The sequence below is a fragment of the Lithobates pipiens genome, unplaced genomic scaffold (assembly GCF_037356315.1).
Source record: "Lithobates pipiens isolate NorthernLeopardFrog02 unplaced genomic scaffold, aLitPip1_a1.2 Scaffold_56, whole genome shotgun sequence".
In the NCBI taxonomy this organism is placed as follows: Eukaryota; Metazoa; Chordata; class Amphibia; order Anura; family Ranidae; genus Lithobates; species Lithobates pipiens.
This window is the reverse complement of record NW_027507878.1, coordinates 1478321-1701754: the sequence shown is the minus strand read 5'-3', so window position 1 is coordinate 1701754 and position 223434 is coordinate 1478321. Positions and strand designations below refer to the sequence as shown.

General features: G+C 46.2%; 6 protein-coding genes across 8 annotated transcripts in view; 4 read left to right on the top strand and 2 right to left on the bottom strand.

Moving 5' to 3' along the window:
• Window positions 1-7762: 7762 nt before the first annotated feature.
• LOC143958020 (inter-alpha-trypsin inhibitor heavy chain H3-like) lies at window positions 7763-55016 on the top strand. 2 transcript variants are annotated; one of them, XM_077467463.1, is made up of 24 exons: window positions 7763-7917; window positions 11097-11263; window positions 11557-11661; window positions 13080-13242; window positions 13719-13829; window positions 15410-15538; window positions 18416-18532; window positions 19591-19759; window positions 23290-23415; window positions 24567-24748; window positions 27063-27248; window positions 30064-30203; window positions 30283-30443; window positions 35278-35310; window positions 35699-35713; window positions 35923-35940; window positions 37331-37366; window positions 37484-37555; window positions 40643-40735; window positions 46082-46195; window positions 48093-48261; window positions 51095-51240; window positions 51317-51395; window positions 54743-55016. In XM_077467463.1, exons 1-24 carry the CDS (start codon window positions 7840-7842, stop codon window positions 54879-54881), a joined length of 2748 nt encoding a protein of 915 aa, XP_077323589.1. In that variant the 5' UTR covers window positions 7763-7839; the 3' UTR covers window positions 54882-55016. The 2 variants fall into 2 exon arrangements, with proteins under 2 accessions (XP_077323589.1, XP_077323591.1); XM_077467465.1 differs by lacking the exon at window positions 37331-37366.
• Window positions 55017-69927: 14911 nt separating this feature from the next.
• On the top strand, window positions 69928-156968 carry LOC143958058 (inter-alpha-trypsin inhibitor heavy chain H3-like). The gene is made up of 28 exons (XM_077467513.1): window positions 69928-70082; window positions 71572-71729; window positions 74817-74921; window positions 75265-75427; window positions 76728-76838; window positions 79336-79464; window positions 85077-85193; window positions 86772-86940; window positions 91558-91683; window positions 93184-93365; window positions 94498-94683; window positions 96134-96273; window positions 98608-98768; window positions 98915-98935; window positions 99225-99245; window positions 100173-100196; window positions 106649-106669; window positions 111449-111469; window positions 112784-112804; window positions 115690-115758; window positions 119083-119100; window positions 119673-119888; window positions 124610-124657; window positions 135851-135967; window positions 147516-147681; window positions 148177-148322; window positions 150446-150521; window positions 154564-156968. Exons 1-28 carry the CDS (start codon window positions 69999-70001, stop codon window positions 154691-154693), a joined length of 2946 nt encoding a protein of 981 aa, XP_077323639.1. The 5' UTR covers window positions 69928-69998; the 3' UTR covers window positions 154694-156968.
• LOC143958019 (olfactory receptor 4E2-like) lies at window positions 156956-183685 on the bottom strand. 2 transcript variants are annotated; one of them, XM_077467462.1, is made up of 2 exons: window positions 183573-183685; window positions 156956-158015 (listed from the first exon to the last, which is right to left on the bottom strand). In XM_077467462.1, exon 2 carries the CDS (start codon window positions 158013-158015, stop codon window positions 157062-157064), a length of 954 nt encoding a protein of 317 aa, XP_077323588.1. In that variant the 5' UTR covers window positions 183573-183685; the 3' UTR covers window positions 156956-157061. The 2 variants fall into 2 exon arrangements, with proteins under 2 accessions (XP_077323588.1, XP_077323587.1); XM_077467461.1 differs by having other exon boundaries at window positions 183584-183675.
• LOC143958018 (acyl-coenzyme A thioesterase THEM4-like) lies at window positions 171928-175755 on the bottom strand. Its single transcript, XM_077467460.1, has 6 exons — window positions 175584-175755; window positions 174605-174711; window positions 172802-172940; window positions 172559-172712; window positions 172312-172422; window positions 171928-172102 (listed from the first exon to the last, which is right to left on the bottom strand). Exons 2-6 carry the CDS (start codon window positions 174704-174706, stop codon window positions 171943-171945), a joined length of 666 nt encoding a protein of 221 aa, XP_077323586.1. The 5' UTR covers window positions 174707-174711; window positions 175584-175755; the 3' UTR covers window positions 171928-171942.
• A 12190-nt stretch (window positions 183686-195875) lies between the features above and the next one.
• Window positions 195876-217014, top strand: LOC143958057 (extracellular calcium-sensing receptor-like). Its single transcript, XM_077467512.1, has 6 exons — window positions 195876-196082; window positions 202067-202361; window positions 204209-205030; window positions 208374-208601; window positions 211649-211772; window positions 215993-217014. Exons 1-6 carry the CDS (start codon window positions 195880-195882, stop codon window positions 216907-216909), a joined length of 2589 nt encoding a protein of 862 aa, XP_077323638.1. The 5' UTR covers window positions 195876-195879; the 3' UTR covers window positions 216910-217014.
• A 6118-nt stretch (window positions 217015-223132) lies between these two features.
• The window catches only part of LOC143958017 (extracellular calcium-sensing receptor-like), a 28255-nt gene continuing 27953 nt past the window's right edge, over window positions 223133-223434 (top strand). The window contains exon 1 of the mRNA XM_077467459.1: window positions 223133-223434. This exon is cut by the window's right edge and continues 150 nt beyond it. Within this exon, the coding sequence (XP_077323585.1) occupies window positions 223376-223434 (59 nt within the window). The 5' untranslated portion in view covers window positions 223133-223375.

The window sequence follows — 223434 nt, the reverse complement described above, 5'->3', positions numbered from 1 at the left end:
TAATCTTCCTCTTCCTCCTCCGCGGAGATCTTCTGTCTTCTGTCTTCGTCGCGGCGTCTTCTGGGTAATGGGTCGCGCTGTGTTCTGGGAACTGTGTGTTCCAGAACACAGAGCGTCCCATTCAGAAAGCGCTGCGGGACTCGCGCATGCGCAGTAGCTGCGGGACTCGCGCATGCGCAGTAGGAAACGGGCAGTGAAGCCGTAAGGCTCCGCTGCCTGTTTCCCTTACAGGGAATGGCGGCGCCGGGACCCGAGAGCCGAGGGACGGCTCGGCCTCGGGCGACCGACATCGCGGGCGCCCTGGACAGGTGAGTGATTTTATTAAGTCAGCAGCTGCAGTGTTTGCAGCTGCTGACTTTTTTTTTTTTTTTTTTTTATAACTGGCCCTCCTCTTTAAGGCAGGGCAAAAGGGGCAGCTGCCCTGGGCCCTGACATTGTTGTGGGGACCCAAAGCAGCTGCCTCATACTTGCCAACTATCCCAGTTTAACCACTTCAATACCGGGGGGCACTTAAACACCTTCCTGCCCAGACCAATTTTGAGCTTTCAGCGCTGTCGCACTTTGAATGACAATTGCGCGGTCATGCTACACTGTACCCAAATGAAATTTTTATCATTTTTTCCCCACAAATAGAGCTTTCTTTTGTTGGTATTTGATCACCTCTGCGGTTTTTATTTTTTGCTAAACAAATAAAAAAATACCGAAAATTTTGAAAAAAAAAATGTTTTTTTTTGTTTCAGTTTCAAAACTTTGCAAATAAGTACGTTTTCTCCTTCACTGATGGGCACTGATGGGGATACACTGAGGTGCAATGATAAGGCGGCACTGATGGGCACCGATGAGGTGGCACCAATGAAGTGGCACTGATGAGGTGGCATTGATGGGTGGCACTGATGGGCACTGATAGGTGGCACAAATTGGCATGGATGGGCATGGATAGGTGGCACAGGTGGGCATGGGTAGGCGGCACAGGTGGGCATGGGTAGGCACTGATAGGCGGCACAGATGGGAACTGATAGGCGGCATTGTATTATAATATATTGTACTAATGGGTGCCAATCAATAATGCATGCCAATCAGTGATGCCCATTGTGGGCACTGATTGGCATCCATTATGCGCACTGATTGGCATCCATTGTGGCACTGATTGAAATCCCTGGTGGTCTAGGGTGGCATACCTTGTCCTTGGCATCCCTGGTGGTCTGGTGGCATCCCTGGTGCTCCAGTGTGGGCATCCTCGAGGGGGCTGTGCTGATAATCGATAAGCACAGACCCCCCCCCGTCAGAGGAGCAGCCGATCGGCTCTCCTCTACTCGCGTCTGACAGACATGAGTGAGGAAAAGCCGATCACCGGCTTTTCCTATTTACACTGTGATCAGCCGTGATTGGACACGGCTGATCACGTGGTAAAGAGTCTCCGTCGGAGACTCTTTACCGAGATCGTAGTTGCCGGGTGTCAGACTGACACCCGCAACAACGATCGCCGCGATGCGCGCCCCCGGGAGTGCGCAGCGGCTCATAATCCTGATCACGTCATATGACGTCCGGTCAGGATTATGGAACCACTTTGCCGCCGTCTATTTGTTATAGGGCGGGCGGCAAGTGGTTAAATTCCCTCGCCCCTTGAAGTTTTAGTCCTGTGCTGTGTCCCGATATCTCAGTGTGAAGTGCTGCTAGTAATTCTGCCCGGCTCTGCCCTATTGTTGTGTACAGGTGACTCACCTGCAGACCCTGTGTTTACATGTAAATAACCGGCATTCGTATGTAAATAGCTACAGCATTACTAAGTAAATAGCTGCGGCCGGCAGCATTGATATGTAAATAAAGGCGTCATTCATATGTGTATCATGCTCCCCTGCAGTGAGGAGATGATGTGCTGTAACCTCTAGCAACCAATCAGTGAGCAGTATTACTGTACAGTAATCTCTAGCAACCAATTAACAAGCAGAAATCATTTGCTGTAACCTCTAGCAACTAATCAGTGAGGCATAATGTGTGCTGTAACCTCTAGCAACCAGTCATTAAGCAGTAATGATATGCTGTAACCTCTGGCAACCAATCACAATCGCTGCCTGATCTGATACAGTAAACAGATTTTAAGTCTAGCTGCTATTTATTGTATGTCTCAGAGCAGGTAGAAATTGGATGGGGGGCCCCAAGAAAAATTTTGCCTAGGGTCCAATCAATGTTAAAGATGGCCCTGAGTCCATGTGTTACTTACTGAGTGTAATCCGGGGTTTGGCCTCCTTCGCTCTTCTTCAGCACCTTTGGTTGTATTTCTACCTTTATTGGGGCTTTTGTACAAATGTTTTTTTCACGCATTTTGAACCACTTCCATGCCGCGCAGCACTCCTCTCCTACATGTAAAAATCAGAATGTTTTTTGCTAGAAAATTACTCAGAACCCTCAAACATATATATATATATATATATATATATATTATTTTTAGCAGAGACCCTAGGGAAAAACATGGCGGTCGTTGCAACTTTTTATGTCACACGGTATTTGCGCAGTAATTTTTCAAACGTGATTTTTTGCGGCCAAAAACACATGAATAATAATAAAAAAAAAACAAAACAAAAAAAAAATTAGTAAAGTTAGCCCTAAATTTTTGTATAATGTGAAAGATGATGTTACGCCGATTAACTAGATACCTCACATGTCACGCTTTAAAATTGCGCGCACTCGTGGAATGGCACCAAACTACGGTACTTAACCTCCTCCCGCCCGCTCTATAGCCGAATGACGGCCGTAGAGCAGGCGGGTTCCTTCGCCTGCCCGTCCCTGGACAGCCTTGTGTTTACTTCCGCAATGTGCGCCGCCGGGGGCGCGCATCGCGGAAGTATTGTATCCGCCATGTCTCCCGGAGACAGGCAAACACAGATCGCCGTGAACGGCCAATCAAAGCGGCTGTTCACAGCGCGATCGCAGCTGCCAATGGGAGATGATCTCAAATGTAAACATATGAGATCATCTCCCATTGCCGTGTCTCTCCCTCCTCACACAGAGACAGTTTGTGAGGAGGGAGAGCGATCTATGTGTCAGCCCCAGTGCCAGTGCCATCTGTCAGCCCCAGTGCCAGTGCCATCTGCCAGTAGTGCCAGTGCCACCTGCCAGCGCCAGTGCCTGCCGTCAGCCCCAGTGCCGTCAGCCCCAGTGCCACCTGCCAGCCCCAGTGCCATCCGTCAGCCCCAGTGCCATCAGTGCCGTCAGCCCCAGTGCCACCTGCCAGCACCAGTGCCACCTGCCAGTGCCATCCGTCAGCCCCAGTGCCATCAGTGCCACCTGCCAGCGCCAGTGCCATCCATCAGCCCCAGTGCCACCTGCTAGTGCCACCTGCCACCACCAGTGCCACCAGTGCCACCTGCCAGTGCCACCTGCCAGTGCCACCTGCCAGCGCCAGTGCCATCTGTCAGCCCCAGTGCCGCCAGCCCCAGTGCCGCCAGTGCCACCTGCCAGTGCCACCTGCCAGTGCCATCCGTCAGCTCCAGTGCCGTCAGCCCCAGTGCCGCCAGTGCCACCTGCAAGTGCCACCTGCCAGCGCCACCTGCCAGCGCCAGTGCCATCTGCCAGCCGCAGTGCCATCTGCCAGCCCCATTTGCCAGAGCAATTAGCCAGAGCAAATAGCCAGCACCATCTGCCACTGCCATCTGCCATCTGCCAGCCGCAGTGCCATCTGCCAGCCCCATTTGCCAGAGCAATTAGCCAGAGCAAATAGCCAGCACCATCTGCCACTGCCATCTGCCAGTGCCAGCCCCAGTGCCATCTGTCAGCGACATCTGTCAGCCCCATCTGTCAGCCCCATCTGCCTCCAGTGCCATCTGTCAGTGCCACGTGTCGTCAGTGCCACGTGAGGTCACTTTGTGGGCATTTCCATTGTCCTGGTGCTCCAGGGCCTTCAAAACTGTAATAGGTGGTTGAGAAATGAAATGTGTAATTTATGCTCCTAGAACGCCTGATGGAACTATTTCAATATTGGGCCTCTGTATGTGGCCAGGCTGTGTAAAAGTCTCACACATTTGGTATCGTAATACTCAGAAGGAGTAGCAGAACATATTTTGGGGTGTCATTTGTGGTATACACATGCCATGTGAGAGAAATAACCTATTACATTGAAAATTTTGTGAGAAAAAAAAAAAATCTTCATTTTGCAAAGAATTGTGGGAAAAAGATGACATCAAAAAGCTCACCATGCATCTTAGTAAATACCTTGGAATGTCTACTTTCCAAAAAGGGGTCATTTGGGGGGTATTTGTACTTTCCTGACTTGTTCGGGTCACAAGAAATGAGATCGGCCACCAGTACATCAGGTGTGATCAATTTTGTGCGACCAAATAATATCCACTAATTTGGGTTATTTTTACCAAAGATATGTAACAGTATAAATTGTGGCCAAAATTTATGGAAAAAAAATTATAATTTGCAAAATGTTATCACAGAAACAAAGAAATATGCGTTTTTTTTTCAAAATTTTCGGTCTTTTTTCATTTATAGCGCAAAAAATAAAAACCCCAGAGGTGATCAAATACCACCAAAAGAAAGCTCTATTTGTGGGAAAAAAAGGACACAAAATTCATTTGGGTACAGTGTTGCATGACTGAGTAATTGTCATTCAAAGTGTGAGAGCACCAAAAGCTGAAAATTGGTCTGTTCAGGAAGGGGGTTTAAGTGCCCAGTAAGCAAGTGGTTAAAAATCTCCATAGGTGACACTTTAAATTTTTTTTACAGGTTACATGTTTAGAGTTACGGAGGAGCTCTTGGGCTGGAATATTTGCTCTCGCTCTAACGATCGTGGTGATACCTCACACGTGTGGTTTGAATGTTGTTCGCGTATTGCGGGCGTGACGCACACCTGCGTTCACTTCTGCGTGCGAGCTCGCGGGGACGGGGGGGGGGGGGGCGCATTAATTTGTTAATTTTTTGTTTATTTTATTTACATTTTTTGAACACGTAAAGGTATATGTTTAAAGTACAGTAGCGCCTTGGATTGCGATCATAATTCGTTCCGCAAACATGCTTGCAATCCAAAACACTTGTATATCAAAGCGAATTCCCCCATAAGAGATAATGGAAACTCCGATGATTCGTTTCCACAACCATTTATTTATAAATCCTTCCGTTTATAGTCCATATAAAGAGATTATAGCGATGTGATTGGTTGGAAGCCTCCACAAGGGGATTAGAAGCAAAATTCAGCAGCTCCAGAGTGTAAAAGAGAAGAGAGGGCGCCTCTAAGTGTAGCAATGTGGTTACACTTATTGAAGGTCCAACATTTAGGAACTCACATGGCTGATGATTAACCCCTTCAATACCAGGGGGCACTTATACACCTTCCTGCCCAGGCCAATTTTCAGCTTTCAGCGCTGTCACACTTCGAATGACAATTGCGCAGTCATGCTACACTGTACCCAAACTACATTTTTATCATTTTATTCCCACAAATAGAGATTTCTTTTGGTGGTATTTCGTCACCTCTGGGGGGGGGGGGGGGGTTTATTTTCTGCTAAACAAATAGAAAAAAAGACCGGAATTTTTGGGAAAAAAAATGTTTTTTTTTTGTTTCTGTTGCAAAACTTTGTAAATAAGTAAGTTTTCTTCTTCACTGATGGGGCTGAACTGATGGGCACCAATTAGGTGGTACCGATGAGGTGACACTGATGTGTTCTGATGATGGGCACTGATGGGTACACATAGGTGGCAGTGGGCACTGATATGCAGCACTGATGGGTACACATAGGTGGCAGTGGGCACTGAAAGGCAGCACAGATGGGCAATGATATGCAGCACTGATGGGTACACATAGGTGGCACTGGGCACTGAAAGGCAGCATGGAGGGGCACTGATAGGTGGCACTGATATACACTAATGGATGGTACTGATGGATGCCAATTATTGCCAAATGATAATGCCTTCCAATCAGTGATGCCAATTGTGGGTACTTATTGGGCCCCCATGAGGTGTCACTGATGGGCCCCAATGAGGTGGCACCAATGAGGTGGCACTGATGGACACCTATGAGGTGGCACCAATGAGGTGGCACTGATGGGTATTGATGAGGTGACACTGATGTGTTCTGATGATGGGCACTAATATGCGGCACTGATTGGGCACTGATATGCAGCACTGATGGGTACACATAGGTGGCACTGGGCACTGAAAGGCAGCATGGAGGGGCACTGATAGGTGGCACTGATATACACTAATGGATGGTACTGATGGATGCCAATTATTGCCAAATGATAATGCCTTCCAATCAGTGATGCCAATTGTGGGTACTTATTGGGCCCCCATGAGGTGTCACTGATGGGCCCCAATGAGGTGGCACCAATGAGGTGGCACTGATGGACACCTATGAGGTGGCACCAATGAGGTGGCAGTAGGCACTGAAAGGCAGCACGGATGGGCACTGATATGCAGCACTGATGGGTACACATAGGTGGCAGTGGGCACTGAAAGGCAGCACGGATGGGCACTGATATGCAGCACTGATGGGTACACATAGGTGGCAGTAGGCACTGAAAGGCAGCACGGATGGGCACTGATATGCAGCACTGATGGGTACACATAGGTGGCAGTGGGCACTGAAAGGCAGCACGGATGGGCACTGATAGGTGGCACAGATATACACTAATGGATGGTACTGATGGATGCCAATCATTGCCAAACGATAATGCCTTCCAATTAGTGATGCCCATTGTGGGTACTTATTGGCATCCTTTGTGGGCACTGAGGGTGGCATACCTGGTGGTCCAGTGTGGGCATCCGGGGGGGGGGGGCTGCGTTGATAATCAGCACAGACCCCCCCAGTCAGAGGAGCAGCCGATTGGACACGGCTGATCACGTGATAAAGAGCCTCCGTCAGAGACTCACTACCTAGATGGGAGTTGCGGTGGGTCAGACTGACTCGCCACCGATCGGCGGGAGCGCGCAGCGGCTTGATATCCTGGCGACGTGATAGGACGCCCGGTCCGGATATCACAACCACTTTGCCGGCCTCGTATTGCTGTATGGTGGGCGGCAAGTGGTTACAAGGGGCTCATCTCAGTATGGAGGCATCGGGGTAAAGCTGTCCACATAGACCATCCCCCGCGCCGCCGCCTCTCACCGCTGTCAGTCTCCAATCGTGACCAGGAAGACTCCCCTGCAGAAGAGCGATCTGAAAGAGAGGTTTGAATCGCTGGTGGAAGGGATGACGTCGATGGCGGTGCGGGGGATGGTCAGTGTGGACAGCTTTACCCCGGATGCCTCCATACTTAGCTGTGTCTGTTTTATTTATCAACCATGTGAGTCGCTAAATGTTGGACCTTCATATAATATAACCACATGGCTACACTTCGAGGCGCCCTCTCTTCTCTTTTATACTCAGTCGTGACGTGACGTGACGCCACTCGTATATCAAGACATCGATTGCAGATCAAGTCCAATTTTTTTTAAAAACATTTTGCTTGTCTTACAATCCGAGTCACGCCGACATTTTACTGTATTTTACGAGAGTTTTTATGCGGGGGAGGGGAGACAATCTTCAAGCACGCGTGTGTCACGTGTTTACAGGCGCCCCCCCATCATCAAAGAGGAGCCAACCGCCCGGAGAGCGCCCACCAATGTATTCAGTCTACAGAACAATGTACAATATTGATCCGTTTTCCTCGCAACTCTTTCCAATATTGGAAGCGAAGCTCATCGCCGCCCCCCCCTCCCCCTCCCACGGGAACCGCTTGTGAAATTCTGATTGCGTAAAACAATTTTGGGGGTTTTTGTTTCCTTACAAAGTTATCCATTAATGTGAACGCCTCCCGTCCGATAATCTTCTCAGGAATGACGTTTTATTTTACATTTTAAATGGCTCCTATCAAGTGGATGAGCATAGCGATCGTTCTCCTCGCTGTGCGTGGACTGCGACCGAACCATGGCGCTCCGGTGAGTGTAAGCTCCTCTGTACAGAGACCGTGGGGGAGGGGACATTAGAGTGTAAGCTCCTCTGTACAGAGACCGTGGGGGAGGGGACATTAGAGTGTAAGCTCCTCTGTACAGAGACTGATGTGACTGTGGGGGGGGGGGGACATTAGAGTGTAAGCTCCTCTGTACAGAGACTGATGTGACTGTGGGGGGGAGGGGACATTAGAGTGTAAGCTCCTCTGTACAGAGACTGATGTGACTGTGGGGGGAGGGGACATTAGAGTGTAAGCTCCTCTGTACAGAGACTGATGTGACTGTGGGGGGAGGGGACATTAGAGTGTAAGCTCCTCTGTACAGAGACTGATGTGACTGTGGGGGGGGGGGGGGACATTAGAGTGTAAGCTCCTCTGTACAGAGACTGATGTGACTGTGGGGGGAGGGGACATTAGAGTGTAAGCTCCTCTGTACAGAGACTGATGTGACTGTGGGGGAGGGGACATTAGAGTGTAAGCTCCTCTGTACAGAGACTGATGTGACTGTGGGGGGGGGGGGACATTAGAGTGTAAGCTCCTCTGTACAGAGACTGATGTGACTGTGGGGGGAGGGGACATTAGAGTGTAAGCTCCTCTGTACAGAGACTGATGTGACTGTGGGGGAGGGGACATTAGAGTGTAAGCTCCTCTGTACAGAGACTGATGTGACTGTGGGGGAGGGGACATTAGAGTGTAAGCTCCTCTGTACAGAGACTGATGTGACTGTGGGGGGGGTGGGGACATTAGAGTGTAAGCTCCTCTGTACAGAGACTGATGTGACTGTGGGGGAGGGGACATTAGAGTGTAAGTTCCTCTGTACAGAGACTGATGTGACTGTGGGGGGGAGGGGACATTAGAGTGTAAGCTCCTCTGTACAGAGACTGATGTGACTGTGGGGGGAGGGAACATTAGAGTGTAAGCTCCTCTGTACAGAGACTGATGTGACTGTGGGGGGAGGGAACATTAGAGTGTAAGCTCCTCTGTACAGAGACTGATGTGACTGTGGGGGGGAGGGGACATTAGAGTGTAAGCTCCTCTGTACATAGACTGATGTGACTGTGGGGGAGGGGACATTAGAGTGTAAGCTCCTCTGTACAGAGACTGATGTGACTGTGGGGGGAGGGGACATTAGAGTGTAAGCTCCTCTGTACAGAGACTGATGTGAATGTGGGGGAGGGGACATTAGAGTGTAAGCTCCTCTGTACAAAGACTGATGTGACTGTGGGGGAGGGGACATTAGAGTGTAAGCTCCTCTGTACAGAGACTGATGTGACTGTGGGGAGGGGACATTAGAGTGTAAGCTCCTCTGGTATAGAGACTGATGTGACTGTGGGGGGAGGGGACATTAGAGTGTAAGCTCCTCTGTACAGAGACTGATGTGACTGTGGGGGGAGGGGACATTAGAGTGTAAGCTCCTCTGGTACAGAGAAGGATGTGACTGTTGGGGGAGGGGACATTAGAGTGTAAGCTCCTCTGTACAGAGACTGATGTGAATGTGGGGGAGGGGACATTAGAGTGTAAGCTCCTCTGTACAAAGACTGATGTGACTGTGGGGGAGGGGACATTAGAGTGTAAGCTCCTCTGTACAGAGAAAGATGTGACTGTGGGGGTAGGGGACATTAGAGTGTAAGCTCCTCTGTACAGAGACTGATGTGACTGTGGGGGGAGGGGACATTAGAGTGTAAGCTCCTCTGTACAGAGAAAGATGTGACTGTGGGGACATTAGAGTGTAAGCTCCTCTGTACAGAGACTGATGTGACTGTGGGGGGGGGGGGGGGGGGCATTAGCGTGTAAGCTCCTCTGTACAGAGACTGATGTGACTGTGGGGGGAGGGGTCATTAGAGTGTAAGCTCCTCTGTACAGAGACTGATGTGACTGTGGGGGGAGGGAACATTAGAGTGTAAGCTCCTCTGTACAGAGACTGATGTGACTGTGGGGGGGGGGGGCATTAGAGTGTAAGCTCCTCTGTACAGAGACTGATGTGACTGTGGGGGGAGGGAACATTAGAGTGTAAGCTCCTCTGTATAGAGATGGATGTGACTGTGGGGGGAGGGGATATTAGAGTGTAAGCTCCTCTGTACAGAGAAAGATGTGACTGTGGGGGAGGGGACATTAGAGTGTAAGCTCCTCTGGTACAGAGACTGATGTGACTGTGGGGGGGAGGGGACATTAGAGTGTAAGCTCCTCTGTACAGAGACTGATGTGACTGTGGGGGGAGGGGACATTAGAGTGTAAGCTCCTCTGTATAGAGATGGATGTGACTGTGGGGAGGGGATATTAGAGTGTAAGCTCCTCTGTACAGAGAAAGATGTGACTGTGGGGGAGGGGACATTAGAGTGTAAGCTCCTCTGTACAGAGACTGATGTGACTGTGGGGGAGGGGACATTAGAGTGTAAGCTCCTCTGTACAGAGACTGATGTGACTGTGTGGGGGAGGGGACATTAGAGTGTAAGCTCCTCTGTACAGAGACTGATGTGACTGTGGGGGAGGGGACATTAGAGTGTAAGCTCCTCTGTACAGAGACTGATGTGACTGTGGGGGGAGGGGACATTAGAGTGTAAGCTCCTCTGTACAGAGACTGATGTGACTGTGGGGGGGGGGGGGGGGACATTAGAGTGTAAGCTCCTCTGTATAGAGATGGATGTGACTGTGGGGAGGGGATATTAGAGTGTAAGCTCCTCTGTACAGAGAAAGATGTGACTGTGGGGGAGGGGACATTAGAGTGTAAGCTCCTCTGTACAGAGACTGATGTGACTGTGGGGGAGGGGACATTAGAGTGTAAGCTCCTCTGTACAGAGACTGATGTGACTGTGGGGGGAGGGGACATTAGAGTGTAAGCTCCTCTGTACAGAGACTGATGTGACTGTGGGGGGGGGGGGACATTAGAGTGTAAGCTCCTCTTGTGCAGAGACTGATGTGATGTGGGGGGAGGGGACATTAGAGTGTAAGCTCCTCTGTACAGAGACTGATGTGACTGTGGGGGAGGGGACATTAGAGTGTAAGCTCCTCTTGTGCAGAGACTGATGTGACTGTGGGGGAGGGGACATTAGAGTGTAAGCTCCTCTGTACAGGGACTGATGTGACTGTGGGGGAGGGGACATTAGAGTGTAAGCTCCTCTGGTGCAGAGCCTTGAGGTCTCCATTTTCAGATGTGTGATCTCTCTGTAGGTGGAATCCTCGATGGACATCTACAGAATGGACATCGATTGTAAGGTGACATCCCGATTTGCCCGGACTCTGATCACCACGGAGATCCGGAACGCGGGGAACTCTTCTCAGGAAGCGATCTTCGATGTGGAACTTCCCAAAACCGCGTTCATCACCAACTTCAGCATGTGAGCGTGACCCCGCCCCCCGAGCGGAGGGAATCGATCCTCATTGATATGTTGGGGTGTCTCGCTGTGCGTTATCGCAATGCATGATCCTTCGATGGCGCAATGCGGTGACATTCCTATTTATTACACCCGACGCGCCTTGCAAGGGGGGAGGGGAAATGGAGAGGAAAAAGAATAAAATATAATAAAATAAAAACTAAAACTGGATTTGTCTTCATCGTGTATAGAGAATAATACAAAGTGTCTTCTAGTGATCCCCAGAATATCATTGTAAAGCCTCTTTTATGTTGAAGGACGGTGGGCGGAGTGACAACTGTCGGCGTGGTGAAGAAGAAGGAGGACGCAGAGCAGCAGTACGATCGAGCCGTGTCCCGGGGGGAAAGTGCCGGGCTTGTCCAGTAGGTGTCACCATTGTATCCCTTCCCCCACCTTATATAGGACATGCCCTGGGTATTCTTTTTTAGTTTTGTATAAAGTCAGGAAGGATTATAATCAGATTTTTATTGCTGTTCAGACAGGAGATAGAGAGATACAAAGTAACATTGTTTATAAACATTGATCAGACGGGAGATAGAGAGATACAAAGTAACATTGTTTATAAACATTGATCAGACGGGAGATAGAGAGATACAAAGTAACATTGTTTATAAACATTGATCAGACGGGAGATAGAGAGATACAAAGTAACATTGTTTATAAACTTGGAGATATAGAGATACAAAGTGACATTGTTTATAAACATTGATCAGATGGGAGATGGAGAGATACAAAGTAACATTGTTTATAAACATTGATCAGATGGGAGATAGAGAGATACAAAGTAACATTGTTTATAAACTTGGAGATATAGAGATACAAAGTATCATTGTTTATAAACATTGATCAGACGGGAGATAGAAAGATACAAATTAACATTGTTTATAAACATTGATCAGACAGGAGATAGAGAGATACAAAATAACATTGTTTATAAACTTTGATCAGACGGGAGATAGAGAGATACAAAGTAACATTGTTTATAAACATTGACAGACGGGAGATAGAGATACAAAGTAACATTGTTTATAAACTTGGAGATATAGAGATACAAAGTATCATTGTTTATAAACATTGATCAGACGGGAGATAGAGAGATACAAAGTAACATTATTTATAAACTTGGAGATATAGAGATACAAAGTATCATTGTTTATAAACATTGATCAGACGGGAGATAGAGAGATACAAAGTAACATTGTTTATAAACTCTGATAAGACGGGAGATAGAAAGATACAAATTAACATTGTTTATAAACTTGGAGATATAGAGATACAAAGTAACATTGTTTATAAACTTGGAGATATAGAGATACAAAATAACATTGTTTATAAACATTGATCAGGTAAGAGATAGAGACATTGTTACTTTTCTATCACTAACATTTCTTTCACAGGAACCCTTTATTATCTCTAGTTTACTCTAATTAGCCCTAATTAACTCCTCCTCCCCCTTCTCTCTTTAAAACTGACCCTCACCTATTAATATGACTCTCTCTCCCCTTTGACTCCTCCCCCTCCATCTTACACAATTGGGAAAAGCATTTTTTACATACCTGGTGGCAATAATGTCACCTCCAGCTGTCTGCCACACAGAGGATACAAAAACGACAAACTTTGGGAGTTTCCATGCGGAGTTGTGTATATGGGGGTTGGGTGAGGCATTGATTGCAGATTTATCATTTGATAATTATCTCTTCCGCGGTCCCAGGATACAAAGAACTGACACAATGTGACGAGCGTCACTCTCACTTTATAATGTAACATTTGGAAAATTTAGATCAACGGGAAGGAAAATGGAAAACTTCAGGATCAGTGTGAATGTCGGGGCGCGGGCCTCCGCCATCTTCAGACTCACCTACGAGGAGCTACTGAAGCGCCATCATGGGAGTTATGAGCTGCAGATCAAAGTGCAACCAAAGCAGCTGGTGGAAACCTTTCAGGTAAGATGATCGTCTGTCCGGATCCCTCATCCTGTATAAGACGTCTATATCTAGTGGTGGAGAGGAGTCACCTCTCATCTCCAGCCTTCCCTTCACTCACCAGGTTCTGCACGCTCCTCTCCGGTACTGAAATTGCTCACTCTGTTTTCATTGCATACTGTGAGCTTCTCACAATGTGCTTTAGAAGCTGTAACAGGTCAGATTGAGCCCATATTATTCCCTGTCTGGAGGACATCCAGCATTATCTAGTCCTTTCCTCCCCAGCGGGACTTTCCCTGGCCTACCCTGTCCCTTTTATTTATTGGATTTCAGTTATTTCAATCATGGACGCCAAGCATCGCGTGTGGGCAACAAAGGGGTCTGCATGCAAAAGAAGCCCGCGTAGAAATGCCCACTCCAACAGACTGGCACCCCTTAATGTCTGGCACAACATACAATGAGACCTGAACATTAATTGTATATGAATTGTTTGACAGATAAATGTGGATATCACTGAGCCCCAGGAAATCAGCTTTGTGGAGGCTCATGGAACCTTCATCACAAATGAACTCATTGATGTCGTTACAAAAAGTCACACAGGAAACAAGGCCAGTCTACATTTATCTTGTCTCTTCATCCTTTGCCTGACCTTGTCCACCAATCATTGCTTTGTCTTCCTTGCTCTTTCTTGGTCCTCCTTTGTGTTTCTTAGTCCTCCTTGGTCTTTATTTACCTTCCTTGGATCCTTTGCCCTTCTTTTGTCTTTCTTGATCTTCCTTTGTCTTCCCTCGTCCACCTTGTTCCTCCTTGATCTTTCTTTGTCTTCCTTGGTCTTTGTGGTTCTTTCTTGGTCTTCCTTTTTGTCCTCCTTAGTCTTTCTTTGTCTTCCTTGGTCTTCCCTAATACTCTTTAGCCCTCCTTAGAGCTCCTTTGTCTTCCTTAGTCTTCCTTGATTTTCCTTTGCCTTCCTTGGCCCTCCCTTGTCTCCATTTGTCTTCTTTGGTCATCCTTTGCTTTTCCTTGGCCCTGCTTAGCCTTCATTTGCCTTACTTGAACTCCCTTTGCTTTGCCTGGCCCCCCTTGGTCTTCCTTTGCTTTTCTTAACCCTCCGTAGTCTTCATTTGTCTTCTTTTGCTTTCCTTTGCCTTTCTTGGTCCTCCTTTTTCTTCCTTGGTCTTCCTTTGCTTTCCCTGTTCGGCCATAGTCTTTTTCTTCCTTTTCTCTATTTGGCCTTCATTTGTCTTCTGTGTTCTTCTTTTGCTCTGCTTGGCCCTCCTTAGCCTTCATTTGTCTTACTTGGTCTTTCTTTGCCTTTCTTGGTCTTCTTTTGTCTTCCCTAGTCCACCTTGTTCCTCCTTGATCTTTCTTGGTCTTCCTTTTTGTCCTCCTTAGGCCACGTACACACGGGCGGACTGTCTGACGGACTCAGCGGACAATCCGCTCGTGTGTGGGCTTCAGCGGACTTTTTCAGCGGACAGTCTGGCGGACTTAGTCTTTCGGAATTTCCGTAATATTGTCCGTCCAAACTTGGTTTCAGCGGACAGTCCGCTCGTGAGTAGGCAAGTTGGACGGACTAAGTATGGCGCATGCTCAGAAAGGATTTACACGGCGGAAGGTTGCATTGCAGTGTATAGGACGTCGTATTTCTAGTCCCGTCGTACGTGCCGTTCACGTCATCGCGCAAGCTTTCGGCGGACTGTCTGTTCATCGTGTGTGGTCAAGTCCGTTCATTCGAAAGTAGGACGGACTGTCTGTCGGATTGTCTGACGGACTTAGTTGGGCAGACAGTCCGCCCGTGTGTACGCGGCCTTAGTCTTTCTTTGTCTTCCTTGGTCTTCCCTAATACTCTTTAGCCCTCCTTAGAGCTCCTTTGTCTTCCTTAGTCTTCCTTGATTTTCCTTTGCCTTCCTTGGCCCTTCCTTGTCTTCATTTGTCTTACTTGGTCTTTCTTTGCCTTTCTTGGTCTTCTTTTGTCTTCCTTGGTCATGCTTTGCTTTCCTTGGCCCTCCTTAGTTTTCCTTTGTCTTCCTTGGTCTTCCTATACCTTTCTTGGTCCCTCCTTAGTCTTCATTGGTCTTCCTTGGTCTTCCTATACCTTTCTTGGCCCCCCTTTGTCTGCATTTGTCTTCCTTTGCTTTTGGGTTTCGCACTGAAGTCATCCTGGCTGACACAATGTATACTTTTTCAGGCACATATCACTTTTAAGCCCACCATGCACCAGCAGCGTAAATGTACCATTTGCTCAGAAACCCTTCTGGATGGCGACTTCACAATAAAATACGACGTGAAGAGAGAAACAACTGCTGGGAACATCCAGGTTAGTTTTCAGGAACCTAAAATAAACCTTTCCTTTATTCTAATAGGGATCTTCAAGGCTGCTGATTTGGTTGGGAAAATATAATTTAATATGAGTAGTCAGAGTCAGTCATGTGATTCCTTAGTATAAATAAAGAATAAAATCAGCGCAGTACAACCCCTTAGCAAAAAGCTGCTGAACACCAAGGATCAATTACCAAATCCCAAAATAAAATATATCAAACAGATGGTACAGCGCTCTAACTAAAATAAAATGATTACTAACATATTCAAATTAATTAAAAGTCCAAAATAGCTTTTGTGTCAAAAAATCCACGTGAGGAATCTTCAGTGGTATACAGTCAGTTCATGCATAAAGTGACTTAGTGCCAAGGGGGGGACCACCACCAATGGTAAAATTGGCTGCTCACCTCATCGTATGGACCCTTTAAATTACAGAGGGTTGTATGCGCTTAACCACTTCCAGACCAGCGCACGACGATGTACGTCGACAGAATGGCACGGGCAGGCATATTGGCGTACAGGTACGTCCAATATTCGATGCCGCCCTGCCATCGGGAGCGCGCCGCCGGCGGCGTACTCCCGCGCTGGTCGGGACCCCCGTGAGTCCGGTCGCGGGACCCGCGGACTCGATCGCCGCGGGCATCCCCGCGATCGTCTCACGGAGCAGCCGAATGGAGGAAATGCTGTATAAACAACATTTCTCCATTCTGCCTAGCAACTAGTGACGCTGATCTCTGCTCCATGTGATTGGAGCAGAGATCAGTGTACACTAAATGAAAGCCCAACCCCCCCACAGTTAGTAACACACCCCTAGGAACACTTAACCCCTACACTGCCACCCACTGGTTAACCCTTTCACTGCCAGTGTCATTTACACAGGAATCACTGCATTTATATAGCACTGATTGCTGTATAAATGACAATGGTCCCAAAAATGTGTCAAAAATGTCCGATGGGTCCCCCACAATGTCGCAGTCACAATAAAAATCGCTGATCACCGCCATTACTAGTAAAAAAAAAAAATTATTAATAAAAATGCTATAAAACTATCCCTATTTTGTAAACGCTATAACTTTTGCGCAAACCAATCAATAATCGCTTATTGCGATTTTTTTTACCAAAAATATGTAGAAGAATACGTATCGGCCTAAACTGAGGGAAAAAAATGTTTTTTTATATATTTTTGGGGGATATTTATTATAACAAAAAGTAAAAAATAATGCGTTTTTTTCAAAATTGTCGCTCTATTTTTGTTTATAGCGCAAAAAATAAAAACCGCAGAGGTGATCAAATACCACCAAAAGAAAGCTCTATTTGTGGGAAAAAAAAGGACGTCAATTTTGTTTGGGAGCCACGTTGCACGACCGCGCAATTGTCAGTTAAAGCGACGCAGTGCCGAATCGCAAAAAGTGGTCTGGTCTTTGACCAGCAAAATGGTCCGGTCTGCAAGTGGTTAATATCAATGAATGCTTATCAACTCATCCAATCGCTGTACTCTTCTCAGACAATATCCGACCGGTTCACAATCGAAAACACAGCTTTCTCCCATTCAGAGTCAAATCAACTGACGCGTTCGTGGAGTACCCACACTGGATCGGTATATGGCAGTATTCACATTTCCATGCTACTTACTTAATACCTTGGAATGTAGACAGTAAGTAAGTATTAAGTAAGTAGCATGGAAATGTGAATACTGCCATATACCGATCCAGTGTGGGTACTCCACGAACGCGTCAGTTGATTTGACTCTGAATGGGAGAAAGCTGTGTTTTCGATTGTGAACCGGTCGGATATTGTCTGAGAGGAGTACAGCGATTGGACGAGTTGATAAGCATTCGTTGATATTAAGCGCATACGACCCTCTGTAATGTAAAGGGTCCATACGATGAGGTGAGCAGCCAATTCTACCATTGGTGGTGGCCCCCCCCTTGGCACTAAGTCACTTTATGAATGAACTGACTGTATACCACTGAAGATTCCTCACGTGGATCTTTTGACACAAAAGCTATTTTGGACTTTTAATTAATTTGAATATGTTAGTAATCATTTTATTTTAGTTAGAGCGCTGTACCATATGTTTGATATAATGTGATTCCTTAGAGCCAATGTAATAAAAGCTGGGAGTATGGTGATGTCATATGACTCCTCAGGGGCAATGTAGATAAAGCTGGGAGTTTGATGATGTCATTTGACTACTCGGGGGCAATGTAGATAAAGCTGGGAGTTTGATGATGTCATTTGACTCCTCAGGGGCAATGTAGTGGAAGCTGGGAGTTTGATGATGTAATTTGACTACTCAGGGGCAATGTAGATAAAGCTGGGAGTTTGATGATGTCATGTGATCATTTAGAACCAATCTAGTGAACGTTGGGAGTGTGCTGATAGCATGGGACCAATCAGAGACAGTTTAGTGAATGCTGGGGGGTGTGCTTGGGTCATATGATCATCCAGAGCCAATGAGGAGACAGTAGGCATTGTGAAATCATATGGTTATCTATCAAAGTCAATGGAGAAAGCTGATAATGTGGTCACGTGTTCTAATATAAAGCTAACACTGGCAGTCTGATGGTGTCATGTGATTAGCAAGAGCCAATGTTGTGGAAGATGGCAGCGTGGAGATGCCATGTGATCACTCAGAACCAATGCCATGAAAGCTGGTTTTGTGACAATGTCAGGTAAGCCAGTATAGTGAATGCTGGTCGTGGGATGTTATGTGATTATTCAGAGCAAATGCAGTGAGAGTTTATAGTGTAGTGATGTCATGTGATCAATCAGAGCCAATACAGTGAAAGTGAACACTAGCGAGCATGCTCCTGCCAGTACGTTGACTTTCCATTAATATCATTATCATTCCATATTTGTATCTCACTCACAGATCGTCAATGGATACTTTGTACATTACTTCGCTCCCAGCAGTCTCGCCAGGCTGCCTAAAAACGTGGTGTTTGTCATCGACTGCAGCGGATCGATGAGAGGACGCAAGATACAGCAGGTGACACCAATCATTGATTGTGAGAGGATAATTGTCAGCTCTAAAATCCATCCTAGAGATGAAAGGAGGAAATCGATCGATAACAATTACAATAAAACAATCTCCAGTGGTCACCTGAAAAATAAATCTGACGCCCATGCTCATCTCTATTATTGTTTCATTATGAGAAGCCAACATATACCATAGTGGTGTAAAAATGTACATTATTGCAGCGGAGCTCACAGTCCATCCAAGTTGTCTCTGGCGATGTGTAAGCTGCCTATAGTTCTGTTGCAAGCCTCTTATTGGCTGCCTGTAGCAAAGAGAGGGGGGGGGGGGGGATTTCTCACAGCAAAACAAATTTAAAGCACTTAACCCCCCCCCCCCCCCCCCAGTCTTGCACAGATCTACCGACTCCTCTCCTGGACTGAAACAGCTTCCTCTGATTTCACTGCACACTGTGAGCTTCTCACCATGTGCATTAGAAGCTGCAGCAAGTCAGATGGAGCCCCGCCCCATTTCCTGGCTGGAGGACGCCCCGCCATAGGCTCTCCAGCTTTTGCAGAACTACAAGTCCCATAATGCCTCTGATTGTGAGAATCATGCTTGCAACTGTCAGCCTTGCAAAGCCTCATGGGACTTGTAGTACTGCAACAGCTGGAGGGTCACAGGTTGAGCCTCCCGACTGTCCCCGCCCCTTTCATTCATTGGATTTCAGTTCAGTTGCGGCTCAGCGTCACATGTGGGCATTACCTATGCAAATACAGCCTGCCTAGGAACGCCCCCTCCTCCAGACTGACACCCATTCCTCCAAGGTATTTTGCTATTTGCATAACTCCTCCCAAAAGCCCGCCCACATCAGAGTTGAGGAGTACTGAGGCAGGCCGTGATTGGCCACCATTGCACAGAACAGAGACCCAGTGATGACATCACAGCAACTAAAATAAATATGTAATGAAAATGGAAAGATTTTGTTTAAAAAATAAAATGATTGTGTTGATGGGGGGAGGAGGGGAGGCAGGGAAGGTGAAATATAAGCAGATCAAACTGCAGCTTTAAACTCTTTTTTTTTTTTGTAGACATTTGAAGCCTTCACAAAAATCTTGGAAGACCTCCCGGAGGAAGACCACGTCGGCATCTTAAAATTCAACGAAGACATTTCAAAATGGAAGAAGAATCTGGTGAAAGCCGCGCCGGATAATATCAAAAGCGCCAAAGAATTTGTTGCAGAGATCACAGCGCAAGGGGGTACGATATAGAGGGGGGGGGGGGTCTGACACCTCGGGGGAGGATACATTGTAATCATATATTAGTCTGATAATATTATACAGTATATCCGGGGGCGGGGCTGGTGAGGGCGACACCTCAGGGGAGGATACATTGTAACACTCTCTATAGGCAGATATTAGTATATGGTATATACAGGGTGAGGGCAGGGATGTGCAACACCCCAGAGGAGGATACGTTATAACATTCGCTATAGTCGGATATTATAATATATCGTATGGGGGGGGGGGGGGGGCTGGAATGTGTGACACCTCGGGGAGGATATATTGTAACACTCTCTATAGTAGAATATTATTAGTCGGTGTATGCAGGATGGGGAATGTGCGACACCTCGGGGGAGGGTACATTGTAACACTCTCTATAGTCGGATATTATTATATGGTGTATACAGGGGGAGGGGCAGGGATGTGTAACCTCTCGGGGGAGGGTACATTGTAACACTCTCTATAGTCAGATATTATTACAGTGGTGTGAAAAAGTGTTTGCCCCCTTCCTCATTTCCTGTTCCTTTGCATGTTTGTCACACTTAAGTGTTTCGGAACATCAAACCAATTTAAACAATAGTCAAGGACAACACAAGTAAACACAAAATGCAATTTGTAAATGAAGGTGTTTATTATTAAAGGTGAAAAAAAATCCAAACCATCATGGCCCTGTGTGAAAAAGTAATTGCCCCCCTTGTTAAAACATACTATAACTGTGGTTGTCCACACCTAAGTTCAATTTCTCTAGCCACACCCAGGCCTGATTATTGCCACACCTGTTCACAATCAAGGCATCACTTAAATAGGAGCTGCTTGACACAGTAAGGTCCACCAGAAGATCCTTAAAAGCTACACATCATGCCGAGACCCAAAGAAATTCAGGAACAATTGAGAAAGAAAGTAATTGAGATCTATCAGTCTGGAAAGGGTTATAAAGCCATTTCCAAAGCTTTGGGAATCCAGCGAACCACAGTGAGAGCCATTATCCACAAATGGCGAAGACATGGAACAGTGGTGAACCTTCCCAGGAGTGGCCGGCCGCCCAAAATTACCCCAAGAGCGCAGCGACGACTCATCCAAGAGGTCACAAAAGACCCCAAAACAACGTCCAAGGAACTGCAGGCCTCACTTGCCTCAGTTAAGGTCAGCGTTCATGCCTCCACCATCAGGAAAAGACTGGGCAAAAATGGCCTGCATGGCAGAGTTCCAAGGAGAAAACCACTGCTGAGCAAAAAGAACATCAAAGCTCGTCTCAATTTCTCCACAACACATCTTGATGATCCCCAAGACTTTTGGGACAACATTCTGTGGACCGATGAGACAAAAGTGGAACTCTTTGGAAGGTGTGTGTCCAAGTATATCTGGCGTAGAAGGAACACTGCATTTCATAAAAAGAACATTATACCAACAGTAAAATATGGTGGTGGTAGTGTGATGGTCTGGGGCTGTTTTGCTGCTTCAGGACCTGGAAGACTTGCTGTGATATAAGGAACTATGAATTCTGCTGTCTACCAAGAGATCCTGAAGGAGAATGTCCGACCATCTGTTCGTGTACTCAAGCTGAAACGAACTTGGGTTCTGCAGCAGGACAATGATCCTAAACACACCAGCAAGTCCACCACCGAATGGCTGAAGAAAAACAAAATGAAGACTTTGGAGTGGCCTAGCCAAAGTCCTGACCTGAATCCTATTGAGATGTTGTGGTATGACCTTAAAAAGGCCGTTCATGCTCGAAAACCCTCTAATGTAACTGAATTAGGACAATTCTGCAAAGATGAGTGGGCCAAAATTCCTCCAGGACGCTGTAAAAGCCTCATTGCACGTTATCGCAAACGCTTGGTTGCAGTTGTTGCTGCTAAGGGTGGCCCAACCAGTTATTAGGTTTAGGGGGCAATCACTTTTTCACACAGGGCCATGATAGTTTGGATTTTTTTTCACCTTTAATAATAAACACCTTCATTTACAAATTGCATTTTGTGTTTACTTGTGTTGTCCTTGACTATTGTTTAAATTGGTTTGATGTTCCGAAACACTTAAGTGTGACAAACATGCAAAGGAACAGGAAATGAGGAAGGGGGCAAACACTTTTTCACACCACTGTATATAGTGCATACAGGGGGTAGGGGCAGGGATGTGTGACTCCTCGGGGGAGGGTACATTGTAACACTCTCTATAGTAGGATATTGTTATATGGTGTATACAGGGGGAGGGGCAGGGATGTGTGACTCCTCGGGGGAGGGTACATTGTAACACTTTCTATAGTCAGATATTATTATATAGTGTATACAGGGGGGAGGGGCAGGGATGTGTGACTCCTCGGGGGAGGGTACATTGTAACACTCTCTATAGTCGGATATTAGTATATGGTATATACAGGGTGAGGGCAGGGATGTGCAACACCCCAGAGGAGGATACGTTATAACATTCGCTATAGTCGGATATTATAATATATCGTATGGGGGGGGGGGGGCTGGAATGTGTGACACCTCGGGGAGGATATATTGTAACACTCTCTATAGTAGAATATTATTAGTCGGTGTATGCAGGATGGGGAATGTGCGACACCTCGGGGGAGGGTACATTGTAACACTCTCTATAGTCGGATATTATTATATGGTGTATACAGGGGGAGGGGCAGGGATGTGTAACCTCTCGGGGGAGGGTACATTGTAACACTCTCTATAGTCAGATATTATTATATAGTGCATACAGGGGGTAGGGGCAGGGATGTGTGACTCCTCGGGGGAGGGTACATTGTAACACTCTCTATAGTAGGATATTGTTATATGGTGTATACAGGGGGAGGGGCAGGGATGTGTGACTCCTCGGGGGAGGGTACATTGTAACACTTTCTATAGTCAGATATTATTATATAGTGTATACAGGGGGGAGGGGCAGGGATGTGTGACGCCTCGGGGGAGGGTACATTGTAACACTCTCTATAGTCGGATATTATTATATAGTGTATACAGGGGGAGGGGCAGGGATGTGTGACTCCTCGGGGGAGGATACATTGTAGCACTCTCTATAGTCGGATATTGTTATATAGTGTATACAGGGGGGAGGGGCAGGGATGTGTGACTCCTCGGGGGAGGGTACATTGTAACACTCTCTATAGTCGGATATTATTATATGGTGTATACAGGGGGGAGGGGCAGGGATGTGTGACTCCTCGGGGGAGGGTACATTGTAGCACTCTCTATAGTCGGATATTGTTATATAGTGTATACAGGGGGGAGGGGCAGGGATGTGTAACTCCTCGGGGGAGGGTACATTGTAACACTCTCTATAGTCGGATATTATTATATGGTGTATACAGGGGGAGGGGCAGGGATGTGTGACCCCCTCGGGGGAGGGTACATTATAAAACTCTCTATATAGTCGGATATTATTATATGGTGTATACAGGGGGGAGGGGCAGGGATGTGTGACTCCTCGGGGGAGGGCACATTATAACACTCTCTATAGTCGGATATCATTATTCGGTGTATCTCGGTTCTCTTTCAGGCACGAATATCAACGCGGCTTTAGTAGCTGCTGCTGAAATGCTGAGAAATGAGCGAGCGAGCAAATCGCTCCCTGAGATCAGCGCCTCCATCATCATCTTCCTGTCTGACGGGGACCCCACCTCTGGTAAGAAGCCCTGAATTATGGCACCCACCCCCCCCCCTCCCGTGACCTGACATGTAAAGTGTATCTAAACCTAAAGGACAGAAATGTCACATTATGCAGCTTATCAGTCCTTCGACGTGGCGGCTGCATTCGTTTTCTTTCTTTATTATCACCTGGTGATCCTGCCAGTAACACACTTCCTGTCCTAGGGTGACAACACTCACTCTCTGTGCTGTATCTATGGAGGAGCAACCTTGTCACCCTAAAGCAAGGACTACAGTCCACCTCCCTCTCCTATCTCCATAAAATGGGGGGGGGGGGGGGTGTTCCGTAGTTCAGAGAGGTAAGCTGGGCAGGACTGATGTCACTGCAGTGTACACAGGCGGTTAGCTTGCGCTGGATTTCAGGCAGGATCTGGTGGTAGTTATATCTCAATTTAGTCTCCACCCCTTTTTGCATGCAAATTCCACCCCTTATTATTAATATTATTATTATTATGCACGATTTATGTAGCGCCAACAGTTTACGCAGCACTTTACAATGTATGGGGGGGGGGGGACAACACAATTACAGTACAGTTCAATACAAAAGGTACAGGAGGGCCCGGCTCGTAGAAGGGAGGGGGTGGTGGTACAAAATGTAATAGCTGGAGGCATGGCCTGGTCCTTGATCTTTGCAGGGAAGTGTGGCTTGAGTGACCTCTCCTTCACTCCATTCCCATTCCTAGAATCATTAGCTCCATCTAGTGGCCATAATGCAGTACCTTTCTGAAATACCTTAATCAGGAAAAATACCACATTCCGACCACTAGATGGAGCTGAAAAAAATAATACACAATATGGGGGTTACTTGTGAATGTTTGAGACATTCCAACAGCAATTTTTTAATAAAAAGACGGCTGAGGGACCAGGGGGATGACCAATGGCACTGGAGCAGCAGGAAATGAAAGCTCCTTCCTCGAGTTTTGTGCCAAACATGATACAATGTAATAGAAGCAAAGGGGGGAAAAGTGGGAGGTTCAAGATTCTACCAATGACAGTGGCCAGCCAATCCCGTGCTAGGAGGAGGGCGGAGCTTTTTTCGCAGGTTACATGCCAGCAGAAATGTAGCTCATTATACAGGAAAATGAAACATTTCGTAACTTTGTAACATTGAATTATATTTTCTCCCAGGAGTCACAGATCTGGACACGATAATGAGGAACGTGAAGGGCGCCACGGAAGGCGTGGCCACGCTGTACAGTCTGGGGTTCGGTTGGGATGTGGATTACAGCTTTTTGGAGAAGATGTCATTGGAGAATGGAGGTCTAGCAAGGCGGATCTATGAGGACTCTGACTCCGCCCTACAGCTGCAGGTAAAGCCGCGTGAAACGAATATATACAAATGTGGCCGACGAAGAGGCGGGCCTCCGTACTCGCTGACCGGCTACAAGCGAATGTCACAACCTGCTTTCTCCATGGAAGTAAATGGATGTATTCCTGAACGCCGGTTTTTATGTAGACGCCATCTTTGGGGTGACTGACGTGTGTGCATGTACCTGCTGTCCATAGGTGTGCAGACAACGGCATTAGAGTGAGCGCCGCAGACATGTCAACAAACATTTAAAAGAAATGTATTATAATATGGATGGTGTCAGTAGAGCTAAGGAAGTGTCAGTAGAGCAGAGGATGGTTTCGGTAGAGCAGTGGAATGTGCCAGTAGGGCAGTGGACGGTGTCAGTAAACCTGAGGACGGTGTCAGTACAGCAGTGGATGGTGTCTGTAGGGCAGTGGACGGTGTCAGTAGACCTGAGGACGGTGTCAGTACAGCAGAGGACGGTGTCAGTACAGCAGTGGATGGTGTCAGTAGGGCAGTGGACGGTGTCAGTAGACCTGAGGACGGTGTCAGTACAGCAGAGGACGGTGTCAGTACAGCAGTGGAGGGTGTCAGTAGGGCAGTGGACGGTGTCAGTACAGCAGTGGAGGGTGTCAGTAGGGCAGTGGACGGTGTCAGTAGACCTGAGGACAGTGTCAGTACAGCAGATGACGGTGTCAGTAGAGCAGTGGACGGTGTCAGTACAGCAGTGGAGGGTGTCAGTAGGGCAGTGGACGGTGTCAGTACAGCAGTGGACGGTGTCAGTAGGGCAGTGGACAGTGTCAGTAGACCTGAGGACGGTGTCAGTACAGCAGAGGACGGTGTCAGTAGAGCAGAGGACGGTGTCAGTAGACCTGAGGACAGTGTCAGTACAGCAGTGGAGGGTGTCAGTAGGGCAGTGGACGGTGTCAGTAGACCTGAGGACGGTGTCAGTACAGCAGTGGATGGTGTCAGTAGAGCAGAGGACGGTGTCAGTACAGCAGTGGACGGTGTCAGTAGGGCAGTGGATGGTGCCAATAGGGCAGTGGACAGTGTCAGTAAAGCAGTGGACGGCGTCAGTAGGGCAGAGGACGGCGTCAGTAGGGCAGTGGACGGTGTCAGTAGAGCAGTGGACGGTGTCAGTAGGGCAGTGGATGGTGTCAGTAGAGCAGTGGATGGTGTCAGTAGGGCAGTGGACGGTGTAAGTAGAGCAGTGGACGGTGTCAGTACAGCAGAGGACGGTGTAAGTAGAGCAGTGGACGGTGTCAGTAGAGCAGTGGACGATGTCAGTAGGGCATTGGACGGTGTCAGTAGAGCAGTGGACGGTGTCAGTAGAGCAGTGGATGGTGTCAGTAGAGCAGTGGACGGTGTCAGTATAGCAGTGGATGGTGTCAGTAGAGCAGTGGACGGTGTCAGTAGAGCAGAGGACAGTGTCAGTAGAGCAGTGGACGGTGTCAGTAGGGCAGTGGACGGTGTAAGTAGAGCAGTGGACGGTGTCAGTAGGGCAGTGGACGGTGTAAGTAGAGCAGTGGACGGTGTCAGTAGGGCAGTGGATGGTGTCAGTAGAGCAGTGGACGGTGTCAGTAGGGCAGTGGATGGTGTCAGTAAAAGCAGTGGACGGTGTCAGTAGGGCAGTGGATGGTGTCAGTAAAGCAGTGGACGGTGTCAGTAGGGCAGTGGATGGTGTCAGTAGAGCAGTGGACGGTGTCAGTAGGGCAGTGGACGGTGTCAGTAGGGTAGAGGACGGTGTCAGTAGAGCAGTGGACGGTGTCAGTAGAGCAGTGGACGGCGTCAGTAGGGCAGAGGACGGTGTCAGTAGAGCAGTGGACGGTGTCAGTAGAGCAGAGGATGGTGTCAGTAGAGCAGTGGACGGTGTCAGTAGAGCAGTGGACGGTGTCAGTAGAGCAGTGGACGGTGTCAGTAGAGCAGAGGACGGTGTCAGTAGAGCAGTGGACGGTGTCAGTAGAGCAGAGGACGGTGTCAGTAGAGCAGAGGACGGTGTCAGTAGGGCAGTGGACGGTGTCAGTAGAGCAGTGGACGGTGTCAGTAGGGCAGATGACGGTGTCAGTAGGGCAGTGGACGATGTCAGTAGGGCATTGGACGGTGTCAGTAGGGCATTGGACGGTGTCAGTAGGGCAGTGGACAGTGTCAGTAAAGCAGTGGACGGTGTGACTGTCACAAAATAAGGATGTTTGCCTGGCCCATGCGTTTGGACTGAGTTGACTAATGCAGCCCGAAGCACGTGGTGTGATCGAGCCTTAAATCTTCCCTGCTCCATCCAGAACAAAATACAAAGATCACAGATTGATTTTCGAATGGTTTTCATCTTGTTGCAGAATTTCTACAAAGAAGTGGCGTTTCCGGTCCTCCTGGATGTCTCCGTACAATATCCCGACCTCCAAGTGAATGATTTAACCCAGAACAGCTTCAATCATTACTACCAGGGCTCTGAGCTGATTGTGGCCGGACACATCGATAATAACGACATCGACGTCCTGACGGCGCAAGTGACGGCTCAAGGCGTGAGTAGGGCGGATGGTCAGAGGGGTCTCCTTCGTTCACCTTCTCTTACAGTGATGTATAACATTTTGGGGTCTGTTCATTAAAGGGGTTTGGTCTTCTCCAGGAAACAACAGATGACAATTTTGTATGAACTCCTAAGCAATCTCGTGGAATCGAATTGGTTGTAGAGAATATCTGAGAAGGTCATACATGACTATTGTCTCGAATTTGCCGCCACAGTCTGACGCCTTGGCCTTCTGTCCTACTGATGCTGTGTCCAGGGCTATGTCCCAGGATCACAGCATCAACATATTTAAAATTACTGCACATGCCCAGAAACCTCAAAAAGGCATTCATTGCAGGTGATCCACTCAGGTCACAAGTGGGCGGTCCCTGAATATTGGATGGCAGGTCTGGGTGAGACCATCTGTCATGGTCAGGGGTCAGGATTGGAGACTAGGAGCTATAGCAATAGATTCCCCCGACCAGCTGGATAAGTATATAAGTAGGTCACCCTGGAGGATGACGCGGGCTCACCCGAAGTGCGGAGTCTAAGCACTACTAACTGGTATTCACCAGAACTCCTGATGGTGGGGATTGGCTTTGCTGCGTGTTAGTATAAGGTCGTGGTCCTCAGGATCGCCTCACCAGGAGGTGAGCAAGCCGTGGTCCAGCAGCAGGTACAGCAGGTAGGGGTCAAGCAGCACCAGGGGCGGACTGACAACTCATGGGGCCCCCGGGCAATAGGAGATTATGGGGCCCCTGGGCAATATAGAAGATTATGGGCCCCTCAGGCAATAGGAGATTATGTGGCCCCCAGGCAGTAGATTATGGGGCCACACAGTATACACACACACATATACAGTATACACACACACAGACACATAATATACACATGCAGTATACACACACAGAATACAGACACACACACTAAAAAGGTACTGGAGAGGCGGGGCAGCTATAATCTTGGGATTTTTTTTAAAAACATAGATTTTGGCATACTGTCCCTGGTTTTATTGAGGCTTGCAACCCAGATGGGGCCCCTTGGTGGCATGGGGGCCTCGGGCATTGACCGAGTGTGCGAATGGTCAGTCCGCCTCTGAGCAGAACTGTAGTCAGTAAATAAGCCAAAGGTCAGTAACAAGGTGAATGCAGGTTGGGATCAATTGGAAGCATAGTCGAGGAACAAGCCAAGCATCGGTATTGAGTGCCAGTGAAGATACAGGTGGCAGCAAGAGCGACATATTGGCTGGAGAGAGTAAAATAATCTGCCACACAGGAAGTGCACTGGCATGGCTTAAATAAGACGTTTACGGGAGGGACAAAGAGTTCAAGGTTCACCAGAAGCAAGGTTCAAGGAAAGATTGTCCAAGGTACCGTCCAGGGAGTTTTCCAGCATCTCAGGTGGCTCATCGAGACAAAATACTGCCAGACACAGCAGAGGCTGCAGGTTCAGATCCAGGTTCTGACACCATCCTGTAGCATGGGTGTAATGGGTGGTCCCCACACATTTAGAGGTTGGGGTCTGGACGGAACAACCTGTAAAGTTGGTGTGACTTGGGAGCATCCACCTGACAAGTGGATGGACAAAATGATGACCATGGCCGGAGTTAACAATGGAATCTGGGACCATAATATTGGTTGGTATAGAAGCTCGATCAGTTGTGGTTTGAACGTTATAATTAAAACTCTGAAATATGAATCAGGCTTCAAAAAAATAGTGTATTTCAGGGCAGAAAATTATACAAAGTTGTGCAGAATGGATTGGGAAGTTCTCTCTGAAGAAATGACGGGGCCAAGAAACCTCCAGAGACACTTCCTTTAACAATTCTACCATGGATACCAGGGGCGGACTGACAACTCATGGGGCCCCCGGGCAATCAGAGATTATGGGGCCCCCGGGCAATCAGAGATTATGGGGCCACACAGTATACACAAACACAGTATACAATCACACAGTATACACAGACATGTTTCTATTGGCTGAGAAGGTACTGGAGAGGCGGGGCAGCTATAATCTCTGGATTTTTAGACCAAAAGGATGTCGGTAAGGGTCATTTCAGAGATGGATGTAAAAAAAAACACAAATTTTTACATACTGTCCCTGGTTTTACTGAGGCTGGCAACCCCCTAGTGGCATGGGGCCCTCGGGCAGTGCCCGAGTGGCCCAATGGTCAGTCCGCCCCTGATGGATACTTACTAAGGTGGATGAAGGTGGGGGATGGGGCGGGCGTGTGGCGGTGGCAATCAAGCTAAAGATTCTCAGCTGATGACAGAAAACCCAACAGAAATTTTTGAAAAAATCGGTTGAATATTATCCTGTGGATTAAAATAGTTCAAATTACAGTTCCTTCTCTGTAGAAAGCAGCCAAAGCCTTTCCCCTGCCAGCAGAAAATGATCCTGGATCTCTGTGTGGAAGCAGCGATCTCTGGGCAGAAGTCTGACACGCCCCCTGCTGATTTCTCCAATCAGCAGGAAGCATGAGCTTGCAAAGCTCCAGGTCTATCTCAGTAGGGGGCATCACATATCTGCATAGAGACCACTGCTTCCACACGGGGGGGGGGCAAGGGTTCCTTTCTGCAGTATGCTGGCAGCTGTCAGAAAATGCAGCTCCTCATGGGCGGGAACACCTAAAACTCCATGGTGGGCAGGAAGAGAGGCAGGAATTATGGCGGCGATGATTTCTCCTCTGAAATCACCAGTAGATATGGGAAGCTTGGGAGACAGCCAGAGGCCACAGGCTTCACCTGTAAAATATTAGTTTAGGGTGGAGTGATCCTTTAAGTCCGTCTGTGGGGTTGTGAATGGCTTTGATGTGGACTCTTTTTGCGCAGGCCTCCGAGCAGTTCAATATGAAAGTAGAAACCAATATAAAGGAGGACGATGTGATTGCCGCAGAACAGCGCTATGCTTTTGGGGATTTCACCGAGAGACTGTGGGCCTACCTGACCATCGAGCAGCTGCTGACCAAACAGTAAGTTATCTCACCGCAACAGGAGAACCGGCACCTCATGTCCTTCCCGAATAAAAGATAATTTTATATTTCTCTTCAGAATATCGTCAGAGGGAGCAGAGAAGAGGAACATAACAGAGGAAGCTCTGAGGCTGTGTCTGAAATATGGCTTTGTGACTCCACTCACCTCCATGGTTATCACCACCCCAGAGGATGACAATGACAGGAGGGAAGTTGTGGCCAATAAACCAAAAGAGAATGGTGAGAGATTAATACGTGTCCGGCAATGATTCATATGGGCTGTTGAGGAAGGCTGTGCATGGTCTGAGCCTCACCCGGGTATTGTAAGCGATCCGGGAATTAGGTTGTCTACGTTGGACACCCTTCATTTTTTTTTCATGGCCATTAATATGGAGTAGCTCCCCTCCTCTCATGGCCATTAATATGGAGTAGCTCCCCTCCCCTCATGGCCATTAATATGGAGTAGTTCCCCTCCCCTCATGGCCATTAATATGGAGTAGCTCCCCTCCTCTCATGGCCATTAATATGGAGTAGCTCCCATGCCCTCATGACCATTAATATGGAGTAGCTCCCCTCCCCTCATGGCCATTAATATGGAGTAGCTCCCCTCCCCTCATGGCCATTAATATGGAGTAGCTCCCCTCCCCTCATGACCATTAATATGGAGTAGCTCCCCTCCCTTCGTGGCCATTAATATGGAGTAGCTCCCCTCCTCTCATGGCCATTAATATGGAGTAGCTCCCCTCCCCTCATGACCATTAATATGGAAAAACTCTCCTCCCCTTATGGCCATTAATATGGAGTAGCTCCCCTCCCCTTATGGCCATTAATATGGAGTAGCTCCCCTCCCCTCATGGCCATTAATATGGAGTAGCTCCCCTTCCCTCTTGGCCATTAATATGGAGTAGCTCCCCTTCCCTCTTGGCCATTAATATGGAGTAGCTCCCCTCCCCTTATGGCCATTAATATGGAGTAGCTCCCCTCTCCTCATGGCCATTAATATGGAATAACTCCCCTCCCCTCATGGCCATTAATATGGAAAAACTCTCCTCCCCTCATGGCTATTAATATGGAGTAGCTCCCCTCCCCTCATGGCCATTAATATGGAGTAGCTCCCCTTCCATCGTGGCCATTAATATGGAAAAACTCTCCTCCCCTCATGGCTATTAATATGGAGTAGCTCCCCTCCCCTCATGGCCATTAATATGGAGTAGCTCCCCTCCCCTCATGGCCATTAATATGGAGTAGCTCCCCTTCCCTCATGGCCATTAATATTGAGTAGCTCCCCTCCCGTTGTGGCCATTAATATGGAGTAGCTCCCCTCCCCTCAAGACCATTAATATGGAGTCGCTCCCCTCCCGTTGTGGTCATTAATATGGAGTAGCTCCCCTCCCCTCATGACCATTAGTATGGAGTAACTCTCTTCCCCTCATGGCCATTAGTATGGAGTAACTCCCCTCCCCTCACAGCCATTAATATGGAGTAGCTCCCCTCATGGCCATTAGTAAGGAGTAGCTCCCCTCCCCTCATGGCCATTAGTATGGAGTAGCTCCCCTCCCCTCATGGCCATTAGTATGGAGTAACTCTCCTCCCCTCATGGCCATTAGTATGGAGTAGCTCCCCTCCCCTCATGGCCATTAGTATGGAGTAGCTCCCCTCCCCTCACGGCCATTAATATGGAGTAGCTCCCCTCCCCTCATGGCCATTAATATGGAGTAGCTCCCCTTCCCTCATGGCCATTAGTATGGAGTAGCTCCCCTCCCCTCACGGCCATTAATATGGAGTAGCTCCCCTCCCCTCACGGCCATTAGTATGGAGTAGCTCCCCTCCCCTCACGGCCATTAGTATGGAGTAGCTCCCCTCCTCTCATGGCCATTAATATGGAGTAGCTCCCCTCCCCTCATGACCATTAATATGGAAAAACTCTCCTCCCCTTATGGCCATTAATATGGAGTAGCTCCCCTCCCCTTATGGCCATTAATATGGAGTAGCTCCCCTCCCCTCATGGCCATTAATATGGAGTAGCTCCCCTTCCCTCTTGGCCATTAATATGGAGTAGCTCCCCTTCCCTCTTGGCCATTAATATGGAGTAGCTCCCCTCCCCTTATGGCCATTAATATGGAGTAGCTCCCCTCTCCTCATGGCCATTAATATGGAATAACTCCCCTCCCCTCATGGCCATTAATATGGAGTAGCTCCCCTCCCCTCATGGCCATTAGTATGGAGTAGCTCCCCTCCCCTCATGGCCATTAATATGGAGTAGCTCCCCTCCCCTCATGGCCATTAATATGGAAAAACTCTCCTCCCCTCATGGCTATTAATATGGAGTAGCTCCCCTCCCCTCATGGCCATTAATATGGAGTAGCTCCCCTTCCATCGTGGCCATTAATATGGAAAAACTCTCCTCCCCTCATGGCTATTAATATGGAGTAGCTCCCCTCCCCTCATGGCCATTAATATGGAGTAGCTCCCCTTCCCTCATGGCCATTAATATTGAGTAGCTCCCCTCCCGTTGTGGCCATTAATATGGAGTAGCTCCCCTCCCCTCAAGACCATTAATATGGAGTCGCTCCCCTCCCGTTGTGGTCATTAATATGGAGTAGCTCCCCTCCCCTCATGACCATTAGTATGGAGTAACTCTCTTCCCCTCATGGCCATTAGTATGGAGTAACTCCCCTCCCCTCACAGCCATTAATATGGAGTAGCTCCCCTCATGGCCATTAGTAAGGAGTAGCTCCCCTCCCCTCAAGACCATTAATATGGAGTAGCTCCCCTCCCCTCATGGCCATTAGTATGGAGTAACTCTCCTCCCCTCATGGCCATTAGTATGGAGTAACTCCTCTCCCCTCATGGCCATTAATATGGAGGAGCTCCCCTCCCCTCATAGCCATTAATATGGAGTAGCTCCCCTCCCCTCAAGACCATTAATATGGAGTAGCTCCCCTCCCCTCAAAACCATTAATATGGAGTAGCTCTCCTCCCCTCATGGCCATTAGTATGGAGTAACTCCTCTCCCCTCATGGCCATTAATATGGAGTAGCTCCCCTCCCCTCATGGCCATTAATATGGAGTAGCTCCCCTCATGGCCATTAATATTGAGTAGCTCCCCTCCCCTCACGGCCATTAATATGGAGTAGCTCCCCTTCCCTCATGGCCATTAGTATGGAGTAGCTCCCCTCCCCTCATGGCCATTAGTATGGAGTAGCTCCCCTCCCCTCATGGACATTGTGTATGAAAAAAAGCACTTGTTTTTCGAGAGTAAGGGTTCCCTTTCTTCAGGACTTTGGCTACAATGTCTTTGTATGATGGGGTATTATCAGGACCCCTGAACTCCATTAGAGGGGGTAGTTCACATATATTTGGCCATATTGTAGATAGATAGATTTACGTAGGAATAACCTATGGCACTGTTGTAGCCAGACCAGTAATGCAGCAGGGTGGATGTGAGGGATAAAAAGGGAAGTAAACAGTTAAAAAGATCAACATTTGGAGAGAAGAGGCAGCTCCTCTACATAGGTCCTGAGTAAACCTAGCGTGTGAAAACAGAAAAAAGCAGAGGGCGCCTCTATCTAAGTGTAGAGTATTGGAAACAGCTATTTGGTAGTGATGAATAAATATAGCACTCACATTTGATGGAGGAAATAATGGCTTGTGATCTATGGAAGTCTTAATATCTCTAGCAGAGACCAGCAGGCAACCGGCTGTTGTTGTGCAGAGATCAGCCGGGAAGCTGCTGGGTGGTGAGAAGGAAGTGCCGGTAAATGGAGAGGCCAGTGGCGTGGTGTGCATTGGCATCTGGGTGTCCTTGGCTTGCTTGACACTATTCTGAAATGCAGAGTCCGGCCAGGAAGCGGCTGAGCAGAAACAGACAGGAGCGCTGTGGCTGGGGAAGCTCGGTGTCCGCAGCTTTCCATATGGTTTGACAAAGGGGTAGAGCCCCCCCAAAACACGTAACCATGCCCCCTTACGGAGAGACGTCATCACCTCATCCTAGAGGAGTTTTTCAAGCCAGCTGAGGACAAAGAGAAGCCACTGCTTGGTTACGCGTTTTGGGGCTCCACCCCTTTGTTAAAACACCGCAGCAAAGGGTAATAGTAGAGGAGGGGCTAAATACCTTCCCAGCAGCCAGCATCAGGTAAAGACTGATTGTTAGGATCTGCTGGCTGCTGGGAGACACCCGATGGTGGACACCAGAACTACAACCTTCTGCTCTGGGAGCCACAGTTGCCTCCAGCAGGCGATCCTTCCTGACACCCAGTAATAGACGAATCCTGTGAACATTTTCCGTGTCAGAATTTTTTGTTTTTTAAATGACCGATTACATTATTTTTCAGATGACGCTCTTTCTTGGACTCATATAGCACTCACATTTGATGGAGGAAATAATGGCTTGTTATCTATGGAAGTCTTAATATCTCTAGCAGAGACCAGCAGGCAACCGGCTGTTGTTGTGCAGAGATCAGCCGGGAAGCTGCTGGGTGGTGAGAAGGAAGTGCCGGTAAATGGAGAGGCCAGTGGCGTGGTGTGCATTGGCATCTGGGTGTCCTTGGCTTGCTTGACACTATTCTGAAATGCAGAGTCCGGCCAGGAAGCGGCTGGGCAGAAACAGACAGGAGCGCTGTGGCTGGGGAAGCTTGGTGTCCTCAGCTTTCCCTATGGTTTGACAAAGGGGTAGAGCCCCGAAACACGTAACCATGCCCCCTTACGGAGAGACATCATCACCTCATCCTAGAGGAGTTTTTCAAGCCAGCTGAGGACAAAGAGAAGCCACTGCTTGGTTACGCGTTTTGGGGCTCCACCCCTTTGTCAAAACACCGCAGCAAAGGGTAATAGTAGAGGAGGGGCTAAATACCTTCCCAGCAGCCAGCATCAGGTAAAGACTGATTGTTAGGATCTGCTGGCTGCTGGGAGACACCCGATGGTGGACACCAGAACTACAACCTTCTGCTCTGGGAGCCACAGTTGCCTCCAGCAGGCGATCCTTCCTGACACCCAGTAATAGACGAATCCTGTGAACATTTTCCGTGTCAGAATTTTTTGTTTTTTTTAAATGACCGATTACATTATTTTTCAGATGACGCTCTTTCTTGGACTCAGCAAGTTAAAAGTAAGTTCATCGACTTTCGCAGCTCAGTAATAAGGACACGCCTCCACTGTATCAAATAAAAAGCTATGTAGATTATTATTTTTTATATATATATTTTCTTGCAAATATTTGTGCTGATTTTGTGGAAAATAATTTATTTCAAAGTGAAAAAAATATATATAAGTAGTCCACAAACCTGTCTGAGGTTTATTCTGAAAATTAACCCCAAATCCCTGCTTTTTTATCTCATAAAAAAAAAAAAACACAAAAGATGAAAACTCTACAGAAGATAAAAACAAAAATTAAAATAAAAATGGTTTCTTAGATAAAAAAAAAAATTGATATTTTTATAACATTAAATGTATTCACCAAAACGTTGTGATCTGATCGTCTCTTTCTCTATACGCAGCATCAAGAAAAGCAGGTATGTCATAATGATGTCATAGTGGTGGAGGATTGCTTCATCAAATTAATACAAAAATAATTTAAAAAAAATAATAAATTAATAATAAATTATAATTTATTATATTTGTCCTTATATTATTGTCCGCCTAATACTAATCATATATATATAGAGAGAGCTAAGACAGGCGGATACAATGTAACCAATCTCTCTCTCTTGTTTATTTGCAGCTCCCCGATCAAGAGCATGTAAGTTTTACTAATGCAGAAAGTTTTTCACAGTCTCTGTACAGAGGAGCTTACACTCTAATGTCCCCTCCCCCCCCACAGTCACATCAGTCTCTGTACCAGAGGAGCTTACACTCTAATGTCCCCTCCCCCACAGTCACATCAGTCTCTGTACAGAGGAGCTTACACTCTAATGTCCCCTCCCCCCACAGTCACATCAGTCTCTGTACAGAGGAGCTTACACTCTAATGTCCCCTCCCCCCACAGTCACATCAGTCTCTGTACCAGAGGAGCTTACACTCTAATGTCCCCTCCCCCCCCACAGTCACATCAGTCTCTGTACCAGAGGAGCTTACACTCTAATGTCCCCTCCCCCACAGTCACATCAGTCTCTGTACAGAGGAGCTTACACTCTAATGTCCCCTCCCCCCCATAGTCACATCAGTCTCTGTACAGAGGAGCTTACACTCTAATGTCCCCTCCCCCCACAGTCACATCAGTCTCTGTACAGAGGAGCTTACACTCTAATGTCCCCTCCCCCACAGTCACATCAGTCTCTGTACAGAGGAGCTTACACTCCAATGTCCCCTCCCCCCACAGTCACATCAGTCTCTATACAGAGGAGCTTACACTCTAATGTCCCCTCCCCTCACAGTCACATCAGTCTCTGTACAGAGGAGCTTACACTCTAATGTCCCCTCCCCCCCACAGACACATCAGTCTCTGTACAGAGGAGCTTACACTCTAATGTCCCCTCCCCCACAGTCACATCAGTCTCTGTACAGAGGAGCTTACACTCTAATGTCCCCTCCCCCCCACAGACACATAAGTCTCTGTACAGAGGAGCTTACACTCTAATGTCCCCTCCCCCCCACAGTCACATCAGTCTCTATACAGAGGAGCTTACACTCTAATGTCCCCTCCCCCCACAGTCACATCAGTCTCTGTACTGAGGAGCTTACACTCTAATGTCCCCTCCCCCCACAGACACATAAGTCTCTGTACAGAGGAGCTTACACTCTAATGTCCCCCCCCACAGTCACATCAGTCTCTGTACAGAGGAGCTTACACTCTAATGTCCCCTCCCCCCACAGTCACATCAGTCTCTGTACAGAGGAGCTTACACTCTAATGTCCCCTCCCCCCCACAGACACATAAGTCTCTGTACAGAGGAGCTTACACTCTAATGTCCCTTCCCCCCCACAGTCACATCAGTCTCTGTACAGAGGAGCTTACACTCTAATGTCCCCTCCCCCCACAGTCACATCAGTCTCTGTACAGAGGAGCTTACACTCTAATGTCCCCTCCCCCCCCACAGTCACACACTATTATTATTATACATGTATATAGCTCTGACATATACCGCAGCGCTGTACAGATGGGGGTAAGGAGCCTTTTCTCTCTCTTGCAGTTCTCCCGAGAGGAAGAAGTACATCTCACACTCGGGGTGATGTATATTTTATTGGATACATTATATGTCTGGAGATCCGTGTGTCATACATGTGACTCTGTGTGGTATTATTAATCATGTGATGTCATATGTGTCTCTATGATGTCATTGCAGTGTCACAGTACGCCCGCATATCGAATGTCAGGAACACCCCCATAAGATTTTCAGACTCCTCAACCAAACAGCGTAAGTCTCTCCTCGGCTGCACACCTGCCGATCGTTAGCGGAGTCCTGACGATGGACGTCATATAAAAGGCGCAAATATCGCGGCTCGGATATCAATAATTCAACATGACGTTTATTTTTAGTGCAATCCATAGAAGTACCTGCGTGTGATTTTGTATCAGAGTCTCTTCCAATCCCCTGTGCAGCAGAGCTCAGAGAAGCAGCACAAGGAGCCAATCGGCTGTTCTGTGTTGCTGGGAGCAGAGCGACCCGGTGGTGAGATCTCATTGGTCCGCTGCTTCTTCCTTCCCTGTGCAGTCCCAGGCTGGAAGCGGGGATGGGACCCGCAACAAACAAACAAACAAAAAAGAAACAGACACAAGATACCGACATGTTTAAAACAATCGATGTAAGAAAAAAATATATATAATAAATAGAAACAAATAAATAGATGGAAATAAATATATAAGGAATAGAAATAAATCAATACATATAAATATATAATAAATAGAAATAAATAAATAGATGGAAATATGTAATGAATAGATATAAATCAATACATATAAATCAATATATAATAAATAGAAATAAATAAATAGATGGAAATAAATATATGATAAATAGAAATAAATCAATACATGGAAATAAATATATAATAAATAGAAATAAATCAATACATATAACTCGATATATAATAACTATAAATAAATATATAATAATTAGAAATAAATAAATACATGGAAATAAATACATGATAAATATAAATATATATATATAAATATATATATATATATATATATATATATATATATATATATATATATTTGTTTAATGCATATAATTATTATGATTTTTTTATGTGTCAAAAGTTTTTTAGATATTTTTTTAAACTGTTTTTATATTTTGTTGTATATATGTAATAAATATAATTTTTATATTGTTTATATATAATAAATACATAATAAATAGAAGTAAATTAATTAATGGAAATACATATATAATAAATAGAAATAAATCAATACATAAAAATAAATATATAATACATAGAAATAAATCAATACATAGAAATCAATATATAATAGATAGAAATAAATAAATACATGATACATAGAAATAAATACATGGAAGTAAATATAGAATGAATATAAATAAATCAATACATATAAATAAATATATAATAAAAAGAAATAAATAAATACATGGAAATAAATACATGATAAATATAAATAAATCAATACATGGAAATAAATATATAATAAATATAAATAAATCAATACATATAAATCAATATATAATAAATAGAAATAAATAAATAGATGGAAATAAATATATGATAAATAGAAATAAATCAATACATGGAAATAAATATATAATAAATAGAAATAAATCAATACATATAACTCGATATATAATAACTATAAATAAATACACAATAAATAGAAATAAATAAATAGATGGAAATAAATATAGAATGAATACAAATAAAATAATATATATAAATAAATATATAATAATTAGAAATAAATACATAATAAATAGAAATAAATAAATAGATGGAAATACATTTATAATGAATAGAAATAAATCAATACATATAATAAATAGAAATAAATAAATAGATGGAAATAAATATATGATAAATAGAAATAAATCAATACATGGAAATAAATATATAATAAATAGAAACAAATCAATACATATAACTAAATATATAATAACTATAAATTAATACATAATAAATAGAAATAAATAAATAGATGGAAATAAATATAGAATGAATACAAATAAATAAACAGATATAAATAAATATATAATAATTAGAAATAAATAAATACATGGAAATAAATACATGATAAATATAAATCTAAATATATATACATACATATATATGTATATATATATATATATATATATATATATATATATATATATATATATATATATATTTGTTTAATGCATATAATTATTATGATTTTTTTATGTGTCAAAAGTTTTTTATATATTTTTTTAAACTGTTTTTATATTTTGTTGTATATATGTAATAAATATAATTTTTATATTGTTTATATATAATAAATACATAATAAATAGAAGTAAATTAATTAAAGGAAATAAATATATAATAAATAGAAATAAATCAATACATAGAAATAAATATATAATACATAGAAATAAATCAATACATAGAAATAAATATATAATACGTAGAAATAAATCAATACATATAAATCAATATATAATAAATAGAAATAAATAAATACAGAATACATAGAAATAAATACATGGAAGTAAATATAGAATGAATATAAATAAATCAATACATATAAATAAATATATAATAAAAAGAAATAAATAAATACATGGAAATAAATACATGATAAATATAAATAAATCAATACATGGAAATAAATATATAATAAATATAAATAAATCAATACATATAAATCAATATATAATAAATATAAATAAATGCATAATACATAGAAATAAATCAATACATATAAACAAATATATAATAAATAGAAATAAATAAATACATGGAAATAAATATATGATAGAAATAAATCAATAAATAGAAATAAATATATAGTGAAATAAAAAGCTTTTTGGAGCACAAATGTAGAAATATGCTCAAAAAATGAAACTTGGAACAAGAACCGTTTTCAGCATATATATATATATATATATATATATATATATACATCCTTCATGTGTGTTATCAGTTTTGTATGTAAAAAACAATTCTGAACAAAAAGATCTCATGGGGGTTTTTTTGCTCCTGTAAATAAATTTCCTGTCTGTCTGGAATGAAGAATGAGGCTTGTATAGAGGAGAGAAGGGAGAGGACCTGCTGTGATTACATGACGACATTAGAAAGAATAAATAAAAATAACCAGTTGGGCTGAAAAAAAACACAAGTCCATCTGGTTCAACCAATTGAAAAAAGAAATAGAATATTTTAAAACATATTTCTTTTTGTGATTTGAACATTTTGTCTTTGTCTTCTGAACCCTTTTATGTGAAAACCGTCCTGACCTGATATAAGGAAGTCGATTGACTAATAATTCTTTATTCTTTGAAAACGTAGATTTGTTTTCCCCCCCTTAGACATTCCTTCAGTCAGACTGATGACTATCTACCAAGAACCGGAAGTGGCGGATGAAGTAGAAATAATTAAGACGACTATAAGCCCGGGACCAGGTAACTAAAAACCAGGAAGCCCTCCATGTGTTGTGGCCTCACTGAGGGCCCATTCGTACCTGTCGTGGTGCGTTAATGCGCAGTATGACGTTTTTTAAGCGTTTGCCCGCTGAAGAATTAATTTTCTTTTTTTTTCAAAGATTTGTTAAAATTTGCATTGCTAGCTAAAACTTACTGCAAACTCCCCCCTCAACTTTACATATATTCTTAAAAGCAGAGACCCTGGAGAATAAAATGGAGGTAGTTGCACTGTGCCAACATTTATTTTAAGAATTGTGGCTGCCCCCTTTTTTTTATTTTTATTTTTTTTCATCGAGACACGAGGAAGTGGCGGCAGATAAAAGACTCAGTAAACCATCGAGTCTGCCCATTTTTATTTTATTTTTTGTAATTTATTAATTTTTTTTAGATTTTTTTTGGAAGTGGCGGCAGAAAAAAGACCATGTAAACCATCGAGTCTGCCCATTTTTTTTTTTTTATTCATTTTTATTAATTATTTATTATTTTTTTTTGTTTGTTTTTTTCTGTTTTATTTTATTTGTTTATTTTTTTATTTATTTATTTATTCATTTTTATTAATTATTTATTAATTTTTTTGTTTGTTTTTTTCTGTTTTATTTTATACGTTTATTTTTTTTTATTTTTTTTTTATTCATTTTTATTAATTATTTATTAATTTTTTTTGATTTTTTTTTTGTTTGTTTTTTTCTGTTTTATTTTATTTGTATATATTTGCTTTTTGTTAAAAGATGCCCACCTGCTGGTGTGAATAAGCTTCTAAATAAAGGTTCATATTTCCTGTGTGATGTCATCGTCATCCCGGAGACTCTACTTCCAAGGCGCCATTCAAACCTCAGCGTTTTGTAGCTTGAACCTCCAAAACGCAGTAGGAGGAAAAAAATAAATAAAAATGATTCCCTATGGAGTTGGGTCACATCCCGCCTTGTGTTGTGGCCTCACTGAGGGCCCATTCGTACCTGTTGTGGTGCATTAATGCGCAGTATGACGCATTTTAAGCGTTTGCCCGCTGAAGAATTAATTATTATTATTTATTTTTTTTAAAGATTTGTTAAAATTTGCATTTTTGCTTGCTAAAACTTACTGCAAACTCCCCCCTCAACTTTACATATATTCTTAAAACCAGAGACCCTGGAGAATAAAATGGAGGTAGTTACACTGTGCCAAAATTTATTTTAAGAATTGTGGCTGCCCCCTTTTTTTGATTTTTTTTTTCATCGAAACACGAGGAAGTCACAGCAGAAAAAAGACAGCGTGAACCATCGAGTCTGCCCTTTTTTTTTTTGTGATTTATTTATTTATTTTTAGATTTTTTTTTGTTTTGTTTTTTTCTGTTTTATTTTATTCGTTTATTTTTGCTTTTGTTAAAAAAATGCCCACCTGCTTTTACATATATTCTTAAAACCAGAGACCCTGAAGAATAAAATGGAGGTAGTTGCACTGTGCCAAAATTTATTTTAAGAATTGTGGCTGCCCCTTTTTTTGATTTTTTTTTTTTCATCGAAACACGAGGAAGTGACGGCAGAAAAAAGACCGAGTGAACCATCAAGTCTGCCCATTTTTATTTAATTTTTTGTAATTTATTAATTTTTTTTTAGATTTTTTTTGGAAGTGGCGGCAGAAAAAAGACCATGTAAACCATCGAGTCTGCCCATTTTTTTTTAATTTTTATTAATTATTTATTAATTTTTTTTTTGATTTTTTTTTTTGTTTTTGTTTTTTCTGTTTTATTTTATTTGTTTATTTTTGCTTTTGTTAAAAAATGCCCACCTGCTGGTGTGAATGAGCTTCTAAATAAAGGTTCATATTTCCAGTGTGATGTCATCTTCATCCCGGAGACTCTACTTCCAAGGCGCCATTCAAACCTCAGCGTTTTGTAGCTTGAACCTCCAAAACGTAGTAGGAGGATTTGTTTTTTCATCGAAACACGAGGAAGTGACGGCAGAAAAACGACAGAGTAAACCATCGAGTCTGCCCATTTTTTTTATTATTATATTTGTGATAATTTTTTCTTTTTTCTTTTTTTTCTGTTTTATTTTATTTGTTTATTTTTTGCTTTCGTTTTTTTTTTTTCCTACGCTGTAGGAGAAAATAAAAAACAATTATTCCCTATGGAGTCAGGTCACATCTCCACTACAAGTCGCCCGAAACCAAATGCCCGATGCTCAAAAAAGTTCGGGAGCTTTTTTTTTTTTTCGTAGTGCGAGTCGGGCATTTTGGTTGCGTTTTTAAATAGTTTTTTTTGTTCCATAGAAATGCATGGAAGCGCTTGATTCGAGCGTTTGAGCGTTTTTAGTGCGTTTCTGAATGTTTTTCTGCTCAAATGCAACATTTTTATGAAAATAAATATTAATTGTATCATTCATTAAATAGTAAAATAAATAAATAAAATCAATAATAAAATTAAATAAAATAGATTAAAAAAAAAACCCTAACCCCAGACTCTTAACCCTAATCTCAACCCTAATGTTAACCCCTAATCCTAATATTAACACCTAACCCTAATATTAAACCCTAACTCTAATATTCACCCCTAACCCCAATATTAACCCCTAACCCTAATCTTAACCCCTAGCCTAACAAAATAAATAAATAATACACAAATAAATAGTAATAAATAAATAAATAATACATAAATAAATATTAAATAAATAAATGAGCCCCAACCCTTAATCCTTATATTACCCTTAATTTTAACCCCTAACCCTAAGATTAACACCTAACCCTAACCAAATAAATAAATAAATAAATAATATGTTAACAAATAATAATACATAAATAAATGAATCCCAACCCTAATATTAAACCCTACCTCTAAATTTAACCCTTAACCCCAATATTAACCCCTAACCCTAACCTTAACCCCTAACCCAACAAAATAAATAAATAATACATGAATAAATAATAAAAAACAAATTTGAAGTTTGAAATCGGGAAATAATATACTGTACATTTTGTTTATATTGATTGTAATGGAAAAAGTAATTTAAATAAAGATTAAAAAAAAAAAAAAACCCTTATATTACCCCTAACAAAAGAAATAAATAATATGTAAATTAACCCTAACCCTAATGTTAAATCTTAACTCTAAATTTAACCCTTAACCCCAATATTAACTCCTAACCCTAACCTTAACCTCTAACCTAACAAAATAAATAATGAATACATAAATAAATAATAATAAATAAATTAGCCCCTAACCCCAACTCTTAACCCTTATATTACCCCTAATTTTAACCCCTGATCCTAACCCCTAACCCTAATATTAACAACTAGCCTTAATATTGAACCATAACCCTAACAAAATAAATAAATAATACGTAAACAAATAATAAAAAATAAATAAATTGACCTCTAAACCTAACCCCAACCCTAATATTACCCCTAATCCCAACACCTAACCCTAATATTAAACCCTAACTCTAAATTTAACCCTTCACCCCAATATTAAATCCTAACCCTAACCTTAACCCCTAACCTAACAAAATAAATAAATAATACATAAATAAATAGTAATACACAAATAAATTAACCCCTAGCCCCAGCTCTTAAACCTTATATTACCCCTAATTTTAACCCCTAATCCTAACACCTAACGTAACTCTAAATGTAACCCTTAACCCCTAACCCTAACCTTAACCTCTAACCTAACAAAATAAATAAATAATACATAAATAAATAATAATAAATATATTAACCCCAAATCTTAACCCTTACATTACCCCTAATTTTAACCCCTAATCCTAACCCCAATATTAACACCTAACCCTAATATTAAACCCTAACACTAAGTTTAACCCTTAACCCCAATATTAACCCCTAATCCTAGCCTCAACCCATAACCTAACAAAATAAATAAATAATACATAAATAAATAAATAGTAATAAACAAATAAATTAACCCCTAGCCCCAGCTCTTAAACCTTATATTACCCCTAATTTTAACCCCTAATCCTAACACCTAACTTAACTCTAAATTTAACCCTTAACCCCTAACCTTAACCTCTAACCTAACAAAATAAATAAATAATACATAAATAAATAGTAATAAACAAATAAATTAACCCCTAGCCCCAGCACTTAACCCTTATATTACCCCTAATCCTAACCCCAAACCCTAATATTAACACCTAGCCCTAATATTAAACCTAACAAAATAAATAAATAAATAATATGTAAACAAATAATAATAAATAAATAAATTGACCTCTAATCCTAACCCCAACACGACTATTACCCCTAATATTAACACCTTACCCTAATATTAAAACCCTAACTTTAAATGTAACCCTTAAACCCAATATTAACCCCTAACCCTAACCTTGACCCCTAACCTAACAAAATAAATAAATAAATAATAGGTAAATAAATAATAATAAATTGATGAACCCCTAGTATTAACCCTTGACCCCAATATGAACCTTAACCCCTAACCTAACAAAACAAGTAAATCCATAAATAGTAATAAATAAATAGATTGAGCCCTAACCTTGAAACCCAAATCCTTAACCCTTTTGTAAAAAAAAAAAAAAAGAGAATAAATAAATACATAATAAATAAAAACAGATGAAAAGGGTGAAAAACATAGTAACACCTGATGAAACAGACGATTAGTTCCCTCTATTGGCTAATTAAAAAAACAACAAAGCTCAAAAATGCTTTAAAAAGCACTCAAAAACATACATAGAAATGCTCAACAAAACGCTCAAAATGCGTCGCTCGGTGTAAATGCTGAGGAAGTAGGCGAAGTGTTATTTTGTCTCGTCTTTCTTTGTTTCTTCTGTGAGAAAAGATGAATTTGTTACATAGTAAGTGTAACATTTCACAGGGCGAAAAAAAAAAACTGCAACATTTTCACACCGGCCAGTTTTGGTTTGGTGGAGATCCAATTTTTCTTACACGGTATGTTAAATATACAATATACCTAAACTGCAATACATGAGAGGTCCAATCATAGAAAATGTCGCAGCCGTCACAAATTATTCCCCGAAAATGTGTCCGAGATATTTATTTCCAATGACAATAAGCTCCATCTAGTGGCCAAAATGCATAATTTTCCTGTTTGTGGTATTTCATGTAAAAAAATACCAGGTTAGGGCCACTAGATGGAGCTGATGGTCAGAGGGAATAAGCATATTAGACATATTATGGGGATCGTTGAGGACTGCTATGTAAATGCTGAAGCATTTGCAGGGTGGACTTTTAATAAATAGACCCCCATAGTGAACCGGCACCATTTACACATGTGAGAGTATACGGGGTGTACAGGAGACGGCAAGCAAGGACATCACTTTCAATGTATTATTATTTAATTATATCTCTTTATAGCGGATGTTGCGGCTGTCGCATTAATAACTCTACCGTTTGCGTCTGACAAAATTTTCCTTGAAATTGATGAAACACCGGATACCTGGATCAATCTGTTACACAGTCCGGACCTGGGTAGGAGAGAAATCTCTATTGTTTTATTCCTAATTTATGCCATTCACATTATTCTCTGCTCCAGAGGAGCTTACACTCTAATTTCCCCTCCCCCACAGTCACATCAGTCTCTGTACCAGAGGAGCTTACACTCTAATGTCCCCTCCCCCCACAGTCACATCAGTCTCTGTACAGAGGAGCTTACACTCTAATGTCCCCTCCCCCCACAGTCACATCAGTCTCTGTACAGAGGAGCTTACACTCTAATGTCCCCTCCCCCACAGTCACATCAGTCTCTGTACAGAGGAGCTTACACTCTAATGTCCCCTCCCCCACAGTCACATCATTCTCTGTACAGAGGAGCTTACACTCTAATGTCCCCTCCCCCCACAGTCACATCAGTCTCTGTACAGAGGAGCTTACATTCTAATGTCCCCTCCCCCACAGTCACATCAGTCTCTGTACAGAGGAGCTTACACTCTAATGTCCCCTCCCCCCACAGTCACATCAGCCTCTGTACAGAGGAGCTTACACTCTAATGTCCCCTCCCCCACAGTCACATCAGTATCTGTACAGAGGAGCTTACACTCTAATGTCCCCTCCCCCCACAGTCACATCAGCCTCTGTACAGAGGAGCTTACACTCTAATGTCCCCTCCCCCACAATCACATCAGTATCTGTACAGAGGAGCTTACACTCTAATGTCTCCTCCCCCACAGTCACATCAGCCTCTGTACAGAGGAGCTTACACTCTAATGTCCCCTCCCCCACAGTCACATCAGTATCTGTACAGAGGAGCTTACACTCTAATGTCCCCTCCCCCCACAGTCACATCAGTCTCTGTACAGAGGAGCTTACACTCTAATGTCCCCTCCCCCCCACAGTCACATCAGTCTCTGTACAGAGGAGCTTACACTCTAATGTCCCCTCCCCCCACAGTCACATCAGTCTCTGTACAGAGGAGCTTACACTCTAATGTCCCCTCCCCCCACAGTCACATCAGTCTCTGTACAGAGGAGCTTACACTCTAATGTCCCCTCCCCCCACAGTCACATCAGTCTCTGTACAGAGGAGCTTACATTCTAATGTCCCCTCCCCCACAGTCACATCAGTCTCTGTACAGAGGAGCTTACACTCTAATGTCCCCTCCCCCCACAGTCACATCAGTCTCTGTACAGAAGAGCTTACACTCTAATGCCCCCCCCCCACAGTCACATCAGTCTCTGTACAGAGGAGCTTACACTCTAATGTCCCCTCCCCCCCCACAGTCACATCAGTCTCTGTACAGAGCAGCTTACACTCTAATGTCCCCTCCCCCACAGTCACATCAGTCTCTGTACAGAGGAGCTTACACTCTAATGTCCCCTCCCCCCCACAGTCACATCAGTCTCTGTACAGAGGAGCTTACACTCTAATGTCCCCTCCCCCCACAGTCACATCAGTCTCTCTACAGAAGAGCTTACACTCTAATGCCCCCCCCACAGTCACATCAGTCTCTGTACAGAGGAGCTTACACTCTAATGTCCCCTCCCCCACAGTCACATCAGTCCCTGTACAGAGGAGCTTACACTCTAATGTCCCCTCCCCCCCACAGTCACATCAGTCTCTGTACAGAGGAGCTTACACTCTAATGTCCCCTCCCCCACAGTCACATCAGTCCCTGTACAGAGGAGCTTACACTCTAATGCCCCCCCCCCCCCCCCACAGTCACATCAGTCTCTGTACAGAGGAGCTTACACTCTAATGTCCCCTCCCCCCCACAGTCACATCAGTCTCTGTACAGAGGAGCTTACACTCTAATGTCCCCTCCCCCACAGTCACATCAGTCTCTGTACAGAGGAGCTTACACTCACTGCACACTGTATGGAATAATAAGGTGATATAAATGAATATAATGATTTTTCCCATCCCCCCTCAGAGATAACACTGAACGGGAAGCTCTCCCCCGATAGGCGCGTTTTCGCTCGGCTGGGATTGGTGAACAGGAAGAAGTCGCTGTCGATGGATATTTCAGCGCACAATATTACGGTGATCAGTGGACAGGACACTCAGACCGTCACCTGGACCTCGGCGCTGCAAGGAGTGCGGTGAGTGTCCGATGGATGTTCATTGGTCGAGCAGCACTCCGCCCCCCTGCGTCCAGCACTAGAGGATTATGGGACTGAAGGGCCATTATGATCAGCGGCTTTTAGTAGACACGCCCAATTCGCTTCGGTCCGAATACAAACTTGGATGAATTTCTGGTTATTTGGAGAATTGGATGTATCCGAATCTTCGAATTAAATAGTAACGAATTTTGTTGAAATTCCTTAAAATTCGTTTAGTTTATTCATTTTCTAATGACTTCCAATTTTTCAGAAAGATTACAAACCGGATCAGTCGAAAAATGGCGGGTCGGGAAGCCGGCCGCCCGCGGCCTTAGCAACTGACGAGTCATCATCTGTCAGCGGGCTTCCCCCTCTGACAGATAAACGTAAAGAAGAGAATGCCGGGAAATTGCCCGACAATAGAAAAATGTTAAAAGAAAAACAGCGTAGGATCCCCCCTCCCCCAGTCCATACCAGGTTCTTCGGGTCACGTGACATCAGAAGGTGGGCGGTGCCACCGGGTGACGAAGCCTGGTGGCCCCGCCCCTTTCCTATATAAGAACTGTCAAAGTGCAGAGCGGGCAGATGGTAGGAGGCCTCCCAGGAGGCAGAGCGTTTTTTTTTTTTTCCCCATACACATGGGGGGGGGGGGAGGGGGCCAGGATCTGGGGGCCCCCTTGTTAAAGCCACCCTCAGACCCCGACCACCACAGCCCAGGGTTGTCAGGAAGAGGCCCTTGTCCCCATCAACATGGGAACATGGTGCTTTGGGGTGGGGCGGGGCGGGGGCGCAGAGCCAATGTTGAGGGCATGTGGCCTGGTATGGTTCAGGAGGGGGGGGCCACTCGCTCGCCACCCCCTTTTCCTGACCTGCCAGGCTGAATGCTCGGATAAGAGTCTGGTATGGATTTGGGGGGGGGCCCACTTTTTTTTTTTTAAATGTTGGTGTGTTAAAAATCCATAAAAAAAATCCCCGAAGGGCCTGGTATGAACTGGGGGGAGGACCCTATGCCAAAATCGAATCTTTCTGAAAAGTTTGAATTAGACATGTGCAATTTGTTTAGTTCCAAATTATTTTTTTAACGGATTTTGACAAATTCGTTGATTCCGAATTTCCAAATTTTTCAATTTCCGAATTTCGAGTTTTTGGATTTCCGAATTTCCAATTTTTGGATTTCCAAATGTACGAATTTTTCAATTTCCGAATTTCGGATTTTCGAATTTTGGATTTCCAAATTTCGGATTTTTGGAATTCCGAATTTTCGGAAATTCGAAAATCAGAAAAAAAGAAAGAAAATTTGTTTAATTCTAAATAATAACTAACTATTAAATTATAGGTATTGAAATTCCCTTTCAAATTTGTCTGTTAGTGAATGTAACGAGTATGAATTTATCCGAAGTTACGAATTATCTGAAATAACACATGCCACATCTAACCAAATGGAATGTAACGATCTAATAATCATAATAATAAAACCTTTTTATTATTATTAATTATTTATCATTAATTATTTATTATTAATTTGTTCCGTTCCATTTGGTTAGATGCGGCATTTGTTATTTCAGATCATTTGTAACTTCGGATAAATTACCACTCGTTAATTTAATAGTTAGTTATTAATTAAACTGTTTTTCTTTCTTTTTTTCAGATTTTCTAATTTTTTAGACTTTCAAATCTTTGAATTCCCGAATTCTGAAAATCCGAAAATTCTGAGATTCAGAAATTTGGAAATCCGAGATTCGGAAAAACGAAAATTTGGAAATTCTGATATCCGAAAATCGAAAATTCGGAAAATCGAAAATTCGGAAATTAGAAATACGATAATTCGAAATTCGGAAATCTGGAAAATCGAAGATTCGTAAATCCGAAAAATCGAAATGTGAAAATTCCCCAAATTTCCGAAAAAATCAAACAAACGAATGAAACGAAAATGAACAAATTTTTTGGTAAGTGCACATGTCTAGTTTGAATTCATTAGAAAATTAATAAATTAAACAAAATTTAAGGAACACTAAACAAAACTAAATGAATTTCCGAACCCAAACTAAACGAATTCCATAACGAAATGAAATTAGTAGCAAACTATTCTCCGTTCTGCACATGTCTAGCTTTTAGGATGGTGGACTGGTAATGCATATTGTGTGCCGCTCGGGCTACAAGGGAACACAATTCGTTCAGTTTCCGAATTTGTTTTTATACGAAATTTGACAAATTAGTTAAGTCAGAAATAATCAAATTAACGGAAACCCGTTTAACAAATTTTTTCGAAAATCAGAACATCGAAAATTTGGAAATTCGAAGGTTCGGGAATTCGAAAAATCCGAAAATAAGAACGAAAATCTGAAAATTCTAAATAACGGAAATAAGCACAAAAATTCGAAAACTTGAAAATCTGAAAAATAACTAATAATAACTAGTACGAACTATTAAATTATAGGTATTGGAATTTAGTTTCAAATTTGGCTGTTAGTGAACGTCACGAGTCTAAACAAATTGAAGGTAACAAATTAATAAATGATAATAATAAAAAAAATTTTATTATTATTTATTATTATTAATTTCTTATGTTCCATTCGTTTAGATGCGGCATTCCTTGTTTCGGATAATTCATAACTTCGGATAAATTCGTATTCATTACATTCACTAACAGCCAAATTTGAAAAGAAATTCCAATAGCTATAATCTAATAGTTAGTAATAGTTATTTTTAGTTATTATTTCGGATTTTCGTTCTTTTTCGAATTTTCGGATTTTTATTAATGACCCCGGGGGGGGGGGGGGGGCACAGTCTATTGATCTGGAGTAAATTCCTGTCAATCTTTCCGCCTGTTCAGGTCTGTCAATAAAGAAGGGCGAAAATTAATTCTGACCCTGGAAGGCAGATTCCGCGCCATCGTTTTATTGAAGAAGAACCCCGACCGTTTGATGCTTCACATAGAGAATAAGAAGGCGGACTCAGAACTCCACTTGGGATTGGTCGGTACGGACTGAACCTTCCACAGCACCTAAATCTGAACCAGATCAGAGATCTTATTTTTATTTTTTCTCTTTTCCAGGTCAGATGATGGTAAAAGATAACATCCTGGTGGAAAGCGACGAGGTCACCATCCTCGGGGAAACCTATCCCGCCGAAAAGTAAGGACCAGAAATGTTTGGATGAAAGGACCACTGAACCCCAAAACAGCCCAACGGCACCCAACACTTTGTAGAAAAGGAAGAGATAGTCCGGGCCGCCTCACACCTCACCGGGGCACGACTGGTTAGCAGGTAAAAGCAGCCTCAGCTTGATTCATCCAAGCCGTGGCCCCAACATGTTTCGTCCTGCATGGAGGACCTCCATGATTAAGCCCGGGGCGAAACATGTTGGGGGAATGGCTTGGATGAATCAAGCCGAGGTTGCTTTTACCTGCTAACCACTCTGGCTTGGCAAGCTGTGCAGCAGCCGGACTATCGCTTCCTTTTTCTACAGCGTGCTTTGGGTCCTCCGCTCCAACCTGCACCCTCTCTAGTCATCAGGATCCAATTCATCAGACCTTGCTGGTCTAAACGGAGACCACTAACACTAACCATTTATACATTTATATCCACAACCAAAGCACACTGTAGAAAAGGAAGAGGTAGTCCGGGCCGCCGCACACCTCACCGGGGCACGATTGGTCAGCAGGTAAAAGCAGCCTCAGCTCGATTGTTCTAAGCCATGCCCCCAACGTGTTTCGTCCCACATAGAGGACCTCCCTATTTAAGCCTAGGGGGCACGGCTTGGGTGAATAGAGCTGAGGTTGCTTTTACCTGCTAACCAATCCGGCAGGGTGAGGTGTGCGGCGGCCGGACTATCGCTTTGTTTTTTTGAAAGCATGCTTTGGGTCTGGATGGACCTTTCTCCAGCTTGCACCTTCACTGATCAGTGGCATCCGATTCATCAGACCTTGTTAGCCTGAGTGGGGGCCACTAAGCATTTATCATGGACCATCCAACACTTTGTTTTATTCAAACAAGAGGTAAAGGTGCTGCTACCCCAAAATCCCATATGAATAGGAGAAGATCCAGGGACCGATTCCCGGACTCACCCGGTAGTTGCCGTTTGCTAGTTCAGTGAATAAGTGAGGGTCCGGCACCAAAGCATATTGAGTTTTTAAGGAATCATTTTATTTCTCCAACAAGACATAAAAAAAAAAGACTCAATTCCTTGTAGAGATTGATGCATTTCAGCCTCTGTTGGAGGCCTTAGTCATAAATTGATTTATGACTAAGGCTTCCAGTAGAAGCTGAAAAGCATCAATCTCTACAAGGAAGTGATTCCTTTTTATGTCTTGTTGGAGAAATAAAATTATTCCTTTTAAACTCAAGATGTTTTGGTGCCGGACTCTCACTTCTTCACTTGGTGTTATTACCTGGTGATCTTGCCAGTAGATCCTCTGCTTTTCTACTTCCTGAAACAAGGTGACAACGCTGTTCCTTCTGCAGTGGAATCGCACAGCGGCGTTGTCACCCTGTGGACCAGGTATGTAATTTTGGCCCTCATTCACACCTGAGCGTTTTTTGGTCCAAAGCTCAAAGCTCCAAAATGCTCTTCGACCAAATCCTGTGTACATTAGTTATTTTTGAAGCAGAATGAAAAATTCTGGGGGGGTGTGTTGAGGAGCTTCTACAAAAGTTCACATCACTCAGAGGTCTGTTTTAAAATGTTTATTGGTCAAGACCAGTGGTCTCCAAACCGGGGCCAGTGGGGGGGGGGGGGGGGGGGCTGGATGGTGACCCTTTGCTTGCCTTTATCCTCCCACTGACAGTGGCAATGGGGCACCGTTTCTCCCATTGACACCATATTCCCAACTTATTCCCAATGATATTCCCAACTTATTCCCAATGATATTCCCAATTTACTCCCAATGATAGTCCCAACTTATTCCCAATGATATTCCCAATTTATTCCCAATGATATTCCAACTTATTCCCAATGATAGTCCCAATTTATTCCCAATGATATTCCCAATTTATTCCCAATGATATTCCAACTTATTCCCAATGATAGTCCCAATTTATTCCCAATGATATTTCCAATTTATTCCCAATGATATTCCCAACTTATTCCCAATGATAGTCCCAATTTATTCCCAATGATATTCCCAACTTATTCCCAATGATAGTCCCAACTTATTCCCAATGATATTTCCAACTTATTCCCAATGATAGTCCCAACTTATTCCCAATGATAGTCCCAACTTATTCCCAATGATATTTCCAACTTATTCCCAATGACAGTCCCAATTTATTCCCAATGATATTCACAACTTATTCCCAATGATAGTCCCAATTTATTCCCAATGATATTCCCAATTTATTCCCAATGATAGTCCCAACTTATTCCCAATGATAGTCCCAACTTATTCCCAATGATATTTCCAACTTATTCCCAATGACAGTCCCAACTTATTCCCAATGATATTCACAACTTATTCCCAATGACAGTCCCAACTTATTCCCAATGACATTCCCAACTTATTCCCAATGACAGTCCCAACTTATTCCCAATGATAGTCCCAACTTATTCCCAATGATATTCCCAATTTATTCCCAATGACAGTCCCAACTTATTCCCAATGATATTCCCAACTTATTCCCAATGACAGTCCCAACTTATTCCCAATGATATTCCCAACTTATTCCCAATGACAGTCCCAACTTATTCCCAATGATAGTCCCAACTTATTCCCAATGATATTCCCAACTTATTCCCAATGATATTCCCAACTTATTCCCAATGATAGTCCCAACTTATTCCCAATGATATTCACAACTTATTCCCAATGATAGTCCCAACTTATTCCCAATGATATTCACAACTTATTCCCAATGATAGTCCCAACTTATTCCCAATGATATTCCCAACTTATTCCCAATGATAGTCCCAACTTATTCCCAACGATAGTCCCAACTTATTCCCAATGATATTCCCAACTTATTCCCAATGATAGTTCCAACTTATTCCCAACGATAGTCCCAACTTATTCCCAATGATACAAACAATAGGGGCACTGTTCCTCCACCTTATACCAAATGTGATTCCAGGAAAATTTCCACTCTTGCCAGCCACAGTCAGCCCCCCCCCCCCCCAAAGTCTGAAGGACAAAAACTGGCCCTTTGTTTAGAAAGGTTGGAGACCCCCGGTGAAGACCAGCCAATGCATTTCGGAAGGATAGCCCCCCCCTTCCTCAGGGTCAGGGCTGCAGCAGTAGATGTAGATATGTGAGCCCCCTCCCCCCAACGCCCCCGTGACCTCACAGGCAAAGCGAATACATTGGAGAATTTTTCACGAGCCTCATTTTAGGTCTCCTCATGATTCTAATCATATCTACTGCTCCGAAGGCCAGGTGTGCCAGCAGGGGACCCCCAGAAGAGGGCGCACCAGACTTCTGAAGACTATCACCTTAAAGAAATTGGTTGATTTCAGTTTTTAAGTCTAATTTAAAATCCTCCTCTTCTAGATTTCCAACTTGCAACTTCTCTTCCTACGGCGTGAAGCAACCAGGATCGTGCACAAAGGTGTCCCTGAAATCCTTCAACGCATTCGCAGGGATCAGCCACGTGGTCCCGGGGATCTTCGATTTTCCACCTGACTCCTAAAATGTAAAAAAAAAAAAAATATATATATTTCTGGACCATTTTCTGCATTAAGAATTTATCTTATTGGCTGTCTTCTGTGTTTATCTCCAATTAATAAGACTTTTAACGCAATAAATACCTGAAATTTACACTAAATGATGTTAGAAATTAACTTTGTTATTGGATTTCTATAGACATAAGATAATTATTTCTCGCTGATTTTATAACTGTAGGTTAAGCCCAGTGCTGGGACAAGGCCCAGAGCGAACACCCCTCCCCCCCCCCCAAGATGTATGAGCATTATGTGTTAGCAAACCCCCCCCCCTCCAAAAACAAAATGGGCACTAATCTGTATGCTTACCCTATAATCAGAAATTCCCCCTCCTTCCAGGACAAATCCTCCTCCCACCCCCCTCCCAGCTCAAATCCTCTCTTTCCCCAAATCATTGAAGCACACAACCCCCCCCCCCCAAAAAAAAAAATGCTCCTCCTAGCCCAAACCCTCTACTCCTCAAATCCCCCCCCCCCCCGGGTACACATTCTCCCCCACTCCAAATCCCCCTCCAGCACAAACCCCCCACCCACTAACATTTTCTTTCCCCTCCCAACACAAACCCCCCCCATCCACCAAATCACCTCTTCCAGCACAAAAACCCCAAATCTCAACTTCTAGCACAAATCCTCTTCCCCTATCACCCCTTCAAACACAAATCCCCCCAAATTACCTTTAATTACCTTTCCTAGCTCCTAGCACCACCCCCCCCCCCCCGATTTTTCCTACTAGAACAATTTTAACCTCCTACTGCTCCCCCAGATTCCCGCACCCAACACAAATCCCCTCCTACCCCAATGTCCTTGTGGCAGCCCCTCCCCATTTCACATAGTGCCTGGGGCATATATCCCTCCTGCCCACCCCTTGTCCCAGCCCTAGGTATGCCTGACCCTTCCATACACCTCAGTTTCCACCAATTTCAGGCATGAAGGTTCCCGACACACTGCTGGTGTTTCCCAAAGATAAGTCTGAGCCAGGGGCGGACTGACCATTCGGGCTCTCGGGCACTGCCCGAGGGACCCATGCCACTAAGGTTGCCAGCCTCAATAAAACCAGGGACAGCATGTAAAAATTGGTGTTATTTATTTTTAAATCCCAAGATTATAGTTGCCCCGCCTCTCCAGTACCTTTTCAGTGTGTGTATGTGTATTCTGTGTGTGTATATTGTGTGTGTGTGTATACTGTGTGACTGTGTGTGTATACTGTGTGTGTGTGTGTGTGTGTGTATTGTGTGTGTATACTGTGTGTGTGTGTGTGTGTGTATACTGTGTGTGTATACTGTGTGTGTGTGTGTGTGTGTGTATACTGTGTGTGTATACTGTGTGTGTGTGTGTGTGTGTGTATATTGTGTGTCTGTGTGTGTATACTGTGTGTGTGTATACTGTGCGTGTATACTGTGTGTGTGTGTGTGTGTATTGTGTGTGTATACTGTGTGTGTGTGTGTGTGTGTATACTGTGTGTGTGTGTGTGTGTGTGTGTGTGTATACTGTGTGTGTGTGTGTATACTGTGTGTGTATACTGTGTGTGTGTGTGTGTGTGTGTATATTGTGTGTCTGTGTGTGTATACTGTGTGGCCCCATAATCTATTGCCTGGGGGCCCCATAATCTCCTATTGCCCGGGGGCCCCATGACTTGTCAGTCCGCCCCTGGTCTGAGCGGTTCTATCTGAAGGATAAACATGAATGTCAGGCTGACACAGTTTTCTTTGGTGGTGATTGTATACACAAAAGGTTTGGAGGTAAGGGACTTCTACGGTACCAAGAGATCAAAAACAAAAAACAATATAATAAAAAATATAAATTTATTGAACAATTACCAAACTTTCACAAACATGTAAAACCTGACACTTATTACAATTCCTTATGGTCTATAACAGAAACCTAATATAAAGGAACAGGTGACATTCTATTAGGAACCAACATAATCTCCATCCCAATATGTTCAACATGTTTCGCCTTAATCGGCTTCCTCAGGAACAAGGGACTAGGAGTATCCAATCCACAGGGAAACAATGTGTTACTCTCTAAATATACATAAAAAAAAGAAACAAAGTGAAAAAATAAATAACAATATCATACATATGTCATTGTAATTCAGTAACATAAAAATAGACACATAAAATATAAACATAGTATTCCAGATCAAAGATTGCAAATGTGTGGGAAAAACAAAACAAAAAAAAAACTGGCAGATCTCCCAACCACTGTCTAAAGGTAGGCCAACTTTAGACTTGACCACGAGGTAAAACCACGTCTCCAAATGCTCTCATATATACATTTGAACTTTCCTTGTTGTACTTTCCTGCTGGGGTGTCACTATTCGTGGGCCCTCTTTGTCACCTACGGGTGCAAATTCTTTCGAAGTGCCACCCAGATTCAGTAGCTCTTCAGCAGACTGTAGCTGCCAGTGGTGGAGATAATTACACCGCTAACATGGAAGGTTCTGTGGTGACACCCAACAAGTGGGCAGGCAGACGGTGGGGTGACACGGGGGGTTCCAGGTGGGTGGTTGGAGGATCACAGGCAGCAGGGAGAAAACCAAAACTGAGGCAGGCTAAGTTTGGGGTTTTCAGGCAGGTGTGAGTGCAGCGTACAAAACACACGTTCTACAGATTGGAGGAAACAGACCAGAGTCATGGCACGGGGATTGACTTGAAAACTGCCTCAAATCAATAGAGGACTGGATGACCACCAACTCCCTCCAGCTGAACCAATCAAAGACAGAGCTTCTTATCTTACACCCAAATCATAAGCCCGCAACCAAAACCTCCTGGTCTCCACCAACCGTCTTTGGGCAGACTATCTCCCCAAAGACCAAAGCCAAGAGTCTCGGGGTTATTTTAGACGCACAAATGTCAATGGATGCGCAAATAGGATCTGTAGTCAGTGGATCTCACCATCTTCTGCGCATGCTTCGCAGACTCATCCCTTTTATCCCAAAGAATGACAAAGCAGTGGTAGTTGGAACAATCATTAATTCACGACTGGACTACGCAAACTCGCTTTACATAGGATTACCACAATATCAACTTGTGTGATTACAACTAATCCAAAACACGGCGGCAAGGCTGATAACAGGAAAAAAACCCTGGGAATCCATCTCTCCTTCACTGAGGAGCTTACATTGGCTAACCGTAAAAAATCGGATCACGTTCAAGACCCTTTGCCTCACCCACAAATGCGTGCATAGAGAAGCTCCGCAATACCTAATGGAGAAAATAAATCATTACACACCAAACCGCAGTCTTCCATCAGCCAACAAAAACCTCCTCCTCGTGCCCAAAGCCCGGTATAAATCCAAGGGGGATCGGAGATTCGCTGTCCAAGGGCCTCGGCTATGGAATGCTCTACCAATCAACATCCGCCTGGAAGAAAATCACCTGGCTTTTAGGAAAAAACTCAAGACCTTCCTCTTTTAGCAGATGATCAAAGCTCGCCACAGCGCCTAGAGGCGATTCAGTTCGCATTGTGCGCTATATAAGTATTTCATTCATCCATTCATTCATTGAAGTTCTGACCACACTTTAAAGAATGCTAATGAGCGCAGGTGGAGAACTGACAGCGTGGCTCTGCTGCAGTGCAGAAGAAGTCCAGTAGATGGCGGTGAAGGTTCTCTGCAATCTCTAAAATGTGAACGACTTCTTTACAAACATATTTATGAATGTTTGATCTGATATGGGTGGACTTTATCTCGTGCTCTCTTCTTTACACACATTATATTCCCCAAAGAGGCAAATAGTCCACCAAGTCCAATTTCCACGCCCTGAGCCCACCCTTTTGTGACCTGTGTTGGTTTTTCCCTTGTTTTGGCCACTTCTGACTCTAATCACGTGCTTTTAAAAAACAAAACAAAAAAACAATTGGAATCTATGCGTACAGTGCCCTGCATGTAGATTATGGGGCCGGACGCATGGATTGGGGGGGGGGCGCCCGTGCGCCCTGTATGGACGGGCCGCCACTGATGGCATTCCAGTCTTCAATATGGAGTTGGCCCACCCTTTGCAGCTCTTCTGGGAAGGCCGTCCACAAGGTTTAGGAGGGTGTCTATGGGAATGTCTGACCATTCTTCCAGAAGCGCATTTGTGAGGTCAGGCACTGATGTTGGATGAGAAGGCCTGGCTCACAGTCCCCACTCTAATTTATCCCAAAGGTGTTCTATCGGGTTGAAGTCAGGACTCTATGCAGGCCAGTCAAGTTCCTCCACCCCAAACTTGCTCATCCATGACTGTATGGACCTTGCTTTGTGCATTTGGTTGAGGGGGGCTTATGGTGTGGGGGGAGGGGGGATTATGGTGGGGGGGTTGTTTTTCAGGGGTTAGACTTGGCCCCTTAGTTCCAGTGAAAGGAACTTTTAAGGCGTCAGCATACCAAGACATTTTGGACAATTTCATGTTCCCAACTTTTATGGGAACAGTTTGGGGGACGGCCCCTTCCTGTTCCAACATGACTGCCCACCAGTGCACAAAGCAAGGTCCATAAAGACACGGAGGAGCGAGTTTGGGGTGGAGGAACTTGACTTTACTGTCCGAAAAATTGAAGCTGTTATAGCTGCAAAAGGCGGAGCCAACTCAATATTGAACCCTACGGACTAAGACTGGGATGCCATTAACGTTCATGTGCGTGTAAAGGCGTCCCAATACTTTTGGTAACATTAGCCACTTTTTGTTTCTCTTGTGATACGCCACCTTGCAGCTTATTGGTTTGGGAGCAGCCTCACTAAAGTCATTGCACTTTTGAAATGCTAAATCTGCAGTCTATACGCCAGGAGAATTAGAGGGATCCTCAAACTTAAAATACAGAACTGCCCCTCCTCCCTACAATGACTTTCTTGTATTCAGCCTAAGTTCAGATAGTAGCAGGGCCGTTTTTAAGGCAGGGCAAAAGGGGCAGCTGCCCTGGGCCCTGTCAATGTTGTGGGGCCCAAAGCAGCTGCCTCATACTTGCCAACTATCCCGGTTTAAATTTCCTTGTCTCTTGCTGTGTCCCGATATCTCAGTGTGAAGTGTTGCTACTGATGCTGCCCAGCTCTGCCCTATTGTTGTGTACAGATGACTCACCTGCAGACCCTGTGTTTACATGTAAATAACCAGCATTCATATGTAAATAGCTGCATAGATATGTAAATAAAGGCGGCATCCATATGTATAGCATGACCCCTGGAGTGAGGAGATGATGTGCTGTAACCTGATGTAAGCAATGAATCAGTGAGCAGTATTACTGTACTGTAATCTCAACAAGCAGAAATCATGTGCTGTAACCTGTAGCAACTAATCAGTGAGCTGTAATGTGTGCTGTAACCTCTAGCAACCAGTCAGTGAGCGGTAATGATACACTGTAACCTCTGGCAACCAATCGCAATAGCAGCCTGATCTGATTCAGTAAACTGATTTTGGGTCTAGCTGCTATTTATTGTATGTCTCAGAGAAGGTGGAGAGTAAAACTGCATGGGGGGGGGCCCAAGAAAAGTTTTGCCCAGGGTCCAATCAATATTAAAGACGGCCCTGGATAGTAGACTGACGGGGAGGTTGGGGGGGTTCTATCCAGAGGAGCAGTGGATGAAGCCCATTGGCAGATCGTAGATGGAAGTTTGTTGATCTTCAGCCAGTTGGAATGAAGGGCTCCGAGTGAAGATTATTTATTCTGTGTTGTTACATTGTGTTTATTTTCACCACCAGTGACCATGACCCTACCGGAGCATTGCACAATTGAGAAAACAATGGAGAAAAACAACATTCAATTCGCAAAAGGGAGCCAATCGGATGAAGATCTGCCCAGTACATGATTTCAGGTCCCTCCATATCGCTTCCCTCCAGCACATATATTATCAGAGGTGATGATTGATCAGCGAGTTAAAGCTGCATTCACATCAAGGCATATTGAGAATCGGTGATGGCTGGTGTCTTTTTTTTTTTTTTTTTGGGGGGGGGAGGGGGCGGCATCAACCCGATCCCTCCCCCCCAGGCCATCAGTGGAACTTACCCCATCACCGGCAGCTTCCCCTGCTCGGCGGCCTCCCGCTCTTCTGCTCTCCTGCGGCCTCTCGTTCTCCAGGTCATCATGGCGGCTTCCGTTTACTCCCTCCTCCTTGGCGGCCATCTGGGAGTCTTCTCTTTTCGGCCAATCAGGAAACGGGTCTCACACCCGCTTCTGATTGGCTGGATTGAGGATCAGTGTTTAAACAGCGAATGTTCATTTGCTGTTGTAGCACACCTGGGTGGGTTTGGAGTGCATCCTCTGCGTCCCGAGCCCACCCGATTTTGAAGCCTTTTAGAGCCTTTGGCTCTAATCAGGTGCTTAAAAAAAAAAAAAACTCTGCCGCTGTAATTCATGCACCCGGGGCCGAACGCATGAGTAGGGGGTGGCCACAGCTGCCGTGGATCGATCCATGCTATGCATGAGTCTATCCATTACCATATAGGGGGGTGGAGTGGAGAGAGGGGGCGGCGCCCGGGCGCCCCTAATGGATGGGCCGCCGCTCTTGAGAATGCACGCGAAATCACGCCACATTTGTGCAGTTTCTTGTGCTATGCGCATAGGGCCGCCCATTCATTTTAACGAGCTGTTCTATGCACAGCAAACACTCCAAAGTAGCCTTATGTAGCTTTTTGCATGTAGAGATGGGTACCGAACGATCCCTTGTTCAGTTCGGGGCAGAACTTTCGATCATCACGACAGTTCGGAACCAAGTAACAAACCTGGACCCGAACTGGAAAAATCAAAAGTGACTATTTTGAAGGCTTATATGCAAGTAATTGAGCATACAATGGTTATGGGGGTCCAGGTACTACCCTGGGGGGGGGGGGGGGGGGACATGTATCAATGAAAAAAAAGTTTGTAACAAACATCATTTTTTAAATGAGCAGTGATTCAAAATATAGTGCCTGGGGGGTCCCCTTAGTCTGCCTGTGAAGTGGTACATCTGTACCCTGTATAGAACCTGCTGCAGCAATAATGACATTTATAAAGCTAAACAAGATTTTATTTTCCCTGCAAGCTTTCTTTATTGTATAATCAGGGGCTTGGGGAGCCAGTCTGTATGATGGGGCCACAATGTAGTGCACTGGGGACAAGATTGGCAGCTCAATTGCATACTGGGCAAGTTCTGGCCAGTGGTCTATTCTGACCCAGTAACCCAGTGGATCGTCAACTGGAAAGCTCTCTATATCTGTTTTTGCCCCTAGATAATCTCCTGCCATATGATGAAGACCCTGCCTATGAGGACTAAAAATTTTGAAAGGCATCACTGAGGCGGCCCCCTTCTCCACCGCTACTCCCTTGACCAACAGAAGCCTCAGAATTACGTTTTCCACCAGACTGTAACCTACCAGAGTCAGGAAAGGCATTACATAAACTCCTCTTTAAGGTGTCCTCAAGGGATTTCATCTTCTGCTCTCTCGGTGGGGAGGAGATGAGTTCCGAGACTTTCCCCTTGTAACAGTGGTCAAGGAGGGTTGCCAACCAATAGTGATCCTTCTTAATGCCATGTTTTCTCAGGTCCTTTGGCAGGCTTTGTAGAATGAGGGAGCCCATGCATCGCAAGTTTGTGGAGGCATGAGAAGCAAACTCCCCGGGGGTCACTGAGGATTACAGTATCTGGAACTGCCTCCTCCCAGCCAAGGGTTCCAGGGATGGAAAACCCTCTGTTAAGGGTTGAAGTATGTCTTGCTCTGCTTCAGTGCCTCCAAAGCAGCCAAGATCCTCCTCCTCCTCCTCCTCTCACTCCTCTTGTGTGTTCTGTGGTGTAGGAAGAATGGTGTCTGCATAAAGTGGGCCTTGAGAGGAAAGGAAGTCCTCCTGTTCCTCCCGCCGCTCTGCCTCAAGTGCCCTGTCCATAATGCCATGTAAAGTCTGCACCAGTAGGAACACAACAGGGATTGGGTCACTGATGCATGCATTGTCACGGCTCACCATCCTTGTGGCCTCCTCATATGGTGACAGTACAGTGCATGCATCCTTTATCAGCAGCCATTGCAGTGGGGAAAAAAGTAAAGTTCCACCTGGTGGGCATGTCACAAATCAGGCGGTTTACAGGCAGGTGGATTCCCGCTGACTTTTAGCCAACCGAGCACTGGCTGTGTATGACCACTTGAAATGGCTACTGACTCTTCTGGTCTACATCAGCAGATCTTCCATCCCTGGGTACCTATTTAAAAAATGCTGCACCACCAAATTGAGGACAACTGTGTTAACTTTCCCTGTCTCAGGGCAGACAAGAGGTTTGTGCCATTATCACACACCAACATTCCTGTCTCCAGCTGGCATGACGTGAACTACCTCTGGGCCTGCCCCTATACAGATGCCAGAATCTCTGCTTCGTTGTGGCTCCTGTTCCCTAGACAGACCAGCTGAAGCACTGCATGGCACCTTTCAGACTGACTCATTGAAAAGCCCATTGAAGGCTTAGGGGGTACTTGTAGTTCATGGGACAATTCAGCAGAGGAGGGCATGGAGGGGGAGGAGGAGGAGTGGATGGAGTTGGCAAATCCCGCATCATCACCACTAGCTGTATGGAGACGTGGCGGCACAACAAGCTGCTGCACTAAGCCCTGTCGTGTATCCTTCCGAGTTGCAAGCAGAGTTACCCAGTGTGCTCTGAACGTAATATATCATCCCTGACCATGCTTGTTGGACTACGTGCCAGCAGTAATATGGACCTGATAGCTGACTGCCTTGCCCAACGATGCCACAACATTGCCTTCCACCTGATGGTACAGAGCTGGAATGCCCTTACGTGAAAAGAAATAGCGACTGGGAACCTGCCATTGTGGTACAGCACATTCTGCAAATTCACGGAAAGGGCAGAATCCACCCGACAGAAAGGCAGGAGTTTTAAAACCAGCACTTTCACAAGCTTGAATTTAGATGCTGGGCATGTGGGTGGTAGTGACTGTATTTTTTTTTTTTGCTGCAGCAGATGGGGCAGAGACATTTGCCGGCTATAGTCTGCAGCTGGTGGTGTGCTACTGGCAGATGTGCTGCAAGGATCTGGGACACCCTGCGCTATACTATCATCCCTGTGAGCGGAGGCTGCTGAGAGGTCATAACGGCATAACGTGGTTAAACCGGGAAGGGGAGGAGTGAGGAGGAGCAGAATTCCATCCGTTTTGTGTGGCTTTTCGGTGCTCTTGCCAACGGGCTGATTGGTGGGAGGTTAAATGACTTGTCAAGCATGTGGTACCCAAATGGCTGGTATTTTTGCCATGCTTGAAAGTTTGCAAATTGCGATTTGGCTGCATATGTGTTAAAAAAAAGGCCCAGACAGCTGAGCTGTGGGAAGTGGGCCGGGAGATGACAGCTCCACAATGTGATGGAATAGGGTGGCTGCTCTCTACTCTTCCATGATGGCTGCCTCGTTGGGGTTGTGCCTCACCCTCACTTTCCTCCTCTGCTTTATCTGGCACCCAAGTCACGTCAGTGACCTCATCATCATCATCTCCTCCATCCTCGTTACCACCGGAGACAACTTGGCAATACACTACAGCTGGGGGAACATGAATTCCAATTTATTTTCTAGTGTTCTCCCCTCTCTCTAGGCTCACGTTCCTGCCTTCCTCAACCACAGAACCAACATCTGAATTGAGTAATGGCTGTGCACCCTCAAGGGGCAAATGGGTGACTCTTTGTTCAAACAACTCCTCTGACTCCTCCATGCCGGATGCTGGGGTAATGGCAGGGGTAGCTGTGGACAAGGAGGCAGGTTTTGCCACTCTGGTAGCTGCAGTGGACTGCACACTAGTCTCTGCTTGGGTGACGGGGGATGAGGAGGATGAGGAGGATGAGGAAGGTTTGGTAAGCCAGTCCACCACTTCCTCTGCATGCAGTGGCTGGATAGTATGGGCAAAATCACTAAACAGAGGAAATTATACCCTGCCTGAGGACTGACCACGTCCAACTTTGCCTGTGGATACAAACGCTACTGGCCCCTTCATAGTGGCATGGGAATGCCTGCCTCTCCTTACTGTCATCCCAGACATGATTGGGGGGGGGGGGGAGGATGGGGGGGTAGGGTGCTTATTAACAATATGTAATATAGATGTGGAAATGTGGATGTGGATGACCTTTAATCAATGGAAAGTGGTGTTTGGTGCACTTTAACCTGAGTACTCACTACACAGACACACTCCACTGATACACTATGATATACTGCAGTAAAACTGGACTGACGCACTGCAATATACTGTGTTAAATGTACAGTAATGCACTGATTTATATTGCATTAAAGAGGAAGTAAAGGCAGTTTAAAAAAAAAAATGCAACCTGCAAGGCAAAGGCATAATGAGCTAGTATGCATAGCATACTAGCTCATTATGAATAACTTACCTGAGAACGAAGCCCCCCAAAGCGGTCCTCTGTGTTCATGTTCGCCGCTGCCATGTATCCCGGTGTGACTTCCGGGTCTCGCTGCTCCGGCGCTGTGATTCGCCGGAGCCGCAATGACGTCACTCCCGCGCATGGGAGCCGAGACGAGCAGCATACCGCCGCGATTTGCGGCCTGCCCAGTGCGCCTGCGGGCTGCTGTCTATGGCGCATGTGCCGTAGACAGCGGTGCCTGTCTTTTTGTAAATATCTCCTAAACCGTATAGGTTTAGGAGATATTTCTTGAACCTACAGGTAAGCCTTAATCTAGGCTTACCTGTAGGTCAAAGTGGTTTGTAAGGGTTTACATGTACAGTAACGCACTGATTTATACTGCATTAAATGCACGGTAACACACTGATTTATATTGCATTAAAAGTGCAGTAACGCACTGCACTGCGGTAAACATACAGTAGCACACTTTTTACAATTTACATTAAACGTACAGTAATGCACTGATATATACTGCCCTAAATGAGCAGTAACGCTCTCAAATATACTGCAGTAAATCTGCCCTAACAAATTAAACTGACACTTATGTAAAGATGAATAGTTGCACTACACTCACACTGAACTGTCACTACATTCACATTAAACTGATGTTCTACACCAACAATAGAATCAGTATAGCACACTAACTGTCTAGTAGCACTGAACAGAGCCCTGTTCTATCTCTCTCCATGGCGCTCTCACACTACAAATTGCCGCTATGCGGAGAATACTATTATAGTGGGGTCGGGACTAAGAGCAATCGTGATTGGATACAGTCACCATTACTTCCTCTAGTCATGTCTCTGACAGTGCTCTATGCCCTGATTGGGCAAAGCTTTAATTGCTTCAGCCAATCAGGGCTAGAGTGCCTGATCATGTGCCCACAGTGGTCATGTGATTGAGAGCCCCGCCCACCAGCTCCTGTTTGCTATTGTTCTTGGCAGCTGTCAGTGGCTGAAAGCTGTACACTCCCAGGACGCTGACACCTCTCTCTTCCTATCAGCATGTCTCTTGTTAGCACATGGGCACTGCATCAAACTGATTGGCTCCTTGTGCTGTTTTCCCTTCCCTATTCTGAGCTCTGCTGTACAGGGACAGTAAGAGGCTGAAACCAGTTCAGATTGAACTGCTTACACTATTTAAAAATAGATTTTTTTTTTTTTTAATGAACACATAGAGTATCTGTGATTTTTTTTTTCCTTAATCTACCCAGGTTTCAACTTTACGATTCTACATTTTACAATGATGTCATCTCCCCCAACATATAGATTGCCTCCTGAAACCTTCATTTATTTGTACATTTGTTTTATTCAGAATCCATTCCTTCATTTATTTATTTATTATTCCTTTACTTATTTAATTAATAATATTAATAAATTTTTTATTTATTAATTTTTTATGATTTATTTATTCATTTAACATGTATTATTCATTCCTTCTTTCTTTCTTTCTCTCTTTCTTTCTTTCTTTCTTTCTTTCTTTCTTTCTTTCTTTCTTTCTTTCTTTCTCTCATTCATTAATTTATTTCATTATTATGATTTATTTATTTATTTTATGTATTATTCATTCTTTCTTTCTCATTCATCTATTTATTTCATTATTATGATTTATTTATTCATTCATTTATTTATTTAATTAATAATATTAATTCATTTTTTATTTATTAATTTATTATGATTTATTTATTTATTTAACATGTATTATTTATTCCTTCTTTTTTTCTTTCTTTTTTTCTTTCTTTCTTTCTTTCTTTCTTTCTTTCTCATTCATTCACTTATTTAATTATTATGATTGATTTATTTATTTTATTTATTATTCATTCTTTCTCATTTATTTATTTATTTAATTATTATGAATTTTTTTTTAATTCAATAATTTATTATCTATTCCTTTATGTATTACTAATATTTATAATTTATTTATTATTATTATTATTATTGCTTATTCCTTTATTTATTTTTCTTTTCTTTTTTATTATTTCATTTGTTTAATATTTATTGCTTTATTTATACTTAATATTTATTTATTTGTTCATTCTTTTCTTTTCTGTCTTTCTTTTTTTCATTTTTTTTTTTTTTCATCTGACTTCTGTTCTCCGTTTACAAAAAATGATCTTATTCTAGTGTGTTGACATTTCTGCTACATTGTAGCAAGGGCAAAATGAGGAGTGAGACTGCAGATGGGGGGGGGGGGGGGGCAGGAATTATTATTATGATTATTGCTTATTCCTTATTTATTTTTCTTTTCTTTCTTTTTTTATTATTTCATTTGTTTATTATTTATTGCTTTATTTATAATTAATATTTATTTATTTGTTCATTCTTTTGTTTTCTATCTTTCTTTTTTTCATTTTTTATTTTCTTTTCATCTGTCTTCTGTTCTCTGGTCCTTTTACAAAAAAGGATCTTATTCTAGTGTATTGACATTTCTGCTACATTGTAGCAAGCGCAACATGAGGAGTGAGACTGCAGATGGGGGGGGGGGGGGTCAGGAATTATTATTATTTTTATTATTATTATTATTATTGCTTATTCCTTTATTTATTTTTCTTTTCTTTTCTTTCTTTTTTTATTATTTCATTTGTTTATTATTTATTGCTTTATTTATAATTACTATTTATTTATTTGTTCATTCTTTTCTATCTTTCTTTTTTTCATTATTTTTTTTTTTCCATCTGTCTTCTGTTCTCTGGTCCTTTTATAAAAAAGGATCTTATTCTAGTGTGTTGACATTTCTGCTACATTGTAGCAAGGGCAAAATGAGGAGTGAGACTGCAGATGGGGGGGGGGGGGGGGGCAGGAATTATTATTATTATTATTATTGCTTATTCCTTTATTTATTTTTCTTTTCTTTTTTTTCTTTTTTATTATTTCATTTGTTTATTATTGATTGCTTTATTTATAATTAATATTTATTTATTTGTTCATTCTTTTCTATCTTTCTTTTTTTCATTATTTTTTTTTTTTTCCATCTGTCTTCAGTTCTCTGGTCCTTTTACAAAAAAGGATCTTATTCTAGTGTGTTGACTTTACATTTCTGCTACATTGTAGCAAGCGCAACATGAGGAGTGAGACTGCAGATGGGGGGGGGGGTCAGGAATTATTATTATTTTTATTATTATTATTATTATTATTGCTTATTCCTTTATTTATTTTTCTTTTCTTTTCTTTCTTTTTTATTATTTCATTTGTTTATTATTTATTGCTTTATTTATAATTACTATTTATTTATTTGTTCATTCTTTTCTATCTTTCTTTTTTTCATTTTTTATTTTCTTTCCATCTGTCTTCTGTTCTCTGGTCCTTTTATAAAAAAGGATCTTATTCTAGTGTGTTTACATTTCTGCTACATTGTAGCAAGCGCAACATGAGGAGTGAGACTGCAGATGGGGGGGGGGGGGGTCAGGAATTATTATTATTTTTATTATTATTATTATTATTGCTTATTCCTTTATTTATTTTTCTTTTCTTTTCTTTCTTTTTTTATTATTTCATTTGTTTATTATTTATTGCTTTATTTATAATTACTATTTATTTATTTGTTCATTCTTTTCTATCTTTCTTTTTTTCATTATTTTTTTTTTTCCATCTGTCTTCTGTTCTCTGGTCCTTTTATAAAAAAGGATCTTATTCTAGTGTGTTGACATTTCTGCTACATTGTAGCAAGGGCAAAATGAGGAGTGAGACTGCAGATGGGGGGGGGGGGGGGCAGGAATTATTATTATTATTATTATTGCTTATTCCTTTATTTATTTTTCTTTTCTTTTTTTTCTTTTTTATTATTTCATTTGTTTATTATTGATTGCTTTATTTATAATTAATATTTATTTATTTGTTCATTCTTTTCTATCTTTCTTTTTTTCATTATTTTTTTTTTTTTCCATCTGTCTTCAGTTCTCTGGTCCTTTTACAAAAAAGGATCTTATTCTAGTGTGTTGACTTTACATTTCTGCTACATTGTAGCAAGCGCAACATGAGGAGTGAGACTGCAGATGGGGGGGGGGTCAGGAATTATTATTATTTTTATTATTATTATTATTATTATTGCTTATTCCTTTATTTATTTTTCTTTTCTTTTCTTTCTTTTTTATTATTTCATTTGTTTATTATTTATTGCTTTATTTATAATTACTATTTATTTATTTGTTCATTCTTTTCTATCTTTCTTTTTTTCATTTTTTATTTTCTTTCCATCTGTCTTCTGTTCTCTGGTCCTTTTATAAAAAAGGATCTTATTCTAGTGTGTTTACATTTCTGCTACATTGTAGCAAGCGCAACATGAGGAGTGAGACTGCAGATGGGGGGGGGGGGGGTTTCAGGAATTTCAGTGAGTTTATAAAAGATAAAGGAACAAACACTTTGGCATTCCACTTATAAGTGAGATCTCTCAGTGGCTTTGATGGAAGCAGCAATTCACGCCCCCACCACCCACCCCCATACCAGGACCAGCATGAGCCGGTTCCCAGCCCCAGAACTGGTAGGTGGGTAATGTCGGCTTCCATCGCTGCCTAATCACACATAAGGGGTTTAGAGTCCTGTTTACCGGAATCGATCGGCGTCTCTGGGAAAGCAGATTTGGTTCCACGTGACTCCATAATCCTTTTTTTTTCAAAAACAAATGTTTGACATTCCTGTTTGTTCCCCCCCCCCCACCGCCCCCGGGCGTGGGGGGGGGGGGGGGGTTACTTATTAATCGGAGAGACTCTTCTGCGGATCAGATTCCCCCGATCGCAGCCGGACGATGGGCAGCTCTGGGCGCAGGCCATGGATTCTGGCGCTGGCGATCTGCGCCATTCTTGGAGCGCGTCCCGGTGATGGGACTACGGTGAGTGACTTCCTATACAACCTGGGGATCGATCGATTCTGTCCGACGGCGGGGCAGCGCTGATCGAGGATCGAGAAGATGGGCCGTGGGACCTTTATGATAACACTGGGAGCATGCTGGCGGTTTTGGGAAGTGCCCGCGGTTAATTGCTAGCGATCACCTATGCGCGCCGGTGCTTATAGGAGCGAACGATCGCGGAAATATGGTGCGCGGTGCGATCACAAGCAATTCATCGCTTTTATTGTTCCCATTGGGGAAGAATCAGGAGATTTGAAAGACATTTTTTTTTTCAAGCAAATGTATCGATTTCACCATTACATCCCCTCCCCCCCACCGCAGCCCCCTTAAGACTTAAACCGCACCCCTCCCCCTTCCTCCGGTCCCCTCTTCAGTCTTGGACAGGTGTACCGGCGCCTCTCCTGGACTGAAACGACTTTCTCTGATTTCCCCGCACACTGTGAGCTTCTCGCCATGTGCATTAGAAGCTGCAGCAAGTCAGATAGAGCCCCGCCCCATTTCCTGGCTGGAGCTCCTCCTCCCCGCCTGACTGCCCCTGGCCTCGCCCATTCCATTCACTGGATTCCAGTTCTTCCAATCATGGTGGCTCAGCATCACATGTGGGCGTTGCCTATGCAGATACAGCCTGCCTGGGAACGCCCACTCCTCCAGACTGACCCCCGCCCATCGAGGCATTTTGGTATTTGCATAACTCCTCCCACTGCTTGTATCAGGACTGAGAGCTCCTGAGAGGAGTACTGAGGCGGGGGCTGGGATGTTTTTAGGAAGGAGTTTACCGCCCCCTGTTGGCTCCTCCCACCAGCCATGATCTGCCTGCATTGCATAGAGAAGCACAGAGACCCGGTGATGACATCATTGGGTCAACATAAGGGAAAATGGAAAGTTTTTATTTAAACATTTCCTTATCAATCATCTTTTTGTGAATTTTTTTTCCTAATTTTGACATGAAATTTCGATTTAGTTTTAGTAATTTTTTAGTCATCTGAATTGTTTTCATCGTATTTTAGTCATCTGAATTATTTTAGTTTTATTTGTATTTTATTCATCTGAATTGTTTTAGTCATATTTTAGTCATCTGATAGGCGACACCGTTGGGCACTGAAATCAGCACTGACTGGCATTTCTGAAGGGCACGGAGTGACATCACCACTGACAGTAATACAGTGATCAGTGATATTACTATATACTGTCACTGTACTAATGACACTGGCTGGGAGGGGTTAACATCTCGGGGTCATCACTAGCTATGAGTAAAATGTGCTGCTTTTTTAATAAAAAAATCTCTTGGTTCCTTCTCCCTGCACCGGGAAGAGACCAGCGACGTGCAGGTACGGGGCTGTGCCCGTAGGAGGTGGCGTCCGCGGGATACAATGCGGGTGGGCGGGCCTAAGGAGGTCAATAAAAAGGATTTGTTTTATGTAACGGCACCAAAGTCTTCCAACGTATCCAATCAGCATTGTGTGTTCCCCAGAACATGGACATCCACAGCATGCGCATGGAGACCCGGGTGACGTCGCGTTTTGCCAGGACTCTTATAACTACGGAGGTCCGAAACCCGTCCAACTCCTCCCAGGAGGCAATCTTCGACATCGAGCTCCCGAAGACCGCCTTCATCACCAACTTCATCATGTGAGTTGCCAAAACAACGTTCAGTAAAATACAAAGGGTGCAAATCTCCGGAAAACACTTTATAATGATGATCATCGTCACCCGAAACTGGAGAGCCAAATCCGGAGAATAAAAAGCTCCATCAATATTCATCCATCCAACATTCCCGAGACCTTCCTTTCCTGGTACAGCCGATGAACAATGTATCTTTATTTCTCTGCATTGTCCAATAGGCACCAGAGTCTGTCCGCCGTACCCCTAATCATAGCCCTACCCCTAATTATAGCCCTACCCCTAATCATAGCCCTACCCCTAACCATAGTCCTACCCCTAACCATAGTCCTACCCCTAATCATAGTCCTACCCCTAACCATAGCCCTACCCCTAACCATAGCCCTACCCCTAACCATAGTCCTATCCCAAACCATAGCCCTACCCCTAATCATAGCCCTACCCCTAATTATAGCCCTACCCCTAATCATAGCCCTATCCCTAATCATAGTCCTACCCCTAACCATAGCCCTACCCCTAACCATAGTCCTATCCCAAACCATAGCCCTACCCCTAATCATAGCCCTACCCCTAATTATAGCCCTACCCCTAATCATATCCCTACCCCTAATCATAGCCCTACCCCTAACCATAGTCCTACCCCTAACCATAGTCCTACCCCTAACCATAGCCCTACCCCTAACCATAGCCCTAACCCTAACCATAGCCCTAACCCTAACCATAGTCCTATCCCTAACCATAGTCCTACCCCGCCCTAACCATAGTCCTATCCCTAACCATAGTCCTACCCCTAACCATAGTCCTACCCCGCCCTAACCATAGCCCTTCCCCTAACCATAGTCCTACCTCTAACCATAGTCCTATACCTAACCATAGCCCTACCCCTAACCATAGTCCTACCCCTAACCATAGTCCTACCCCTAACCATAGTCCTATCCTTAATTCAAGCTCTATCCATAATCATAACCCTATCCCTAATCATAGCCAGGCATGTACTGGCCATTGGGACTACAGGGAGTTTCCCGGTGGGCCGATGGCTCGGTGGGCCGGTTTCAATGACAGTAATTAAAAGTAATGGCTGCTCGGCTTGCCTTCAACTTCACGCAGTGATGTGAGAAAGATGAGAAAAATACAGAGGAGAATAAGTGAAAAAGAGGTTAGTGAGGACCTACTTATGTTTTTTTTGCACAATTACGTATAGTTTTATATACTGTTTTTGTGCTTGTTTGCAAAATTAAAGTGGGCCGGTCTAACCATAGTCCTATCCTTAATTCAAGCTCTATCCATAATCATAACCATACCCCTAATCATAGCCCGATCCCTAACCATAACCCCAACCCTAACCAAAACCCTATCCCTAACCATAGCCCTATCCCTAATCATAGTAATATCCCTAACCATAGCCCTATCCCTAACCATAGTAATATCCCTAACCATAGCCCTAACCCTAACCAAAGCCCTATCCCTAATCATAGCCCTATCCCTAACTCTATCACTAACCCCACCCTTATTTCTAACCCTATCCTAACCCCACCTCTCTCTCTAACCCTACCTCTACCCCTATCCCTAACTTTACCCCTATTCCCAAGCCTATCCCTAATTCTACCTCTATCCCTAACACTATCCTGAACCCTACCCTTATCTCAAACCTTACCCTTAGCCCGACCCCTATCCCTAACACTATCCTGAACCCTACTCATATCTCTAACCTTGTTCCCAACTCTACCCCTATCCATAACCCTACCCCTATTCTCCCCCCTAACCCTACCTTGAACCCTATTACTAACCCTACCCCTATCCTTACCCCTAACTTTACCCTTTCCTTACCCCCACCCTAACCCTACCCCTAACTCTACCCCTTTTTCCTACCCCTACCCCTTTCCCTACCCCAGGCCCTATCCCTACCCCACCCTGACCCTACTACCCCTTTCCCTACTCCTATCCTTACCCCTTATCCCCAACTCCACCCCTATCCATAACCCTACCCCTATTCTTCCCCCTAACCCTACTCTGAACCCTATTACTAATCCTATCCCTACCCCTAACCCTAACCCTATGGCCCCTTTCACACATACAGACTGTTCAGGTCCACCTGTCAGTTTTTCCTGAATGGACGCTCCATGCAGAACCCTATTTTCGGATCGGATAGGATGAAAATGGACAGGCGGTGTCTGTCAAAACTGACATATATGTGTGAAAGAGCCCTTTCCCTACCCCTTTGCCTACCCCAACCCTATCTCTACCCCTTTGCCTACCCTTAACCCTATCCCTACCCCTTTGCCTACCCCTACCCCTTTGCCTACCCCTAACCCTATCCCTACCCCTTTCCTTATCCCTTTGCCTACCCCTTTCCATACCTCTATCCCTAACTATATCCTTACCCCTAACTTTACCCTTTCCTTACCCCCACCCTAACCCTACCCCTTTCCATAACCCTACCCCTACCCTTACCCTTAACTCTACCCTAACCCACTTCCACCCTGACCCTACCCCTTTCCCTACCCCTACACTTACCCCTAACCCTACCATATCCTTACCCCTAACCCTACCCTATCCTTACCCCTAACCCTACCCTATCCTCACCTCTAACCCTTCCCTATTCTTACCCCTAACCCTACCCTATTCTTACCCCTAACCCTACACCTTGCCCTATCCCTAACCCTATCTTTACCCCTATCCTTTCCCCTATCCCTACCCCTATTCTTACCCCTATCCCTACCCCCATCCCAATCTTTACCCCTACCCTACCTCTATCTTTAACCCTATCCCTACCCCTATCCTTACCCCCATCCCTACCCCTATCCTTACCCCTATCCCTACCCTCATCCCAATCTTTACCCCTACCCTACCTCTATCCTTAACCCTTAACAAATCCCCCTGACCCCCTTGTCAGTGGTGACCATATCGCCCTCAGTAAACAAAGCCATGTGGTTTTTCTTTTAAAAAAAACACATTTCATTCCGGCCGCCCTGATGGAGGAATCGGAGGCTGTGATATTTTGGCAAATGCAAAAATCTGTAATTTTCATATGAAATTAATCTGAATGTGAATCCTTCGGCTCCTCATTACAATGATAACAATTACATCTTCTTATAGGACCGTTGACAACGTCACCACTGTGGGAACAGTTAAAGAAAAGGCGGAAGCCAAGAAGACGTATCAGAAGGCCGTGTCCAGGGGGCAGAGCGCCGGTTTGGTCCAGTAGGTATCAATAGCTTTATATTTGCATAACTCCTCCCACTGCTGTGGGGAGGAGCTCTGAGGCCGGGTGCTGCGATGGTCTCAGAAAGCAATGTACAGCCTCCTGCTGGCCCCTCCCACCAGCCATGATCCGCCTGCATTGCATAGAGAAGCACAGAGACCCGGTGATGACATCACCAGGGACTAAACTAAAATTTGCAATGATAATGGGAAGGTTTGATTTAAAATGTAATTTTCACGTTAATGGGGGGGGGAGGGGATGGAAAATATAAGCAGATTAAACTTCATCTTCAAACTTTTTCCATCAACAAGTGATACTTTGTATTTTAAACCCCGCCCACAGATCTACAGGAAGGAAAATGGAACATTTCAAAATCTCGGTGAATGTCGGCGCTCTGGCGAAGGCGACATTTAGACTGACTTACGAAGAATTATTAAAACGCCAACTTGGGAATTATGAGCTGTACCTGAGAGTAAAGCCGCGAGGATTGGTGGAGAACTTCCAGGTGAGCAGAAGAAACGTTCCACAACATCCGTCATCTCTCCATTATATTTGTATCCCCTTCCAGTATCTTCTTACCATCCCGCACTGCGGATTGGGGGGGTGGAAGGACTCCAGATCAGGGGGATGGAGGGACTCAGGATGGGGGGATGGAAGGACTCTGGATGGGGGATGGAGGGACTCTGGATGGGGGATGGAAGGACTCTGGATGGGGGGATGGAAGGAGTCTGGATGGGTGGATTGAGGGATTCTGGATGGGGATGGAGGGACTCTGGATGGGGGATGGAAGGACTCTGGATGGGGGGATGGAGGGACTCTGGATGGATGGATGGAGGGATTCTGGATGGGGGGATGGAGGGACTCTGGATGGGGGATGGAAAGACTCTGGATGGGGGGATGGAAGGACTCTAGATGGGTGGATTGAGGAATTCTGGATGGGGGGATGGAACAACTCTGGATGGGTGGATGGAGGGATTCTGGATGGGGGATGGAGGGACTCTGGATGGGGGAATGGAAGGACTCTGGATGGGGGGATGGAGGGACTCTGGGTGGGGGATGGAGGGACTCTGGATGGGGGAATGGAAGGACTCTGGATGGGGGGATGGAGGGACTCTGGGTGGGGGATGGAGGGACCCTGGATGGGGGGATGGAAGAACTCTGGATGGGGGGATGGAAGGACTCTGGATGGGGGGGATGGAGGGATTCTGGATGGGGGGATGGAAGGACTCTGGATGGGGGGATGGAGGGACTCTGGGTGGGGGATGGAGGGACCCTGGATGGGGGGATGGAAGAACTCTGGATGGGGGGATGATTCTGGATGGGGGATGGAGGGACTCTGGATGGGGGGATGGAAGGACTCTGGATGGGGGGATGGAAGGACTCTGGATGGGGGGATGGAAGGACTCTGGATGGGGGGATGGAGGGACTCTGGGTGGGGGATGGAGGGACCCTGGATGGGGGGATGGAAGAACTCTGGATGGGGGGATGATTCTGGATGGGGGATGGAGGGACTCTGGATGGGGGGATGGAAGGACTCTGGATGGGGGATGAAAGGACTCTGGATGGGGGGATGGAAGGACTCTGGATGGGGGGATGGAAGGACTCTGGATGGGGGGGGGATGGAAGAACTCTGGATGGGGGGATGATTCTGGATGGGGGATGGAGGGACTCTGGATGGGGGGATGGAAGGACTCTGGATGGGGGATGAAAGGACTCTGGATGGGGGGATGGAAGGGCTCTGGATAGGGGGTGGGGGGGGGGGGGTGGAAGGATTTGGGGTTATAACCTTCTGTGATGACTTTCAGATCGATGTGGAGATTGTGGAGCCGCAGGGGATCAGCTTCCTGAACGCTGTCGGGACTTTTATCTCCAATGAACTGACAGATATTGTTCAGATAAATCGCACAGAGACCCAGGTAATGCGTTCTCCTTCCTCCTGATCAGAACTTCCCTAGAAGGTAAAGCGGAACTCCGCTCTCCACCAACATTGATTGTTATGGATCCTCCATCCTTACTAGAGATACTCTCCAATACCGGGCACTCCCCTCCCCCTTCCTGCCCAGGCCAATCCTCAGCTTTCAGCGCTCTCACACTTTGAATGACAATCACGCGGTCATGTAACACTGTACACGTGTGGAACTTTTAGCCTTTCTTTCCCACAAATAGAGCTTTCTTGTGGTGCTGTGTAATCAGGGCTGGGTTTTACATTTTTTGCTAAACAAAAAATAAACTAACATTAAAAAAACAAAACAATTTTCTTAGTTTGTGTTTTAAAATTTAGCAAATAAGTAATTTTTCTCCTTCAGTGATGGGCACTGATAAGGCTGCACTGGTATGCAGCACTAATGGCCACTTATAGGTGGCACTGGTATGCAGCACTGATGGGCACTAATGGGCACTGATAGGCGACACTGTTGGGGCAGCACTGATGGGCACTGATGTGCAGTCACTAATAGGCGGCACTGATGAGGCGGCACTAACGATCAATGCCCTCATTATCAGTGTACATGTCCCCGGTCTCACTTGCCGGTCGCCGGCTCTCCTCTCCTCACACAGTGACAGCGTATGAGGAAAGGAGTGCCGATAACCGGCTAGTCAGTTTACATGTGATCAGCTGTGATTGGCCCGTCACCGCGATCCGTGATCAGTTGTGTTCGAAGGACCCTGCGATCGCAGTGCGCGCCGGATGCGCACTCCAGGGGGTGTGTCTCTGGGAGGACCTTCATGGGCGCCCTCCCAGAACTAGAGAGCCTCGCCGTAGCCGTCTCTTGGCTCTAGCGTGGGTTTGAGGAGGTCAAACTTATTTTTACATTTCTTCCATTACTTCCTGGTTTCTAGCCTAGGCCGATGATGTCATACATCCCAGGAGTCTTCAGGAGGGTAGGAGGCGTTTTCTCAGTGAAGCCACGTCCTCCTGCCTCCATAGAAGTCTATGACAATGGTCACTTACAGCACCTGCAGCTTTTAGGAGGCTTTTATTCAGCGTTAGCTTTGCTTTGTTTTGGAGGTATTACACACATGAGATATCCCAGGATGCACTGGGAAACCAACAAGCGGACCAGAAAGACGTCATCATCAGTCACTTCCGGATCATGTGTATGTATTCTGGGAGCGTCTGGTGCAGACGGCACATCTGGGGTGCAGAGAGGAGCAGCAGGAAGGTGAGCGAGGTCAGGATTGGAGAGGAGCAACTAGCAGACGACACACGTGCTGCGCAACATGGGAGCACTATAGCAGAAGGTGAGCGGGGACCGGAGAGAAAGGACTGAGCTGCAATGGATCAGCAGAGCTGGGGGAAGCAGGAGAAACTTAGAATGTCACACGTAGTGCGCAGCGCGGGATCAATATAGCAGGAGGTAAGCAGGGACCAGGGAAAGGGTAGGAGCAACAAACCAGAGGATCAGCAGAGCTGGGGGTTACTAAAGAGAGGGGGATATGCAGAGTTAGGGGTTCCTACTGAATGGGGGATAAGCAGAACAGGGGGGTACTACTGAGTGAGCAGAGTCGGGGGTTACTTCTGAGTGATGGATCAGCAGAGCTGGGGTTACAACTGAGCAGGGGATCTGCTGAGTTTGGGGTACTATTGAACAGGGGATCTGCTGAGTTTGGGGTACTACTGAGCAGGGGATCTGCTGAGTTTGGGGTACTACTGAGCAGGGTATTTGCTGAGTTTGGGGTACTACTGAGCAGGGGGTTTGCTGAGTTGGGGGTACTACTGAGCAGGGGATCTGCTGAGTTTGGGGTACTACTGAGCAGGGGGTTTGCTGAGTTTGGGGTACTACTGAGCAGGGGGTTTGCTGAGTTGGGGGTACTACTGAGCAGGAGATCTACTGAGTGGGGGGTACTACTGAGCAGGAGATCTACTGAGTGGGGGGTACTACTGAGCAGGGGATCTGCTGAGTGAGGTACTACTGACCTAAGGTTCTACCAGGCACCTTTAAAACAAATCAAAAATCAACACACACACACAGGGCATTTGCGAAGCTTCATTAAAGCTTTAAGAAAGCATCACTGAAGCATTAAAAACACATCAGAAAAGCACGTTGAAGTGGTAGGCGCTTTAATGTGTGTTAAAGTTGAAGCAAAGTGTAAATGAGCCCCTGTGTCTCCAATCGTCTCCGAGGGGTCTCTGAGCATCTCTGAATGTCTCAGAGCGTTTCCAGGCATCTCCGAGCGGCACTGAGTGTATCCGAGCGTCACCGGCTCCCCCAGCTCCTCTGGCCAAATGCGGTATTGCAAACCCCCCAGCGGCTTGAATCCTTCTCGTTTTGCGAGACAACAGAGTCAGGATTTAAAAAAATAAATAAAAACATCTCGTATTGCGAAACGCTCGTAAACTGCGTTACTCGCAACCCGAGGCTCCACTGTAATTATATTGTATTTATGACGCACAATCTCATATTCCATTCTCAGGCTCACATAGGATTCAAGCCAACAATCAGTCAGCAGAGAACTTGTCCAAACTGCGTGGAAACTCTTCTGGACGGAGATCTGATGATCAAATACGATGTGAAGCGGGAAAATTCCGCAGGGAAGTTGCAGGTAAGTGTCCGTGACTTCATTGGTTCGTACTCTCAGCTCTGCATTGATGTGACGGTGGGCAGCTATCATTGTGGGCGGGGCCTTCCAAGGAAGTATTTGGAGGAATGGAGTGCGTTGCATCGTTAATTCAAAAATTAGTAAATTTGTAAATTGGAAAATTGGAAAATGAGAAATTCGTATATTCAGAAATTTGTAAATTAGAAAATTCATAAATTTCGAAAAATTTGAAATGAGAAAATCCGAAAAAAAACAGATAAAATCGAAAATCTGAAATAATAACTAACTAATAATAACTTAACTATTACTAACTATTAAATTATAGACCAAGAAAAGTTTTAAGTCCGACTACTGGTGGAAGACCCATAAAGTTGGCGCCTCATCCCAAATAATAAGATAAATGGAGTAGAGGGAAAGGCGATTTTTTTGCGGTGTTTATAGATAAGAAAGAAGTTCATATAAGAAAAAATATAACAAATTTTAATAGAGTTCGCAATTAAAAAGCTCACAAATTCAATTGCAACATAGAAAATCATAGGCTAGATGGTCATAGATGAACATAGATCTGGCTGTCGATTTAGTTGAAGATTACCTGACATGTTTCGCGTATTTGCTTCATCAGGGGATATATACGAATAGGATAAAGACTTCACGATATTATACAGAACGTAAAGAAACACACATTAACCACTTTCAGTCCCCGGACCATTTTGCTGGCTTAAGACCAGACCACTTTTTGCGATTCGGCGCTGCGTCGCTTTAACTGACAATTGCGCGGTCGTGCGAGGTGGCTCCCAAACAAAATTGGCGTCCTTTTTTCCCCACAAATAGAGCTTTCTTTTGGTGGTATTTGATCACCTCTGCGGTTTTTATTTTTTGCGCTATAAACAAAAATAGAGCGACAATTTTGAAAAAAACGCATTATTTTTTTACTTTTTGTTATAATAAATATCCCCCAAAAATATATAAAAAACATTTTTTTCCCTCAGTTTAGTCCGATACGTATTCTTCTACATATTTTTGGTAAAAAAAAATCGCAATAAGCGATTATTGATTGGATTGCACAAAAGTTATAGCGTTTACAAAATAGGGGATAGTTTTATGGCATTTTTATTAACAATTTATTTTTTTACTAGTAATGGCGGCGATCAGCGATTTTTATTGTGACTGCGACATTACGGCGGACACATCGGACATTTTTGACACATTTTTGGGACCATTGTCATTTATACAGCAATCAGTGCTATACAAATGCAGTGATTCCTGTGTAAATGACACTGGCAGTGAAGGGGTTAACCAGTGGGTTGCAGTGTAGGGGTTAAGTGTTCCTAGGGGTGTGTTACTAACTGTGGGGGGGGCTGGGCTTTGTGTTAGTGAACACTGATCTCTGCTCCAATCACACGGAGCAGAGATCAGTGTCACTTGTTGCTAGGCAGAACGGGGAGATGCTGTTTACAACGGCATCTCCCCGTTCAGCCGCCCCGTGAGACGATCGCGGGTATCCCAGCGGCGCTCGAGTCCACGGGACCCGCGACCGGACTCACGGGGGTCCCAACCGGCACGCGATGGCAGGGCGGCATATAGAAATGGGCGTACCTGTACGCCAATATGCCTGCCCGTGCCATTCTGCCGACGTACATCGGTGTGCGCCAGTCGGGAAGTGGTTAAGCAACAAGTAAGGAACAAAAGCAAAAAATTACACATATAAAGCAACATTATTAAAATATCGAGGAGCAAAGTGTCGCTGTCGCCACGTTTGTCCCTAACAGAGGAGGTGAAACTTACCAAACCAGAGAAGCTCCAATGAACAAACCACTGCCTAAAAGATGGGGTGAGCACTGAACCAACCAAAAGAGGGGGTTTAGCGTGGCCACAGAGGACACACAGTGACCTGACCGAAAAATAACCAAAAAGAATAGAAAAAAATGATATTAAATTATAGGTATTGGAATTTCCTATGAAATTTGGCTATTAGTGAATGTAACGAATACGAATTTATCCGAAGTTTTGAATTATCCAAAATAATGAATGCCGTATATAAACAAATGGAACGTAACTAATTAATAATAATAAATATAAATAATAATAAATAATAAATAACAATAATAATAATAAATAACTTTTTATTATTATTTATTATTAATTTGTTACGTTTCATTTGTTTATATATACATTCATTATTTTGGATAATTCAAAACTTCGGATAAATTCGTATTCGTTACGTTCACTAACAGCCAAATTTGAAAGGAAATTCCAATACCTGTCATTTAATAGTTTGTTATTATTAGTTCCTTCGGTTAGGTACTCTTTTGAATTTTCGGATTTTCTTTCTTATCTTAGTTTTTTCGAAATTTACGAATTTATGAATTTTCGAAATTTACAAATTGCGATCATAACGAATGACTCAAAAAACGAAAAAAAAAAAAAAAACAAATGAAACCAAAACACAAATTTTTCATCAGTGCACATGTCTAATCGTGATGCTGTTTGTTTGATTGACATGTAGGCAGGTGCAGTCTGCTGTCTCCGCTGCAGGTGGCGCACAACCGCAGCGGGAGAGGAAGTCATTGGGAACATGGTTCCTCGATGGTTTCCTGAGTCACTGGGGCAGAGATCCAATTGGATGCTGGCCACCCATGTGACTCTGGTGGCCATCTTAGGTGTGGTAGAGTCTATTTAGGACCCTGGCCCCTGGGTTTGGCGCACTTTATGCGAGTGGGTAAAGTAGGGACAGGTATCCTGTCTGGTAGGGAAAGCGTAGGGTGGCATCTCTCTGGATACCTTCCTGATTTGGGCATGAGATGGGCGGGCCGCATTCTCTCCCGTCTCAGCAGACACTGACGGGTTCGGCTGGAACCTTCTTCTTCGTGTCATTGGACGCTGTGAGTGTCCCGGAAACGGGTGGCCCTCCCACCAGGTCTATTATGAACTATCGCTGCATTACCTCAATACATGTTTTCCATTGCACCCGACCGTGTGAGTTCTTGCCTCCACACCACGTTGCACCCCACCTACAGGCAGCCCAACACACCTCACCGCCTCTCCCCAGCCAACCATCTGTGCGTTGTAGAGCAGTGAGCTGACATGAGAAAGGGTTTTGTTCAAGTCATGGTTGTCATGGACCGGGGGGCCCTTATCCATCGTGAGAAGGGCAGTGCAGATGCAGGAGTGTACCTGAGGGGAGGAGGGGCAGCTGAGGTACTGAGGGGTACAAGGGCAGAGTGTGCCAGAGACTGCATGAAGATACCAATGTCCCGTTCCTGGAGGGCACAGGATGTTTTGGGGGGGTCACTGAATGACTCAGGATACTCAGGGGGTCACAAGAGACACAATGCACAGACGTCAAGGGAATAAGAGGCACCCAATGGGGGGTCACCAGGTAACAATGAATGCTTGGAGGTCCCTGGAGGATGCGGAATGCTCAGAGGTCACTGGAGTGACAAGGGCACACTGGGGTCACTGGGGCAAATGAATAACACAGAATGCTCAGAGTCGCTGGGGTCACAAGGGCACACTGGGGTCACTGGGGCAAATGAATAACACAGAATGCTCAGAGTCGCTGGGGTCACAAGGGCACACTGGGGTCACTGGGGCAAATGAATAACACAGAATGCTCAGAGTTACTGGGGTCACAAGGCCACACTGGGGTCACTGGGTCGACTGAATAACACAGAATCCTCATAGACACTGGGGTCACAAGGGCACACTGGGGTCACAAGGGAAAATGAATAACACAGAATGCTGGGAGTCACTGGGGTCACAAGGGCACACTGGGGTCACAAGGGAAAATGAATAACACAGAATGCTGGGAGTCACTGGGGTCACAAGGGCACACGGGGGTCACTGGGGCAAATGAATAACACAGAATGCTGGGAGTCACTGGGGTCACAAGGGCACACTGGGGTCACTGGGGCAAATGAATAACACAGAATGCTGGGAGTCACTGGAGTCACAAGGGCACACTGGGGTCACTGGGGCAAATTAATAACACAGAATGCTGGGAGTCACTGGGGTCACAAGGGCACACGGGGGTCACTGGGGCAAATGAATAACACAGAATGCTGGGAGTCACTGGGGTCACAAGGGCACACTGGGGTCACTGGGGCAAATGAATAACACAGAATGCTGGGAGTCACTGGAGTCACAAGGGCACACTGGGGTCACTGGGGCAAATGAATAACACAGAATGCTGGGAGTCACTGGGGTCACAAGGGCACACTGGGGTCACTAGGGCAAATTAATAATACAGAATGCTCGGAGTCACAAGGGCACACTGGGGTCACTGGGGCAAATGAATAACACAGAATGCTGGGAGTCACTTGGGTCACAAGGGCACACTGGGGTCACTGGGGCAAATGAATAACACAAAATGCTCAGAGATCAATGGGACCAGAGGGGCACACTGGGGGTCACCAGATGACAAGGTATGTTCATGGTTCAATGGAATCACAAGGCCAAACTGGGGGTCACCAGATGGCCCAGGATTTTCAGAGGTCAATAGGATTAGAGGGGCACATTGACATAAGATGCTCAGAGGTCACTGGTGGTCACCAGATGACACAGAATGCTCAGAGGTCAATGGAATTAGAGGGGCCCACTGGGGGTCACCAGATGGCATAGCTCAGAGGTCACTGAAGTCACAGCAGGGCACTGGGGGCCACACAATAGCACAGAATGCTCAGAGGTCAATGATATCAGAGCACACTGGGGGTGACCGGGTGACACAGGATGCACAGGGGTCAGTGGGGTTTCCAAATTGCACAGAATGCTAAAAGGCCAATGGAATCAGAGAAGCCCCTTGAAAATATTCTTTCAAATTGGTAATTCCACAGCAATAATTGACATCCTCATGCAGATGGTCTCTTCACACTGCAGGCAAACCCCTTGACCCAGGTCAACATTGGAACCACAGCCTGCCCCTTGATCCCTCGTTGATGGACAGCTCAGCCAGGTGTTCTCATCTTTACAGTCACAAGAGGTCCGGGGGGGGGGGGGGTGTTTTACTGCAAATATACCCCCATAAACCAAAGGCAAAGTTGGAACACGTCTTGACCTCCTGCTGTAAACACACTGCTGTGTAATCCCGTATTCAGTTGCATCAATGTCTTTTTGATCGCAAAATAGTTGAAAAATGCTGAAAAGTCCAACACTATTGTAGACTTCAGCCTTCACCATGAGCTGGTCATTACTCAGAACTGCAGGTAAGCGCTCAGCGGTGCACACCTGCCATAATCAGGAGTGCTTAAGTAGACTGCTAGACATCCAGCTTGTATCTTATCATAGTCTATATTTGATAGAAGCAGGTCTGACATTTGGCTGCTTATGTCCGGGATTATTTTTGCACATTATTTGGACATTTTGTGTTAGTCCTGATCACGGGGTGTCTACCATTATCAGTCGTTACTCTGTGTAACAGTCTGGAATACAGACCCTGTTTAGTTATATTGTTGTGCCTATATCTGATATTACCATTAGTCTGTGGACTTGGCCAGTAAGTGCTCTAACATTTGTCCTGTCAGTTAGTGGGGCCCTTACTGACACAGGGGCCTCGCCGAAGTCTGTGATCGGTATGTTTTTATTCTTCAACAATTCTCCTCCTGTTATGTAATCCGCAGGTCATCAATGGGTATTTCGTACATTACTTCGCTCCTCCCAGCCTCCAGCGGATCCCCAAGAACGTTGTGTTTGTAATTGACCGCAGCGGATCCATGCACGGAAATAAGATTAAACAGGTAAACCTACAATTCCCCGAGGAGAATTAGAATTAGTATATTTTCATATTGAGTCTTTACGTCTGGTATGGATTTTAAGGGAGGGGCGTGAGGTCCCACTAAAAGTCTATAACAGACCCTTATTCTGGGCATGCAGCCAGGAAAAGGGGGGAACCATACCAGGCCACATGCCCTCAACAAGGGGGGGATGTCCCCTGGCAAAGGACCTTTGTCACCATGTTGATGAAGACAAGGGCCTCTTCATCACAACCCTTGCCTGGTGGTTGTTGGGGTCTGTGGGCGGGGGGGGGGGGGGGTTGCTGGAATTTCTATGCCCCCTTTAATAAAAAGGTTGCTCCCAGATACTGCCCCTCCATACCAGGCCACCTGCCCTCAACATGGGGGTGAATGGCGCCTGGTAAAGCACCTTGTCCCCATGTTAATGAGGAGAAGGGCCTCTTCACCACAACTGTTGCCCGGTGGTTGTGGGGGTCTGGCTGCTGGAATCTCTAAGCCCCCTTTAATAACAAGGTGACTCCAAAATAATGCCCCCCCCATATCAGGCCACATGCCTTCAATATGGGGGGAATTCCCCCTGGCAAAGCACTTTGTCCTCATGTTGATGAGGACAAGGGCCTCTTCACCACAACCCTTGTCTGGTGGTTGTGGGGGTCTGTGGGCTTGGGGAGGGTTATTGGAATCTGGAACCCCCTTTAATAATAAGGTGGCACTCAGATACTTGCTTCTCCCCATACCAGGCCACATGCCCTCAATATGGGGGGGGGGAATGCCCCCTGGCAAAGCCCCTTGTCCCCATGTTGATGAGAACAAGGGCCTCTTCACCACAACCCTTGCAGGGGGTTGTGGGGGGCTGCGGGTGGGGTGTTATTGGAATTTTGGAAGCCTCCTTTAAGGTGGCTCTCAGATACTGGCCTCTCTCCCTTACCAGGCCAGATGCCCTCAGCATGGGGAGGGGTACCCCCTGGCAAAGAACCTTGTCCCCATGTTGATGAGGACAAGGGCCTCTTCAACATGGGGACAAGGCGTCCAGCAGCAGACATAGCAGGTAGGGATCAAGCAGAAGCGTAGTCAGTAGCAAGCCAACAGTCAGTAACAAGCGCTTGTGAGTTGGGATCAAGTGAAAGCGTATTTGAGGAACATACCAAGGTAGTGAAGATTCAGATGGCAGCAGGAATGACAAGACCAGGATATTGGATGGAGAAGAGCACAATAACCCGGCAAACAGGAAGACAAAGGCATGGCTTAAATATTAAGTTCATGGGAGGAGAAAAGAGTTCAAGATCCACCAGAGACAAGACACAAGGCAAGATTGTCCAAAGGATCAGACAGGGAGCTGTCCATCATCCCAGGCGGCTCAACAAAAACAGCTACTGCCGGACGTAGCGAAGGTTATGGGTTCATATCCTGGTCCTGAATGTGTATTTACTATCATCTTTACAAGGAAATCTTTTTGTAACATTTTTATTTTATCATCAGAGTGGATTCAACAATATATTTCCTGAAGCATTAAATAGTTACATGTGAATGTCTGTCGGTGACTTTCCTTATATCTAATGCTGCACTTTCATTGTCACGCAGACATACGAAGCCTTCCTCAAGATCCTGGAGGACGTACCCAATGAAGATTACTTTGCTATTTTAAAATTTGATGATAAGGTGGAGAAGTGGAAGAAGCAGCTGGTTCCGGCCGTACCGGGGAATATTAGAAAGGCCAAGGAGTTTGTATCACAAATCAGCGCAAGAGGAGGTAACACGCCATCACCGGGTGCAACCTATACCTGAGCTGAGACTTCCAAGAGCTCTACCTGACCTACCTGACCTACCTGACCCACACTGACCTACACTGACCCACACTGACCCACCTGTCCCACACTGACCTACACTGACCCACCTGACCCACACTGACCCACCTGTCCCACACTGACCTACCTGACCCACACTGACCTACACTGACCCACCTGACCCACCTGACCCACACTGACCCACCTGACCCACACTGACCTACCTGACCCACACTGACCTACCTGTCCCACACTGACCTACCTGACCCACACTGATCCACCTGACACACACTGACCCACCTGACACACACTGACCCACCTGACCCACACTGATCCACCTGACACACACTGATCCACCTGACACACACTGACCCACCTGACCCACACTGACCCACCTGACCCACACTGACCTACCTGACCTACACTGATCCACCTGACCCACACTGACCCACCTGACACACACTGACCTACCTGACCCACACTGATCCACCTGACCCACACTGATCCACCTGACCCACCTGACCCACACTGACCTACACTGACCCACACTGACCTACACTGACCTACACTGACCTACCTGACCTACACTGATCCACCTGACCCACACTGACCCACACTGATCCACCTGACACACACTGACCCACACTGACCTACACTGACCCACACTGACCCACCTGACCCACACTGACCTACACTGACCTACCTGACCTACACTGATCCACCTGACCCACACTGACCCACCTGACCCACACTGATCCACCTGACCCACACTGATCCACCTGACCCACACTGATCCACCTGACCCACACTGACCTACACTGACCCACCTGACCCACACTGACCCACCTGACCCACACTGACCTACCTGACCCACACTGATCCACCTGACCCACACTGATCCACCTGACCCACACTGACCCACCTGACCCACACTGACCTACACTGACCTACCTGACCCACACTGATCCACCTGACCCACACTGACCCACCTGACCCACACTGACCCAACTGACCCACACTGACCTACACTGACCCACCTGACCCACACTGATCCACCTGACCCACACTGACCCACTTGACCCACACTAACCTACACTGACCCACACTGACCTACACTGACCCACCTGACCCACACTGACCCACCTGACACACACTGATCTACCGGACACACAATGACCTACCTAATACAAAGACCTAACTGACACACACTGGCCATTACACTGACCTACCTGACCCACACTGACCTACACTGACCCACCTGACCCACACTGACCTACACTGACCCACACTGACCCACACTGACCCACCTGACACACACTGACCTACCTGACCCACACTGATCCACCTGACCCACACTGATCCACCTGACCCACACTGATCCACCTGACCCACACTGACCTACACTGACCCACCTGACCCACACTGACCTACCTGACCCACACTGATCCACCTGACCCACACTGATCCACCTGACCCACACTGACCCACCTGACCCACACTGACCCACCTGACCCACACTGACCTACACTGACCTACCTGACCCACACTGATCCACCTGACCCACACTGACCCACCTGACCCACACTGACCCAACTGACCCACACTGACCTACACTGACCCACCTGACCCACACTGACCCACCTGTCCCACACTGACCTACCTGACCCACACTGACCTACACTGACCCACCTGACCCACCTGACCCACACTGACCCACCTGACCCACACTGACCTACCTGACCCACACTGACCCACCTGACACCCACTGACCTACCTGTCCCACACTGACCTACCTGACCCACACTGATCCACCTGACACACACTGACCCACCTGACACACACTGACCCACCTGACCCACACTGATCCACCTGACACACACTGATCCACCTGACACACACTGACCCACCTGACCCACACTGACCCACCTGACCCACACTGACCTACCTGACCTACACTGATCCACCTGACCCACACTGACCCACCTGACACACACTGACCTACCTGACCCACACTGATCCACCTGACCCACACTGATCCACCTGACCCACCTGACCCACACTGACCTACACTGACCCACACTGACCTACACTGACCTACACTGACCTACCTGACCTACACTGATCCACCTGACCCACACTGACCCACACTGATCCACCTGACACACACTGACCCACACTGACCTACACTGACCCACACTGACCCACCTGACCCACACTGACCTACACTGACCTACCTGACCTACACTGATCCACCTGACCCACACTGACCCACCTGACCCACACTGATCCACCTGACCCACACTGATCCACCTGACCCACACTGACCTACACTGACCCACCTGACCCACACTGACCCACCTGACCCACACTGACCTACCTGACCCACACTGATCCACCTGACCCACACTGATCCACCTGACCCACACTGACCCACCTGACCCACACTGACCCACCTGACCCACACTGACCTACACTGACCTACCTGACCCACACTGATCCACCTGACCCACACTGACCCACCTGACCCACACTGACCCAACTGACCCACACTGACCTACACTGACCCACCTGACCCACACTGATCCACCTGACCCACACTGACCCACTTGACCCACACTAACCTACACTGACCCACACTGACCTACACTGACCCACCTGACCCACACTGACCCACCTGACACACACTGATCTACCGGACACACAATGACCTACCTAATACAAAGACCTAACTGACACACACTGGCCATTACACTGACCTACCTGACCCACACTGACCTACACTGACCCACCTGACCCACACTGACCTACACTGACCCACACTGACCCACACTGACCCACCTGACACACACTGACCTACCTGACCCACACTGATCCACCTGACCCACACTGATCCACCTGACCCACACTGATCCACCTGACCCACACTGACCTACACTGACCCACCTGACCCACACTGACCCACCTGACCCACACTGACCTACCTGACCCACACTGATCCACCTGACCCACACTGATCCACCTGACCCACACTGACCCACCTGACCCACACTGACCCACCTGACCCACACTGACCTACACTGACCTACCTGACCCACACTGATCCACCTGACCCACACTGACCCACCTGACCCACACTGACCCAACTGACCCACACTGACCTACACTGACCCACCTGACCCACACTGATCCACCTGACCCACACTGACCCACTTGACCCACACTAACCTACACTGACCCCCACTGACCCACCTGACCCACACTGACCCACCTGACACACACTGATCTACCGGACACACAATGACCTACCTAATACAAAGACCTAACTGACACACACTGGCCATTACACTGACCTACCTGACCCACACTGACCCACCTGATCCACACCGACCTACCGGATGCACAATGACCTACCTGATACTCAGACCTACCTGACACACACTGACCATTACACTGATCTACCTGACTCCCACTGATCTAACTGACCCACACTGACCGACCCGACACACACTGACCTACCTGACACACACTGACCTACCTGATACACACTGATCTACCAGACCCACACTGACCTACCTGACCCACACTGACCTACCTGACCATTACACTGTCCTACACTGACCTTCCTGATGCACACTGCCCTTCCTGACGCACACTGACCTACCTGATGTACACTGACCTACCTGATGTACACTGACCTACCTGACGCACACTGACCTACCTGACCCACACTGACCTACCTGACCATTACACTGTCCTACACTGACCTTCCTGATGCACACTGCCCTTCCTGACGCACACTGACCTACCTGACGCACACTGACCTACCTGATACACACTGACAATTACACTGACCTACCTTACCATTACACTGACCTACCTGACCTGCACTAACCTACCTGACACACACTGACCTACCTGAGCCTCACTGACCTACCTGACAATTACACTGACCTACCTGACACACACTGGCATGCACTGAACTACCTGACCATTACACATCAGACTTCGGGTGACCTCCTTCTGCAGCACAGCTGTAGTGTGCGGCGCGCCCATCCCCATAGACAGCAGGCAGGCAGCCAGAGACAGGAGAGGAGCGCCCCCTGCATGAGTGCCGAGCGGGGATCTCATAGTGCTCGATGTGGCTGCATTGTAATTCCCGCCTTCTGGAGCCAGCAGTGCCTATGATGGACGTCACACATCCTGCTGTCCTGGCATTGGACCAGTGGCACGTCCATCATAGGTGCTGCAGGCTCCAGAAGGCGGGACCTGCTATGTCACTCAGCCGAGCTCGGAGTCAAATCGGTCCCCGCTCGGGCTCGGGGCAGATAATAGAATTGTGAATGAGGAGGGGGGGCTTTTTGGGAGGCCCACTCGGGGCTCTAGCCCCCCTCAGCCCCCCCCTCCCGACGTCACTGCCACCCAGCAGTGACTCAGCAGCTCAGCTCCCCCCACTCAGCAGTGACTCATCAGGAGATCAATATATATATTTAAAAAAAAAGACTAGTTAGCAATTTATGGGTTAGTTAGAGGATACGATGTTCATAACCATTAATTCATATTCCTTTCATTGATCTCTTCCTCAGGTACCGACATTAATAAAGCTTTACTGACCGCGGCCAAAATGCTGACGAATGCCACTTTTAATAACCAGTTGCCAGAAGTGAGCGCTTCAATAATAATCTTCCTCTCCGATGGGGAGCCGACCTCTGGTGAGTGAACCCAGGATCGGCGCTGTCACATTGCTGCACAATACAAACTGGAGGCTGAGTTTTGGGCCCCGCCCGGTGCACCAGCGCTACATTACCAATTCATACCATCACCGATGATGAGAAAGATCTGGTGGGCAACAGCAGGCAGAGAGGCAGGCAGGTGGCAGGCAGTGTAGGTCGGTGGTGTGCATGACCAAGCAGCCCATCTGCCCCCCCCCCCCCGGATCCTTGGTAAGGAATGGTGGCTGGTGGGAAAAGGTGCGTTGGGGCGTGGCTTTTCTGCACACACAAGGCATATTCACTATGATGTCACACGTAGGCTCGAGTTGTTGCCAAGCGCACCCTCCTGGACCTGCCCCTCCGCCGCAAGGCCCGACTCAGCCGGAGTAGCATTTGGCCGGCTCCAGAACTGCGCATCCGCAGCCGTTTTTACGTACAGATAAAAATCGACTGATTTTTATATAACTGTCCATAAACTTACAGGCAGTTGGCAACACTGGCGTACCCTGATTTGATTCTAACTGCCAGTTGTGCACAGTACAGATCACAGCAGCTTCAGCTATGGACAATGGAAATTCCATGGGCAGAGTTCATCCGTGATACCAGGAAAAAAACAGAAACAAAAAGAATCCAAATCAGAGAAGGACACAGAAGATGCTTTCCTAAGTAATTTAAAGCATCTTGGGGTATTTATAAAAAAAAGTGCTGTGCAAATGTGTCAGAATTTCACCCCACCATCATGACCAATCCCCTTAGATTGTTTTAATATGTGTATTTCTTATGATCAGCAGCTCCATCTAGTGACCATAATGTGGTATTTTACTGAAATACTGCAAGCGGGAAAACAATGCATCATGACCACTAGGTGGAGCTGATGATCATGGAAAATACACATGATCCCTTAGACAAAACCTTTGAATCCTATACTTAAATTTGAAGTATTAAACTCACTTTAAATATGTAATATATTTAAATAAAATGGGGCGTGCACATGGAGAGCATCTATAATTTATTAAAAAAAAGTAGATGTGTTAAATGATTTCTACTGGCAGATTGCTCCAGCAAAAGATGTAACTTATAATGGGTTCAGGTGACTTCCTGGCCACGTCCACTATGGAGGATCTACTCTCTTTTTGTCCTATTAGTAGACAATAGGCAAATTGACTTGAATTTTATATATATATATATATATATATATATATATATATATATATATATATATATATATATATATTATTATATATATATATATATATAATATATATATATATATATATATATATATATATATATATATATTGACTTGAATTTTATATATAATTCACCACGGCCTCCACAAAGATAACCCTTATATATAATTAGAGTATATATATATATATATATATATATATATATATATACATACTCTAATTATATATAAGGGTTATCTTTGTGGAGGCCGTGGTGAATTCCACAGATTTCCTCTCATATTTGGGTCATAAATAGTTCTTCGTTTTACAGGCACCACCAACCATGACAAGATCATAGACAACGTGAAGCGGGCTCTGGAAGGCCGGGCCTCGCTCTACTGCCTGGGGTTTGGCAATGATGTGGATTATAACTTTCTGGAGAAGTTGGCCTTGCAGAATGGTGGCCTTGCTCGTCGTATTTATGAGGATTCCGACTCTGCTCTACAGTTGCAGGTGAATAACTCATTCTCTATTGTGTTGGGTTCATTTATTTTGAGCTCTGACCCAAGACACCAAGTGTAAGGGTCTGGATCTGAACCTGCAACCTCTGCGGTACCTGGCTCTTCTCACTGTGCCACCTGAGATTCTGGGCAGCTCCCTGACTGATCTCTTTGGACAATCTTGCCTTGTCTCTTGTTTTTGGTGAACCTTGAACTCTTTGCTCCTCCTATGAACGGCCTGATTTAAACCATGTCTCCGGACTCCCTGTTTGCCAGATTATTCTGTAAGGTCATGGGTCAGACTTGGAAATTAGTAGCCATAGCAGTAGAGAGGCTCCCACTGACCAGCAGGATAAGCATACCAGCAGGTCACTCTGGAGGATGATGCAGCCTAACCTGAGGTGAGGGGCGGATTGGGCCAGGGGGCAGGGGGGGAATTGTCTGCCAGGACACTCTGATGCCCCCTAAAAAGGCCGCCCCACTTCCGCTGCATACATGCCTAAAGGCTTCTTGGTAAAGAGCAGTAAAAAGTCTCTGCCAATGTCCTACCCAGATGTGGGATCTGGACAAGGACAGAGCTCAGGCTGCCCCTTCCGCATGGATTGTGTCTAAGCAGAGGCCGGCTCTGTGCCCCATAGGAGGCTCTTCTCCCCCAGGCAGCCCTCAATGAGCTGCTCTGGCTGACCCCTGCAGGCCTCGGGAACCCGTAATCAGTGCAGCAGGCAATGGCCTGCCCGACCAGGGCATGCTGAAGTCATGTCGTGACTTTTCTGGGTTTTGACTGCATGTTGGTAATCATAGCAGAAGTTCAGTGTAAGAAATACATAGGAGAAAATTCATGTTGACAAGGGGAGTGTAGAGGTGGGCGGGAAGTCTACTGACATCACGATTCCAACCACCAAGCTCACAGACAGAGGGGAGACATTTGACAGGTAAGGATACAAGCAGGAGGCATGGATATCCTTACAGATAACCACTATGGCAGGAGCATAGAAAGGATGAGAGGGGGTTTACATCCACTTTAAGAAATATCAGGAGCAAATCTTTGGCTAAATCCATCCAACCTCAACTATAACTGACACATATGACCTTTGGGTTGAGAAACCCTTTAAAGGTACATGACTTTTCTCCCTTCTCTCTTTCAGGGCTTCTATAATGAAGTGGCTTACCCAATGCTTTTGAATGTTCACCTACAATACTTGGACAACTCAGTGGATTATCTCACTCAGAACAACTTCAAACATTACTACCAGGGTTCGGAAATCATTGTCTCTGGATTCATAGCCAACAACAGCCTGGAGATCCTGACAGCGGAGGTGACGGCTCAAGGGGTGAGTAATGTAACCTTTCCATCCTCCAAAATGTGTATCTTCAGATTCCATTCCCTCAGCTAATTCTTAATTCCTTAAAACATGTCAAAAGTCAGTAGCTATGCCCTCACCTCCACCTTTAACCTCTACTCATGGCTGCTAGTACATAACTTCTGCCCTAAAAAATCAGTGATTTGTGACGGGCACAGGAATAACAGAGGTATCGCTGGTTGACACCATCTCCAGATCATGTGATATGCCGCGTACACGCGGTCGGACTTTCTGACGGGAAATGTTGGATGTGAGCTTGTTGTTGGAAAGTCCGACCATGTGTACGCTCCTTCGAACATTTGCTGTTCGGACTTTCCGCCAACAAATGTTTGAGAGCAGGTTCTTAGATTTTCCACCAACAAAACCTTGTTGTCAGAAAGTCCGATCGTGTGTACACAAGTCCGGCACACAAAAGTTCACGCATGCTCAGAATCAAGCAGGAGGAGCCGCACTGGCTATTGAACTTCCTTTTTCTTGGCTCGTCATACGTCTTGGTACGCCACCGAGTTCCCATGTTCAGAATTGTTGGCCAACATTTGTGTGACCCCGTGTGTATGCAAGACAAGTTTGAGCCAACATCCTTCGAACAAAAATCCACGGTTTTGTTGGCGGAAAGTCCGATCGTGTGTACGCGCCATTAGTGTCACCCAATGGGTCTCTGGAGTCAGACTGGAGCAAAAATTTCCATCACTGACAATGCTCAAGAAACTGGATGTTGGACATGCTCAGGAAGCATGGATTGTCCAAGCCTTCTCTGATGTCTGTAGGCATCTTAAAGCCCATTGGATTTCCCGACCGACTTACTAAAAAGGATGCCTACACATGAACTATTAAGGAGTAGCTCTAGTCAAAACTGTTTTTGTTTTAATCAGGATAGGGAAAGGATAGAACCCCAACACAGGTGCAATAGGCAAACGAGGGTCTGGACCTCTCAGGAGGTGATAGTGGAGCGATTGTTGTAATGAACCAGAAGGAACGTTTCACCAGTGATGTGTTTGAAGATGTCATTGATGAAGGAGTTCATGATGTCCTTGGATGATACGTTGGTTTCGGGGTGGCCCTGCTTGAGCACCTTATACATGTAAATGGCATAACTCCACTTCCACTTATTGCCAACCTTCCTCTGGCTCTTGGTCACGGCTTTCTTGGAGCCCATCTTGGGCACTGGTGGCAGTCTTGGCTGGTTCTGGCATGATTGGAGCAACGTCTCTGCTCTGTGCAAGAAATGTCTCCATTTGAGGAGTGTTGGGGTCACCAGGATAAGAAACAAGAAAGGCATTGTGTTAAAAAAAACCTGGAAAAGTTGAAAATGATGTGTTTGTGTTTTGAGAGAATCGTGTTTTCCTCAAAAAAAAAAAAAAAAATCTGGCCTTTTGCTTTTCCGATTATTATTCCGCTCAGCTGTTTTATTTCCACAAAGGTGTCGGAGCCATTTTCAGTAAAACTGGAGACAAATATCAATGAAGAGGAAGAGGTGGAGAAAGAACAGCATTATATATTCGGAAATTTCATAGAGAGGTTGTGGGCGTACCTCACCATCGAGCAGCTACTGACCAGACAGTAAGTGATCCACATTCTGGATGAAGAAAAAAAAAATCCCCAAAAAAAGGTTTCTCCAGGAAAAAACGGTGTCCACTTACAGAACTTGGTGATTTACAGCTCATTAACTCTTGTAGAAGACCAGGGTGCAGTTTGACCTCTGAGCCCGTGGTGTACAATGTAAAAGGTATTCTCAGACCGGACAGTTTCCGATAAGGGCTCAGACTCCACATAGTTATCCTTTTAGTTCTTCTTCTCTTCATAGTTTCATAGTTAATAAGGTTGAATAAAGACACCAGTCCATCCAGTTCAACCTGAGTGAGTGTACAATTGTCCCTATCCCTGCACATTGCACACTCACATCAGGGCCGTTTTTAAGGCAGGGCAAAAGAGGCAGCTGCCCTGGGCCCTGTCATTGTTGTGGGGCCCAAAGCAGCTGCTTCATACTTGCCAACTATCCTGGTTTAAATTTACTCGCCCCTTGAGGTTTTAGTCCTGTGCTGTGTCCCAATATCTCAGTGTGAAGCACTGCTACTAATGCTGCCCAGCTCTGCCCTATTGTTGTGTACAGATGACTCACCTGCAGACCCTGTGTTTACATGTAAATTACCGGCATTCATATGTAAATACTGGAGGCCAGCGCCATATTACCCCCCTTTGTCTTTGCATCGTTCCACCCGTGGGTGGAAATCAATAGAGGCTGCTCTTACCTTTTAACTTTTCTTTTCTTTTCCTTTCTACATTCACTCTTAAGGATCCATAGCGCAACCCACCCCCCAGTTATACAATTCTAATCAGGACTCGAAAGAATGCAAAACATGTACTGAAAACATTATTAGTGCCGTGTGCACAGTGAGGGCATTATGAAATACGTACAAAACAGAATACAATTATATACAGAACTTGCACATTTCCATTACAATCTTGCCCAGATCCTGTTTCTAAATATGCTTGAATCACCCACCACGCCCACTTTAAGGGTTGGTCCTGGCCCAGACCCTACCTTTAAATATGCGCGGATGAGTCACCTGCAGCCCTGACCCCCACAAATCATTCCTTTGGAGTCATTGTGCATGTGCAGTAACTCAGACGGGGTTGATGCTGAGATCCCAGAACAGAGCATATGTGGGATGGATCGGCAAAATGTGGGACTGTGCTGGAAAATCCGGGACAGTTGGCATGTAGAATAGGCATTATTCGCATTATGGCATGTAGGCAGGCGTGCCCATGTTCTATTGAAAACACCCACATTATATTATGGGATGTAGCTGTATGAGCTGCATTATGGGATGTAGGCGGGTCTGCCATGACCTATTGGGAAATACCCACATTGCATTATGGGATGTAGGCGGGTCTGCCATGACCTATTGGGAAATACCCACATTGCATTATGGGATGTAGGCGGGTCTGCCATGACCTATTGGGAAATACCCACATTGCATTATGGGATGTAGGCGGGTCTGCCATGACCTATTGGGAAATACCAACATTACATTATGGGATGTAGGCGGGTCTGCCATGACCTATTGGGAAATACCCACATTACATTATGGGATGTAGGTGGGTCTGCCATGACCTATTGGGAAATACCCACATTGCATTATGGGATGTAGGCGGGTCTGCCATGACCTATTGGGAAATACCCACATTGCATTATGGGATGTAGGCGGGTCTGCCATGACCTATTGGGAAATACCCACATTACATTATGGGATGTAGGCGGGTCTGCCATGACCTATTGGGAAATACCCACATTACATTATGGGATGTAGGTGGGTCTGCCATGACCTATTGGGAAATACCCACATTGCATTATGGGATGTAGGCGGGTCTGCCATGACCTATTGGGAAATACCCACATTGCATTATGGGATGTAGGCGGGTCTGCCATGACCTATTGGGAAATACCCACATTACATTATGGGATGTAGGCGGGTCTGCCATGACCTATTGGGAAATACCCACATTACATTATGGGATGTAGGCGGGTCTGCCATGACCTATTGGGAAATACCCACATTGCATTATGGGATGTAGGCGGGTCTGCCATGACCTATTGGGAAATACCCACATTGCATTATGGGATGTAGGCGGGTCTGCCATGACCTATTGGGAAATACCCACATTGCATTATGGGATGTAGGCGGGTCTGCCATGACCTATTGGGAAATACCCACATTACATTATGGGATGTAGGCGGGTCTGCCATGACCTATTGGGAAATACCAACATTACATTATGGGATATGGGCCACAAGGTAATATAACAAGCCTAAAAGGTAGAATATGATAAACGTTGGTAGGTTACCACCATATTGCTTTGTTACAATCTCAAATAAATGATTTCCTCCGACAGAATATCACTGGAGGGGGAAGAGAAACAGAATATGACAGAAAAAGCCCTCAACCTCTCGCTGAAGTATCATTTTGTCACCCCATTGACCTCCCTGGTGGTGACGAGACCAGAAGAAGAGGAGGCAAACAAGCATTTGGTGGCCAGCAAACCGAAGGAGAATGGTAAGTGACGTGTATGTCATGGACTTAGAAGGACCATTAGAGTGTAAGCTCCTCTGGTCCAGAGACTGATGTGATCTCTGTACAGCACTGCGGTATATGTCAGAGCTATGTAAATGATAACACACCATTATTTTGTTTTCCCGCAGATAAGGATGAAGATGAGTTCGGTATGTCTCCATCTAGCATCTGTTATATTATCTCCCAGAGTGACTCCTCCAAATTGTTTGCCAAAAGGGCCATTACAATTCTCACAAACCCTAAACAAGTCCCAGCAGTTCCTCTCCGCTGATAGGGGGCATTTTAATATTTAACACGTATTTACTCAGATGTGATGGCGGCACCAATATGGAGGACGTCTCTTTTCCCCCATTGTTTGGTATGGCCGATCGGTGTCTATACATTTGTGTGTTTGGCCCTTTCATTGATTCATATTTTGTTTTTCTGTTGGCTTTGTAGATGACATTCCTGATTCTCACAGTAAGTATCTGCAGTTTATCTTATGGGCAATGGTGTTGTATGTTTGTGTCGGATCACATGACATGGAGCACCCCCTGGTGGCTGGGTCTACCCTCACACTGAGCCCCTCTTTTGTTGCTGAATGTATCCCATTGGCAAAACAGGAAGGAAGAGAAAATCTCTCCAAAATGAAGGGAAATTTCCCTTGCAGTAGTTTGTGTCTCTGCCCCTCCCACAATGGTGAGATCTCCTGCAGTAGTTTTTGTCTCTGCCCCTCCCACAATGGTGAGATCTCCTGCAGTATTTTTTGTCTTTGCCCCTCCCACAATGGTGAGATTTCCTGCAGTAGTTTGTGCCTCTGCCCCTCCCACAATGGTGAGATCTCCTGCAGTAGTTTGTGCCTCTGCCCCTCCCACAATGGTGAGATCTCCTGCAGTAGTTTTTGTCTCTGCCCCTCCCACAATGGTGAGATCTCCTGCAGAAGTTTGTGCCTCTGCCCCTCCCACAATGGTGAGATCTCCTGCAGGAGTTTGTGCCTCTGCCCCTCCCACAATGGTGAGATCTCCTGCAGAAGTTTGTGCCTCTGCCCCTCCCACAATGGTGAGATCTCCTGCAGAAGTTTGTGCCTCTGCCCCTCCCACAATGGTGAGATCTCCTGCAGAAGTTTGTGCCTCTGCCCCTCCCACAATGGTGAGATCTCCTGCAGTATTTTGTGTCTCTGCCCCTCTCACAATGGTGAGATTTCCTGGAGTAGTTTGTGTCTCTGCCCCTCCCACAATGGTGAGATTTCCTGCAGTAGTTTGTGTCTCTGCCCCTCCCACAATGGTGAGATTTCCTGCAGTAGTTTGTGTCTCTGCCCCTCCCACAATGGGGGTGTGATGTAGAGAGCAGTTCTGATGTCAGTGTATTGTATTGTTGGAATAATTTTGTCCTTTTTGTGTTTTTTAGCGGTAGCTAAAAGCAACAGTCCGCGTAAGTTTATTTCTCATTTTGATTCTCTAATATTAGAAGGTTGGGAAAAGAGAGAAACTGAGGTTGGGGGGGGGGGGGGTGGCTGCCGCTTAGGCCCCATCCGGATCTGTGAGAACGTGTTTGCATGCACCTGTGTCTGGTAGGACGGCCCACTCATTTCAGTGGGCTGCCCTACGTGGATGAAACGCGTCGAGAGAAGTTCACAACTGTATTTGTGAAATTGCACCACAGCACCATGCAACGTAACAAATGGCACCATGGTTGCTGATGTGTGGGGGTGCCAATAAAAATGAATGGCACCCCCAAGCGGCTGCACATTTCTCTGTGGGTCAGGAATGAATGGGGCTTTTCACCCACACAGATATGAACTTCCACTTCACCCTTTTACAGCCACCACTGTAGAAACCCCCTCAGTAGGAAAGGGGGGGGGGCTTTAAAAAAAAAAGTATTATTATTTATTTAACATTAAATTTTTTATTTTTTTACACTGTCCCTTTAGTAACGCTGTGAAGGTATATCCCCAAAAGTGACAAGCTTCCAGATTCCAGTCCTTAGTTCTTAATGAGAGGTGGGGGGAGGGGCTCACCAGATTGTAGTGACCCTCATTAAAGGGAAGTCAAAACCCAGCGCGTTTCGTCATAAGTGACAGCACCAAAAAACATTACCGCTTTTATATTGATCTACACTATGGAAAGTGCTCCTTTCCTTTCATGGTAACATCACTATATGCAGCTTTATCGCTCAGTATATGTTGTAATACATCGAGGTCCAGAGAGCAGGTCGGAGGTCCTGAGGGGCCGGTACCCAGAATTGCTTTTTTGACTTCTCTTTCCTACTGGGTACTTTTTCCCCCTTCCTGCCCAGGCCAATTTTCAGCTTTCAGCCCTGTCACACTTTGAATGACAATTACGCGGTCACGTGACACTGGACTCACAGGACATTTTATCATTTTTTCACACAGATAGATCTTTCTTTTGGTGGTATTTAATCACTGCTGGGTTTTTTTTTTGCTAAAAAAACTAAAATTTACTGACAATTATTAAGAAAAAAACTGATGGGCACTGATAAGCACTGGTCGGTGGCACTGATAGGTGAAACTAATGAGGAGGCACTGGTGAGCACTGATTGGCAGCACTGATTGGCAGCACTGATGGGCAATGATTGGCAGCACTGATGGACAATGATTGGCAGCACTGATTGGCGACAATGATTGGCAGCACTGATTGGCAGCATAATGAGCACTGATTGGCCGCACTGATGGGCAATGATTGGCAGCACTGGTGGGCACTGATTGGCAGCACTAATTACCACTGATGGGCAATGATTGGCAGCACTAATGAGCACTGATTGGCCGCACTGATGGGCAATGATTGGCAGCACTGGTGGGCACTGATTGGCAGCACTAATTACCACTGATGTGCAATGATTGGCAGCACTAGTGGGAACTGATTGGCAGCACTAATGAGCACTGATTGGCAGCACTGATGGGCAATTATTGGCAGCACTGGTGGGCACTGATTGGCAGCACTAATGAGCACTGATTGGCAGCACTGATGGGCAATGACTGGCAGCACTGATGGGCACTGATTGGCAGCACTAATGGGCACTGATTGGCAGCACTGGTGGGCACTGATTGGCAGCACTAATTAGCACTGATTGGCAGCACTGATGGGCAATGATTGGCAGCACTAGTGAGCACTGATTGGCAGCACTTATGAGCACTGATTGGCAGCACTGGTGGGCAATGATTGCCAGCACTAATGAGCACTGATTGGCAGCACTGATGGGCAATGATTGGCAGCACTAATTAGCACTGATTGGCAGCACTGATAGGCAATGATTAGCAGCACTGGTGGACACTGATTGGGAGCACTAATGAGCACTGATTGGCATCACTGATGGGCAATGATTGGAAGCACTGATGGGCACTGATTGGCAGCACTAATTAGCACTGATTGGCAGCACTAATGAGCACTGATTGGCAGTACTGATGGGCAATGATTGCTCTACCAATCAACATCCGCCTGGAAGAAAATCACCTGGCTTTTAGGAAAAAACTCAAGACCTTCCTCTTTTAGCAGATGATCAAATCTCGCCACAGCGCCTAGAGGCGATTGTGTACAAGTATTTCATTCATTCATTCAATGATTGGCAGCACTAGTGGACACTGATTGGCAGCACTAATTAGCACTGATTGGCAGCACTAATGAGCACTGATTGGCAGTACTGTTGGGCAATGATTGCCAGCACTAGTGGGCACTTATTGGCAGCACTAATGAGCACTGATTGGCAGCACTAATGAGCACTGTTTGGCAGCACTGGTGGGCACTGATTGGCAGCACTGATGGGCACTGATTGGTAGCACTAATGGGCACTGATTGGCAGCACTGATGGGCACTGATTGGTAGCACTAATGGGCATTGATTGGTAGCACTAATGGGCACTGATTGGCAACACTGATGGGCACTGATTGGCAACACTGATGGGCACTGATTGGAAGCACTGGTGGGCACTGATTATCAGTGCTTGATGTCTCTTTAACACAAGCCAGTTATCGGCTCTCTTTTCCCCTCCTCATACTGTCAGCGTGAGGAAAGAAAAAACGATCACCGGCTTGTGTTTATATTGTAATCAGCTGTAAAGGGGCTCTGATTGGCCCTTCACCCCGATGTGTGATAACCTGTGTCTGAAGGACTCGGCGATCACAGAGCGCGCACAGCGCAGCACAATCACGGGAGGACGTCCATGTACACCCCCCCCAAGCAAAGTAAGCCCACACTGTAGCCGTCTTTCGGTTATTGTGTGGGCAGAAACTGGTTAATGAGGGTCACTCCAATCTGGTAAACCCCCCACCTTGCACTGGGGGGTGATTCACATAGTGGTGCTAAGAACTGGAATCTTGAAGCCCGTCTCTTTTGGGATACACCTTCATCATGTCATATATACCGCCATATATACCGCCATATTTATACCGCCATATATACCGCCAGTCACTTGTGATATTCCCTCGTTTCTACCCGGGGACTTTACCTGACGGATCCGCACATGATATTGTTTTATTTGTATTTTTAATACAGACAATGTCTGTGCTCTATATAGTATGTATAGTCTATGGAATCCATTATGCTCTACATTTATGTGCTTATTTATATGTACAGTACGCTTGTATTATGGCAGCAACCTTTTTCCAGTTAAGGGCCGGATTCACCTAATAATATATGAAGATAATAATCTGGACCCCTTTAGATTACACAGCCCCCCGTACCTCTGGACCCCTTTACATTACACAGCCCCCATACCTCTGGACCCCTTTACATTACACAGCCCCTGTACCTCTGGACCCCTTTACATTACACAGCCCCTATACCTCTGGACCCCTTTACATTACACAGCCCCCATACCTCTGGACCCCTTTACATTACACAGCCCCTGTACCTCTGGACCCCTTTGCATTACACAGCCCCCATACCTCTGGCACCTTTACATTACACAGCCCCCGTACCTCTGTGCCTTTACATTACACAGCCTCCGTACCTCTGGACCCCTTTACATTACACAGCCCCCCTACCTCTGGACCCCTTTACATTACACAGCCCCCATACCTCTGGACCACTTTGCATTACACAGCCCCCATACCTCTGGACCACTTTGCATTACACAGCCCCCGTACCTCTGAACCCCTTTACATTACACAGCCCCCATACCTCTGGACCACTTTGCATTACACAGCCCCCGTACCTCTGGACCCCTTTGCATTACACAGCCCCCGTACCTTTGGTGCCTTTACATTACACAGCCCCGTACCTCTAGACCCCTTTACATTACACAGCCTCGTACCTCTGGACCACTTTGCATTACACAGCCCCCGTACCTCTGGACCCCTTTATATTACACAGCCCCTGTACCTCTGGACCCCTTTACATTACACAGCCCCCATATGTCTGGACCCCTTGACCTTAAACAGCCCCTGCATCTCTAGACGCCTTTATGTTACACAGCCCCCATACCTCTGGACCCCTTTACATTACCCCGCCCCTGCACCTCTAGACCTCTTTATGTTACACAGCCCCCGCACCTCTGGACCCCTTTACATTACACAGCCCCCATACCTTTGGCCCCTGGGGTCCTTCAATGCCGATGAAGGACCCCAGAAGAGGAGGATCCCGGCCGCTCTGTGCAAAACCAACTGCACAGAGAAGGTAAGTATGACATGTTTGTTATTTAAAAAAAAAAAAAAAAAAAACCAAAGGATTAGTAACCCTTTAAATTTTCGGTAAACCGGAAGTGATGTCATGACATCTCTTCTGGGTTACCAGACATGAGACCCGACCAAAGCCGCTGGTCACTCGGGCCTCCCAGAGGGACAGGAGAACCCGGGGTGAGCCGCAGAGGACGTCCCCTCCCGGAGGGACAGGAGAACCTGGGGTGAGCCGCAGAGGACGTCCCCTCCCGGAGGGACAGGAGAACCTGGGGTGAGCCGTAGAGGACGTCCCCTCCCAGAGGGACAGGAGAACCCGGGGTGAGCCGCAGAGGACGTCCCCTCCCGGAGGGACAGGAGAACCCGTGGTGAGCCGTAGAGGATGTCCCCTACCGGAGGGACAGGAGAACCCGGGGTGAGCCGTAGAGGACGTCACCTCCCGGATGGACAGGAGAACCCGGGGTGAGCCGCAGAGGACTTCCCCTCCCGGAGGGACAGGAGAGCCCAGGGTGAGCCGCAGAGGACGTCTCCTCCCGGAGGGACAGGAGAACCTGGGGTGAGCCGTAGAGGACGTCCCCTCTCAGAGGGACAGGAGAGCCTGGGGTGAGCTGCAGAGGATGTCCCCTTCCCGGAGGGACAGGAGAACCCAGGGTGAGCCGCAGAGGATGTCGTCCTCTCCCGGAGGGACAGGAGAACCCAGGGTGAGCCGTAGAGGACGTCCCCTCGCGGAGGGACAGGAGAACCCGGGGTGAGCCGTAGAGGACGTCCCCTACCGGAGGGACAGGAGAACCCGGGGTGAGCCGTAGAGGACGTCACCTCCCGGATGGACAGGAGAACCCGGGGTGAGCCGCAGAGGACTTCCCCTCCCGGAGGGACAGGAGAGCCCAGGGTGAGCCGCAGAGGACGTCTCCTCCCGGAGGGACAGGAGAACCCGGGGTGAGCCGTAGAGGACGTCCCCTCTCAGAGGAACAGGAGAACCTGGGGTGAGCTGCAGAGGATGTCCCCTTCCCGGAGGGACAGGAGAACCCAGGGTGAGCCGCAGAGGATGTCGTCCTCTCCCGGAGGGACAGGAGAACCCAGGGTGAGCCGTAGAGGATGTCCCCTCGCGGAGGGACAGGAGAACCCGGGGTGAGCCGCAGAGGACGTCCCCTCCCGGAGGGACAGGAGAACCTGGGGTGAGCCGTAGAGGACGTCTCCTCCCGGAGGGACAGGAGAACCCGGGGTGAGCCGTAGAGAATGTCCCCTCCCGGAGGGACAGGAGAACCCGGGGTGAGCCGCAGAGGACGTCCCCTCCCGGAGGGACAGGAGAACCCGGGGTGAGCCGCAGAGGACGTCCCCTCCCGGAGGGACAGGAGAACCCGGGGTGAGCCGTAGAGAACGTCCCCTCCCGGAGGGACAGGAGAACCTGGGGTGAGCCGCAGAGGACGTCCCCTCCCGGAGGGACAGGAGAACCCGGGGTGAGCCGTAGAGAACGTCCCCTCCCGGAGGGACAGGAGAACGCGGGGTGAGCCGTAGAGGACGTCCCCTCCCGGAGGGACAGGAGAACCTGGGGTGAGCTGCAGAGGACGTCCCCTCCCGGAGGGACAGGAGAACCTGGGGTGAGCCGCAGAGGACGTCCCCTACCGGAGGGACAGGAGAACCTGGGGTGAGCCGCAGAGGACGTCCCCTCCCGGAGGGACAGGAGAACCTGGGGTGAGCCGCAGAGGACGTCCCCTCCCGGAGGGACAGGAGAACCTGGGGTGAGCCGCAGAGGACATCCCCTCCCGGAGGGACAGGAGAACCTGGGGTGAGCCGCAGAGGACGTCCCCTCCCGGTACTTATGATAACAGCCGAGTGGCTTCTTAGTCCCATCAGTTGTTATTCCAAGAAAGCTGACCGAGGTTAAAATGTCCGCGGACCGGGCGAATTCATCACGTGCACTGACGGGCCGGACATTTAGCGGCGGCGGGCCGGGCGAATTCATCACGTGCACTGACGGGCCGGACATTTAGCGGTGGCGGGCCGGGTGAATTCATCACGTGCACTGAGGGGCCGGACATTTAGCGGCGGCGGGCCGGGTGAATTCATCACGTGCACTGACGGGCCGGACATTTAGCGGCGGCGGGCCCCGGGCCATAGGTTGCTGAGCCCTAGATTATGGTAATGTTATAACAGCAGTTATATTTCACATATATTACTTTTTTTCTTTGCATCCAATGTAGCTTTTCACTTTCTTGTTACATTCAATAATCGCCTCTCTTTGTTTCCTCTGCAGAAATTGATTCCCATTACTACGGTAAGTCCAAGATTTTTTTTTTATTTCATTCCTTATCTCTATTGATCCTGACAGAAATCTTATGAGCACTTCCTGTGCTCTCTGTCTGTGCTGCTCTTATATCAGTTAGATTGTTCCCTGTCCTCCCTGAGGACTATAGAACCCCTCCCTCCCCATATGTCCTGGGAGGAGGAGATTTCTGTAGTCCTAACACACATCCTTCACTGGGGTTTGCACCGGTACTGGTACTGATATCGATGCCGATACTAAGCATGTGCATGAGTATCAGTACTCGTCCACATACCTGATACTGATACTTTCTGGTTCGATTCCTTCATCTGTCAGTGGGATTTCCGATGTTTATCAACAACATTGCTCAGCAGCTGAAACACTAAGATAAAAAGAAACATTGTTTCTTTTTATTTATACATCTACAGAATTAAAGGGATGAACTTCCCTCTGTAGATGAAGTCAGTTTAAAGAAGATGTAAAGTCACATGATTTGTATTCTATGCATTTCTTGCCTGAACCCGATCGTTCCAGTGATGAGCATGAGCCCAGTTGCTCCAGCTGCTGTCTCGGGCCCTCATTGGATGGATGGATAGCAGCAGGTGCCATTGGCTTCCGCTGCTGTCAATCAAATCCAGTGATATGGGAGACGGGAGGGGTGGGGGGCCCAGTTGGGGGGGTGGGGGGCGGGGCGGGGGCCCAGTCCTGCTGTCTGTGTCAATGGTCGCAGCAGCAGGACTCAGGAGCGTGCCCGCACAGGTGCCCCCCCTGGAATGCGGCTCTCTGTGGGGGCACCTGATGAAGAGGAGGAGCCAGGAGCACCGCCCGGGGGATCCTGGAAAAGGAGGATCGGGGCCACTCTGTGCAAAACCCTTACACAGAGCAGGTAAGTATGATATGTTTGTTGTTTTTATTTGTTTTAATTTTTTATTGAGTAAAACAAAGCTGTAAAATGACTTTAAAGCATCCTGACAAATAAAAAAATGAAAAAAAATGTATTTTTTTATTCAATTGTTCCTCTGCTTAACCCCTTAATTTACTCTAATCAGCCTTATTCTCCTTCTTCATTTAATTATTATTATCCTGCTGTTAAAAAAAAAAAAAAATATATATATATATATATATATATATATATATATATATATATATATATATATATATATATATATATATATGTATATATTTTTTTATTTTTTTCACTTCTATTTCATAATCTATTATTAATTAAAACTTTTTTTTGTTTGCTTTGTTTGATAATATTTTTACACCTTTAACATATATTTACACGCTTCACATTGAAAAAAGAACAACATTAAAAAAAATAAAAAATGTATTTCATTTGTAAATAACTCTTCAATGCTTTGTACCATTGCTGACATGCATAGGATGTATAGGTATTGGTAATTGGTATCAATAAGTACTTAACAAAAAAAAGTATAGGTACTCACTGTTAAAAAAAAAGTGATATTGACGCACTCTCGGCCAGGAAGTGAGTTACTGGCAGGATCCCCAGGTGAGAGAAAAAATATAAAGTAAAAAAAAAATAATGCAACCACCACATCAAAGACTGGTAAACTGCAATAAGGAATATATTTTTTATATGTGCACTGCCAAAATTATTTTTTTTTTTTTTTTTCGTTTTCCTTTCATAAATTTTTTATTTTTTTCATTTTCCTTTCATTAATTTTATTTTTTCGTTTATCGGATCATTTCTTATGATCAGCATTCATTATTTTGATCATTTTGTAAACTTCGGATGCATTCAAATTCGTTACATTTCATTTGTATAAATGCGGAATTCGTTATTTCGATAATTCGTAACTGCGGATAAATTCGTATTACTTCACTAACAGTTAGCCAAATGTAAAAGGAAATTCCAATGCTTATAATATTAATAGTTTATAACTATTATTATAATTTTTTTTATTATTATTATTTATTATTGATAAATAATAAAAAAAACAAAAAAACATTAATAATGGATAATAATATAATTATGTTGACTGATTTTCATTCTTTCTGAGTTTTGTTGTTTTAAAAAAAAATTTTTTTGAAATTTTTTTTTCGAACAGTCCTTCGTTCCAATTTTTTGTGAAGTGTTCTGTTCGTGAACCGTGGTATCACTGCATATTACATGCCTTTCTTTTTGGGACTATTGTCTTGCGATAATGATTTGATTTAATTTGTCGGATCATTTGTTATGATCAGCATTCGTTATTTTGATCATTTTGTAAACTTCGGATGCATTCAAATTGGTTACATTTCTTTCGTATAAATGCGGAATTCGTTATTTTGGTAATTCGTAACTGCGGATAAATTCGTATTCCTTCACTAACAGTTAGCCAAATTTAAAAGGAAATTCCAATGCCTATAATATTAATAGTTTATAAATATTATTATAATTTTTTTATTATTATTATTTATTATTAATAAATAATAATAATAATAATAATAATAATAATAATAAAAAAAAAACAATAATAATGGATAATAATTTAATCATGTTGACTGATTTTCATTCTTTCTGATTTTTGTTGTTTTAAAAAAATTCGTTTTTGAATTTTTTTTTTCGAACAGTCCTTCGTCCAAAATTTTTGTTAAGTGTTCTGTTCGTGAAACCGCGGTATCACTGCATATTACATGGCTTTCTTTTTGGGACTATTGTCTTGCGATAATGATTTGATTTCATTTGTCGGATCATTTGTTATGATCAGCATTCGTTATTTTGATCATTTTGTAAACTTCGGATGCATTCAAATTGGTTACATTTCATTCGTATAAATGCGGAATTCGTTATTTCGATAATTCGTAACTGCGGATAAATTCGTATTCCTTCACTATCAGTTAGCCAAATTTAAAAGGAAATCCCAATGCCTATAATATTAATAGTTTATAAATATTATTATCATTTTTTTTATTATTATTATTTATTATTGATAAATAATAATAATAATAATAATAATAATAATAAAAAACAATAATAATGGATAATAATTTAATTATGTTGACTGATTTTCATTCTTTCTGATTTTTGTCGTTTTTAAAAAAATTTGTTTTTGAAAAACAATTTTTCGAACAGTCCTTCGTTCAAATTTTTTGTGAAGTGTTCTGTTCGTGAACCGCGGTATCACTGCATATTACATGGCTTTCTTTTTGGGACTATTGTCTTGCGATAATCATTTGTTTTCGCAAACGTAATAAAATGATACAAAAGGCATTTTTTTTTTTTTTTGGAGCAGTGTTAGTTTAAAAATAAACCATGTTACTGCACATAAGAAGCCGGCATTTTATTCTGTAATTTTTCCTTTTTAAAACGGCACAAAAAAATTCAGATTTTGGTACAAAGCATTGCAAAGTTGTTTACAAATGACGTAAAATGTTTTTTTTTTTTTTTAATTTTGCACTTTTCTTCAGTGTTATACATGTAAATAAAAGTAAAAATATAGGTGTAAAAAAATATTAATGAACAAAGTAAGCAAAAACAGAAAAAAAAGTTTAATTATTAGTTAATAAAATAGAAAAAAAAAACCACCAGGAAAATTATAATTGAATGGAGAAGGAGAATAAGGAGTTAATTAAGGCTGATCAGAGTAAACTAAGGGTTAATAAAGGGTTCAGCAGAAGAACATTTAATTTTAAGAAAAAAAGAAAACTTTTACTTGTCAAGTTGTTTTAACTGACTTCATCTGCAGATGGAAGTTCATCCCTTTCATCTGTAGATGAATACACAGAATGATACAAAATGAAACGATGTTTCTTTGTATCTTTCTGAATTGACGGCAGAGCGATGTTGTTGATAAACATTGCTTTTTTTTTTGGAACTTACTTTGTGTACTTGACAATGCAGCTGTGATTAATCAGAACAGGGGGGATCCTGGTAGCAAGGCTGAAGAACTGGACATACAAGACATGCCCTGTGTACAATGATGACATTTTTTGGGGCGTCACTAGCACGCCCAGAGTCTGCAACTGGTTGAGCTATTTTCTCTCCTGAACGAATGTTCTTTTATTATAGGCAGTAGTAAAATTCCCCATTATGGCCACTAGATGGAGCTGAGAAGCATAGGAAATACACACGTCTGTAACAATTGATTCAATGTAACTATTCTCGAGAACACTAGAGGGAATTAGCAAAAGAATGTGGTTATATTTATGTATTTCCTTTGGCCCTTAGCATCATCTAGAGTCCATAATGGATTTTACTCAAGGCCCCCGATAGGGGGCTACCACTGGACCTGCTATAGGGTGCCCGGGCACACATGAGGCCCAGACACACATGAGGCCCGGACAGCAGGGGGATCAGTGCATAAGGACAAGAGGGCAATTACAGAACAATACACTGTGTCTCGCCCTCCAGCAGAAAGCTGGTTTCTCCCCCTCTACCTCCTGCCGGCTTTCAGTTGCTGGAGGGATAAACACAGACACAATGCATCGTTCCTGTAATTGTCCTCCCATCCTGCCACCCCCACTTCCTGTGCTGCCCACATCTAATTCCCTCCTGTGTGCTCGGGCCCCCCTCTCGCACCCCCCCCCCCACAGCGCTGCCAGCTTCCCTCTCCCGACAGCTGCTGCAGGTACACAGGCGGACTTGGAGGAAGGGGCTGGTAAATATGTAATTTACCGGCCCCTTCGTTTTCTGAATTTGACACAGTGAGTAATTGAAACCGATCGCTCCTGTGTCCATTCATAACCGTCCCGCCGACGTGAGTAGCACCCGCAAAGCTCCCATGTTGTCCCCCTTACCCCCTACATCTGTATTCTCTGTAACCTGTAGAACTTTCTTTCTTTCAGTGGATTATGACCAACCCATGCGTGAGTATCGGTTTATTTTTTCTTAACTATCTGTACTTTTTCTAAAGATGAAGCTCAATTGATTAGATGAGAATGACTATTTCTGCTCCTCCCCCAATGATAAGTAATTAAATGGTTCAGTGCCGGGACAAGGTCACCTAGAGCCCCAGGGGGGCGACCGTGCCAACCTGAGACCCCCCCAAGATGTACGAGCAATATGTGTCAGCGAAACCCCCCCCCCCCAAAGATTTAACATGAATCTGCATGCCTACTCCCTAAGCATATACTCCCTTCCTCCCAGGACAAATCCGCCCCCCCCTGCTAAAATCCCGCCAATGCAAATCCCCCCCATTAAAAAATCACCCCTCCTAGCACAAATCTTCAACCCCTCAAAGAATACACATCCTTCCCCCCAACTCTAAATCCCTTCTCCCAGCACAACCCCCCCCCAATTCCCCTCCCTAGCACAAATACCCCCCCTAAAAAATTCCCTTCCTAGTACAAATACTCCCCAATAATCCTTATTAGCACAACCTCTTCCCCCACCAATTCCCCCTCCTAGCACAAATACACCCCCCTAAAAAAATTCCCTTCCTAGTACAAATACTCTCCAATCATCCTTACTAGCACAAATGACCACCCCCACCAATTCCCCCTCCTAGCACAAATACCCCCCCCCCCCCCCAAGTTTTTTTCCCTTCCTAGTACAAATACTCCACCAATCATCCTTACTAGCACAAATCCCCCCCCCCCAATTCCTCTTCCTAGCACAAATACCCCCCCCCAAAAAAATCCCTTTCCTAGTACAAATACTCCCCAATAATCCTTACTAGCACAGCCCCCCCCCCACACCAATTCCCCCTCCTAGCACAAATACCAATACCTCCCCCCCAAAAAAATTCCCTTCCTAGTACAAATACTCTCCAATCATCCTGTGGGGTGTGTGTCTGGGGGGGGGGTGTGGGGGGTGTGTGTGTGTGTGTGGGGGGGGTGGGGGTGTGTGTGTGGGGGTGTGTGTGTGTCGGGGTGTGGGGGTGTGTGTGGGGGGGGTGTGGGGGGTGTGTGTCTGGGTGTGTGTGTGGGGGGAGGGGATCTGTCCGATAGGCTGTATGGAGCCTCGTGATTTGGTTTATGGAAACATCTTATAAAGATTACATTGTATTATTATCACTTCGCTCTTCTTGGGTTATTTACGCTTTTAGTGGTAAAGAGAGGGCGGGGATGACGCCATCGGAGCCCCGCCCCTTCATAAACAAATGACGGCTCCCATGTTGTCCTCCCTGCCCCCCCCCAGATCTGTATTCTCTGTAATCTGTTGAACTTTCTCTCTTTCAGTTCATTATGACGCCTCCATGGGTGAGTATTGTTTTTTTTTCTTATCTTTCTGTCCTTTTCCTAAAGACGCGTGGGGGGGGGGGGGGGGGGAGGGGCACATGGGGAATCTGAGCTAGCTGCACACCCCGTTATCAATCTGGGAGGTCGGGTAAATTCCCTGTGGGGGGGTTTTGTTTTTATCAGCAATGAGAAACAAAATAATTTGCAAAAATTCCTGGATTTTATTATCCAAAACAACATCATTGGGTGCAAAATACGTTTATAATAAGATGTCTGGTGGAGAAGTGCGGAGCGGATTCAGGCGGGGGAGGGAAGGCGCATTCATCATTTACAATTCCTTTTATAAAGTGATTATAATATATTCAAATAGATTTCATAACATTTCATTCATATGATACACACAACACTCCGATGCGTTTCAACCTCGGAGAAAATGATTGTGTTCTTCTTCAGACCCCCTGAAACCGCTCCGCACTTTATACACCATCTTATTATAAACGCATTTTGCACCCAATGATGTTGTTTTGGATAATAAAATCCAGGAATTTTTACTAATTATTTTGTTGCTGCTAAAAACCCCCCCCAGGGAATTTCCCCGACCTTCCTAAAGATGAAACTCAATTGATTAGATGAGAAGGACTATTTCTGCTCCTCCCCCAATGATAAGTAATTAAATGGTTCAGTGCCGGGACAAGGTCACCTAGAGCCCCAGGGGGCGACCATGCCAACCTGAGACCCCCCCCCCCAAGATGTATGAGCAATATGTGTCAGCAAACCCCCCCCCCCCCAAAAGATTTAACATGAATCTGCATGCCATATATTCCCTTCCTCCCAAGACAAATCCACCCCCCTGCTAAAATCCCCCCAAAAATGCCCCCCCATTTAAAAAATCACCCCTCCTAGAACAAATCTTCAACCCCTCAAAGACTACACATCATTCTCCCCAACTCTAAATCCCTTCTCCAAGCATAACCCCCCCAATTCCCCCTCCTAGCACAAATATACCCCCCAAAAAATTCCCTCCCTAGTACAAACACTCCCCAATCATCCTCACTAGCACAGCCCCCCCCTCCCAATTCCCCCTCCTAGCAAAAATAACCCCCCCCCGAAAAAAATTCCCTTCCTAATACAAACACTCTTCAATCATCCTCACTAGCACAGCCCCCCAATTCCCCCTCCTAGCACAAATAACCCCCCCCCCCGAAAAAAAATTCCCTTCCTAATACAAACACTCTTCAATCATCCTCACTAGCACAGCCCCCCAATTCCCCCTCCTAGCACAAATATACCCCCCAAAAATTCCCTCCCTAGTACAAACACTCCCCAATCATCCTCACTAGCACAGCCCCCCCCCCCCAATTCCCCCTCCTAGCACAAATAACCCCCCCCCCCCGAAAAAAAATTCCCTTCCTAATACAAACACTATTCAATCATCCTCACTAGCACAGCCCCCCAATTCCCCCTCCTAGCACAAATAACCTCCCCCGAAAAAAAATTCCCTTCCTAATACAAACACTCTTCAATCATCCTCACCAGCACAGCCCCCCAATTCCCCCTCCTAGCACAAATAACCCCCCCCCCCCGAAAAAAAATTCCCTTCCTAATACAAACACTCTTCAATCATCCTCACTAGCACAGCCCCCCAATTCCCCCTCCTAGCACAAATAACCCCCCCCCAAAAAAAATTCCCTTCCTAGTACAAACACTCCCCAATCATCCTTACTAGCACAACCCCCCCACCAATTCCCCCATCTAGCACAAATTACCCCCCCCCCAAAAAAAAATTCCCTTCCTAGCACAAATACCCCTCAATCATTCTTACTAGCACAGATTTTTTTTCCTATAAGGCTACTGTCACACCGGAGGCATTTTTTCAGGCGCTAAAGGGCTAAAAATAGAACCTGTAAAGTGACCTGAGAAATGCCTCCCCTGCCACCCCAGTGTGACATCCCAAGTGCCTCCACACCGGGGCGCTGTGCTAGCAGGACGGGAAAAAAAAGTCCCACAAGCAGCATCTTTCGGGCAGTCTAGGAGCGGTTATACATCTCTGCTAAACCTCCCCAGCCAGTGAAATCAATGACCAGCGCTGCCGAGTCGCCTGCTAGGGGGGGGGGGGGGTTTAAAGCGTCCCGATGGTGGCCAGAAAGATCAGCTAAAACGACGGTAAAGCGCCGCCGCACCTTGCCCAGCGTGAAAGTAGTGTAAAAATAACAAACATATTATACTCACCTCCTCTGTGTAATGGTTTTGCACAGAGCAGCCCCCGATCCTCTTCTCGAGTCCGTCACCGGCGCTACCGGCCGCCTCCCTCTTGCCGAGTTCCCCCCACAGCAAGTAGCTTGCTAAAGGGGCACCTGAGCCGCAGCTCTCTGTGTCCGTTCAAAGCCCGCCTCCTCTCCCTCTCCTCATTGGCTCACTGACTTTGATTGACAGCATTGGGAGCCAATGGTGCCGCGCTGCTGTCTCAGCCAATCAGGAGGGGAGTCCTGGACAGCCAAGCCTCTCCCTGGATAGAGAGGGGGCTCAGGTAAGTATTAGGGGGGGCTGCTGCACACAGAAGGGGGTTTATCCTGATGCATAGAACGCACCTTCTGCCTTTATAATCACTGTAAGAAAATATGTATAATATTTGGGGGGCTCAAAGTCATTTTATAGATTTTTACTTGTAAGAATTGTCAGAATTGTCCGGTATTGAGGGGGGTTATCCGCCCGCCTTTTGTCACCGAGGTTCCCCCGTGGTGTGGAGCTCGGCAAAATTCGGCTCCATCACCGGTCAGCTCCGCCATGGCGCAACCCCCCAACCCCCCCAACCCCCGCCAAGTTTTTATTTCTTTAAACATTGAGCTGTATGGGAATGGATCTGTTCTCAGGATAACTTTGTAACTTTGTAACTTTGTTTCTTTCAGAGGATCTGAGTGGTATGTATAATATTTGTCTTTCCATGAAAATAAAGGTAAATCAGGCGATACGGAAATAAATAACCCGGATCTGGGGGGAGGGGAAACCCATCTCAATTTGTTAGTTATTTGGAGAGGGTAAGATTCGAAATTTCTGTCAAATTTTATTACCAAATTGGGGACAATATTAGAAGAAAATGAAAGCGGTTGCAAACCTCAGACATGAAATCTGAACAAAGCATTTCCTTCCATAGCGTGTGCTTGTCTCAGTCCAGAGCAGCTGGAGGGGGGTGGGGGAGGGGAGATTTCATAAATCTGGTGCAGCTCTGCATGGGAGCCAATCAGCTTCCAGCCCAACTGGGAATTGACATCATGACTTTGACATTAAATGTCGGGGTTATGGATGCAGCTAGATGCCATGACCCCGGTAATTTATTCTCTCTTAGGCGGCCGGCTTTCAGATAAAAGTGGTCCCCGTGGCAGATTTCCCGTGGGATCACTTTTAGAAGTGGCGGGAGAGGTACCCCCCCTCCCCCTTTCCTCCTGGCTCTTCCCGGTGGTTCCCGGGCTTACATTACCGATCGCTGAGCTCGGGAACCACCCAGGGCCGTTTTTAAGGCAGGGCAAAAGGGACAGCTGCCCTGGGCCCTGTCATTGTTGTGGGGCCCAAAGCAGCTGCCTCATACTTGCCAACTATCCTGGTTTAAATTCCCTCGTCCCTTAAGGTTTTAGTCCCGTGCTGTGTCCCAATATCTCAGTGTGAAGTTCTGCTACTAATGCTGCCCAGCTCTGCCCTATTGTTGTGTGCAGATGACTCACCTGCAGACTCTGTTTTTACATGTAAATTACTGCCATTCATATGTAAATGGCAGTGGCATTCCTATGTAAATAAAGGTGGCATTTATACATAAATAGCAGCGGCCAGCGGCATTGATATGTATATCATGCCCCCCTGAGGTCATATTCACAGTAATCTCTAGCAACCAGTCAACAAGAAGAAATCATGTGCTGTAACCTCTAGCAACTAATCAGTGAGCGGTAATGATACACTGTAAGCTCTGGCAACCAATCAGTAAGCAGCAATGATGTACAATAACCTATAGCAACCAATCAATGAGCAGTATTGATGTACAGTAGTCTCTAGCAACCAATTAACAAGCAGAAATGATGTGCTGTAACCTCTAGCAACCAGTCATTGAGCGGTAATGATACACTGTAAGCTCTGGCAACCAATCGCAATAGCTGCCTGATCTGATTCGGTAAACTGATTTTGAGTCTAGCTGCTATTTATTGTATGTCTCAGAGCAGGTGGAGAGCGAAACTGCATGGGGGTTAGGGGGGCCCCCAAGAAAAATTTTGCCCGGGGTCCAATCAGTATTAAAGACGGCCATGGAACCACCCGGCGCTGGCGGTGCCTTCCCATACAGATAAATAATCTTTCTTCGTACATTTAGGTCAAAATGTTTTCTGCTCCATTTCTTTAGTGAAAATACCCCAAATCAGTGCATATTATTTAGTCTGTAGGAGAGTTATAGAGTCCCCAAACTACGGGAAACAAGGCATTTCCCCGTTCTGCCTTGTGACATGACAGAGATCACTGCTACCAGCGATCGCTGTTATGTGAGTGGTAGCCCACACCCTAGGACACACTTAACCCCTTGATCGCCCCCTAGTGGTTACCTCCTTCCCTGTCAGTGTCATTTACACAGTAATCGGTGCATTTTTATAGCTCTGATCGCTGTATAAATGACAATGGTCCCAAAATAGTGTCAAAAGTGTCCGATGTGTCCACCATAATGTCGCAGTCACCATAAAAATCGCAGATCGCCGCCATTACTAATAAAAAAAAAAATTATAATAAAAAAATTGCATAAAACTATCCCTTATTTTGTAGACGATATAACTTCTGCGCAAACCAATCACTAAGCGCTTATTGAGATTTTTTTTTTTTTTTTTTACCAAACATATGTAGAAGAATACGTATCGGCCTAAATTGAAGAAAAAATTAGTTTTTTTAAATATTTTTGGGAGATATTTATTATAGCAAAAAGTAAAAAATAATGCGTTTTTTTTTTTTCAAATTTGTCGCTCTTTTTTTGTTTATAGCGCAAAAAATAAAAACCGCAGAGGCGATCAAATGCCACCAAAAGAAAGCTCTGTTTGTGGGGAAAAAAGGACGTCAATTTTGTTTGGGTACAACGCCGCACGACCGCGCAATTGTTAAAGCGATGCAGCGCCGAATCGCAACAAGTGCTCTGGTCAGGAAGGGGGTAAATCCTTCTGGGGGTGAAGTAGTTAAAGTCTTTTTTTTTTTTTTTTCTATAAGGTTACTGTCACACCGGAGGCGTTTTTCCAGGCGCTAAAGGGCTAAAAATAGAACCTGTAAAGCGCCTGGGAAAAGCCTCCCCTGCCACCCCAGTGTGATATCCCGAGTGCCTCCACAGCGGGGCGCTGTGCTAGCAGGACGAACAAAAGTGGGGCAAGCATCATCTTTGGGGCGGTGGAGGAGCGGTGTATACTGCGCTCCTAAAACACCCCTGCCATTGAAATCAATGGTCAGCGCTGCCGAATCCCCCGCTAGCGGAGGGGTTAAAAGCGCCCCGCTAGTGGACGAAAAACACAGCTAAAATTATGGTAAATTGCCACTAGAAATAGCGGCGCTTTACTGCCGACACCCCCCCCCCCTGCCCCAGTGTGAAAATAGCGTAAAAATAATAAACATATTATACTTACCTCCTCTGTGTAATGGTTTTGCACAGAGCAGCCCCCGATTCTCTTCTCGAGTCCCTCGCCGGCTCTACCGGCCGCCACCCTCTTGCCGAGTTCCCCCCACAGCTAGCAGCTTGCTAAAGAGGCACCTGAGCCGCAGCTCTCTGTGTCCGTTCAAAGCCCGCCTCCTCTCCCTCTCCTCATTGGCTCACTGACTTTGATTGACAGCATTGGGAGCCAATGGTGCCGCGCTGCTGTCTCAGCCAATCAGGAGGGGAGTCCTGGACAGCCAAGCCTCTCCCTGGATAGAGAGGGGGCTCAGGTAAGTATTAGGGGGCCGGCTGCACACAGAAGGGGGTTTATCCTGATGCATAGAACGCACCTTCTGCCTTTATAATCACTGTAAGAAAATATGTATAATATTTGGGGGGCTCAAAGTCATTTTATAGATGTTTACTTGTAAGAATTGTCAGAATTGTCCGGTATTGAGGGGGGTTATCCGCCCGCCTTTTGTCACCGAGGTTCCCCCGTGATGTGGAGCTCGGCAAAAGTCGGCTCCATCACCGGTCAGCTCCGCCATGGCGCAACCCCCCCCAAGCCCCGCCAAGTTTTTATTTCTTTAAACGTTGAGCTCTATGGGAATGGATCTGTTCTCAGGATAACTTTGTAACTTTGTAACTTTGTTTCTTTCAGTCAATCAATTTGGAGAGGGTAAGATTCAAAATTTCTGTCAAATTTTATTACCAAATTGGGGACAATATTAGAAGAAAATGAAAGCCTCAGACATGAAATCTGAACAAAGCATTTCCTTCCATAGCGTGTGCTTGTCTCAGTCCAGAGCGCCTGGGGGGGGGGGGGGGGGGGTGGAGGGGCTGAGATTTCATAAATCTGGTGCAGCTCTACATGGGAGCCAATCAGCTTCCAGCCCAGTACATCGGGATTCATTGATTTTCAGATATACAGTATCCCACAAAAGTAAGTACACCCCTCACCTTTTTATAAATCTTTTATTGAGGCCTGAAAATGCAGGGAGAATACAAATACCCCCAAAATCACCCCTTTTTTTTTTTTTAAAGCAGACAGTTTAATGTATTTAGTAAGAGGCATGGTGCTTTTTTTTTTTTTTTTTGTTTGAAGTTGTAATTTTTTGGTCAGAATTTTTTGAAAAATTAAGAAACAAAAAAAAAAAGAATAATAATAATTCACTTTTTTTTAATTGGATTTTTTTTACACACCGTCACCGGTGCAGTGCATCGTCATCATATAGCGGGCGTGGCGGTGACCGATGACAGTACAGCCTCATTTGCTCCCCATATTTGATCTTCAGGTTGGCGAGTCATTTTTACAACAACTTGAAAAGCTCATTAGAAATGCAAGACACTGCGTTGCGTCTCAAGAGTTTGCTATGTTGGTAAAATGCGGGTGTATAAAGGGCGCCGTAATAACGCTCCTTTTCTCTTTTACAGCAAGGCCGATCTATCCCATTTACGAAGAATCAGGTAAGACCAGCATACAGACTGGGGTCCCATCCGGTGGGTAGTAGGTGGGAGGATCATGGCATTCGGGGGAATTATCGGTCTGATTTGATGTTAGAAGTAGAGCTGTGCGATTTTCTAAAAAAAAATAAAAAAAAAATATGCGATTTTTTAAAATAAAAACTCGATTCACGATTCGAAACAAGTTTTTTTTTTTTTCCAGTCCTGAGGAGCTGGAGTTTTTAGGCGGGGGCCGCGGTTTCGGCCTAGTCCCCGCGGCGTCCGGCCTCACGGACTAGGCCGAAGCCTAAAAACTCACCCAAAAAAATAAATAAAAAAAGGGTGATTTGGGGGGGGGGGGGGGGGTATTTGTACTTTCCTGGCGTTTTCAGGCCTCGAGAAGTGAGATTGGCCGTCAGCACATCGGGATTCATTGATTTTCAGATAAAGAAAAAACTTGGAGAAACAGAATTCTCCAAAAGAAGTCACAATGGAACATATACGTAAATGCAAAAAAAAAAAATATTTTATTTTAATTATAACAAAACCACCAATTATTCAAATTAGTACAAACACAGACTCGTTAAAAAATATGACAACGTTGTCACACCTATTAAAAACAAAGAAAACAAAGATTTTTAGATACACAAAAGTATGTACACCCCTCATATTTTTGGAAATCTTTTCTTCTCTCTTTTCATGTGACAACACTGAAGAAATGACACTTGTCTACAATGTAAAGTAGTGAGTGTACAGCTTGTATAACAGTGTGTGTCATCGCCGGTCCTGGGGAGCTGCGTGCGGGAGTTTTTAGACAGGCCGGGGCTTCGGCCTAGTCATTGGCGTCTGACCTCGTGGACTAGGCCAAAGCCGCGGGCTCGCCTAAAATCTCACGCCCACAGCTCCTCAGGACCGGCGCGGTGTTTTATATATATATATATATATATATATATATATACACACAGGTGTGAGGGGGGGCTGACATATACAGGTGTGTGTGTGTGTGGGGGCTGACATATATACAGGGGTGAGGGGGGCTGACATATATACAGGTGTGTGTGTGTGTGTGGGAGGGGGGGGATGGGCTATCATAATTTCAGGTGTGTGGAGGGGTAACATATATACTGGTGTGTGGGGGGCTGACATATGTACAGGGGTGTGTGTGGGGGGGGGGCTAGCATATATACAGGTGTGGGGGGGCTGACATATATACAGGTGTGAGGGGGGCTGACATATATACAAGTGTGAGGGGGGTTGACATATATACAGGTGTGACGGAGGCTGACATATACACAGGTGTGAGGGGGGCTGACATATATACAAGTGTGAGGGGGGTTGACATATATACAGGTGTGAAGGAGGCTGACATATATACAGGTGTGAGGGGGGCTGACATATATACAAGTGTGAGGGGGGTTGACATATATACAGGTGTGAGGGAGGCTGACATATACACAGGTGTGAGGGGGGCTGACATATATACAAGTGTGAGGGGGGTTGACATATATACAGGTGTGAAGGAGGCTGACATATATACAGGTGTGAGGGAGGCTGACATATATACAGGTGTGAAGGAGGCTGACATATATACAGGTGTGAGGGGGGCTGACATATATACAGGTGTGAGGGGGGCTGACATATATACAGGTGTGAAGGAGGCTGACATATATGCAGGTGTGAGGGAGGCTGACATATATACAGGTGTGAGGGAGGCTGACATATATACAGGTGTGAAGGAGGCTGACATATATACAGGAGTGTGAGGGGGGCTGACATATCTACAGGTGTGAGGGAGGCTGACATATATACAGGTGTGAGGGAGGCTGACATATATACAGGGGTGAGGGAGGCTGACATATATACAGGTGTGAGGGAGGCTGACATATATACAGGGGTGAGGGAGGCTGACATATATACAGGGGTGAGGGAGGCTGACATATATACAGGAGTGTGAGGGAGGCTGACATATATACAGGGGTGAGGGAGGCTGACATATATACAGGTGTGAAGGAGGCTGACATATATACAGGAGTGTGAGGGAGGCTGACATATATACAGGAGTGTGAGGGGGGCTGACATATATACAGGTGTGAGGGGGGCTGACATATATACAGGTGTGAGGGAGGCTGATATATATACAGGTGTGAGGGAGGCTGACATATATACAGGTGTGAGGGAGGCTGACATATATACAGGAGTGTGAGGGAGGCTGACATATATACAGGTGTGAGGGAGGCTGACATATATACAGGTGTGAGGGAGGCTGATATATATACAGGTGTGAGGGAGGCTGACATATATACAGGTGTGAGGGAGGCTGATATATATACAGGTGTGAGGGAGGCTGACATATATACAGGTGTGAGGGAGGCTGACATATATACAGGAGTGTGAGGGAGGCTGACATATATACAGGTGTGAGGGGGGCTGACATATATACAGGTGTGAGGGAGGCTGACATATATACAGGTGTGAGGGAGGCTGACATATATACACGAGTGTGAGGGAGGCTGACATATATACAGGTGTGAGGGAGGCTGACATATATACAGGTGTGAGGGGGGCTGACATATATACAGGTGTGAGGGAGGCTGACATATATACAGGTGTGAGGGGGGCTGACATATATACAGGTGTGAGGCGGGCTGACATATATACAGGTGTGAGGGAGGCTGACATATATACAGGTGTGAGGGGGGCTGACATATATACAGGTGTGAGGGAAGCTGACATATATACAGGTGTGAGGGAGGCTGACATATATACAGGTGTGGGGGGGCTGACATATATACAGGTGTGAGGGGGCTGACATATATACAGGTGTGAGGGGGCTGACATATATACAGGTGTGGGGGGGGGGGCTGACATATATACAGGAGTGTGAGGGGGGTTGACATATATACAGGTGTGAGGGGGGCTGACATATATACAGGTGTGAGGGGGCTGACATATATACAGGTGTGAGGGAGGCTGACATATATACAGGTGTGAGGGGGCTGACATATATACAGGTGTGTGAGGGGGCTGACATATATACAGGTGTGAGGGAGGCTGACATATATACAGGAGTGTGAGGGGGGTTGACATATATACAAGTGTGAGGGGGGTTGACATATACACAGGTGTGAGGCGGGCTGACATATATACAGGTGTGAGGCGGGCTGACATATATACAGGTGTGAGGGAGGCTGACATATATACAGGTGTGAGGGGGCTGACATATATACAGGTGTGTGAGGGAGGCTGACATATATACAGGTGTGAGGGGGGCTGACATATATACAGGTGTGGGGGGGCTGACATATATACAGGTGTGTGAGGGAGGCTGACATATATACAGGTGTGAGGGAGGCTGACATATATACAGGTGTGAGGGAGGCTGACATATATACAGGTGTGAGGGGGCTGACATATATACAGGTGTGTGAGGGGGCTGACATATATACAGGTGTGAGGGAGGCTGACATATATACAGGTGTGAGGGGGGCTGACATATATACAGGTGTGTGAGGGAGGCTGACATATATACAGGTGTGAGGGGGGCTGACATATATACAGGTGTGGGGGGGCTGACATATATACAGGTGTGTGAGGGAGGCTGACATATATACAGGTGTGAGGGAGGCTGACATATATACAGGTGTGAGGGGGGCTGACATATATACAGGTGTGGGGGGGCTGACATATATACAGGTGTGTGAGGGAGGCTGACATATATACAGGTGTGAGGGGGGCTGACATATATACAGGTGTGAGGGGGGCTGACATATATACAGGTGTGTGAGGGGGCTGACATATATACAGGTGTGGGGGGGCTGACATATATACAGGTGTGTGAGGGAGGCTGACATATATACAGGTGTGAGGGAGGCTGACATATATACAGGTGTGGGGGGGCTGACATATATACAGGAGTGTGAGGGAGGCTGACATATATACAGGGTTGAGGGGGGCTGACATATATACAGGAGTGTGAGGGAGGCTGACATATATACAGGTGTGTGAGGGAGGCTGACATATATACAGGTGTGTGAGGGAGGCTGACATATATACAGGAGTGTGAGGGAGGCTGACATATATACAGGTGTGTGAGGGAGGCTGACATATATACAGGTGTGAGGGAGGCTGACATATATACAGGTGTGGGGGGGCTGACATATATACAGGAGTGTGAGGGAGGCTGACATATATACAGGGTTGAGGGGGGCTGACATATATACAGGAGTGTGAGGGAGGCTGACATATATACAGGTGTGTGAGGGAGGCTGACATATATACAGGTGTGTGAGGGGGGCTGACATATATACAGGGTTGAGGGGGGCTGACATATATACAGGAGTGTGAGGGAGGCTGACATATATACAGGTGTGTGAGGGGGGCTGACATATATACAGGGTTGAGGGGGGCTGACATATATACAGGAGTGTGAGGGAGGCTGACATATATACAGGTGTGTGAGGGAGGCTGACATATATACGGGTCTTTGTGGGGGGCTAGCATATATACAAGTGTATGTGGGGGGCTGGGCTAAAGCTTTGTAAGGGGCTCAAAAATGTCTGATGGCTGCCCTGCCTATACATATCAATGCTCCTACCCCTACTGCTGACCGCTGGCATTCAAGGGCCACATAACAAGTACCAAGGGCCACATATTGGGCACCAGGGCTCTAATGTATCTTATATTACAAGAAACTTGAAGTAGAAATGATTTTTAATGTATAATTTGATCTCAAAAATGTTTTCCAGAAATTTTGGCTCCTGCCCTACCAACGCTGATAACGGCTTCAACGAAAGGTACGCTCCCGTGTTCCACACAGACACGTCTGGGACGTTTGTACACGCAAGGCTTTGGTTACCTTGGTTGGTTAGGTGTTCACTTTTCATGGGATTGGGCTTGTGATTGCAATGAACCTTCATTGACTGGTCCCACGCCAGCAAGGTGTGCAAGTTGCTTCTCAGTGTCCCTGTCACTGCGGGTGAAATGAGATGTTGGGATGTTGGTGGATGAATATTTTTGGTGCAAGATTGCTTGCTATTGGGGCAAAGATTTCCAGTGCACAAGGTAGATATGCAGAGAAAACCAAAAAACAATACCGTGCTTGTGCAAAGGTGACAAAATCAATCAAATAAATGAAATAAAATAAGCGGCGACGATGTATTGTGAGATATGACGCCACAGATACATGGAAAGATGGGAAAAAGTTGCGCTAGATATACATTAATAAGTGAACATCATCCGACACGTGATCTGAATGATCCATTAAGATCAACAATGAGTGTTGATTCAAAATTTCAAAAAAATGTGTGGAATCCAATGATACCAAGTGACGTCACTAACGTTTAGTCAAGATGTACCCTTACCCCACAAGGCTGACCCTCTATTTATGGAAGGTGGAACTCACTCAGGATGTATCTGCCGATAAGGCCACCAAAGGGTGGATATGCATCAGGACATGAGTTAGGGATTGGGGCTTAGTTTAATAGAACAATATTGGAGCTACAGTATTGAGCAGAGCTAGAAAATATTTGGGGGTGCTTAAAAAAGCATCACCGACAGGAGGTCCCGTTTCCCCTATATAGATCTTTATATGACTAAAGGGGTCACCAGCGGGAAGAAGGAGGTCCTGATTCCTCTATATAGATCTTTATATCACTAGAGGGGTCACCGGCAGGAGGAAGGAGGTCCTGATTCCTCTATATAGATCTTTATATCACTAGAGGGGTCACCGGCAGGAGGAAGGAGGTCCTGATTCCTCTATATAGATCTTTATATCACTAGAGGGGTCACCGGCAGGAGGAAGGAGGTCCTGATTCCTCTATATAGATCTTTATATCACTAGAGGGGTCACCAGTAGTGATGGACGAACTTCCGACGGGACGTTTCGCGAAAGCGAAATGCGAACGGACCCAAACGTTCGCGAAACCGAACGTTCGCCGCGGGCCCCATTGACTTCAATGGGAGGCGAACTTTGCAAACCTTCATGTCGAATTTGCGGCCACGTGGTAATTATTAGGGGGTAAAACGTAGTCCCACCATCTGGACAATGACATAATACATGTATGAGGTGAATTTGGGATCGATAACTACAAGCATTTTTATTTTATTTGGGAAATTGTTCTAACAATTCAGGACTATGGAGCTAATGAAGGCAATGGAGGAGAGGGAAGGTCAGGGACCAGGGTAGGCAAAGAAGAGGGTGCAGGAGATGATCACCAGCAGCGTGACATACCGGAATGACACATGCACCGTGATAGAGGCATCTGACAGCAGCACCGTAATACAGAGCACTGACAGCAGCACCGTGACATACAGCGCTGACAGCAGCACCGTGACATACAGCGCTGACAGCAGCACCGTGACATACAGCGCTGACAGCAGCACCGTGACATACAGCGCTGACAGCAGCACCGTGACATACAGCGCTGACAGCAGCACCGTGACATACAGCGCTGACAGCAGCACCGTGACATACAGCGCTGACAGCAGCACCGTGACATACAGCGCTGACAGCAGCACCGTGACATACAGCGCTGACAGCAGCACCGTGACATACAGCGCTGACAGCAGCACCGTGACATACAGCACTGACAGCAGCACCGTAAGCAGCCCCAGGAGGAAGTCAGCACAGCACAGGGATGGTGTGATCCCCTCATAATAAGAACCCCCAGGAGGAAGTCAGCACAGCACAGGGATAGTGTGATCCCTTCATAATAAGAACCCCCAGGAGGAAGTCAGCACAGCACAGGGATATCATAAGCAGCCCCAGTAGAAATATGACACCGCTCAACCTCTTCAAAGAGGAGGGTAGGGGCATATAGTACGGTGTGCTTTTTTGGGTCAAGGAAGTGAGCCAAATGAATTAAGAAGGTCTGTGTGCTTGATTAAAAAAATAGTTTATAGACATATACATGGTCTACTGGTCACATGTGTTGAATTCCTCCGAGATCCATGCCTCATTCATTTTTAGAAATGTGAGGTAGTTAACACTGTGGTGAGCTAGGCGAGTACGCTTATCGGTCACAATCCCCCCTGCTGCGCTGAACGTCCTTTCGGACAGGACACTGGATGAGGGGCAAGCCAACAGTTCGATTGCAAATTGGGCAAGCTCTGGCCAGAGGTCAAGCCTGCCCACCCAGTAGTCTAGGGGTTCATCACTCCTCAGAGCGTCCACATCGGCCGTTAACCCAATGTAGTCGGACACCTGACGGTCTAGGCGTTCCCTGATGCTGGATCCGGATGACACCTGTCGATGGGTCGGCTGAAAGAATGACCTCATATCCGAAGTCACCAACACATCTTCAAACCGGCCTCTTCTTGCAGGCGCTGTTGGATTGGTACCCGCAAATCCTTCTCTGGGAGTGGGAATTGCTCCTCTGCCAGCGCACGCAAAAGCAGAATGCAGCATTTCTCGAAGCAAGGCCTGGAAGTGCTGCATTCTGACAGCCCTCTGCGACGGCGGTAACATTTCCGCCATTTTGTGTTTGTACCGGGGGTCTAAGTACGTTGCCACCCAGTACTGGTCCTTGACCCTCATGCTTTTTATACGGGGGTCCCTATTAAAACACTGGAGCATGAAGGCCCCCATTTGCACTAAAGTGGAAGCGGTGTGGTGGCCTGGCTCCTGCTCATCATCCAGGATAATGTCGTCCTCTTCATTCTCCTCTCCCCATCCTCGCACAACAGGGATCCCAGAAAGGTTTAAAGCATGCTCTTCTTGCTCCTGCTCATCCGCCCCGGCACCATCCTCCTCTGACTCCTCATCAGACTCCTGTTGTTGACTTGTCTCAGATAGAGTAGCCCCCCCTGGGAATTCATCCAGCATTGCGACTTCCTCATCTTCCCGCTCCTGCTCCTCCACAGCCTGATCAATGACACGACGCAATGCACGCTCCAGAAAGAAGGCATAAGGTACCATGTCACTGATGGCGCCATGGCTGCGACTGACCAGTTTGGTGATCTCCTCAAATGGCCGCAGAAGTCTGCATGTGTCGCGCATGAGCAGCCACTGGCGCGGTGAAAAAAAACCCAGCTCCCCAGAACCGTTTCTTTCGCAGAGTTCATACAGGTAGACGTTAACTGCACGTTTCTGCTGGAGCAGCCTATCAAGCATATAGAAGGTTGAGTTCCATCGCGTCGGGCAATCGCAAATAAGACGTCTGACCGGCAGATGGTGTCGCCGCTGAATGTCAGCAAGGCGAGCCATGGCCGTGTAAGATCTTCTGAAATGGGCCGAGATTTTCCTTGCCTGCCGCAAGATGTCCTGGACCCCAGGGTATTTGACAAGGAATCGCTGCACGACCAAGTTTAAGACGTGTGCCATGCACGGCACGTGCGTGATTTTGCCCTGTTTCAATGCGCTAAGCAGATTGGCACCGTTGTCACACACCACTTTACCAACTGTCAAATTGAGCGGTGTTAGCCACTCATCTGCCTGTGAACGCAAAGCTGAAAGGAGTGCCGGGCCAGTGTGGCTCTTTGCTTCCAGGCACAACAGACGCAGCACGGCATGGCAACGTCTCACCTGGCATGTGGAATAGGTTCTGGGGAGCTTGGGCGGTGCAGTGGAAGAGACGCTAGCAGCGGAAAAGGAGGAGGCAGCTGAGGAGGAGAGGGAGGAGGATGGAGTAGGAGGAGGAGAAGAAGAGTCAGGCCTGCATGCAATCCGTGGCGGTAAAACCAAATCTACACGGGTGCCACGGGTTACATGCTTGACGGCCGTCAGAAGGTTCACCCAGTGGGCAGTAAAACTGATATACCTTCCCTGCCCGTGTTTGCTAGACCACGTGTCTGTGGTCAGATGTATCTTGGCACCGACACTGTGTGCCAGAGATACATTCACTTGCCGCTGAACATGGCCATATAGCTCTGGGATGCCCTTCTCTGAGAAATACTTCCTTCCTGGGACCTTCCATTGTGGTGTTCCAATGGCCACAAATTTGCGAAAGGCCTCCGAGTCCACCAGTTTATATGGCAGTAGTTGGCGGGCTATGAGTTCTGACAAGCCAGCCGCCAACCGTTGGGCAAGAGGGTTATCCGGCGTCATCATTTTTTTACGCTCAAACATTAGGCCCACGGAAGCCTGCCTTTTTGCAGAAAAATGTGAGCTTGGCGTGATGGAAGGTGGAGTGGAGGACAATTGTGAGGAGAGAGGAGAAGGAGAAGTAGAAGACGAGGCTGGACGGTGAGAGCCTGCAGTGTGGCTTTGTGTGTTCCGTTGCTCCCACTGGGCTCGGTGATGGCTGCTCATGTGCCTTCTTAAGGCGGTCGTCCCTAGGTGAGTATTGGGCTTACCGCGACTAACGCGTTGACTGCAAAGATTGCAGATGGCAACGCTATTGTCAGCAGCGGACACGTTAAAAAAAGCCCACACTGCGGAGCCATGTGCCGGTGTCCTGGGAGCGCCAGATGTGACCGTACATGGTCGATGACTCGCTCCTGATACATTTGCAGTCTGCTTTGTCCCTGCTGTGCAATGTAAGTCATTGCTGCTTCTCCTCCCTATCTGCTGGTCCATATCTCCCTCTGAACTCCCCTCCTCTTCCTCTCTTGTGGGCACCCACGTGACATCACTAGACACGTCATCATCAACGTCACCTTCCCCACCGCTATAAGTAGAGATCTCGGAGTAGGCAGCAACACCGGGGACCAACCTCCTCCTTGGGCTGATCTGGGTACTGGCGTCAGACTGCTGAGTAGCGCTTGTTGCTACCTCCTCTTCCTGATCCAATACCAAGAGTGGCTGCGCATCAGAAATGTCCTCTTGATATGGATCGGAAAATAATTCCAGTGACTCAAGCGGAAGGTATGTGGTGGTGGTGGTGGTGGTCGTGTTGTTGGTGGTAGTGTCTTTGGGGGTGCACATAGCAGAGAGTGAAGAAGAGGGTGCAGATCGAGAGGATGAGGAGGGTGCAGAAGAGTAAGGCTGAGCGAGCCACTCAACCAAGTCTGGTGCATCCTTTAAAGTAATTGAACGCACCTTCTGCAACTTCCCACTTTGGCTCAAGCCTGTTGCTCCTGCCCTACCCCTACCACCCCTGCGGAAGGGCCTGCCTCTTCCTCTGCCTGTCATTTTTTAAATGACCCTGTGACAAAACTCTTAGTCCCTATACCGATGAAGGACTGCTGCAGTATAGGGCAGCGGTCAGCAGTGGTGCACGTCAACCCTATCTATTGTGGACCGATAGCGGTCCTTACAGAACAGCAGACTGTACCGCACTCAAGCCTATGTACCGTAGCACCCTATACCAAGTTACCAGTCCTTATAAGAACTTTTGTGGAACAAGCAGGTTGTGTGTTAGTGATTAGCAGACTGTACGTCAGTCCCTATACCGCTGAAGGACTGCTGCAGTATAGGGCAGCGGTCAGCAGTGGTGCACATCAACCCTATCTATTGTGGACCGATAGCGGTCCTTACAGAACAGCAGACTGTACCGCACTCAAGCCTATGTACCGTAGCACCCTATACCAAGTTACCAGTCCTTATAAGAACTTTTGTGGAACAAGCAGGTTGTGTGTTAGTGATTAGCAGACTGTACGTCAGTCCCTATACCGCTGAAGGACTGCTGCAGTATAGGTGAGCGGTCAGCAGTGGTGCACGTCAACCCTATCTATTGTGGACCTATAGCGGTCCTTACAGAACAGCAGACTGTACCGCACTCAAGCCTATGTACCGTAGCACCCTATACCAAGTTACCAGTCCTTATAAGAACTTTTGTGGACCAAGCAGGTTGTGTATTAGTGTTTAGCAGACTGTACGTCAGTCCCTATACCGCTGAAGGACTGCTGCAGTATAGGGCAGCGGTCAGCAGTGGTGCACGTCAACCCTATCTATTGTGGACCGATAGCGGTCCTTACAGAACAGCAGACTGTACCGCACTCAAGCCTATGTACCGTAGCACCCTATACCAAGTTACCAGTCCTTATAAGAACTTTTGTGGAACAAGCAGGTTGTGTGTTAGTGATTAGCAGACTGTACGTCAGTCCCTATACCGCTGAAGGACTGCTGCAGTATAGGTGAGCGGTCAGCAGTGGTGCACGTCAACCCTATCTATTGTGGACCGATAGCGGTCCTTACAGAACAGCAGACTGTACCGCACTCAAGCCTATGTACCGTAGCACCCTATACCAAGTTACCAGTCCTTATAAGAACTTTTGTGGAACAAGCAGGTTGTGTGTTAGTGATTAGCAGACTGTACGTCAGTCCCTATACCGCTGAAGGACTGCTGCAGTATAGGTGAGCGGTCAGCAGTGGTGCACGTCAACCCTATCTATTGTGGACCTATAGCGGTCCTTACAGAACAGCAGACTGTACCGCACTCAAGCCTATGTACCGTAGCACCCTATACCAAGTTACCAGTCCTTATAAGAACTTTTGTGGACCAAGCAGGTTGTGTATTAGTGTTTAGCAGACTGTACGTCAGTCCCTATACCGCTGAAGGACTGCTGCAGTATAGGGCAGCGGTCAGCAGTGGTGCACGTCAACCCTATCTATTGTGGACCGATAGCGGTCCTTACAGAACAGCAGACTGTACCGCACTCAAGCCTATGTACCGTAGCACCCTATACCAAGTTACCAGTCCTTATAAGAACTTTTGTGGAACAAGCAGGTTGTGTGTTAGTGATTAGCAGACTGTACGTCAGTCCCTATACCGCTGAAGGACTGCTGCAGTATAGGGCAGCGGTCAGCAGTGGTGCACGTCAACCCTATCTATTGTGGACCGATAGCGGTCCTTACAGAACAGCAGACTGTACCGCACTCAAGCCTATGTACCGTAGCACCCTATACCAAGTTACCAGTCCTTATAAGAACTTTTGTGGAACAAGTGAGTTGTGAATGTTTAGCAGACTGCAGCAGAAGGGCAGCAGTCAAGTATAATATCCTTTCTATATTTGGAAGAAAGAATATTATACATGTACAAGCCTATTACTGTACCACTGATACCAGTCCTGAAAAGAACCTTTGTGGAACTAATAATAACAGCAAGTCTTTAAAATTACCCTCACTGCCTGACAACACTGCTTCCTTCCTGTCCCTATACAAATTGGCAAAAAAAGAGAACGATTAGTGGTTACTGGAACAGCTCTTTTGTGGACCTTGATAGTAACAGCTAATGATGATGATGATGATGATGATGATGATGAAAGACTAATCTGGCTGTCCCTGTAGCATACACCGTCCTTTCCCTTTCTCTAAACTAACAAAAGACACTCAGGCTGCTGCAAGAATCAGCAGCACAGCAAACCTATCAACACCTAACACCTATACCAGTCCTGAAAAGAACTTTTGTGTACCAAATAGCTAGTGGTTTATCTCTCCCTACTCCACACAGGAACCTGTCCCTATCGTAACAGAAGAAAGAATGTAAAATGGCCACCGGATCGGGTGTATTTATAGGTTAGGGGGAATGTCCAAGTGTCCATGTGCTGTCATGTCTCAATTGGCTGTCCTGTATCACATGATAAACGTGTCACCAAAGGTTAAAGTTCTTGTATACATTAAACACGTAAGTCCGCCGCGGCGAACGACGGAAAAAGGCGTTCGAACGTGCGGACCGCGAATGTCGGAAATTCGCCGCGAAACGACCGCCGGGCGAAACGTTCGTCCATCACTAGTCACCAGCAGGAAGAAGGAGGTCCTGATTCCTCTATATAGATCTTTATATCACTAGAGGGGTCACCAGCAGGAGGAAGGAGGTCCTGATTCCTCTATATAGATCTTTATATCACTAGAGGGATCACCAGCGGGAGGAAGGAGGTCCTGATTCCTCTATATAGATCTTTATATCTCTAGAGGGGTCACCAGCAGGAGGAAGGAGGTCCTGATTCCTCTATATAGATCTTTATATCACTAGAGGGGTCACCAGCAGGAAGAAGGAGGTCCTGATTCCTCTATATAGATCTTTATATCACTAGAGGGGTCACCAGCAGGAGGAAGGAGGTCCTGATTCCTCTATATAGATCTTTATATCACTAGAGGGATCACCAGCGGGAGGAAGGAGGTCCTGATTCCTCTATATAGATCTTTATATCTCTAGAGGGGTCACCAGCAGGAGGAAGGAGGTCCTGATTCTTCTATATAGATCTTTATATCACTAGAGGGGTCACCAGCGGGAGGAAGGAGGTCCTGATTCCTCTATATAGATCTTTATATCACTAGAGGGATCACCAGCAGGAGGAAGGAGGTCCTGATTCCTCTATATAGATCTTTATATCACTAGAGGGGTCACCAGCGGGAGGAAGGAGGTCCTGATTCCTCTATATAGATCTTTATATCACTAGAGGGATCACCAGCAGGAGGAAGGAGGTCCTGATTCCTCTATATAGATCTTTATATCACTAGAGGGGTCACCAGTGGGAGGAAGGAGGTCCTGATTACTCTATATAGATCTTTATATCATTAGAGGGGTCACCAGTGTGAGGAAAGAGGTCCTGATTACTCTATATAGATCTTTATATCACTAGAGGGGTCACCAGTGGGAGGAAAGAGGTCCTGATTACTCTATATAGATCTTTATATCACTAGAGGGGTCACTGGCAGGAGGAAGGAGGTCCCGATTTCTCTATATAGATCTTTATATCACTAGAGGGATCACCAGCAGGAGGAAGGAGGTCCTGATTCTTCTATATAAATCTTTATATCACTAGTGGGATCACCAGCAGGAGGAAGGAGGTCCTGATTCCTCTATATAGATCTTTATATCACTAGAGGGGTCACCAGTGGGAGGAAGGAGGTCCTGATTCCTCTATATAGATCTTTATATCATTAGAGGGGTCACCAGTGGGAGGAAAGAGGTCCTGATTCCTCTATATAGATCTTTATATCACTAGAGGGGTCACTGGCAGGAGGAAGGAGGTCCTGATTCCTCTATATAGATCTTTATATCACTAGAGGGATCACCAGTGGGAGGAAAGAGGTCCTGATTACTCTATATAGATCTTTATATCACTAGAGGGGTCACTGGCAGGAGGAAGGAGGTCCTGATTACTCTATATAGATCTTTATATCACTAGAGGGATCACCAGCAGGAGGAAGGAGGTCCTGATTCTTCTATATAAATCTTTATATCACTAGAGGGATCACCAGTGGGAGGAAAGAGGTCCTGATTACTCTATATAGATCTTTATATCACTAGAGGGGTCACTGGCAGGAGGAAGGAGGTCCTGATTACTCTATATAGATCTTTATATCACTAGAGGGGTCACTGGCAGGAGGAAGGAGGTCCTGATTCCTCTATATAGATCTTTATATCACTAGAGGGGTCACCAGCAGGAGGAAGGAGGTCCTGATTCTTCTATATAGATCTTTATATCACTAGAGGGGTCACCAGCGGGAGGAAGGAGGTCCTGATTCTTCTATATAGATCTTTATATCACTAGAGGGATCACCAGTGGGAGGAAGGAGGTCCTGATTCCTCTATATAGATCTTTATATCACTAGAGGGGTCACCAGCAGGAGGAAGGAGGTCCTGATTCTTCTATATAGATCTTTATATCACTAGAGGGATCACTGGCAGGAGGAAGGAGGTCCTGATTCCTCTATATAGATCTTTATATCACTAGAGGGGTCACCAGCAGGAGGAAGGAGGTCCTGATTCCTCTATATAGATCTTTATATCACTAGAGGGATCACCAGTGGGAGGAAAGAGGTCCTGATTACTCTATATAGATCTTTATATCACTAGAGGGGTCACTGGCAGGAGGAAGGAGGTCCTGATTACTCTATATAGATCTTTATATCACTAGAGGGGTCACTGGCAGGAGGAAGGAGGTCCTGATTCCTCTATATAGATCTTTATATCACTAGAGGGGTCACCAGCAGGAGGAAGGAGGTCCTGATTCTTCTATATAGATCTTTATATCACTAGAGGGGTCACCAGCGGGAGGAAGGAGGTCCTGATTCCTCTATATAGATCTTTATATCACTAGAGGGATCACCAGCAGGAGGAAGGAGGTCCTGATTCCTCTATATAGATCTTTATATCACTAGAGGGGTCACCAGCGGGAGGAAGGAGGTCCTGATTCCTCTATATAGATCTTTATATCACTAGAGGGATCACCGGCAGGAGGAAGGAGGTCCTGATTCCTCTATATAGATCTTTATATCACTAGAGGGGTCACCAGGAGGAGGAAGGAGGTCCTGATTCTTCTATATAGATCTTTATATCACTAGAGGGATCACCGGCAGGAGGAAGGAGGTCCTGATTCCTCTATATAGATCTTTATATCACTAGAGGGGTCACCAGCAGGAGGAAGGAGGTCCTGATTCTTCTATAGAGATCTTTATATCACTAGAGGGATCACCGGCAGGAGGAAGGAGGTCCTGATTCCTCTATATAGATCTTTATATCACTAGAGGGGTCACCAGCGGGAGGAAGGAGGTCCTGATTCCTCTATATAGATCTTTATATCACTAGAGGGGTCACCAGCAGGAGGAAGGAGGTCCTGATTCCTCTATATAGATCTTTATATCACTAGAGGGGTCACCAGCGGGAGGAAGGAGGTCCTGATTCCTCTATATAGATCTTTATATCACTAGAGGGATCACCGGCAGGAGGAAGGAGGTCCTGATTCCTCTATATAGATCTTTATATCACTAGAGGGGTCACCAGCAGGAGGAAGGAGGTCCTGATTCTTCTATGTAGATCTTTATATCACTAGAGGGATCACCGGCAGGAGGAAGGAGGTCCTGATTCCTCTATATAGATCTTTATATCACTAGAGGGGTCACCAGCAGGAGGAAGGAGGTCCTGATTCTTCTATATAGATCTTTATATCACTAGAGGGGTCACCAGCGGGAGGAAGGAGGTCCTGATTCCTCTATATAGATCTTTATATCACTAGAGGGGTCACCAGCAGGAAGAAGGAGGTCCTGATTCCTCTATATAGATCTCTATATCTCTAGAGGGATCACCAGCAGGAAGAAGGAGGTCCTGATTCCTTGTCTTTTAATTGTCTGATATCTAAAGTAGATATTTTCTTATTGCCAGATGATTGTGAAGTCTTCCACGTTCTTGTTAAACAGCCCAAAGCCCGTGAGCACGTTTGCATTCAAGTCTCTGGGGCAGATGACGTTTATATGACATTAATACATGACACCACCTCAGGTGAGTTGTTCCCCTCCCCCCATAGTTAGGGGTGGGAGTGGTATGCACTGGATGGGCTTGTGTCCTGGTAGGACTCCTGTTGGGCTCTTCTGAGAAATAAAGACTGACCAGGAGGGATGAATGAAACTGGTTTATGTTTCACCCATTTTTTTTTTTTACCTATAATTAGCACTGATATGGTGATCTCATTGGTTTTGTTGATCAATAAATTCATACCAGTAACGCGCAGAAGTGGGATTAGGAAGCCCGGGGGTTCCCTAATGTGTCTGGAGGTCCTGGCTGTGTTGCATGTTTTGGTTTAGAGGAATGTATAGAACTCCTGAAACATTGTATCAAATATATACAATTATTAGGCAAGTTGCATTTTTGAGAATTCATTTCATTATTGAACATCTACAGTTCTTTCGGTCAATCCAAAATGTTATTAAACATCAAACCTGAATATTTAAGAAAGTAAAAGTGAGGTTTTGGCTTTCTTAGAAGAATATCAACATGTGCAGAATTATTATGCAACTAAATGCAAAATGAAAATTTTCCCATCTCCCATGAAAATATTAACCAAACAACTCAAAATTTCCAAATAAAAATTTCTGACATTTAAAAAAAATAAATAAATCAGTGACCAATGTAGCCACCAACCACAAGGCTTCCATTCATGGAGTTTGTCTGTTTCTAGATCTGTTGATGATCAACTTTTTTGGGCAGCAGCAACCACAGCCTCCCAGCAACAGTACAGAGCGGTGTACTGTTTTCCTTCACCATAAATCTCCTGGTTAAAGAGGGATTTCACTGTAAAAAAAATATTAAAAGCCAGCAGCTACAAATACTGCAGCTGCTGACTTTTAATAAATGGACACTCACCTGTCCCATGATCCAGTGATGTCGGCAGCCGAGGCCGATCGATCGCTCGGCTCTCGGCTGCTGCCACCGCCATTCTAGGTGAGGGAATCAGGAAGTGAAGCATTGTGGCTTCACTTCCCGGTTCCCTACTGCACATGCGCGAGTCGCGCAACGCAATAGGAATGGTCCGCACTGTCTCTGGGACCCGTGTGTGTCCCAGCAGACCACGCACCAGGACAGGAAGAGGCATAGACTCCCGTGGGAGTCTATGCCCGGAAGTGGGTGCAAATACCTGTCTTAAACGGGTATCTGCACCCCGCTCCCCCCTGAAAGGTGCCAACTGTGACACCAGCGGGGGGGAGGGTTCCGATGAGCGGAAGTTCCACTTTAGGGTGGAACTCCGCTTTAAAAAAGGGCCCACAAGTTCTTGTCATTATTCTTTCATCTTTAAGGCTTTACTGGCTGGCCACACAGTGGAGCACTTGGATGCATGCGATGGAGCATTGTCCTGCATAAATATCATGGTCTTCATGGAAGATGCAGACTTTTTCCTGTACCACTGCTTGAAGAAAGTGTCTTCTAAAAACCGGTAGTAGCTTTGGGAGTCTACCTTTAACCTGAAAAAATCCAACTAGCTTATCTTTAATAATACCAGTAACCCACTTCCACCTTGCCGCCATCTGAGTGGAAGTGCCCATTACTGATCCAGCCGCAGGACCTTCCACCTGGTCCGTCAAGAGTCATTCTCATCACATGAGTCCATAAAACCTTTGAAGAATCTGTCTTCAGATATTTCTTGGCCCAGTCTTGACGTTTCAACGTATGTATCTTGTTCAGTGTTGCCGGCTTGTCAGGGAATTGTTAGACCAGACTGTGTGGACTGCACAGAGGAAACCCAGAACGAATGTGAATGAAAATAACAAGTGTTTATTATAAAAGAAAGTGAAAACATACAGTGCACAACCAACCACAACAGCAAGAAATATATATACAATAAATGGGAACTACCGGAGACGTCAATGAAAGCCAGGCCGAGGTCATATACCGGGGAATCAGTCAATGGGTAAGGACGGATGGATCGGCTGCAGAGCAGGGATCTAGGTAGCAGGAGGGACAACAGGTCCAGGATGGGCTCAGGATAGGAAAGGGACAGATCAGGTAGATACAGGGTACAGGGTTCAGGGTTCAGGGTTCAGGGTTCAGGGTTCAGGGTTCAGGGTTCAGGGTTCAGGTTCAGGTTCAGGTTCAGGTTCAGGTTCAGGTTCAGGTTCAGGTTCAGGTTCCAGCGGTCAGGGCACTTGCAGAGAGAGATACCAAGGCAAAGCATATTAGTGCTTGCCGGGTATATATAAGACTGATGATTAATCTCACGTGACAGCTGATCGGAGCAGATGCTGTCTGCTCCACACTGCCGGAGTACACCCGCTGGTGAGCGCCGGTACTACAGTCCAAAAGATAAACAGCGCCACCAACGGGTGGACCTTTTCATGACAGTACCCCCCCTCAAAGGAGCGGCCTCCGGACGCTCCAACTAGGTGTAATTGTCCCAGGTTAATGGCCTCAAACCACACCATGGATGAGGGCACGTCAAGCTGGGTACCGGGCACGTCAGGGCAGACAGCGGGCACGTCAGGGCAGACAGTGGGCACGTCAGGGCAGACAGCGGGCACGTCAGGGCAGACAGCGGGCACATCAGACTGGGAGGCAGAGACATCAGGCTGGCAAGCAGAGACATCAGGCTGGCAAGCAGAGACATCAGGCTGGCAAGCAGAGACATCAAGCTGGCAAGCTGGAACATCAGGCTGGCAAGCAAGGACAACAGATTGACAAGCAGGGGCACCAGGCTGACAAGCAGGGGCACCAGGCTGGAAAGCTGGAACGTCAGACCGGAAAGCTGGAACGTCAGGCCGGAAAGCTGGAACGTCAGGCCGGAAAGCTGGAACGTCAGGCCGGAAAGCTGGAACGTCAGGCCGGAAAGCTGGAACGTCAGGCCGGAAAGCTGGGGCATCAATTTGGCAAGCCGGCACATCAGACTGGCAAGCTGGCACATCGGGCTGGAAGGCAGGCAGCGACACATCAGGCTGGAAGGCGGGCAGCGGCACGTCAGGCTGGAAGGCGGGCACTGGGATGTCAGGCTGGTAGGCAGGCACATCAGGCTGGACAGTAGGCACATCAGACTGGAAGGCAACGGACTGGTAGGCCGGGGCATCAGACTGGAAGACATCAGACTGGAAGGCCGGGGCATCAGACTGGAAGGCATCAGACTGGAAGGCCGGGGCATCAGACTGGAAGGCATCAGACTGGAAGGCCGGGGCATCAGACTGGAAGGCATCAGACTGGAAGGCCGGGTCATCAGACTGGAAGGCATCAGACTGGAAGGCCGGGTCATCAGACTGGAAGGCCGGGGCATCAGACTGGAAGGCATCAGACTGAAAGGCCGGGGCATCAGACTGGAAGGCATCAGACTGGAAGGCCGGGGCATCAGACTGGAAGGCATCAGACTGGAAGGCCGGGGCATCAGACTGGAAGGCATCAGACTGGAAGGCCGGGGCATCAGACTGGAAGGCGTCTGGCTGGAAGGCCGGGACATCAGGCTGGAAGGCGTCTGGCTGGAAGGCCGGGACATCAGGCTGGAAGGCGTCTGGCTGGAAGGCCGGGACATCAGGCTGGAAGGCGTCTGGCTGGAAGGCCGGGACATCAGGCTGGAAGGCGTCTGGCTGGAAGGCCGGGACATCAGGCTGGAAGGCGTCTGGCTGGAAGGCCGGGACATCAGGCTGGAAGGCGTCTGGCTGGAAGGCGGGACATCAGGCTGGAAGGCGTCTGGCTGGAAGGCCGGGACATCAGGCTGGAAGGCGTCTGGCTGGAAGGCCGGGACATCAGGCTGGAAGGCGTCTGGCTGGAAGGCCGGGACATCAGGCTGGAAGGCGTCTGGCTGGAAGGCCGGGACATCAGGCTGGAAGGCGTCTGGCTGGAAGGCCGGGACATCAGGCTGGAAGGCGTCTGGCTGGAAGGCCGGGACATCAGGCTGGAAGGCGTCTGGCTGGAGGGCCGGGACATCAGGCTGGAAGGCGTCTGGCTGGAGGGCCGGGACATCAGGCTGGAAGGCGTCTGGCTGGAAGGCCGGGACATCAGGCTGGAAGGCGTCTGGCTGGAAGGCCGGGACATCAGGCTGGAAGGCTTCTGGCTGGAAGGCCGGGACATCAGGCTGGAAGGCGTCTGGCTGGAAGGCCGGGACATCAGGCTGGAAGGCGTCTGGCTGGAAGGCCGGGACATCAGGCTGGAAGGCGTCTGGCTGGAAGGCCGGGACATCAGGCTGGAAGGCGTCTGGCTGGAAGGCCGGGACATCAGGCTGGAAGGCGTCTGGCTGGAAGGCCGGGACATCAGGCTGGAAGGCAGGTGGCACGACATCAGACTGGAAGGCAGGTGGCACGACATCAGACTGGAAGGCAGGTGGCACGACATCAGACTGGAAGGCAGGTGGCACGACATCAGACTGGAAGGCAGGTGGCACGACATCAGACTGGAAGGCAGGTGGCACGACATCAGACTGGAAGGCAGGTGGCACGACATCAGACTGGAAGGCAGGTGGCACGACATCAGACTGGAAGGCAGGTGGCACGACATCAGACTGGAAGGCAGGTGGCACGACATCAGACTGGAAGGCAGGTGGCACGACATCAGACTGGAAGGCAGGTGGCACGACATCAGACTGGAAGGCAGGTGGCGCGACTTCAGACTGGAAGGCAGGTGGCGCGACATCAGACTGGAAGGCAGGTGGCACAACATCAGACTGGAAGGCAGGTGGCACAACATCAGACTGGAAGGCAGGTGGCACAACATCAGACTGGAAGGCAGGCGGCACAACATCAGACTGGAAGGCAGGTGGCACGACATCAGACTGGAAGGCAGGCGGCACGACATCAGACTGGAAGGCAGGTGGCACGACATCAGACTGGAAGGCAGGTGGCACAACATCAGACTGGAAGGCTGTCACGTTGGACTGGAAGGTAGGCAGCAGGACATCAGGCTGGGTAGCAGAAACTGGGACGTCAGGCTGGGTAGCAGAGACTGGGACGTCAGGCTGGGTGGCTGGGACTGGGTTGGTTGGTGCGGAGGCAGGTTGAGTTACTGGCAGGATTGTGCGGGTCGGAAAGAACTTTCGTTTCTTTTTTGACTTAGCCACTGCAGCTTTGTAGGTAGGTGCAGGGCTGTAAGAAAAGAAAGTATCTGGGCAAAAGGAAGACCAAGGAACAGTGGCAGGAGGAGGGTTCTGTGGGACTGTTACAGGTGGAGGAGAAGAGGCGGGTGGATTGAAGGCAGGATAGGTGCAACACTTGGTGACAGGATAATAGTATTTGGTAGGAAGTGGAGTAGACTGGGCTGTAGCTGAGGTTGCCATAGGCAATGGGGAGATAGACACTTGGGAAGGAAGGTGGTTAATGACAGGGCTGGAGTGTTGTGGCTTGGCTAAACGCAGGAGATCTGACCATGCTTGTAGTACAGGTTGAACAAACACTGATTCGCACACAGCCTGGCTAACCAGAGATTGCACTGAATGGATGCAATCAGACAACACCTGCCGTGGACAAGAGGAATAACATTCCATGAAATAGGCTGGATCATCCTCTAACAACCATACCAGAGATTCAACTTGGCCCAAATTGAAGGGGGGAGAAAAATCATCACTTCCTTCGGGATAACATGACAGGGCTGGCTTTGCACATAACTGGATCAAGGGCTGCACATCCTCAAATGACATGTAGCCCTGATCCACCAGGGAATGAGCTGATCGGATGGTTTCCATCAGCTGGTCACTAGTCCATCCTTTTAGAAGCTGGCGACAATATTCACCATCCTCTTCGGCCAGCAGAGAATAATACAAGATTTCATTGAAATCCATATTGGCCGACTTCACAGGTCGGGATGGTTCCTCAATGCAGCCACGTCTGGTCAGGGATGGCCTTGGTATACTGTCAGGGAATTGTTAGACCAGACTGTGTGGACTGCACAGAGGAAACCCAGAACGAATGTGAATGAAAATAACAAGTGTTTATTATAAAAGAAAGTGAAAACATACAGTGCACAACCAACCACAACAGCAAGAAATATATATACAATAAATGGGAACTACCGGAGACGTCAATGAAAGCCAGGCCGAGGTCATATACCGGGGAATCAGTCAATGGGTAAGGACGGATGGATCGGCTGCAGAGCAGGGATCTAGGTAGCAGGAGGGACAACAGGTCCAGGATGGGCTCAGGATAGGAAAGGGACAGATCAGGTAGATACAGGGTACAGGGTTCAGGGTTCAGGGTTCAGGGTTCAGGGTTCAGGGTTCAGGGTTCAGGGTTCAGGTTCAGGTTCAGGTTCAGGTTCAGGTTCAGGTTCAGGTTCAGGTTCAGGTTCCAGCGGTCAGGGCACTTGCAGAGAGAGATACCAAGGCAAAGCATATTAGTGCTTGCCGGGTATATATAAGACTGATGATTAATCTCACGTGACAGCTGATCGGAGCAGATGCTGTCTGCTCCACACTGCCGGAGTACACCCGCTGGTGAGCGCCGGTACTACAGTCCAAAAGATAAACAGCGCCACCAACGGGTGGACCTTTTCATGACACGGCTCTTCTTACTACTCTTGTTCAGTGTTGCCGGCTCTTCTTACTACTCTTGTTCAGTGTTGCCGGCTCTTCTTACTACTCTTGTTCAGTGTTGCCGGATCTTCTTACTACTCTTGTTCAGTGTTGCCGGCTCTTCTTACTACTCTTGTTCAGTGTTGCCGGATCTTCTTACTACTCTTGTTCAGTGGTGGTCGGGTTTCAGCCCCACTTACCTTGGCCATGTCTCTGAACACCTTGTACTTCTGGGCACTCCAGGTAGGCTGCAGTTCTCGAATTTGAAAGCACTGGAGAATTTTGGGCTCCTTGAAGCCTCATGTTAGATTCTTCTCAAACCTTTGTTAGTGAATGAAGGTTTTTTTTCTCAACACGTTTCTTGCAGCCCCTGTTGTCTATGTGCAACAAAACGTTTGCTGGCTCCATGATCGTGCCCCAATATCTTAGCAATTTCAGGAGTGCTGAATCCCTCTAATGCTGCGTACACACGGTCGGAATTTCCGACAGAAAAAGTCAAATGGGAGCCTTTGGTTGGAAATTCCGACCGTGTGTATGCCCCATCGGACTTTTTTTGTCGGAATTTCCAACGGACTTAGATAGAGATTAGAGAACATGTTCTAAATTTTTCAGTTGGAAATGCCGACAGAGGTTATCCTGTTGGCAAGTCCGACCGTGTGTACGCAGCATAACAGAAACCAATCAGCTTCCAGGTTTTATTGTCAAAACTTAAAACGGAACTTCAGTCATTTTTTCATCCTTCCATCTATTAAATCTTCTGCCCTTGTTGTTATAACTTTGGATTGTAAATATTTTTTTTTTTCTGCAAGTAAATACCTTCCTGTTTCTTGTCTGGTCATTAGCCTAGTCTTATGACATCATGCACAGCTCTCTCTCTCTCACTCTCATGAGTGTTTGCCAGGAAGGGAGGGAGGATGAGTCATAAGAGGGCCAATGAGAGCTGCAGGGATGCAGAGCTGGAGGTGTGCCTCTGTGTGTCTGTGTAAATCCAGGAAGTAAACAGGCAGCAGCTTCAGCTGTCCACAGTTAAAATGGCTGCAGCCAGACTCATTAGAGGGAGATTTCTGCAGCATATTTGGCAAGTACAGAATCGCAGTATATATAAAATAATATGCAAAGTGGTTGGAGGGAAGCTTCAGAATGGCAAAGATGTTTTTCTTACAAATTATGTGAGCGGACTGCAGTTCCTCTGTAAAGGCAGAAGGTGCATTCTATGCATTAAGATAAAAAACCTTCTGTGTGCCCCTCCCCTCTCAGCCCCCCACTTATACTTACCTGAGCCCCATCTCGATCCAGCGATGTTGCATAAGAGCCTTTGGCTGTTCGGGACTTTCCCGCTTGATTGTCTGAAACCCACAGCGGATGCTCTTGGCTCCCGCTGCTCTCAAAGTCAGTGAGCCAATGAGGACTGAATGGGCACACGCAGCAGCGGCTCGGCTCAGGTGCCCCCATAGCAAGCTGCATGCTGTGGGGGGTGCTCGGCAGGAGGGAAGGGCCAGAAGCGCCGGTGAGGGACCCAGGAAGAGGAGGATCGGGGCTGCTCTGTGCAAAACCACTACACAGAGCAGGTAAGTGTGACATGTTTGTTATTTTTAATAACTAATTAATAGCAAAAAACAAAAAAACAAAAAAAGACTTTAGAATCACTTTACGACCCCTTTCACACTGTTTTCAGGTATTTTGGCGCTAGAAATAGCGCCTGAAAACCGCCTCCCATACTCTGCAATGAGTGCTTTCACACAGGGGGCGGTGCGATTGCGGGATGTTCGGAAAAGTCCTTCAAGCAGCATCTGTTGGGCAGGTTAGGAGTGCTGTATACAACGCCCCCAATACGCCCCTACCCATCGCAACGAATGGGCAGTGCTTCCAAAGCACCTGAAGAGGGCGCAGCGACATGGGAGTTTTTAACCCCTTGTTTGGGGTCAAAGCACAAACAAAAAAATCGTTGCAAAAGCGCAGCCTGAACAGCCGTAATGCCCCGCTAAAACGAGTGGCACTTTACCGTGAATGGGGCCTAATAGAACAAGCTGAAGTTAGAAGCTGATTGTTCACACTCTGGTACGCGAATATGCAGGTGCTCGGCGTCAAGGCCCGCCCGCTCGCCCGCCGAGAGTCCGTAGATCTGCGTAGTGCCAGAGAGAAGGAGTTGTCAGAAACCATGAAATCACACCGAGACAGAAGTACAGTTAAATCACACTTGTTTAATAATAAAAGTAAAAAGAACAAACATAGCCAGAGTTCAGGAACCAAAACTGATAGTCAGCCAAGCCAAACGTCAGGGAGCCGGTAGTAAAACAACAAGCAGGATCTGGAGCCAGAAGGGATGTCAGCAAAGCAAGTCTTTTAACAGGAATGCAGGAGATAGTCTCTGTGATGTTGACCAAGGTGAAGGCAGAGATCCTTTGGGCTGGACTGCTTAACCACTTCAGCCCCGGACCAATTGTCAGCCTAAGGACCAGAGGTCTTTTTACAATTTCGCACTGCGCTGCTTTAACTGGCAATTGCGCGGTCATGCAATGTTGTATCCAAACGAAATTTGCGTCCTTTTCTTCCCACAAATAGAGCTTTCTTTTGATGGTATTTGATTGCCTCTGCGATTTTTACTTTTTGCGATATAAATGGAAAAAGACCGAAAATTTTGAGAAAAAAAAGATATTTTCTACTTTTTGTTATAAGAAAAATCGAATAAACTCAATTTTAGTCATACATTTAGGGAAAAATTTATTCAGCCACATGTCTTTAGTAAAAAAAATATCAATAAGCGAATATTTATTGGTTTGCACAAAAGTTATAGCGTCTACAAACTAGAGAACATTTTCTGGAATTTATACAGCTTTTAATTTATGACTGCCTATCTCATTTCTTGAGGTGCTAAAATGGCAGGGCAGTACAACCCCCCCCAAATGACCCCATTTTGGAAAGTAGACACCCCAAGGAAATTGCTGAGGGGCATGTTGAGCCCATTGAATATTTTTTTTTTTTTGTCCCAAGTGATTGAATAATGACACGAAAAAAAAAAAAGTTTACAAAAAGTTGTCACTAAATGATATATTGCTCATGCCATAGTTATATGTGGAATTGCACCCCAAAATATATTCTGCTGCTTCTCCTGAGTACGAGGATACCACATATGTGGGACTTTTTGGGAGTCTAGCGGCACCCCGAAAACCAATCACTGCCTTCAGGATTTCTAAGGGTGCAAATTTTTGATTTCACTCCTCACTACCTATCACAGTTTCGAAGGCCATAAAATGCAAAAATAGCACAAAACTCCCCCAAATGACCCCATTTTGGAAAGTAGACACCCCAAGGAAATTGCTGAGAGGCATGTTAAGCCCATTAAATATTTTATATTTTGCCACAAGTTGCAGGAATATTACATTTCTTTTTTTTTTGCACAAAGTTGTCACTAAATGATATATTGCTCACACATATTATGGGCATAAGTCAAATTACACCCCAAAATAAATTCTGCTGCTTCTCCCGAGTACGGGGATACCACATGTGGGGGACTTTTTGGGAACCTAGCTACATACGGGACCCCGAAATCCAAGCACTGCCTTCCGGATTTAAATCTAAAACGCTACCAAAAAAATCTGTTAGCGATGGCAGGGATCAGGCCTGACTCTGCGATCGCTGCAGTTATGTGTTTAGTGTTTTGTAAGTGACAGTGATCGATCGATACTGCACTTGGGTGGGCTGGGCAGAGGGGCAAAACGCAGGTGCTAGCAGGTATCTGGGCTGATCCCGCTAACAATGCGTTTTTTTGGAACCCTAAACTGCTGGGGACGCTAGTATAGATCTGATCAGATCAGATATTGATCTGTTCAGATTCTATAGCCCTATGGGAGGTGTATGCTTTGCGTGTGGGTGTTAGCGGTACTGGCACTAACCTAGCGCTGCCTGGGGCGACGCAGACCCTGACCCTAAAACCTAATTGATATCACCCGCCGGGTGATCAGGGGGTTAAACCTTTATTGGGTAATAAATGGTGGGTGCCCTGATGCTATAAGAAGCAGACTAACTAACCAGAGTCACCCGTAACACTTATACGGTGATCACTGGTGAAAGGGTTAACTAGGGGCAATCGGGGGTTAAAATCTTTATTAGGTAGTATATGGGGGTCCCTGACGCTATATAAAAACCTGACGGGGAACCTAAATAACTAACTGGCTAACCAGCGTCACCAGTGACACTTATACGGTGATCGCTGGTGAAAGGGTTAACTAGGGGCAATCGAGGGTTAAAACCATTATTGGGTAGTATATGGGGGTACCTAGCGCTATAGATTTGGGGGGTGATCGGAGGGGGGGGGGGTTTTGTGCCTACATGTCAGTGTAGTGTTGGTGCACACTTACTTTCTCTCTTCTCCTCGCAGTCCGGTCAAAAAGACCGCCCCTGAGGAGAATGACATCACTTCCTCCCTGCCTGTGTTTACTATACACAGCAGGGAAAGCTTCTCATTCATCAGGAGCGATCGAGAGGGGATGGCCAGAAACCAATGGCCATCCCCTCATCCCGGATTGCTCCTGCAGCGAAAGGGACTGCCGCAGCCAGCGGGAGGGGGTCCGATCGGACCCTCCACCCGCTGGAAGGCAAGCACGTACATGTACGTGCTTGTGCCTGTCGGTGCCATTGCGCCGACGTACATTGCCATGCGGCGGTCCTTAAGTGGTTAAGTAGGCAGGACTGACGAGCAGGATATCATCAACAACTGAGTAACTGTGGAGAGAGTTGGGAACTGGCAATTACCCAACAGCTGAGTGGCCAGCTCAGAGAAGGAGGGGCTGAGCCCAACCCAGACAGCAATTAGGATAACAATACAATCAAGATAACCCTACAGGTCCTGCACTATCTTTCCACTTTCCTCAGCAGTGATCACATGGCTTTGTTGATAAACAAAGCCATAGTGTGACATGCAGGGTTGGGGGCGGGGGGGGGGGGGGGGCGACAGGCATTTTGATGTTGCGGTTCGCCATAGTGAAATGAAAGTCTAATTTCCATAAATTTAGGAAGAGTTGCTGAACCTTTTTTTTCCGGGCAGTTTTCTTACAATGCATGTCATGGTGCCCCCTGCAGGTGTCACACTGAACGGCAGATTGGCGGGTGACCGGAGTTTCGGGACATTTGGTTTACTCAACGCTAAGCTGGGGCTGAAAGTGGAAATCGGGGAAGACAAGGTGGCGGTCACGCGGGGCTCGGATCTGACGGCCTATAACTGGAATTCTTCTTTTGAACTAGACGGGTAAGAGAATGAGAAGAGGCTCCCCACATGGATGAAGGATCCCTGTGCTGGGAGATAATTGGGGGGGCTCGCCATGTCCACTTCCCTTATCTAACTCTAATCGACCCTAATTAACTCCTTCTTCCCCTTCTCCCTTAGCATTAGGAGAAACAGATTAGTGTCTGCAGGGGCCGTAAGGCCCAAACAAAAAGTGCCCAAAGGGCCACATGTCTCAGGTTGGGCACCAGGACCTAAATCCTTAGCAGGGAAGTCTCATCTTCATCGTGGGAGGTAGGTCTTTCTTCCCCGGCTCCGCTCACCCATTGGGAAGGAGGAGGAGCCAAATACATGATCCAAAACGTAGGTCATCATTCCTGACCGGTTGGGGGGGGGGGCAGAGGCACCCAAATAGCTAATTTTATCTGGAAAAATATGGTTGGGGCCATTCTGGAGGGGGGGGGGGGGGGCATCCAAAGCACCTCTACAGTCCCTGAGTTTATTTTTATGTCTTTCCAGGTTTCTCAAGAAAGATGGTGAAAAAATAACGGTGACCATAAACGATGCAGTGAGTTTCATCGTTTTCAGGGTGGATCGGTCATTCCGCTTGTCTTTGTTGGTAGGAGACCAACATTCACCCACAAACCGCACCAGTGGGGTCATTGGTAGGTCACCCTATTTGTTGAACTTCATTTTTTTTATTAGAATTTATGGGAAAGGGTTAAAGCTGAGCTCCAGGGCATAAAAAAATTATTATAATAATAAGACAAATAATATTTTAATATACGCCTCATAGGCACAACGATTTAAGTCTACTTTGTGTGCATTAAATGTCTTTGCAAACTCAGATATTCATTTGTAACAGTGACATCATCCCCGGGCAGAGAGCAAAGCGGCGGGAGGGGCTCACAATTGGCCACTAGATGGCGCTAAGGATCAGAGAAATTTCCAAGAATACTTAGAGCCCTCTAGTGGCCAAATGTGATATTTTCCATTTTAAGTCAATGGAAAACATTCAATCTGCACAGGAAATAGCCTAAGTACATTTGTCCTTTGCCTCTATTTGCACAGACGAGTGAATCTGCTTTCACTGGATGAATGGCTAAGCAATTTTTTTTTTATAAATAGACCCCTTAGGCCCCATGCACACTGGAGCTCTATGTTATCCTATGTGTCCATGCACACATGGATGTTTTTGGACGTTTATCAGCAGTGGAGTTTATGGGCTGTTTTCTGAACGCCATAAAATTACGTTCAAGAGCAGTCCTGGAAACGCCAGACACTGGTAAAAGGCGCTAAACGAGGGTTAACACTGTAAAAGGAGCATTGAGTCCCCCTTTAATAAAGGGGGCCCCCATATCCCGGCTCCCACCCTATGTGAATGAGTATGGGGTACATCGTACCCCTACCCATTCACCTGGAAAAAAAAAGTGTCAAAAACAAAACACACTACACAGCTCCAGGGGTCTCTTCCGACTTCTCCACTCTCTTCTCCGCGCTCTCCGGTTCTTCTCCCGCTGTCTGGTGCCTTCTGCCTGGTTCTTCTCTTTTGCCTGCTCTCTTGCTAGCTCTTGCCCGGTCTTCACCATCGTCTTCTTCCCTCTTCTTCCGAGGTTGATGCGACGCTCTCTCCCGCTGTAATGCCATGTGCGTGATGCACAACGACTTATATTGGCATAGGGCGTGGTCACGGATGATGTCATCCTGGGGAGCCCGCCCCTTATGATGTCAACGTCCCATCATGCCCCGGGTGGTGCGCAACAACTTATATTGGCATGGGGCGTGGTCACGGGTGATGTCATCCTGGGGACCCTGCCCCTTATGACATCACCATCATGCCCCGGGTGGTGCGCAACGACTAATATTGGCATAGGGCGTGGTCACCGGGGGATGTCATCCCGTGATCCCGCCCCTTATGATGTCACCGTCCCATCATGCCCCAGGTGGTGACATGAAAAGGGGCGAGATTCCCCAGGATGACATCACCCGGTGACCACGCCCCATACCAATTTAAGTCTTTGCGCACCACCCGGGGCATGATGGTGATGTCATAAGGGGCAGGGTCCCCAGGATGACATCACCCGTGACCACGCCCCATGCCAATATAAGTTGTTGCGCACCACCCGGGGCATGATGGGACGTTGACGTCATAAGGGGCGGGCTCCCCAGGATGACATCATCCGTGACCACGCCCCATGCCAATATAAGTTGTTGCGCACCGTGCACACGGCATTACAGCGGGAGAGAGCGTCGCATCAACCTCGCAAGAAGAGAAGAGGGAAGAAGATGACGGAGAAGACCGGGCAAGAGCTAGCAAAAGAGCAGAGGAACCCGGCAGAAGGCACTGGTGCAACTTCTATTCAAATCAATGGACTCCCATAGGAAACCATTGATTTTGAATAGAGGCAGAGAAGCGCAGCTAAAAGCTAGCGCTGTTAAACGTGCATTGACGGCGATGCAAAACGCTGATAAAATCGGGTTTTTAAAGCAGCGTTTTCCTGCCAGCAGTCCGATATTCAGAACGACTTTTTTGACCGCCCTGTGTGCATGAAGCCTTAGTGTTTTGTGCATGTACAGGGAGCTGCGCATGCTCAGCTCGGTACACAATTTCAGCACCTGTTGAGATAAATGAACTCCGGTGCATGTACCCATAAGAAGGCCAGTTGAAGATGTCAGCGGCCGGCGTTGGGCGCTCATGGACACGGCACCGCTGGAGGTGAGTATAGTTCTGCATTAAAATGCATAAAGGCGAGACAGCAAAATAATCTTCTAATTCTCTGTTTTACAGGTCAGTTAGGAAATAGCAAAACTTCATTTCAATCCGACACTTTTGCTGTGGGGGATCAAATATTTCCACTACGGAGGTGAATACCGTGTTCAGTATATTATAATTGTATAGTTAATAAAAAAAAGACAAATCCCTCAGGTGCAAATGTTCCTGGAACGTTAATGGTTTTTGGTACAGAGGATATTAAAACAACCCCGCCCCCGAGGAGTTATGAACAGGAGGCGACACCCACCCCCAAGGAACTGTGACCAATTTCTTATAGGGGATATATTTCCTATTGTGTTAAATATCCTTGCTGTCAGAAACTGTAGACATGTGCACTGCCGAAAAATTCCTTCATTATCGTTTAATTCATTTTTTTTTGTTTTTGTTTTTTTTTAGTTTTTCTGGGTCATTCATTATGATCGAAATTTGTTATTTTGAATAAAGTCGGAACTTCGGAAAAATTTGAATTCCTTATGTTCCATTCGTTTAGATGCGGTATTCTTAAATTTGAAAATTCGGAGATTCAAAAATTTGCAAATGTAAAAATTCGAAAATTTGAAAACCTGAATAAATAACTAATTTCGTTCTGAATTCGTTTTTCAAAAAAATTGGACAAATTTCGTTAATTGGGAAATATTCAAAGTAACGAAAACCTGTTTAATAAATTATTCCGAAAATTCCAAAACTCGAAAATAAGAATGAGAAGCCAAAAATTTCAAGGGAACGAAAATCCGAAAATTAAAACGAAAACCTGAAAATTCGAAAACCCGTAAATTCAAAAATCACAAATAATAGCTAACTATGGTATTGGAATTTCCTTTAAAAATTGGATGTTTATGAAAGTAACGAAAATGCATTTACCCGAACTTAAGCATGCTGCATCTAAATGTTTTTATTATTATTATTATTATTATTTATTATTATTATTATTAATTCATTACGTTCCATTTGTTTAGATGCGGAATTTGCTATTTTGGACAATTTGTAACTTCGGATTAATTCATATTCATTACATTCACTAACAGCCAAATTTGAAAGGAAATTCCAATACCTATAATTTAATAGTTAGTAATATTAGTTAGTTATTATTTTGGGCTTTCAAATTTTCGTTCTTATTTTTGGATTTTCCATCTCTTGAATTTTCAGATTTTCGAATTTACGAATTTTCGAATTTTCAAAATTTTCAGAAAAATTTCTTGAAAGGGTGTTTGTTAATTTGAATATTTCCGAAAATTAACGAGTTTGTCGAATTTTGTCAAAAAACAAACTCGGAACGAAGCGAATTGCACATGTCCAAGAAACTGTATAATACACACCAAATGGAGCTATTTTATTATAGGGAATTATATTGTTAGTATGTTACATTAAAAAGATGTAAACCCCAACTGGATGATATTGAGTTTCAAAAATGTGCATCTTCCCATAAATAATGCTTTCCCTTCTGATCTCCTCCAGCTTATTTCCCAAACTCGCTCATCCATGTCTTTATGGACCTTGCTTTGTGTCCTGGTGGGAAGTCATGTTGGAACAGGAAGGGGCCATCCCCAAACTGTTCCCACAAAGTTGGGAGCATGAAATTGTCCAAAATGTCTTGGTGTGCTGACACCTTAAGCGTTTCCTTCGCTGGAACTAAGGGGCCAAGTCCAACCCCTGAAAAACAACCCCACACCATAATTCCCCCCCCCCCCCTCACCATAATCCCCTGGCTGGAGAGCGTGGGCTTTGATTGGGAGCTCTGTGTTGGACACAGATGAGGCAGCATTGATGGGCACAGGTGAGGCAGCATTGATGGACACAGATGAGGCTGCAATGATGGAATGGACACAGGTAAGTTGCCTTAATGGACACAGGTGAGGCTGCATTGATGGGCACAGATGAGGCTGCATCGATGGACACAGGTAGGTTGCATTAATGGACACAGGTGAGGCTGCATTGATGAGCACAGATGAGGCTGCATTGGTAGGCACAGATAAGCTGCATTGATGGACACAGGTAGACTGCATTAATGGACACAGGTAGGCTGCATTGTTGGACACAGGTAGGCTGCATTGTTGGACACAGGTAGGCTGCATTGATGGACACAGGTAGGCTGCATTGATGGACACAGCTAGGCTGCATTGTTGAACACAGGTAGGTAGTATTGATGGGCACAGGCAGGCTACATTGATGGGCACAGGTAGGCTGCATTGATGGGCACAGGTGAGGCTGCATTGATAGGCCTCAGGTAGGCTGCATTGATGGACACAGGTAGGCTGCATTGTTGGACACAGATAGGCAGTATTGATGAGCACAGGTAGGCTGCATTGTTGGACACAGGTAGGCAGTATTGATGGGCACAGGTAGGTGGCATTGATGGACAAAGTTGAGGCAGCATTGATGGGCACAGGTAGGCAGTATTGATGGGCACAGGCAGACAGCATTGATGGACAAAGGTAGGCGGCATTGATAGACAAAGGTGAGGCAGCATTGATGGGCATAGGTAGGCAGAATTGATGGGCACAGGTAGGCAGCATTGATGGGCACAGGTAGGCTGCATTGATGGACACAAGCAGGCTGCATTGATGAGTACAGGTGAGGCTGCATTGATGAGTACAGGTGAGGCAGCATTGATGAGTACAGGTGAGGTAGCATTGATGAGTACAGGTGAGGAAGCATTGATGAGTACAGATGAGGCTCCATTGATGGACAAAGTCAGACTGCATTGATGAGTACAGGTGAGGTAGCATTGATGAGTACAGGTAGGCTGCATTGATGGGCACAGTTGAATCAGCATTGATGGGCACAGTTAGGCTGCATTGTTGGGCACAGGTGAGGCTGCACTGATAGAGTTTTTAAAGTGGTTGTAAACCCTTACAAACCACTTTGACCTACAGGTAAGCCTAGATTAAGGCTTACCTGTAGGTCCAAGAAATATCTCCTAAACCTATATGGTTTAGGAGATATTTGCCCAAAAACAGGCACCGCTGTCTACGGCGCATGCGCCGTAGACAGCGGCGCACTGAGCGTGGCATTCTCAACGACGGAGCTGCCGCGCGTGTCGGCTCCCGTGCGCATGAGCGGCAGTGACGTCATCGCGGCTTCGCCGAATGACAGCAGCGGAGCTGCGAGACCCCACCAAGAAGATGGATGCGGCGGACTACAGGGGACCGCGGCGACTTCGCTGGCTCCTGTGTCAGGTAAGTAACACATAATGGAGTACTATGCGATGCGATGCGATGCGATGCGATGCGATGCATAGTAGTCCATTATGCTTTGCCTTTGCAGGGAATGAAAGAGGAAGTAAACTCATCAGGGTTTACTTCCTCTTTAATATTTTCTTTAATATTTATTTTTATAACTTAATTTTGCATAAAAAAGTCATATCATGCCATTTCATGATATAATTTATGAGGCTGTGTTTAGGGGCGGAATTAGGGGCGGGGCAGGGTAGGGGTTGGGTGGGGCAACTGGTGTCGGGTAACCCTTGAGGCCTGGCTAGTAGCTCAGGACTTGAAATTTCGAGCCCTGATATACAGGATATATAATAATAATTGTAGACATCTTGTCAGCATGGCAACCCATGTATTTTTACTGTGGGGGATACAAAAGATGAGTATCGCAAATCTAGAGTCCAGCAAAGTTTTATATTCTGACAAGAGGTCAGATGAGGAATCCGGAGTGTTTCGAGGGCCCCATCATCAGGGCTTATATATTGAGAACTGGACCCGTCACTCAACCCAGTGTCCACTATTATCTCCAACAACTACCAACACAGGGGCCCCGATGAAGGGGGGGGGGGGTTAGAAGCCCTTGAAACGTGTTGGATTTCAAGCTTGGTTTCATCCATTCTTGGGTCCAATGTTCCACCAACTCATCCTATGGTTTTTTTAAAAATAAAGAACCCCCCAAACGAAAAACCCCTCCATGGCAGAGATGAGAACAGCTCGGTGTTCCACATACGCCCCCTACGTTCAGTCATGTGATAACACAGGTATTCCGATATGCCATTGCGCTTGGGTAAGCTCCGCCCCCTGGAGTATATACTAAGTCCAGCCCCCCATTTCTCAGTCCAAAGATGTCTACTTTGTTTCAGAACCGCGCGGCATCGTATTGTCAGCGATAGATTTACAGCATTGTTCCTAATTCTCTTTCAGTCATACCGATTGTGATTTCACACCGTACGGAGAAGAAGACCGCAGAGCCTGTCTCTTCATCTTCCTCAAAACAAACGATTTATTCAGTGCAAAAAGTTACATTGTATCAGATATCTTCACAGTGCCATAAAAAGGAGAAAGGCCCTAAGTTGGCCATACACGTGACGACTTCCAGGAAATTCCAATCGCTTTCCATCTACTGGGAATCTCACACAAGTGTTCCCCAGAAGATCCCCAGCGTTCCATCAATGCCAGAATTCGGTCGATTGTTAATTTGAAATTTGGCAATACATTGGCAGATTTAATATACTTTATTGAAAAATCTAATTGCAAATGGAAAAAAAATAGGCAAATTAAATGATTCCACCAGGTTTTATTAGGCCATTTCTTTGTGACCGATTGAAACCACTCATTTATGTTTTTTCTATTGTATTACAATTTTAATAAAAAAAAAAAAAAAAGAATTGGAAGTATAGCGGGTCTATTAAATCGCTACAACTGGCGGGAAGAAAGGCGACGATGCTGACAACAGCCAATGAGAGCGTCCTTTATTTTCTCAACTGCACCGTAATGTCATGACCCGATGTGGTGCCACTTCAGATGCCTTCTGGACCCTCACCCGCCATCTTCCCACAAAGTGACGTTTTTTTTTTTTTGGATATATAACAGCTTATATACTCCTTATCTATATTTACACACCGGAGCTCAGGAGTCCTCTGAGTGCCTTTAGGTTCGTTTAATCTAACACCTTGAAGAAGAATTTAAAAAAGATAAAATGTATTTACTCTTTTATTAAAAAAAATTGTCATTATGTATAAATATTAAAAAACAAAACATTTTAGTTTTTTTAAGAATAAAGTGAACTAGAAAAAAAAAGAAAATATTTGTTGTGCAACTATATAACAATTTGAAACTTGATACTTTATCTGGTGGCTTCCATTCGGTTGGTGGCTAATTGATTGGACTTTGTTGTGGGTTTCTTCTTTTCTTCTCTTGCTTCTTTCACTCCTCTTCTTCCTTTTACCCTCCCTTTCCTTTGTTCCTTCCTCCCCCCCTCTTTTCTGGCTTCTTCTCTCCCACCTTCATTCTCTTTCCTCTCCTTTCCTTTCCTTCCCCCCGTTCCTCTTTCCTTCATTTCCCTTCTCTTCCCATTTTACCTGCCTTTCCTTTGTCTTCATTTTTTCCTTCCCTTTTCCTTTTCTTTTCTCCTTCCCTTTTTTCTTTCCTTTTTCAATTTTTCTTTCCCTTTCCTTTTTCATTCCCTTCAATTTATCTTTTCCTATTTCCTTTCCTTTTTTCTTTCATTTTTCTTTTTCTCTTTCCTTTTTTATTTTTTGCTTTCCTCTTTTTGCTTTCCTTTCCTTCCTTTTTCCTTTTCTTTACTCTTTCCTTTTCCCCTCCTTTTTTCTATTCCTTTGCTTTCTTTTTTCCCCTTTCCTGTTTCCTTTCCTTTTTTCCCTCTTTCCCTTTTCCCCTTTCCGTTTCTATTTCCCCTTTCCTTTTTTCATTCCCTTTTCCCCATTCCTTTCCTTTTTTCCCTTTATCTTTTCCTTTGACTTTTTCCCCTTTCCTTTCCTTTTTTCCGTTCCTTTTTCCTTGTTCCCTTCCTTTTTTCTTTACCTTTTCCCTTTCCCTTTTGCTTTCCTTTTCCCTTTCCTTTTTTACCTTTCCCTTTCCTTTTCCCCCCTTTTCCTTTCCCCTTTTCTCCCTTTCCTTTTTCCCCTTTACGTTTCTATTTCCCCTTTCCTTTTTTCTTTTCCTTTTCCCTTTTTTCTTTTCCTTTCATTTTTCCCCTTTCCTTTCCTTTTTCCCTTTACCTTTTGCTTTCCTTTTTCCCTTTCCCTCTTCCCCCTTTCCTTTCCTTTTTTCCCCTTTCCCCTTTTTCCCTTTCATTTTTCCCCATTTCCTTTTTTTCTTTCCCTTTTCCCCTTTGCTTTTTTTTCTTTCCTTTTTCCCTTTCCTTTTTCCCCCTTTCCTTTCCTTTTTTCCCCCTTTCCCCTTTCCTTTATTTTTTCTTTCCTTTTTTCCCTTTTCCTTTTGCTTTCCCCTTTCCTTTTCCCATTTTCCCCCTTTCCTTCCCCCCTTCCTTTTCCCCCTTTCCCCTTTACTTTTCCCCTTTCCTTTCACCCAATGCTTGATTCCGGAAGTTGTAATCTTCAGACTAACACACCTATCATATAATCTGCACCATGCAGCACCCCCCCAATGATCCAACCCGTCATCAACCGCTGAAATATATTATGTGACGGCAAAAGAGCCCGTCCATACTCCTGATACCAAGTATGCAGTGCAATGCTCTATGATTGCCACCGGGGGGAAATGCGGCAGTGAGGGGCGGTTCTTAGGCAAGGACATACTGTATGTTGTTTGTGGATCAATAAAGCTTGTATGGAGTAGTGACATCATCAGCGTATGGCCTTCTTCTACACCTATGTCATATAAGTCTGAATTATCCAATATTCATTGACACCCAATCAGAAAGTTATTATTATGTTACTTTATTGTGCCATGGTCTGCGGGAACAGTAGCTTTTGCATGGCCCCTTTGACGTCCTTGTTCCTCAGTGTGTAGATGATAGGATTTAACATGGGCGTGATGACGGCATAGAAAATGGTAATAAAGCGATTGCCAGATGAGTAGACAGACATGGGCTGAAGATAGACGATAATACCCGTCCCGTAGAATATGGAGATCACTATTAAATGTGAGGCACATGTGGAAAAGGTCTTACGCCGGCCTTCCCCGGATTTGATTTTCAAGATGCTTCTTATGATGTAACCATAAGAAAGGAGGACTACCATAAAGCAGGAGGGACCAAGAATACCCGGCGTCACGGTAAGCATGATTTCGTCAAGTGTAGCATCTGAACATGACAATTTAATCAGCGGGGTGGCGTCACAGAAAATGTTGTCCATTTGGTTGGGTCCGCAGAAGGAAAGTCTCAAAATGAAGGCGGTGTGAAAGGTGGAATGGAGGAGCCCACCCAACCAGGCACACGTGGCAAGTGGCAAGCTTACCACCCTCCTCATTAGAATCGCATAGCGTAAGGGGTCACATATTGCCACATATCGATCGTAGGCCATGGCCGTGAGGAGAAACATCTCTGAGCTCGCTAGGACATGGAAGAAATACATCTGCAAAATACAGCCGGCGAATGGAACTCGCCTGTTGTCAGCGAGGAGGATATCAAGCAATTTAGGGACGGTGACTGAGGAGTAACAGATGTCCAAAACGGAAAGGTTGGTCAGGAAAAAATACATTGGTGTCTGCAGACGGGTGTTCAACTGTATGACTAATACGATGATGGCATTGCCGAAGATGGTGGTGATAAAGACGACGGTAAATGTCATGAACAGAAGCAGCCGGACCTCGTAGACTGAAGATATGCTGGACAGGAAAAATTCTGGGATGTTGCTTTGGTTGGAGCCAAAATAAGATGGATCAGCTTTCATCTACGAAAGAGAGACCGTGAGAGTGAAATTAGGTAAAAAGAATAACAGACAATGGAAGATGTGTGATTGAGGAGCTGGAATAAAACTCATCAATGGCTCATGATTGAAGAAGGTCAGAGGAATTTACGTAAAACCCAATGGTGGTTACCTCTTGACTGATAAACTCAATGAGCTTACAATCTAAGGTCCCTACCCCTTGGATACATATAGTACCTTATGTCATCAGTCGGCTGCAGGCATGAGGAACCGTTTTCACAGTGAAAGAAAGGGCCCTTCACATTGGTGATCAGTGGGAAGAATGTTCCTTACATTGGTGATCGGTGGGAAGAATGTTCCTTACATTGGTGATCAGTGGGAAGAATGTTCCTTACATTGGTGATCAGTGGGAAGAATGTTCCTTACATTGGTGATCAGTGGGAAGAATGTTCCTTACATTGGTGATCAGTGGGAAGAATGTTCCTTACATTGGTGATCAGTGGGAAGAATGTTCCTTACATTGGTGGTCAGTGGGAAGAATGTTCCTTACATTGATGATCAGTGAGAAGAATGTTCCTTACATTGGTGATCAGTGAGAAGAATGTTCCTTACATTGGTGATCAGTGGGAAGAACGTTCCTTACATTGGTGATCAGTGAGAAGAATGTTCCTTACATTGGTGATCAGTGGGAAGAATGTTCCTTACATTGGTGATCAGTGAGAAGAACGTTCCTTACATTGGTGATCAGTGAGAAGAATGTTCCTTACATTGGTGATCAGTGGGAAGAATGTTCCTTACATTGGTGATCAGTGAGAAGAATGTTCCTTACATTGGTGATCAGTGGGAAGAACGTTCCTTACATTGGTGATCAGTGGGAAGAATGTTCCTTACTAGGGATGAGCTTCGTGTTCGAGTCGAACGTACGTTCGACTCGAACATTGGCTGTTCGTCCGTTCTGCGAAATCTGAACATTTTGGTCCGTTCGCGTCAAATTCGTGTGGCGCTCACGGCCCACAATGTACTGCGATGGCGCAGTGCATTGCTGGCTCATGATTGGCCAAGCATGCACTGTGACCCCGCATGCTTGGCCAATCGCAGCGCCAGCAGCGAGGAGAGCCATGATTGGCCACAGGCAGGATGCCTGTGGCCAATCATAGCTCAGGCTGTGTAGTGCACGCCCCACACTATATAAGGCCGCCATCGCGGCGGCCTCGTGTAGTGTGTTGGCGTCTGAAGCAGTGGGTGTTCTGTGTACCTTCAACACAGTACACACCGATCGTTCTCGGCCGATTTTCTATCTTGCTGTTGTGTAGTGGTTATTGTCTGTGCCCTGACCGCAGTATACACCGCTATATTCACCTCACCTATATAGCTAGTGATCTATCTTTAATAATAGAGCTTGCAGTCAGTAGTGTTAGGAGATAGTGCGTGCTGTCTGCGTGCTCTGTACCCAGTACATACCGCTATATCCACCTACATAGCTGTTCTGTATTTGAGACCACTTGCCATCTGCAGGAGTTATTGGAAGTTGTGTGTGCCTCCAGCACAGTATACATCTGTATATACCCCTTTATCTCTGGTGTTCTATAATAAAGGCATCTGCAGGAGTTAGTGGGTGTTGTGTGCCTCTAGCACAATATACATTACCCAACTGCTGTTTTACCCAACTCCCTTCAGGCCATTACCATGTCTGGAAGGCCAGCAAGGAGAGGCAGACAGGCACGAGCCGATAAAAGAGGGCAAGTAGGCTCTGTGTCTAGAGACAACAGTGCTGGTCGTGGACGCGGTGCATTGTCATCAGCACGTGGCCATGGGACATGCTTGTCCTTCTTTTCGTCAGCTGGACATGTTGAACCGCAACATGCCAACGACTTGGTAGAGTGGATGACCAAGCCCTCTTCATCCTCCTCATCCTCTCTCACCCAGTCTCAGGGTAGTAGCAAAGCAGCTGCCAACGCATTGTCTTCCCTCCTCTCAATGTCATCATCAGTGACTCCTTCCCTAGACCCACCACGTCCTCCTGAGGAGTCTCCTGAACTCTTTGAGCACAGTGTTGGGTACATGCTCCAGGAGGATGCCCAGTGTTTGGTGGGCTCTGATGATGACACTCAGCTAGAGGAAGGCAGTAGTGTGAGCGCAGAGAGAGGGGATGCTCAAGAAGGACAGCAATCTGGCAGTCATGTTCCACAAGCTGCAGCATACTGCCAGGTTTGCTACAGCGATGAAGAGGGAGGGGATGATGAGGGCACTGACTCCACGTGGGTGCCTGGAAGGAGAGAGGAGGAGGAGGAGGAGGCACATGTCCAACGAGGCAGGATGCCCTCCGGGGGCCAGCTTAGGGGCAGCACACCGACTGAATCACACCGCAGAGCTCCGCCTGCGCAGAGCGCTTCCTCTGCGCGTTATTCTAAAAGTTCTTTGGTGTGGGCCTTTTTTGAGACGAGTGCATCAGATCGCACCGCTGCTATTTGCAACATATGTCTCAAGCGTATCTCACGTGGCCAAAACATCAGCCGCTTGGGCACCACATGCTTGACCAGACATATGTTGACCTGCCATGCAGCTCGTTGGCAAGCGTACCTCAAAGACCCACACCAAAGAACAAAGCGGACCTCTCCTTGCTCCTCATCAGCTGGCATCTCCAACCCCACTAGACCTTCAGTCCTCTCTGAAACCTGCTCTGAGAGGAATGAAGGTGTAGAATTAGGTGTTTAACAGCCAAGTGCTTCCGGGAACTCTGCTAGCAGTACACCCACGTTCGATTATAGCAGGCAAATGTCCCTGCCCCAGCTGCTGGACCGGCGGAAGAAGTTCACTCCCAGCCATCCACATGCCCAGCGGTTGAATGCTAGCTTGGCTAAATTGCTAGCACTTCAACTGCTGCCTTTTCAGTTGGTAGACTCGGCCCCCTTCCGTGAGTTTGTACAATGTGCAGTTCCTCAGTGGCAGGTCCACAAACGCCACTTTTTCTCACGGAAGGCGATTCCGGCTCTCTACCGGCATGTGGAAGGCAATGTCCTTGCCTCACTGGACAGGGCGGTCAGCGGTAAGGTGCATATTACCGCTGACTCATGGTCCAGCAGGCATGGACAGGGACGTTACCTTTCTTTCACGGCCCATTGGGTCACTCTTCTGGCAGCTGGGAAGGATGCAGGACAAGGTGCAGTAGTGTTGGAGGTTGTTCCGCCACCACGCCTCCAAAATGCTACTATTGGTTGTGACACACCTCTCTCCTCCACCCCCTCCTCTTCTTCTTCCTCCATGGCCTCTTCCAATGCTCTGTCCTCAGAACCAGCGGTGCTTCGCAGGCGTTCCAGGGGCTACGCAAGTACGCAGGCAAAACGATGCCATGCCGTGCTTGCGCTGGTTTGTTTGGGGGACAGGAGCCACACTGGGGCGGATGTTTTGTCAGCTCTGCAGGGGCAGGCCGAGAGGTGGTTGACGCCATGCCAGCTTAAGCCAGGAATGGTGGTTTGCGACAATGGCACCAACCTCCTCTCCGCCCTCCGACAGGGACAACTGACCCATGTGCCCTGTGTAGCTCACGTCCTTAACCTGGTGGTGCAGCGGTTCTTGGGCAGGTACCCCGGCTTACAGGATGTCCTGAAACAGGCCAGGAAAGTCTGTGTGCATTTACGCCGATCATTTAATGCCTGTGCTCGGCTGGCTGAGCTCCAAAAGGAGTTGAACCTGCCCAAGAACCGCCTTATATGTGACATGCCCACCAGGTGGAACTCAACATTGGCCATGCTGCAGCGGCTGCACACGCAGCAGAGGGCCATCAATGAGTACCTGTGCGACTACGGCACCAGGACAGGGTCAGGGGAGCTTGGTTTTTTCTCACCACGCCAGTGGGGCATGATCAGGGATGCATGCACTGTCCTGTCACCGTTTGAGGAGGCCACAAGGATGGTGAGCAGTGACAGTGCATGCATCAGTGCCACTGTACCTCTTGTCCACCTCTTGGAGCATACGCTGCGTGGAATAATGGACAGGGCACTTGAGGCAGAACAGAGGCAGGAAGAGGAGGACTTCCTTGCCTCTCAAGGCCCCCTTTATCCAGACAGTGTTCCTGCTGTGCCACCCATCACACAGGAAGAGGATGAGGAGGAGGAAGAGGAGGAGGAGGATGATTGTGTCAGCATGGAGGTGGAGGCTGGCACTCAGCATCAGCAGCAGCAGCAGCAGCAGCAGTCCTGTAGGGATGATTTATAGTCCCAAGAAACACGTGGACTTGTACGTGGCTGGGAGGAGGTAGCTGCGGATTATGTTGTCCTTAGTGACCCAGAGGACTCCGGACCGAATGCCTCAGCTAACCTACGCTGCATGGCCTCCCTGATCCTGCAAAGCCTGCGGAAGGATCCTCGTATTCTTCGGATCAAGGAGAGGGACCATTACTGGCTGGCCACTCTCCTTGATCCACGGTACAAGGGTAAGGTTGCCGACCTTATCTTGCCATCGCAGAGGGAGCAGAGGATGAGACATCTCCGGGAGGCCTTGCAGAAAGGTCTGTGCAACGCGTTCCCAGAGACTGGGAGGTTACAAACTCCTGGTCCTGGACAACGTGTTGCTGAGGCATCGGTCAGAAGGAGCGGTGGAGAAGGTGGCCGTCTGACTGATGCTTTCAGACAATTTTTTAGTCCGCAGCCCCAAGGTATCATCGGTTCCAGCACCCATCGCCAGCATCTGATTTACATGGTGCAGGAATACCTAGGGGCAAGGTCAGACTTGGACACCTTTCCCACCAAAAATCCTCTGGCTTACTGGGTCTTGAGGATGGATCACTGGCCAGAGCTTGCACAGTATGCAATTGAGCTACTGGCCTGTCCTGCATCCAGCGTTCTTTCGGAACGCACCTTCAGTGCTGCTGGTGGCTTTGTTACCGATCACAGGGTGCGCCTGTCCACCGAATCAGTTGATCGACTGACCTTCATCAAGATGAATCATTCTTGGATCACCCACAGCTACCAAGCACCTGAAGCTGATGTAACCGAATAATTTTTTTTGAAATACCAAATCCCTTCAAGACTGCCTATGCTGATGCTGAGTGACTGTCCTGTTATGTTGATTGTCTATCGTCTTCCTTCTCCGCTGATATGTTGGAAGAACATTTCTGGTTCTGGTTGATGCCATCAGCCCAATTTTTCTGCCCCTGTTTAACAGGGGCGGAAAAAAGTAAAATTTTTGATGCAATGCTTTGCAGCAGGGCTAATTCCTGCAATCAAACAAGAGTATATGGGAGAGGTTGCAGTGTGGTGGCACCAGCACCAGTGCCTAAGGCCCAATTTTTCTGCCCCTGTTTAACAGGGGCGTTTAATTACTATTTTTGATGCAATGCTTTGCAGCAGGGCTAATTCCTGTAATCAAACAAGAGTATATGGGAGAGGTTGCAGTGTGGTGGCACCAGCATCAGTGCCTAAGGCCCAATTTTTCTGCCCCTGTTTAACAGGGGCGTTTAATTACAATTTTTGATGCAATGCTTTGCAGCAGGGCTAATTTCTGCAATAAAACTAGAGTATATGGAAGAGGTTGCAGTGTGGTGGCACCAGCAGCAGTGCCTAAGGCCAAATTTTTCTGCCCCTGTTTAACAGGGACATGTAATTACAATTCTTGATATAATATTTCACAGGAGGGCCCCTTCCTGTGCCCACCCAGAGTAACTGTGAGGACTTATAGTGTTGTGGCACCAGCACCACAACCACCAAAGGTCAATTTTTCTACCACTGTTCAACAATGGCATGTAATTACAATTCTTGATATAATTGTTCACAGCAGGGCGCTCCAGCGCCCACCAAGAGTCACTTTGAGGGTTTACAATGTTGTGGCAAAACCAACACCTTGTTCCGCCATTTCTGCAGAGCATATAGGGCAGGCCCCTACTTTCAAACATCCAACTTACAAACATCTCCTACTTGCAAACGGAAGGAGACAACAGCAAGTGAGATGAAAAAAGATGGACGACAAAACAAATTATACAGGGGTGATAACCCTTCCCTATGTTTTCCAAAAAGCTTAAAAATAGTTTTTTTGACTGGAGCTACACTTTAAAAATGTACCAGTTGAAAATTACAAACAGATTCAACTTAACACAACAAACCTACACAGTCCCTGTCTTGTTTGCACCGCCTGTATACTGCTGTTCTGAGTATATAGGGCCTGGGGGCCACACGCATTTCCTTTTTTTAATATGGGTACGGGGTTCCCCTTAATATGTGTACAAGACCCAAATAGGCTGGTAATGGGCAGGGAGGGATACCCATGCCATTTTTCTCAATGATTTTCAACCATATTGCAGGAACCAGATATAACATTAAAACCGCAAGCAGTTTTAAATGGTGTTATTTCCGTTTAATGTCATTTTGTGCAGGGACTGTTCTAAACACGGGAAACACGTGGCACTTCACAGGCATACTACAGACACCCCCCAGGCACCATATTTAAAGGAATATTTCACTTTTCTTTTTCACTTTAATCGTCATTAAAATCAGTGCTCCCGCCAAAACTGCCATTTTTAAAACTTTTTTTTGCATTGACCCATGTCCCCTGAGGCAGGAGCCAGGTCCCCAAACCCTTTTTAGGACAGTATCTTGCATATTAGCCGTTAAAATTAGCACTTTCCATTTCGAACGTTCGAGTCCCATAGACTTCAATGGGGTTCTAACGTTCGTTCGAATTTGGGGTCCGTTCGAAAGTTCTGGTGCGAACCGAACCGGGGGGTGTTCGGCTCATCCCTATTCCTTACATTGGTGATCAGTGAGAAGAATGTTCCTTACATTGGTGGTCGGTGGTCAGAATGCCCACTTTACGGCTGGTTAAAATGTGATGTCATTCGCACCATTGTTACTTATCTGAGAGGCAGAAATTGCTCGGTGCATAATAAACCCCTAGCAACCTGCTGAGGGACCCCGAGGACTCCACGGAACCCTGGATGAGAAAGTCGGTGCTAAAACATTGACTGATGATGCTCTGTTATATGGGTGTGAACATTGTAAAAACAGAATTATCTAGAGAAAATGCAGAAAAGGTTAGAAAAGGAAATGGAAAAGTAAATCTTTAGATCTACCAGAATGATATCGTGTGATATACTCTAAAAGTCCACTCAAGTTATATCCAATCAATGTATTGTAACAAAAAATCATATTGCTTGAAATACTTCTTCAGTTTTCCTTAAAAAAATGTTTTCTTTGAAACATTTAGTAAAGTGGATGAAGGTTAATGAAAAAATAACGATCACATTCCAGGACAAAACATAAATATTCAGTAAAATGTGGAGTGTGCGGGAAAAATACAAAAATCAGAAGCTGAAGGAGTGAAGACGTCCATTTCTTGTGCCCTTTTTATTCTCTCATTTATTATTGGTCGGTAATTACTATAAAATACACTTCCTGGTGCTGCCCTTGTAAAGCTCAATACACACTATACAATTTTCTGTAGATTTTCTCCTTCAGATTTGCCAAAACCATATAATATGAGGTCAAACCTCAGGAGTTTTGGTAAATCGAAAGGAAGTCAGACAACAGAAGTTGCATCGTGTGTATGGGGTCTGAGGGTCGTTGGTTTTATCTGGTTCTTCCCCAAAAGTACAGAGGTTGCCCGTCCACCCAAACCACAGTCCATTTCTTCCGGTGTTGTAAAATTTCATGCGACCCGTGATTTTCGCTCACCCCGTCACTTCCGGTGAGGCTACGTCATTCGCACAGCTGACGGCGGGCCTTTACTGCGCATGTGTCAATCCCCTGCCCTTAACAGCGCATGCGCTGTAGATTTATTCTCACGGTGGAGAAAAATTATAGCCTCGAGTGGGCGGAGACTTGCGGGTGGGCGGGCGGAGCTGAACAGATGGTGAGAACGTCCCCGCCCACCCCAAGATTTTCTTCACTGGTGAAGAAACATCATGGCTTCAAGCTGTGAACAACAAGGCTCAGCGGTCCTACGCAAGAAACACACCAATTTTGGCCACAATGAATATATTAGGAGTAGGAGAGCCACTATATGCACTTACTATAAGATTTTTTTTTTTTTTTTTTACCACTGCCTGTTTTTGATCTTATAATATGTGACCCCACAGTGCACAATATGGGGGCCGGTGACCCCACACCCCAGAATATGGAGGCCGGCTCCACCGGTGACCCCACACCCCAGAATATGGAGGCCAGTGACCCCATACCCCAGAATATGGAGGCCGGCTCCAGCGGTGACCCCACAGTGCAGAATATGGGGGCCGGTGACCCCACAGTGCAGAATATGGAGGCCGGTGACCCCACACCCCAGAATATGGAGGCCAGTGACCCCACACCCCAGAATATGGAGGCCAGCTCCACCGGTGACCCCACACCCCAGAATATGGAGGCCAGTGACCCCACACCCCAGAATATGGAGGCCAGCTCCACCGGTGACCCCACACCCCAGAATATGGAGGCCAGTGACCCCATACCCCAGAATATGGAGGCCGGCTCCAGCGGTGACCCCACAGTGCAGAATATGGGGGCCGGTGACCCCACAGTGCAGAATATGGAGGCCGGTGACCCCACACCCCAGAATATGGAGGCCAGTGACCCCATACCCCAGAATATGGAGGCTGGCTCCAGCGGTGACCCCACAGTGCACAATATGGGGGCCGGTGACCCCACACCCCAGAATATGGAGGCCAGCTCCACCGGTGACCCCACACCCCAGAATATGGAGGCCAGTGACCCCACACCCCAGAATATGGAGGCTGGCTCCAGCGGTGACCCCACAGTGCACAATATGGGGGCCGGTGACCCCACACCCCAGAATATGGAGGCCGGCTCCAGCGGTGACCCCATAGTGCAGAATATGGGGGCCGGTGACCCCACAGTGCAGAATATGGAGGCCGGTGACCCCACACCCCAGAATATGGAGGCCAGTGACCCCACACCCCAGAATATGGGCCAGCTCCACCGGTGACCCCACACCCCAGAATATGGAGGCCAGTGACCCCATACCCCAGAATATGGAGGCCGGCTCCAGCGGTGACCCCACAGTGCAGAATATGGGGGCCGGTGACCCCACAGTGCAGAATATGGAGGCCGGTGACCCCACACCCCAGAATATGGAGGCCAGTGACCCCACACCCCAGAATATGGAGGCCAGCTCCACCGGTGACCCCACACCCCAGAATATGGAGGCCAGTGACCCCACACCCCAGAATATGGAGGCCAGCTCCACCGGTGACCCCACACCCCAGAATATGGAGGCCAGTGACCCCATACCCCAGAATATGGAGGCCGGCTCCAGCGGTGACCCCACAGTGCAGAATATGGGGGCCGGTGACCCCACAGTGCAGAATATGGAGGCCGGTGACCCCACACCCCAGAATATGGAGGCCAGTGACCCCATACCCCAGAATATGGAGGCTGGCTCCAGCGGTGACCCCACAGTGCACAATATGGGGGCCGGTGACCCCACACCCCAGAATATGGAGGCCAGCTCCACCGGTGACCCCACACCCCAGAATATGGAGGCCAGTGACCCCACACCCCAGAATATGGAGGCTGGCTCCAGCGGTGACCCCACAGTGCACAATATGGGGGCCGGTGACCCCACACCCCAGAATATGGAGGCCGGCTCCAGCGGTGACCCCATAGTGCAGAATATGGGGGCCGGTGACCCCACAGTGCAGAATATGGAGGCCGGTGACCCCACACCCCAGAATATGGAGGCCAGTGACCCCACACCCCAGAATATGGGCCAGCTCCACCGGTGACCCCACACCCCAGAATATGGAGGCCAGTGACCCCATACCCCAGAATATGGAGGCCGGCTCCAGCGGTGACCCCACAGTGCAGAATATGGGGGCCGGTGACCCCACAGTGCAGAATATGGAGGCCGGTGACCCCACACCCCAGAATATGGAGGCCAGTGACCCCACACCCCAGAATATGGAGGCCAGCTCCACCGGTGACCCCACACCCCAGAATATGGAGGCCAGTGACCCCACACCCCAGAATATGGAGGCCAGCTCCACCGGTGACCCCACACCCCAGAATATGGAGGCCAGTGACCCCATACCCCAGAATATGGAGGCCGGCTCCAGCGGTGACCCCACAGTGCACAATATGGGGGCCGGTGACCCCACAGTGCAGAATATGGAGGCCGGTGACCCCACACCCCAGAATATGGAGGCCGGCTACACCGGTGACCCCACACACCAGAATATGGAGGCCAGTGACCCCACACCCCAGAATATGGAGGCCGGCTACACCGGTGACCCCACACACCAGAATATGGAGGCCAGTGACCCCACACCCCAGAATATGGAGGCCGGCTCCAGCGGTGACCCCATAGTGCAGAATATGGGGGCCGGCTCCACCGGTGACCCCACACCCCAGAATATGGAGGCCAGTGACCCCACACCCCAGAATATGGAGGCTGGCTCCAGCGGTGACCCCACAGTGCAGAATATGGAGTCCGGACTCATCAGTGACCCCAAAATATGCAGGCTGATCTCACTGGTGACCCCACATTCCAGAATATGGAGGCCGGGCTTACTGGTGATCCTGGAATATGGAGGCTGATCTCACTGGTGACCCCACACCCCAGAATATGGAGTCCGGACTCATCGGTGACCCCAGAATATGGTGGGTGGAGCCACACTCACTCTTCTAGGGGTTCACTAGGTCTTGCAGGTTTACATGCCATCACTCACCCTTAGGAGTCCCTCCTGCCACGTCTCTACCAGGTGCTGGTCTGTGAGCGTCTATTAATGGGTAGCAATGTGGCTGGGACCGGCTGACAAGGCTGCAGAGAACAATATACAGGGGCCCCCGATCCATAGAATGGTGGAATCCCCATATACAAGGCTGCCCCCCCCCCCCAAAGTGTCCACCAACTCAGGGGTCCCCAGCCTCAGGTGGAGGACAATGCCAACTTCTCTTGTCTAGTTTCAGGTATGGGGGAGAAGATGGGACTTCCGGGCTCAGGATGTGTCTAACAGGAGAAGAACAAAGAAAAGGATGGGGGGTGATGACACATGGCATGGAGAGGATGGGGGATGATGACACATGGCATGAAGAGGATGGGGGATAACAGATGGCACATGGCATGGAGAGGATGGGGGGTGATTGTACATGGCATGGACAAGATGGGGATAACCATTGTTAGGTTGAACTGGTGTCTGTGTCCAGCTGGGGAGATACCTCTCTTAATCCTGGGGACCATCCCTCCTCTCTCCTCATCCTGGAGACCCTTTCTTGTCTCTATTCATCCTGGAGACCCTTTCTTGTCTCTATTCATCCTGGAGAACCTTCTCCTCTCTCCTCATCCTGGAGATCATTCCTCCTCTCTCCTCATCCTGGAGATCATTCCTCCTCTCTCCTCATCCTGGAGATCATTCCTCCTCTCTCCTCATCCTGGAGATCATTCCTCCTCTCTCCTCATCCTGGAGATCATTCCTCCTCTCTCCTCATCCTGGAGACCCTTTCTTGTGTCTCTTCATCCTGGAGAACCTTCCTCCTCTCTCCTCATCCTGGGGGCAATTCCTCCTCTCTCCTCATCCAGGATCCTTGTCTCCAGGATGAGGAGAGAGAGAGAGGAGGAGGAATTGTCTCCAGGATGAGGAGAGAGAGAGGAGGAGGAATTGTCTCCAGGATGAGGAGAGAGGAGGAATTGTCTCCAGGATGAGGAGAGAGGAGGAATTGTCTCCAGGATGAGGAGAGAGGAGGAATTGTCTCCAGGATGAGGAGAGAGGAGGAATTGTCTCCAGGATGAGGAGAGAGGAGGAATTGTCTCCAGGATGAGGAGAGAGGAGGAATTGTCTCCAGGATGAGGAGAGAGGAGGAATTGTCTCCAGGATGAGGAGAGAGGAGGAATTGTCTCCAGGATGAGGAGAGAGGAGGAATTGTCTCCAGGATGAGGAGAGAGGAGGAATGGTGTCCAGGATGAGGAGAGATGAGGAATGGTGTCCAGGATGAGGAGAGATGAGGAATGGTGTCCAGGATGAGGAGAGATGAGGAATGGTGTCCAGGATGAGGAGTAGGAATGGTCCTCAGGGTGAGAAGAGGAGAGGAGGAATGGTCCCCAGCATGAGGAGTAGGAATGGTCCTCAGGGTGAGAAGAGAGGAGGAATGGTTCCCAGCATGAGGAGAGAGGATGAATGGTTCCCTCGAAGAGGCAAAAGGAGTTATGTTCCCCAGGATGAGGAGAGGAGGAACGGTCCCCAGGATGAAGCGAGAGGAGGAACGGTCCCCAGGATGAAGCGAGAGGAGGAACGGTCCCCAGGATGAAGAAGATACAATGAAGGTATTTGCAACACTTGAAATGCTGTGAAAATATTTTCTGTATTTATTCAGTTTAAATAAACGTCACATACAATAATTATGAACGATTATTAATTACATTTGGTTGGGAGGAGGCAAAGAACAGGGCTGTACAAAAACGGGTACATGGTGGGGGCGGGTTTGAGGTCATTGCACCTAGAAAAAAGGGACCGCTACAAAAGATCAATCCAAGAGAGCGGTGAGTACATTATAAAAAAGTTCTCCCAGGAGGGTTTCTATGGTACGGGATCTGCTGCCCTCTAGTGACAGACAGGATACATTACAGTACAAAGTGCAGCTGCCAACCAACAGAATCTGTAACATTTCTTGAGGTCTGAGATGTGCAAATTATAGTCGGGCTTCAGATTCTCCTGACTTCAACATAACGTACAAAGCTGGAGGAGAGAAAAAAAAAAAGTGTAAATTGTCAGAACAACAACAAGAGCAACAGAAAAGGCAGAGGAGGGAGGAGGAGGAGGAGGAATGAGAGAGGAGCAGCAACAGAAACAGCAGACAAGAAACCGGAATGGCAGAGAAGGAGGGAGAGAGGAGCAGCAACAGGATCAGCAGACAACAGGGATGGCAGAGGAGGGAGAGAGGAGCAGTGACAGGAACAGCAGACAAAGAAACAGGAGTGGCAGAGGAGCAACGCTAGGAATGGCAGAGAAGGAAAGAGGAGCAGCAACAGGAACGGCAGAGGAGCAGCGACAGGAACAGCAGACAAGAAACAAGAGGAATGGCAGAGGAGCAAAGCCAGGAACGGGAAAGAGGGAGAGAGGAGCAGCACCAGGAATGGCAGAGGAGGGAGAGAGAGGAGCAATGACAGAAACGGCAGAGAAGCAACGTCAGGAACAGCAGACAATGAAGAGGAACAGCAGAGGAGCAACGTCGGGAGCAATGACAGGAGAGACAGAGGCGGAGCAGCAACAGAGGAACGGCAGAGAAGAAGGAGAGGAGCAGCAACAAGGAGGGACAGAGGAGCAATGTCAGGAATGGCAGAGGAGCAGCAACAGGAACAGCAGAGGAGCAACAAAGGAGCAGTGTCAGGACCAGCAGACAAGAAACAAACAAAAAGGAATGGCAGAGGAGCAATGACAGGATTGGCAACGACCGGAACGGCAGACGAGCAGCGACAGGAACAACAGACAAGAAACAAGAGGAATGGCAGAGGAGCAATGCTAGGAACGGCAGAGAAGGAGGGAGAGAGGAGCAGCAACAGCAGGGACAGAGGAGCAACAACAGAGGAGCAACACCAGGAATGACAGAGGAAGAGAGGAGCAATAACAGAAACGGCAGAGAAGCAACGTCAGGAACAGCAGACAATGAAGAGGAACAGCAGAGGAGCAACGTCGGGAGCAATGACAGGAGAGACAGAGGAGGAGCAGCAACAGAGGAACGGCAGACAAGAAGGAGAGAGGAGCAGCAACAAGAAGGGACAGAGGAGCAATGTCAGGAATGGCAGAGGGGCAGCAACAGGAACAGCAGACAAGAAACAGGAATGGCAGCGGAGCAACGCCAGCACCGGCAGAGGAGCAACAAAGGAGCAGAGTCAGGAACAGCAGACAAGAAACAGGAATGGCAGAGGAGGAGGAGGGACAGAAGAGCAATGACAGGAGCGACAGATCAGAAACCACAGATGAGTGACAGGAGAGACAAGAGAGGAAGGAATGGAGTTACAGAATGAAGATTTCCCAGCAGTAGTCCTCACCGGTGGCCTCGCTGTGAAGCACAGCGCTGTCATGACTGCGGACCTGGCATCTGGTGTAGACTTTCTGACCGTCGACCTTCTCCACTCGGCTGTCTATGAGAACTGTGGATCCCAGAGGAATCGGACTACAGACACAAAGAGAACCTCATTACACCTCTCTGCTATCACAGCTTCAGAACATCAACAACTCCTACCCCCCCCCCCCCCGCGAGAGTCTCCCCAATATTATTCTTCCCCTGTCACTACCACATCATCACCGCCGGCCATCGATTGTACAATCTCCTGACAACCATGTAGTGTCAGGTAGGTCCTCTTCTCCCCCCTGGGCGCTTACCTCCGATAGTCGAGGTTCAGGTTGGCGGTCATAGCCGGTCCGATGCTGTTTACAATTCCCGCCCCCACGGTGGAGTCTACGATGGTGGCGATGCAGCCCCCGTGTGTGTACCTAGAAGAAGGCAAGAGGGGACGCGAGAGGTGGAAGGAGAACAAGGAGAGCCCGAGGAACCAAAGGATTCTGGTTAGGGTAGGCTCTGCGAAGAAAAAAAAAAAAGAAAAAAAAAAAAAAAGAAAATAACGCTCACCCTGCGAGGCCCCCCAGATAGGGCCCGGGCTGGAATATGCAGACTGTCCTCTTCTCCGCCTCGTTATAGAACATACAATACTCAAAGCCGATTCCTTCCTGGTCCAGGTTCCTGGTGAAGAAACGAGTTTCCCCGTCGGCCTCCAGGCTCATACCTGTACAGGAGGAGGTCAGAGGTCACCAGAGGAGCTTACACTCTAATGTCATCCCCCACCACAGCCAAACACTATTCTTATTCTTGTACTCGATCTGCTGCCAGCGAACTCCTCGTAGGAGGGAAGTCTCCTCCAGCTCGGGTCTCGGCTCAGCTCCTCGTACAGCCTCTTGGTTTCGGGGTTCCAGGTGGGGTTGGGCACGGCGTAGTCCCGCGGTTGGAGGGCGGCCTGCAGATTTAAAAATAAATAAACAGATGTCAGACCTGTGCCCTTCGCTTTGGCTTTTCTATGATTGGGAGGGTTAAAAAGAAGACATTCTGGGTGGAGTCTTTGGTGGATATTCAGCCTATAGGAAGCAGATGTTTGGGATCACCTCCCACTGACAGCGATCACCGTCCCGCGGTCAGGGTGTGAGCGGCACTAGAGGTGTGTGCAGAACATTCAAATTTCTTACGTTACCAAATTTTGGTTTCAGAATTTTAGTTAAAAATTTTAATTTTGTTTATTCATTTTCTGACGGATTCCACAATTTTTTGAAAAACAATTTGAACTCGTAAAAAATAAAAAAACAAAAAACAAAACAAAACAAAACCCAAAACAAAACACAAACACCACACGATCAATGATTCAAATTCTGTGTGAAGAAATAGCTGGTTGCTAAGGATCGGGCTGGGGGCGCCGTCCGCCACGTCCTTAGCAACCGACGACTCGTTGGCTGTCAGCGGGATTCCCCACTGACAGCTGAAACGTAAAAACAAATGAGTGCTGGCAATAGAAAATCCTGGAAAAAAAAAACAAACCCCCCCCCCCCCCCCCCCAACAACCAACCCTGCATGGGCACCAGCCCCCCCCCCCCCGATGGGGAAGAGGAATAAAAAAAAAAAAAAAAAAAAAAAAAAAAAAAGCATAGGGGTCCGGACCTTTATCCAAGCATGCAACCCAGGAAAGGGGGAAGGGGGGGTGTATGAGCAAGTGCCCCCGCACCCCAAACCATACCAGGTCACCATACCAGGGCCCTGCCCTAAGCACCATGCTGATGGGGACAAGGGCCTCTTTCCAACAACCCTGGCTGGTGGTTGTGGGGGGGGGACCCCAGATCCCGCCCTACCCACCTATGTGAATGAGTATGGTGTACATAGATCAAAAATAGTAAATAAAAAGTCCCCCCCAGGCCCTTATCCGATGCAGACCGAGGGGCAGGCAAGGAAAGGGGGGGGGGGTATTAGCAAAAAAACAAAGGAGTCCCCCCCAGATCCCACACTACCTCCAACTATGTGAATGAGTATGAGGTACGTAGTACCCCTACCCTTTCCACCCCAAAAAATTTAAAAATAAATAAAAACCCCTTTCGAACGCTCCACGCTGTTGAATGTCCGACGGTTCTTACATGGCTAAGGGGTGGCCCCGCCCCTGTGACATCACCAACCAGGTAACGCTGGGCTGTTGATGTCACAAAGGGGGTGGGGTGTTTTACATTTCAGCCAGTAGGGAAGCCCGCTGACAGCTGATGACTCATTGGTTGTTAAGGAGGCGGCGGCGGCCACCCCCCCCTTTAGCAACCAGCTATTTCTTGACACAGGATTCGAATCGGTTGACCTTTTTGTTTCTCCCCCTCCCCCCAAACGATCCGAATCCAAGTCGTACATAAATAATTTGGAATGGGTGAGAAAACGATGAACGTAAATTAAATTTCAACAAAAATGTGTTACCATTTCATCTCCGAGATTCAGATACATCCGAATGGCTACAAATGTATCCAAATTTATATCCAGAGAGGCATAGTGTCTATGGGGCTCCGTCCGGCAGCAGAGCGCGCACATTAGGTGGCATGCCCCTCCCCCACTGGGGACACTCCAGGCGGTTAACCCCTCCCCCAACCAATCAGTACTCACAGGGAATAGGTGTTCATGCTCTACCCTGGCGGCGGCGGCGGTGGAGGCGTGGCGGCAGACGGCAGCGCCGCCCTGGATGATCCTGGAGATTTCGTACAGCATGGTGCCTGAGAGAGGAGACAGGAAGGAGATGAGACGGGGACACCGACATCAATCTATACATTATCCCCCACACTGGAGGAGTACTACATATCCCAGCATGTGTCCCCCCCCCCACACACACACACACACACACACACACACCAGAGCACTACCTATCCCAGCATATCCCCTCCCCCACACCAGAGCACTACATATCCCAGCATGTCCCCACCCCCACACCGGGGAACTACATATCCCAGCATGTCCCCCCACCCCCACACCAGAGCACTACATATCCCAGCATGTCCCCGCCCCCACACCAGAGCACTACATATCCCAGCATGTCCCGTCCCCCACACCGGAGCACTACATATCCCAGCATGTCCCGTCCCCCACACCGGAGCACTACATATCCCAGCATGTCCCGTCCCCCACACCGGAGCACTACATATCCCAGCATGTCCCGTCCCCCACACCGGAGCACTACATATCCCAGCATGTCCCCTCCCCTAAACCAGAGCACTACATATCCCAGCATGTCCCCTCCCCCACACCGGAGCACTACATATCGCAGCATGTCCCGTCCCCCCACACCGGAGCACTACATATCCCAGCATGTCCCCTCCCCCACACCGGAGCACTACATATCCCAGCATGTCCCCTCCCCCACACCAGAGCACTACATATCCCAGCATGTCCCCCTCCCCCACACCAGAGCACTACATATCGCAGCATGTCCCGTCCCCCCACACCGGAGCACTACATATCCCAGCATGTCCCCTCCCCCACACCGGAGCACTACATATCCCAGCATGCTCTGTGTATCCTTCCTCCACCTAGAACTGAACTACAAAGTCCCAGCAAAGCCCACAAGCTCCAGAACTCAGCCCCCCCTCACCTGCTGGGAGTTGTGATTCTTTTGCTGCTTTAGACCAAAACAGCTCCCCTGCCCACCTCCTCTCCAAACCCCTTCCATTCCACCAATGTCCCTTTTATCAGCATCTTCCAGGACTCGTCTCTATTCACACCTGTCCCTGATTCCGGAGACATTTTCCTGAAGCCTCCGCCTGGAGAAAATCTCCGCCCACTTGAGTGTGATTTTTCACCACAACTTAATATTCAGAGGCATGTTATTAGGGTGGGCGGGGCTGCTGCTGACGTCCTGAGCATCTGTTCAGCTCCGCCCGCCCACCCGCAAGTCTCCGCCCACTCGAGGCTATAATTTTTCTCCACCGTGAGAATAAATCTACAGCGCATGCGCTGTTAAGGGCAGGGGATTGACACATGCGCAGTAAAGGCCCGCCGTCAGCTGTGCGAATGACGTAGCCTCACCGGAAGTGACGGGGTGAGCGAAAATCACGGGTCGCATGAAATTTTACAACACCGGCACCAATGAACAGTCTAGGGCAGGGGGTCTCAAACTGGCGGCCCTCCAGCTGTTGCGAAACTACAAGTCCCATGAGGCATTGCAAGGCTGAGGCCGCGTACACACGGGCGGACTGTCCGTCCAACTAAGTCCGTCAGACAATCCGACAGACAGTCCGTCCTACTTTTGAATGAACGGACTTGACCACACACGATGAACAGACAGTCCGCTGAAAGCTTGCGTGATGACGTGTACGGCACGTACGACGGGACTAGAAATACGACGTCCAATACACTGCAATGCAACCTTCGGCCGTGTAAATCCTTTCTGAGCATGCGCCATACTTAGTCCGTCCAACTAGCCTACTCACGAGCGGACTGTCCGCTGAAACCAAAGTTGGACGGACTGTATTACGGAAATTCCGAAAGACTTAGTCCGCCAGACTGTCCGCTGAAAAAGTCCGCTGAAGCCCACACACGAGCGGACTGTCCGCTGAAACACGTTTCAGCGGACCAAGTCCGTCAGACAGTCCGCCCGTGTGTACGCGGCCTGAGAGTTACAAGCACAACTCCCACAGGCAGAGACATGATGGGATTTGTAGTTTTGCAACAGCTGGAGGGCCGCTAGTTTGAGACCTCTGGTCTAGGGGGGTTTGTCTTTTTGTAAAACTGGTCATAGTCAGTTCACTGGGACGGTAAGTCGGAGTGTAGACCAATAAATTAGTCTCTGACTGTTTCTTGATTTCGTAATCTGGGTAAACGCCTACTAGGGTGTCAGGAACACCATGTCAGTTGTTGGACAGGTCATGCCAGCCTTTGCCAACTGTACAGCTTGGGGGTGCATGTTGAATGCATGGCACGTCCACCACAGAACTGGCACCTAGTGGCCTACTTAAGTCTGAGGCCTGCATATGATCATTGATGGTCTTGTAGCTTTGTATCTTTGTTATCCTTGATCCTGACTCCTACTTGACTCGGCTTTCATCTGACCCCCCCCTTTGGACTGCCCCTACCTGATCATGTCCGCTACCCCCCCCGCTATGATACTAACCATGGCCTAGGAGCTTGATCAAGATTCTACCTATCGATTCCGTACCTTGTCGCCTCAATGTTACGTCTTCTGCTCATCTCAGACCTTGAACCTACCCAAGATTTTGTGCGTCTTCCTGCTCAACTGAACTCGGCTCCTGACCCAGCCCTGCACTCTGGGTGTCCTCATCACTGCGCTTCTGCTCTCCTGACACCAGCGCCTCCAAGTTCCCCAACCCAGCTTCCCGTCACTTGTGCCCTTCCACTAGCAGTCCCTGTCTCAACTTCCAGGGGTACTTGGGTGGGAATCGTGCAAGACGCCATCATCATCACCTTGAGCTGGTCATACAGGGATGTCACATAATGATTAGGGGTGACCGGATCTAGCTGAGTTTGATTCGCCAACGGTTCAGCGAATCCTCGAAATTCAGTGAATCTGAACTTAGAAGCAAATCTCACTGAAGTCTATGGGGGGGAAAAATCCTGTTGATAGGAGCTGCACTGAAAATATACAAATCCTTTCATTTTATTTTCAGTGCAGCTCCTATCAACAGGATTTTTCCCCCCATAGACTTCAGTGAGATTTGCTTCTAAGTTCAGATTCACTGAATTTCGAGGATTCGCTGAACCGTTGGCGAATCAAACTCAGCTAGATCCGGTCACCCCTAATCATTATGTGATGTCCCTGTATGACCAGCTCGAGGTGATGAGGATGGCGTCTTGCACGATTCCCACCCGAGTACCCCTGGACGTTTTCTGTATTTTCAAGGTCTTTAAATGGATAAAACACAGGGAAATGTACATACCCTGTTTCCCCGAAAATAAGACCTAGCGTGATTGTCGGTGATGGCTGCAATATAAGCCCTACCCCCCAAATAAGCCCTACCCTGTTTCCTCGAAAATAAGCCCTATCCTGAAAATAAGACCTACAAGGACTTTAACTAGGGCTTATTTGGGGGGTAGGGCTTATATTGCAGCCATCACCGACAATCACGCTAGGTCTTATTTTTGGGGAAACAGGGTATATTGTACAGATGTGCTGCATATGCATTTTTTTTTTTTTACTTTGCACTTTAAGAGACTACAGGTGATACAGCAGTGTAAAATTGGCCAGAATTAGGAAAATTTGAAATAGCAAGACTGGGCCCTAATGTACATAGAGCACAGGATGGGGCTTTACTTCCGGAATTACTGCAGAGGAGACAGTAGTATAAAATTGGCGAGTAGCATTACAGCTAGGGATAATAGGCCTAACCAGTGTATGCCTAACTTTTTCTTTATTTTTTTTTTAGCATGGGGGTGTGGTGAACGTAAGTGATATACAGTAGTACCTTGGATTGGGAGTATAATTCGTTCCAGAAGCATACTTGTAATCCAAAGCACTCGTATATAAAAGTGAGTTTCCCTATAAGAAATAATGGAAACTCAGATGATTCGTTCCACAACCACTGCTGGCGTATGCAGTATTGTATGTGGCCATGGGGTGCCGGGTCGCTGGTGATGCTTGGAAACGCCCCCAGGCCTCTGGCCACATATGGTAATACATACACCAGAGGCTTGAGTCCTGCTCGTCTTTTGCGAGACAGCGCTTGCAAATCAAGTCAGGATTTATTTTTAAATATAGCTCGTCTTGCGAAGCGCTCGTATACCGCGTTACTCGCGAACCGAGGTATCACTGTATTGTGCTCAGTAAGGAGTGAATACTTCACTTTGAGTACCCCAGCTACATCACTAACCTAGTCTCAAAATAGTTACCAACTAAATTGTCCTCTTCAATCCTCCCAAGACCTCCTGCTCTCTAGCTCCCTCGTCTCCTCCTCCCATACTCGCCTCCAGGTCTTCTCCCAAGCCTCTCAAATCCTTTGGAATTCCTTACCCCAATGTGTCCGACTATCTCCTACTTCTGTCCACTTTTAGACGATGCCTAAAAACTTTTTTCCTAGTCTATCCTGCCTCCACCTAACAATTGTATTTTCATTTTCTCCATCGGCTCCCCCCCCTACAGTTATTATCTTTTGTATCACTTGACCCTCCCTTCTAGATTGTAAGCTCTAAGGATCAGATCTGATTCCTCCTGTATTGAACTGTACTGTAACTGTACTGTCTGCCCTCATGTTGTAAAGCGACGCGCAAACTGTTTTGCGCTATATAAATCCTCTATAATAAAATACTAATAATATTTTAAAAAATTAAATAAATTAAAAAAGAAAATCAATACCCCAAAAATGTCACCCCTTTTAACATTTTTTTTTTTTTAAATGAAAGCCTTGCAGAAAAAGGCCCTATACAGTAAAAATCTATACATGAAGCCCCCAAAATAATCCCTCCTGGAACAAAAGTACACTTTTATTTTTCTTAAAAAAAAAAAAATAAATAAAAAAAAAAAACAAACAAAAAAAATAAAAACAGTTTAACCTAAAAATAAAGGTCCTAGCAACATGAGATAAAAAAACCATACAGCCTCAAAATGAATGAAATCACACACTAAAACAACACTAAAAAAAAATAACCCATTTTTTTTTTTTAAAGAAAGAGAAAAACAATAAAAAAAAAAAAAGCAAAAAAAAAAAAAAAAAAACTTTGTTATGGACGGGACAGCAGCTAAAAGTAACAATTGAAGTCAAATCAACCACAAAAATAAACACAAATAAATTCCACTAGTAAGGCAAAAAAAAAAAAAAACAGCAAAGGGGTTGATTGGTCCGCTCCATAAAACATCTTCCAATACAGTGTGACATTATTACTACTCTGCACCCCCCCATTTATAGTGAGGAGGAGGCGATCTTATCCAAGAAGAGCCCCATTATTATCCCTTCTAACCCTGCAAAGCAACCTCAATCCCGACTCCACCCCTGAGGTTAATAAACAATTCACTTTCCAAATTTTAGGCATACAGTGGTGTGAAAAAGTGTTTGCCCCCTTCCTCATTTCCTGTTCCTTTGCATGTTTGTCACACTTAAGTGTTTCGGAACATCAAACCAATTTAAACAATAGTCAAGGACAACACAAGTAAACACAAAATGCAATTTGTAAATGAAGGTGTTTATTATTAAAGGTGAAAAAAAATCCAAACCATCATGGCCCTGTGTGAAAAAGTGATTGCCCCCTAAACCTAATAACTGGTTGGGCCACCCTTAGCAGCAACAACTGCAACCAAGCGTTTGCGATAACGTGCAATGAGGCTTTTACAGCGTCCTGGAGGAATTTTGGCCCACTCATCTTTGCAGAATTGTCCTAATTCAGTTACATTAGAGGGTTTTCGAGCATGAACGGCCTTTTTAAGGTCATACCACAACATCTCAATAGGATTCAGGTCAGGACTTTGGCTAGGCCACTCCAAAGTCTTCATTTTGTTTTTCTTCAGCCATTCGGTGGTGGACTTGCTGGTGTGTTTAGGATCATTGTCCTGCTGCAGAACCCAAGTTGGTTTCAGCTTGAGTACACGAACAGATGGTCGGACATTCTCCTTCAGGATCTCTTGGTAGACAGCAGAATTCATAGTTCCTTTTATCACGGCAAGTCTTCCAGGTCCTGAAGCAGCAAAACAGCCCCAGACCATCACACTACCACCACCATATTTTACTGTTGGTATAATGTTCTTTTTATGAAATGCAGTGTTCCTTCTACGCCAGATATACTTGGACACACACCTTCCAAAGAGTTCCACTTTTGTCTCATCGGTCAACAGAATGTTGTCCCAAAAGTCTTGGGGATCATCAAGATGTGTTGTGGAGAAATTGAGACGAGCTTTGATGTTCTTTTTGCTCAGCAGTGGTTTTCTCCTTGGAACTCTGCCATGCAGGCCATTTTTGCCCAGTCTTTTCCTGATGGTGGAGGCATGAACGCTGACCTTAACTGAGGCAAGTGAGGCCTGCAGTTCCTTGGACGTTGTTGTGGGGTCTTTTGTGACCTCTTGGATGAGTCGTCGCTGCGCTCTTGGGGTAATTTTGGGCGGCCGGCCACTCCTGGGAAGGTTCACCACTGTTCCATGTCTTCGCCATTTGTGGATAATGGCTCTCACTGTGGTTCGCTGGATTCCCAAAGCTTTGGAAATGGCTTTATAACCCTTTCCAGACTGATAGATCTCAATTACTTTCTTTCTCAATTGTTCCTGAATTTCTTTGGGTCTCGGCATGATGTGTAGCTTTTAAGGATCTTCTGGTGGACCTTACTGTGTCAAGCAGCTCCTATTTAAGTGATGCCTTGATTGTGAACAGGTGTGGCAATAATCAGGCCTGGGTGTGGCTAGAGAAAATTGAACTCAGGTGTGGACAACCACAGTTATAGTATGTTTTAACAAGGGGGGCAATCACTTTTTCACACAGGGCCATGATGGTTTGGATTTTTTTTCACCTTTAATAATAAACACCTTCATTTACAAATTGCATTTTGTGTTTACTTGTGTTGTCCTTGACTATTGTTTAAATTGGTTTGATGTTCCGAAACACTTAAGTGTGACAAACATGCAAAGGAACAGGAAATGAGGAAGGGGGCAAACACTTTTTCACACCACTGTATTTGGTAATCCGCGGTTAGTACGGTAAGAGGGGGGGGGTTGTTTTTACTAGTAATGGCGGCAAATACCACCAAAAGAAAACTCTATGTGTGGGGGGAAAAAAGGACGTCACTTTTTGTTTAAGTGCCACGTCGCAGGACCGCTCAATTGTCAGTTAAAACAACGCAGTGCTGAATCGCAAAAAATGGCCTGGTCAGGAAGGGGGGCAAATCCTTCCGGTCCTTAAGTAAAGTTAATCCTGTTCATCAATCAATTTTTTTTTTATTCTGTACCATGTATTTCGCTAAACATGAAATGTGCTTCTACCATGAATTTTTGAATAAACTTTGTAATACATTTTCTATTTTTATCATTTTATTTTGTGATGTTCCTCATTTAAAGTCCCATGACCAGAATCTTTGCTGGTATGTACATGTTAGGGGTGGAGGCATGTGACGGTGGTGCTGTCAGATCACGCTCCTCTTATGTCAAAATGACAAATTCCTCCACAAAATCTAGTTTCTAAAACAAAACAAACGAATAAAAAAAAAAAAAAAAAAGCAAAGAAAAGCAAAAAGCCCAAAAAACAAACAAACAAATAAAAACAAACAATAAAAAAAAGCAAAGAAAAGCAAAAAGCCCAAAAAAACAAACAAATAAAAACAAACAATAAAAAATAAATATAAAAAAAGCAATGAAAAGCAAAAAGCACAAAAAACAAACAAACAAATAAAAACAAACAATAAAAAATAAATATAAAAAAAGCAATGAAAAGCAAAAAGCACAAAAAACAAACAAACAAATAAAAACAAACAATAAAAAAAAGCAAAGAAAAGCAAAAAGCCCAAAAAACAAACAAACAAATAAAAACAAACAATAAAAAAAAGCAAAGAAAAGCAAAAAGCCCCAAAAAAAAACAAACAAATAAAAACAAACAATAAAAAAAAAGCAAAGAAAAGCAAAAAGCCCAAAAAACAAACAAACAAATAAAAACAAACAATAAAAAAAAGCAAAGAAAAGCAAAAAGCCCAAAAAAACAAACAAATAAAAACAAACAATAAAAAATAAATATAAAAAAAGCAATGAAAAGCAAAAAGCACAAAAAACAAACAAACAAACAAATAAAAACAAACAATAAAAAATAAATATAAAAAAAGCAAAGAAAAACAAAAAGCACAAAAAACAAACAAACAAATAAAAACAAACAATAAAAAAAAGCAAAGAAAAGCAAAAAGCCCAAACAACAAACAAACAAATAAAAACAAACAATAAAAAATAAATATAAAAAAAGCAATGAAAAGCAAAAAGCACAAAAAACAAGCAAACAAATAAAAACAAACAATAAAAAAAGCAAAGAAAAGCAAAAAGCCCAAAAAACAAACAAACAAATAAAAACAAACAATAAAAAAAAAGCAAAGAAAAGCAAAAAGCCCAAAAAACAAACAAACAAATAAAAACAAACGAATAAAAACAAAAAAAACAAAGAAAAGCAAAAAGCCCCAAAAAACAAACAATAAAAAAAAGCAAAGAAAAGCAAAAAGCCCCAAAAAAAAAACAAACAAATAAAAACAAACAATAAAAAAAAAAGCAAAGAAAAGCAAAAAGCCCAAAAAACAAACAAACATATAAAAACAAAAAAAAAAAGCAAAATATTCAAAACAATTTAAAGCACGTTGGGCTTAAAGAAATCGCCTTTCACTGCATTGCATTTTGCAGAAATGGAGTTCAAAATTACTGTCAAAATATTGAAAATTTAGCTTCAGGCGATCGTAGCCGTATTAGTTAAATAATAAGAATAAAAATTGAAAAGCTTTTAGAGTCAAAGAGAACTGTCTGTGATACTTTTTTTTTTTTCTTCTTTGTGTATCAGTGGTGCTTGGACCTTGGAAGAATGGGGGGGGATGGGGGGGGTTCGGTGCCTAAAGCTTGACCTGAAATAATTTTTCTGAAATTTTGGTGAAGCAAATACTGTAAATTTCGCTCATTTCTCCCACCTACCGGACACGTACCATGTGACCCAACCGGAGATGTGAGACTCCCGTCAGACAATTATATTCATATATAATGTATGTAATATTTATAAATACAGAATAGACGTGTCTTGGGGGGGGGGGAGGGGGGGAACGTCTCAGAGGAGACCTCCTGTGTTCAAATTAAGAGGATTTTAAAGCGTAAATGTGAATGTAGCGAAAGTGCGAGATTTCCAATTATACGGGTCACGCGGGAGTTAGCCCTCCCCCGATACTTCATCTCATTTGTTTTACACTAATAATGAAACAACAAATGCTACTTTAGTGGTTTCATTTAGAAAATATTTCACCTAATATTTAAAATGTATCCAAATCCAAAACCTTTTTTTGATTTTCAGGGAAAAAAAAGGGAAATAAACCCCCCAATAGGGTGGGACTTTAAAGGCAACACAATCTAGAGATTCACAAATAAGTACAATTTTTATTAACCACTTTCAGCCCCGGACCATTTTGCTGGCTTAAGACCAGACCACTTTTTGCGTTTTGGCACTGCGACGCTTTAACTGACAATTGCGCGGTCGTGTGACGCGGCTCCCAAACAAAATTTACGTCCTTTTTTACCCCACAAATAGAGCTTTCTTTTGGGGGTATTTGATCGCCTCTGCGGTTTTTATTTTTTGCACTATAAACAAAAATAGAGCGACAATTTTGCAAAAAACGCATTATTTTTTACTTTTTGTTATAATAAATATTCCCCAAAAATATATAAAAAAACATTTTTTCCCTCAGTTTAGGCCGATACGTATTCTTCTACATATTTTTGGTAAAAAAAAAAAAAAAAAAAATCGCAATTAGCGATTATTGATTGGTTTGCGCAAAAGTTATAGCGTTTACAAAATAGGGAATAGTTTTATGACATTTTTATTAATATTTTTTTTTTTTACTAGTAATGGCGGCGATCAGCGATTTTTATTGTGACTGCGACATTGTGGCGGACACATCAGACATTTTTGACACATTTTTGGGACCATTGTCATTTATACAGAAATCAGTGCTATACAAATGCAGTGATTCCTGTGTAAATGACACTGGCAGTGAAGGAGTTAACCAGTGAGTGGCAGTGTAGGGGTTAAGTGTTCCTAGGGGCGTGTTACTAACTGTGGGGGCTGGGCTTTGTGTTAGTGAACACTGATCTCACAGGGAGCAGAGATCAGCGTCACTAGTTGCTCGGCAGAACGCGGAGATGCTGTTTACAACGGCATCTCCCCGTTCAGCCGCCCCGTGAGACGATCGCAGGTAATCCTCGCGGCGATCAAGTCTGAGGGACTCGCGGCTGGACTCACGGGGGTCCCGACCGGCACGCGAGCGCTCCACCGGCGGTGCTCACGCGATGGCAGGGCGGCATATAGAAATGGACGTACCTGTACGCCAAAATGCCTGCCCGTGCCATTCTGCCGACGTACATCGGCGTGCTCCGGTCGGGAACCGGTTAATGAAAACAATATACAAATGTACAAAAGTACAAAACAACACAAACTATCAAAACCAATAACAAATTGGATAAAACTTGATGTTGTATTCCCACACGATCCAGTCATCCCAACGCGTTTCGGGGCAGAAACGTCCCTTCGTTTTTGTTTTTCAAGTGAATGGTGAGGGGGGTTAGATTCCATGCCAGGTGTTTATAGCTCTCTCTGTGCCCACACTCTCTCTCACTCTGTTTTCTGGGGACCAGAAAGCAATAAGAAATGACCCATCAGACAGTTGACCCTAAAACAAGAATACCGGGGAGGATCTTCTGGTGACCGAGGAGAATTTCCTCACATTTCCTTGAGTAAAAGAAGGAGGTTGGGACTTTGAAAAGAGGCTATAAAATGATCAGTATTTTAGAAAGCATATGTTTATTATACCATGGAGGACAAAAACATCTCATAAAAGGTACATACAGTTGTGCTCAAAAGTTTGCACACCCTGGCAGAAACTGAGAAATGTTGGCATTAATTTGAAAATATGACCGATTGTGCCAAAAAAAACTGTCTTTTATTTAAGGATAGCGAACACAGGAAGCCATTTATTATCACATCGTTTTTTGGATCATCTTTTTAGATCATAATAATAACAGAAAATGGGGCATGTAAAGGGGGGCAGAAGTTCTTAAAGTGGAAGTTCCACTTTAGGGTGGAACTCGGCTTTAAGGTCATTAAGGGTCCTAGCCAGTCTCCAGACCTTAAAGTAGAACTATGGGCAAAACTTAATTTTTTCATTTTGGATAGACTAAGGAAGGGCTATAACCCGTGTCAGATTTTTGTAGGCCGTCTTTGTCCCATTGCGAACATTTACCTTCACTTCCTGTCCCATAGCCAAACAGGAGGTGAGAGGAAATCTCTCCAAATCAAGGGGATTCCTTGGGAACCCACAGGTCACCAGAACTAGTGTTTCCGTTGGAAGATTTCCCTTCTATTACTTTTCTGGAGAAAACTCTACATTTGGGATTTTCTTTTACTTTCACTTTCAATGATAATGGTAAACAGGACAAATTGAGCGGGTGAATATCCCTAATGGAAGCACAGACAGCAATTAAAACCTGGCAGGGGTTCTAATCCCTTTACACTCTATACAAAACAAAAACAAAAAAATGTTTTACCATTAGTTATACTTTAATCCTATAGAAAATTTATGGAGGGAGCTGAAATTTTGAGTTGCCAAGCGATAGCCAAGAAACCTTAAGGATTTAGAGAAGATCTGTAGAGAAGAGAGGACCAAAATCCCTCCTGAGATGTGTGAGAACCTGGAGACCACCTACAAGAAACGTCTGACCTCTGTGATCACCAACAAGGGTTTCTCCACCAACCACTAAGTCATGTTTTTCTTGGGGAGCAAATACTTATTTTACTCACTGATCTGCAACTTAAGTTATAACATTTGTTTTATGTGTTTTCTTCTGGATTTTTGGTTGATATTCTGTCTCCATCATATAAAATACACCTCTGATAAAAATTCTAGACCCTTCATTTCTTTGTAAGTGGGCAAAACTTACACGATCTGCAAGGGATCAAATCATTTTTTCCCCCACTGTAGATAAAATAAAGGTTAGGGGTACACAGGTTAGGCCTATTATCTCTGATTAAAACTGTCCTGCTTCGGGTCAGTTTTACGGTACTTTAGCCTTAAGGCTCGGTTATTGTCCGGGCATGGTTTCCTTTTGATTTTTTCAAAGGACCTGGTGCGGTTTGGTTCATCGGTTAAGGTGTGATTCAGGTGTGAATTTTGAAAGTGTATGACACTTGAATTCACAACTGAACTGAACCTGAAGTCGATCAGGTCTTTTTTTTAAAACGATTTGCAGCCGCCCCGGACATATGTGACCTGGCTCCATAGAAAGCCGGTTTCAGTTTTCAGGAACAGAATGCCTTTCCCAGTTGGGGGTGCTGGTTAGTAATTCCCATTGTAATAAGGTGAGTACAGTGGGAGGGTCCTTTTCCTCCTGGGTTGAACCTGGCCTGTTTTACCAGGCTTGTACCTGGTTGAAGGCAGGACTCTCCCTTAGTGCTAATGCCTGCCTGGTAGGGATGACGTTGCACTTGTCTGGCCAAGGGCTTGGCTGTGAAAGGCCCTGGAGTGGTAGGCCAGGAAAGCCGGAATGGTTCACTTTGGGGAAACTCACAGTGCATTATGTAATGTAATGTATGGCATCATGGTCATAACACTCATGCATGCCTTTTTATCATACCTGCCTCATAGGCCAGGCCTTTTGGCTGAGATATGAGGAATTTTTATACAGCCCTGGCAGGCCAGCCATTGTATTGCACCTTAGCACCCTGAGAACCTTTTTTTTTCAAAACTTGTACACTTTACTCACTCCTGATTAGTAGGGTGTAGGTCCTTGGACTTGCTCTAAAACCCTTGGGGGGGGGGGGGGGGGGGGGGAGGGCACGGGGAGCTGTGGTTAGGGTCTTCCTTCAGGGGAGCCCCACCTAGTACTTAGGTGGACCTTGCCTTGGCAGGTCCCCCTGAAGATTGGGGTCTGCCTGGATTTGGCTGAGTGGAACATGAGTTCTCCAGTCCATGTCAGGAGCCTTGCACCCAGGGCTGGACTGGGACAGAAATTTGGCCCTGGACTTCATCCAGACCAGCCCACTTACATTTTGAGTGTCCCATCAGCACCACCTTACATCTGAGTGTCCTATCAGCAGCCCCCTTACATCAGAGTGGCCCACTGAGCCATCGGCCCACCGGGAAACTCCAGGGAATCCTGATGGCCAGTACATGCCTGCTTGCACCCGAGGTTGTATACAGTGTCCAGGCAACCAATAAGCAGAGGGACAGTGGACTGAAGCCAGACTGGAAGTGATGTCAAGGGGGTGTGGTTACACGTTTCAAGGTGTCCACCTCTTTGTCAAGGCTTGAGAAAGAGGTGGACTCCTTGAAACACATAGCCATTTCCCTCTGATGTCCCTTTCAGTCCAGCTACAGTCCACTATCCCTCTGCTTCCTGCCCCCTGGACACCATATGGAAGCCGAAATAGCAGTGGTCTGCTTTGGGTTTTCACCCAGACAGTTGTTAACCGCTTAAGGACCGCCTCACGCCGATATACATCAGCAGAATGGCAGGGCTGGGCACAAGCACGTACAGGTACGTTGCCCTTGAAGTGCCCAGCCGTGGGTGGCGCACTCGCGACCTGGTCATGAGCTTCGTGGCCCACAGACCCGATTGCCACCGGTGTCCGGCGATGGGGTCACAGAGCTGAAGAACGAGGACAGGTAAGTGTGAACAAACCTCTCCTCGTGCTTCCTAGTGAGGCCGTCACTGATCGTCTGTTCCCTGTTATAGGGAAAGACGATCAGTGATGTCACACGCCAAGCCACGCCCCCCTACAGTAAAAAAAAAAAACCATACACACACTTAACCCCTGCACTGCCCCCTAGTGGTTAACCCCTTCACTGCCAGTGATATTTTTACAGTTTTTGTTTGGGAGCCGCGTTGCACGACCGCGCAATTGTCGGTTAATGCGACGCAGTGCCGAATCGCAAAAAGGGGCTTGGTCCTTTAGCTGAAAAATGGTCCGGGGCCTAAGTGATTAAATGGACCCCCTATCTTCCACTACATGCAGGGCAGTGAAAAGGGGTGGGCAGCACTGTGGTGTCATGTGAGTTGGGGGGGGAGGGGAGCGCCACAAGGATATTGAGGGGAGAGGATTTTCTTAAATCTTCTGGAGGTGCTGCATAAGGGTGTTCAGGATTCAGCAAAAACGTATCCTCACAAGCTATGAGGATCTGTGTACAAACTTTACGCGGCGGACTTCTTTAGACATTTTTAGACTTTTCTCTGAATTCCCAAGGGGCGGCCATGGGCCCTAGCGATCCCTTTGCACCGCGCCACTCCCTATACTTTTCCAATCTATAATGGGAAGATCTCATTAGACTATTCCCATGTCACAGAACTCAGAGGGATATAATTACATTCATGACGCACAATATGCTGAACGAATACTTTTCTGTAATATTTATAAATACGGACTGGCCGCGTCTGGGGAGAGCGTCCCGGAGGAGACCTCCTGTGTTCAAATTACCAGGAATTATACGGTAAACACCAATGCAATTATCACTTCTGATTCCTTCATGGATAAAAGACGGCAGAGTTGGAGACATCCAATCATATGTTTTACGTGGAAGTTGGACCTCCCTTGAGACTTCATTTAACTTATTTTACAATAACAAATGAAAAAATAAATATTACTTTAGGGTTTTGCAAATATTTCTCTTAATATTAAAATGTATCCAAAGCCAAAAAACTTTTCTTTTGGGTTGAATAGTGAGGGAGTAGATTAGGGAAAGTGATCAGAACCCCCCGTTTAAGGAGAGCCGTACTGGGAGAACTGGCCGGTCGCCTAATAGAGACGAGGTGTGAAAAAAAAGCGCTTTTGTTTTCTATTAATTATAAATTCTATAATTAATTTTTTTTTTTTAAGTATGATTTCCCTTTAATAAAAAGTAGGCGTTTTTTTCAGTGGTGGAATTTTGAGGTGTTTATTTATTTTATGGCTTAGGGCCACATACACCACACTCCTCATCCATATACATGGTAAATAAAATAAAAGTTTGGCATACACTGGTTAGGCCTATTATCCCCGATTAAAGCTCTCCTGCTGCTGTCTGGTTTTACACAGCTGTACTTTCTTCAGTTGTAAAATGACAATTCAATTTTTTTTCTATTTTTTTTTTTTTCTTTAAATCTTTATTTATAGAAATGACACCCAGACAGGTAGAAAAATTACAAGGTTAATTCAATATGAAAAAACTAGCCAACCATATCACCAAACAAGCAATATACAGTATATGGACCACTGTAAACAAGAGCAGATAACCAGTCAGATCCCAGATTTCCCACTTGAGCAATTTTCAATGAATGTAACCACTTACCGCAATCCGCCGAAGCTGTACATCGGTGCTTTGACGCAGAATACCGGGGTTATGGCAGCAGATAGCTGCCATAACCCCGGTATTTTCTGAAACGGTTTAGGATAAAAGTGGTCTCTGCGGGAGATTCGATAAGATCATTTTTATCGGCGGCGGGAGAGGTGCCCAGCCCTCTCCCGCCGCGTTCCGGTCGTCTCCACCGCTTACTGGAGCCGTCAGTAGTGGCGCAGACGATCCCGTCCTTTCCCCTCAGAGGCTGTGGGTCTGTGATGAAATAGGATATGTTGTATGGATGTATTTAGGTGTAATGTTGTAATATTATCCTTGTCATAAAAATAAAGAATTTATAAAAATAGCGGCTGAGTCGAGTGAGGGAATGATGGCCCCCACGCAACTCATTGACGTTGGATGATGGAAGCGACGTCAATTGTCAATTCCGACCAACTATTAGGCTCAACGACACCAACGATGGGTCACTATTCCTCCCACTGACGCAAACAATGGGGCACAATTCCTCCCACTGACATCAACGATTGGGCCCAATGACATCAATGATGGGGCACAATTCCTCCAAATGACACCAGCAATTGGGCACAATGACATCAACAATGGGACAAAATTCCTCCCACTGACACCAATAATTGGGCCCAAGGCATTAGCGATGGGGCACAATTCCTCCAAATAACGGCAGCCATTGGGCCCAACGACACCAATAATTGGGCATGAATCCTCCCAATGACACCAACACCGAGGCACAATCCCTCCCACTGGCTCCAAAGATCGGGCATTGTTTTTTTTTGACATTGGGACCTTTTCTACTCCCAGTGGCTTCAGTCTGGCCCCCCTAAAGTCTGAAGAACAGTAATCTGGCCCCTTGTTTAGAAAGTTTGGAGAACCCTGGTGTAAAAGGTACTTGTTCCGGATCCACCTCCAAGTCAGTGAGCCGCCTAAAAGAGTTTCTCACAGTTGTGACCAGAAAGCGGTCCGTTTCTTGCAGATCCCGAAGATGTGGAGCTTGGGTCCTTCTTCCTCCGTTTTTTATTTTTCCAAAATTGAATAAATTCGATATGATTGAATACATTATATAACTAGAATAAACCTTCTGTCTCTCTCTTCCTTTGTTTCATCTCTCAGATACAAGAGTTTTTATTTTTTTTTTGCTCATACGGGTCTCATACCCACTTCCTGATTGGCCGGGAGGAGGACTAGCGTTAGAATAACGAATATTCATTCACTATCCTAACACACCTGGGTAAGATCGGAGCCCATTCTCTGTGCCCGAAGTCCACCCTATTTTGAAGCCTATTACAGCCTCCGGCACTAATCAGTGATTAAAAAAAAAAAAAACGCCCCCACCACTGTGATTCATGCTCCTGGCGTCCAGCAAGGGGTCGGACGCATGGATAGGGGAGGCAGTACCCATGTTGCCCTTAATGAACGGGCCGCCCCTGTTTGGGGTCCTTGATCCAACACTGCTGGTATGCAACATATCTCCCCACAGTCAGCATCAATAGACCCCCACCCCTCCACCCAGCACCATAAACAATAGGTCCCCTCAGCAACAATGGAACACCTCCTACATAAAATCCCTCCTCAGTAAAAATAGACCCCCAGCAGCAACAACAGATCTCCTCACAGCCAGCATCTATAGACTCTCCAGCAGTCAGCAACAATAGACCCCTCCCTCAACAGTAGACCCCTCCCATCAACAATAGATCCCCCTCTAGCAACAATAGATCCCCCTCCAGCAGCAACAGCACCCCCTTCCAATACATACATTCCTTGCTGGAGGTGTCGCAACTGCGTTCCTGCTAAAAAAAGCCGCGCTACTATTTGATGCAGTAAAGGAATTCAGCTTGGACTTTGGCCTTTATGCGAATCTGTCTAGAAGCCAAACTTGGGGAGTATCACAGAAGACATTGTGTAAACCTGGAATAGGGGGCCAGTGTCTGGATACTGCTGGGAGTGAGAGGGTTGAATGGGCACAGTCAGAAGGGTGGCGGGGTCTGGTCTCCGGCCACCATCTTCACACTGGGAGCTCAACCTGGGGGATAAGGAATATCTGCCCTGGAAGTCGGTACAACTTGTGAAGTGACCCAGCTGCTCACTGTACTTTATATCAGGGGTCTCCAAACTTTCTAAGCAAAGGGCCAGATTACTGTGCTTCGGGTTTTGGGGGTCAGACTGTGGCCAGCCAGAGTAGAAAATGCCCCAGCTTCAATGCCCCTTTATTGGTTTAATGGGAGGAATAGTGCCCCATTGGTGATATTAGTGAGAAGAATAGCGCTCCATCATTGGTGTCAGTTGGTGGAATGGTGCCCCATGGGCCAGATAAAGACAGGCGAAGTGCCACATCTGGCCCCTGGGCCACAGAGTGGAGACCATAGCTGCATACCATTACACATTTCCCCTCCAAGCACAAATTCTCCCCTCCCTCTCCAAATAACTTCTCCCAGAACAAATCCCCCCCCCCACTCCAAATAACCTCTCCCAGCACAAATCCTTCTCCGATCCCCCCCCTAACACAAATCCCCCAAATCCTCATTCCTAGCACACAGCCCCAAATTTCCCCTCTTAGAACAATTCTTATCCTCTGCCACCCTCCAAATTCCCCCACCCAACACAGATTCATTCCCTCAATCTCTTTGCAGTGCCCCCCACCTCACATGATACCACAGTGCCCAGGGCTGCCCTCCCTTCTGCCCACCCCTTGTCCCAGCCCAGGACATTATAGCTGAACTTCCTTCTCCTCAGCGGAGATGCTTCTCCTTTCAGGCCAATCGGTAAATGGATCTCAAACTCACCATAATGCAGAATCAGTGGGAGCCCCAAGTGTGTCACTTGCCACTTCACCTGGCACATGTTGCGGATTGTTAGTTGCCCCATGTTGCTGATTTTCACTTGCCATGTCACCGGTGGATTGTCACTTGCCACAAGATGTGGATTGTCACTTGCCACAAGTTGTGGATTTTCACTTGCCACGTCACCTGCCACATGTTGCTGATTGTCAAGTGTGAAGATAATCAGCAAAGAGATGATGTAATCTCTCTGGTGCCCGCGTCTGCACAGTGAGGGGGGAACTGCAGTAATTCAGGGTGGGTGGTGAGAGATGATGTCATCTCTCTGTTCCCCCACCCGCAGGCTCGCTGACTGGCCAGCACCTCTGCTCAGCTGTGAGCGGCCCGCCAACTCACTCACCCAATGACTGTCCTGCCCGCCCGCTCACTCACCCAATGACTGCCCCGCCCGCCCGCTCAATCACCCAATGACTGCCCTGCCCGCCCGCTCACTTACCCAATGACTGCCCCGCCCGCCCGCTCACTCACCCAATGACTGCCCCGCCCACCTGCTCACTCACTCCCCTGTCGACCCCCCTCACTCATCCACCGACCCGCCCGCTCACTCACCTGCCAACCCGCGCTGACTAGACGGCTCATTAACCCACTGACTGGCCTACCTGCTCATCCGGCAGCCCATCACTAATTTATGGGGGGGGGGCCCTTTGCCCCCCCTGGATCTGCCCCTGGTGTACAGTAAGTACCTGTTTATCACCTGGTGTCAGCCTCTTGCAGTCCCTGTACAGCAGAGCTTGAGTGAGAGAGGAAGAAGGAGCCAATCACTTCATGTGCTGACAAGATGCTGATAAGAGGAGAGCACAGAGTGACAGAGAGATGAGCCCATCACCCTGCTGCTCCTCTTTTCACTGTCAAGTCCCATTCTAGGGGCATGTCCAGGGTGACCTGGTCTCAGAGGAAGTGGGCTGGTGGAGATTGCCTATAAGACTGAGGACATCGAGTGACAGAAAAGAACTCCTGCGGGAAGAGCTCTGAATTAACACTCAATATTGCAACAAAGGCAGCATTTATTTTATTTTATCTTTTTATTCTATTAATATAATTTTACTATATTTGACGGGTGTCCTACTTTATAGGATTTTCAGTCGAAACGGAGAAGATTCCAGGAACGTGTCAGTATTTAAATGTGAACTGATATACAAAATCGCAACTATATATTTTTCAGTAGAAAGAAATGATTTACATTAATAAGAACAGCGATGTCCAATCTCTGATTATCTCTTTTATTATATACTTTGTTTCATTCAGAGGAAATGACTTCCTATTCTATTTCCGAAGGGACATAAATCACACCTGTAATTATCATCACTATGACATCGCTGTGTCATCATTCCTCCACTATGATTATCATTACACTGATTATAGTCATTTCCAATGTAGCTGACCTAATGGTACATCCCTTCAATTACAGCTATTTTTTTTTTTTCTTTTGGAATGTAAGCAATATATATATATATAAAAGCACCACCAAAACAGCAGCATCCTTTATTTCATTACACACCATCCACAGACAGTCCAAAATATTCACAGGTGAGTTTCTGATAAGAAAAAAAAAAAAAAGGTAGACACATCCATCATTATTTAAAACCAAAAAAACGCAGCGCTAAATATATATATATATATTTACATTTATTATTATAATTTTTTTGTTTCATTATAAAATTACATTTTACATGATGTTTTTTTCTTAATCTTATTATATATATATATATATATATATATATATATATATATATATATATATATATATATACATATATATATATATATATATATATACACACATATATATATATATATATATATATATATATATATATATATATATATATACATATATATATATAAAAATAAAATTTATAATATAAAATTTATATTTATTATTATAATTTTTTTTTTTTTCATTATAAAATTGTGTTTTTTTTTCTTAATCTTATTAGAAAGAAAATTTGGTGGAGTTACTTTTACAGCTGATTTTTTATTTTTATTTCTGTCTGTGTGTCTTTTTTTGTTTAGATTATTTGTCAATTGTATTTCCTTTAATCATAATGCTTTTAGAGTGCAGACCACAATGTATTTACCTTTAATAATACCATTATCAGTTTTTTTTTTTTTCAAAATAGCCATCATAAAAAATTGCAATGATTGCCATTGTATTATCCAGGGTCGCTGATAAACAAATACTGTATATATATATATAAAAAAAAATAAAAAAAAATAAATAAAATAAATATATATATATATATATATATATATATATATATATATATATATATAGTGTATATAATGTTTGGGGATTCTAAATCATTTTTTAACAACAAAAAAAAAAATGCTGATTTTTACTTGTAAACAAAAAGTGTCAGAATAGACCTTCAAGTGGTTAAGTTATAAAAGAAGCAAGCTTGTTGGATGACGTAGATCCCTTCATCAAAGAGTTTTGCAACTCCTACTGTATATTAAATTAAACTACTATGAATATACATCGAATTAAAAATATAATTTGAATTGTATAAAGCCTGAAGAAGGGATCCAAGTGCAAGTTACACAATACAGGGGAATCACCTAAACTCCAATCTTTCTGCATTAATCAATGGCTAATGTGGTATAATATTCTACTGCTGCTAAAAAGTACACAAAAAATATAGAAGCCCAAAGAAAAAGAAGAAAAATTAATGTTTCACATAATTAATGTTTCCAAATGTATTGACATCATATATCATGTTCTAGAAGTAAGTTCCAAGAAAGAAAAGGAATAGAAATCTATTTATAAAAGACTCACTGCGTGAATGTCATTGCGAATAATCCCCTTGCTGCTTCTATGGTTGTTAGCACCACCGAGTGGGCATAATGCAGAATTATCCTGAAAAACCTCAATCAGGGAAATACCGCATTATGGCCACTAGATGGAGTGGATTATCATAGGAAATAAACATATTAGACACATAATGGCACAGAAAGCAATAATGACATGATGGTCTGTCAATATTCTGGCCCCATTCGCATTGATTTTTATATTCGAATGTTATTTTTTTTTTCTCTCTTTTTAGGCATTTGCAGCATATAATGATAGCACATTTATGGATCACTCTAATAATAATGGTGAAGAAGTCACAGGCTTTGTCCCAGTGTCATCGCTCTGAGCAGCCGTTACCGGCTTACCTCCACGAAGGAGAAATCATTATCGGCGGCCTCATTCCTGTACATGAAAAGACGGTGAAACTGACACTGAAATATACGGAGAAGCCTCCAGGCAGAACCTGTGAAAAGTGAGGAATCATTTTACTTTTTGGTTGTTCCAGGTTATAACCCCCCCCCCCCCCCCCTAGACTTTATCAATTTTACAAATAGTTATATCCCAATACAGAGCCGTCAAATCCAAAGATATCAATGTTAACCCTTCAAGCCTTACTATCTAATCATGAAAAAGCAAAAATGTAATATGTTGCAGGTTATCAGTCCTTAGATTTGGGAACTGCATTTCTTTTCAGGCTTTCTTCTATTATATTCTTCTGGTGATCCTGCCAGGAACTCAGGTTCTGTCCTTGCCTAGGGTGACAACGCTCACTCACTGTGTACTCTACAGTGGGGGGGAAATAACGATCGTCTCCCCTGCAGATGGTGTAAGTTTTGCCCACTTACATAGAAATGAAGGGTCTATCATTTCTATCAGAGGTCTATTTTATATGATAGAGACAGAATATCAACCAAAAATCCAGAAAAGCACATGATACAAATGTTATAAATGGAGTTGAAGTTCGGTGAGTAAAATTAAGTATTTGACCCCCAAGCAAAACACGACTTAGTAGTTGGTGGAGAAACCCTTGTTGGCGATCACATCAGACGTTTCTTGTAGGTGGTCTCCAGGTTTGCACACATCTCAGGAGGGATTTTGGTCCTCTCTTCTCTACAGATCTTCTCTAAATCTTTAAAATTTCTTGGCCATCTCTTGGCAACTCAAAGTTTCATCTCCCTCCATACCTTTTCTATAGGATTAAGGTCTGGAGACTGGCTAGGACACTCCATGACCTTAATGTGCTTCTTCTCCAGCCACTCTTTTGTTGCCTTGGCTGAATGTTTTGGGTCATTATCATGCTGGAAGACCCATCCATGACCCATCTTCAGTGTTCTGGCTGATGGAAGAAGGTTCTTATCCAAGATCTTACAATACGTGGCCCCGTCCATTGGCACGTCAACGCAGCAAAGTCGGCTTGTAACTTTAGAAGGGGAACAACCCCAAAGCATCATGTCTCCACCTCCGTGCGTGACTGTAGGGATGGTGGTCTTAGGGTCATAGTCAGCATCTTTCTTCCTCCAAACATGGCGAGTCCCCCTCCTCAATGTACAGCCATGCCAATCAACATCTAAATGATTCAGAGAAGGATTGGGGAGAAAGTTCTGTGGTCAGGTGACACCAAAATTCAGCTCTTTGGCATTAACTCGACTCGCCGTGTTTGGAGGAAGAAAAATACGGAGTATGACCCTAAGAACACCATCCCTACAGTCACACACGGAGGTGGAAAGTCCACCTTTAACTTCACTAAACGCTTCTTCAACTGATGGCAAAAATTCACGGAGCTCTCATTGTCAAACTCGGAAATCTCCCAATTGATCTCTCCATTCCTTTACACTGAATGGTACACAAAAGCGAATTTGTCTAATTCTTTAGGCAGACTAACACACGATCAAACTTTTTTGACGGACCGGAATCCATCGCATAATTCGATCGTGTGTGGGATCCAGCGGACTTTTCTTTTTTCTAGAAATAAAACACGTTTCAAATCTTTCCGACGGAACTCGAGTCCGGGTGGAAAAATCCAGTCGTCTGTGTGCTGGTCCAACAGACTAAAACCGACGCTAGGGCAGCTACTGGCTACTGGCTATGAACTTCCTTATTCTAGTCCGGTCGTACGTCGTCATGTTCGAATCCATCGGACTTTCGGAGTGATCGTGTGTGGGCAAGTCCGTTTGTTTGAAAGTCCGTCGGATAGTCTGCCGGGCCAAGTCTGCCGGAAAGTCCGGTCGTGTGTAACACGGCATTAGAGTTCAACAAAGGGACTCCTAATATCAGCGGGGCCATCTTTAATTTTGATTGGACCCTGGGCAAACATTTTCTTGGGCCTCTCCTCCATGCAGTTTCACTCTCGCTAGACTCAAAATACGTTTACTGAATCAGATCAGGCAGCGATTGGTTGCCAGAGGTTACAGTGTATCATTACCGCTCACTGACTGGTTGTTAGAGGTTACAGTTTATCATTACCGCTCACTGACTGGTTGTTAGAGGTTACAGTGTATCATTACCGCTCACTGACTGGTTGGTAGAGGTTACGGTGTATCATTACCGCTCACTGACTAGTTGCCAGAGGTTACAGTGTATCATTACCGCTCACTGACTGGTTGGAAGAGGTTACAGTGTATCATTACCGCTCACTGACTGGTTGTTAGAGGTTACAGTGTATCATTACCGCTCACTGACTGGTTGTTAGAGGTTACAGTGCATCATTACCGCTCACTGACTGGTTGTTAGAGGTTACAGTGCATCATTAACGCTCACTGACTGGTTGTTAGAGGTTACACTGTATCATTACCGCTCACTGACTGGTTGTTAGAGGTTACAGTAGACATTACGGCTCACTGATTAGTTTCTAGAGGTTACAGCACATGATTTCTGCTTGTTGATTGGTTGTTAGAGGTTACTGTACATCATTACTGCTTACTGATGGGTTGCTCGAGGTTACAGCACATACTCTCCTCGCTGCCTTCACACCATGGACTGGGGAGGTCAGTGGACCCATTAATAGACAGAAAACTCCTAGGGATCCTAGGACTCCTGGGATCAGTGGCAGTGCTGGGGGGGAGGGGAGGGTGTGCGATCAATGGCAATGCTGATTTTTTTATTAACGACTACTAATATAAACAGCTGCTTTGGACCCCCCAACAATGACAGGGCTCGGGGCAGCTGCCCCTTTTGCCCTGCCTTAAAGATGGCCCTAAATACCAGCTAGCTTTTCCTTACTAAGTGGTGAGATTCAGAGGGCCATTAACCTCATAATCCACCGTATTATCAAAGAATAACAATTACTTTATATTATAGCTAATACAGTATAAAGGGTTTTCTTTTAATAATTTATATATTTTTTTCCCTTTCTTTTCTTTGTCTTTTTATAGCAGATATTCTCTATGGACTAATTGGTTGTACTATCAGAGGAATGTTATCTACTTGTTTGTGTAGGGCGTAGTAATCACTTCACTTCCACTCTGGATGAAGTGTTTGCTGATTACGACCTACACAAACAAGTTGTTGAGAATAAAACTGGGAGGTTCTAATGACTCTACGAGGTTTTAGTATCGGTGCGACGAAATAAAACATTGATAGTGGATTAAATATAAGCCTTGTAAATGTTATTTCTCCTGCAGTACATTTATTGGTTACGCTTTCTCACTTTTCCCTTTCTCTCATTATTTTCGATCGATGCTTATATAATGGAAAGCTTTAACCGCCCGCCCACCGTCATAAGACGTTGTCCCACAAACGGGCGCTCTCGTGTGCCCGTGATGGCACGCGGTGATCGTGCCTTGTTACTAGGACGTGGCACAGCCCCGATCTCTGAAAAGAGCCGCGGCCGTGTGATGAATATGTGTTCAGCTTTGTCCAATCAGTGTGTGGCGAGGAGAGCCGGTGTTCTGCCAAAAACTGTCCCCCCCATCGGATAGTGTCCGCCCCGTACTGCGCAGGCCCAGCGCTTGTGCAGTATGGTGATGTGTTGAATACTGTCCCCCATCGGATAGTGTCCGCCCTGTACTGCTCTTGCGCAGTACGGAGGACAAGGAGACGCCGCAGGTCTCTCCGAAGATGAACGGCGCCTGCGCACTGAGTCCAGGTTCAAGCCCCACCAAGTGGACATACGGTAGCACTTAGTAACAGGGCCCCTTTGCCGGCACGCTTCGCTCGCCACACTTCAGGCGCGGCCTCGCTACGCTCTGTAATTTTTTATTTCTTTTTTTTAACTCTGTGTCCACTTGGATGGTGGGGCTTGAACCTGGACTCAGTGCGCAGGCGCCGTTCATCTTCGGAGACTTTCGGCGTCTCCTTGTCCTCCATACTGCGCGAAAGAAATACAGGGCGGACACTATCCGACGGGGGACAGTATTCCACACATCACCGGACAGCGGCATCTCCTTGCAGGGGGACATCTACACATGTAATCGGGACACTGATCATCATATAGTGCCAGTAATCAGTGCCCACTAGTAACCACCAGTGCCAGCAATCAGTGCCCATTGGTGATGCCAGTCAGTAAAGTTCTGGCTATCAGTGCCACCTATCAAGGCCCATCAGTGTCGCCAAATCATTTGGTGGAGGGGGGATTATGGTGGGGGGGGGGGTTGTTTTTCAGGGGTTGGGTTGGCCCCCTTAGTTCCAGTGAAGGGAACTCTTAAAGCATCAACATACCAAGACATTTTGGACAATTTCATGCTCCCAACTTTGTGGGAACAGTTTGGGGGACGGCCCCTTCCTGTTCCAACGTGACTGCGCACCAGTCCACCTCCAGTCCTTAAAGACATGGACGAGTGAGTTTGGGGTGGAGGAACTTGACTGGCCTGCACAGAGTCCTGACCTAAACCTGATACAACACCTTTGGGGTGAATTAGTGTGGAGATTGCTTACCAGGCCTTCTTATCCAACATCAGTGCCTGACCTGACAAATGCTCTTCTGGAAGAATGGTCAGACATTCCCATAGACACCCTTCTAAACCTTGTGGACAGCCTTCCCAGAAGAGCTGAAGCTGTTATCGCTGCAAAGGGCCAACGCAATATTGAACCCTCCGGACTAAGACTGGGATGTCATTAAAGGTCACATGCGCGTAAAGGCAGGTGTCCCAATACTTTTGGTAATATAGTGTATATAAATATCTGTAATAAATAAATAGGCTATGCAACTATTTTCACATGGCCACCATGAATTGGCACACTCTTGTGTCCGGACCATTGGGCAACCAAATATTATGAGTGTGACGCCATCATATTTTTTTGGGGAGATATCTCACCAGTAGGAATGAGAAGCCATCATGGGGTTCAACCTACACAACTGAACTCTTAGTTGTTATTGGACCTTAACCACTTGAGATCCGCGCTATAGCCAAATGACGGCTACAGCGCGGATCTCCTTTTCCGGGACGACGTCCATGAGACTCGCCTGATCACTGATCCGTGCAAGGGGTCGATCCCGACCCCTTATCACGTGATCAGCTGTCAGCCAATGACAGCTGATCATGTGATATAACGGAGCCGGTAATCGGCTATTATTCCTCCTCACGCTGACAGCAGTGCCCAGTGCCACCCAGCAGTGCCACCCACAGTGCCACCCAGCAGTGCCCACAATCTGCCTCAAAGGTGCTGCACCCCAGTGCCACATATCCGTGCCCAGCAGTGCCGCCCATCAGTGCCCAGCAGTGCCGCCCATCAGTGCCCAGCAGTGCCGCCTATCAGAGCCACCTATCAGTGCCACCTATCAGTGCCCATCAGTCCCATCTATCAGTGGTACCTATCAGTGCCCATCCGTGCCACCCATCCGTGCCACCTATCCGTGCTATCTTATCTGTGCCCATCTTTGCCCATCAGTGCCGCCTTATCTGTGCCCATCGCTGCCGCCTTATCTGTGCCTATTAGTGCCGCCTTAACTATGCCTATCAGTGCCCACCAATGCAGCCTATCAGTGCCCACCAATGCAGCTCATCAGTGCCCACCAATGCAGCTCATCAGTGCCCACCAATGCAGCCCATCAGTGCCCACCAATGCAGCCCATCAGTGCCCACCAGTGCAGCCCATCAGTGCCCACCAGTGCAGCCCATCAGTGCCCACCAGTGCAGCCTATCAGTGCCGCCTAATCAGCGCACTTCAATGAAGGAGAAAAATGACCCGTTTGCAAAATTTTATAACAAACTATTAAACATGATTTTTTATTTTTTTTGCATCTTTTTTTGTTTGTTTAGCAAAAAATAAAACTCCGAGCTGTAACTAAATACCACCAAAAGAAAGCTCTATTTGTGGGAAAAAAATGATAAAAATTTCATTTGGGTACAGTGTTGTATGCCCGCGTAATTGTCATTCAAAGTGCATCAGCGCTGAAAGCTGAAAATTGGTCTGGGACTGAGGGGGGTTTAAGTGCCCAGTAAGCAAGTGGTTAAACCTTATGGTTTTTGTTGTTGGAAAATGCCACACCTGAACTCTTTTGTCACCTTTAATTCGCAGGTTCTACTTCGAGAAGTATCAGTATGTCCTTGCGATGTTATTTGCCATCAACGAGATCAATGCCAACCCGCTGCAGATGGCGAACCTGACGTTAGGATACGAGATTTATGACTCCTGCTACTCGGAGGCCGCGGCTGTGGACGCCGTCATGGGCTACCTGTCCAGGAAACAATCCAAGGTGCCCAATTACAGCTGTGCGCCAACGCCTCCTAAAGTGTTGGCGGTGGTGGGGGACTCGCCATCCTCCGGCTCTGTGGCTATCGCTCGCATACTCGGACTCACTAAATTCCCGCAGGTAACCGAAAAATGTGCAAAATATGGACATAGGGGGCAAATTCTTGTGTTTAACGGATGCTTTGGAGGGCAGAGGAGACATGTGGGGTCTAATAGACACCAAGGACTCTCCATAAAGAGGACCTGTCAGGCTTATCGCTATTAAAGGGAATGTTGTTCATCCCATGTGATAGCAATAAAGTTGATGTAAAAAAATAAAGTGACAGTTTATGAAAAAAGTTTTAAATAAAATACATTTTAAAAATAAAAATTTCAAGCGCCCCCAACCCCCCCCCCCCCCCCCTCTGTGTTCATGCGCAAATACGAACGCATGCGTAAAGGTAAGTGCAGCACTAATGTGAGGTATCGCCGCGAACGTCAAGAGTGAGAGCAATTCATTTTAGCGCCAGATCTCCCGTGTAACTCTAAAGCGGTAACCTGTAAAGGCTTTTATAGCGTCGCCTATGGAGATTTTTAGGTATCATCATTTGTGCCGCCTACGGAATTTTAAAGAGTGACATATTAGTGACATGTTAGGTATCTATTTACGCATTTCGACATCATCTTTTGTATTTTATCAAAAAAAATGGGTAATATTTTGTGTTTGTGTGCAAATAGACATAAAAAAAAGTTGCAACACCCAGCATTTTATTCTCCAGGGTCTCTGTTTAAAAAAAAAAAAAAAAAAAAAAAAAATATATATATATATATATATATATATATATATATATATATATATATATAGTGCCATGAAAAAGTATTCATACCCTTTGAAATTTCCCACATTCTGTCATGTTACAACCAAATACGTAAATGTATTTTATTGGGATTTTATGTGATGAACTAACACAAAGTGACACATAATTGTGAAGTGGAAGGAAAATGATAAATGATACAAATAAATATGTGAAAAGTGTGAGGGGAGGGGCAATTGTATTCAGCCCCCTTTACTCTGATGCCTCTAACTAAAATCTAGTAGAGCCAATTGCTTTCAGAAGTCACATAATTAATAAATAGAGTCCACCTGTGTGTCATTTAATGTCAGTATAAATACAGCTGTTCTGTGAAGCCCTCAGAGGTTTGTTAGAGAACCTTAGTGAACAAACAGCATCATGAAGACCAAGGAACACACCAGGCAGGTCAGGGATAAAGTTGTGGAGAAGTATAAAGCAGGGTTAGGTTATAATAAAATCTCCCAAGCTTTGACCATCTCACGGAGCTCTGTTCAATCCATCATCGGAAAATGGAAAGAGTATGGGCACAACCGCAAACCTACCAAGACATGGCCGTCCACCTAAACTGACCGGGCCGGGCAAGGAGAGCATTCATCAGAGAAGAGCCAAGAGGTCCATGGTAACTCTGGAGGAGCTGCAGAGATCCACAGCTCAGGGGGGAGAATCTGTCCACAGGACAACTATTAGTCGTCTCTCCACAAATCTGCCCTTTATGGAAGAGTGACAAGAAGAAAGGCATTGGTGGAAGAAAGTCATAAGAAGTCCTGTTTGTAGTTTGTGAGAAGCCAGTTATTTACATGTAAACACAGGGTCTGCAGGTGAGTCATCTGTACACAACAATAGGGCAGAGCTGGGCAGCATTGGTAGCAGCACAGGACTAAAACCTAAAGGGACAAGGGAATGTAAACTGGGATAGTTGGCAAGTATGAGGCAGCTGCTTTGGGCCACACAACAATGACAGGGCCCAGGGCAGCTGCCCCTTTTGCCCTGCTTTAAAGACGGCCCTGATCTCGGCTTATATGTCATTGATGCCTACTTGTGCAAGCCCGAGCCTGCAACACCGCAGTATATCTTTTCAGCCTAGACTCAGAATGCATTATATTTACCCTTTTTCAGCTCATTTTCCTTTTTGCAGATCAGTTATGCCTCAGCCCTCCCAACATTGGCCGATAAGATCCAATTCCCTTCCTTTGTAAGGACCGTCGGCACTGTAGACTCCCAGCCTGCGGCGGTGGTCCAGGTGATCAAGCATTACAATTGGTCTTGGGTTGGCATCGTGTCCTCCAACAATGACTACGGAGACCAAGGCAGCCAGAAGTTCCGGACAGAAATGGCTAAGAGTGGCATGTGTGTTGCGTTCGCCAAAACCTTACCGACTCCGCCAACCAAAGAGAGCCTGGACGGCGTCATCAGCGCCATACTCAAAACAAAAACCAACGTCGTCGTGCTCTATGCTTACGCCACAGAGCTGATTCCTTTCTTTCAGGCCGTCACCGCCAGCAAAATAGTTGGAAAAATTTGGATTGCCGTGGGAAGTTGGCTGCCCTCGGCCGTCTTTACACAGAAGGAACTGTGGGCGACGCTGAATGGCACCATCGGCCTTGCTAAGTACAGCTCAAATATTCCCGGTTTTGGAAATTTTCTTTACACTATAAATCCTGCCAAGTATCCAAATGACATATTTATGAGGGAATTCTGGGAGCAGGCCTTTAGGTGTAAGTGGAGGGACAACTCATCGATGTATGGAGTCAATACAACCTTCTGCTCTGGTATGGAGGACTTGAGGAAACTGGACAGCTCTGTGTATGACACAACCAATTTCCGTCTGTCCGTGTCTGTTTACAATGCCGTGCATGCCGTGGGCCACGCACTACATGATATGATGTCCTGCAAGTCTGGAAAGGGACCGTTTTTCAATGGATCTTGTGCCAACTTCAGGGACTTCCAACCATGGCAGGTACATTATATTCAATATTGGTTAAGTGCTATCAGATCAGCCTGCAAACCATACAGTAGACATTTTACTAAGTGACCATAGAGGGGTTTATATGCAGGGGTGTAACTATAGGGGGTGCAGCAGTCGCGACCGCAACTGGGCCCTGTGATGCAGGGGGCCCATGCAGCCCCCTCTACATATGGCCGGCAGCAGCATAGGCAGCTAGCACACACTATTACATACCCCCTCCATCTCCCTCTGGGGACAGGGACCCCTTCTCACGTGGGGACAGGGACCCGCACCTCCCCTGGGGACAGGGACCCCTTCTCACCTGGGGGCAGTAACTTAATCTGCCCTGGAGAAAAGGACCTCATCTCTTCTGGGGACGGGGACCCCATCCTGCCTAGGGACAGTCCCCCAATGGGGCACCTAAAAATGTAAAAAAATAAATAAATAAAAACTACTGATACCAGTGGTGGAACTACAGGGCTCACAAAGGTCATACCTGTGACCACACCCTGGAGTTCCACCGCCGGACTCGGAGGGAAGGGCCCTGGCTGGGGTTCAGGGGGGCCCTTCATGGTTTCTTGCATCGGGGCCCTGAAGGTTCTAGTTATGACCTTGCTTATAGTTCTTCACTGCTGTACACCATACAAGGTTTGTTCCCTCAGAGCAGAGTTATTACATTCTAATTTACGGAGATCCAGTCAGAAAGACTTTCTTCCAAATTGCATGTTTGTGCGAAGACTCAAATCACGGGACCCCTCCTCCTAAATCACATCCCTGTTCTTATGTCAGCATCCCAGTGGTGGCTGGTGCTCCATTTTTGGGGGGAGGGAAGGAGTCAGTAAACAAACCCCCCCACCCGTTCCCCTCCACCGGCTCGTCCTGCTCGCTCACCCTCTTGCCGGCCACGTTCGCCATCTCGCAAGCTCGCCAGCTCTGCACTTACCCCATCCAAGTCTTGGGTGGCTTCTCCTCCCAGCCAATCCAATGGCTTCTCCTCCCGGCCAATCTGGACGCTGCTCCTCCCGGGCCAATATGGTCGCTTTTCCTCCCGGCCAATTGGGTCTCAGGACCCGCTTCCTAATTGGCCCGGGAGGAGAAGCAGGAAGACATTAGTGAATATTAATTTGCTAATATCACGCAAGTGAAAGTGCTCTGCGCCCCGAGCCCACACTTTTTGAGGACAATTAGAGCCGCCGGCTCTAATCGTGTCATTCACAAAAAAAATTACTTGTAGAACTCTATGCGTCCGGTGCCCAGCATGGAGATTTGGAGGGGGGGGGGGGACGCCCCTGTGACCCTTATGGACGGGCCACCGCTGATGCATCCAAAGTCCTCCTGCAAATTACAATCCCCCCCTTTACACCACAGTCCCCCACTTCACATCATTTTCCCCTTCACAGCAGTGTCCGCGGCCACCCTTCACATTACTACCCACCCCTTCACAGTGTGATTCTGAACCCACCCTCACATCAGCCCCCACAGTAATGTCCTCTTCTGCCCATTCACATTACCCCCCACAATAGTATCCTCCCCTGCCACATTCCCATCACCCCCCACAGCAGCGTCCTCTGCCCCTTTACATCACCCCCACAGTAGCATCCTCTGCCCCTTTACATCACCCCCATAGTAGCATCCTCTGCCCCTTTACATCACCCCCCACAGCAGCATCCTCTACCCCTTCACATCACCCCCAAAGAAGCATCCTCTGCCCCTTTACATCACCCCCCACAGCAGCATCCTCTGCCCCTTTACATCACCCCCCCCCACAGCAGCATCCTCTGCCCCTTTACATCACCCCCATTGTAGCATCCTCTGCCCCTTTACATCACCCCCCACAGCAGTGTCCTCTGCCCCTTTACATCACCCCCCCCCCCACAGCAGCATCCTCTGCCCCTTTACATCACCCCCACAGTAACATCCTCTGCCCCTTTACATCACCCCCATAGAAGCATCCTCTGCCCCTTTACATCACCCCCCACAGTAGCATCCTCTACCCCTTCACATCACCCCCATAGAAGCATCCTCTGCCCCTTTACATCACCCCCCACAGCAGCATCCTCTGCCCCTTTACATCACCCCCCCCCCCCCCCCCCCCACAGCAGCATCCTCTGCCCCTTTACATCACCCCCATTGTAGCATCCTCTGCCCCTTTACATCACCCCCATAGTAGCATCCTCTGCCCCTTTACATCACCCCCACAGTAGCATCCTCTGCCCCTTTACATCACCCCCATAGAAGCATCCTCTGCCCCTTTACATCACCCCCCACAGCAGCATCCTCTGCCCCTTTACATCACCCCCCCCCCCACAGCAGCATCCTCTACCCCTTTACATCACCCCCCCCCCCCCACAGCAGTGTCCTCTTTTGCCCCTTCACATCACCCTTTCCACCACCTCTATTCTTCAGGGCCATGTCCTAGTTCCTTCGCAGAGCAGAGCAGAGCGGAGGGCGGGAGGCACAGCAGGTGGAGTGTGGGAGCTGCCCAAAGTAATTTTTCAAGGTAATCAGTAGGTGATTGGTTGCTAGGATGCGGGGCAGTCCTAGCAGATGGTTTGTAGGAAATGTTAACTCCAGCAGTTTTCACTCCCACCCTCCATCCAGTGCTGCTGCACCTTCCACCCTGCCATGTGAATAGCAGCTCCTATGTGGCACGACCGTGGCCATTGCATGGGACAGTGACTGGGTCCAGATCTAGACCACTGCCCACCATTAAGTGAAGTGATGCCCGCCTTACAGCTTATCTCCAGGCATGCTCAATCTCCCATCCAATTCTTCTCTGTTCAGTCATCATTCACCTGGTGGGTCACCTCACCATCTACTTCCATGATTGATTTGTAGAATAGCGTAAAGCTTGATGCCTGGCTATGTTCAAGCCTTTGGCGTCGGGAGACAGTAAATGCTTCTGCCTGCTTCAGAGTAGTAAGAGTTCCTCCTGCTTGCAGCAGACCGATGCCATCATCTTAGCCTAGGCAATGTCACTTGATTGGACCATAGATAGTTGTTTTCTTATTATACTGTTTCTGTACATGTCAGGAGTTTATCAAGTCATGCAGACTTGTAAAATTACTGAAATGACCTGTACCGCTTCCTCCCTCATAACATGCCACAGACAACACACAGAAACATCTACCATACCTACAGGGTGTAAACACATTGGTACCACATTAAAACAAACCTAGAGAAAGACAGAAAACCAAAAATCTCAAGAAACAAAATTGTGCTTGTACTGGAAAGAACCCCTCGACTTATGTTTGGAGGTTTTCTCTGTAGTAACAACAATTCCACCCAAGTCAAAAAATGTAACTCCACAGAGGACTAGACAATGTCTAAAATATAATGTAACCTTTCTCCCAAGCTTTTCTACTACATTAAGAACGTGCAGTTCCTAAACAGCAATGGAGAGCGGGTGGCTTTTGATGAAAAAGGAGAACTGAAGGGGCTCTACGATGTTCTGAACTGGCAGATGTCTCACGATCTGAAGGGAGGCCTGGTCAAAGTTGGAATCTTCGATGACTGGGGCCCCAATGGGCAGAAGTTGGTTGTAGATGAGAAAGACATCGTATGGGGAGAGAAATACACACAGGTAACTTCCCTATACAGCTTGCCGAGCCTAAGGAAGAACTAGCCACCTTTAGATCTATTATACACTGATCAACCATAACATTCTGACCACTGACAGGTAGAGTGACGAACATTGATTATCTCTTTACAATGACATCTGAAAGTGGGTGGGATACATTAGGCAGCAAGTGAACATGTCACCCCTGAAGTTGATGTGTTGAAAGCAGAAAAAATGGGCAATTGTAAGGATTTGAGGGACGTTGACAAGGTCAAAATTGCAATGTCCATGCAACTGGGTCAGAGCAAATCCAAAACTACAGCTCTTGTGGGATGTTCTCGTTCTGCAGTGGTCAGGACCGACCAAAAGTGGTCCAAGGAAGGGAAACCAGTGACAGGGTTATGGGCAGTCAAGACTCATTGATGGAGGTGGGGAGGGAAGGCTCATTGATAGAGGGGGGGAGGGAAGGCTCATTGATGGAGGTGGGGAGGGAAGCCTCATTGATGGTGGTGGGAGGGAAGGCTCATTGATGGAGATGGGGAGGGAAAACTCATTGATGGAGGTGGGGAGGGCAGGCTCATTGATGGAGGTGGGGAGGGAAGGCTCATTGATGGAGATGGGAAGGGGAAGGCTCATTGATGGAGATGGGAAGGGGAAGGCTCATTGATGGAGATGGGAAGGGGAAGGCTCATTGATGGAGGTGGGGAGGGAAGGCTCATTGATGGAGGTGGGGAGGGAAAACTCATTGATGGAGGTGGGGAGGGCAGGCTCATTGATGGAGGTGGGGAGGGAAGGCTCATTGATGGAGATGGGAAGGGGAAGGCTCATTGATGGAGATGGGAAGGGGAAGGCTCATTGATGGAGATGGGAAGGGGAAGGCTCATTGATGGAGGTGGGGAGGGAAGGCTCATTGATGGAGGTGGGGAGGGAAAACTCATTGATGGAGGTGGGGAGGGAAGGCTCATTGATGGAGGTGGGGAGGGAAGGCTCATTGGTGGAGGTGGGAAAGGAAGGCTTATTGATGGAGGTGGGGAGAAGGCTCATTGATGGAGGTGGGGGTGGGTAGGCTCATTGATGGAGTGGGAGTAAAGGCTCATTGATGGAGGTGGGGAGGGAAGGCTCATTGATGGAGATGGGAAGGGGAAGGCTCATTGATGGAGATGGGAAGGGGAGGGCTCATTGATGGAGGTGGGAATGGAAGGCTCATTGATAGAGGTGGGGGAGGGAAGGCTCATTGATAGAGGTGGGAATGGAAGGCTCATTGATAGAGGTGGGGGAGGGAAGGCTCATTGATGGAGGTGGGGAGGGAAGGCTCATTGATGGAGGTGGGGAGAAGGCTCATTGATGAAGGTGGGGGAGGGAAGGCTCATTGATGGAGGTGGAGAGAAGGCTCATTGATGGAGGTGGGGGTGGGAAGGCTCATTGATGGAGAGGGAGGAAAGGCTCATTGATGGAGAGGGAGGAAAGGCTCATTGATGGAGGTGGGGGAGGGAAGGCTCATTTATGGAGATGGGAAGGGGAAGGCTCATTGATGGAGATGGGGGAGGGAAGGCTCATGGATGGAGGTGAGGAGGGAAGGCTCATTGATGGAGGTGGGGAGGGGAAGGCTCATTGATGGAGGTGGGGGAGGGTAGGCTCATGGATGGAGGTGGGGAGAGAAGGCTCATTGATGGAGGTGGGGTGGTAAAGGGTCAATGATTGAGTTGGTGGTGGGGGTGGCATATTGGTGGAGGTGGGGAGGAAAGGCTCATTAATTAAAGTTGGGGGGGGTGAAGGCTCATTGATGGAGGGGAGGGAAAACGTATTGATGGAGGTGGGGAGGGAAAGCTGGCCTATGTAGTGCGATCCAATAGAAGAGCTACTGGAGCTCAGACTGCTGAAAAAGTTAATGCTAGTTCTGATAGAAAGGTGTCAGAACACACAGAGCATTGCAGTTTTTTGTTTATGGGGCTGTGTAGCCACAGAGCAGTCAGGGTTCCTATGCTGACCCGAGTCCATAGCCAAAAGCTCCTACAATGGACACATGAGCATCAGAACTGGACCACAGAGCAATGGAAGAAGGTAGCCTGGTCTGATGAATTCAAGAATGGTTTGAGGAACACAACAACAAGTTTGAGGTGTTAACTTGGCCTCCAAATTCTCCAGATCTCAATCCAATCGATCATCTGTGGGATGTGTGGGAAAACAAGTCTGATCCATGGAGGCCCCACCTCACAACTTACAGGATCTGCTACTGACAGCTTGGTGGCCGATACCACAGCATACCTTTAGAGGTCTAGTGGAGTCCAAGCCTTGATGGGTTATGGTGGGTGGTCAAAATGTTATGGATGATCAGTGTACATCCCTTCAAAATCCATAAAATCAGTCTTGGCTGTTTACAATGAGTTACCACATGTCAGATAAATGCTGAAATAAGGGTTGTAGTTGAGTATTTACTCTGTAAGGGCCGGTTCACACAGCGAGGCGCGGCGAGGCGTCTCCGACTTACCTCGCCGCGACCTGCGGGGACCTCAGCGGCGACTTGCAGAGGACTTCTGTATAGAAGTCAATGCAAGTCGCCCCCGAAGTCGCCCAGAAGTAGTACAGGAACCTTTTTTCTGAGTCGGAGCGACTTGAGTCGCTCCTCTCAGAACGGTTCCATTGTACAGAACGGGGGCGACTTGCGGGAGCGAGGCGAGGCGAGCCGTGTCGCCTCGCATCGCCTCGCTGTGTGAACCGGCCCTTAGGTGAGAGGGATAGGTACTTTGGTGGGTTCGCAGGACATCTCAGAGTGAGCATCAAAAGAGTGGTGATGTTTAGCCAGTCCTGGGACAGGTTCCTCCAGCACCCGGAGCAAGGATCCCCCCTCCCCCACTCCTAGTGAATGCCATAGAATGGGTGCTTCACCCTGCGCCAATTATCTCCCCCATTGCTCCTCCCAATGTAGATTGCATTAAAGAAAGATGGTACCAGCATGGCGCTCAACGAGGCATAGGATTAATAACCAAAAATAGAACAATTTTCCTAGAAATGGTTCATCATTTAGATCATATGTTATGTGATATTTAGCAGATGCGGTTCTTCTTTTCTAGGCGCCGCCCTCCGTGTGCTGCGACAGCTGCCGCCCCGGATTCTGGAAAGCCCCCCGAGATGGCGAGCCTTTCTGCTGCTACGACTGTATCCCGTGCTCTGATGAAGAGATATCCAATCAGACCGGTATGTTCAGCTCAAGGCAAACTGGGACTGATGAATAATTAGCCTCCTTGTCCTAAACAGGGGCTAGTATGTCAATTTCGTTTGTGGCTGGCCTGTAGTTAACTCTGACTGATTGTATAGTTTTTTTCACCAGTTTTTTTCCCTAAGTTTGAGTTGATTTCTCATTGCCACCAGTAGATGCCACTGGCATCACTGGTCATGGCATGAGATTTCACAAACTAAACTACGTTATGAATGTTTATATATTTCCTTCAGCCAATCCAGTAGGAGGTTTATGCCACTGGTGCATGCTGGAGGAGCATATAAATATTTTGGACAGGCCATGTGCTCCCTCTCTTCCCCTGTGTTGCTGAGTGGAGCTCTACCGTTAGGCCCAATAGCCTGTTTTGGGGCCTAACGTGTGTCGAAGTGGTCCTGATGCTGTCCTACCCAATATGGAGGAAGTTGGGCCAAGCAGGAGACCCAGGGGAGGCCCTTTGCTGGTGAGAGCCAGGAAGAAGGCTGGTCTATCAGAAGGGCCTGGTGACCCGCTTGGAGGATGCACTGAAATTTGGGAACATGCTTGTTGCCGGGTTGGCTGGACATTGATCTGGAGAGTCTGTAGGTAATCTGCTACAGTATCTGGGACCCCTAACCCTCACCTCCTTAACCGTTCTGCAATAAAAAGTGACTGGCGCCCAATATCCTTTCTCTGCCCCCCCCCCCCCATTTTAACCATGGACCCAGCCCTGGGGTGAAATGCTTTCCTTGACCGTGACCTCTGGGGCTGCCTTTGGTATGTCAGGGGGTGCTACAAATAAAATGTGAGCATTTCATTAGCATGGTGATTTGGGGGGTGTAACGATGGAGAATCCCGGGAAGGAAAAATATAAGCTGATTAAACTTCACCTTCTCCTATGTTATAGAGATGATGGTGGTTTGGGGGGGGGGGGGGGGGGCGTTGTGGTTCTGTGATCCTACCACACTTTCTCTCCTAGGGTGACAACACTGCTCCTTCACAGTTATGATATAGTGAGTGTTGTCACTCTAGGACAGGAAGTAGTCACTGACAGGATCACCAGGTAAAAATAAAGGAAATAATGTAAGGTGAAATATATTACAATTTAGTTCTTGGGTTTGGAATACTGAGGGAAATTTAGAGGCCACCATTGCCGAAAAAATGCAAGTTGCTTGGCTTTGGTCAAAATGGCTTTATTACCTCCCGCTTCACTGGCTTGGAACAAGTAGGATGCCAGATTTCTGATCTGCCTGCTTTTTCCAGGTCAATGATTCGGTGGTTGGAGAGAGATGAAGACCACAACAATCCTAAGAAGTCCAAAATGATTTGTTATGTTTTTGACAAGTTGCACTCGACACAAATAGAGCCCAGCGCGTTTTAGGGACTCCCTTCATCAGGGCTCTCTACACTAAAGGGAAATGGTAGGAAAGAATAGGGTCATTACATTTTTCAAACAATTCTTTGCTTGACACGTACCACCCTCCTAGTTAGGTGATAGCTAAATTTAGCCTTTTCCTTATGTGGCTCTCCTGTAATCAGTGGAGCAGCTGTTGATTGTTTGGGCTGATCAGGGTCTCATAGACTGCAGACTTGATTGCATTGTCCTGCCTTCTGGAAGGTTCCAGAACATAGGAGTGGAGCAAGTTAAGTGAGAAGCCTGAATATTTATGTGTCACAGCCAACCCCTGGGGACTTGTGCCCAGTAGGTGGCCGCAGAGCACATAAATAGTCTGGGACCTGTTCTTGTCCAGGAGGAGAAGTTCCCAGCCTGAGGGGCTGCTGCCCTTCTGGGCAGTCTAGCTGAAAGTCTGCTTGTGTTCATCAAGGTCTCAGCTGTGGCAGAGCCGGGGGGATTGTTCTACTAGAAAAGGACTCTGAAGCTAAACAAGGGATTTTATTGAGGATCCGGTCTGAAAGGCTCACTGAGAGATTGCCTGACTGATATTGGAGGAAGGCATCCATGTATCCAGGGACACTGTGAGTAGAGACCTGAGTGAAGCATCCTAGGGACTGTTGCTGCTGGTAACCCTAGCATAGCCATCCTAGTGTTTTCCTGGCTTGGGACATTGCTGAAGGTTTCTCGGTCTTGTCCATGTTGGGGAATTTGCCGGAGGAACTGTACTAAGAAGCAATAGTATAGTTAAGGGTGTTATCAAGCTATTGCTCAGTGTTCATGAAGTATCTTGCAGCTCCCCATGCCCAATACAAGTTAATCAGCAATATACCTTCAAAAAAAGGCAAGCTTTAGACCAAGGATGTCAAACTCAATGTCATCGATGGCCACATAAGCATTATGATTGTCCTCAAAGGGCCGGTTGTACCTGTAAGACTAGATGTCCAGAACACCCCACCCCCCCTTACATCAGATGTCAAGAGCTCCCCCATCATCAGAAGTCAAGAGCCCCCCACCTTCCCTTACATCATAGTTAACCCCCTTACCTTGTGCTGCTGCTGGGAAGAAGCTGAGGATGAAGCTGAGAAACAGAAAGTTCAGGGTCTGGAGGAGTAGCAGAGGAGGTCTGGAGTCAGCTACCAGAGTCTGCTGAATATTGAGACCAGGGGAGGCAGAGATGAGGGGGTTCTGCAGGTGCACAGAGAGGTGCAGGATCTGCAGGAGGAGTTCTGTCCTCCTCTCTGCTGCCAACTGCTGAGACAAGGTGGGTACAGAGGCAAGGAGGTTTCCACAACTTCAGAAGAGATGCAAGTGCCACATGAAATGGCCTGGTGGGCCAGATTCAGCCTGTGGGCCATGTTTTTATAACTTGTGCTCTAGATTGAACCAGAAGAAAGACTGTTATGTGTGCCTGGATGCTATCACCCTAATAGGGGTGTAACTATAGGGGGTGCAGCAGTCGTGACCGCAACTGGGCCCTGTGCTGCAGGGGGCCCATGCAGCCACCTCTACATATGGCCGGCAGCAGCATAGGCAGCTAGGGGTACCAGTGCACCATGCACACGGGTGGCTGGAGGTGGAGGGTGACTAGCAGAGCTCCATGCTCGACTATCTCACTGGCTGCTCTTTAGTTGTGCATTCCCTGCATGACCTGTGTCCTCGGCCAGCTCATCAGAGTACCCCTCTCCTGCTCCATGCATTGCCGCTCAGTCCGATGTCTGTTCTCCCGAGCCAGAGTCCCCCCCCGAGTCCGGCCCACACTGCACTGCATACGTCTCCCGGGTAAACAAACTTTAAGCACACAGATGCAGTGCAGCCCTATGAGAGACAGCTCCTCCGAGGACACTGCAGGCTTGTCTGCCAGGCCCCCTCCTCCCACGTCATACACAGATGATGAAAGGTCTTTCGGGGAGATATGCTGATCACCCGTCCAGCACACTGGATGGAGCCCAGGCCAACATGGATGAGTGCGCGGCCTGCAGCCTGGCCATGGTGAGTGAGAGGACCCCATCCCCCACACACCATTACATACCCCCTCCATCTCCCCCTGGGGACAGGGACCCCTTCTCACGTGGGGACAGGGACCCCCATCTCCCCTGGGGACAGGGACCTCTTCTCACCTGGGGGCAGTAATTTTATCTGCCCTGGAGAAAAGGACCTCATCTGTTTTGGGGACGGGGACCCCATCCAGCCTAGGGACAGTCCCCCAATGGGGCACCTAAAAAAACTAAAAAAAACTACTGATGCCAGTGGTGGAACTACAGGGCTCACAAAGGTCATACCTGTGACCACGCCCTGGAGTTCCACCACCGGACTCGGAGGGAAGGGCCCTGGCTGGGGTTCAGGGGGGTTTCTTGCATTGGGGCCCTGAAGGTTATAGTTACGCCACTGCACATAAACTGGGAAAAGGATCTAGCAGAAATCAGGAGCCCTTTAGAGGGTAGGCTAGAGACAGTTAAAGCATGAATGAGCAACTGGCTTAGGAACCAGCTGCTGGGACTTTGCCTTATTTTTCCAGCAGAAGCAAAAGAAACCATTTTGAACTCCTTATGTTAGGCGCTTGTCTTCCCAATAACCAATGTATTCCATATTACAAAGTAACAAATAATGCACATGGATCCACTGCCTCAGACATGAGCATTCGCTATTCACTCTTTCTTTCTTCTAGTTATAATTAGCATACCAATATAATGGTGGTGTATGGTGGAGACGTTCTTGATCATGGCTTGAAAAAAGGCCAAGACTGTCATCACATATCTGCTACCCCCATTTCTGCACCATTGGTTATGCTATGTATTAATGACTTTATAATTCTCCTTTTGTAATCAGATGCAGCAGAATGCCTGCCGTGCCCGGAAGATCAATGGTCCAATGAGAATCGTGTGAAATGTATACCAAAGGTGATCGAGTTTCTCTCCTATGAGGAGCCTCTTGGCCTGGCCCTTTGTGCTATCACCACCATCTGCTCCATTCTTACTCTTTCGGTCCTCGGTATCTTTATCCGCTTCCGTGACACTCCATTGGTGAAAGCCAACAACCGTAGCCTGAGCTACCTTCTCCTGGTGGCTCTCCTCTTCTGTTTCCTTTGTTCCTTCTTGTTCATTGGTCGCCCCACCAGTATCACCTGTCTAATCCGGCAAGCAATATTTGGGATCACATTCTCTCTCTGCGTGTCATGCATCTTTGCCAAAACGATTACAGTAGTGATTGCTTTCAGCGCCACCAAGCCAAATAGCTCTCTTCGGAAATGGGTCGGCTCTTCCATCCCCAACTCCATGATCGCTGCTGGATCGAGCATCCAAACAGTCATTTGTGCTTCATGGGTGATACAATGCCCAACATCTCCCAATCTGAACATGAAGGCTACAAAAGGGGTCATAACAGTGGAGTGTAAGGACAGCTCCGTAACCTTCTTCTACATCATGCTGGGATTCTTGGGGATCTTGGCAATCTTGACTCTCTTGGTTGCTTTCTTGGCTAGAAACCTTCCCGATGGCTTTAATGAGACAAAGTTTATCACCTTCAGCATGTTGGTCTTCACAAGTGTTTGGATCTCCTTCATCCCCGCCTATGTTAGCACCAAGGGCAAATACATGGTGGCTGTGGAAATCTTTGCCATTCTCTCATCCAGCCTTGGCCTATTTTGCTGCATTTTTGCCCCTAAGTGTCACATTATCATTCTGAGACCTCATATGAACACCCGAGAATTTTTGGTTTCAAAGAATCAGATTGGAAGAAAAACATGAAAAAGTCAACTGTGACTTGGTTTTTATCATTTCTGTAGATTGTAAGCTCTTATGAAAAAGAACCTCAATGACTGTTGAACCGCAATAAATGATTTATTGTTGTAATTTATCTGCTGGCCTGATAATGTACCTCAAAGCAGCCACTACATGAACATTTCATACAGTGCCTTGCGAAAGTATTCGGCCCCCTTGAACTTTTCAACCTTTTGCCACATTTCAGGCTTCAAACATAAAGATATAAAATTTTAATTTTTTGTGAAGAATCACCAACAAGTGGGACACAATTGTGAAGTGGAACGAAATCTATTGGATAATTTAAACTTTTTTAGCAAATAAAAAACTGAAAAGCGGTGCGTGCAAAATTATTCGGCCCCCTTTACTTTCAGTGCAGCAAACTCACTCCAGAAGTTCAGCGAGGATCTCTGAATGATCCAATGTTGTCCTAAATGACTGATGGTGATAAATAGAATCCACCTGTGTGTAATCAAGTCTCTGTATAAATGCACCTGCTCTGTGATAGTCTCAGGGTTCTGTTGAAAGCGCAGAGAGAATCACGAAGACCAAGGAACACACCAGGCAGGTCCGTAATACTGTTGTGGAGAAGTTTAAAGCCGGATTTGGATACAAAAAAGATTTCCCAAGCTTTAAACATCCCAAGGAGCACTGTGCAAGCCATCATTTTGAAATGGAAGGAGTATCAGACCACTGCAAATCTACCAAGACCTGGCCGTCCCTCTAAACTTTCAGCTCAGACAAGGAGAAGACTGATCAGAGATGCAGCCAAGAGGCCCATGATCACTCTGGATGAACTGCAGAGAACTACAGCTGAGGTGGGAGAGTCTGTCCATAGGACAACAATCAGTCGTACACTGCACAAATCTGCCCTTTATGGAAGAGTGGCAAGAAGAAAGCCATTTCTCAAAGATATCCATAAAAAGTCTCGTCTAAAGTTTGCCACAAGCCACCTGGGAGACACACCAAACATGTGGAAGAAGGTGCTCTGGTCACATGAAACCAAAATCCAACTTTTTGCTCACAATGCAAAACGATATGTTTGGCGTAAAAGCAACACGGCTCATCACCCTCAACACACCATCCCCACTGTCACACATGGTGGTGGCAGCATCATGGTTTGGGCCTGCTTTTCTTCAGCAGAGACAGGGAAGATGGTTAAAATTGAGGGGAAGATGGATGCAGCCAAATACAGGACCATTCTGGATGAAAACCTGTTGGAGTCTGCAAAAGACCTGAAATTGGGATGGAGATTTATCTTCCAACAAGACAATGATCCCAAACATACAGCAAAATCTACAAAGGAATGGTTCACAAATAAACGTATCCAGGTGTTAGAATGGCCAAGTCAAAGTCCAGACCTGAATCCAATCGAGAATCTGTGGAAAGAGCTTAAAACTGCTGTTCACAAACGCTCTCTATCCAACCTCACTGAGCTCCAGCTGTTTTGCAAGGAAGAATGGGCAAGAATTTCAGTCTCTCGATGTGCAAAACTGATAGAGACACCCCAAGCGACTTGCAGCTGTAATCACAGCAAAAGGCGGCTCTACAAAGTATTAACGCAAGGGGGCCGAATCATTTTGCACGCCCCACTTTTCATTTTTTTTATTAGTTAAAAAAGTTTCAAAAATCCAATAGATCTCATTCCACTTCACAATTGTGTCCCACTTGTTGGTGATTCTTCACAAAAAATACAAATGTTATATCTTTATGTTTGAAGCCTGAAATGTGGCAAAAGGTTGAAAAGTTCAAGGGGGCCGAATACTTTCGCAAGGCACTGCATCTATACAGGTAAATAAAGGAAAAAGTTGCCCTACCTTTGTGGTCAGACAATTATGGAAAGCAAAAAAAAAAAGCTTGTGGCCTTACTTCCTAATCATCCTCTCTAGGCCAATAATATACACCACAGGAGTCTGAGCCAACATCACTGCAAACTCTTACCTGTTCCCGCTCGGTGGATACCAACACATGCATCCCAATCAAAATAGGATAAATTCTTAACCACGGACAAACCACGAAAATTAGCAACACATTCATAAATTTAATCGATATAGGAATACATGTGGGATTTTGAAGGTGCATGTACTAATAATCTGATCCAAGGAGGTATATTAAAAATACATACATTTTATTTAAACAATGATTAAAAAAAAATTGTCTAACAACAATTCCACAACAAGTACATAAATTACAATCCTTATGGATACAGCAGATTTGATGGAGTTCCCAACATGTTTCGCCCTCGATCCGGGCTTCCTCAGGGGGATGCCGCCCACTTGGAGCACAATCAAAAACAAAAAAAGTAGAGAAAAAGTGTTCTCCCAAGAGAGCTGATTAGGACACTATGGTTAAATTAATAATTTGTATTGTAGAAAAAACACACAATGACAATTTAATGAAACAGTTAATTAGACCTAATGTGTACCTCATGGATAATTAAAAAAGACAACGTTGTCACATTAAACTCTTAATTAAACACTTGGAGCACAGGCCTTCCCAGGATTTGAGACAAATGTGTACACTACAATCATAGGTGTGCGCAGCCTAATGAATTAGGGTGTGCACCCTTAAGCTCAAACATACATGCATGTGAATGTATCTACATATATATATGACCCCGGCACATTGATCTCCCTGCCGGCACGGTGATAGAGAAAAGGATAAACACTTCTCTTATGGCAGAGCCGGTAAGAGGGAGATCTTTCCCATGTTCCTGTTGCTACACAGAACGATAACACTAATGCGCATGAGGGGATTAGGGTGTGCCTGGACACATCCAGCACACCCTGTGCGCACGCCTATGACTACAATCAATGATGATTTAAAGAGTGTCCCTGGAACCACGGGGACACGTTCGTTATTGCAGGACATCAGCTGGTCCCTAAATGACTCCTATGGTCACCTGCAGCCCTTGGCTTGTTGTGGCGGCTGTAGACTCTTTAAATCATTACACATCTGTCTAAAATCCTGGGAAAGCTCTTGTACTCCAAGTGGAGAGCAGCCCCACGAGGAAGCCCCGATTGAGGGCGAAACATGTTGGGAACTCCATCAAATCCGCTGTATCCATAAGGATTGTACTTTATGTACCTTTTGTGGAATTGCTTTTAGACAATTTTTTAATCATTGCTTAAAAAAAGGTACTTTTTTTGAATATACCCGATCAATTTATTAGTACATGCACCTTACATATCCCACAAGTATTCCTAGATCTATGCATCCCAGTCACTTTCTATAGTGGGGGGGGGGGGGATCTCCCTACCATAATCATGATGATTAGTCGTAGGGTTATATTAACACCTTCCCACCTGGCCCCAGTGTCCCTGTAACTGGGACAGGGGCAGGAAAGTCTGTCTGATCACGTGACCACTGTGATTGGCTGTCACAGTGGCCACATGATCACGAGACAGTCCTACCAGCCCCTAATTATTACTAGAGACCAGAAGCGCTAAGGGCACAAAAAAAAAACACTTGCTGTCCATAGATGCATATGCGTGGCATGTGTGTGTTAAAGCATACCCTCTTTGCCACCACAGATATGTGGGTGGGAAACGTTTAGGGGCCTTATTCACACAGTGCATATATGGCTGGATATGGGAGCAGGGCCGTTTTTAAGGCAGGGCAAAAGGGGCAGCTGCCCTGGGCCCTGTCATTGTTGTGGGGCCCAAAGCAGCTGCTTCATACTTGCCAACTATCCTGGTTTAAATTTCCTCGCCCCTTGAGGTTTTAGTCCTGTGCTGTGTCCCAATATTTCAGTGTGAAGTGCTGCTACTAATGCTGCCCAGCTGTGCCCTATTGTTGTGTACAGATGACTCACCTGCAGATCCTGTGTTTACATGTAAATTACCGGCATTCATATATAAATAGAGGGGGCGGCAGCATTGATATGTATATCATGCCCCCCCTGAGGTCATATCCACAGTAATCTCTAGCAACCAATCAACAAGCAGAAATCATGTGCTGTAACCTCTAGCAACTAACCAGTGAGCTGTAATGTGTTCTGTAACCTCTAGCAACCAGTCAGTGAGCGGTAATGATACACCTGCAGACCCTGTGTTTACCTGTAAAGTACCGGCATTCATATGTAAATAGAGGGGGCGGCAGCATTGATATGTATATCATGCCCACCCTGAGGTCATATCCACAGTAATCTCTAGCAACCAATCAACAAGCAGAAATCATGTGCTGTAACCTCTAGCAACTAACCAGTGAGCTGTAATGTGTTCTGTAACCTCTAGAAACCAGTCAGTGAGCGGTAATGATACACCTGCAGGCCCTGTGTTTACATGTAAATTACCGGCATTCATATATAAATAGAGGGGGCGGCAGCATTGATATGTATATCATGCCCCCCCCCCCCCCCGAGGTCATATCCACAGTAATCTCTAGCAACCAATCAACAAGCAGAAATCATGTGCTGTAACCTCTAGAAACCAGTCAGTGAGCGGTAATGATACACTGTAACCTCTAGCAACCAATCGCAATAGCTGCCTGATCTGATTCAGTAAAACTGATTTGCATCTAGCTGCTATTTATTGTATGTCTGAGAGCAGGTGGAGAGCGAAACTGCATGGAGGGGGGGGGGACCCCCAAGAAAAGTTTTGCCCAGGGTCCAATCAATATTAAATACGGCCCTGTATGGGAGTACCCAGGCATATGCACATACCACCATGTGCACCACTAATATTCAGGAGGAAGTCAAGAGAAATTTAATTTCATTTAATTTTAATAGGCAAAATTAGCATTAGTAGATTCTCTCTATAAGATAAGAAATCTTTTTTTTAAACTCAGGTCTACTTTAACCGGTTCCCGACCAGCGCACGCTGATGTACGTCGACAGAATGGCACGGGCAGGCATATTGGCGTACAGGTATGTCCAATCTTCAATGCCGCCCTGCCATCGGGAGCGAGCCGCCGGCGGCGCGCTCCCGCGCTGGTCGGGACCCCCGTGAGTCTGGACGCGGGACCCGCGGACTCGATCGCCGCGGGCATACCCACGATCGTCTCACGGGACGGCTGAATGGAGGAAATGCCGTGTAAACAGCATTTCTCCATTCTGCCTAGCAACTAGTGACGCTGATCTCTGCTCCATGTGATTGGAGCAGAGATCAGTGTTCACTAAATGAAAGCCCAGCCCCCAACAGTTAATAACACACCCCTAGGAACACTTAACCCCTACACTGCCACCCACTGGTTAACCCCTTCACTGCCAGTGTCATTTACACAGGAATCACTGCATTTATATAGCACTGATTGCTGTATAAATGACAATGGTCCCAAAAATGTGTCAAAAATGTCCGATGGGTCCCCCACAATGTCGCAGTCACAATAAAAATCGCTGATCACCGCCATTACTAGTAAAAAAAAATAATATAAAATTATTAATAAAAATGCTATAAAACTATCCCCTATTTTGTAAACGCTATAACTTTTGCGCGAACCAATCAATAATCGCTTATTGTGATTTTTTTTTACCAAAAATATGTAGAAGAATACGTATCGGCCTAAACCGAGGGAAAAAAATGTTTTTTTATTTATTTTTGGGGGATATTTATTATAACAAAAAGTAAAAAATAATGCGTTTTTTTCAAAATTGTCGCTCTATTTTTGTTTATAGCGCAAAAAATAAAAACCGCAGGGGTGATCAAATACCACCAAAAGAAGGCTCTATTTGTGGGGGAAAAAAAGGACGTCAATTTTGTTTGGGAGCCACATCGCACGACTGCGCAATTGTCAGTTAAAGCAACGCAGTGCCGAATCGCAAAAAGTGGTCTGGTCTTTGACCAGCAAAATGGTCCGGTCTGCAAGTGGTTAAGGAGAAGAAACAATATGCCTTTTCCTTTTACTACGTTGGTGAAGGTAGCTGCAAAGTTTTCCTGCTACTTGAATAAAGTTTTACTTATTTTCTCTTCTCCATTGAACTTTGTCTTTACTTAAAATTTGCCGAGGGACCTCGCCAACCAACACGAGCGGCGGGCGATTATATTCGCCATGTCTGATCTTGTTGCGCTCAGCTGCTGCAAAATTGCACCCAAAAGATCTTTAATTTCTTGTTTTTTTTATTTTATTTTTTTATTTTCAAATAGCTACAAGCCTTTGTGGTCACAAAATAACGTCCTCAGAGAGACTTGCGCTGCGTGAAGATTATATCACTCGGGTCCAAGAGTAGAAAAAAAAAAAAAAACAAGACATCCCTTTAGGATTCTAGATAATTCCACAAGGAAGTCAAGTCGTTGTAAAATAATTAATTTGCAATTAGCCTGTCGAAGTGATTTCCATGATGATGTGACATACATTGAGAAATTAATCGCCCGTCCCAAGCTGTCCGGGTAAAGCCTTGTTTATATATATATATGGCGGCCTGTCCGTTGCGTTGAGGCGCACCACGCCACGCCATCTTCTCTAAGCTTTACACACGAGTCTGACGTTTTCCTTTCCAAAAGCTTCTGACCTTCCAATGAGGTTATCGAAGGTCCTCGTGTTCTTAGCGCTGGTTACGGTTGTCCACGAATCGGC

Bases quoted from the DNA above. Each gene is read 5' to 3' on its own strand.
- LOC143958018 (XM_077467460.1), bottom strand. From the start codon at position 174,706: ATGCTGTACGAAATCTCCAGGATCATCCAGGGCGGCGCTGCCGTCTGC. The intron at 172,941-174,604 runs GTGAGTACTGAT...TTAAATCTGCAG, and splicing joins AGCATGAACACCTATTCCCT to GCCGCCCTCCAACCGCGGGA. The intron at 172,713-172,801 runs GTACAAGAATAA...CCTCCTGTACAG, and splicing joins GTTCGCTGGCAGCAGATCGA to GTATGAGCCTGGAGGCCGAC.
- LOC143958020 (XM_077467463.1), top strand. From the start codon at position 7,840: ATGGCTCCTATCAAGTGGATGAGCATAGCGATCGTTCTCCTCGCTGTG. The intron at 19,760-23,289 runs GTACGATATAGA...GTTCTCTTTCAG, and splicing joins AGAGATCACAGCGCAAGGGG to GCACGAATATCAACGCGGCT. The intron at 40,736-46,081 runs GTAACTAAAAAC...ATCTCTTTATAG, and splicing joins GACTATAAGCCCGGGACCAG to CGGATGTTGCGGCTGTCGCA.
- LOC143958057 (XM_077467512.1), top strand. From the start codon at position 195,880: ATGATAGCACATTTATGGATCACTCTAATAATAATGGTGAAGAAGTCA. The intron at 208,602-211,648 runs GTAACTTCCCTA...CTTCTTTTCTAG, and splicing joins GGGGAGAGAAATACACACAG to GCGCCGCCCTCCGTGTGCTG. The intron at 211,773-215,992 runs GTATGTTCAGCT...TTTTGTAATCAG, and splicing joins AGAGATATCCAATCAGACCG to ATGCAGCAGAATGCCTGCCG.
- LOC143958058 (XM_077467513.1), top strand. From the start codon at position 69,999: ATGGGCAGCTCTGGGCGCAGGCCATGGATTCTGGCGCTGGCGATCTGC. The intron at 74,922-75,264 runs GTAGGTATCAAT...CCCCGCCCACAG, and splicing joins CAGAGCGCCGGTTTGGTCCA to ATCTACAGGAAGGAAAATGG. The intron at 106,670-111,448 runs GTAAGTCCAAGA...TCTTTCTTTCAG, and splicing joins AATTGATTCCCATTACTACG to TGGATTATGACCAACCCATG.